General features: G+C 40.7%; 3 protein-coding genes across 9 annotated transcripts; 1 reads left to right on the plus strand and 2 right to left on the minus strand.

Moving 5' to 3' along the window:
- Positions 1–37,587: 37,587 nt before the first annotated feature.
- hhex (hematopoietically expressed homeobox) lies at positions 37,588–43,895 on the minus strand. The gene is made up of 4 exons (XM_080205265.1): positions 43,529–43,895; positions 41,235–41,413; positions 40,730–40,780; positions 37,588–38,374 (listed from the first exon to the last, which is right to left on the minus strand). The coding sequence occupies exons 1-4, from the start codon at positions 43,881–43,883 to the stop codon at positions 38,135–38,137; spliced, it is 825 nt and encodes a 274-aa protein (XP_080061391.1). The 5' UTR covers positions 43,884–43,895; the 3' UTR covers positions 37,588–38,134.
- Positions 43,896–57,907: 14,012 nt separating this feature from the next.
- kif11 (kinesin family member 11) lies at positions 57,908–114,347 on the minus strand. 4 transcript variants are annotated; one of them, XM_080205560.1, is made up of 25 exons: positions 114,311–114,347; positions 109,619–109,762; positions 87,455–87,550; positions 86,104–86,236; positions 85,926–86,023; positions 85,007–85,085; positions 83,779–83,964; positions 83,517–83,641; positions 82,360–82,450; positions 80,827–80,972; positions 80,201–80,297; positions 79,923–80,018; positions 79,127–79,215; positions 78,023–78,110; positions 74,302–74,490; positions 72,568–72,775; positions 70,691–70,863; positions 68,514–68,639; positions 67,603–67,761; positions 67,369–67,508; positions 66,877–67,156; positions 64,067–64,289; positions 63,099–63,256; positions 59,899–60,009; positions 57,908–58,396 (listed from the first exon to the last, which is right to left on the minus strand). In XM_080205560.1, exons 3-25 carry the CDS (start codon positions 87,523–87,525, stop codon positions 58,274–58,276), a joined length of 3,189 nt encoding a protein of 1,062 aa, XP_080061686.1. In that variant the 5' UTR covers positions 87,526–87,550; positions 109,619–109,762; positions 114,311–114,347; the 3' UTR covers positions 57,908–58,273. The 4 variants fall into 4 exon arrangements, with proteins under 4 accessions (XP_080061686.1, XP_080061684.1, XP_080061688.1 ...); XM_080205558.1 differs by lacking the exons at positions 109,619–109,762; positions 114,311–114,347 and adding an exon at positions 114,060–114,146; XM_080205562.1 differs by lacking the exons at positions 109,619–109,762; positions 114,311–114,347 and adding an exon at positions 113,427–113,446.
- On the plus strand, positions 114,044–237,141 carry ide (insulin-degrading enzyme). Of its 4 annotated transcripts, none has more exons than XM_080205563.1 (25): positions 114,044–114,187; positions 118,628–118,812; positions 121,697–121,904; positions 123,172–123,341; positions 131,679–131,801; positions 143,411–143,523; positions 153,070–153,232; positions 154,335–154,427; positions 155,034–155,125; positions 156,130–156,210; positions 157,618–157,721; positions 164,467–164,569; positions 166,556–166,678; positions 169,250–169,332; positions 172,789–172,933; positions 177,426–177,536; positions 180,408–180,528; positions 183,685–183,776; positions 196,424–196,535; positions 198,041–198,208; positions 201,911–202,183; positions 206,470–206,531; positions 215,007–215,079; positions 224,169–224,236; positions 234,133–237,141. In XM_080205563.1, exons 1-25 carry the CDS (start codon positions 114,066–114,068, stop codon positions 234,226–234,228), a joined length of 3,084 nt encoding a protein of 1,027 aa, XP_080061689.1. In that variant the 5' UTR covers positions 114,044–114,065; the 3' UTR covers positions 234,229–237,141. The 4 variants fall into 4 exon arrangements, with proteins under 4 accessions (XP_080061689.1, XP_080061692.1, XP_080061690.1 ...); XM_080205564.1 differs by lacking the exon at positions 114,044–114,187 and adding an exon at positions 114,338–114,412; XM_080205565.1 differs by lacking the exon at positions 114,044–114,187 and adding an exon at positions 114,525–114,550.
- The last annotated feature ends 6,652 nt before the right edge of the window (positions 237,142–243,793 follow it).

A 243,793-nucleotide genomic window follows, 5' to 3' on the forward strand; every position in this document is an offset into this window, starting at 1 on the left:
GGATGTCAGTGAAGTGTTCTTGGGATTGTACTTCCTTATGCTGGGTCTTGAGGCGATGTTGTGGCTGGTGCTAATGAGATGTACGTTTGAGGGTGACTGGAACATTTACCATTTGGTGGGGAACTGGATGAACCAAATGTGAGGTCACTTTGAGAAGCGACAATTATTTGTGATTATTCCAGTCCTTTCGCATGCTGTGGACAATTCACTCTTTCTGTACACTGAGCTGCATCTGAATGCAAGGATAGTGAAGTCCTTGAAGCTGGACATGATTGTGTGTTGCAGAATAGAGCCCAACCTCAACAGCTGCAATCTCAACATTCACAACAGATACTCCAACTGGGATTAGGACTTCTACTACTCGGGATCCAATAAAGATATTCCTGTTGTTGCAATGTGCCAAGTCAGATTGCAATTCCGTAAATTGTCATATATGATTTCAGAATAGTTAGTAGTGGACTGTTCCACATTCTCACATTCATAGAATCCCCACAGTGCAGAAAGAGGCCATCTGGCCCATTGAGTCTGAGCTGACTCTCCAAAAATCATGAGCGTGTTTAGATGCTAATGCATGCAAGAAATATTGATACTTAGACAGCATTCTTCTCTTAAATGCAGGCTCCACAGGATCCAAGTGTTGCATAGTTAAGGGAAAAACCAAATGTATTCTTCAACCCATGCTATCAGACCTTTGAATGGACCTACCCAGCACTAAGCTGATCTTTCTGTACACCCTAGCTATGACTGTAACACTACGTTCTGCACTCACTTCATTCCTTCTCTATGAACGGTATGCTTTGTCCGTTTTGCATGCAAGAAACAATACTTTTCACTGCATACTAATACGTCTGCGTACCCATAGGTTGATGGAGTACCCGGAGGGAACCCACGCAAGACTTTTCACTGCATACTAATACATGTGACAATAATAAATCAAATCAAATTAATGTATGTGAAGCTGGGAAACAGCTGTATTGTAATGTTTTAGTGCGCAGTTATGGTTTAATAGAGCGAGTGGAAGATTTGTGTGTCATGCATAATTAGCCTATCGAATTGGGCTGGTGCAATGTTTGCTGGCCTTACTTTGGCAGACTTCCTGTTGCTGTTAAACATTTTTTTTTCATGTCCCTTGGCAATTAGATGTGGAATTGATTCTTGTCCATCACATCATGCCAAATAGGCTGAGATCAAGTTCCTGTAGAAGAATACTCTTGAGGTCGCAAGCACTGCAGCTTTCCATTGCTGCATTTCATCCACAAAGATCCGTGGGACAGTATCATAAAACAGAGGTACTCTGTCTCCCAACCAGTCACTTGCAGATTTATAACCAGCGAGAATTGAGCAGCCCTCTTTTAATAGCAGCTGCTTCCTGAGAGAAATACAGCCGCACATCAATTCCCACTCCCTTTGTCAGTGAAGTCCTGCTGGCTGTCCCAACATTGCCTAGTTGCTGATAAGGCTCAGTTCATCAGCGCAATCTCATGGAGGCTTGTGAGATCTGATATGACTAAATCTGCAGGAGATACTTGCACAGTCTTGCTGGTGCAACCTTGGTGATGCATCCTAAGGCCCAATCCACCCTGTGCTCTGGGATATATAACAATTCTCTTTAAAATTAATTAAAGATTGACATGGATCAAAGTTGCTGTCCCAAGACTTCTAAAGTAAGTTAACACTGCAATGAAGTTACTGTGTAAACCCCCTAGTTGCCACACTCCGGCACCTGCTTGGGTACACTAAGGGAGAATTTAGCATGGCCAATGCACCTAACCAGCAAATCTTTTGGACGGATGGAGGAAATCGGAGCATCGGGAGGTAACCCTTGCAGACACAGGGAGAACATGCAAACTCTGCACAGAGAATTATCCAAGCCAGGAATCGAACCTGGATATCTGATGCTGTGGGCAGCAGTTCTAACCACTGTGCCATCGTGCTACCCCAGTGGGATGCTTATATTGGAACCCTTTGCTCCATCTTCGTTCTAACATTTCTATACTTAAATAGTCGGTGAAAGGCAGCTTGAGGACACATATCTTGTGCAGAACTTCTCTCATAGTGATGCTTTGTTCTAATCCTTGGAGATTTGAACTCACTTAACCTGAAAACAACACTCACAATGCTAGCACAAGCTATCCAATCAGTTTTTAAATTGGTTATTTATACTTAGCTGTATGATATTCTGGTATGAACATCAAATCCCTTTTTGCGTTATTGTAGAGTATTTTTAGTTATTCTTTCTAGTCTGTGAAACTTGCAGTTGGGAGATTTTTATTTTGCATTCTGCACACTTGCAGAATGTATCTAACCAGCACATCTTTTGTACCTGTGCAAAAGTGCAATATTTTAGGCTTCAGGGTTGCAGCAATTGTAATTCAATGCAACAATTCAGAAAAGAACACCTTCCATTTGACTCAGAACGTGATCAGTTATTTCTGAACCTTATTCATTTTGAATCATTCTAAGAGCTCCACATCAATGTAACATATTGTCATAAATAGAGGTTAACCACTACAAAATGCCAGTCACATCATTTCAAAAGTAAATCACCCAACCATAACTCAGAAAATGTCCCAATTATCAAAGGTCACCAACCGAAAGGATCAAAATAGTTGTACATAAACAATGGATTACTCACACACTTTCGAACTGGATTCAGTGTAGGTCTTCCAATCATTAACATTCTGCTTACCAAAAAGCTCTTCTGTGTTTATCCTTCTGCTAAATGATAACCTTTTTCAAGTCAAATTTCTGATAAAAGACTCAAAGACAAGAGCAAAGTTGTGTTGTAAAGGTCATAGATTTGCTGATTCAACAGTAAATAGCCAACAAGCAAACAAAGAAAAAGAACTGGTTTACAGAGAAATTTTAAAGTGTTTCACTTGAAGTCCCAATACAAACTAATTTGTTCTGCCAATCCTTACACAAACAAAACAAGAAGTTCCAGGAAGAGGAAATGAGCAACCATTATTTCTAAAATCGAATTTATTTGGAATCAGTCTCTGTTTCTTAATTCATGCTGAAATTGGTGCAGTGTTCCAGTGTATGGACATGACAATAATATACTCTGATCCAGAAAAATCAACTGACAGGTTTTGGAGCTAATGGCTTTCTGAGCCTCCCGTATAATATGCAGGATGTTTGCACATATTTCCAATGGGAAATGTTCCACCCGTCCTATTAGATAAAATAGTTATGCTCGTGATATGGACTGTACAGCAGGAACGTTTTAACTGCAGATTGGTTCATTTAAACTTTGCTCCTGCATATTGTTCAGGATCTAATTCAGATTTCTGAATGCCCCCACACTTCGTTCACCACATGCTAACTCACAAAGCCTGGTGCAATGCTAACCAGCAGGAAAGCCCCAGTACTCAGCTGAATGTTGAGCCAAGAGGAGCAGAGAGTTCCTCTCAATTCCACATTTCAAAAACACAGGCCATTGGCGACTGCTGATAGGCACTGTCCCACCCTTCCTTCAACTGTCAATGATCTGACCATCCCCCAACCACTAATTACCAATTTTCTAATCTTTCCCCCTAAAAGGCCCAATATCACCAAGACCCTATCTCTTGCATCTGGACACAGATCCCTCTCTAGGTTTTGTTTCTTTTCACTCTACCTCTGGCCTTCATGTACTTGGGGAACACCGCAGTGTTTAAGTTTATTTATTACTGTCTCAAGTACGTTTGTATTAACACTGCAATGCAGTTATAGTTAAAATCCCTCATCACCACACTCTGGCACCTGTTCGGATACACTGAGAGAGAATTTAGCATGGTCAATGCACCTAATCAGCACGTCTTTCAAACTCTGGGAGGAAACTGGGGCATCCAGAGGAAACCCATGTACATACAGGGATAAAGTGCAAACCCCACACAGGCAGAGCTGGGAATCGAACCCGGGTCCATGGCACTGTGAGGCAGCAGTGCTAACCACTGTGCCAAAGTGCCATAGTAGTATTAACAATCGCAGTTATCTCATGTTGCTCTTCACCCTGCTGATGGTGCTAATGAGACCCCACACCCAATATTTGATGTTACTCAGACCTCCCCATTCTGGTATATGGATCATATCCTGTTCTTCCTGCGCGTCCAAAATTGGCAATCACAATTCTAGATCTTGCTGGAACTGGACATCACGTGTGCACCATGAGATACAATGTGGGAATTGGTATCAGCATGGCACAAACATGAGGGCAGTCAGAACTGGTATAAAATAAATGGCAGAGACAACAGTGTATTTCCTGAACAATGAGATTTAAGGAGTGAGAAGGAAACAAAGGAATGCCAAAGGAAGAAATAGTGAATTGGAATCAAATCAGCCACAGAAAGAGAAATAAACAGAGGGAAAGAACATTGGATTAATAGAGAGAGAAATGAGACAGAAAGTAAAACTAAGTAAAAAGATTAAAAGTTAGAACTTTACAGAGTAAAAATCTCTTGACTGACATTGGATTAAAAATGATCATGTTGGTAAAATACACTTACACTGGCAATTACCAGACATAACAATCTGTGGCACTTTAATAGAAAACTAGTCTGCAAATCCACCAGGTTGTGAAAAATGAAAGTGCGATTGAAGGCAAGATGATGTTTACATGAAACAAATGATGGTGTAATTCAATCAAGCAGCAAGTTCTGGAGATTCTTAACTCATAGCGCGTAATATGAAAATGTGACCTCGGAGCAGGAGAGAAGCCCCTTCAGCCATTTGATAGGATCAAGGTTGATATGTGTGTGTTTCACGTTCTACATTCCTATTTACCACTGACAACTTTTGATTTCCTTGTCTAACAAGAGGCTGTCTAGTTCTGCCTTAAAAATATTCAGTGACTCCACCTCCCCCACTTTTTGAGGCAGAAGATTCCAAAGTTGCACAACCCTCTAGGGAAAAAAATTCTGTTCATCTTTGTCCCAAATAGCATCCTTATTTTTAAAGTAGTACCCCCGAGTTCTGGACTCACTCAGAAGAGGAAACATCCTTTCCAGCTTGCCAAAACTGTTCAGGATCTTGTATACTTCAATCAGCAAGTAGACCCCTCACTCTTCTAAGCTCCACTGAGAACAAGGCCAGTCCGTCCATCCTTTCCTCATAAGACAACCTGCTCATTCCAGGTACCAATTTAGTAAACTTCCTCTGACCCACTCCAATACATTTATATTTCATATCCACATAATGCCCTTTAGTTTAAAATACTAGTCTTAGACCCATTCTTTTCCCTTTCAAACTGGATTTAAATTCAATCATATTGTGGTCACTTCTCCCTGGGGATGCCTTCACCCTGAAGTCATTAATTAATCCTATCATACTGCACAATACCAAGTCGAATATAAGTTGCTGTCTGGTTAGCTCCAGAACATGCTGCATTAAAAAACTATCTCAAAAACATTCCATTAACTCCTCATCCAGACTACTACTGCACTCTGATTTTTCCAGTTTACGTGTAGATTAAAATCTCCCATTATTATTGCCGTCCCTTTGTCACAAAGACTCAATATTCCTTCGTATATACTTTGTCCTACATTGTGGTTAATGTTAGATGGCCTGTAGTCCATTCCCATTAGACATATACTTCCCCTACTATTCCTCATCTCCACCCAAACTGATCCCACATCCTGTTCTGCTAAACCAAGATCATTTGTAACTATTGCACCAATGCCTTCCTTGATTAACAGTGCTACCCCTCCATCTTGACCTAATTTCCTATTCTTCTTGAATGTCAATCTTTAAGATCCAATCCTTGTCATCCTGCAGCCACATCTCCATGGCTATCAGATCATGTTTACTTCAATGTAAGGGATCAATTCATTTACTTTGTTATGAAGCAGAGCCTTTCGTTTTGACTTTTGTTATATTTGTGTCATCTAGTCCCGGCTATTAATGTATTCTTAGATTTTATCTCTCCTGCTATTTTATAAGCCTCATTTTCCATATTACAGTTATGGTCTCCAGCCTTGAATCTACCCCTTGATTTGCTACATCTGTCCAAGTTTGATCCCTCACCCCCTCCACCCCTTGTTTAGTTTAAAACCCTTTCTGCTTCCCTAATTATGTGACTTGTAGGAACGTATCCCAGCATAGTTCAGATGTAGACTGTCCCAATGGTCCAGTCACTTTCCCCATTGCCTCAGGAAGCAGAACCATAAGAACATAAGAACATAAGAAATAGGAGCAGGAGTAGGCCATCTAGCCCTTTGAGCCTGCCCCGCCATTCAATAAGATCATGGCTGATCTGTCGCTGCTTAGTTCCACTTTCCCGCCCTCTCCCCATAACCCTTAATCCCCTCTCTTATCAAAAACCCATCAACCCGCGTCTTAAAAATATTTAGCGAGGCAGCCTCCACCACTTCTCCCACACCAGCGTTTGAGCCAGACATTCATTTTTCTAATCTGATTTATCCAATGCCAATTTGCACGCAGATAATAATAATAGGTAATAATCCAGAAGTTATTAACGTTGAGGTTCTGATCTTTAATTCAGTACCTAGCTTCTCATACTGACTATGCAGAATCTTTTTCTTTGTTCTGCCTATATCATTAATATCTACATGGACCACAACAACTGGATCCTCCCCCTCTCACTGTAAGTTTATCTTCAGCCCTGAGCAGAAGTCCCAAATGTCAGCACCAGGCACACAATTCAGCCTTATGGACTCTCGTTCTTTGTTGCAGAGAACTGTATACTGTCCCCTAATACCACTACATTCCTGTTTGCTCCCCCTGCTTGAATGGTTTCCTGTACTGTGGTGTCATGGCCAGTTTGCTCATCCACCTTGCAGACCTCACTTTCACCCTTACAGTTGTGAGCACCTCAAACCTGTTTGACAATTGCAAACTCTGAGGCTCCTCCACTACCATCTGCTATGTCCCTTGACTTACTTCAGAAATGGTCACATTGTCCTGTCCCTCACTGCTGGCCAAAAGAGATAATGCTATTCTAAGAGGTGTGACCATCTTCTGGAACTAAGTGGCCAGATATTTCGCTCTCTTCCTTATGGTGTGCAGTATCTACAATTTGGCTTCTAGGTTAACAATCCTGATCTGCTAAAATAATCCCCTAAATATGTGATCCAATTTACCTGATAATAATAATTTTATGATTTTAACATCCATTATTTTGCTAGAAGATCGGGTCAATATATTTCCATATGTAACCATGATATCAAAATATGATCAGTTGACTAAATGTTTTTTACTCCATCAAAACATCCATATCTACACCCTACATTTAAATTAGGGACCAGGTGTCTTAACTTGTTGGTTTTTTTATCACCAACATTGATGTGTGAAACTCTTTATTAGACAGGGATCATAGCTTGATACGTGCTAGAGAAATGAGAGATCACATGTTGAATAATGCAAGCATATAGCCTTGGAAATACCAGCATCACATTAGATGCTAATATAATAATTTGAGACATACCATATGGTGAGTGTGGTGTGCCTGAGAGGAAAAGGTGACTTTGGACCAATGATTCCTAAAGCTTTCACCCCCCGTGGTTCTCCTCGCCACATCTGCACACCTGTAGTGAGCTAATTGAATGAGATTGGGAGCTAAGATTCGTCAACAACCCCATTATTAATGTATCATACAGCTACTGGGATGGTGGATGTTGCACTAGGTGGACCTTGGTCTTTTTGCATCTAGTAATTCCTATGTTCCTATGTTTTTTACATTAGTTTTTCTTGGTTAAAAAAAATCTGACATCTTGCAGTGGCAGATTTTGACGTATTGACACATTATACAAAATAACAAAAAATGCTGGAAAAACAGAATTTGTCCCTATTCCCCCACACATGTTGTCAGCATGGATTGAAACAAATACAGGAGAAAGTTCCCACTGACCCCCAGATATTCCACAGCATTCCCCTCTTAACCATCCAATTAGAAGTAGTGCTGACAAGGTCCACCAGAATGTAAGTGGTGGCTGATGAGATCAGACCGATGATACAATTTCACCTGCACAGTTTCCCATTATCACATGTGTACTTGCAAGACCCAATACAGAAGAAGCAGGCTCAAGTGTCAGGATGTGATAGTGCAGAGCTGGCTTCTGGAAGTTAATTAGAATGTAAAACGGTGGGTGGGCAAGTAAGCTAAGTTACGGATGTGAGGAGCTAACAAACAAACATAGGGGCAACAAAGTGGCAGATGGATTATAATTCCATGTGAAATTATCCTCTTTTGTCAGAAGGCTGCAGTAAGAAGTCTCACAACACCAGGTTAAAGTCCAGCAGGTTTATTTGGTAGCACCAGCTTTCGAACTAACTCGGCTGATGAAGAAGCAGTGCTCCTTAAGCTCGCAATTTCAAATAAACTTGTTAGACTTTAACCTGGTGTTGTGAGATTTCTTACCGTGCCCACTCCAGTCCAACACCGGCATCTCTATATCATAGGAAGACTAGAAAGCAGAATATTTTTTAAAAGGTGAGGGATTAGTAAATGTTGGGTTGCAACTGACAGGATTTTAACATGCAGGTACAGCAATCAACTAGGAAGGTAATTAGTACATTATTTATTGCAACTGATTTGAAATATAAAGGTAATAAAGTGTTGCTGCAACCATGTAGGGTTTTTTTGAGACCACACCAGAATTACTGTTGTTCACCATACTTGAGAAAGAGTATTGTTGTTTTAGAGGGGTTACAACAAAGTTTCACTAAATTGATTGACTAAAGGTTCCAACACAAACTGAAGGAACAACACCTCATCATCAAACTGGGCAAGTTACAGCCTTCTGGACTCCCTGACTGATTGGAACTACCACTACTGACTAGCAGCTACTGCTATCTGATCATTCATTCTCTACAACAACTTTAGACTGTGAACTTTCTCCTCCATCTTGACCCTTTATTAATCATTTTTCCCTCAATGCACCTCCCCCTCCCCGAACATGGCAATCTGACACTTGTGATAATATTAATTGCAGTATAATGATGGAGGAATGATACGGCAGCTTGGTATTTTACCCTCAGCAAGTTTATTGCCTTTCCAACTCAGCAGAGGTAGAAAATCCCCACCGCAATTGTTCCACTGGTATCCATTTATACTCTTTGGAAGTTGAGCCAATAACCATTAAATATCTTTAATAAGGCAATTAGCTTTACAATGTAATTGTCACAGTATGCACTTGCTGATACATTGACAGCTTGTTCTTAAGTTTTGCTTTCGCTGAGCACTGACCTTTGTTCTCCTGTTAACACATTCTTATCTTTATGCCGCTATCAGCACCCTTCTATAATCCTTAACACTGCCATTAACACTTCATTTGTTTTGTGCCCTAAACATCTTTATGCAATCTCCCCTAGCTCACACCTATCACCAACCTTTTACTCTGCTCCTTTTTTTTTACAAAGTTCATCACATTTCTTCTTCTGTTTAGCTCTGAGGAAAAGAATTAGCAAAACGCTAATTCTGTTTCTCCCTTCACAGATGCTGCCAGACCTGCTGAGAGTTTTTCCAACATTTTCTTTTATACTTCAGCTTTCCAGCATCCACAGTATTTTGTTTTTATTCCACTACATTGATTCCTGGGTTGATAGGGTGAGGACAGATTGATGAAACATTGGGGTGGCACAGGTGGCACAGTGGTTAGCACTGCTGCCTCACAGTGCCAGGGACCTGCGTTCAATTTCCGGCTTGGGTCACTGTGCAGAATCCACATATTCTCCCCGTTTCAGGGTGGGTTTTCTCCAGGTGTTCCAGTTTCCTCCCACAGTCCGAAAGATGTGCTGGTTAGATGCATTGGCCATGCTAAATTCTCCCTCAGTGTACCAAAACAGGTGCCGGAGTGTTGTGACTAGGGGGTTTTCACAGTAACTTCATTGCAGTGTTAATGTAAGCCTACTTGTGACACTAATAAATAAATTTAAAACTTTTCAGAATGGCCCTATATTCTCTGACCACTGCTAAAGCCCTACTCAAATCGATACAGAAGATAAGACTCAGTACCCACTCTTGGTAATCCATGTAATAGAGCAATGCAAAAACTGTATGGGAAAAAGGATTTTTTAAAGCATTGTGAAAAGAGTCAACATTAGACATTTAAATTTGGCTTTGGTCTTTTGCATTTATTTGGGGAGATTAAGATTGTTCTCCACACTCATGGGCTAAGGAGATTAAAAATGTTTGCCCTAATCTTCCAAGACAACAACAGGAGAAAGTGTGTGATAGTCATGCAGAATGAGAAAGACAGAGGGCTCAAAAAAAACAGAAGCAGCAAGACAGATTTAAGCACAGAAAGAATTTGAAAGTGGCAAAAAGAAAATCACAGGTAGAGAGGAACATTGTTTAACCTTTGCAGAACACAAGCGTGAATCTTAAAAATGTAATTAGAGATTTTACTTACCGACTGATTTAGTTAGTTCATAGAATCATAGAATCCCCTGTAGTGCAGCAAGAGGCCATTCAGCCCATCAAGTTAAAGATATACTCCCATCAGTTTTACTCATGCATGATCTATTTACAAATATTTTGCTCCCAGAGACTTAGGCCTGAATTTTATATTTTGCTAGCACGCAAAGTTGTAAAAATGGCTCCTGGCCAAGATTGCATTCTCCACGTGATATCATGCTGGGTGGCCAAGGAAGTTCCGTCCAGTGTGAAACCCATCTCGTGGGCGGGGATGGAAATGGGGATCCCAGTGAGGCTTTAAAAACTGCAGCATCCAGTGGGCAGCAAGAGGTTGTGAGGGAAGCAAAGAGAGTTTTCTGGATCCATGGAACATAGAATTTAGAGCAGTCACGTCTTCAGTACCCGGCTAGCATGGAAGGCAGGAGTGGAAGCCTGGTGGGCGCTCTGCCCTCCATTTTTCAGATGAATGCTTGGGAGTCCTGGTGGACATGGTCAATGTCAGGCAGGACGTACTGATGCCAAATGCTGTTAAGAGAATCTTGGGCAGAGGTAAACACTCGGGTCAGTGGGCACAACTGGTATGCCGCATGTGGCTCCAGTACCACAAGTATTCAAAGATCTTCTGCAGTTGGCAAAGGTAAGTGCAGAGATGGCATGGAACACTATGGAGAAGTGTAGTCAGGTACCCATTCTCAGGACACTCAGGGGTGCCAATTGGTATTGAAGCCTGCACTGCCAAGGCTGGGATGTCAGCAGGGTGAGGTGTACCAGTGTGACCTGTCCTGCTAACGGGCGGGCGGGAGCGGGGATGGCCAAGCTGGAGTAAAGCTTCAGGCAGAGCGAGCATTAATGATGAAGTCTACTCTCCCTTACAGGTGGAAATAAGACTGAATGTGGCAGAACACTGAAGAATGAGCAGTGGTGTGCCCAATCAGTGCGGCAACAGCCAATACAAGATCCTTTGGCTGGAGTGCCATCACCCAGCTCACTGCACCTCTCATGGTGAGACAGGGGTCTCCAATGAAGATAAGATTGCAGTGCACAGATGTTTATATGGGAGGGGGTGCAATCATTACGGGGTCCTCTCATCTGAACTGGAAATGTCACAGTCAGGGTGTCCATTGAAGCTCCAATGCAGATGGCACCAAGCTGCAGGTCTCTATTCTCTCACCAGCCCACCCAGCACATACAGTGACAATGTGATGACTGAATGTACTGATATGTTACATTGCTCCTGTAGAGGCACCATCTGCAAGAGCTGCCAGTGACCTTTAAGCTCAGAGACAGTTACACCTACACCCTCTCTCAGAACCAGGAATCAGCGCACATACTTACAGGCAAGTGAGTATTAAATCTGGCCCCATGAGTATTGCAGAGTGATGAGGGCATATCGCACTCACTCAGATGAGGCAGAGAGGTCCTAGGGTCCTGGGTGTTGCAGGATTTCAGGAGGCCAGGTCCACGCTGAGTCCCAGGCAGATGACGAGTCTCTGGAGTTGTCTGTCAGGCAGCAGATGCTGGATATCCAGCAGGATGTGCAGAGAGATCTGTCAGAGATCTTTGAGGGTCAGCGTGCCATGGTTTCTGTCATGGAGGAACATGAGCAATGTATTGACCCTGAGCACCGAGCGCACTATTTCCTCCAGTGAGAGAGTGGTGAATCTCCTGGAGGGAGTTCCAGGAACAGAGTCAGGTGTTCCAGGGTCACCCTCGGATTGCAATCCAACACACCAACTGTGACCTCAAGAGATAACTGCCGGTGTGATAGATGGATGAGGCATCTAGTCTGTCTGCTAGGGGCCCATCCATCAGTGATGCACAGGGAGGTCCAAATGTATCTTATGCTGGTGAGAGAGCTGCCAGTTATCTCTGTGGGCTCCTGCCAGGATATCCCAGATGAACATAAGAACATAAGAACATAAGAAATAGGAGCAGGAGTAGGCCATCTAGCCCTTCGAGCCTGCCCCGCCATTCAATAAGATCATGGCTGATCTGTCGTGGCTCAGTTCCACATTCCCGCCCTCTCCCCATAACCCTTAATCCCCTCGCTTATCAAAAACCCATCAACCCGTGTCTTAAAAATTTTTAGCGAGGTAGCCTCCACCACTTCAATGGGCAGAGAATTCCAGAGATTCACCACCCTTTGAGTGAAGAAGTTCCTCCTCAGCTCCATTCTAAACCGCTCCCCCTTTATCTTGAGGCTGTGTCCCCTAGTCCTATTATCCTTTCTGAGCGGGAAGAGTCTCTCCACCTCTATCCTATCCATCCCATTCATCATCTTATACGTCTCAATGAGATCTCCCCTCATTCTTCTAAACTCTAACGAGTACAAGCCTAGTTTATTCAGCCTCTCCTCATAGCTCAACCCCCTCAACTCCGGTATCAGCCTAGTAAACCTCCTCTGCGCTCCCTCCAAGGCCAAAATATCCTTGCGTAAGTATGGCGACCAAAACTGCACACAGTACTCCAGCTGTGGCCTCACCAATGCCCTATACAGCTGCAGCAAGACCTCCCTACTTTTATATTCAATCCCCCTCACTATGAAGGCCAGCATCCCATTCGCCTTCCTGATCACCTGCTGCACCTGCAAGCTGGGTTTTTGCGACTCATGCACAAGGACCCCAAGGTCCCTCTGCACCGTCACCTGCTGCAGTTTTTTGCCCCGTAAGTAATAGTCCTTCCTACCATTATTCCTACCAAAGTGGACCACCTCACACTTGCCAACATTAAATTCCATTTGCCACTTCCTGGCCCATTCGCCCAGCCTATCTAGATCCTCCTGTAGACTCTCCACACCCTCCGCACAATTTGCCTTTCCTCCAATCTTGGTGTCATCAGCAAATTTCGACACCCTACACTCGGTTCCCTCCTCCAGATCATCTATATAAATGGTAAATAGCTGAGGCCCCAGCACCGACCCCTGAGGCACTCCACTAGTCACCATCCGCCAATCCGAATAGCACCCGTTGACCCCCACTCTCTGCCTCCTATTTGACAACCAATCCTCTATCCACGCTAACACCCTACCCCCAACTCTCTGTCCCCTGACCTTCTGCAATAACCTCCTGTGAGGTACCTTGTCAAACGCCTTCTGAAAATCCAGAAAGACCACATCCACTGGCTCTCCTCTATCCACCGCCCTAGACACATCCTCATAGAACTCCAGTAAATTTGTCAGACATGACTTCCCTTTAACGAAACCGTGCTGCATCTGCTCTATCAAGCAATTCCTCTCAAGATGCCTCGCTATTTCCTCCTTGATGACGGATTCTAACATTTTACCTACAACAGACGTTAAACTAACCGGCCTATAATTCCCTGCCTTTTGCCTGGCACTCTTCTTAAACAACGGCGTAACATTAGCCATTTTCCAATCTTCCGGCACTTCCCCGGAATCCAGCGACGTCTGGAAAATAACCACCAAGGCATCCACTATCACCTCCGCCATTTCTTTCAGAACCCTCGGATGCATTCCATCCGGTCCTGGGGACTTGTCCACAATCAGACCCTCCAGTCTGTCGAGCACCGCCTCTCTAGTAACAGTAATGTCATTGAGACCCTCCAGTCCTACCACCTTTCCATCTCTAACACCCGGCAAATAATTCACGTCCTCCTCTGTGAAGACAGAAACAAAAAAGTTATTCAGGACCTCAGCCATATCCCCATCCCCTACCACTAAGTCCCCCTTCTCATCCTCTAAGGGACCAACGTTCACCCTAGCCAGCCTCTTCCTTTTTATATATTTATAAAAACTCTTGCTCTCCTTTTTTATATTAAGCGCAAGCCCAGCTTCATAGTTTCTCCTACCCTTCTTTATCAACTTCTTTGTCAATCTTTGTTGACATTTAAACCTCTCCCAATCCTCTTCTCGCCCACTACTCTTTGCTACTCTAAACGCCTCCGCTTTTAATTTAACACTTTCCTTCACCTCCTTCGTTATTCACGACTTATTACCTCTCCTCCTACGGTCCTTTTTGACCATCAGAATAAATTTCTGCTGACCACCAAGAAAGATCTCCTTAAAGATCCTCCACTGCTCCTCAGCAGACCTACCTTCCAACGCGCTCCCCCAGTCCACATTCGCCAATTCTTCTCTCATCCTACCGTACTCCCCTCTATTCAAACAAAGGACGCGTGTCCGGGAACCCACTTTCTCCTCCTCCATCTGCACCAGAAACTCCACCATACAATGATCACTCTCCCCAAGAGGATCCTTCACCAGGCACTAACTCCTCTGCCCCTCTTTCAGTGACCACCGCAACTTACAATACAGCTTCCAGCTTAGTATACTGCCCCCACTAGAGGAGATATACAAGGACCTGTGCTTTCTAAATGATGATGCACTGTGCTGCAATCTGCAAGCAAATCTTCCAGGCAGATGAGGTCCTCAAATATAGCTAGGCAGATTTGAAAAGCTACAGAAATCAAAATATGTGAAGTTTGCACATTCTCCCCATGCCTGTGTGGGTTTCCTCCGGGTGCTCCGATTTCCACCCACACTCCAAAGGTGTGCAGGTTGTGTGGATTGGCCGTGTTAAATTGTCCCTTAGTGTCCTGGGATGTGTAGGTTAGAGGGATTAGCAGGGTAAATGCGGGGGGTTGGGGGGGGGGTTGGGGGGGGGGGGTTGTAGGGATAGGGCCTGGGGTGGGATTGTTGTCGATGCAGATTTGATGGGCCAAACAGCCTCCTTCTGCACTGTAGGGATTCTATGATTTCTATGGTTTATAGAGTCATAGAAGTTTACAGCATGGAAACAGATCCTTCAGCTCAACTTGTCCATGCCGCTCTTTTTTTTTAAACCCCTAAGCTAATCCCAATTGCCCACATTTGGCCCATATCCCTCTATACCCATCTTATCCATGTAACTGTCTAAATGCTTTTTAAAAGACAAAACTGTACCTGCTTCATCACCACCTCTGGCAGCTTGTTCCAGACACTTACCACCCTCTGTGTGAAAAAATTGCCCCTCTGGACACTTTTGTATCTCCCCCTTCTCATTTTAAACCTGTGCCCTCTAGTTTGAGACTTTCCTACCTTTGGGAAAAGATATTGACTAGCTACCTTATCTATGCCCTTCATTATTTTATAGACTTCTATAAGGTCACCCCTCAGCCTCCTACACTCCAGAGAAAAAAGTTCCAGTCTATCCAGCCTCTCCTTATAACTCAAACCATCAAGTCCCTGTTTCTATGAAAAGGAAAATGGCTCTGTACTGGGACAGGAACAAACTCACAATGTTCTTGTGCTCAGGGGGGCCACGATGATAAAAATGTGCTGGCTGCCCATCCATTTTGCCTATGCAATGAGCAAAAGATGGTGTAGGCAATGTACAATCACATTCAATAGACACGATAATGGCCTAAATTGGCCTTTAATTGGCAGTAGACCCGGATCCAGCTTGTGCGATCTCAATACTGCACATGTGTGCGATGACATCAACTTGCTTGACATCATTTTGTGCAATTTAATGTCTGTTCAGGTCAAGCACACACCCAACCTCAGAACGTAAAATTCAGGCCTAAGTACAACTCCCAAGCTAAGAGCAGAACAGCAACATCAACCAGACGCAGGCCTACAGCTCCCTGGAAAGGTCTTCCCATTCTTGGCTTTCCTTCCATCGTACAGGAAGCAGCCAGGCGCTTTTCACAAACTGAGCAGCCGCCTGTTCTCTCCATGCGAGGAGCTAGCAAACAACATCACGCTCTGACATGTGCATTTTCATAGAATCATAGCATCATAGAAACCCTATAGTGTAGAAGGAGGCCATGAAGCCCATCGAGTCTGCAGCTGCAACAATCTCCCACCCCCCCCAAGACACTATCCCTATAACCCCATACATTTACCCCACTAATCCCTCTAACCTACACACGCCAGGACATTAAGAATCAATTTAGCATGGCCAACCAACCTAACCCGCACATCTCTGGACTGTGGGAGGAAACCGGAGCACCCAGAGGAAACCCATGCTGACATGCAGAGAATGTGCAAACTCCACACAGACAGTGACCCAAGCCGGGAATCGAACCCAGGTCCCTGGAGCTGTGAGGAGTAGCGCTAACTGTGCCACCATGCCGCCCTAAGATTAGTTTGTTCCAATTGCAAAGTTCCAGAGTCAAAACGTTGGCAATGTTTTTTACATCTAAGAAAGGAACTGGCTTCAGAAAGAACCAGCAGTTAACGGGTTAAGCTTTTTGGTATGGTAAAATACACAATGAAGCCTGTAACAAGTAGTTAGTGCTATTAAGTTGTTACCATGTATTTAAAATACTGTTTATTTTTCATATGTGTTAAATAACTGGTAAACATCAACATATGGCTTAAAATTTAAAATCTATGACCTGCTAATCACACTGGTGCATTAGTAATTACTGTTTTGGAAGTAAGCCAGTTCCTTGTAGTAAAGCATCCGATAAGGTTAATGCTATAGTTCCATACCGGCATCAGCATCATCTCTTAATATTACTGAACCCACTGAATGCTTTATACTAAATGGTAACCATATCTGATGAATGTTCCCTGATAACAACATCACATTACATTATGGAGGCAGCTCACTTAATCCCTCAACCAGCTAAGAAATCTTCCTACTCTGTTTCTTTCTGTTAGAAACAAAAAAGCCAACCGGGGAATCAGGATTGAATTTCCATTTGGGTTTAAAACTTTACTTTTTTGTTTGGATTTGAGGTTACATTTATAGATGAACCCCAGAAATGGAATCCAGGCTCATTTGTGAGTCTCCTGCATCAGGGAGTTGTCCCGTTTTCCGTAGGAGAGGTTCAGTGAAGCAGGAAACACTTGAATCATTATTGAAAGTGCTAAGGCCCTCCTAATCCTCGTACATGACTGTTTTACTTCACGTACTGCTGATTTGTTCTGTTATACCACATGATAAGTTAAAACAAACACAACATTTTAATAGATTTTAAATTATTGTCATCTCTAGCATTGTGGACTCTCCAAAACTCTCCTGGAGTCTCCAAGCATTGAAGATTAATCTCCAGGATGTTGCTGTGAGCAACCTAGAAGCCTGAAGAAAACTGATTTTGAAAGTTTTCTTTGACCACTGTCATTTATTGGTTATTAAAAACATGATTGGGAAAAGACATCTGTGTGGCTAAACACCAAGAATCATCCAATCAGCAAATAGAATGAGTTCACTTTCTAATTGGTGTAGCAAAAGAGAAATATCTCTTCAGACTCCACGCACAACTTCCCACTACTGTCCTTGACTGACGCTAATCTTACCCTAGTCATTCTTTTATTCCTGACATACCTATAGAAAGCTTTAGGGTTTTCCCTGATCCTACCTGCCAAGGACTTCTCATATCCCCTCCTGGCTCTTCTTAGCTCTTTGTTTAGGTCCTTCTTGGCTAACTTGTAACTCTCAAGCACCCTAACTGAGCCTTCCCATCTCATCTTGATATAAATCTCCTTCTTTCTCTTTACAAGAGATTCAACTTCTTTAGTAAAGCACGGTTCCCTTGCTCAACCACTTCCTCCCTGCCTGACAGGTACATACTTATCAAGGACACGCAGTAGCTGTTCCTTGAACAAGCTTCGCGTTTCAATTGTGCCCATCCTTCCACATCCTATGCATCCTAAATCTCATCTAATCCCATCATAATTTCCTTTCCCCCAGCTATAACTCTTGTCCTGAGGTATATACCTATCTCTTTCCATCACTAAAGTAAACATAACCAAATTGTGGTCACTATCACCAAAGTGTTCACTAACCTCCAAATCTAACACCTGGCCTGCTTCATTACCCGATACCAAATCCAATGTGGCCTCGCTTCTTGTTGTCCTATCTACATACTGTGTCAGGAAACCCTCCTGCACACATTGGACAAAAACCGACCCATCTAAGTACTCGAACTATAGCTTTTCCTGTCAATATTTGTAAAGTCCCCCATAACAACTACCCTGTTACTTTCGCTCCAATCCAGAATCATCTTCACAATGCTTTCCTCTACACCTCTGGAACTTTTCGGAGACCTATAGAAAACTCCCAACAGGGTGACCTCTCCTTTCCTGTTTCTAACCTCAACCTATATTACCTCAGTAGACAAGTCCTCATCAAGCATCCTTTCTGCCACCGTGATACATCCTTGACTAACAATGCCACACCTCCTCCTCTTTTACCACCTTCTCTGATCTTACTGAAACATCTAAACCCCGGAACCTGCAACAACCATTCCTGTCCATGCTCTAGCCATGTCTCTGTAATGACCACAACATCAAAGTCCCAGGTACAAACGCACGCTGCAAGTTCACCCACCTTATTCCAGATGCTCCTGGCATTGAAGCAGACACACTTCAAACCACCATCCTGCTGCCAGTAAACTCCCGTGACCTTGAAACCTTATTCATGACCTCACAACTCTCAACCTCCTGTACACTGGAGCCACAATTCAGGTTCCCATCCCCCTGCTGAATTAGTTTAAACCCTCCCGAAGAGCATTAGCAAATTTCCCCTCCAGGATATTGGTACCCCTCTGGTTCAGGTGTAGACCATCCCATTTGTAGAGGTCCCATCTACCCCAGAATGACCCCCAATTATCCAGGTACCTGAATTCCTCCCTCCCGCACCATCCCTGTAGTCATGTGTTCAACTACTCTTTCTTATTCCTCTCCTCGTTAGCACATGGCACAGGTAATAAATCAGAGATAACAACTCTGCCTGTCCTAGCTCTAAACTTCCACCCTAATTTCTGCCTTACATCCCCATCCCTTTTCTTACCTATGACTTTGGTGCCTATGTGGACCATGACTTGGGGTTGATTTCGCTCCCCCCCCCCCCCCCGCCCCGCCCTTTAAGGATCCCAAAAACATGATCTGAGACATCATGGACACCAGCACCTGGGAGGAGGCAACACACCAACTGTGAGGCTCTCTCATGGTTCCCAGACACGCGTACTTTGTTTGAATAGAGGGGAGTACGGTAGGATGAGAGAAGAATTGGCGAATGTTGACTGAGGGAGCGCGTTGGAGGGAGGGTCTGCTGAGGAGCAGTGGAGGATCTTTAAGGAGTTCTTTCTTGGTGCTCAGCGGAAATTTATTCCGATGGTCAAAAAGGACAGTAGGAGGAGAGGTAATAAGCCGTGGATAACGAAGGAGGTGAAGGAAAGTGTTAAATTAAAAGCGGAGGAATTTAGAGTAGCTAAGAGTAGTGGGCGAGAAGAGGATTGGGAGAGGTTTAAATGTCAACAAAGATTGACAAAGAAGTTGATAAAGAAGGGTAGGAGAAACTATGAAGCTGGGCTAGCGCTTAATATAAAAAAGGATAGCAAGAGTTTTTATGAATATATAAAAAGGAAGAGGCTGGCTAGGATGAACGTTGGTCCTTTAGAGGATGAGAAAGGGGACCTAGTGGTAGGGGATGGGGATATAGCTAAGGTATTGAACAACTTTTTTGTTTCTGTCTTCACGGAGGAGGACGTGAATAATTTGCCGGGTGTTAGCGATGGAAAGGTGGTAGGACTGGAGGGTCTTAATGACATTACTGTTACTAGAGAGGCGGTGCTCGACAGACTGGAGGGCTGATTGTGGACAAGTCCCCAGGACCGGATGGAATGCATCCGAGGGTTCCGAAAGAAATGGCGGAGGTGATAGTGGATGCCTTGCTGGTTATCTTCCAGACGTCGCTGGATTCCGGGAAGTGCCAGAGGATTGGAAAACAGCTAATGTTACGCCGTTGTTTAAGAAGGGTGCCAGGCAAAAGACGGGGAATTATAGGCCGGTTAGTTTAACGTCTGTGGTAGGTAAAATGTTAGAATCTGTCATTAAGGAGGAAATTGTGAGGCATCTTGAAGGGAATTGCTTGATAGAGCAGACGCAGCACAGTTTCATTAAAGGGAAGTCGTGTCTGACAAATTTACTGGAGTTCTATGAGGATGTGTCTAGGGTGGTGGATAGAGGAGAGCCGGTGGATGTGGTCTTTCTGGATTTTCAGAAGGCGTTTGACAAAGTACCTCACAAGAGGTTATTGCAGAAGGTCGAGGGACATGGAGTTGGGGGTAGGGTGTTAGCGTGGATAGAGGATTGGTTGTCAAATAGAAGGCAGAGAGTGGGGGTCAACGGGTGCTATTCGGATTGGCGGATGGTGACTAGTGGAGTGCCCCAGGGGTCAGTGCTGGGGCCTCAGCTTTTTACCATTTATATAGATGATCTGGAGGAGGGAACCGAGTGTAGGGTGTCGAAATTTGCTGATGACACCAAGATTGGGGGAACGGCAAATTGTGCGGAGGGTGTGGAGAGTCTGCAGAAGGATCTAGATAGGCTGGGCGAATGGGCCAGGAAATGGCAAATGGAATTTAATGTTGGCAAGTGTGAGGTGGTCCACTTTGGTAGGAATAATGGTAGGAAGGACTATTACTTACGTGGCGAAAAACTGCAGCAGGCGACGGTGCAGAGGGACCTCGGGGTCCTTGTGCATGAATCGCAAAAACCCAGCTTTCAGGTGCAGCAGGTGGTCAGGAAGGCGAATGGGATGCTGGCCTTCATAGCGAGGGGGATTGAATATAAAAGTAGGGAGGTCTTGCTGCAGCTGTATAGGGCATTGGTGAGGCCGCAGCTGGAGTACTGTGTGCAGTTTTGGGCGCCGCACCTGCGTAAAGATATTTTGGTCTTGGAGGGAGTGCAGAGGAGGTTTACTAGGCTGATACCGGAGTTGAGGGGGTTGAGCTATGAGGAGAGGCTGAATAAACTAGGCTTGTACTCGTTAGAGTTTAGAAGAATGAGGGGAGATCTCATTGAGACGTATAAGATGATGAATGGGATGGATAGGATAGAGGTGGAGAGACTCTTCCCGCTCAAAAAAGACAGTAGGACTAGGGGACACAGCCTCAAGATAAAGGGGGGGGCAGTTTAGAACGGAGTTGAGGAGGAACTTCTTCACTCAAAGGGTGGTGAATCTCTGGAATTCTCTGCCCGTTGAAGTGGTGGAGGCTGCCTCGCTAAATATTTTTAAGACGCGGGTTGATGGGTTTTTGATAAGAGAGGGGATTAAGGGTTATGGGGAGAGGGCGGGAAAGTGGAACTGAGCCACGACAGATCAGCCATGATCTTATTGAATGGCGGGGCAGGCTCGAAGGGCTGGATGGCCTACTCCTGCTCCTATTTCTTATGTTCTTATGTTCTAACTATGGAGTCCTCAATGACCAATGCTCTACTCCTCTCCCCCCTTCCCTTCTGATCTGGTTAAAACAAAGTTTTGTTGTAGAAGTTTGAAGGAGGAAGATAAGTCTGAAGGAGACAAAAAGTCCCAGTTTCAAGAGAAGGAAGATTTAAGAGGGAGAGACTGCTTATGTGTCACAGTTTCAATATAATGACAATGTTAAAAAGAGGAAGAGCTTGTAGAAGTTTTAATTTAGTTTAAAGTTTAGTGGAGAACAGATCATATAACTCAGAACTAGTGCAACCAGTAGGTAAACCAAGTAGGCACCTAGGATAGCAAAATTTTGGGGACAGCAAAATTCTGAATGAGAGCTACATAGAGGTTTAAAATGATATCAGCAACTTTCCAAAAGTGCTCAGAGTTTCCACGTGTGAATCCAAAACCCTAGAATTTTCGGAAGCTTTCCCAGCCCCAACCAACCTCTGTCCATGTAAGTTAAACCTCCAATGACAGCAACCTGCTCACTGATCTACCAATCGAAACCTCCTCCAGGTCTTCATGCTCACTGATCCACCAGACTCACAGATCCACCAATCAAAACTTTCCTTCATCTTTTGTGCTCATTGATCCACCAATCAAAACTTTTCTTTGTGATTGTATTTACTGATCCGCCTTTTCCTGCTCCTCCACCGCCCCCCCCCAGCTGCTCACTGATTCTCCAATCACTGCCCCCCACCTCCTTCCTCGTGCATGCTGACCATCTAATCATAGTTTTCCTTTCTTTGCCCTTTCCTGCACATGCCTGCTGATGCTCCAATCACAATTCCCCCCTTTCCTACTCACTGTCACCACTCATATTGGTTACCCAAGAGTCAGTCTCAACCTATCAGAAAGCTCCATGGCGATGCAGGTGTTGTGAGGTGCGCAGGAGGGTGTAAATCCAGTGCCAAGGGAACATGGCTTTATCTTTCTCTTTGTTATAACCCTTCTTGATCTTTGTTTTATAGATACTAATATTAGAGCCAGTGGAAGAGTGTTGGATACCCTAGGCGAATCTTTAGCCTTGTACCTCGTGCCCCCTCTGTAGGCCATTGGGAGGCTGAGACTGAACCAAGGCTGATAGCAGCCAGTGACCCATTTTACTAGTTGTATGAGAGTGGTAGCATTGGGAATAAGTGTTAGCACCATGTTACTGTATTAATTTTCTGAAGTTAATTTTGGGGGCACGAGGTACAAGGCTAAAGATTCGCCTAGGGTATCCAACACTCTTCCACTGGCTCTAATATTAGTATCTATAAAACAAAGATCAAGAAGGGTTATAACAAAGAGAAAGATAAAGCAGGAATGGCTGATTAAGTAGCAGACTTAAAGAGAGCGGTTGAATTTGCTTTTCCCAGATTTTATTTTCTTATACTTGTTTATGTGAATGATGCTGGTGAGGCCAATACATTATCCATGCTTAATTACCCTTTAGAAGGTGGTGGTGAGCTGTCTCCTTGAACTGCTGCAGTCTATGCCATGTAAATATACCTGCAGTGTTGTTAGGGAAGGAATTCCAGGATATGAAAGTCAGGATATCTAAGTCAGGATGGTTTGAGACTTGGGGGGGCATTTGCAGGTGGCGATAGTGTTCCCATGCATTTACTGCTCTTGTCCTGTGAGCAGTAGGACAGGACTGAGGTTGTGAATTTGAAAGGTGCTGACGCAGAAGCCTTGGCAAATTGCTGCAGTGCATCAGTGCCACTTGGTGCTGGTTTTAGGTGTGAATGTGTGTAGTCATGAATAGATATTCCATAAGTGGGCTCCTTTGCCGTGAATGGCACAAGATTCTTGAGTGTTTCTGAAGCCACAGTCATCCTGGAAAGTGAATAGAATTCCATTGCACTCCTGACTTGTGCCTTCTAGATGATGGACTGGCTTTGGGGGTTTAGGAAATGAATAATGCGCTGCAGGAATCCCAGCCTCGGACCTGCTGTTGTAGCCACAGTATTCCGATGCCTGATCCAATTAAGTTTCTGGTCAATGGTAACCTTCACAATGTTGTTTCTGGAAGATTCAGTGATGCGAATGTTGTTGAATGTCAGGGAGAGATGGTTAGATTCTCTTTTGCTGGAGATGGCCATTGCCTGGCATTGCATGGTGCCCAAGCCTGAATGTTGAATGTTGTTGCATTTGTGAACCCACCTCTCCACTCACCTGATGAAGGAGCAGCACTGGGAAAGCTTGTGATTTCCAAATAAACCTGTTGGACTTTAACCTTGTGTTGTAAGACTTCTTACTGTGCCCACCCTCATCCAATACCGGCATCTCCACATCATGAATGTTGTCTAGACATTATTGAATTCAGCACGAACTGCTTCAGTGTCTGAGAAGTCAATAGTGCTGAACATTATGCAATCATCAAGAATCAGAGGATGAGCTATAAGTTACTGTGCTGAATACAATGATTCAAGAAGAAGTGAGATGGGCATCAACACAGATATAGTGGAAAGTCACATTGATGTGATTTGTTTATAATTCCACAGTGTTAAACTCTGTCAAATCAAAAGACAACATTGAGGAAGAGGAATGTTGTAAACCATACCAGTAATCGTGAATTTTGTCAAACTGCTGATATGTTTACCATGAATATCGGCTTCCAAAATGTCAGAAGACAATGAAGGACAGAATGAATCAATTTCCTTAGGGATAAGGTGGATATGAGTAAATCTCCAAAAAGGTAAGCCAGACTGAAAGTAAGAGGGATGGGAAGAGACAGCGCAGCCTTATATATCCCGGGGAATGTGGCGAGAACACACCAAACCAAAGATTGTATTGGAATACAGGAGATCTGACAGAGCAGGCGGCTTCAACATTTGTGTAAATAGACGAAGAGGAGGGACCAGTTGAGGAAGATGTCTTGCGAGAGCCACAGGGATTTGTGTTAGAGAGGAAGTTGAAGAACACAGATCCGTTTTCTTCTTGACAGAATTAACAACTCCATGCAGAGGAACGGAAAAGTAATTGAAGAGATTATTTTGAAAAGTGGCGAGAGTGAGCAGGAATATAGCTGCTGCTGATTCTTTTCAATAAAGCTATGTTTAGTAACTATAACAAGGATTCTTGTTTCGTTTGACCGAAGTTGGCTGCAGAGTTAAAGGTGACAAGTATACTGTTGGTGCAAAGCACTTGCATCCTTAACACACAATGCAGTTAGGCAATTGTCACCCCTCGCTAAGATCTTAAATCCAGTAATACTGAATCACTGACCATTGGGAAGGGGTGAAAAGTGAGTGGAGAATGTAACAATAAGGCTGTGGCTGAACCAGATGAGAGGTTGTCTATGTCCTGGTTCCCACAGTATACACGATGCCAAGTAAATGGCGGGGGTCTGAGGGAAGTGTTAACGGATGCTTCCCAGGATAGAACAGATGTTTGCTACACTGCATGTTAGAAAAGTTCCCCTTTTTTTGGATTTTCTTCTCCGTATTTGAAAGTGAACGACAAATTCGATGGATTGCAAGTTCATGTGCAGATTGTCCCGACGCCAATCTAATTTCTTATCATTTCAGTAGCCCAAAGTGACAATGATGAAGTAACAATTTCAATTCTTTATGGACTTCTGATAAACCGGAACACTTATCCTCACCTTTGTGAGGTTAGTAGACCAAAGACTGGATGGATCTGGAAGAGGTGAAACTGATTGGATCCGGCTTGTTTTGGTTAAAATAATAAAACTCGTATAGCACGTGGCACCATGAGTGTATTTTTAAAATGTGACGCAGTATCCAGTTAGTCACAGACAATGGAATGTACTCTCACAGACAATCTTATTTTGCCAGCAGCAAAAGTGCAACAGTTGGTAATCTAAAACATAATGATGAGTGCACTGCAGCACCTGGAAATTGAAGAGACTTGCGACACCACATCTTCACCAGTAGTGAATGTTTTTTGACCCCGAGAAATGTCTAGGTTCTATAATGTTCTAAAACGCACTTCATAGACACTGTCATTCTGCCGAAAGTCGTGCAATAAGAAAGCAGGCTCTATCCCGACCCGATCATAAAACAGTGGAATTGTAACGAATAACGTATTGAGATATTTCGAATATTTGATTGTAGCGTCTTCTGGACACGGCGCCTTTTTACAGCAGCGTGTTTTAAGGATCGTATTTAAACAAACAATGCGTTTCCAGTTTCTGTACACATTACTGTCGGGCACAACATTAGTAATGGGCATTATGAAGTCCAACAACTCACTGCTAATCGGTAATCTAACATTTTGTATTAGATAACATTTGTAATGCTATTAATTTTTAACCGGCAGAGGTGTACTTGCTAGTATTTGTTCTAATCTTCTTCAAACACCGCAGTAATCACAAATCTTAATACACGGAACAATCTGTTTTGTAAAGGACAAACTAACATATCCCTGCAGTTAGATCATTCTTTTATTCTCGGAATGCAATCAGACTGACCGAATAGTTAATAGAACTGCAATTGTTCAAGGTCGATGACAGTAAGGGAGTGACATTGGTTGATAACAGCACTCACAACCACTTCAATACATCTTTTGAACAGAGTGTATGATCCTTGTAGTGAATAATACAACCAATTATCAACTCATTTGCTGTTAAGACATTGCAGGACAAAATTGTCACCGACATTTTATATTGCCTTTTATTTCGTATTCCTGTATTTGCTCTCTGTGTGTCAATGAGGTCTGGATTTTGCACGCATCTTCCACATGTGATTTTTGTCCTCCTTAAAATGTAGATTATTTCCATTTCTTAATCTGACTCTGCCAAAGTGAGACATCACTGAATTTACTGTATGTAGATTTGTGTCTATCGCACTGGACATGACAATCAACTGGGAGGTTCATTTGACATTCTAGAAAAACCGGCAGGTCCGTTTAAATCGAGACAAAGCACATTGATCACATTTCTGAGCTGAACGCTGATATAACTGCAACGTTAACTATATACTTGTGTCCCGCAGAAACTGCTGAATATTTCCATCTTTTTTCTCTTTCCGATATCCAGTATCTTTTTTTTGTTACATTTGTCAAGTGTTACAAATTACACAGGAACTAATCACCAATTGTCGCTGATATATATCTTTGGGATAGCATGGAGAGTTGCAAACCACATCCTTAGCATCGTTTAATTAAATTTCATTTGGAAACCAAGCTACGATTGAATGACAATGGTCGGTTTCTGTATAGCGAAACAGAATTACATGCTGAACCAATAGTAATCGCTGCTGGATACCTAAACCTATTACATTTCATTGCACAAGCAAAGCAGGCTAATTTATTTTACATCTATATCATTTTATTTTACATCTACCACTTTGTTTCCAACTAATCCTATTCAATAATGATAGGTGTTATAGCAAAGAAAGCGAAACGCCTGAAGGGTGACATTACCCAGACGCTAACAGGCAAACTTTGCATTCATTCATTTATTAAAGAAAATGTAAATGTTTTCGTGTCAAAATACTGAAATTAAAAACTAGCATCCAGCTTCGCCAGTGCAACAAAATGCAACACGGATCCGCAGGTTAGGTGAGTTGGTGGTGCTGAATTGCCTCTTCGTGTTCAAAAATGTGGAGGTTAGAAGGATTAGCCATGTTAAACGAGCAGGGTTACGGGGACAGGGCGGGGACTGGAGAAGAGCCTCGGTAAATTGCTCTTTCGGAGAGTCGGCGCAGCTTCAATGGACCAGATGACGTCTTTTCGGCCCTTGGGGCGGGGGCGGGGAGGGTGGGGGGTGGGTTCAATGGTTAAACTGGGTGTGAAAGTGACATCCTTAATCAGCTGTGATGCTGCTAAGAGTTCTTCGTACTTCCAGTGAATTTTGATTTTGTTGCATTCTGTTACCTTTTTGCTGTACATTAAAATGTGCGCCGTGCGCTGGAAGTTATCAGTATCAGTTAGACAAAGCGCTTGAGGCGAAAAGGAGATCAAGGAATACGGGAGAAAGGTGGGATCAACCATTGAGCTGGGTGACCAGCTATGATCATAATGAACGGTGGAGCAGGCACGGAGGGCCAAATGGCCTTGTCCTGCTCTATTTTCTATGTTTCTAACTATGGCTTATTCAGTATAACATATCCGTCAGTTTCCTTAACGTATGCCATATAATATATCAATCAGTATCTGTCACTTATACTGCATAACATATCCATAACTTAAACTGTATAATATATCCAATAGTACTTATACTGTATAATATGCGCATTAATACCTGTAACTTATACTGTACAATATATCCATTATTGCCTATAACTTATACTGTATAATGTATCCGTCAATATCTGTAACTTATACTAATATATCTGTCACCTATACTGTATAGTATATCCATTATTACCTCTAACTTATTTGTATAGTATATCGATCAGCATCTGTAATTTATACTGCATAATATATCCTTTAGTATCGATAACTTATACTGTATAACCATAGCTTGCACTTTATAACATCTCCAACAGTATTTGTAACCTGTACTGTAAAATATATTCAGTAGTATCTGCAATTCGCACTGTATAACAGATCACTTATCTACTAGTCGCTTGAACAGTCGTTGTAACTTGCACTATATAGAATATCCACTGTGTTTATAATTCACACAAGCAAAATTAACTCCCACAAGTCGCAGCATTATTTCTGGTATTACTGCAGATTGGGTGCGAAAGACAGAACACGCGCGTGGGTGTGAAAGAAACCACGGAACAAAATAGCCTAACTTTTAATTAATTTTAACGAATGTTTAACAAATTTGCACTCTCCCACATTTTAAGTGAATTGATCGAATTGCTAAAGAAGGCGTTAATCTAAATAAATGCTGACTTTGACAGCCATGACAACATGTACACAGTACTGTGCGTTTCTGCTTTGTAATTGTAATTTATTCTGTTTGCATGTATATATTAGGAAGCTTCAATATTTGCCAAAATCACTGGCTGTGGAGCAAAATGTATTCTTCACAAATATCACCGCTGATCTGTATCTGATTATGTGATATATAAAATCAAACCAAGTTTTTATCAAAGTGCTTCTGTACCCAGTAACCAGCCACCTTTTCGAATTTGTCACCGCGATTACATTTTAAACGGCGAATCTCGCTATCTATATCGACTTTTCAAAGACAGTTTTATCAAAAGGAACGCAAATTGATTTTTATGTGCATTCTTGTCAATTTGAAAATCTGTGTTTAAAAAAGCGAGTGTTGTTAACAGTGTTGTAACTCAGACACGGCTATTTAATTTGAGAGTGTACAGGAGTAGAATGAGCTTTAATCGATATTCATCAGTCTGAGGTACTTCAGTTGAGTATAAAAATATCTGAACTCTAATATAGGAGAGGATGTCGATTTGGAAACTCGTTTTAAAGGAGTTAGAAGCTGTTCGTATTGGTTTAATGTAATCATGATAGAAACAAATTTCTTTATGAGGATAAATACAGAAGGAGGCCGTTCGGCCCATCGAGCCTACACTGACGACAATCCTACCCAAGCCTTATTCCGGTAACCACGTATTTACCTTGCTAATCCCCTAACACTAAGGGGCGATTTAGCATGGCCAATCCACCTAACCTGCACATCTTTGGACTGTGGGAAGAAACCGGAGCACCCGGAGGAAACCCACGCAGACACATGGAAAATGTGCAAATGCCACACAGTGACCCGAGGCCGGCATTGAACCCGGAATTGAGTGCAGTGAGGCAGCAGTGGTAACGGAGAACTGTGCCAACAAGAGAAAGTTAGCTGGCACTCACCCTTTTGTACGGTGCTTTGTGTACTGATTATAATGTATTGTGCATGAGTCGCAAAAACCCAGCCTGCAGGTGCAGCAGGTGGTCAGGAAGGCGAATGGGATGCTGGCCTTCATAGCGAGGGGAATTGAATATAAAAGTAGGGAGGTCTTGCTGCAGCTGTATAGGGCATTGGTGAGGCCGCAGCTGGAGTACTGTGTGCAGTTTTGGGCGCCGCACCTGCGCAAGGATATTTTGGCCTTGGAGGGAGTGCAGAGGAGGTTTACTAGGCTGATACCGGAGTTGAGGGGGTTGAGCTATGAGGAGAGGCTGAATAAACTAGGCTTGTACTCATTAGAGTTTAGAAGAATGAGGGGAGATCTCATTGAGACGTATAAGATGATGAATGGGATGGATAGGATAGAGGTGGAAAGACTCTTCCCGCTCAAAAAAGACAGTAGGACTAGGGGGCACAGCCTCAAGATAAAGGGGGGGCGGTTCAGAACGGAGTTGAGGAGGAACTTCTTCACTCAAAGGGTGGTGAATCTCTGGAATTCTCTGCCCGTTGAAGTGGTGGAGGCTGCCTCGCTAAATATTTTTAAGAAGCGGGTTGATGGGTTTTTGATAAGAGAGGGGATTAAGGGTTATGGGGAGAGGGCGGGAAAGTGGAACTGAGCCACGACAGATCAGCCATGATCTTATTGAATGGCGGGGCAGGCTCGAAGGGCCAGATGGCCTACTCCTGCTCCTATTTCTTATGTTCTTATGTTCTTATGTATTCTAGAACGGACCACGAAAACAGAATATATATCCATGTAATCTTTTAAAAAGGGTGCTTGATGTGAGAAGGATATGCCCTGTTAAAGCACTGTTGATCAGCTTGAATGGTAAAAAGATATCTGGAGCTTGGTCTTAAGGAGTGTCTTTCCTAAGAGATTATGTGGTTAGAGGTGAGTAAATTGCACATGTGGCTGTAACCTAGCTAAATGATTTTAAACCCCTGAAAGCGGTTTCAAGGCACACTTCAGTTTTCGTGTACAGAGAGAAGGGACAAGCCGTTTCGAACTTCACCAAGATGTCAATATTTAGACGTAAGGAGATCATGTTAGATCCAGTTCAAATGAAGAGGGATATCCAGTCCCCTTCCGCCCTCACCCCTCCTCTCACTCCGCCCCAGGTTGGCGCTGAGTCCCGAAGAGTTGGAAAAGAGATTTAACATATCTAACATGCAATTCTGCAGAAATTTACCAGACCTGGTCGTAAAGCAGGACAAACCCATTGAACTCAGCAAAACATCCTCATTGTTTCAACAGAGGATTATTCTTACCACTGCCTTCCTTTTAACACAGTAAAAAGTCTGACAACACCAGGTTTTAGTCCAACCTAGGTTGGACTAAATAAATAGGTTGGACTAAAACCTGGTGTTGTCAGACTTTTTACTGTGTTTACGCCAGTCCAACGCCGGCATACCCACATCATTCCTTTTAACAGTCAGGCTAGTGCCGAATAAGGAAGACAGAAGTCACTGAAACCCCTTGATGTTTTTCTTTGCATTCTGATACCCTGACAACTTCTTTATCTATCGCAATAGCATGATGCTTGTTACACAATAATGTCAGCAGACTAACACATGCTTCAGACAGAAAGTCTTTTATTTGCCCATTTTAAACATTCTGCAAAGACTGCATGCAATGGAGCGTTGTACAGAGGCAGAAGCGCCGCGCCCAACCTCCTGGATCCCTTTTGCAGGGGCTGCGAAATAAATTCTAGTCGGGGATCTGCAGGGAGTGGAGGTGAGAAGAATACTTCGGATGTCTCTGCCTTCTGTTTTCATGTTCTGTTCCTTGATTCACCACTTCAACACCCGATCAATAGCAAAGCCTTGTTTTGCATTGGATTAAATGTTGCCTTCTCATGCATTTGCCATCCATGCTGCATCCTGACCCTTGTCCCTCTTTTAACATCGTAGCAGATCAGGTGAATCATACTTTGGGATACATGAAAAGAGGGTGTCCTGCACCAGGAGCTTTCACCAGTTGATGGAAAGTGTGGTGGAGTTTTGATATATGACATTGAAACTTTTTAGTATGCCAAAGTGTCCACAATCATTGCAGGGCCACCTGCAGCCAAGCCCATGCCAGTAGAACTGTTTGACAGGAATACTCACATAGTAGCCATTCAGATCCTGAGCACTACTATCTCCATCACCTCAGGTGATCATGTGTACAAGGATAGAATATTGTCTTTGGGTCAACAGATCAGTGGATATAATAAGACAGAGCCCAATAGCAAGGGTAGGTTCATAACTGGCCTGAATAAGATTGCTGTATTTCTGGTTGACAACAATTCTAGTATTCCACTAATGTCTGCACAAATACCAGAAATATTACACACTCAGATTATCCAGCAGTCTAAAGTTGAGCAACCAGTTGCCAAAACAGCACTGACCCGTGCTCATAGAGTTCAACTTTCACAACCTCACATCACTATCTCAAAAGTTTCAATTGAAATCCAGCAACCAGTGCCCTCTCCTACTCCACCTATTGAATGAGTACTGGATTAAGCACTACAACAGAAGCAATGAGAGATGCAAATCAATAGAGAGCAATAAAATTGAGTGCCCCAGTTTCCTCCCACTGTCCAAAAATGTGCAGGTTAGGTGGATGAGCCATGGTAATGTGTGGGGTTACTGGGATAGAGCAGGAGGTGGGGCTGGTGGGTTTGGGTAAGGTGCTGTTTCAGAGAGTCAGTGCAGACTCAATGGGTTGAATGGCCTCCTTCTGCACTATAGGAGTTCTATGGCTCCATGATATGTGGAGTTAACATTTCCGAGACATGCACACAATTCCTGTCGTGTGCTTGATGAGGTTCTCATAGAAATAAAAGTCTTCGTGTCTGCAGTATTTCAGCAGGTGTATGTGAATGTCCTAAATGTGTCTTTACTAAGACCATAGTCTTGGTCTCTAATGAATCAACCTTGCACTTATCATCCTGGGTAAAATAATGGAAGAATGGAGAACTAACATATGAGAAAGGCCTGATGACAACTGCCACAAAAGCAGGCAGTGACTGGCATGGTCTTGTGCAGATTCTAACAGGAGGAGGTGAATTTTGATGCAATTAACTACTTTGTGATTAATGAAGAATGCAGAGCTGTGGTGAGGAGCAAATGAGGTAGCATGTGCTGTATATGATCCTTGCTCCCATGTAAATGAAGAAAGTTATTAAGATGTTTGCTGTTGCAGACAAGTTATTTGTCATCTGTATGAAATCTTTAGGACTCTTGAAGCTGTTGGAGGCACAAAGAGCTGAGATCTTGACTCTAATTGTCAATGTGATTTTTGCACTGGAGATTGGCTGCAGAGCAAATTGGAACAGGCAATAAAAGATGTTTCTTACTGACTGCATGAAGAAGCATAGTCTCCTTGTGAATTGACCTTGTTTATCACCTGTACACTCAGTGAGGAAGTGAGGATCGGTGCGACCTGTCCTCTCATATCCTTTACCTCAAGCAGCATCTCTGTTTCATCTTCTTCCTCATCCTCCAATTAGGCTAACAGTCCCTGATTGACACCTCTCAGTGCAACATGGTCTTGCAGAACATTATAACTACAAACGTCCTTCACTCACAATTTTGCCTGCAAATACCTACAATTTTCAATAAAATGTGCATAGTGAAAAAATTGCTCACAGCAACAATTTTAACATGCATCATTGGACAAAATGAGTTCAAACAGGGCACGACAGATGAGAGGAGAGAACGGCCAGGGCAACCTTTGATGAAGTTTGGTCAAGTGAGGTAGGGAAAGGGAGAAAAGTACTTGGTAGACACATGTCCATGACTCCTCGCACTTGCTGTTGGGCAAAAGGGATTTAAGAAGATGGTTTGTAGTAGAAAAAAACAGGCCAAGTATTATCGATACTTTCCAGGACAGTCCTGGAATAGAGAGCTCCGCTTCTAAGCAGCTACTGAGAAATTTAGAAAATACACTTTTGAATCTACCACTTAAATTGAAATAATGTCCATTGTTGGTGGGCAAGATCAGAACTGGTGTTATAAGAACATAAGAACATAAGAAATAGGAGCAGGAGTAGGCCATCTAGCCCTTCGAGCCTGCCCCGCCATTCAATAAGATCATGGCTGATCTGTCGTGGCTCAGTTCCACTTTCCCGCCCTCTCCCCATAACCCTTAATCCCCTCTCTTATCAAGAACCCATCAACCCGCTTCTTAAAAATATTTAGCGAGGCAGCCTCCACCACTTCAACGGGCAGAGAATTCCAGAGATTCACCACCCTTTGAGTGAAGAAGTTCCTCCTCAACTCCGTTCTAAACCGCCTCCCCTTTATCTTGAGGCTGTGCCCCCTAGTCCTACTGTCTTTTTTGAGCGGAAAGAGTCTCTCCACCTCTATCCTATCCATCCCATTCATCATCTTATACGTCTCAATGAGATCTCCCCTCATTCTTCTAAACTCTAACGAGTACAAGCCTAGTTTATTCAGCCTCTCCTCATAGCTCAATCCCCTCAACTCCGGTATCAGCCTAGTAAACCTCCTCTGCACTCCCTCCAGGGCCAAAATATCCTTGCGCAGGTGCGGCGCCCAAAACTGCACACAGTACTCCAGCTGCGGCCTCACCAATGCCCTATACAGCTGCAGCAAGACCTCCCTACTTTTATATTCAATCCCCCTCGCTATGAAGGCACAAACAATGTGAAATTGTGTCCACATACTAATGATGTGATTTTGCTCTAATTATCATATATTAGTGGGTTTCTTTCTCATTCTGATAAGAGTTACCAATATGTACCTGAGATCCAGTTCAGAAATCCAGCTGAATGCAAATAAGGCAGAATTGATTTCCAATAAATTTTGTGGTCCATGATATTTTATGTTGTTTTGCGGGCACAATGAACCATTATCTTAATCTTTACTTACAATCAAATGTGCCAGATCCTGGTCTAAAGCAAATAAATTATATTAAACCTGTATGTAGAGCCCTGGCTAGGCCACATGGCCTCCATATTATAAAAAGGATCCAGAGGTGCTGGAGAAAGTGCAAAAAAGATTTACAATGATGATATAGAATAGTGCGGTCATACTAGTAAGAGCAGAATGCACAGAGTGAGTCTCTTTTCTCTTAAGAAACTCTTACATTTTGTAGCACCTTTCATGACCACAGAATATCCCAATGAAGTATTAATGATGTGTAGCCACTGTTGTAAAGTAGGAAAGCTGACATTCAATCTGCACCCACCAAGCAGCAATGGGAGAATGTCCAGATGATCAGTTTCTGTGATATTAACTGAAGATAAAATTGGTCAGGAGGGGTGGGATAACTCCACTGGTGTTTGTACGGTGAGACTTTGTATATCCATCTGGGAGGACAAACAGAGACACAGTTTAATGTTTCATCTGAGTGACATGAAAGAATACTGAGGGCTGACCTAATGGAGGTCTTTAAATGATTGAAGGTTTTGATGGCGTAGATACAGAAAAAGTGGTTCCAATTGTTGGAAAATGCAAACCAAGAAGAAAATAAAGATAGTGATCAAGAAATCAAATAGGGAATTCAGAAGAAATGCCTATACCCAAAGAGTGTGAGACTGTATTCTCATGCATCTGCTGCCCTTGCCTTCCTTGCTGCCATAAGTTGTAGGTTTGGAAGGTACTGTTGAAGAAGTCTTGGTGAGTTGCTGCATTGCATCTTGTAGATGGTACACACAGTAATCACAGTATGTCAATCATGGAGGGGATGAATTTTTAATGTGGTGGATAGGTTGTCAATCAAGTGAGTTGCTTTGTTCTGGATAGTGTTGAGTTTCTTGAATGCTGTTGGAGCTGCACCCATTTAGACAAATAGACAGCATTACATCACAATCCTGACTTGTGCCTTGTAGCTGGTGGAAAACGTTTAGGGTGTCAGGAGGTGAGTCACTTGTTGCAAAATATTCAATTTCTGACCTGCGCTTAACCTGTGATTATCCACAATATTAATGTGATTGGTCCAGTTAAGTTTCTGATCAATGATGACCACCAGCAATGGTAAATGCCATTGATTGTTGTTGGGGGGATGGGGAGGGGGGTGGTTAGACTTTCTCAGTAGAGATAGTAATTTTCTGGGACCTTTGCAGTGTGAACATTATTAGCCACTTATCAGTCCTAGTCTGAAAGTTGTCCAGGTCTTGCTGCATATAGGTGAGAGCTATTTCATCACCTGAGGCATTGCAAATGGACCTGAATGCTGTTCAGTCATAAACTACAACTCCACCTCTGATGCCAGGAAGGAGAGTGATGAATCAACTGAAAATGGTTAGGTCTCAGATGCTGCCCTGTGCAACTCCTGTAGCGATGACCCAGGGATGATTGGAGCTGGAACTGTAAATAGCTCATTGCCTGTTCAGGCATTGGTCCTTCAACATAAATAAAAGTACAGCAGAATGTTACTGTTTAATTTTTTTTAAATGTTAACAATATGATGCCTGACACAGAGTGAGCATACTGGGGCTGTACTCATTGGAATTCAGAAGAATGAGGGCAGATCTTATAGAAACATGTAAGATTATGAAGGAAATAGATAAGATAAAAGTAGGGAAGTTGTTTCTACTAGCAAGTGAAACTAGAACTAAGGGGCATGACCTCAAAATGAGGGGAAGCAGATTTAGGACTGAGTTAGGGAGGGACGTCTTCACCCAAAAGGTTGTGAATCTGTGGAATTCACTGCCCATTGAAGCAGTTGAGGTTACCTCATTGAATGTTTTTAAGGCAAGAATAGGTAAATTTGTGAATAGTAAAAGAATTAAGGGTTATGGTGAGCCGATGGGTAAGTGAAGCTGAATCCATGAAAAGATCAGCCATAATCTCACTGAATGGCAGAGCAGGCTTGAAGGGCCAGATGACCTCCTCCTGCTCTTAGCTCTTATGTTTAGAATAATGGTCAGGGAAAATTTGAATCAACACTGGATTATAAAAGAACAATCGTTCAAGATTTAAGTAAGTGAAATAAGTTCCAATCATTGTCTAAGATGTAATTATTTAATTCTGGTGGCTGGTACTTGTTCTATTATGCAAGTTAAAGGCTAATACAACTTTAGATCTGTTCTCGGCAGTATAATCATAAATAGCTTTCCTCACCGTCTGAGATCTGCCAATAAAGTCTGATTTTGTCTCTAAATTCAATGAGATTTTAACACACCCCCTTATTTCACTATGAGATAAGCCACTTGGAGGGAAAGAGCAGACATAAATTACAGCTGATATCAGTGACACAGCCTTAGATCCTCAAACTCAACACAAAAATACTTCTTCAGCTTTACCATGCAATCCTTATGAGAACAACATTAAGACTACACTGAAAATGGAATGATCCAAAACTCCAGTGCATACTCTCTAACACCCATTTAACATTCATCTTAATGGAAAGGATGCAATTGTTTCACTTTGCTGCAAATAAAGTATACACATCCGCCTACACATCTGCGACAGCATATGTATATCAGATGTTCACAAATTGACAATCCCTATTGCTGTGCCATCAAATCAAACAAAACCTCTGTCCTATTTAGAGTGACATAAGCCTCATCTTGAAAGCACCTGTGCTACACATGTGGTTTATGTGCTACAGATGTGGCTTATACATACTGTAAATCAGATGCACCTTCCTGTTGATACTTTATGCATAAATCATAGAACGCTACAGTTCAGAAAAAGGCCTTTCAGCCTATCGAGTCTGCACCAACCACAAACCAACCCAGGCCCTACCCCCATATCCCTACATATTTTACCCACTAATCCCTCTAACCTAAGCATCTCAGGACACTAAGGGGCAATTTTAGCATGGCCAACCAACCTAACCCACACATCTTTGGACTGTGGGGGGAAACCAGAGCACCCAGAGGAAACTCACGCAGACACAAGGAGAATGTGCAAACTCCACACAGACAGTGACCCAAGCAGGGAATTGAACCCAGGTCCCTGGAGCTGTGAAGCAGCAGTGCTAACCACTGTGCCACCATGCCACCCAAACTAAGTGCTAGTCTTGCAACAAGACTAGAGACCCTTGTTCATTTTTTTCATTCATTAACAAGGTATGGGCGTTGCTGGTGAGGCCAGCATTAATTATCCATTCCTAGGAAGTAAGAATGTGTGTGTTGATTGGTTAGACTGTTATTCAATCTTCCCTTCATTCTTGCACCAAATAATTGACTGCTGGGTCGATATGTATATATATATGTATATTTATAAACTCGTGCAAATGCTGTATATTATTCCAGTGTCCTGTTTTATTGTAAGGTGTGAAATAATGAACAATTCGACCAAGCATTGTACCAGCAGAAAATGGGGGTAGCTGCTATAACAAAGCACACGTTTGAACTGGTAAGTTATTTCATGTTTTTTTCTGCATTTATTAACCACGACAGCGTCTCAACAAAACACATATTTACACAATATACACAATACTTTCGGAGTATGAGGTATATAACCACTGACGAACTCTTACTGAAAGCTAACAGTCAAATGCACAGATGTCATAGCGTTGTGGTTGTATAAATTACTCGACTGGTTTTCTGCAGTCTAACAATTTTGTTACAAAATTGAATATTACAACGAAAACACGTTCTGTACACGAGTATTAAAATATTCGAATTACAAAAATCATGTACTGTACATAAATATAAGACAGTGTGTTACTTAGAGTTAAACACAATCCTTCATTCGATCGCATTTAGTAACCGATAGTATGGGCCTGTTCACTAAACCACACATCACCCATACACAAACGTTTAGAGCCTCACACCTTTTACGTTCTTGCCAAAATTGAGGGTTTTTAGGAAACAGCTCCTACCTACTAGTCCGCTCCCCAGTAAAGTGCAAGGATAAACCACTATCCTTCCATTCTCCAACCGAATTGTATCCCAGAGGGTTCGATTATACATTGGCCGGGTAAGTACTCCTGTCGTCGTCGATATCCACCTCTTCTTCGCTATCCTCCGACACTTCCGATTCATTTTGCTGCGAGGCCGGGGAGGTCGAACAATTCGACCCGTTCAACAGCACCGCTTTATTCTGATCCGGACTCAGGCACCTGTCTCGACCCTTCTCACACTGGCTTTCGATGGATTGGTCCGAATTGTCCGATTCTTCCCTTTTAGTCCCCTGGGGGTTTTCCTGTTATTAAAGGAAAGAAACATTTTCCATATTTACTTTAAGTGTTATTTGGGATAGCATAAAGTAACTACTGGGACTGATGTTACAGGGTTTTACATAACCCAGACCATTCACCACTGTCCTGTAAATAAATACATCCCGAAGCTCCATATCGTTGGAGAATAATGGCCACATTAAGGATTCACCAGACTTTATTAATTGTTTAGTGTCAAAACGCGTGCCACGAATCCACAATATTGCAGAGGATAAATACAGCTATGCTGAGGTACAAGGACAAAGTTTCAGATTGATTTTGTTGGTGCATTCACGCACGGATATTGTAAGATGGACATTGCAAGTTGCTTGAAGAATGCCCCCTAACACGCCCGTAAAGATACTCTCACGTAGGCATTTAACCAGGTTACGTTGACAGACTTCACAGTAACTTCATTGCAGTGTACGCCTGTTTGCGACACTAATAAATAAACTTCAAACTTAAACTACAGGGGGAACGAGCAGAGAAAAACTCACAATAATCTCAACGAAAAGCCATCGGCCTGAAATGTTAACTTGGTTTCTATCTCCATTTGACACTGCCGGCATGCCGGGTATTTCTAACATTTTCTGCTTTTAAACTCCATAGAAAAGTTTCTCTGCATTGAAACTTGGAAGAGACGGGCAGTGTCGCCCATGCCAGTATGTTCCTCTCAGCCTCAGACACCCACACAGATACCCCTGCCAGCTGGTGGGCCAAGGTAAGAATAGCTGAACCGCTTCCTCTCCCTGAGGCATGAACGTGCACTCGGTGTCATACTGCTGCAGCCTTTGGTGGCGTTAAGATTGAATAGTTGCTGCAGAACAGTATGAAAAACTATTCTGGCAAAAGTAACTGTTGTTTGTACAGTTTGCAACATACAGTGAATGTATCTTGGCAAAGAGATAGAGCGATTTCAAGCCCGATCATCTTGCCTCCACGCTCCTACAACTGCTGTTAATGCACTAAATCAACGCAAACAGTGGATTTTGTGGGACTATTTTTTGAATTTGTTCCTCTTTGGGGTAGGAGGGAATGTCACAGAAAGTTGAAAGGTTAACAGCGCTGACGTTGTTATCACCTTATCTACAGTCGCTCGCTTAGAAATCAAAGAGTAAGGTAATATAATTATATTTAAAGTGCATTCTAATAGTTCGATAACAATTTTGGAGCATTAGTATTTACAACAGGATGTTATTACATTTAAACGGTTTAGGCCCCACTTACAACCGATTCTTTCAGAACAGGAACTTCGATAGAACGCTGATAGGGATTAAATCAAAAATGGACTGGGTAAAGCGTATCTTCTATACCATATCCGGAATGCCATTGTCTGGTATACATTATTCATTGTGGGCTGTAGATGTTCTGTCAGCAGTGTAAGGCCCCTTTGGTTTTGATGTTTAAAATTAACTTCGACCAAATTGAGAAGTTGCTGAGAATTAAGATGAACTGGCCAGACCATGGGATTGTTGCATTTAAATTAATTATTAATGTTTGGCTTTGCGATTTTGAGTCCCCAGAACTAAATTAAAAAGCTTTAATTCTAATAATATTAAAATTTCGTTGTTCAAAATGTAGTTACTAATAGAATAAGTGGCAAAATGTCAAATTGTCAGACAAGAATGTGTGAAGGTTCTTCCTGGTTTGCAAGACTTAAAGCCACAATGCCTCGAACTTCCCTCTAAACTGACACAAAAAACTATTTAAAGCAACAATGGTCGTGAATAGATTTGCAAAGAACACATTACAGGTTTCTAAACGATACATGTTCGCAGATGGTATCTAAGTTTCCAAGTTGCTCTGTACTTTTATAGCCTGCTGCTATCTGGCTACGGTCTAAATTGCTAGGTGCAGCATTGTGTCCGAAGCTGAAAATGCAAGGAGCCAAGTGTATTATGTAATGCGAGTCAATAATTTAATAAATGCGGTTACTCATGCGCCACTCTAATCCTGGAATAATAAATATTCTTTGAATTGCGTGGATACTTTGCCAACATACAAGTCGTTTCGCAAGAATGAATTGAACAAACAACATATGGGATGGCTGAAGAATTAATAGATTCTTAATGCGGGGGACGCGAAACGGGCGAAATAATTGATATAGGAACCGCATTAGAAGCTTTTAACATTTGTGCAGCTCCACTGGTTCATCCTGAATTCCAGCATGACTATTTGTCTTTTCAATCAAGGTAAAGAGGTTAAATAACCTTTCAAATTACTTCGGCACACAAGATATAATAGCCCACGACATTAAAGATAAGTTCATTCGAACACTCATTTCTATGACAACGTAAACCTCAATCTTCGCAGAGAGTGGATGGGAAGCTGGATCTCCCTACCTGTTTGAGCCGCCGCCATTTAGCCCTACGGTTCTGAAACCAAGTCTTTACCTGCAGAGAGAGACAGAGAGACACCCTGAACTTTAGTACAGCTGATAGTTTTCTTTTTCTACGGATTCCTGCTAAAAATCAGTGTCATTGCTGTTTTGAGGATTGTAACAACATTTAAAAAAAAACTAGTGCCTTGTTCCCCAGAGTTAACCAAAGATCAAAAATGAGAAAGCCAAAGTACGCGTTAAATAAGACGGATAAAATCATTAAAAAAGTGAACAAGAAATGGGAACACGCTTAACAAAATTAGAAATAGTGTTCTAAATCATATGATGGGAAAATAGGTTAACTTTAGTTTGGCGCACAAATAAAATATGAATCATTGAATATTTTCATAATCGAATTCTGATACTTGTATAATTATCCTATTTGCACCGTGAGTGTAAATGTCTACAAGTAGGGCATGTAAATTGACACGTTTTTACGTCGTTATTCTAGCACACTCTCCATGTACCTGTCTCTCGCTTAGCTGCAGCATCTTGGCCAGTCTTTTTCGCTCAGGAGGTGAGAGATATTTCTGGGTTTCAAATTTCTTTTCCAATTCAATGGTCTGGTCGTTTGAGAATCGAACCTGTCCCCCTTTTCTCTTGTGCGGCGGCCTTTGAATAAAATGGCTCCATATCAACGGTTTCCCTGCGGGGAAATCACCCAAAACAATAGGAATGACCATGGGTTTGATCATATCACAAAGCGCTAATTGGATCAAGGGATTGAAATGACATTTAAATGCTATTTTACCAGCTCCTTCTGTGTAACCAGACCACTGTATAGACTTACATTCGTGTTATCTTAGTGAAAACGCCGATAATACTAAATCAAGCATAAGATAGAAATCCGGAATTAACCGAATATTAATATAGAATTTTATATATGTTCATAGAAGGTTAAATCTGACAACAAATGTGCTGTGGCTTACACCGCGTTAACTTGTTCTTATTTATTAACTGCTCTTGATACTCAGTGAATTATTATTTTTAAAATCCTTCCAATAGCAAATTTGGAGAAGGACATTGGGGTAAAAAAAAGGCCCGGGGTCTCTTTCTCACAATACAACATTGATTTTACACAGGCCTTGAAGGTTTGTGTGAAACCTACCAATTCAGGACTATGGCAACATTTCCGTCAATGTGTTTCCTGTTGGTCTATCTTGCAAAAGGGCTGTTATTTCCTTCTGCTGGTCGACAAAAATGAGTCAAGGAAGCCGAGATATGCTGCTGCATGGCTTCTATGTAACAGTTCATTGGGGTACACTGCAAGTAATCTTGAAAATGTGTGAGAAAGCTTTTAAATGCTGTGCAAATATCAGTGGGACTATTTAATATGCACTCCCAGTGTCATGCCTAGTTGAATATAAACTAGAAAGCTATATAGTCTTATTTACTTTCTAGTTAACTCGAAATAAATTCATCATGTGATGTGTTATGCTCATGGAGTTACTTTGCATTGATTCCGCTTCTGGTCGCTTTCATCACCCAAGCTACCCATGAGTTGATGAAATTGCGGAGACAGTTGCACCAACCCGAATGCTAAATTTGTGCATGCAAAAAAAACTGAGTTTGGCGAGAATCAAAACGCAATTAAATCCTTCCAATTTCCGCGTAGCAAGTTATTTTCCGAGAGTTTCGCTTGCGTCACTCTCCGCTTCGATTGCTACAAAACAGCCGCAAAAAATAGGAAGCAACTGGTTATTTTAGCTGCCCATAAAGTCACATCCCACAGAGAGGAAATGAACAATATCAGAAAAACGTATCCCGGCTATCAGAACTCGAGTGTTTCCTGTATATGTCTGTATTGAGGATGTCGATAAAATAATCAGCAGTGTGCACGACTCCCGGGGAAGAGTCTGCCCTGACTGAGAGGAAAACATTTAACAGCTCTGTAACCAGATTTACTCCTATCGAGAGCTCAAGATTTCCTGTATGAACGAAAAAAGGTCAGCCCTTCAGTGCGCAAGCTGTTGAATGAGCCCAAATGTGCAACTTGTGCAGAAAGTGACCTGTCAGTGCAGGGATTTACAAAAGCCAATTTCGTTCATCTTTGTAGCCTTTACTTTTCGACTGGCTGTTTCAAAACATGATTTGGCAACGATTTTTTTTAAAAAATTACATATAAAATGACAGTATCTTCTGGACCATGTTAGGTTTGATTTTCCTATCAAATCTTTGCCAGAAAATAGTAAAGATTTCCGACAATCCCCCCCCCCTTCTCCCAGGGGAGTATGTGGGACTCCAAGTACAGTGTAAAGAGTAATTATTTCTTTCATTTTCATTTTCAGCTCTTAAAGAAATCTTCGGATCTGGTGCTGTTTATTATTTTAAAGAAAAGTGCTGGGGGGAAGTGGTGGTCATAGTGAAAAGACTTAGCTCTTGTAATCTCATCACTGGAGGTTGTGTGTTCGAGGAGATACGAGTTCGTTTGGGGAACTGTACATTTCACCAGCCTCTGGGGGGAAATGATATTATCCCTGGATCTGAATCACCAACCGCTCTCAAATCACGCTAAACGATTTCTAAATTTTACATTTAAATCCCCGAACGAAAACAGGCGCCCGAATTGTCCCCAACTGTCTGTTTCTTTGAATTAATCCTTCAACGCAATAAACTATCTTTAGTGGGGAGTTTGTATTATCTTAATCAGCCACTCTCCCCTCCTTTCTGGAGCAAAACACAACAGAACCGACGTTAAGAGAAGTTAAAAATTGCAGCACATCGTTGGCAATGGGAGAAGAAATCGGAAAAGGGTTCTTACCCAGCGTGTCCTGCCTGAGGAATGCGTGCGTGTAGTCGTTCACAGTCCTGGCAAAGGGGTAGAGGGGTCCGGTGAAGGCGCTGCCGCTGTACGGTGTCAGCGCCGGGTGGTGGAAGGCCGGGTGGATGGGAGTCGGCTCGTAGATTGGAGTCCGGTACGGGGACGCCAGGCTGGTAAAGGAGGAATTGGGGGACGGCAGGGCCGGCCCGGGGGCCACGGTGGTGGCCGGAGAAGCCCCGTTGCGTCCCAGGATGTCGTCGATGTAGAACGGGGTGGGGTGCACCGCTTGCATCGGTGTGGGCGCGTACAGCGGCAGGTTCATGGCCGAGGAGCTGGCGTGTTGCTGGTACTGCATGATGCCTGCTGTCCTGGCCGCTCTGGTCTGTCTGTGTGTGGAGGGAGGGAGGAGGGGCTGGGGGGAGGGAGTAGGGGGGGAGGGTGGGGAAGAAGAGGTGGGGGGGGAAACTTCTTCAGCAGCCGCGGGATGGATGTAAGAGCAGCTCAGGAGGGTTGTGCTGGAGGAGCAGAGGGGGATATTCCTGCTGTGAAACTCTCAGATCTACTTTCCACTGAAGCAGGGCTGGCACTCAGAGAGACTGCGCCCTGAGCCTGGGCGGGGCCACCAGGAGACTGTGTCAATTTCCCCCGCCTGCGCTCCCTGATTGGCTGCGGGTCATGTCGCCCCGCCCCCTTCGCCCCAATGCGCAGCCGCACTGAGGGAGCCACCTCCAGGTGAGGGGGCGGGGAGAGGAGGGAAGGACCTCCTCCCCCCCCTTTCCCCAGGTAAACACAGAGGAAAGAGCGAAGCGTGCAGTCAGTGCGCGCACGGGGCCGCAGTAAAATGTTATGACAAAAGGGCCCACAGAAGCTGCAACTGTTTATTTACTAACAATGCTGTCTATATTATTTACAATCTGGAATAAGCAGTATTTCCACCCGGTAACTGTTTACTCCCAAAAAAAGGTCACATTTCGAGAACAAATCAGGGGCCAACAATGGCTTGACAGAACCCTGGCACCTTAATCTAACCCTAACTGTTATGTCCCGCCAGCAGTTGTAGAAAATAAATACCCGCCTCCCTACTAAGCATTAGTGTGTCTGCTGGGAATTCGCTCCCATTCGCTCCCATTTTGGATACCCGGTTAAGACATTCTTGCAACTGTAGCTTAAAACAAAAATGAAGTGGTCAGAATTAAAAGATTCCGAAGCTTATCTTTTTATAGAGTATTTAGTTCCCAAACCTTTGTGTTAACATAAATGGTATTTGTTCTTCGTTAACAGCCAGTCATTTAACCCTTTAAAGAGCATCCTATATCAGAAGCCAAGCGTCCACACATCAGGAGTGTGTGTTGCGCGATGTGAAGACCATTCAGGTTCACGTTGGGCTGTCTGCTGATGAACGAACGGGAACTTGCAGCTCACGGTGACAATTCATTTTAGGGACAGAGATCCCCACAAACCAATCAACAATTTGAAGCTATTGTTCCCACTTCTCGCACTGTTGTTCCGTGGAGAATGTGTATTGCCAGGGACGATTGTGAAATATTGGTGTGGTGGCTGCTAACACTTCGGAATTCCAATACACATTTATCCTTTTATATCAAAAGGAAACACGTTTGCGCCAGTAGGATTCGCATTTTTAAATATGCTAAATTATTCATTTGGAAACACGTTAAGAAAGGTGAGTTGGAAGCTAAATGCTTTTGAAAAGTTAGAGAAATTGTGCAATTTCAGACGTCAGGCAAAAGAAAAGATAGAATGATCATCACAATCAATGCATACTTATTGAGATTTAGTCATTGTAGCAAAGAAAGCATGTTTAATTCCAGGAGTTAAGAAGGGGCAGCGAGTCATTGCTGTCTATGTTTATCCCCGGATAAAATGCTTTTGTTTCATGAGTTCGTCATTTATTGTAAAATGTTGAAGCAAATTACAACAATAAATAAGTTAAAAAGCACAAGTTTAATTTAGTGGAGTCTGTTCCATAAAGTACCATTCTTGCCTAAGTGGGATCCGATTCTTCATTACCCTGCCACGTTTTCGGGGCGGGAAGCACCTCGAGTAACTTGAGTGTGGAAATATTTTCAGTTTTCCCGGCGTGTTGGTTTTACTCAATCTGTGAACGCAGTCTGTAATACGCTGCTGTGCACATTCTATGGGGACACTGATCTAATTGAGTCGACTACACTTTGCTTGCCCAAAGATCTCGTTGGCAGACTTTACAAAGTTTATTCACACAGTAAACAGGCGTAGGGACAGATTGGAAACAAACACTACCAGGAGATGTTGCCGTACTCTTTGCTGGATGATATTTGGCTGTGTTTTATTTGAAGAAAATTACTTACATCATCATGGAAAAAAACAATATAATTATCAAGCTAAACTGTCCGATATTGTAACCGTTTGAATTGTCCAATACTTCGGGGTGTAGATTACAATTAAAGTATTGAACTAATCTAGTTTAATGTTAGACCATCTATTCTGCCGAATTTTTAAAACTCCTTTAGTTCGGCCATTGTCTTTCGGGTTGATGTGGTTAATATTAATTGCCTAATCTGGTGATTATCACAGATTGCTGTTGGTCTCAGTTAGTGCTTTCTATGGTGATTATATTATATCGGACAATGCATTGATAAATGCAATCAAATCACTTAATTCGTCAAATGACCCGAATAATACATCAGATTGTATTTGCCTTTAAACTCATTGTTCATTTTATGATGACAAGGTTGTTTTTGTTCGAGGCGAAATGTGATGATTGTAAATATCAGTAGATTGAAAACCGAACCGGGTTAGCAGAAGACCCCGGTGGTCAGGTATGTCAAAAAGCAGCAAGGTATTTAAAACAAAAATTACACACACAGTTGCCGCATTTTCTGACTGATTTATTTGAATTACATATTCAATCGGATAGAAAAACAAAACATTTTATCATTGGCGGTCATAAAAAGAAACACGATGCCACGAAAATGATAAAGAAGTTAGTTTTCTTATAAGTGAAAGGGTAAACTGAGGCACTGCCATTGCTGTAGAAAGAGTCAATTGCTTATCAATTATTCCGTGGTTGTGACTACATGCTCAATCGATTTCAGCTCCGTGGGGGGCGGGGGGGGGGCGGGGTTGAACATTTAGTTATGAAACGTTTTGAAGACGTTGAGGTTAACTTTAGAGCAATTGTTGTTCTGACAGTTTGGCAGTTAATGAGCCCTATTAACATTTTCAATGAATCCACTTCACCCTTCAATAATCCTCGCATCGAAATATATTGCCCACTTTTCAATCGTTTATACAGTATACCTGTGAACATGATAAATATTCCTGGATTAACTGAGACATTGGGATCCATCTGTACATATGCAAACGATTCTCGAGTTAGGGGGACGGTGGCGTACAGCAGTTAACCTCAGTACCCCAAGGGCAAATTTCTGTGTTAATGACCCTCGATATGTCAAGACCCTCGGGCAGAGGGGGGAACCAGCGGCTAATATTAATCATACACTGGCGGATAGCTGTCGGTGAGCAGCAATGTTCGAGAGCGGATGCTGAATTCTGCCAATACAGGAAATAAGTGATGCTGCGATGAGATTGACACCAATTTATTCAAATTGAACTGGGAGCGTTCACTTTAACCGCGCACTTTAAGTTTATACATTGTTGGCTTATGTGATCGGCCGGCCTTTTGCAAATCTTTTCAACGTTGGCAATGTTCCGTTAGTTAATGCTCATAAAACATGTTGCTTCGAATGACAAAATCTGGTTATGACGAGCTACTTTGAAGAGGATCTCCTTAAACTGTTCAATGATCCGCCTGTTGGCGCCGTAATGGGCACCTGCCGCTAGAATGACTCTTGACAGATAAAATAAATTATACTCGAGTCTTTCCAAATCAAAGAGCTGGCCATATTCGCGCTGAAGATTCCAAGTGGGTCAAACGATGGAGGGTCAGGACGGCGCCACTGGTAAAACACGCCGGTGTTTAAACGAGGTTGCATCAGCCTCTTAAAGATAACTGTAATCTATTCTGAATGGAAGAGTGCTGGGGGCCATATAACATGTGAAGCGTTGTAAAATGTAGAGAGGCCACTGCTATACATTGTCAACACTTAATCAGGTTTCAGTACCACCAAATGATGGTTGGGGGGAGGAGGGACTTGGAGTAGTAACTTCATGGAGTGTTTCCATTCAATTAGGCGTCTGCATGTCATTCTAGCGGTGTATGGAAACTTATATTTTGTTTTGAGTTATCATACACAGGAGCGTCCAAGCGGTTATTACCCAGGTCCGCATGAGTGCGAGAGGAGAGGGATATGAGCTAATTAACGTGCACATATTCCAAGGTGCTGATCATAACAGATACAGGTGTTCCGATTGCAAATCTTCGGCCCACCAAATTCCAATCAAACAAACCAGAACGGTGGCACAGTGGTTAGCACTGCTGCCTCACAGCGCCAGGGACCCGGGTTCGATTCCCGACTTGCGTCACTGTGCGGAGATTTGCTCGTTCTCCCCGAGTCTGCGTGGGTTTCCTCTCACACCCCAAAGATGTGCAGGTTAGGTGAATTGGCCATGGTAAACTCTCCCTCAGTGGACAGCCGCCGGAATGTGGCGATTAGGCGATTTTTCACAATAACCTCCTTACAGTGTGAACGTAAGCCTACTAGTGACTAACAAAATAAGACAATCTGAGCATAATTAGGGTTGACCTGCCTGGGTCTTGCTGAGCTGCCGGTTCTGGAGCTCCTGTAGCATTCCGCCTGGGTGGGGATAACTTCAATGTATCTCAGAGGGCAAAGCCCACAGCCTCTCTCATCAAAAGTACCCTTATAGTAGAGAATCAGCAACTCTCTGTCCCAACAACATTGTTTACTTAAATCGTTCCAAATGGATTGCTACTGTCACTCGGACCCTAAAGTGAATACACAGTGTCACAGCGTGTCCTGTTTAACACCTCGTTGGAGGGCTAATTGTAATTTAATGGACCATGGTGGGAAAAAAATGCAGGAGCGTGGCAGGATTTTATTAAACTCTCAGTTCTGCTGAAGGTTAGTTTGCCATGGGGTAAATAAGGAAAAGTTGTCAAAATATTATTTAGTAACATGATTTACTAATTAAAATTCCGGACTTGCGGATGAAAATTTATTTACTTAAATTTTATTTAGTCAGGAGATAGAATAATAGTTTTAAGATATTGATAAATTGACCCAAATATCTGGGGATTAATAGGGTAAATATGTGGGATTACGGGAATTAGGGCCTGGATGGGATTGTGGTCGGTGTAGACTTGATGGGCTGAAGGGCCTCCTTGTGCACTGTAGGGATTCTATGATTCTATGATATTCAAATATCGAGATGACATTTTCACGAATGAATTCTATAGATTATTATAACATAATTTGGTAGGTTTAAGTTTGATAGTGATGCTTTAGTAACTAATTGATCACCCCATATTCCACCCGTAAACAATCTTCCGCTGTTTAAATATTCTGGGCATGAATTTATATGAGATGTCCTCGGCGCCTGGGATCGGCTAACGGTTCATCATCTATCTATACCCCGGAATAGTATTGTGCATTTAATAACGAAGCTTCAACGATTTCGGATTGTGGATAGAACACCACAAAATGTAACATTTAAATAAATCAATGTAACTATGTCATATATAAACTCACCGAGACCATCTATGTTTCCTAATAAGAGAATCCGATTTTGTTATATTCCTATGTTAATATCACATCGATCGCAACACACAGGAAGGGACTTTGCAATGCACAAGTTATCAGTGAAAACCTTGCTGATTGCCGTGAGTGGGCAAAGCATGTCTATTCAAAATAACCCATTCAAATAAAATTCAAATTAGCGAAATATTTCTGGAGGCACAATGGTTGTAAGTCTTCAATCCACTTTAGAAACTGTTTTATCTCTACGCTTACGGAATTAAATATGCAATGCAAATATGCAATTTATTATTAAAATTTTCAATCACAGTGTCACATTCAGTCATTTTAAGAAATCGGATGTTAGTTCAATGATATATCAAAGCTTTAAATCGGTTCATAGAAAGGTGGGCACTCGGCGCTTTCTTTCACACCAGTTCCTCTTTAACAGACAAGAGATTGATAATCAGTGTCTCTGAGGAAACAAGTCCGTTTGACGGGTAGCACAAGGCTGTCGGCTGGAGCGAAGAGCTAGCTCGCGATTAGTTTGGAAAGATAATTGCCAACTAATCAATATTTACAAGTAGCGGATCGATGGGTTCAGCACGGGTTCGAGTTAGGCAAGTGGCGTCCGTCTCGCTGGCGGCAACTTCCAAGCACCATGTTACTTACTTATCAGTTCCTGATATGCGATGACACCGGGAGGGGGGTCATTACGGAATGAAAGATATTTCCGTTAAGAGCAATTTTAATTAAAGTTGCATTGACATCACAACTGCGGTTGTAAGAACAAAGGCAAAGTACTGCAGTTGCTGGCAATCTGAAATAAAAACAGGAAATGTTGGTTATACTCAGGTTAGGTGGCACCTGTAGGGAGAGAGTTCGATAGATTGCAAGTTAGAGGTGCAACAGGCTTTAAATAAATGCTGATAGGAGAGGGGAGCAGAGGGAAGATATTTTCCTTAATCTTTCCTGCTTTCCACCCTATCGCAGACAATATTCCTTCTAATGTGTTATGTAAGACCTGTCTATCATTACTCTTGTGGGCCCTGTACGTACATATGCCAACATACAAACCAGAACCAGGAGCAGGAGTAAGTCATTCGTAACCGTGAACTTGCTCTGCCATTCACAAAGATGATGTGAACTGAACTTTGAACCAATCTAGCAACTCAAGACTGAGCATCCATGAGGCGATGTGGGCCATCAACAGCAGTGGAATTGTACTCCAGCACAACGGGCGAATACTTCAGCCTGAAGTGCTGAGTGGATGATCCATTTTGCCCTCCTCCAGTGGTTCCCCAGCATCTCAGATGCCAGTCTCCAGACAATTCGATTCACTCCAAGTGATATCAAGAAACGGTTAGAGGCATTGGATACAGCAAAGGCAAGGGGCCCTGATAACATTCCAGCAATAGTACTGAAGTCTTGTGCTTCAGGACTTGCCACTCCCCTAGCCAAGCTCTTCCAGTGCAGTTATAACAATGGCATCAACCCAACAATATGGAAAATTGCCCAGGTATGTCCTTACACAAAAAGCAGGACAAATCCAACCCAGCCAATTACCGCCCAATCAGTCTACTTTTGATCCTCAGTAAAGTGATGGAAGGGGTCATCAACAGTGCTATCAAGCAGAACCTACTCAGCAATAACTTGCTCAGTGATGCCCAGTTTGGGTTTCGCCACTCAGTGTCACTGAGTGTCACTCAGCTCCTAACCTAATTACAGCCTAGGTCCAAACATGGACGAAAGAGTTGAATTCCAGAGGTGAGCTGAGAGTGACTTGGCCTTGACATCAAAGCCACATTCGACCGAGTGTGGCTTCAAGGAGCTCTAGCGAAACTGGAATCAATGGGTATCAAGTGGCAAACTCTTCACTGGTTGGAGTCATATCTGGAACACAAGCAGATGGTTGTGGAGGGTCAGTCGTCTCAACTCCAGGGTATCTCTGTAGGAATCCCTCAGGGTAGTGTCCTAGGCCCAACAATCTTCAGCTGCTTTATCAATGACCTTCCCTCCATCATAAGGTCAGAAGTGGGGATATTCGCCACTGATTGCACAATGTTCAGCACCATTCGTGACTCCTCAGATACTAAAGCAGTCATGTTCAAATGCAACAAGATCTGGACAATATCCAGGCTTGGGTTGATAAGTAGCAAGTAACATTCGTGCCACACAAATGCTAGGCAATGACCATCACCAATAAGTGACACTCTAACCACCGCCTCTTGACATTCAATGGTGAATCCCCCACTGTCAACATCCTTGGGGTTACCGTTGACCAGAAACTCAACTGGATTCACCACATAAACACAGTGGCCACAAGAGCAGATCAGAGGCTAGGAGTAATGCGATGAGTAACTCACCTTTTGTTTCCCCAACGCTTGTCCACTATCTACAAGACACAAGTCAGGAGTCTGATGAAATATTCCCCACTTGCCTGGATGGGTGCAGCTCCAACAACACTCAAGAAGCTTGACACCATCCAGGACAAAGCAGCCTGCTTGATTGGTACCACATCTACAAACATTCAATCCCTCCACCACTGATGCTCAATAGCAATCTATATGTACAAGCTGCACTGCAGTAATTCATCAAAGGTCCTTGGACAGCACCTTCCAAACCCGCGACTACTTCCATCTAGAAGGACTGCAGATAAATGGGAACATCACCACCTGCAAGTTCTCCTCCAAGCCACTCACCATCCTGACTCGGAAATATATCGCTGTTCCTTCACAGTCACTGGGTCAAAATCCTGGAATTCCCTCCCTAACGGCATTGTGGGTCAACCCACATAACATGGATCGCAGCAATTCAAGAAGACAGCTCACCACCACCTTCTCAAGGGCAACTAAGGATGGGCAATAAATGCTGGCCAGCCAGCAATGCGCACGTCCCATGAATGAATTTTTTAAAATGTGGAGATGCCAGCATTGGACAGAGAGGGCATATGGGAATCATTATGATTCCAAATAAACCTGTTGGACTTTAATCTTGTGTGTGAGACTTCTTACTATTCACAAAGGTCACATCTGATCTGATTGTGACCTTAATTCCATATTCTGCCTCCATCAGCCATAATCTTGGACTCCCTTGTTAATCAATAATCTCTGCTTATAAATATTCATTCAGTTACAAGTATTTCTGGGATTTTGCTTGGATTCTCCACAGTGAAGATAGATGAAAAATATCTGTCCAGTTCAGCCATCATTTCCTTTTTTTTCCATTGTTAATTCCACACTCAATCACTAGGGCCCACGTCCTCTTCTACTTTGTAAATACCTTTGAAACCCTTGCTCTCTGTTTTTATAATTCCAGGTAGCTTTGTCTGGTACTCTCATTTCTCCCACTTTATTTATCTTTTAGTCATTATTTGTAATTCTTTATATTTTGTCCAATCTTCTGACCTGTCACTCACCATTGCAGTTTTATATACTCTCTCAATTTGAAACTATTTTTAATTACTTTAGTTGACCACATGCATTCTCACCGGAATTTATCTTTTCTGATTATTCTGAAATACATCCTTAAATGTCTGCATCTCTAGTGACCTAATTTCCCACTTCACGTTGGCCAGCTTCGTCTTCATTACTTCACAATTGCCCTTATTTAAGTTTAGAATCCCAGCCTTAGCTTGAGGGATAGAGAAGTGGATCTTTAGTGTGAAATTCAATAGTATGATCACTGCTACATGGTTCACCTAAAATGAGGTTATTACTTGATCCTGTCTCATTGCAAATTACTAGATCAGGTATAGCCTACACTCTGGTTGGTTTTGCTTGAAGAAACTATCCCAAAAACACAATGAACTCATCATCCAGGCCTCTTTTGTCAATCTGATTTTTCCAATCTATAGGTAAATTAAACTCTCCCATGATTATCACCTCACCCTTCTTGCAAATGCCCATTACTCCTTCCTGCATATTCTGTGTAGTTCTATAAACTGGAGCAGCACAGTGGTTAGCACTGCTGCCTCACAGCACCAGGGACCCAGGTTTGATTCTCAGCTTGGGTCACTGTCTGTGTGGGTTTCCTCTGGGTGTTCCGGTTTCCTCCCACAATCTTGAAGATGTGCTGGTTAAGTGCAATGACATGAATAGGTGCCAGAGTGTGGTGAGTAGGGGAATTTCACAGTAACTTCATTGTGGTGTCAACGTAAGCCTTACTTGTGACTAATAAGTAAACTTTACTTTAAACTGTTCCCATTAGTGACTTCTTACCTTTACTATTTTGCATCTCCACCCAAACTGATCTCCAGAATGAAGATCATTTTCTCTATTGTACCAATCTCATCCTAATTAACAGTGAAGCCCTGCCATCTTTTCTTAATTTCCTGTCCTTCCTAAATTTCATGCATACTTGAATAATCAGGTCCCAAATTTTGTCATGCTGCAGCTATATCTCTGTAACGCTGTCAGATCATACGTATTTATTTCGTTTTGTGCCATCAATTTATCTGCTTTGTATTGAACACTACATGCGTCTAGATACAGAGCTTTTAGTTCTGTATTTTTATTTTTTCTCAAACCTCCAGCCTTTTCTGCTATGCAGTCTAAAGTTTATACAATCTACCCCTTCCTCCCATGCTCTGATTATCATTTCCTTGTATTCCTACTTTGTTAGAACATAGAACACTACAGCACAAACAGGCCCTTCGGCCCACGAGTTGCGCCGATCACATCAACACCTACCAATCTATAGACCTATCTATAACCCCCAATCCCATTAAACCCCATATACTCATCCAGAAGTCTTTTAAAAGACCCCAGCGAGTTCGCCTCCACCACCACTGACGGCAGCCGATTCCATTCACTCACCACCTTCTGAGTGAAAAACTTACTCCTAACATCCCTTCTGTACTTTCCTCCCCGCACCTTAAATCTGTGTCCTCTCGTAGCGACCATTTCAACCTGGGGAAATAGCCTTCTTTTGCCTTGTCTTCTCTATTCATCACATCATCTAAAACTTGACTCTTTGAGAGAACACTCATCCCAGCAGTTCAGGTGAAGGCTGTCCCAAAGGTCCAACTCTCACTTTCCCCAGTCCTGATGCCAGTGGGTCCAATTAATCAAAGCTGATTTCTACCAAATCAATCTTTGAGCCATACATTTAAGTAACATGATTTATACACTATTTGTAGCTCAGGTAGTAATCCAGATTATCAAATTTCAAGTTCTGCTTTTGTTGCCCCTCTCATACCGCCTCAGCAGGACTTCTTTGTTGTATGGATCATGATCACTGCATTCTCCCCCTCCCACTGAATGTTCCTCTCCAGCCCATCCTGAGCCCGGGCACTGAGGAAGCAGCATAGTTGTCTTTTCACCTGCTCTCTGCTGCAGAGAGCCCTCTGACTATACAGTCCCCAACTACTACTACATAGGAACTCCCCCAGCTGGAATGGCTTCCTAAACCACGGGCAGTTTGCTCATCCACCTTGAAGCCACCACTTTAATCACACGAGTTGCTAAAACCTCAAAACTGTTGGATAATTGCAAAGGCTGAGGCTTCTCTGCTTCTGTCTTCTGGGTTCCTGTACCTACCCCACTTGTAGTCACACCCTTCTGTCCCTAACCAAATCAGAAGATCCTATCTGGAGGGGTGTGACTGTCTCCTGATACAAAGTGACCAGATAACTTTCCCCCTCGGTGATGTAGTATCTACAGCTTGGCCTCCATCTTAATAACCCAGCCAAATATCAATGTGCAGTATCTCAATATAAACGTTGGTTGTGCGCATCAGATTTACTCCATACTCTCTACACAGATTACTATGACAGTGCACTTGCATAGTTTAGAGAGGAAACATAGTGGCAATCACCCTTTGTGTTCTCCCTATTACCTTTTCCTTGCTACAAACTGGTTGCTCTGATAAAAAGTAATTTACCAGCACATTTAACTATTACTCTCTTCATCAACGCTGCTTGGCCCACTCAGTATTGTCAATATTTTTACTTCCAGATTAAGAATACTTTTGCATTCATCATACAATTATGCTTTTCTTGATTTTTTCCTCTATTTCATATCATGCTCAATATGACAAGCAACCTTGAGGAATTCACTCTCTATCTTAGGGGGCAGAATTCATTGATAATATTTTTAATCACAAGTCTGTTTTTCCCCATTGTTCCCTCTTCACACTCTTTTCTTCAACCCAATATACACAAGAAAATAATGTAGCTGAAGTCGAGTGCATGATTGACATAAATAATCCCATTATGAGGCTGCATAAAACAGCTGTTGTTGGCTCAGAAAACTCTTTCAACTCAGTCCAGACCAGAAAATACACCTCTTGTCTCAATTCATTACATGACACTTAAATCTGGAATTGTCTCATGCAAGGATATCAGACAATAAGCATTGCAGATATAGACCACAAATCCTTTGGAAATGCACAGAATTCTGGGACCACAGGAACCACATTGCCAAAAGAAGCAAATAGCAAATCAAGTACTTTACATTTGTGTTTAGATCATGCAAAAAGGCACCTGATCAAGCATGACAGGAAGTCAATGGCAGGATAAAATAGACAACCCCATTCCATGTAAATGCCCCTCCACATAGAAAACTAAATAGACAATTACATGCAATGTCTGAGATCATCCTAGAGAACCCTCTGCATCTTGAAGCTTGACCATCATGACTATAACACTTAATTGTGCCAAAGCATGTCAAATAACTCTAACCACCTGTACGTGCTTTTAAGCAGCACGTGTCATCTGATTGTTGCAGACTCAAATTCCACTTGAGACTTAAACAGAAAAGAAAAAAAAATCTATGTTAATACTCTGGCAGTAGTGAGGAAATGCTGCACTGCCAGACGTGCTGTCTTTTCGGTGTTTATATTAAACTGATGTGTTGACTGGTCTCAGGCAGAGCACAAAAGTTATCCAGTATCCCAAATATTTTTTATCAATACCACTAAAGAGAAAAGTTGTCCAGTCATTAACCTTAGTGTGGGAACTCACTGTGCATATTGAGCACCCATTTCCAAAGCAGTGACTATATTTAATTTGCCACATCATTTTAAAACATTGCAGTTATGAAAAGGGTTATATATGCATATCTTTTGTTACTGAACAATTTAAACAACCCTACACTATCATTTCAGTTTTTCTCCTTTATTTTACATAGCTTCTTTGTTGTATACATAGGAGGCCACGCAATTTATTGTGCCTGCTTTGGTTCTTCAAAAAAGCTATTCAACTTGTCATGCTCCTGCTCCTCTACTCTTCAATTATTTATCCAATCCCTTTTGAAAGGAACAACTGAATACACTTCTAGCACATGGGCAGTATATTCCACATCATAGCACGCTTAACCAATTTATTTTCCTCTTTCCCCCCCATCCCCAATCTTTTGCCAATGACCTTAAATTGGTGTCCTCTCTGTTCATTTCTTTGGTAGACACGTCTGTGACCAAAGTAAATTACAACAAGGAACAAGCTTCCAAGCCTGCATCAACCATGCTGCCCATGTGAACTAAAGCCCCCTATCCTTCCAAGGATAATATCTCTCTATTCCCATCCTAGTCATGTATTTTCCAGATGCCCTTAAAAGTCACTACTATATCTGCTTCTTCTACCTCCCCTGGCAGGCAGTGAGCTCCAGGCACCCAACACCCTCTGTGTAAAAAAACAAACTTGCCTTGTACATCTCCTTTAAACCTTGTTCCTTGCACCTTAAACCAATGCCTCCTAGTAATTGGCTTTTCCACCCTGGGAAAAAGCTTCTGACCGTCCATTATCTATGCCCCTTGATCTTGTGAACTACTATCAGGTTACCCCTCAACTGCTGTCATTGCAGTGAGAACAAACCAAGTTTCTGCAGCCTCTCCTCATAATTATTGCCCTCCATGCCAGGCAACATGCTGGTTAATCTTTATTGTTCCCTTGTCAAAGCCTCCATATCCTTCCAGTAGTGAAGACCAGAATTGAACACTATGTTCTAAGTGTAGCCTAACATTCTACAAAGCTGCAATATGACTAGCCAATTTTTAAACTCAATGCCCCCTTAACTACCTTGCCCACCTACATTAACACTTTATGACCTGTGTACCTGCACACCCAGATCCCTCTGCCTATCAATACTCTTAAGGATTCTGTCATTTACTGATATTTCCCAAATGTTAGACCTTCCAAAATGCATTACCTTACATTTGTCTGAATTAGACACCATCTGCCATCTTTCTACCCAAGTCTCCACAGAGCTATATCCTGCTGTATCCTCCAATGGTCCTCATCACTATCCACAATATCACCAGTCTTACTGACCAAAACATTTTCCTCCAAATCATTTATATTTATTACAAAGGTCACAGCCCTCCATTCAGAAATGCACCCTTCCATTGCTACCCTCTGTCTATGACTGATTCTTTCTCCTCTATCAATTCCCCCCTTAACCACCTCTGTTCCAAGAACAATCCAATTTCCTGGGTCTCCATCTAAATGAGTTCCACATCCTTGGTACTGTCCAGGCAAATATCTGCTGCACCCTTTGCTCCCTAAAGTGTGGGGACATTGCCCAGAATGAGTCAGCTTCTTCAGGAAAGGAAGTGAGAAATTTGGAAGACTGCTTGCTCTGACAAGTTGCCTTTTGTAACTGTCTCCTTCTGTGGAAGGTGGGGTTGGATGCATGTGGCAAGAAAAAAAATGCAACGATAATGAAGCTGCAGTCCTATAAAATTTTTTATTTGTTGTATGTTCAACAAAAAAAAACAGTTCAAGGAATGCAATTTACACCAATTGCATAAATCGTTTGAATCAGTATGAAATTTTATTTTAAAGTATATACAACCACATATGGTGAATTAAGCCTACAAAAAGCTTTAGATTATGCAGCATTAGATATACATATTTTTAAAAAGAGGGTTTAGAAAAAGTTTTTGAACAATAATTAAATTAGAAATAGTACAGAACATTTAAAAGAATCTTTTTGAAATGATTCAATGTTGAAAAAAGACAAAGCATCGAGTAACAATACTTAGATCAATGAAGTTTTGAGGCAGTGAAACACAAACATCGACAGCATTATAGACCGAAGCAGAATAAACCCTGATGCAGAAGATGTAATTAAAATGGCAAACCACAAATATATTAATTTTGTATTCGGAGTGGCAGCTTGGATTTCGACAGTCCTGGATTGTCTTCCACAGGTTTCAATTTGTCAAAACTGACTGCAGTTTTATTTTCTTTGTCTTTTTTCTGTCTTTTATGTTGCTATAAAAGGTGAAACAAAGCCAAGATTACCAATATGGAAACCAAAAGATTCAATACACTACATGAACTGGTAACTACATTAATTCTTGTAACTGCTAGGTAGTAAATTATTGAAAGTGATCTCTCTACAAACTGAAATAGTGAACAGAGCATGAACTACAAGGTGTTCTACTGGGAAAAGCAAAAGAAAGTTGTCCAACAGTCCTTGGATAGATTTTAAACCTGTCGGTGGTCCTGGACTTTTGTCCCATTAACTCCACCAGGACCTTGCTGTTGTGCGCTATTTCCAATTCAAAACCAGTGTCTTCAAAAAGATATGCAAATCCAGTGACAAGGTGGTGCAACAGCAAGGTCTTCCCTCAAGCCAAAATGCCCAACATAGAGGTTCCAGACACTTAAAGCCACTTTCACTGAAATGCTTGAGGAATGCCCTCAAGCATTTCTAAAGATGTCAAACGTCACCAACAACTCATGGAAGGAGGTTCATTTGGGAAGGCACCAACAAAAGGAGACCTTCCACACAACACTTGCCCACACACGGCAGAATCTGCAGATTACTCATTGCACTCACTATATCAGCCATCTCCCATTTGTCAATACCCATCAGCTATTGCAGAAGCAAGTTATCCCCAAGCCAAAGGGACTGTTTAAGAGAGATTGATGAATGTTTTCTAATCTAAATTTATACACTGTCATATTCAGTGATTTATTTTATTTTGCAAGTTATTTCAGCCAGAAGTGTGCTGCATGTGTAGACTGTTTCAATTTTTACTTTGATTTTTCCAGGCAACATTTGTACTCAGGAACCCAACTCTGCATTTAACAATTTAAACTGTGCTGTACTAAAAGGGTTTCACTTAAAGTGGCCATTTTCAGGAGCATACCCTCCACTGATGAGAAATTCCTGCGTCAGGTTCAGAAAGTTAACAGGCTTCTGCAGCTACATCCCATACATTGTCTCATTCACATGAAGTTTCATCAGTACTCAAACCTCTTCAAACTCACTCATCTGACAATTTTTATACTTAGCACACATTTTGTACGAAGTTCTAGCACCAGGCAGTTTCAAGAAGCAGTTAAATATATCTAGCTATGACATATTGACCAGGGTGTTTCGGCACCAATTACAATATACTTACCTTAATTTGAAGACTATAAATAGCTTTCCCTGAACATATCTTCAGTCTGCACTACTGAATTCATTATTTGCAAAATAAACCTCAATCTAAAATATTATCTGAGTGCACTGGCTCATGTAAAATCTTATATTCCACAACTAGGTTCTAGTGAAAACTAGCCTAACTTGGAGAACAATTTACACTCAGCTTGCCAACTGCACCCAATTCACAGGTTTACAGTATTCAAGATGATTAGCTTTGCCGATATCACTACCAAGATTAATTTATCGTGATAAAATTATTTTCACTTCCTATCCACCATTCACTGATTTCACACTAATGAAAATTAACCCAGCAATTAAGCTTAATGACAACTTGATTTACCTTGAAGAAGGGGGCACCACCACTACTAAGGCAGACATTTTCTTCAGTGCTAAATTTCTCACTGGTAATGCTGTCATTTTGAATGCTCGCTTGATCATCTTCCAAAGATTCCTGAAATCAACCACAATTTGTTTTCATGAACAGCAGATATTGAAAAACACATGAATTTTCATTTATAGAGATTTTCACAATCTTAAAAGCATTCCAAAGCATTATAGAACAAATGATGTACTTTAAGATAGTCACTCCTTGTAGGCATATGCAGCAGCCATGTTGCACATGGCAAAGTCCACACAGGTCAGGGAGGCGAATGACCAGTTAGTCTATTATGATGGCCAACAGAGTAACAGGCACTTGTTACGATACAAGAATTCTTCAGATAGTGTTATGGGCCCTTTAACACAATGGCCTCAGTTTAAAAATCACAAAAAAATTGTGTCATACTAAAATTTATTGATTTTCCAACTACCCGATGAATGCTAGGGCATATAAAATAGATAATAAGACACATTTCCTTCGGATATAAAGACAATTTTCATTAACTAATTTTTCCCATTTGGTATCAGGCGTTTGGAGGAATTAAATGTTCATCGTTGAATTAACTGATCAGTGCTTTTGGTATGGAATTTTGGCTGCAACGAGATTCCATTTCTAGGAATGCAAAGTAATCCTGATCCAACAGTGCACCTGTGTGGGCTGAGGGAAGGTTTTCACACCACTACGTTTCGGCTTAAGACATAAATCAGAATTCCTACAGCACAGAAGGAGGCCATTCTCCCATCGACTCTGACAGAGCATCTTTCCAAATTCATCCACTGCCCTATCCCTGTAATCCCAGATTTATCCCTAAATTTACACATCTTTGGATATTAAGGGGCAATTTAGCATGGCCAGTCCAGCTAGCCTGCGCATTTTTGGACTGTGGGAGAAAATTGGAGGACCCAGAGGAAACCTACAGAGACACAGGGACAACATGAAAACTCCACAAGGCTGGAATGGAACTTAACTCCTTTGTACTGTGAGGCAGCAGTGCTAACCACTGTACCATGTTGGGGCCAATACTGAAAATATCAACCCAAGGAAACAAATTTTAGATTCAGACCAAGAGGCATTTAAGATGAAAGTTGGCACAGATACCAATTTTCCCAGTTTCCTACGTCTATCACATTACATACAAACACAGTAGAAGGACATTCAGCCTCTCAAACATGATCAATAAGATCATAGCTGACTTTGATGATCTAAACATTTGCTTCTCACTCTCCCTTGTTTGCTCTACTTCCTCATATTCTCTTGAAAATGACAGGTTGAATACAATTCCCAAAATCTTGGTAGCAAATACTACTGATTCAAGTGGCCGTTGTTCAATAGATCATTGGGCTATCACCAGAGACCTATTGTATTCTCACCAGATATCAGCATATATGTGCTTCTTCTAGCCATGGTGAGGGGGTAGCTATCAGGAGTAAAAGGCCTTCTTATTCTAGCCATTGCCCAAGCTTGGTGAGAGACCAACTGCTGCATCCAACTACTTTCTCAGCATGGTGCAGACCAGGGTTTAAAATAGGGCCTTCATGGCTCAACACCACAGGATGTGAATTATCTACTGTGTGATTTCAGAAGATTTGATAGAATACAGGTATCATTACCCACAATCACAGACTAAAGTGAAAGCTTGTAATTTTTGAAAGTTGAAATTCGTGAGTTTGAATTATTTTATGGCCTAGGCCTCAAATGGACTGCACACTGCATGGATGGGTGAAATTTGAGATAGTTAGGATTAACAATTCACAAGATAACGATGAATAGGTGGCAAGTCTCAAGCATGGTTTCAAAGGGACAAGCACCCAAAAACCTCTAGGGGGTTACACAGCTGCTTCATCATTCCCTGTGGTATGCTCAAAACAAATTAAGAGTTGCAAATAACACTTCAGCAACCCTACCCAAAGCTGAAGTTGAGAAAGTATTTGGCTTTCATAACCCAGAAAGGTCCCCTTAATTGGAGATATGGTGGTAATGTTGCTGGACAAGCAAACCAGAGGTCCAGGCTAATGCTTTGAGATAATGGGTTCAAATCAAACCATGGCAGTTGGCAAAATTTAAATTCAATTAATAAAATCTGGAATTGAAAGCTGGTGGCTATGAAATTAACAAAACCCATCTAGTTCACCAAGGTCCTTTAGGGAGGGAAATCTGCCAATCTTATTGGTCTGGCCTACATGCAATTCAACTTCAATAATATGAATTAATTGGCTTCAGATATATTTGAACAAGGCACTCAGTTTATGGGCAATTAGAGATGGGTAACAAATGCTTTTTGGAAATATAGTTTGTAATAATGACAGTTGACACTGACTGCTGGAGCAGTACAATAGGCCTGAGAGCTTAATTTATGAGAGTAAATTCAGCCAATACTCCCAAGCTGATTTCTATTCTATATGTATGGAAATGGCAGTGACTGAAGGGTAAGGACGGGGGTGGTGAGGAAGGTGGTGGTGGCAGGAAATAGATAATAGAAAAGAGCGAAAAAAGCCCTTGATCAGAATCAGCTTCCAAGCCAAGATTTCCATTCTGTAATCAAGCATATGCTTCAAGTGCACACCTGGTCAAGATCCTGCCAACACTCAGTCAAGCCATTGATATGAATAACATATGTTTGGCAAGACACGCAGGACAGCACTGATTGTTCCTTTTAGGGCAACACAGAGTAAGGGTCTCTTTGCCTAGGAGCCTCTCTCACCATGGGGTGATTCCATACTATCAGAGGCCATGTGTTGATGTCCCTTAAGTATAACACAAGTGCCCAAGAATTGTACTACAGCAAATGAGTTAGCACCTTCAGGGGAAAAAGGGAAAGGACACGATTAGCAGAAAACCTAAAAAAGGCAAATTGGTCATTAATTTTGCTTAGTTGATTAGTTTACTGGATGATGAACAACATAAGAAATTTAGTCACATTCAGTTCTCAGCAAAAGAAATACAGAAATTTTGTTAGATGTACAAAAGCCAGTTGTAGCATTGCGTTCTGTTGCTTCTGAACCTAGAATCATTAGCTTTTGCAGCACCACCGCATGGGCAAGCACAAAAGCAGTATTTTACATTAATACCTAATACATTTCTGACATGCAACCAGTGAAAAGTGTAGAGAGAGATTTAAGGAAACTACGCCAACTGTATTAACGTTTTTAAATAATATTCACCTGCTCAGTGATCATTTCCTCTTGAATGGACATGGCAGCATCCAGAGAATTCTGGATCTCCTGCTGTTGGGCTTTGTGCTGACCAACTAAGATATCACGTGGCTCTGTTCTCAAGAGGGCTCGTGAATAGGAATATTCTCTGCGCTGTGGAGTAGTACCTGAAAATCAAAATACAACCATCTTCAAGACCAGAACAAATATATTTGAGTCAAGATAAAATGCTTTCCACCCTGTAAGATTCCCTCACCGAGATATGGGGCCAAAATCACAACTTTTTCCCTCATCTCCAAGAAAGAAAATGTGGACTCATGACTCATTCCAGGGCTGGAGTACATATATTTTCGTGCCATGCTGCATTATCAGCAATGCTGCCTTTTGAATGGCTAACTAAACCATTCATTCCAATGATCTGAATGAATGTAAAGATACCAGAGAAATATTGCACAACAGGGAATCCTAATATCCTGGCTTCTACCAAAGCCAACAAACTCAGCTGACTGATCATTAATTTCTAATATTTGTTTAGTCTTCTATGACTGAAACATATTGTTGCAAAAAGATTCGGAGATTGTTGTGATATGACGCTATTTTAGCTTTTGATGATTTTAAACATCTGCAAGTCAAAGATTAATGAATTATTTGCTAAGGGCTTAATTATGAAAGCTGTTCCAATTAGTGACAGTTCCACACCAGCTTCAGTGCATTAAGAAGATGTATTTTATTAACATGGATGAGTAATTTAGCCATTTAGCAAGTGGAAAGTCACCCCCTACTTGAAACACCAATTTAGTTACAGCTTATTTTTACAATAAGTTACAATTTTCATCGAAGGTTAATGAACTATTGAGCTGTTAATCCATTCACTGGATAACGTGAATATTTCCTATTCGCATTGCACTTCTTAAAATATCAAATATTTGCATCTAATCATATTGTTCACTTATTTTTACTGAAGGAGTTGATCATACCAGTTGGGATGTCCTGTTGGAGTTCTTCATTCAAAAAGTTCAAGACATTATTTAGCCCTGTCTGGGCTTGGTCAGTTAGCTCTTTTGTGTGCTGCATCAGCTCTCCTGTATCATTGTTAACCTGATCACGGACAGTGCAGAGTGCACATTCCTCAGTATCACGCTGTTCCTTCAGCTGCTCTGACACCTTGCTGACTAGAGCGTCACAACTGTTACAGGCAATCTACACAAGGATTTGGGGGTGGGGGTGGGTGTAAAAAAGAGAAGACATGTAATGTAACCTGCATAGTCAATATCAAGAGCAGTTCAATATATACGTTAATGTTGAAAAATGTCAACACTAAATCTAAAACAAGTATTATTTATTAAGATATTTACAAAAGTTAAAGATTAGAGATTAAAGTTGGCTTTTTAAAATAAAAAGACTTCATTTCAAGGAGCTCTCTGCATTGCATACTTTTACATTTCAATTTCCCCCTGTCTGATTGTTCCACAATGTGGAGATGCCAGCATTGGACTGGGGTAAGAAGTCTCACAGCACCAGGTTAAAGTCCAACTACCAAACTGAGTGTTCCACAGATAGGGATTGTCACAATAATTCAGGGATTAGAATTTCTGATCTTTCAAAATTGAGAATTTCCACCTACAATTACTTTTTACTCTGGAAAAAAAAAGAGGTAGAAGTCGGGGAGGAAGAGAAAAAAAGAGAGAAAGAAAGAGAATCAGACAGTTCTGGGTATAACAAAATGAAGCAAGAGAAGGTGGAGAGAGCTGGAGGAGTGGGAGAAGGGCATTATGAACCGATGGGAAGACAAGACAGTTGCCATTTGGAATGGGTAGGAAAAGAAAAAGTACATGTCAATAAGTATGCTTCTGCAAAGACAACTGTCATAACATTCAAGGAGATATTGTGATGTCACCTGGGGCTGGGATTGCAATAGGTGGGGTGGAGCTCTCAATTCATAACTCTCAGTTGTCCACATATAGTATAAAAGGGGAATGTTTATTCACTCAACAAAATGGAGAAAAAAAAGGAAATAAATACCTAAACTCTTCCTTGAGCCTAGCTTTACACAGTTCTACACAGTAAATTCTTCCCTCTCCAAGACAACCTTCTCCCTTTGCAAGTTGGCTTTCTCCCTTGTTAGGGCTCAGCATTTGGCTTATATAGTCTGATGAGGCTACATTGCTGATCTTTGTTGCACTGATTCCTGATACCTGCCACATGGCTTCCTATGGCTTTCTTGGTAGGGAAAGCTTTTATCCAGAAACTGGCAGATATGAGATGGGAAACACCATGCTTCCAGCACACAGCCCCTGCTGACACCACACTATGAAACTGAAAATACTAATCTATATTCACAATTTCTAAGAAGTGAGGGGAAAGTGACAATCTTTCACCAATATAAGCAAAGGAATGTTGGATGAACCAATACTTTAATTTTAAAAAATTCTTTCATGGGATGTGGATGGTACTGGCAAGTGTCAGTACTTGTTGTCCATCCCCAAGTGCCCTTGAACTGAATAGTTTGCAAAGCCAGTTTAGAGTAAATCACATGTTGAGGAGACAGTAGCACAGTGGTAATGTCAATGGATTAGCAACTCAAGCCCAGGCTAATTCTTTAGGGCCCACCATAGCAACTGATAGATTAAATTGAATTAATAAATCTGAAATATAAAGCTAGTCTCAGTCATGGTGACCACGACAACTATTGATTGTTGTGAATAAAAAAAAACTTGTTTCCACTAGAAGTCAGATTTTTACATTCAAAGTTAATCAAATAGCCAAGCTTTTGTGAGGTAGTATTAGCTTTAAATGGACAGGCTTTACATCATCTTCTAAATTATTAGATATGCTGCTACCTTATTAATGCACTTCATTCTGTACTAGAAGAGAGAATTCCTATCTTACGATCACATAGCAATTCCTGCTTGCAGCACTGCATCAGTTCAGATTGTGGCAGTACCACCAGCTTACAGCTATAATCAGAATCAGTAGAGGGACAACAAGAAACAGTCCAAGTGTCACTTTGATTTGGAGAAGGGAGGAGAATTTATGAGCTTAAAGATCAAAACACTTCATTTTTGAAAGGAGATGGAGTGAATGGCCATTGAGTTGGTCTTTTGAGGAAAGGGTGATTGCAAACCTTTCCTCAGGATTCAATTACTATAAAATGGTACATCCGGACAGATTTAAAATATCAAGTTCAAGATCTCACTATGGCCTGGCGAGAGTAACTACTCATCTCAAAAGTTTTGAACATAGCTTTACTGCTCAATTTCTGGAAAAATAACCCAGAACTGCACTGGATCACTGGAAGCAATGGGGAAAGGGCAAGTGCTTTTTTGTTTTAATACAAATGCCTCCAGTCAATCTCTTCCAGTCTTACAACATTTAGAGATATTAACGTTCTTCCAATTTTCCAAAACCACCCCCCACACTCCTCAGGTTTTGTCATTCTACTGCAGATTTCCCTTCCTGTACTCCACCTCATGTGCTGCAAGCGGGCCCTTAAAATATATCTCTTTGATAAAGCTTTTCGTTCTTTATCAGGGATGGGGGCTCAAAATATCTTAGGGATATTCCCATGTTACATTTCTGGAGGTTATGGCTCCTACAAAGTACCTTAGGATCTTTTATTGCCTGCAAGCTGCTATTTTGATAGTTTAGAAAATTAATTCCATTCCAACATGCTCGTCCTAGTAATTGCAAGTTTCTTTAATTTAGTTGAAATACATTAGTATTTGTCCCAAGGCAAGATGCAGTGACCAAACCGAAGAAAGAGTTCTGGTAAATTACAAACCCGTACCTGATTGTGGTTCTCTAATCTCCTCTTCTTACCATGGAGGAAACTCAGTTGACCCTGACAGAACAAGTTGACAGTGTCTGCTGTTGATTCATACCATTGGCCACTTTCCTGGCAAAGTATCAGCATACCAGAACTGAGCTGTTGGCATTCAATGTTTAACTTATCTGCAGCCTTTAACCCCTCACTGGATGTTTTTCTGATTTCACCTGCCAAACTATCTATAGTGGTGATAAGTTTCTCTTGGTGAGCAGCAGTATCCTCCAGAGCATTTGTAGATTGTCTAAAGGGGAAGAAAAATTGTCTTATAAAACAAGAATATTGAATCCTACGTAAAGTCAAAAGGCAAGGCTTAGGATTTTAAAAAATCTCCAACTTTTTGCATGATATGCAATTTGTGGGCTCCAAAACACAATTGAAACGGCCAGAAAAAGGACAAATTTGCACAGTTCAGCATTTTAAAATGAAAATACAGAAGAGCAAACAGTTACTTACAGCTGCACATCATCCTGAAGCATAGATAATGAATGGTGCACATTTCCATTTTGTTTTAGAATACTATCAAAGTTCTGCTGAGTTTGCTGGACTAACACACCAAGTTGACTCTGTAGATTTGAGATGACTTTTGAAATACCCTATTTTCAAAAAGTCAAAGTTGAACCATCAATCAAAAAAAACAAACAAAAATGAAAGCAAAATACTTTCAGAACCAATTAATTTTGACAGAACCTCCATCTGCTCCTGCTGAGATTTCTGTAGCTTTTGCTTGAGTTTTTCATTCTCATCCTGAATGATGGCCAGAGCATTGCAGGTGGTATCTTGCATTTTACTAAGCATCTTGCTGTGTTGCCCAAAGAAGGCGTTAGTATCCACTTTCATGACTTCCACCTGAAACAAAAGAACAAAGAAAATTACAGGCCCTTCAGCCCTCTCAATTTCGCACCGACCATGCTGCCGGACTGAACTAAACTCCCTACCCTTCCGGGGACCATACCCCTCTATTCCCATCCTATTCATGTACTTGTCCAGATGCCTCTTAAAAGTCACTATCGTATCTGCTTCCACTACCTCCCCCAGCAATGAGTTCCAGGCACCCACCATCCTCTAAAAAAAACTTGCCTCGTACATCTCCTTTAAACCTCGCCCCTCGCAGCTTAAACTTATGCCCCCTAGTAATTGACTTTTCTACCCTGGGAAGAAGAGTCAGATTATCCACTCTGTCAATGCCCCTCAATCTTGCTGACAATTCAAAACATTTCTTAATGAACTCACTCTGGCTGTTTATGGAAAGTTACAAGTCTCATCACTGCAAACTCTTTCAATAAGTTGCAAGACTTGCTCTCAGTTTTGTCACAAGTTGGTTGATCGGCAACTCTGTTACATTAAGGTACAAACCAAAATGGTCATCTACTGTTTTGCTAGGTTACTTAAAATAACATTGCTTTCAATCTTATTCTATCCCTCAAATGGTGTCCTGCTGCACAATAACCTGCTAGCCACAGCTCATTAATATCTACAGAAAGTGAGTTAGCAGTCAGATTAATTCCAAAAAGATAGATGTTTAATTCAACAGTTGCAAAATATTTAGAAATGGGAGGGGGTGTGGGAGAGGAAAGAGTTCAGTCCAATAGAGAATGTACCTTCTTTGCTATGCCAGAATAAGTTTCAAAATTCAGTTTATGACAATTGTTCAGTTCCACTATCGAGGTAACAATGGGCTGTAAATTCTTCTTGAGCATTTCTTCCATTTGTACTTTATGCTCCTCCTAAAAATAAAGATAAAGACTTGAAAAACTTCAATGTAGAATTCTTCCCAAACTATAAAAAACCAACCCTCATTGCTCCCTATCAACTGCCTGTCCCAAATCCAGCAGCAATACACTCTGCATTGACAATGAACTGCTTAACACACTCTAGAATTTTCATCTTTAGACAACTGGCCTGCCTGGTGGAGTCAAATAAAATTGTTCAGGCAAACCTGTGCGACAACAAAATTACAATAAAAACATGACACTCCACTGGTTCCTTTGCACTAGATTTTGTTTTTCATTAACACAAATAAGCCTGGAAACAGAAATTTCACATCACAGAAGTCCTTTTAGCCAAGCATGTCAATGGTGTGAGATAAAGGACAATCCAGTCAAACTCCACTTTGCAGTTCTTGCTCTTTAGCCCTGTAGGTTATGGCACCTAAACTACCAATCCAAGTACTTCACAAGAGAGATGAGGTTTCTGCTGTAGCAACACGAAGAAGTCATTTTCTCTCAAATTCAAGGCAACTTAAAAAAAGTTTAAAGAATGTATTTGATATTCACGAGCAGAGTGCCCCACGTGGCTTTGGTCCTGCGGATTGCCGGGGGGGGGGGGGGGGGGGGGGGGGTGTGGTGGTGGAGGAGAGAAGAGAAGAGAAGAGGAGGAGAAGGCAGATAAAACAAACAGTGACAAGCCTTCACACCAACCTCCAGTTGTCCACGTAATAACATGCTAGGTGGAAAGGGGCACCTTGGGTTCGCTGATCCCACCCAAAATTTCTCTGCAGGATCCAAGCAATCTTCATCTGTGAGCCTTGTAGCAGACCTAAAAGAACCCACTACTGAGCTCTGGCACTGCTGGTGATCAGGTTGGCTGACAGCTTGAGGGCAGGACTTCCTTATGGCTGCAAGGAAGGTTTCAACCAAATGCATTGGCTGCTGATTGACTCTTACAATAATTGGCATGAATTGGGGTGGGAGAAGGGTAGACATGGAAGGAAGTAATGCACGCACCCATGAAATCCAGCCCACTGCTTCACTGGCCAGAGTTAAGAACCTAGATGTCTGCTCCATGTTATGCAACCATGCTATCCAAGTGTCTGGATAGCCCTGATTTAGAGTCTAACAGGACACAACCACATTATGGGTCAGCCATTGCAGACAAACTGATTGACATAACCTGCTAAAAGTTGCAATGAAAGGAATCTCTGGTTTTTTGTTAAATATAAGAGATCTGCAGAAAATAAGCTGAAAATTATTGGAACTTTTGCAGAAAAGCTAAGGCACACAGATTGCCTTTGACTGATTCAGTTCCATTCCGAGTGGGAAATTGGCCAGGGTAGCAGCCCGATGACAATCTAAACATCAATGCTGGAACCATGTACGCGGCAGATCGTGCCAGGACTGCACTTGGATGCGATACTGTGCTCCTACAGCCTGCCAACATTTGCCAGAGCATATATGCAAATATACACTTGAGTGAGGCAGCAGAAAAAGTGTTGGCAGTTGTAGAACTGGACTTTGCTACAATCCTTGTAGAGGCTGGTAACTGTCAAAAAGAAACTTGAACTTCAAGAAAGATTGAAAAGAATGCATGATGGGATTTCAAGACTTGTACTGTAACAAAAGCAATAGTGACTAAATGTCATTTTGGTTGGCAACTTGTACACGGTGCAGTTATTTGGGCCATTGTTTACACATGTACATTCAACTTGCAACTTTACATAAAACAATCTGGGTCCCCCCTTAAAATCCAAGCGACCTTGGCTTGTTGTTAGGTGCAACCCAGAACAGGTCATGTGAATCCCATTTAATTCATCCACTTTATCCTAAATTGAATATTACAAACTTTAAATTTGTTACAACTTCTATCAGATGACTCTACAGGAGAAATTATTAAGAAATGTAAAGAAAAGTGACAAGAGGAACTAAAATTGCACACAGTATTGTGGAACATAAAAAAATTGATGGTCAAAAAAGGACATTGATATGCAACGGCTTAAGCATAATGAGACATTTCCTGTTTCTCTCCCTCCAGCCTCCCTTGCATCTCTGAATAAACTTACCAGAGCCTTCTGCACATGGCTCACTGACTGTTGAGTCAGGCTTTCCTGCTTAAGTAGTTCCTGGAGACTTTGCGACACTTCGGAAGAAACCATTTCCTTGACTGATGCAAAAGAAGTGGCCACTGCAGATATGGCAGAACTAAATGCCGAGGTATTTACACTGAGGATGTCACCTGAAAAATTAAAAATAAAATCAAACAGACAGAAGAGACCAGAGCAAAAAAAAATACTTTTGTTGGCAAAGATTCCTGTCTTGGAACAATTAACTCGAGTATTTTTAGGACAACCCCCAGAATATAATGAAACAGTGGCAAAATTTTCCACTAGAGGGCCTCAGTCATCTACAGAGAAGTTAATTTCCTAGCCTTTGCTATAACAGGAAGCCAAGGAAATATTAGCAATCCGAAGCCAACTCTGCAGCCACACCGCTAAGCCCTCTGACTTACTCTCATTTGGCTCGTGAATATCAGAATGTTGGTCATCACTAGATCCAGTTTGGCTACAAAATTACAGCACCCCAAACGGATTCACATGCTCAAACCTTTAGTTTCTTAAACGATTTCATTGTTTTATCCAGAAGTCCCTTTCATGCACAGTTCCTAAAAAATAACTTCTGATGTTAGTCTAAACTTGCTTATTAGTTTAAATGCATGTTCTCTCGTCTTAGTGTCATACTTTAAAAAGGAAGTTTCCAAGTTTACCAAGTCCATTTCAGTCCAATGCAACTCTGCAGAACTGCCTCTCATGTCTCCTAACTAGATTGAGGTCAGGATTTTTTTTTCTTGTTAATTCAGACCTCTGACACCAGGGGTCAAGGACCTTCACTGCCAGATTTGATATAGGTCTGCTTTGTGCTATGGTGACCCAAACTCAACACTTCATAAAATGGAGGTCCAAGCAGAGCACTGTACTGTCTGATAAGGCATTCTTCTGCATTGAATTCTTCTTTTGCATCTATCTTTGAACAGAAGATCTGGCCAAGAACTATCTTCTAACTCACCAGGAAACTGTAGCAATTGCAGCATGTGGTCTTACTAGCGTGAAATGCCATGTTACAGCTGCAAAATATGCTCCATGTTTCATGGTACTGCTCTCTGTTCTTGCAGAATTGCATATCCTGTGACAGCCCCTTGGGGGAGCCACTCTTTAGAGATATGCTACTGAGATTAACAATTGGATAGCATGGTGGCACAGTGGTTAGCACTGCTGCCTCAGCTCCAGGGACTTGGGTTCAATTCCCAGCTTGGGTCAGTGTGTGTGGAGTTTGCACGTTCTCCCCATGTTGCGGTGGGTTTCCTCCATGTGCTCTGGTTTCCTCCCACAATCCGAAGATGTGCTGGTTAGGTGCATCGGCTGTGCTAAATAGCTCCTTAGGTGTCCTGGGATGTGTAGGTTAGAAGGATTAGCTGGGTAAATGTGGGGTTACAGGAGTAGGGCCTAGGTGGGGTTGTCCTCAGCACAGACTCGATGGGCTGGATGGCCTCTTTCTGCCCTGTGGTTTATGATTTCTATAATATTTTCCCCCTGCACCCAAAAGTTATTCACTTCCATGCTAAAGTTACCATATGAAGTTACCTAATTGCTTGATCACTTAAATGATAACAATCCAAAGATCAGCAATGCAATTTTGTTTCACATCCTCAGCTTTGCAGGTATTGGTTTTTAAAATATTGGAGGAAGGGGGAGGACGGGACGAGAGACTTGGGATCACTGATAGGTCAGTCATTTTGAACTAAAGTTATTGGAGTGCAGGACAAACAATTTCAAGCTCTATTTCTAAATAAAATAATCAGCTTACAGCACAAAGAAACGTTGTTCAAATATTTGTGAACAAGAAGTTGCAGTTAGGTTACAAAAGCAAAAACAGAATTACTTACCAACTGACTTTGTACAGAAATCTAGTATTTTCTGCTGTTTTACACAAGTTTCATCCGTTTTCCGCTGCATTTCAGTAAACAGATCATTCATCTGTTTTACAAAGCTGTCCTGTGCTTTGCAATTATGAAATTCAACCATTTTTTTGCGGTCAAGTTTAGCATGGAGACCAGACACATCTTTTGTGCTGTCTTCAACTGTTCGCAGCAACTGAAACAAATTAACGTGTTTGTCCAGATTAGAATACAACAGCAGAACATCCAACTGAAAAGGAGCAGTAAAAGGAAGAAATCGTCTTGTTGCGTAACTGTGAATCGGGCAACAATACCACTTGCATTTATGCAGCACCCTGAACATTAATATGCTCCAGTGTTTCAAAACATAAATCAGGCAAATAATTTGATGCCAAGCTGAAGAAACAGATAAGACAAAAGAATAGATTTGTTTAGGGAGTAAAATCTAGAGCTTTGGGCAGATGTGACTGAAACAGTCTGCAAACCAAAAACGGTCTTAAGTACCAATCAATAAATCTCAGAATATCACAACAGAATCAGCTACTGCAATACATCATGTGGTGAAACACACTATTCCTATCTTTGAAATGCAGACCGAATGTACAATTGACAGATCAAAGTTCAGACAGGAAATGAGTGATGTTTATTTACATGCAACAGGCAAGAGAACATTACATAGTGCACTATGAATCAATCATGCACTTCAGGATTCTCTGATGGACAAAAAGTAACTGGCATTGATTCTGCAGATTTTAAAAAGAGAAGCACGCCACTGATGCCATGGTATTGGCTGAGCTCTGCATAAAGCCAAAGATACAACTTTTTGCTGGATGACAAGTGGAATCTGGGCTACTAATTGGCAGAAGCTTAAAGCAGACAACATCTGAAATAACTGAAATAAAGGCTACTTTCATCTCAGTATGATGATTTTGACACCAACACCATCATGAGATGCTCAGCACATCATGCCACATCAGGGGCCATGTAACAAAGTGGTGAATGAGGTTCTGATGAAAAAGCCATGAACCCGAAACATTAACGGTTAATATTTCAATACTGCCTGACTTGCAGTGTTCTTAACATTCGCTGTTTTGGTAAAAAATTAGCAGCTTGGTACTTTTAACTTTTTGAAGGTCACTGCAGCTGAAAGCCTACCTGGTTCCTAAATTCATGGTATTTCTCCAAAAAAACGCTATGCCCAAAATAGTTTTTAATGTTTCACAAGCTGCTCCCAACAATAAAAGGCAAGCAACATCCCAACATGTGGAATTCAATTTGTTGCACAGGCTTCAAAAATTAATTGTACTTAAAATTTTAGTACAATTTAAAATTTAGTAGTTAATTAAAATGCAGTACATTAACAGATTCAGAATGAAAAAGTTGGCCGTCAAGAGAAATAGAAAATGGGTGGAGTTGAAAGACCAACAGATACAAGTACCAATGGAAGAAGTTAGATTGGTTCACTTTAGAGAACTTAATTAAAGAGGGGAAAAGGAAGGTCAAACTTCAATGCATTATCATCCCTATTAAGCTACATTGCCGAACAAAGAGCAGGAAGTGTTATTTGCAAATAGCAGAGCTACAAGAAGAGATTCCACAACCATCTCGAAGTCTTGAAGTGTTCTGTCACAATGCAAGCTATTAGAAAGCCCCGGGGTTAAAAAGCACAAGATGCTTTGTCGTATCATAATGTTATGCTAGGAAATCAAAACAGGTTTTTACCTCACTGGCTGTATTGTAAAGTTTTTCTTCAGTGTGAGCATGGGCATCACAAACAAATTCTTCTTCAGACAGTTTTACTTTGGTCAGCTCCAAATCTTGCTGAGTCTCCTGGAGCACTTGCTCTCGCTGCTGCAGCTCAGTGGTGCAATGTTCAAGCTCCTTCTTGGTTTCTACAAATAGATCACTGACCTAGGAATGGAATACAAGGGAACGTTTACATTCTTCAAATTGCACAGCAGGAAAATGGTCACATGGATGCCAACTATATAGAAGTATTTAAATACATTATGGATTACATGCAACATGACAAAGCAGCATTACAAAAATCCCAGCAGTTCTTATTGCATTTCTTTGAAGCAACCAAGATGTGAAATGTATTCCTCTGAAACATCACATAACCCTTTATATTTAGGGGAAAGTGTGGATCTCTGTCAAACAGTCAGTATGCAATAATTAACAAATCACTTTGCCAAAGTGATTAGAGAATGGTTGTGTAGTTCCTTTTCAGAACCACTGCGGGTCACAATAGCACTTTGACAATATCCTGCATCTTCCCCGCAGCCTTCACTCAGTTGCTTTGGGAGACGACCACTACTGCCCCCCCAACAAGATAAATTAGTAAGTAAGGATGTAGTGTGGACAATAATAAAACTGAATCAATTGTCCAAACAGAATAAGTGAACAACCGTTTGATTTGATTTTTGTCACATTAGTATACAGTGAAAAGTATTGTTTCTTGCACTCTATACAGACAAAACGTACTGTTCATAGAGAAGGAAATGAGAGAGAGTGAAGAATGTGTTACAGACATAGCAACGGTGTGAAGAAAGATCAACTTAATGCAAGGAAGGTCAATTCAAGAGATTGCTGGAAGCAGGGAAGAAGCTGTTCTTGATTTGGTTGGTACACAACCTCAGACTTTTGTATCTTTTTCCCTGGTGGAAGAGAGAATGTCTGGGGTGCATAGGGTCCTTAATTATGCTGGCAGCAGGGAGTGCAGAGAGTCAACGGTTGGGAGGCTTGCTTAGTACAGCTTGTTTGTACTATAGTGCCAATAACTTAGCAAAACATCCCAAAGTGCTTCACAGAAGTATTATCAAAGGTTGACACCACCAAGCCATGGAAAGAGATATTAGGGTGTGTATAATGGCTTGGTCAGAGGCTTTGAAGGGCACAAGCAATGCATTTTAGAGAGGGAATTGCAGTTTATGTCCTAGACAGTGGAGGAGGAGAACGTGATTGTAAGATTTCATTATACTGTCTGGCTCAAGACTCTAAACCACCACGCAATTTAAACAAGGTGTTAGTCTAACCTTTAAACTATGTAAAGAACTATGATATTTAAAAATGTCATAATTGACCTTTATCTTACACTAGTATCCCCCAAACGATCTAACCTCAACTCCATTTTATTTCTCAATATCTGCAGCCCGCTGGCAACATCATTCAAAAAGGTTAATTTCTACATGCATGCTACCTCTACTGGTCCCTCCATTGTCAAGTGATTTGGCACACTACTTTTTCGACATCCAGTAAAGGATGAGCAGAACCTTAGTACAACTAAATATTGGGAAGCTCCAAGCTTTTGGACTCTACCATAAATGCTGCATTGATGCCCTTTTCTTGGTAACTAAAGCTGAGCCAACTAGTTTGCAACATTATGTTTGAAACCATCTACTCCATTACCAAGTGTGCTCATGTCACTCAACTGACCCTGCCTCAGCACAGGAGGCAGCTATTTGGCCCATCTAGTCCATGCCACCCAGGTGCCCTTTCTACTTTCACCTTCCAGCACCCAGCCCATATAGCACTTAAGTTGTAGAATCAGGTTTTTTTTTAAAGAGTTTAGAGTCTCTACCTTCCCCACCAACTCAGGCAGCAAATTTAAGACACTCACTACCTTCTGCTTAAAAAAGTTCTTCCTTGTGTCCCCTCTACACGTACTGCTACTTATTTTGAATGTTCCATGGTTCTAGAGTCCTGTCCATTCTCTCTTCCCCTTAATTTAGTACACCTCTATCAAGTCACCCCTCAGTTTTCTTTCTTCCAAGGAAAACAACCCTAACCCATCCAATCTCTCCTCAGATACACTTTTCTAGCCCTGACAGCATTTTTGTAAACCTTTTCTGCAGAACAATTATGTCCTTTCTGTAATATGGTGACCAGAACTGCACACAATACTGCAGTTGTGGCCTCACCAGTGTTTTATACAATTCTTATTTCATCCTTACTTTGATATTCTATACCTCTACCACTGAAGGAGAGCATTCCATATGCCTTCTTTACAACCTTGTTCACTTGAACTGCTGCCTTTAGGGACCTGTACGCTTGTATGGAAAGATCTCTCATTTCATCTGCCTCTCTTAGTATATTCCTATTTACTGTGTGTATTGCCAATAACTATTTGGCCAAACTAATTACCTCATACTTTTATGTTAAAATCCATCTGCCACTTGACTATGCGCATCACCAATCCATCGATACTGTTTCATAGATTATAGCTGTCCTCTACACTATCCAGTACTCAGACAATCTTTGTGTAATTTGCAAATTTTCTAATCATACCCCCGCCTCCAATTTTTATGTTCAAATCATTAACGTACAACACAAATAGCAAGGGTCCCAACACCAAACCCTGTTGAACATCACTTGAAACAAGTTTGCATTCGCAAGGGTATCCATCAACCATTACCCTTTGTTTCCTGTTACTAAGCCAACCTTTGATCCAGTTTGCCATGCTAGCTTGTATCCCAAGAGCTTTTTGCCATGTGGGACCTTGTTAAACACCTTGCAAAAATCTATGTACACAACATCCATTGCACTATTGATACTTCTTGTCATTTCCTCAAAGAATTTGATCAAGACTTGCCATCCCTGACACATCTATGCCTTTACATGTGACAATTAATCCTCTCTCTCAGGATTGATTCTACTAATTTGCCCATCACCTGACTCTCTGCAAGACTATCTGCGTTATAATTGTTTGGCATTTCCTTCAATCCCTTTTTAAACAATGGAGCTAAGTTTGCATTTCTCCAGTCCTTCAAATTCTAGTGAGGATTGGAAAATGATGGCCAGAGCATCTTCTATCTCTTCCCTGGCTTCCTTCAGCAGCCTTGGAAACAGTCATCTGGCCCTGCTGACTTATCAATTTTTAAGGATTCCAACTCTTCAAGTGCTTCCTCTGTCTTTACAATTATCCCATCCAATATTTGTGTTTCTCTTGGACGACCAAGTCTGCATCATCCCTTTCCTTTATAAATACGGAGACAAAATATTAATTTAAACCCCTTCCTACAGCCTCAGCAACTACACACAAGTTCCCTTCTTTATCTCTGATAAAGAAAAATGGAGCCTAACTATCCTTTTACCATTAATATATTAGTAATACATCTTGGTTTTTTTTAAAAAATATTAATTACTAATCTTTTTTCATGCCCTTTCTTTAATTTCCTTATATCACTTCATCTCTGCACTTCCTAGACTCATGTAGACTATCTGCAGCATTTAGTTCTTTGTGCCTATCATGCACATCCTTTTTCTGTTTGATCCCCCTGTATTCTTCTAGACAATGTGCGTGTGTGCGCAGTTCCTGTAGATTTGGCATTGGTCACTCTTATTTGATGTCCAATTTTGATTGATGATGCTCTTGAGGCGTCTTGGAATATTTTGCTTCTTTTGCAAGGTGTTATGATCAGAATATTCTATTATGCTTCATTACCTGTTTCAGTTCCTCTTCCATAGCAGCAATCTTTTCTACATAATCACTAATCAGGTCTTCCTGTCCAGCCATCCTACTTTGCAGAAAACTAAGGAGGAGAACAAAATATAGTTAGGTCACTATTCCAGAACAAACAGCAGCTGTTCCATATCAAATATTTAAACCAAGTATCAATGTAGCAGTTCTCTGTAGAGTCCTCTCATTACTTTCTATATTTTGAAGCAGTGTGGCAGGTCGGTTTGAACAATTCAACTTCGTCCAGGAGAGGATGAGATAAAGCTCAACATTTTAATTCTTCTACAAAACTGAAAAATTGATGGCTACACCACTGTACTCAAAATATAACTTGCATTGGCCAATTATTTACAGTACAACATTTCAATGACTCTACACAGTATTTTCTATGGCTGAGGTTACACATTATTAAAAATTCAGTCAGTTCAGCCATAATGCATTATTCAATATGACAACATGTAGTGTCATTAACCATCTCAAACCAGTACCAACTACTTGCAAAAAAGACATTACATGAGACACTGGATAAAAGAGGATCAAATCACTAAATTGAAGTGAAAGCCTCCACAGCCAATTTTTAAAATTCATCATGGCACTGCACATAAGGCTGGTCACACAAATCTTATCATGCAGAAATTAGCCCAGAGTGTATAAAAAGACAATTCCAAAAAATGTAAAGCTCAAAGAGCTGAGTCCCAACACCTGGGCTGTAGGGGGTAGACACACTGGCATAGTGGCAATGTCATCCAGAAGCCAATATTCAGGGGGAAAGCATTCAGATCCCACCAGGGCATCAGGTGGTGTTGAAATTCAAGAAAGAAACTGGACTTGAAAAGCAAGTCTCAGTAATGGTGACCATGAAACCATGGTCCGTTGTGTAAACGTTCCTTCTTTTGGGGGGAAAAAAACTCTGCCCCCTTATCTGTTATGGCCAATACGTGACTCCATAACCATAGCGGCATAGCTGATTCTTGAATGCCCTCTGAAATGGTACAGCAAGCCAGTCAGTTTAAGGACAATTGGGAATGGGTAAAAAATGTTCACCTTGCCAGTGATGCTTATATCTCATGGAAGAGAAAATACACTCACTCATAGTTCTCTGAAGACATGTACACTCCATTTTTCTCACGTGCTGCAGCAAGATCACGCTTTAGTCTTTCAATCTCCTCAGTGTACTCCTGAAAAAAAAAAATCGATGCACGGTTATCCAATTACACCAGATATACAGTAATTTAGCATTTTGAATAAGGGCAGCAAGGTACAGCCAAGAGAATAATGATCGTTTTGAAAAAAGACAGCCACTAAAACAAAACAAAATCAATCACAGGAGAAAGACCAATGAATACATCAAATTGAGCTTTGCAAAAACTAATTACTATGCACAACATTAGCCTCAACTACAACATCATTTGAAACGCAGGGTGTGAGTTTATTATGTGGAGGACTGGACACCCAACATATATTTGTACTCAATTTCTTGTAAGACATTCATATGGCTGTACTATGCATTCATACTGCATCTGATGTGGAACTGTGGAGAGTCATTTGAACTTCAGAGATAGTGGGAAGTCAATGGTTGTATCAGAGCAAAACAAGGAAGGGAAACAGTAAATCATTACAGCTCTATTGCAGGCAGAAAGGCTGGTTCAACTCTACTGGACTGCTTCAAGAGTCTTTTTTTGGGTTCATGTCAGCAGGATGACAATTTGCCCTAAATTGGCATTTCACTATCAATCAACAGAGGACTTGACATCACCTTTCAACCATGTTAAAAGACTTCAGAATAGAGAAATACTATGCATCTACTAGTACAGAAAGTTTCTTGAACAAATGCAGTAAGACTGCACATAACTTGATACTTTGGTTGAACCATCATGTTGAATACCTTAATCAGGGCCCGCTTGGTGAGCTTCTGGTTGACTTCAGGTTTATTCATGATGTTCTTAGCTCGATAGGCATAATCCAGTGTGCTGATAGTTTCCTATCAATGAGGGACATTGGAATGGATTACTGAATTATAAGCAAACATGTCAATTCAATTAAGCATGCTTTGAGAGATCAACTTCTGATAACTATTTTAGAAGCAAACAGCGCACAAGAACACTAGAAATTAAAACTTGCCCTATACAGATTAATTGTCATACTTTACTAGGTCATACTAACTTCAAAATTCACAGAAGCAGGGGAGATGGTGGCAATAATGGAAGTTTTAGTCCGTCCTCCCAGAGAGTCCTGGAGGATCCTAGTTAGCTTTGATTCTCTGAAAAATTTTCAGGAAAAAAAACAAAAGATTCAATGATTTGAGAAAGTTTCCTATATTGTTTGGAGAACATGCAAATAGTTAAGCTTAAAGAGATATGAATAGTTTAAAGCCTGTGTGTCCAACAAGCAATAATCTTCTTGATTCTATACAGTTTCTGTTGTCATATTCAGAATTATCGATCTTCACTTCAGATTGAGATATTCATTCTAAAACTGTCATAAAGGAAGCCATTTTTTTAAATGTACACACTTATTGATTAAAGTTCAATCATAAAACAGTGAACATTTAGATTCGATGTGGGCATCTGTCACTAAAATAGAATTTGGATTGCACTATCTTCCCAATAAAGGAAGCCATTATTACCAATTGCTATTACATATTCATCACAAAGGCCAATCAACAAGAGTTGACTTCAATAATATCCCTCTTCAGTCTTTATATTAGTGTAAAATTTGATGTTGCAGGTTCCTAGGTATTAAATACTATTGGGCATTCAGTAGATGGATAAAAGCTATTGAACGATTACCTGTATGGCACATGAGGGGCTCTCTCCACCAGTGCTGTGATTACTCTGCCCAGAGTGAGTAATGATTGGTTGATGTTGCCAGCTTCGCGAGCTCTTTTGTCAACAGCTCCAGATCGGCCAATATTCTCACTTCCAGCAAGATCCACCTTTGCAGAATCAAGGATGAATGGGACCCAATTATGATTTTGGTTATTTTCACTGACTGCAGAGTAACAGTTTGACACATGGTTTCCACATTTAAACTGGGCTTGATTAATTTGTGGAATATTACAGCATAATGTTTTCAACAGCTAAATGGAAACTTCTTCCGCCAAACAAATGGTTCCAGATTATAGGATTGAATGACAGAAAATATTGCCCAGCATTTCATGATTTTGCCTGGTTGGTGCATTGTGAAGTGTACAAAGTGGTATTTGATGGTGTTGAATAGGTCAATTATTGGTTTATTTAAAATCACATTTTGAAAATTAATGTTTGAAATGCAGCTTCAAAAGCTGTCAGAATGTTGCATTAAGAACATTTTTAAAAATACTTTGTTCCCACCTATTTTGTGTGTTTTCTATGGTTCTTTAGGCAGCCTAGAGCACTCCACCCAAACTGCCATCGATGAGCGCCATAGGTTATTGGCCCAAGAAGGCCTCACAGAGGGTCAACCCTCAAGGGGTGCAAAGGACACCAGATCTTGATTTAAAAAAAGCTCAGATTCTGCCCATTACATACTTCCTAACTTAGGACTTGGAGCCAATTTGTGATGTGCCACTTAACACCAGCGATTAACAGAGTTGGCAGAAACCAGTGATGGAACCTGGGACCATACATTAATACATCTAGTGAACCATCAAGGAAGCAGGTTTAAAAAGTTAGAAAGTAGTTTGCTATTCTAGTAGGAATAAAGAAGCTCATATAAAGAAGCTAGTACTATCAGTTGTTGGAATCAAATTCAGAAAAAAGTGGCAGATTAACAGAACTGATAAATTAGGAAAAACAATTAAATATAGAACTTAACAATGGAAAGCCAAATAGAAGCAGGACATGGGAAAAAAGGATGTAGGCTACCCAATTTATTCTCTGCAGGATATCAGCTCACTAAATTGTACAGTCTAAGTTTCCAATTTCTGAACTGGTGCTGCTTGTTATTGTCTGAGAGCGTTTTGTAGTTATGCAAATCAGACCAGCACAAACAATGAAATGAAGCAGGCTTAAAAAGTAGCCAGTGTGAAGGATATACGAAAGTAAGATGCAAGGATTAAATATTCCCCAGGAGGTTAAAAAAAGTAATAAAAATCCCCTATGACCTACCTATTCCACAAACAGAATTCAACACAAAAAAAAATCCGACAGCTCAACTCATGGGATAATGGTTTCACTCAAGATCTGCTCAGAGTGCAGCTTTCACAAGTCAGCTTATCATGCAAGTCTTCATATGAAACCAGCATATTCAGATTAAGGTTCTCAATTCCAATATTAGCTTTTGGCATGAATAAAATAATAGAAGCACATACTTTATAAGACAAATTTACTTAAAATACTCACCAAATTCAGTTTGCCAATCTTTACCAGCTCCTCCCCGTCAAGTGTCGTCTCCTTCATATGAATTGTAATGGAAAAGACGGAATGGGAACGACTGGGAAGAAAAAACAGTACGTTACTTTTGAGCAAGTTTGTAATTCCAGAACATTTTCTTGTTTTAGCAGCACTCCCTGGGATCTTTGCTCATTCAAGCTGGCTGCTGCAATAGTATGACACTCATATGTTGTGAAAGACAAATTTAAGACTTTCACAGCACAGAAAATGTAGCTTTCAGGGTTGGTACTGAAAGATTTTCAGAATGCCTTCAGCAACACTAATTAAAAGCCATTATGTGGAGATGCTGGCAATGGACTGGGGTGGGCACAGTAAGAAATCTCTCAACACCAGATTAAAGTCCAACAGGTTTATTTGGAATCACAAGCTTTCGGAGCACTGCTCCTTCATCAGGCGAGTTAATTAAAAGCCAAATATGAAACTAATAAAATTGATAAAGAATGTCAGGTTGTATTGGGATTTTTAAAAATCTGTAAGTCACGTCCATTGCAAAGCCTCATTTGGTCGTCACACTTACGCAAGGATATTTTGGCCTTGGAGGGGGTGCAGAGGAGGTTTACGAGGCTGATACCAGAGTTGAGGGGGTTGAACTATGGAGGAGAGGCTGAATAAACTAGGCTTGTACTCGTTAGAGTTTAGAAGAATGAGGGGAGATCTCATTGAGACATATAAGACGATGAATGGGATGGATAGGATAGAGGTGGAGAGGCTCTTCCTGCTCAGAAAGGACAGTAGGACTAGAGGGCACAGCCTCAAGATAAGGGGGGGCGGTTTAGAACGGAGTTGAGGAGGAACTTCTTCACTCAAAGGGTGGTGAATCTCTGGAATTCTCTGCCCGTTGAAGTGGTGGAGGCTGCCTCGCTAAATATATTTAAGACGCGGGTTGATAGGTTTTTGATAAGAGAGGGGATTAAGGGTTATGGGGAGAGGGCGGGAATGTGGAACTGAGACACGACAGATCGGCCATGATCTTATCGAATGGCGGGGCAGGCTCAAGGGGCTAGATGGCCAACTCCTGCTCCTATTTCTTATGTTCTTAATTAATTTGGCCATTTGTATTCTTAATTTAGTTTTATGAACTTCAGACAGAACTCAACCAGCCATACCTGGAGTAAGCGTTCATTAGCGTTGCAGCAGTTGTTCTCTTTGCTGCTCCTCTCTCCAGAATCTGATAAACTTCATCTTTGTTATGGACAGAAATTTCTTCAAGTCCTTTGATTATAACTCCCCGCTACCATACCATATGGAAAAGACAACAAAACAGTATTTACCAAGTCCTACTTTCTGGGGAGAAAAGCAACCTGCTTGTAGAGCATCAGATTACTGCAACTTTGCCAATGATTGCAGTCCAATGACTAAATTCACTACCTTATTGCGAGGATCATCAAACATCTGCAGCCTCTCACTAACATCTGAAGTGGGGCTTAAAAGATCAAAGAGTTCTTCATTATAAATTTCCAACAGAGAGACTTTCACTGAGAACTCAGCACCTTGCGATGCTAACCTCTCAAAAATCTGGTGCAGCGTACGTGGAATAACTCCAGCCAGAGGATCCTACAAAGAACATAAATATCAGGGAAACTCATTAAATGGTGGAGAGATTAATAAAAGATACACGAGAAAAAAAAAGTCTTTCACAGAAACAGCACCTCAGGGCCTCCCAGAATGCTCTAAAGCAAGTGGAGTACTTCAAAAGAACGTTAAGAAATGTAGAAACAGTGGTTTGTGACCCAAACATGTGAATAATACTGCACTACTCATTCATCAGTAGCTCTTGATTTTTAATTTTTCTACAAAACCTCAATCAAAATGTTTTATCTGTGGAGCAATGAATCAGCATGTATTTGGTATAGGAAACAAGAAACCCTACAAATGGATCATACAGTCTGACAGTCAGTGCACATAAGTGCATGAAGGTCACAGATTGACCATTTAAAATTTATTTTATTGCTAATGGCAAAACTCCAGCAACATAAATTTTATCCTCAAATAAATTAGTACCTCATCTGCTGTAAAATGTGCTAAAATAACTTAATAGTACTTGAATCCTTTGTAACAAAACAAGCAGTCAATGATCATTACCAGAGTCCCACCCCTCCGCATGAAATTAGGGGTCTAAGTGCACAAACCCAGTAGAATGGCTTAGATAAACCACAGAAGATCCTTCTGTCCCACGGCAAAAAGTAGTTTATACATTGTAAATCTTTAACTACACTGCATTTTCAGAAAATGAATTGCTTCCATCTTTCGTGTCTGCTTCAGTCTTTTGAAATTGACTGCCATGTTTCCTACATTAATGACTGCACTTAACAAGCACTTAATTTCCTGTGGGTTGTTGCTGAATATTTATTTTAAAACTGAATTTTTATTCAAATGGAGTCAGTTATAACATCAATTATGCTCACAGCATTAATTATCTCAATAAAGTCAACTGCAGGGATGTTTATAAAAAAAACATGAAGAAACCATTAACTGGTTTACTGGAACCTTAAATATCCAGTTTTTCTCAACTAAAAATGAAGGAATTAGTTAAACAAAAGAAGAAAATCTACACATCATTTTAGAAAACGTAACAAGCAAATATTCTGCCACTTACTTCTTCCCAGGTGTATTGCTCCTTTTGAGATCTTTCACCTTCCATAGTAAAGGTTTTCCCAGTACCCGTTTGGCCATATCTAAGCCAAATTTAAAAAAAGATTAATTTAGGAGGTTTCATGAGAGTGGTTTAGAAACATTCACAGGCGATTGATCCCAGATCACATTCCAGAGAGCTCTCAGCTTTCGACCAAGTTAGCTGACTTCAGCTGGGGCAGTGGTAAAAACGTTGTACTGGATACCTAGTTTATGATAAAAATAAAATTATGCAGATGATGGAATCTAAAACAAAAACAGAAAATTCTGGAAAATCTTTGCAGGTCTGACAGCATCTGTGGAAATAAAACACAGCTAACGTCAAGTCTGGATGACTCTTCTTCTGATCCAGATTATGACAGGGAGAGAAAAGTTGGCAAGGATTCCTGCTCCTGAACAACAAGCTATTCTTCAAAAACTATATCTTTTAATACTCCAGGTAAACATAAATTTGCTTGCTAAAGTGTTTCCAACTGCATACTTAACCGAACAACGCAGGACATGGCAGACAAAAACAGAAACATTTGAACACATTTATGTTTCTGACGCTTAGCGAGCAGCATCTTTGGAAATGAAATCAAAAGCACTTTCATTGGTCACCTTTCTGGTGCTTTCTTATTTCTACTAGTCATTGATCTACAGACCGGTGGATTCTTGAGGTGCGACACCTGAAAGGTGCAAGAAAGCAGAGTATGCTGGACTTAAAGGTTTGAAAATGAATTTGGAATAGGACAGAAAAGTATGCTATTGAAAACATTACGTCTTATAATTATGGCAATCAACTGAAAATTAAGGATTTGATTTAATGGGAAAATTAAGAGTAGCCAGTGGCAAAATCCTTGAGCAGAAAAATTTCATTGATGTTGAAAAATTATTCAACTTACGCAAAAATGGTACAGTTGTATCCCATGATTACTTCATCCAGGATGGGGTACACCACACTCTTGTAGACATCGATTTGCTTTGCAGAAGGTCCAAATACCTGGAATTAAAAATATGTTAGGTACTTGCTTCTTGATATTTTCTTGATAATTTCTGCAGGAGACAAACTATGTTCCTTACCATGTCAAATGTATACTTTTTGGGTGCCTTTTCAGCTCCTGGTCCAGAAGCACGTATAGTGACTTCTTTCTTTACAGGATCACATTCAACCACATTGGAGGAGCTTGCTTTGCGTTCTGTTAAACTGAAAGGTCTGTGGAAAGCAACAAGTTGTGTTTTAAAAATATAGCAGCAAAGTTTCTTAAAAGGGAAAATACGCATCTTAAAAATTAGTCTTCTTCACAGACAACACAGTGTAGAATCAGATCTCAGGCAGGAGGCTCTGCCAATTCTACAAGACAGCACTTTAAAACAGCAAGCAAACAAGACGAATCAAAACCTAGTGGGACGCTTGCTGAATTCCTTCTCCAGCTACTCACTCAGTGAAATGTCTACTGATTTCAGCTTCAAGAACTGACAGCAAGACATATTTGAGAATTTTAAACTTAGCAGTATTAGATTTAAAAACTTAAAACCAAACACATTCATATTGATTGTATTTTCTGGGGCAGAATTTTCATTGTCAATTATGTTTGAAATCCTATTTTTCTCAATCTGCTTTTTCATTTGAGTTTAACATAATAAATCAAAGGCTTGCAAAGATGAGGCCAGATTGAGACAGACAGAACAAGAATTAAGAAAGCTTCACAGATAACACAATAAGATGGTGATTTATGGGAGAACTCATTGAAAAAGTAGTAAAAATAAATTAGTTAAATCAAAGACTGTATTGGTCAAGTTACATACAATATTAAATGGTAACAAGTTGTTTAGTCTGGTGAAATTATGAATTTTACATATTTTCACCCAAATCCAAGTGCAAAAAATAGAGATATAGCCCCAAAATTAAAAGGCATAAACAAAACTAGATTTAAAGCTCAGTCTAAGCTGTGGTCTACAAGTTCTGAAAAATCTGACCCTCACTGCAGGCAACTTTATCCCATCAGAACACATTACAAATTTCTTATTGCTGGTTTGAATTTGAGAACTAAGGAATTTTAAAAGAGTCAAAAACTTTATTTGTTGTTTTATTTGTGCTAAATCTTAAAGTCACATTAACAAGATCTGTATCAACAATCAGACATTTATACAAATAGAACTGTGTAGAGTGTGAATATCATTATACAACCCAGAATAGACAAAAAAATTCTCATTGTACACATGGACTGCAATCTAAACGACATCATAAGCAAAGAAAAAAATTTTTGATGTTACAGCTGGAAAGCAGGAAACCATATACTCATGGCCTTTATAAACAAACACTGACATAAGGTGTCATGTCCCATGGCTAAATACATATTTCACAATTTGTTCCCTTTGAGAGCTTGACCCAAGCAAAACGTTAGTAACAAAAGATGATTATTTCCATTACCTGCATCGTATAACCACTTGTATATTCTTGCCCTTTTCTTCTTTTTTACTCGAAGAGGTTTGGGATGACATTTTTAGTTTTGGTTTACAAGAGTACCTGCATGAGAGAAATTCATATGAGCAAGTTCTCATATGTCACATGGCTTGTCTGCGGTGCAAATCTGGGCAATCCGCAAGCACAGGCAAGTTTTCTTTGTGCACTAGTCATTACAGCAAATTATAGTATTATTTTTCATCTCTACATTAACAAGCCTTTTCTATTATAATTTTTTGTCCTTCCGCCACAAGAAAGTTTAAAATGTTTGAAGGATTCAATGACATAGATAAATTATTTCACCTGGAGGAGGAATCAAAACAGGGGACCTATCCTTAAAATTAGAGCTAGGTCATTTAGAAGTAAAACGAAGGACGACCTCTGAGACTCAATGTCTACTAGACTGAATTATCTGGGATGACTGAAACTTTCAGGGCAGAGCTTTCAGATGCAATTGTTTGCTAAGGGTTTCATAGCATGGGTTTCAAAGACAAGGAAATGAAGTTAAAGTACAGGCTAGCCAAGACTGATGTTGATACAGGTTCGAGGAAGTGAATGGTAATAGGAACAGGGGGAGGTTATAAGGTAAGCAGTGATAAAGTACAAACATCAGATAGACACTAGTAAAAAGATTGGGGGAATCTGAAGATGGAGCAACGTTTGGAAATTTAGGCTTATTTTTAAGCGATAAAGAGTAGTTGCTAATAGTATCAGATCTGCATAGTGTCCAGTCACTAGCAGAACCTTAAGGGAACCATGTTAGAACTGTTATTATAGAAAATAGGGCAAGAGGAGGCTCCATCATTCATTATGATCACGGCTGATCATATAGCTCAATAGTCTGATCCTGTCTCTCCCATCCCCACCATATCCTTTGATCCCCTTCATTCCTACGTTGTCCATTACCTTTGCTCAGATCAATGAGCAAAGTAATTAATACTCAAATTTGCTGATAAGTTTGCAGTAAGTACGACTATAGGCAAAGTAAATTGACTAACACTGGTTTGGATGCAACAGAGGAACGTGCCCATGTATGGAAGATGCCCTTCATTGCAGCTGGATAAAGAGTCATGCTCTTCAGCTGGTCCAACACCATGTACATGCATATCATGCAAGTTCAGAAATAGTTTATTGCTGCAGCAGTGAGGTAGCATTGTTCATGGACTTTTAATGTTTCATGAATTGTCATCAAGTTAATAGAGCAAAAGAGCCAGTTTAAAATGCAGTTCTTTCTTAAAACCAAAAACACAAGGAATTGGGGTATTTTTTCATTGACGAAATACGGAGTTAAGCGATACAACTGAGATTTGTTAAATAGGAAAATTCATTTTTGGGTTAATATGTCAAGATACAAAAAGTGGGCATTGCATCAATAAGAGAACAGGTAACAAAATTTCTTTCCATATATATGGAATCATAGAATCCCTACAGTGCAGATGGAAGCCATTCAGCTCATTGTCATCAATGCAGGCTCAATCCCACGCAGGCCTTATCCCCATATCTTTACATATTTACTCTGCTAATCCCCCTGAGTTTAGGATTAGGGGTAATTTAGTATGGCCAATCAACCTATCCTGCACATATCTGATATATGTCAAGACAACATCAAGAATAAAATATTGGATATGGAAATCACTATCTATACTGGTGATTAATTTATATGTCAGCCTTCCAGTGTCCTGCCAAGTCAAGTCCAACTGTAGTCATTCTGATGAAATGAGGAACATTGGGAATGTGGCATGCAGATTAAATCTGGTCACCATTTTAAAAGCCCACATCCTTACCTAAACTCTATAAAAACAAAATCAAATGGTCTAACTAGCAGGACAGGCAAGCTTCTACAGCACAATAGGCTAATCAGCCCAAATGGTCTATGGTGCAGTTTACACAAGTCTTCTACCCTAATTCATTTCATCCATCTGTATATCATCATATATTCCTTTCTCCCCAGATACACTCCAATCCAGCATCCCTTAAATCCACCCATGCTACTTAGTTCGAATAATCCATGTGGTAGCACAAGATACCAGGCTTTACAGATGGAGGCAAAAAGTACAAAAGCAAAGAGGCTATAGTGAACTTGTATAAGACAGTGGTTTGGCTTTAACTGGAGCATCGGGTCCAATTCTGAATACCGCGCTTTAAAAGTGCAAAAAAGATTTACAAAAGTGGTTTCAGGGTTGAAGGACTTTAGTTATAAGGATAGATTGGAGAAGCTAGCTGGGCTCTTTCTCCTCAGAAGAGAAGGTTGAGAGGAGGTACAGGTGTTTTCTGGAGGTGGTGTTAGGATCTGGAACACACTAGTGTGATGAAGGCACATTCAATGGTAGCTTTCAAAAGGGCTACTGGATAATTGACTAAGAAAATTTGCAGGGCCAGAGGGAAAGGGCAGAAGACTGGGAGTTATTGGTTAGTTGATATGGGCAAGACAGGCTGAATGGCCTCTTTCTGTGCAGCTGTCTTTGTAAAGAAATTTTACTTGAGAAGATTACTGACAGTCTGATATCTGTATCGTCTTGATGTGGATCCTTAGAAATGGAAACATTTACTCCCATCCAATCTTTTCATAATCTTAAAAACATGCATTGGGTCACTCCTTTTCTTCTAGGGAAAGAGCCATGATCTGTTCAGTCTTTCCTAATGAGTTATAATCCTCTAGTATAAGAACATAAGTATCATCCTTGTATAATCTTTTTTGCACATTCTAATATCATATACTTAAATGGCAAAGTTGAGCTGGCTTAAGTAAGATTCTTTGAATTAAAACCTCAGGAATTGGGAGGTGTTAAACTTAGGTGCTAGAATGCCATCACGGATAAAGGTCACGATTACAAGGTGACATGTTAACTGACAGTTTACTTGGTATGGGAGCAGAGGAATTTTTTAAGTGGAAACTGTTTACAAGATTTGCAAATGGGAAGTCAAAATATACACAAAATATATTATAGATTTAAAATATAAATATCAAGTAATTAAAACACTCCAGTGAAAAATGCACCATTTCTCCAACTATTTCAATCATTGTGCACACCAAAACCTTAGCTCCCACTCGCCTGCTCCTTCCAGCCCATTGCCACTCCCATTGCTTCTCCCTTCCACTCCCTACCATCCTTTCCAGAAAGAATGTGCAGTTTGCACATTCTCCCTGTGTCTGCATGGGTTTCCTCTGTGTGCTCCAGTTTCCTCTCACATCCCAAAGATGCATGGGTTAGGTGGATTGGCCATACTAAATTGCCCCTTAGTGGCCTGGGATGTATAGGTTAGAGGGATTACTGGGTAACTGTGTGGGGTTATGGGGATAAGGCCTGGGATGGGAGTATTGTTGGTGCAGACTCGATGGGCCAATGGCTTCCTTCTGCACTGTAGGGATTCTATGAAATCATGGCAAAGGACAATTGGTGCGAGAACAGTGTTGGGTTATCTTTGCTGTGTTTGTTTTGATGTAGGTAGCTACCTAGAAAGTTGCTACCAATGACATCACTGGCACTGTCACTGCATCTTGGCATATGCAGTAAGTGCTCCCCCTGGTGTTACAGTACAAATAAACACAACCTATTCTGAGTTGCAGCATGGTGAGTGCACATCAGTTTTAAACCCTGAAGCAACAATCTCCAATTAACTGGATCCTAGATTTTCTCACTTAAACCTAGTTTTTTTAAAAACTAGTGTAGTGATTCACCTTAAGGTGATAATTCATTAAGAAATGGGTGGTGTCATTTGTAACTTCAGCTAAGGGGGGGGGGGGTCACCCAGCATCCAAGTGTTTAAACATGGAATGCCTGCAAACCCTCCCACCCCAGAGAAGGTAGAGACTCTAAGGTACTAAATGGTTCATTGAGCTGGTCTTCATTAAAGATGCTGCTAATATTACACTAATGAAAAATATCAAAGAAATTATATAGGATAAAATTAGATAGAGGAAGTATTAAAAATGTTGGGCACTCAAGTAGAAAAATCACCCAGAGTTTTTTTTTCTTTCAAGCTTCTTTAGATTTGAGATTGTTGCCACAAAACTGAAAAGCACAGACATTTTTCCCTCTGTCTCTTTCTCTGAACAGAGGTAAGAGAGAGATGGAGAATAAATACAACAACTGCAGTTTGGTCAGCTCTACATCAGCAATACAGAACATTAGGTCAATGAAAAAGAAACATCGTGTTTGTATGAAAAACTAACAAACCTTTTTATTCTCACCTCTCAGAATTACCTTTCCTTGAGAAATCAGCCCCATTAATTCATTATTTTAAGACAATGTTATTTTTTTCCACATACAGAGTGTTGTTGGGACATGGAGTGTGAACAAAAATGGTGTCAGAGGCAGAACGCATGACTGCTTTTAAAAAAGGAAGTGAAAAAATGAACAATTATGGGAAAGATCAGGAAAAGAAATAAGGACCGCTTTGAATTCCACTGAGTTCAAATTGCACCCCCCATCCCCAATCTGTGCTGCAAAATATCAACCCTAAAACATAATTCATTCATTCACAGATTCAATGCTTTGCTAACAGTACAGAGCTTCCACACATCAACCCCTACAACCTTTTGCACAAAGTTTGGTGTGTGAAGATTTTAGGTTAAATATTTCCTGTAGTTAGTATCACTAGAAGACGGCTTAATTCCTTATTGCTCATATAAATAGTAGCAAGATTAGAGGATGGTAATGAAACTCTTGTTCTGTATATATGACATATTATACATTGCAATTGCCAATAATGAAAACAAAACAAAAGCTGGAAATATTCAACATTTCTTGCAGCATCTGTGGCAAGGGAAACAGTTAATGTTCCAGGTCTGTGGCCCTTCGCTAATTCTGATGACAACCTAAAACATGAACTGTTCGCTCTTCCACAAATGCTGTCCCACCTCTTGGGTATTTCCAGCATTTTCGGATTATTTTCCTGATTTCCAGCATCCACAGTATTTTACACTTGCACATGCCAAAGGATTGCTGTCCCTAACCAATTTCTGAACCAACAAATGCTGTTATTGAATTGGAAGTGAATCATACAATGCACTTTCCACTCCCAAAAGTAAAGATGCCATTTGCTTTCTCTCTAAACAGATCAAACAACTGACTGAGTCGTCGTCGTCAGACAGACGCGAACTTCTGTTCACAGATGCTGCTAAACCTGTTGAGTTTTTCCAGTGTTTTCTACTTTTGTATCAAACAGTTAATTATTATAACCTCAATCCACTCCAACTTTCTCAAAAGACAATTCCTCAGCTACCAAGTGCAAGATGATGTGGAATTTCCAGTATTGGACTGAGGTGGGCACAGTAAGTCTCACAACATCAGGTTTATTTGGAATCACGAGCTTTCAGAGTGCTGCTCCTTCATCAGGTGACGCCTGCTGAAGGAGAAGTGCTCCGAAAACTCATGATTCCAATAAACCTATTGGACTTTAACCTGGTGTTATAAAGACAAGACACACTTATCCATCCATTTGAGGTTACACTGGAGTAAAGCATAACTGAACTTTTCAAATCACCACTCAGCTACAAATCCTGCATTGTTCTCATCAGGACTGAATGTATAGCTATTGGCAGAGGTGAATGTCAAATTTTGTTCCAGACTTGACATTTCAATGCAGCACAGAGGGAGTGCTGTATTGTTGGGAGGTGTTGCCTTTTGTAAAATACATTAAATCCAGGCCATCTTTGGCCTCGATTGATGTAAACAATCACGGTACTATTTAAAAGAGGAGCAGGGTGATTATCCCCAGTATCCCGGTCACTATCAAGTTCTTGATCTACATCACGGAAATAGATTACATGATCATCATATTGCAGTTTGTAGGAGCTGATATGCACATATTGCCTACATTACACCAGGGACTATTCTGCAAAAGTATTCATTAGTTGCAAAGCACTCTGGGACATCGTGGTTGTGAAAGTCTTTATATAAGCTCAAATCTTTCTTCTTCTAAAACCTATCAACCAAAATGGATTCCCCCCCAACCTCGATGTTTAGTTGTGTATTGTTTCTTGCACACAATACAAAGCATACCATACATAGAGGAGTAATGTAGCATTACAGTCATAGCGAGGGTGCTTAATGAAGTAGGTCCATTCAAAATTCTGATGGCAGCAGGGAACACCAACACCTCTTTTCTCATTAAGACAATTATTTTCATCCAAAAATAATGTTAAAATTTATTAAAGTTTTTAAAAGTTTACTTATTAGTGTCACAAATAGGCATACATTAACACTACAATGAAGTTAGTGAAAATTTAGCATGGCCAATGCACCTAAACAGCACATCATTTGGATCGTGGAAGGAAACCGGAGCACCCGGAAGAAATCCACACAAACACGGGGAAAATGTGCAGACTCTGCACCAAGTGACTGTGCCAGGGATCAAACCCAGGTTCCTGGCACTGTGAGGCTACGCTAGCCACTGCCACTCCAGCAGAGCAACAACATAATGCATCAACACAGATAGAAGTTTTCAGAATTTTGACACACCCATCCCAAACTGCATGACCAGACAATTCAACCCCACATTTCTAATTTACTGTAAACGCTGGATGACGGTGTGCCAGAATACTCTGTTCTGCCATTCTCACATTCTGATCACTTAATGGGACACTTTTAGAAACTTCTCAGTCTTCTATATCCTCATTTACATTCCCTTTGTCCAATTCCACCCCTCCCCCTGAATCTCTACTGATTCTCATTGCTCTTAGCCCTGACGAATGGTATCTAGATTTGAAACATCGGCTCTATTCTCTCCCGATGTGCAGATGCCGGCGTTGGACTGGGGTAAACAAAGTAAGAAGTCTCAACACCAAGTCCAACATGTTTATTTAGTAGCAAAAAAAAAACCACTAGCTTTCAGAGCGCTGCTCCTTTGTCAGGTAAGTGGGAAATCTGTTTACAAACAGGACATATGAAGACAAACTCAATTTATATAATAATGGCTGGATTAATAAGGTCTAATACAGATAGGAAATATACAGTAAATGGCAGAACCCTTCAGAGTATTGATAAGCAAAGGGATCTGGGTGTACAGGTACACAGTTCACTGAAAGTGGCAATGCACGTGCTCAACGCTTAACACAACCTGTGCTTAATGTTCTCTCCACTCATTGTCTGTATCTTTAAGACTTCATTACCTGTAAAGACTAGCATTCCAACCATTATTTTGTAAGTTGAGTTTGTGTGTTTGTATGCCTTGTTTGTGAACAGGACTCCCATTTACCTGACAAAGGAGCAGTGCTCCGAAAGCTAGCGGCTTTTGCTACCAAATAAACCTGTTGGACTTTAACCTGGCGTTATAAGACTTCTTACTCAATTCTCTCCCCACAGACGCTGTCAGACCTGCTAAGATTTTCCAGCATTTTCTGTTTTTGTTTCAGATTTCAGCATCCACAGTAATTTGCTTTTTTGTTATTTACTGGCTCATTCGGCTTGAACTTTGGAAAGCCCGATGGTTCGTAAAGGTCTGTTTATAAACAGGGATTCAGGTGCTGGCATCATCACAAAATCAGATTTGATAATGATGGATTCCCTCTCAACATCTTTTTATTCACCTGACGCTCAAATTTTGCTCAGATGGGTCACTTATGCTAATATTTTGAACACATTACATAGCTGTAATTTTAGAATCTGGGTACTACATTAAATGGCATATACAGTTAATAGTTTCATTTAAGTTACCGACTATTTTTAAACGAGATTCCCAGGACCGACGACATTAAGAACGATCAATACGGAAAATAATCTGAGCAACAATTGCATACTGCATTCTAGAAAAAATACATTTACAGGTAAAAGTGTTTTTCAGTTACAGCCATGTAACTGAAATTAAAAGTATATCCATGATTGAAACATCTTTAAGTTTTATAAAAATAAAACTAACTGGGACGTCCTAACGGATTTTAAAAGCCTCCAGAAGTAGATTGCGCAATCTGAATTGAAACATTTCAGAATCTGGGTGCTACATTAAATGACATGTACAGTCAAAATCACTGATTTAATTTTTAGACGAGATTCCCAGGACCAACGACACGGGTGACCTACATGTATTTAAGCGGCAAATGGCACGATTTTTTAAAAACAAAACAGAAACAGCTTCGCCTAAGCTGTCAACATAAGGCATAAGCATATCGCAATTAGAAGGTCTTTTCTTAAAATGGACGCAAATTGCCATCGGCGGTAAGTGGGAAAAATCCGGTGCCGCCCAATTTAAAAACCCACTGATTCCAGTGGAAACAATTTATCCACGGTGTGAATCTGCTTACACAAGCAGAAAGGGCTTTTTAAGAGAACAAGCACAGGGGTCGTGAATACATTGCATTTGGGGGCGAAGGTAAAGGGCAAGTAATAAAGAGAGGAAGTGGAGGAAATTGAACATTTCCCCGTAAAATGTGACTTACCTTTCACTAATATACAACCTATAATCAGAGGTCTAGCTACAATTCTGGGACACTCACTGAATGAGTAGATCGTACTCTGGGCAAACATTCACATTATAAATCTTACGAATGAGCCACTATTTATCCTTCAAATGTTTGAGCAACAGGCAAATGGCGGCCTGCGTCAGCCCAGCTTCAATTGATCGTTTCAGACTGCGGAGAAGGCTTCACCCCAAACGTTTAAAAGACAAAAAGGCACACCAGAATTAATCTCACCAAATTGGAAGAAATATTCGCAAATCCTTCCTTTCAAAACTTTCCAATATATTATCTGTCCTTTACTTTTTTTTCCCCCTCAACAGCGCAGCCGCTCAAAACACCGCCCGACAGCCACTCGCAGCATAGCCGCACATTTAAAAATTGCGCTTGCGTCAGCCTCCTCCAATCCAAACATACCAAGCCTCCACCCGCGTTTTCGATTGGTCCGGGTCGGTTTAACCCGCGGGGTGTGCCGGGAGTGCTGCTATTGCGACTGCGTAGTTAAAAAACAAGGGCCTCACCTCTGCGGCGGCCATGTTGATGAGGGAACATTTACCTGGATGTGTTTTAGAGGTCAGTGCTTCAACTGTGACTAGTCCTTCAAGAAGCCAGTTTTAGTGGAAAAAGAACGGGTTTAAATTTAAACATTTTCTAGAAGGACCCTCGCACCTAAGACCAATTTAGTTGTTAACTTTGTTTTATTCACTCCCATCTCTTTGATAAGCAGCAGTTTTGAATTGAATTATTATTGTCACGTATTGGAATACTGTGAAACGTATTGTTTCTTGTGCTATACACTCAAAATATAACCTACATCGCGGAAAAAAAGAAAGGACAGGGTGTAGAATATAGTGTTGCAGTTACCATTAGGGTGGAGAGAAAGATCAGCCTAACACGTGATAGGACCATTCAAAGTCCAAAAGGTAGCAGGGAAGAATCCAAAAGTCCAAAAGGTAGCAGGGAAGAATCCAAAAGTCCAAAGGTAGCAGGGAAGAATCCAAAAGTCCAAAGGTAGCAGGGAAGAAGCTGTTCTTGAGTCGGTTGGTATGTGCTTTCAGACTTTTCTTTTTCCTGACAGAAGATGGAAGAGGGCATATCCAGGATGTGTGGGGTCCTTCATTGTGCTTTCCTGAGGCAGCAGGAAGTGTAGATGGAGTCAGTGGATGGGTGGCTGGTTGATGTGATGGATTGAAGGAGGATTTGTTTGTATCTGTTTAAGTTGAGGCCTATCAGTGATAAGTTATTGTACACATTTTGACTTTTATGTCTAATGTCAAATATGAACATATAATCAAAAGGAAACAGTAGGTGTTTGTGCAATAATTTTAGAAAAGCACCCCCCACAACTAATGAGGCATCATCAAGCAAAAATGGGCTCAAAAGAGATTGAAGAAGATTTTGGCTTTCCATTTATGATATATCCCTCTAAGGTGAGGTTTGAAGCAGATTCGAAGCAAACATAGAGGTTTTTGAAGATAATTCTACAAGACCAATAGAGCTTAAGCTGTGGTGAGCAGTAACAGAGCAGAAACAGTATAGTAGGACTAGGGGGCACAGCCTCAAGATAAAGGGGAGGCGGTTTAGAACGGAGTTGAGGAGGAACTTCTTCACTCAAAGGGTGGTGAATCTCTGGAATTCTCTGCCCGTTGAAGTGGTGGAGGCTGCCTCGCTAAATATTTTTAAGAAGCGGGTTGATGGGTTCTTGATAAGAGAGGGGATTAAGGGTTATGGGGAGAGGGCGGGAAAGTGGAACTGAGCCACAACAGATCAGCCATGATCTTATTGAATGGCGGGGCAGGCTCGAAGGGCTAGATGGCCTACTCCTGCTCCTATTTCTTATGTTCTTAGATGTGGAGCAATCTGGAGTTGTCAGGATTGATGGAGTTAGCTGAAAGTTTATTTATTCACAAGTAGGCTTACATTAACATTGCAATGCAGATAATTTGAAAATCCCCTAGTCACAACATACTGGTGCCTGTTCGGGTACACTGAGGGAGAATTTAGCACAGCCAATGTACCTAACCAGCACATCTTTTGGACTGTGGGAGGAAACTAGAGCACCCAGGTGAAACCCATGTAGACACAGGAAGAACATGCAGACTCTGCTCAGACAGTGATCCAAGCTGGGAATCAAATTCAGATTGCTGGCACGGTGAGGAAGCAGTACTAACCACTGCGTAACAAATAAGATCAAAGCATAGAGGAAATAGAGCAAGAGGGCAAGTTTTTTAATTCTTTTATGGGATGTGAACATCGCTAGCAAGGACAGAATTTCTTGCTCATCCCTAATCACTCTTTTGAAGGCTGTTATGAGCCAACTTCTCAGACTGCCACTGTTCATCTGGATGGTAGCACAATTGTGCTTTTGGAAGGAAATTCCAGGATTTTGTTTCAGCACTAGTGAAGAAATGGTAATACTGTTCCAAATCAGGATGGTGTGTGGCTTGAATAAGAATGAGTTTCCCAGGCACCTCCAGGTCTCATGTGCTGGAAGTTGTGGGTTTGGAAGGTGACGTTGAAGCATTGATGCATTGCTAGAGTATACCTTGTATATAGTATGTACTGCTACCACTATGTATTGGTGGTGGAGGGATTGAATGTTTAATGCCGATCAAACAGACTGTTTTGGGTGGTGCCAAGTGTCTTGAGTGTTGTTGGAGCTGCCCTCACCCAGGCAAGTGGAGAGTATCCCATCACACTCCTAGTTGTGGCTTGTAGATGTTGGACAGGCTTTGGTGAATCAGTAGGTGAGTTACTTGTCACAGAATTTCCAGCCTCTGACCTGCCACCTGTACTCAGTATTTTTACGGCTGGTCCAGTTTAGAATCTGGCCTACGTAATCCCAGGATGTTGACAGTGGGAGATTCAGCAGTGATAATGCCATTGACTGTCATGGGGGGGTTGTTAGATTCTTTCTTTGTTGGAAATAGCCATTGCCCTTCACTTGCAAGGTGCAGAATTTCTTTTTAGGCACGCTCTTGGTATGGATGATGACTTGCTTCTACCTCCATTTCAGTTGGTTCCAAAATGGCTGATAAGCCCAATTGGTGATCTGCAGACTCTGCCACTTGCTTGATGAATTTGGTGGTTGAGGTTTTTTGGTGGTTTGTGCATGCTGTCCAATGCCTCTGCATGCTCCTCATAATGTCAATGTTTCAATGCCTTCCCGATTGAATGTTTTGCATCCTGGTTGGTTACAGGTCAAACACTCCCATAAGTTGGTGGGGATGTTTGACCTCTTCAGGGACACTTCGAGGGCATCCCTAAAGCATTTCTGTATCCTCCTGGGAATCTCTACTGCAGCTGAGTTCTGCATAGTGCAGTTGCTTTGGGTGTTAGGCGTATGAATAACCTGAAACAAATAAAAAATGCTGGAAAAACTCAGCAGGTCTGACAGCATTTACGGAGAGAGAATAAAGCCAACGTTTTGAGTCACAATGACCCTTTGTCAGAGCTGAGTCATCCTGATTCAAAACATTGGCTGTCTTCTGTCTCCATGGATGCTGTCAGACCTGCTGAGTTTTTCCAATATTTTTCTATTGTTTCTGATTCCAGCATCTGCAGTATTTTGCCTTTATATGAACAACCTGTCCTGCCCAGTGACTAGCACCTGGGTACTGGGCATGCTGACTTGGGTGTGGAGCTTCGTTTGGACCATCTTTCTTGTCATCAGATTTGGAAGATATACTATGCAAGTGTTGTTTGCTACTTATCAGCCGGAACTTGAATGTTGTCTCTGGAGTATTTTGTTATTACATTTCTTTTTAAACTGGAATTGTTGAGAGACCAGTATAAAATGTATGACTCTGAGCCCAAAGGTAATGAATAGGCAGTATGTGATATCATTGTGTTTTGGGTAATCTGAAGATTATGGAGGGATGAAGATGGGAGGCCAGCCATGAGCGTTGGAATAGTTGAGTGTGGAAGTTTATGCAGGAGATGATTCTTCTGATTGCAATCCAATGGCATTTGCTATAAAGGTATGTGTTGATATCAGGTGAGAAGAGCAGGGTAAATTCTGATGCCTCTTATATCTAAAGTTAGTTTCACAGATGAATTATGATCACTTTGAATGTCTAATAACTATGGCATTGTAAACCTGCCAAAGTTACCATTTTCAGAAGAAAAGGAGTCAGAAAATTGGGGGAAGAGAGTACAAAACAATAGGCAAAATTGACTTAATCTGGGTGCAGCAAACGGGAGCAGAAAAATAGAAGCAAAATTGACAAAATTATTTTACCAAAAGTAATTACCGAGCTCTGATTTCAATAATGTGAAATAGTATCCAAATTTACAACATTCTATTCCACAAATGGATGGAAGGTGCTCATTGGCTCTGGGAAAATGATGTGAAAATGCTGGCATTGGCCTGGGGTAAGCACAGTAAGAAGTCTCTCAACACCAGGTTAAAGTCACCAGGTTTATTTGGTAGCACAGGTGAGTGAAGAATTGTGTTCACAAACAGTGCATGTTACAGACACAAACTAATTTACAAGATAATGGTTGGAATACAAGTTTTTACCGGTAATCAAATAATGTGAATGGAGAGAGGATTAAGCACAGATTAGAGGTGTGTATTGTCTCCAGCTAGGACATGTAGTGAGATTTTGCAAGGCCAGGCAAGTCACACAGATAGTGTGACATGAACCCAAGATCCCAGTTGAGGCAGTTTTCATGTGTGCGGAACTTGGCTATCAGTTTCTGCTCAGCAATTCTGCATTGTCGTGTGTTGTGAAGGCTACTTTGGAGAACGCTTACCCGAAGATCAGAGGCCGAATGCCCGTGACTGCCGAAATGCTCACCAACAGGAAGAGAACATTCCTGCCTGGTGATTGTCTGATCTTCAAGCCTTACATCAGTGGTAGGGAAAGTATTGGAGAGGATTCTTTGAGACAGGACTTTATTCTCACTTGGAAATAAATAGATGTATTAGTGAGAGGCAACGTGGTTTTGTGAAGGGGAGGTTGTGTCTCTCAAACTTGATTGAGGATTCTGAGGAAGTGATGAAGATGATTGAGGGTAAGGCAGTGGATGTTGTCTACATGGACTTTAGTAAGGCCTTGAACTGACCAAGTGGATACAAAACTGGCTTGGTCAAAGAAAAAGTCTGACAACACCAGGTTTTAGTCCAACCGATTTATTTGATAAAAGACTCACAAGCTTTCGGGTTAGTCCCTTCGTCAGGTGATTCCGAAGGGACTAACCCGAAAGCTTGTGAGTCTATTATCAAATAAATCGGTTGGACTAAAACCTGGTGTTGTCAGACTTTTTACTGTGTTTACGCCAGTCCAACGCCGGCATACCCACATCTTGGTCAAAGAAGACAAGGTAGCTGTGGAAGGATGCATTTCTGAATGGAGGGCTGTGATAAGTGGCGTTCCTCAGGGATCAGTGCTGAGACCTTTGCTGTTTGTAATTATATGTGATTTGGAGGAAAATGTAATGGGTTTGATTAGTAAGTTTGCAGATGACACAGTTTGCTGGATTTGCGGATGGCAATGAGGACCATCAGAGGATACAGCAAGTTGGAGACTTGGGCGGAGAGATGGCAGATGGGGGTTAATCTGGACAAATGTGAGGTAATGCATTTTGGAAGGTCTAATACCAATAGGAAATATTCAGTAAATGGCAGAACCCTTAGGAGTATTGATAGGCAAAGGGATCTGGGTGTACAGGTGCACAGGTCCCTGAAAGTGGCAATGCAGGTGGAGAAGATAGTCAAGAAGGCATACAGAATGCATGCCTTCATTGGCTGGGGCATTGAGTTTAAAAATTGGCAAATCATGTCGCAGCTTTATAGAACCTTAGTTAGGCCGCACTTGGAATATAGTGTTCAATTCTGGTTGCCACACTACCAGGAGGATGTGGAGGCTTTGGAGAGGGTACAGAAAAGATTTATCAAGATGTAGCCTGGTAGGGAGGGCATTGGCTATGAGCAGAGGATGGAGAAACTTGGTTTGTTCTCACTGGAATGACAGAGGTTGAGGGGTGACCTGATAGTTCCACAAGATTGAGGGGCATGGACAGAATGGATAGTAGAAGCTTTTTCCCAGGGTGGAAGAGTCAGTTACTAGGGGACACAGGTTTAAGGTGCGAGGGGCAAGATTTAAAGGAGATGTACGAGGCAGATTTTTGACACAGTAGTGGGTGTCTGGAACTCGTTGCTGGTGGAAGTGGATATGGTAGTGACTTTAAAGGGGCATCTAGACAAATATATGAATAAGATGGGAATAGAGGGATATGGTTCCCCCTAAGGATAGGGGGTTTTAGTTGAGTCAGGCAGCATGCTTGGTGCAGGCTTGGAGGGCTGAAGGGCCTGTTCCTGTGCTGTAATTTTCTTTGTTCTCTTTAACATGTGGTTAACCCTTTCTCTACTAACGTTGTCTGTACCTTTTGAGACTTGATTACCTGTAAAAACGTGCATTCCAACCATTATCTTGTTAATTGAGTTTGTGTCTATATATGTCCTGTTTGTGAACACAACTCACTCACCTGAAGAAGGAGTGAGACTCTGAAAGCTTGTGCTACCAAATAAACTTGTTGGATTTTTAACCTGGTATTGTAAGACTTCTTACTGGGAAAATGGTCACTGGCCTGGCTATTGGGTACAAACAGAAAGCTGCATCCACATTTGCTGAAGTAGAGAGCAGACCTAACTGACCATCATGCTGGTTAATGATGGATTTATTCCTCATCAAGCAAATTTTTTTATGGATGATAATTATTTGCATTATCCAGTAATTCAAATTTATTTCAAATAAAGAAAAACAGAATGCATCAAGAAGGAACTGAAGTTGGAGTGGGGAACTTTAGAGTCATAGGGGTTTACAGCATGGAAACAGGCCCTTCGGCCCAAATTGTCCATGTTACCCTTTGTTTTAAACCCCTACGATAATCCCATTTGGCCCATATTCCTTTATACCCACCTAATCCATGTAACTACCTAAATGCTTTAAAAGACAAAATTGTACCCACCTCTGCTACTACCTCTGGCAGTTTGTTCCAGACACTCTGCATTCACCTCTGTGAAAAAATGCCCTTCTGAACACTTTGTATCTCTCCCCTTTCATCGGCTGTATAGGGCATTGGTGAGGCCGCAGCTGGAGTACTGTGTGCAGTTTTGGGCGCCGTACTTAGGCAAGGATATTTTGGCCTTGGAGGGAGTGCAGAGGAGGTTTACTAGGCTGATGCCGGAGTTGAGGGGGTTGAGCTGTGAGGAGAGGCTGAATAAATTAGGCTTGTACTCGTTAGAGTTTAGAAGAATGAGGGGAGATCTCATTGAGACGTACGTATAAGATGATGAATGGGATGGATGGGATAGAGGTGGAGAGACTCTTCCCGCTCAGAAAGGATAGTAGGACTAGGGGGCACAGCCTCAAGATAAAGGGGGTGCAGTGTAGAACGGAGTTGAGGAGGAACTTCTTCACTCAAAGGGTGGTGAATCTCTGGAATTCTCTGCCCGTTGAAGTGGTGGAGGCTACCTCGCTAAATATTTTTAAGACGCGGGTTGCTGGGTTTTTGATAAGAGAGGGGATTAAGGGTTATGGGGAGAGGGCGGGAATGTGGAACTGAGCCAAGACAGATCAGCCATGATCTTATTGAATGGCAGGGCAGGCTCCAAGGGCTAGTTGGCCTACTCCTGCTCCTATTTCTTATGTTCTTAAATCTATGCCCTCTAGTTTTAGACTCCCTACCTTTGGGAAAAGATATTGACTATCTACCTTCTCTATGTCCCTCTTTTTTTATAGACCTCTATAAGATCACCCCTCAGCCTCCCACACAGAGAAAAAAGTCCCAGTCTATCCAGCCTCTCCTTATAACTTGAATCATCAAGTCCTGGTAGCATCCTAGTACATCTTTTCTGCACTCTTTCTAGTTTAATAATATCCTTTCTATAATAAGGTGACCAGAATTGCACATAGTATTCCAAGTGTGGCCTTACCAATGTCTTGTACAACGTAAACAAGACGTCCCAACTCCTGTATTCAATGTTCTGACCAATGAAACCAGGCATGCCGAATGCTTTCTTCACCACTTTGTCCACCTAATGACTCCACTTTCAAGGAGCTATGAACATGTACCCCTAGATCTTTGTTCTGTAACTCTCCCCAACGCCCTACCGTTAACTGAGTAAGTCTTGCCTTGGTTCAATCTACCAAAATGCATCGCTTCGCATTTGTATAAATTAAACTCCATCTGCCATTCATCAGCCCACTGGCCAAATTGATAAGATACCATTGCATTCGGAGATAACTTTCTTCACTGTCCACTATGCCACCAATCTTGGTATCATCTGCAAACTTACTAACCATGCCTCCTATATTCTCATCCAAATCACTAATACAAATAACAGTAGACCCAGCATTGATCCCTAAGGCACACCACAGGTCACAGGCCTCCAGTTTGAAAAACAACCCTCTACAACCATCCTCTGGCTTCTGTGAAGAAGCCAATTTTGTATCCATTTAGATACCTCACCCTGGATCCTGTGAGATTTAACCGTATGCAACAACTACCATGCGGTACCTTGTCAAAGGCCTTGCTAAAGTCCATGTAGACGACATCAACTGCACAGCCCTCATCTACCTTCTTGGTTACCTCTTCAAAAAACTCAATTAAATTTGTGAGACATGATTTTCCACTCACAAAGCCATGCTGACTGTTCCTATTCAGTCCTTGCATCTCTAAATGCCTGTAGATCCTGTCTCTCAAAACACCTTCCAACAATTTACCCACCACAGATGTGAGGCTCACTGGCCTGTAGTTCCCAGGCTTTTCCCTGCAGCCCTCTTTAAACAAAGGCACAACGTTTGCCACTCTCCAATTTTCAGGCACCTCACCTGTGACTATCGATGATTCAAATATCTCAGCTAGGGAACCTGCAATTTCCGCCCTCACCTCCCACAATCAGGTCCCGGGCATTTATCTATCTTGATGCACTTTAAGACTTCCAGCACCACCACCTCTGTAATATGTACACTCTTCAAGACATCATTATTTATTTCCCCAAATTCCTTAACATCCCTGCTTTTCTCAATAGTAAATACTGATGAGAAATATTCATTTAGGATCTCACCCACCTCTTGTGGATCCGCACACAGATAACCTTGTTGATCCTTAAGAGATCCTACTCTCTCCCTTTATGTATTTGTAGAAGCTATTTGTTTGATCAGCAGTCAGAGAGGGTGCCCATAGGATTCCTTTCTAAATCAAAAAGATAATGGCAGTGGAGGTAGGTGTATTTTATCGTAGGCAGTCTCTGTTCAATATCTTGATTTAATAAGGTGTGTTTGTGTCCATAAGCGCAGGGAGAATGTCAAGTAATAGCTGATCCATCTCTCCTGGCCTGAGTTGTATATTCCCAAGCCCCCATTTACTTGAAATGAACAGCAGTGAACATGCTGAAGGCTTGAACATCAATGAAAAGAATTTGATCTGAAACCTTTTCGCATTTCCACTGTTCTGGGAGCTTAGAGGGGAACCACAGAAGAATTTATAACAGCATCTCTTCTCGTTCATTCCTTTGATGTTTTTAACATGCCAAAAGATCACGATATTTCTGTTTCTTTGTTCAGTTTGCCAGATCATCACTTCAGCAAAGAATATTCTATGTCTAGAAAATGCTTTGTTCAGCCAGTTTACCCCTTCATTCATGCAAATCTTTGTAGAATAAAACAGATTTTCCATTTTGAGATCAGAGGCAAGAAGCACTACTAAGCATACTTAAAACCAGTCACACTGGCAGATTTTGCCGATGTGTGTGAGGGGAGTGTGTGTTCAAAACGTGAAGAGAGAAATGAAAGAAAAACATACATATCTTATTCAAAACTTCTGATGAAAAATAGATGAATAAAACAATTTAGATGGTTCAAGGGCACAGCAATTACATCGCCAGCTGAAATACTGTTTTCTTAACCAAGTATAACCTGTTTAAGAAAGTGTTTTTTTATTGTATTAATGTCACAAATAAGCTTATATTAACACTGCAATGAAGTTATTGTGAATATCCCCTACTCCAGTGCCTGCTTGGGTATCTTGAGGGAGAATTTAGCATGGCCAATGCACCTAACTAGCAAACTGTGGGAGAAAACTGCAGTATCCGGAGGAAACCCACACAGACACATGGAGACTCTGCACAGATAATGACCTAAGCCAGGAATCGAACATGGGTCCCTGACGCTTTGAGGCAGTCGTGCTAACTATTGTGCCACCATGCCATTCAATAAACTATGAATACATTACCACTAATTTCTTGTAATACCCATAGAATCCACATAAGCTGAACGGCCTGCTTCTGCACTATCGAGTCTGCACCAACTCTCTGAAAGAATATCTAATCCTGGCCTATCCCCCTGACCTATTCCTCATAATCTAACCTACACATCTTAGGGCAATTTAGCATAGCCAATCCACCTAACCTACATATCTTTGAACTGAGGGAGGAAACCTGAGAATTTGGAAGAAAGCTATGCAGATACAGGGAGAATGTGTGGAGCTTGCACAATCAGTTACTGGAATTGAACCTGGGTCCATGGCACTGAGGCAACAATGCTAACCATTGTGCCTCCACACTGCCCTATTTTAAGTTCTGTTTGTGTTTTTGTATTTGTTAAATCTATTCCAACCTTTTGAGCATGTTAAATTATTTTACTGAGAGTGTAAATGGACGGTTGTTACATGTTGTAGCTGAATGGGTATCCAGAAAGACACCACCAAAGTCTGATTGTTAAAATTAGAGAAGTATCAGCCAAGAACAGGGTGTGTAGTGAAGAGTAGGCACAGGATCTGGTTGGATTGTGGCTGTTGCTATGCCATGGACACACAGTGATTGAAAACAGACCCCTGTGTGTCGTGCTCCTGACAGAAACCATAACCCAAGAGAGACACGACTCTGAGCACTCGTGACCAACAAAGACAGTGACTGATTAATGCCTTTCCTGTGAAACATGGTCAGTGTTAGCAAGATCTGTATAAGGAGAGACAGAAAGACATCAGCAGTGGTCACCTGCAGAACCAACCACTGCAGAAGAAGCAGCAGGTACCCGACCCCAGAACTCAGAGACATCAGAACAAAACCCATCAGGACGGGTATCCAAGTCATAAGTTTGGATATTTTTAGTGAAGATTTTGATACTTTCTTATACTCAAAGTATTCAAAAAGACAGAGGTTGAATACATAGTATGTAACAAGGTTTTGATACATTCTGAGGCGGAGTTTTGATACTTCAGTGGTAACCTGGTAAACTACAGTAAAAGAGGTTGTTTTATAATTTCAGAGTTTGAGTGTCTTTGTATATAACATCAGTTGACTCTGTATCTAAGGGGCAACAATGTGAAGATTTTGTACTAAATATTCGACTAGGATTCAGCACTATCAACCAGAACTTGGCCTTGGAGGGAGTGCAGAGGAGGTTTACTCGGCTGATGCCGGAGTTGAGGGGGTTGAGCTATGAGGAGAGGCTGAATAAGTTAGGCTTGTACTCGTTAGAGTTTAGAAGAATGAGGGGAGATCTCATTGAGACGTATAAGATGATGAATGGGATGGATAGGATAGAGGTAGAGAGACTCTTCCCGCTCAGAAAGGATAGTAGGACTAGGGGGCACAGCCTCAAGATAAAGGGGGGGCGGCTTAGAATGGAGTTGAGGAGGAACTTCTTCACTCAAAGGGTGGTGAATCTCTGGAATTCTCTGCCCGTTGAAGTGGTGGAGGCTACCTCGCTAAATATTTTTAAGACACGGGTTGATGGGTTTTTGATAAGAGAGGGGATTAAGGGTTATGGGGAGAGAGCAGGAATGTGGAACTGAGCCAAGACAGATCAGCCATGATCTTATTGAATGGCGGGGCAGGCTCGAAGGGCTAGTTGGCCTACTCCTGCTCCTATTTCTTATGTTCTTATGTTATGTTCTTATCATCCACAGTGTAACTCCTAATATAATAAATGATAGCAAGATCCAAGAACTGAATAAAAGCCAGTTTATACTGGCTTAAGTAAATCTACCATGTGGCATCATACAATTTTCTTTGTCAGTGGTGGACAGTTTATAAGCCAACAAACAAATACAGCATTAAATATTAAATAATGGGGCGAATTTTATCATCCCGCCCACCATGGGAATCAGAGTGGGCGATGGACAGACCTTGGAAAGGTCTGTTGACCTCGGGCAGGATTTTCCAGTTTCGGGACAAGCGAGGCAGGAAAATCGCACCCAATATGTTTACAAACTTTGTTTTTTTTTAAAGAAGAAGAGTAATCAATAGTAATCGTTTCAACGTAATGTGATCTCTGAAACAGTTGTGCCATGCTTGCATCCACAGAATCTGTTTCGTCTGCTGCATCAAGGCTGCAGACTCGCCCACAGAAGTATAATTTCAAATCTTTTGAAGAATTTAGAAAGCCAATTTTTTTAAAAAAAGAATTCCATGGTCAAATTAGATAGTTAGCCATTCATTCAGTTCATCAGCTGCTGAACCCTTCATCCATGCTTTTGTCATCTCTAAGCATAACAATTGCAACAAATTCTTACTCGGAGTGCTACCAATTGAGTACAGTTGGCAATAATGTTCATCCATCACATCTGTGCTAAGCTGTATTAACTATAGGTTAAGTCAATTATCAACAGCATCATGTCAGATCTGATAAACTGATGGATTCTCCAATCACTTCAATAGATAAGCAACACCTCGATTTTAAAACAATCATCCTTGCTTTCAAATCCCTGGGTGGGCTTGCCTCTTCCTTTCTCTAAACCTCTAAGTCCCACACCCTTTAAAATATCTGAGCACTTCCGATTCAGGTCTCTTGACCATACTTGATTTTAATCAGTTGACCAATGGGAGCTACAGAATTTCCTTCCTAAGCCCTCAAGCTCTTTACATCTCATTTACGGTGTTCCTGAAAACCTACCTCTGACCAAGCTTTTGTTATGTGCTAAGTTTGTTTTACATTATAACAATTTTATGAAGTGCCTATTGCATTACCGCCCGTTGCTGTTGATAGGCATTTGTGCCTATTTGGATACCTGTAATAGTTGAAATTTGCCTTTCCAGCCAATGAAGATGCTATAAAGCACACACAATACACAGCCTGTACACTATTAAAACATCGTTTTGTTCCAACAGAAACCATTTTAACCTAACTCACTGGATGGGAAACCCAAAGGATGAAATGCAACACTGCATTACACCCTGACCACTGACTACATGGCGAGAGTAAAGAATAAGATCTGATGAGGTGTAGGAGCAGTATTGCATGTTATCTCATTGGTTTCCTGACACTTAGTTTAAAATTGCCAGACACCGCCGCACCTCCAAAGTCTTGGACACATGGATCACCCTTGCCTGTTAAAATAAAAAGTGTAATTCTGTGCCTTACTTACGGTTCAAATAAATATTAATTTATCTTGTGTTGTACTGTTTCTAATAAGGAAATCTGATTAATGCCTAATGTAGATAAAAATGCCTTTTTGTCACACTGATTCTTCAAACTCAACCCTTATGAAATCTGAATCTAAAATAGAGAGATGCATCTCCTGCTGTAAAATAAAAAGATCATTACTTTTGCCTGGATTCTTTCTTCCCCAGTAAGAAGTCTCATAACACTAGGTTAAAGTCCAACAGGTTTATTTAGTAACACTGGTTGAGGCCAGGAGCAGTGCTCTGAAAGCTAGTGGCCTTTGCTGCCAAGTAAGCCTGTTGGACTTTAACCTGGTGTTGTGAGACTTCTTACAGTGTTTACCTCAGTCCAACACCGGCATCGCCACATCATTCTTTCTTCCTCCCCAGTCATGGTACAGGATCCATCAGGATAGGATTGCCATGTAAGATTGTTAATTTTCCAGCACTGAGTAGTTCAGAAACAGTTCTGAAACTGCTGCATTATCTGTTCCGAAAACAAGAAGCAAGAGATAGTAGGGTACAAGAAATAAGTCTGTAATTTAATTGAAGTCTTCCAATGATATCATGAACTGAAAGCTATATTTTAGATATCCAAGATTTAATCACAACCTTGGGGTCATTCTATCATGTTATTTTACAAAATAACATGTCTCTATGTGAGTTTTACATTTCTGAACTTCATTTTTCAATATTCTTTGTAATTGATTATCTGCTTCATGTTCTTGATACAGAATGATGTCCACTGAGCATCTAAATGTTCTAAGAACATAAGAAATAGGAGCAGAAGTAGGCCAACTAGCCCTTCGAGCCTGCCCCGCCATTCAATAAGATCATGGCTGATCTGTCGTGGCTCAGTTCCACATTCCCGCCCTCTCCCCATAACCCTTAATCCCCTCTCTTATCAAAAACCCATCAACCCGCGTCTGTTGCGTTGTTATTGGTGAACAAAAACCCCAAATTGATTATGCAATAACTGACATTGTATTTTTGTGAAAGGATAATGTATGGTATGAATATAATGACAGGCTGGCTTTTGTGGTTTTAAAGAAAACAACTTATTCGATTGACAGGAAGCACATATTTTGGGGGTTAATGGATATTGTTTGGATTGAAGAAGAATTGGAAGAGTTGCACCCTAAAGAACAATTCTATGTCCACTTTTGTTCTCAGTTTGGACTTGGGGAGAGGGACAGCACAAACAGAGTTTGACAAACAGCAAGGCACATTGTGATGAACTCTAAGAGGACATATATACAGGTTGGTTTGAATGGAAAAACAGATGGCATATGTAAATTAATATGGAAAATTGTCAGGTAAATTATTGTAGGAGGAAGAACACAACACATAATGAAAGGCTGTTGAAGGGCCTGGTTGAACTCAGAGTGCCCCCACACTTCAAAAATATAATTCTCTAAAGTAGTGAAGAAAATAAAGGCCAGTTTTGAGTTTTCTGAGTAGAGACATGGAGTACAGGACTGAAGAAGCAATGATAAATTTGATAAAAGACAATTGTTAAGCCACTGTTAGCAGTATTGTGCATGTAGAAGAACATTAGAAATATGGCAATTATGCAGCGTAGATTCATCAGGATTTTGCCAAGAACAGGAAACTGCTAGATTCTGCAGGGAATGCTTAAGATAGTGGAATTCTGGTAGGGTAACCAGTGTGACATTTGTGAAGTTGGAACTCAATCTCATTTGAAACCCCTCAGCGATCAGGGGGAATGCATGCAAAACGAGCTCCAAACCAGTTGCACAGCCTGACCTGGAGACTGGCACAAAATGCACTCCCCTGCCCCTGCCCGCACCCATAAAAGGTTCCCAGCCCACCAAGAATCATGGCAGTGGCTGACACTCACCTTGTGCAGCCTGGAGGGTGGCACCCAGCAGTACTCCACTCCTCACTCTCCTTTGCTACTGCTGCATCTGAGCCATACTTTTCAAGTACTAATTGATGCCGGCATAACAACTCACCAGAGAGGTGCAAAGTAGCTAGGACGGGGGAAGCATGCATCCAAAACTCACCAATGATACTGAAATTCACTCAATTTTTACGCTAATAACTTTGCACCCTTTCTGAGTGCCTTGCAGTTTGCACCATCGAAAGGGGCCAGGGAGATCACAAACTGTTTAGCACCAGCCATGAATTGGATTTATAGTGTCACACTAGTTTCCCAGCTTGCTGCGCTGTTTGCCAGGTGTGGCAAAGTAGTAAAATCAAACCCATTGTGTTGGTCAGTGATCTGCTATGTTATGGGTCATGGTCAAGAAATCCCATAGTACTTGCATCACGTACAGAGACCAAGAGTGAATGTAATTATGTGCAAATAGAAGAGGAAAGACTTGAAATCATTTTTGGAATCAAAAAGTTATAGCAGTCTTTGTAGGGTGGAAAATACTGATGATGGCAGTGTCAAGGATGCAGTGGCAGAATGCACTTCTTATAGTATGAGTACAACATTGAATATTGCAGTTCAAAAGAGAATGCTATCGCTAATGTGCTGTCATGTTTGCTGCATGAGGACTCAGATGTAGTCTGTAAAGAACTGGATGAGTACTTCTCAATGACAGTAACTGAAATTACAGCTGATAGTGGCAAAAATTCTGTTGAAAATAATCTACGATATGGGAAAAGTTTGACCAGTGCACAGACAAGGAACTGAAATTACTCACATTATTGTCATGGGTTATCATGTGAAAGGACAGCATCAAATGGGATCACAGAGTGGTAAGACCAAATTCTTCGCAGAATAGGACTTTTGTAGATCTCTATACTGAACATCTAGGAAAAGTCAGTCTAAAATTCGTAGCAAGAGAATTTGTTTATTGGCTTAGTCTCGTGATCTAAAATCATAGTAAGCAAATATTCTGCCAAAGTGATTTGCCAGAACTGGAGAAATAAGCCACTCAAAAACTCATTTGGGTCATGGTCGACTCATTCATTCCAGTGAGTTCATGTAGACTTTCATGAAAAGGAAAACAAAAGATTGCTCTGAAACTGAAACAAGGAGGAAGACTTAAGGTTGAAAGCTGATTAACTAGTAACGTGGACTGAAAATGCAGGCTACTAATAAATTTGCTAAGATTATGAACTGCAGATATACCCTGGACCTCGGAATGGAGATTTTTGCTTTACTGGGCAGAGATGGTTATGTGCTGCATGAATTTTGAGTAACACCCAGCAATAGGATTCACTGTCTTTCCATCCATGTGTTTTACCTTATTGGCTTGGATCATGTGGTCAGCAGCAAAGTGCAGGCATACACTGCTGACTACATTTAAATTTATGTTCTTGCGAGCAAGGGTTGGTAGGGGGTGGAGTGGTTTGCCACACCTCTTGGATTAAAAGGCCTGGCTACACCTGAGTAGAATCTACACCTGCTAGGAGCCAAGTTTTCATGCTAATAAGACCTGGCAGGACCAGCAGCAAGGTGCCCTGAATTACAAACAGAAAAACTCAGCAGGAGTGACAGCATCAGCACAGAAAGAAACAGTTAATGTTTCAAACGAGAGACGATGACCCAGTGGTATTACTGCTGGCCCATTAATCCAGAAACTCAGCTAATGTTCCGGGGATCTGAGCTCGAATCCCTGCCATGGCAGACAGTGGAATTTGAATTCGATAAAAAAATCTAGAATTAAGATTCTACTATGACTATGAAACCATTGATTGTTGGAAAAATCCATCTGGTTCACTAATGTTCTTTAGGGAAGGAAATCTGCCATCCTTACATGTCTAGCCTACATGTGACTCCAGACCCACAGCAAGGTGATTAACTGTCAACTGCCACTGGGCAACTAGGGATGGCCACCAGCAAAACCCATGTCCCACAAATGAATATTAAAAAGAAACATATAACTTAGTCTTTCAGTTTAAGTGGGCACTTTGGAATAGTGGCAAATCTCTACAACCTAACTATTGCTCTAACACTACATTCTGCACCCTCTCCTCTATGAATGGTATGCTTTGTATAGCATGCAACAAACAATACTTTTCATTGTATACCAATACATGTGACAATAATAAATCAAATCAATGTTGGCCTCAAAATCCAGGCCATTTAAGTTGTGCAAGCTTGGAGCAAAGCAAAGGTTATGGGCAGCATGACAGTACAATGGTTAGCATTATTGCCTCACAGCGCCAGGGACCTGCGTTCAATTCCCGGCTTGGGTCACGGTCTGTGCGGAGTCTGCACATGTCTGGGTGGGTTTCCTCTGGGTGCTCCGGTTTCCTCCCACAGTCCGAAAGACTTGCTGGTTAGGTGCACTGGCTATGCTAAATCCTCCCTGAGTGTGCCCAAACAGGTGCTGGAGTGTGGCGATTTTTCATAGTCACTTCACTGCAGTAAGCCTACTTGTGACACTAACAAATTAACTGAAAACTTAGAGCCAAGGATTTGAATGAAACTCATTACGCAGCTGTGAAGCCAAGAGCTGTATTGGTTCAAGCGCCAAGCTTTTCCAATGGTGCGTTGATGGGAGAGCCAACTTCCCCTCACCAGCCCTCATGATAGATACATATATAAATCCATACATTTGCGTTAAATTTAACGCCAGGAGAATGGAACAAAGCTTCCCTGGCGGTGACATCAGCACGGACGGTATATAAGGCGGTGATAGCAGCCGGATTGTGATGTCACACACGGTGAGGGGGGCAGATTAGCGGCGATTACGGCAGGTGGCTGCAGGTCAAGGGGCCCATCACCGAGCCTGCCGCCCGAGGCCCGAGCCTGCCACCACCCCCCCCCTCCCCCCACCACACCCTCCCTTCCCGAGGCCTACCACCCGATGCCGCTACCGCTGTTTGAGCCACTCCCGGGGGACGCTAACAGCCAGGAAGAAGCCGCCGCAGACCGAGCCAGGGCCGCTCGACGGGACACGGCCTGTGGAGAGGACGCCGTCGAGTTGAAGTAAGATCGCGGTGTCTCTTTCTCTCTCTCTCTCGCGGAGCATCCTCCTCCCCTCCGACCCCAGCGTGAATGTCGGCTCTGGCCTACCCTCACCCCTCACCTCAGCCTTCCTTCACCCCTCACCTCAAACACCGCCCCCCCCTCCCCAAAACAGAGGCGGCCGTGTGAACAGCTGCAGGCAGGCATGCAATGTGTGCGGCGTCTCCTGCAGCTCTCGTCCCGGCGGTAAGTGGGGCCGCAGGGAGGGTTAAAGAGTGCGGGCCGGGGGGTGGAGGGGAGGGGAGAATGGGGCCTTCTTCCCCCCCCCCCGGCAAGCCCAGACCGTGCCGGCCGCTGTGTGAGGAGGTCTCTGCCAGCCATCGGGTGCGACTGGGATGGAGGGGAGGGGGTTGTGTCAAGGAGATGTGAAGGTCATTTTGTTTTGGGGTGAAGACTCTTGACAGCTGTTCGAGGGGCTAAATAAAGCCGCGGCGGGGTTGTAGTAAGCCGGCTTTGGGCCTGTGCTGATGCTTCAGAGAGAGAGAGAGGAACTGTCTGTTATCAAGGTGGCAGCAGTTGGTTACTTTCGGGAGAGGACTGGGAACTCCTGAATTGAGTGTTAAGTTTGAGCACCTCGGGGTGGAAAGTGACTGCTGTCCCCTCTGGAGTGCCCCAGTTTCAAAAGTTTATTGTCCCTTCACCATGAATAGGCATTTTTTCCACCAATGCCTGACTCATTGGGTGTTTTTTTTCTCTAACGATAGTTTTTTTTGCACTTGTAATACTTCACTGCGAGTATACAAAATCGGCTTCTCCAGTGTCTCTGATTTTATTTTTAGTGAGCGGTTGAATGAGCATACGCAACCGACTCTTCACCACCACCACCGCCAATTCTCCATTCAACAGGATTTAGTAAAAGCTGTGACATTCAAGAGTTGGAAGAAACCTGAAAGTGGTTTTGGCGGCGGGGTGGGGGCAGTAGATTTATAGATATTTACAACACCTTTAGCTGAGCTCCTTTGTAAAAAGAATTCAAAATTCTTTGCTAGGGCAACCCAAAACTTATCCTACTGCTCTGAAACTTCCCTGCGGTTTTGATCTCCCCTGCTTTGTGTTTATTTGGCATTTTTGTTATATTACGATGCCTTTGCCATAATTGCTCCATGTGGCAAAACATTGTATTTTCTCTCAACTCTGCAAAACAACAATTTGTTTTAATCTTTGTTTTTCCTTGTGATGCTTCCTTGTTACTTTCAAAATAAGCAGAACGTCACTTAACGATTCACACCAAGAGTTGTTCTTGTGTGATGTTTGAGCATCTGCTACTCTTATCCATCTGCACAAGTCAGCAAAGAAAAATTTACACTCAATTAAGATAGACTGCTGGTGTCTTTGCTTATCAAGAGTTTAATGAGGAGTCGGTTAATTGTTTTCCTCTAGATTCCAGAAATAAGATTTCTTGTGGCAGTTAGCAGATGAACTATTTTACATTTGCCTCCAGATGCCAGAGTGATCTGGCATGGGATGGAATTTTCACTTGCCTAGTCGGTTGCATGGTTTGCTGTGCTACAGAGGACTTGTGCCTGTTAGGGATTATTCGGTTCTCAGTTAGCTGATTGACAAGTGGATGTGATTATTCTGTTTTGTCAAAAGTGAGCTTTTTATTATAAGTGAACATTTAAAATGGGATATGGACCTGAGAATCATGTACCCTCCATTACACTCCTTGGACAATTTTACCATCTGATGCAAAATCCAGCAAGAAAAGGAATAATTGAAGGAGGGAATGGAACATTTTAGTCGTATTTCCCTCAGCAAATTTCTTAAATTATCTGAAGTTGACTACAATTGGAAGTTAGCTGTTCTTTCCACACACCCCATCCTTTACAGCCTCACTGAATTCGTTCAACATTTATGCTACAATAACAAGGTTTCTACTAAATTTGTTTCGTAACAATAATAGATGTCTAAAAATGTGCCTTGAGTTTCAGAATGTGTTCAATATTAATGGCTAAATTGCCTGAATATGCCTTAAGTTTAGATTTGAATCTGAAGCCACTCCCCATCTCCTTAGTCCATATGTATTTTTTTAATTATGTAATTTCACTTTACAGAAAATAATTTTGCCTTCTAAATAAAGGATCAGAACGTGAAATATTTTTGCAGTGGTTCAAGAAGCAGATGGGCCACTGCCCTCTTAAGACATGGGCAATAATTGCTGGCCTTGCCAGTGATATCTGTTCCCACCTGCTGTTAAGTCTGCACGAGTGACCCTTGGATTTTGTTCACTTGCCATCTTAATTCACTGTCCCATTAACACTGTGACCTCTCTTGTCCTCTGCCACCTACATTTATTTGACTTATGTGGGCATTGCTGGCAAATTCAGCATTTATGATCCATCCTTAATTTCCCTTTTAGATGGTGAGCTTCTTTGTTGAACTGCTGCTATCAAGTTGGTGTGGGATAGCGTAGTAGTAGTGTCATTGTAGTAATCCCCCATCAGTGCACTGTGACAGAAAACTGCCAAGACTCCTTGTACAGCACATTCCAAACCCACAACCTTAACCACCTAGGTGAGTAAGGGCAACAGATGCATGGGAACACCATCTCCAAGATACTCATCGTCTGCACTTGGAATTATATTGCAATTCCTTATTATAATTGGGTCAAAGTCCAGGAACTCTTTCCTAAAGCATTCTGTGTGTTCAGTAGTTCTTTGGACATTACTGCTTTGCTATCCTTCCACTGTGCAACTCAAGGAGGAGGAACTTCTTTTTGATTAGATATTTGATGGCTATCCCAAGTCAACATTATGCTCCACAATTTCAAATTATAGCCATCTTTTGGGGAAGAAGGTGGTGTCAATGATGCTGCCTTTGCCATTTACACCTCAGTGAATAATCTTTCAATTCTTATCCCATTCCCATCACCTTTATCTATACATCACTGTCTGTGTGGAGTTTGCTCATTGTCCCCATGCCTGTGTGGGTTTTCTCCGGGTGCTCAGGTTTCCTCCATCAGTCCAAAGATGTGCAGGTTAGGTTGATTGGCCATGCTAAATTGCCCTTTAATGCCCCAGCATGCATTGGTTGGAAGGATTAGTGGGGTAAATATGTGGGATTATGGGGATAGGGCCTGGATGGGATTGTTGTTGGTGCAGACTCGATGGGCCAAATGGCCTCCTTCTGCACTGTAGGAATTCTGTGATCAAAAATCTCTTTTGTCATTTACTCATTCCCATCTTCCACCCTATCCCTGACTTAGGCTTTTGTTCTTTCCTCCCCCTTCCCCTTTTTCAGATTCTACTTGCTTGAAAAGCTGTTGAACTGTAACTTTTCAAGTTGCGAAGACATCACTGACCTGAAATGTTCACTGTTTCTCCATAGATGCTACCAGACAACCATTCCCAAAATGTTTATAGTGTGAAGATACCAGTTTTGGACTGGCTTGGGCGCAGTAAGAAGTCTCTCAACACCAGGTTAAAGTCCAACAGGTTTATTTGGTATCACGAGCTTTTGGAGTGCTGCTCCTTAATAGGTAAGATTCACATGATGAAGGAGCAGTGCTCTGAAAGCTTGTGATACCAAATAAACCTGTTGGACTTTAACCTGATATTGTGAGACTTCTCACTGTGCCAAAGTGTTTATGTTGGATGTTGGGGGTTTTTCCATGAGGGGCAAAAGTCTTTTTCTGTTGGTTAAGATGTGAACTAGTAATGCCTAGTATAGCAATTAGCATATTTATAGAAAAGATAAACCATATCTGAGGTTTTGATTGTGACAGAGTATGGTTCCATGGACACATGGTCTACCTCTGGCACAAACTGACCATTCTCTCTGAGAGTCTAGCCAAAGCAATGGGGGAACATTTGGCTGAGAGTGATATTGAAACTAAACCTGGTGCTGTTCTGACTCAAAGTCCACATTGTGTTATCCAGCTGCCGCCAATGGGGTAACCTGCTAATTTTTCCTTTCCTAGCCCATGAGTGGCAAGGGCACTTGGAGTGTTCCCTGTGTCACACTGGCAAAATTGAGCATTGACTAGGAATCAGACCTGTAATTTGTGGAGTCAAGCAACATGTAGCTTTTACATAGGAGTTATTGGGAGAGTTTCAGCTTGTCTGATCAGATTCTTTCTATTTGCAGGGCTTTGAAAGCACAAACTAGTTGCCACTTAAAATTATTGCATTTGTGAGCCATTCCTTGGTTGACATTGACCTTCCATTGTTGCACAACGTTTACCTTGATATTTGTTTTGTTAGCTAAAAGGCTTTCTTCAGTCAAAATATTTAGTTGAAATTTAATATAAATTTCTTTTGAAGCAACTGTGTCCAATAATCAGTCTACAGATGATAGCACTTTCAATTTCAGTGCTATTCATGTTTGTACATCTACCAATACTTTTGCTATAGAAAAACTATAGTAATTCAATATATTTATTGAAATCCTTCACATTTACAGCCTGCAGCCAGCAAGAAACCTGAGAATGGATAATCCTGCCATCAAGAGAAAAGTGATTAATGTAATCAAATCTCCTGAGGATAAGCGTGAATATCGTGGATTGGAACTTTCTAATGATATCCGTGTGTTACTTGTTCATGATCCCACAACAGACAAGTCCTCTGCGGCTTTGGATGTTCACATTGGTATAAAGAGTTCTACATTCTGTCTCAATAACAACTAAAACAATAGTTCTTCCCTGGGCTTCTTTCCTTTTATTAAACATGAATTCTTTCAGTAAAACTGTACTGCACTCAACAATTAAGCCATGCTATGTTTATTATTGCTATTCAGTTTTACATTTAAACCATTGGGGATTATGGCACTTAGCCTTGTTAAACTGTGGGAAAATACAATTATTATCTTTGTTCCGTCAAATGCTCTGCACCCTTGTCACTGATTTTCTCCCGTCTGACCCTAAGTTGTGCTTTGGTCCCATATCTTTCATCAGCATAATCGCTAGCTTTGCAGCAGTGTTGAAAGCTCAGTCTCTTTCTCAGCCAAAATGCAGTTGAAGTAGTTATCCCTACCCTTTCTACTTCCACACCTGGCTGTACAAATGCTGCCCAGCCTTTTATCATTCATGCTCTATAGATTTAAATTGATCCAAAACTTTACTATCCATAGTTGGTCTGCACCAAACCCTGGTTGCTATTACACTTGCCCTGTTGATCTTTATTGGTTTCATGTTCACAAACACCTTTGCACTTCTATTGCATTTCCTCACCTCCCTTATTTTGTAACCATTTCTAGTCCTACAGCTCCATCCAAAGCTCTCCATTCCTCCGTTTGCCCCACCGTTGTGGACTGTGTCTTTTGCCATCTAGACGACACATCTGCATTTCTCTGCGTGAATATGTAACATTTTTATATAATTGTGTTCACGTTGCCTTCTTTAGTAAATTAGTAAGAATCTCTCACTTCAGGAAAATAAGTACTTTCCATTGGGGCTAGATTATTTCCAGTTTTTAATTACTATGTTATCTGAATTACAAATCCTCCTTGTTTATTAAAATAAGAGATAATCATCTTCATGATTTTAGCCAATTAAATGTGGCAACTTTGTTATTACAAAACACACTCACTGGCTCTATAACATCACAAGCCAGTGACAGTGAGTAGGTTTCTGGTTGTTTCTGCCTGCTCTCCTCTTTCCCTTGTTCCCTGTCTGTGTAAGATTATTAGTTGTTCCCTCTCCTGAAGTTGTGTCCAAGTTTCTTTTTCTCTTCTCCTTTGCGTTTCTTATGTGACCTTTGCCTACTGCTTTGCACCTGACCAAAAAAAGGGGGAAAAGATACTTGTGATGTTCCATGGAAAGAAAGCAAACCTGTATTGCTTTGTTAAACATTCTATCTTCTGCCTCTGTTCCTTGCCCTCTTGCACAAGAATAATCAGGCATTAATTTAGTATGAGATTAGACAGAATTTAGCAGCAAGATATTTCACTCTGAAGGGTGGAGCAGATGAGCCTAATCTTTCAAACCTGAGTATAGCAATCCAGAATAGGAACTTTTGTAATGGTCTTTCTCTTGTCCTCACCACCTACCAAGGGTCCTGAGGCCAAGTGTAACACTTCAAAAAATGACTGACAGATGGCAACTTTTCCAATTCCTTGCAATAGTTGGTTGAATTAAATAATTCACCTTTTTAAACTCCATGTATTCTTGATATTTGCACCCAAATGATTGTCGAGGGAAATGAGTTGAATTTGAAATTGGATTAATTTCATCATTTGAGATTCTTAAGTCCCATCTCAGTGATGGGACAGGTGCATATCCAAATTTCAAATGTTCTGCATTACTTGATTTTTAAGCAGAAGATAGGTTATTTTTCACAAAATGGCACAGTGGTTAGCACTGCTGCCTTACAGTGCCAGGACCTGGGTTCAATTGCCAGCTTGGGTTATTGTATGGAGTTTGCACATTCTCACTGTGTCTGTGTGGGTTTGCTCCGGTTTTCTCCCACACTCCAAAAATGTGCAGGTTAGGTGGTTTGGCCATACTAAATTGCCCCATAGTGTCAGGGAGATTAGCTAGGATAAATGCATGGGGGTTGTGGGGTTAGGGCCTGGGGTGGTATTGTGGTCGGTGCAGACTTGATGGGCCAAATGGCTTCCTTCTGCATTGTAGGATTCCACAAACAAGCTGACCAAAAAATCCTAATGATGTCTTGTGCATTGACTGGAAACCAGCTCAGCTTAGCAGCCTTCGAACAAATCAGGTGGGACGGTACAGGGATGTTGTAGAAACAGAACAACAAAGATTTCTCTCAGACCCCCACCCCCTCCTCCACCATCTTAGCCAAAAAAAGGAAATGAGAAGAAAAGCATTCTTGCGTTTAATTTATTGATGTTGAATGTACTTTTTAGACTGTTATCAATGTACTTCTCCAATTACCCTCTTTTGAAACAGTCAAAAATACAAGTGTTGGAGGGTGAACCTGTTTTAGTTTGTGAGATAAATAACATCTGAGGCCAGAGAACTAAATGTACGTAATGGAATAAAGTAATAAAAAATGTGAATGTTCTGTACTTAACTGGCTATTTTGAAATGTAATCACTTGAATATTTGCTTAATAAGTATGCAACTATTAGATAGGGCTGCTGCTTTTGGTGAATACTCTACACTGTGTAGATTTCATAAAATGTGTTCCTCTCTGTGGAGGGGTGGAACACTATATTTGGGATAATTTGAATAATTAAAGTTACTTGATTTTTTAAAAAAATTCCACCATTGTGGAATTGCACAAAATGCTTACATTGGAATCAACTATACTATTCAAATTGCTATAAATAGCATTTCATGTCTAGTAACTCTTAAAATTATAATACTGCAATTTTTATGGTCTTTTTAAAACAAAAATCCTTTTCTGTAACTGAGAGCGCTTTGGAGCCAATGACATTGTTGCAGGTTGTCTTCTATTGTATGCTTTTTAAAAATATGCTCATCCATATGGCGTAAGTAACTTCAAGATTAAGTACAGAATTTAGCTAACTCTATAGTTTTAAACATTATCTCCCATTGGTTTTCAGGATCCTTGGCCGATCCCAAAGAGATACCTGGACTTGCCCATTTTTGTGAACATATGCTTTTCTTGGGGACTGAAAAGTATCCAAAGGAAAATGAATACAGTCAGTTCCTCAATGAACATGCTGGGAGTTCAAATGCATTCACCAGTGGAGAACATACCAATTACTATTTTGATGTATCAAATGAGCATTTGGAGGGTGCTCTGAATCGGTAAATCAATGACAATATAGTTTCAAGTTTCTTGCTTTCTTGTGTGCTAGCCTACTCACTTGCAATCATATGCTTTCTACATTATTACCATATACCTTATGCCAAATTCTTGTCTCATTTAGGTATTCCGTGACACTCTCATCCAGCCTTGGATGAAGAATCCAACAATTGTTGTTTGAGTAATGGGATAGTTCATTCTATTCTGTTTAGATTGGAAGTTTACCTTTTGGCAAATGGAATATATATTTTGTATTCATATGTGACAAAGTTTTGTACTTCATCTTATCTCCCCCTTCTGTTGCTGTAATTGTTCTTGGCCTGCAATTTAAAATGCAGGATAGCTTGAAAGAGGAGCACATTACTTAATCTCTCCAGCACTGTACAGCTTGATGGGTATAGTTCTTACATTTATTAACTCAGTTCTGTGATGTAAACCTGGATTTGCTATCAAACGTAATGTGCATGTCCTTTTTGCCCAATATCCAGTCAAGCATTTCCTGAGCAGAATTTGATTGCCACCTTTTGCACAACAGTAACCTATAGAACTTGGGTTCAGTAATTAAAACACCCTAATCTGCAATCAGAATGAGCTTTTGAGACCTTGTGGAATTACTGCACCCAAGCTAATGATCTGGATTGTTATCTCTTTGAGGCAGGATTCACGAGTTGGATGATTGCCAATATTGTCTTCCTGCCAGGTAGTGCCTACCCATGCAATTTTTATGGTGGGATGGCAGGGGTGAACTGTAGTCAGAGCTGTTGCATCTAGATGCAGACTTGAGGCAGACAGTTACTGAGGTGGGTAGGTCAGGAGTCCACCTCTGTTCACTGGGAAATTCGCTCAATTCTTCATTTAAGTGTTGGGGAACCTAGTGCTTGCTTGCTTGGCCCTTCCATTTTTTAAATCCTGACTTTTCTGTTCTGACATGGACAGAGGCATGAAAATCCAACCTAATGTTTATATTATTGGTATGTTGTCACCAATGAATAAATGCTCACCCCACCAATCTGAGACTAAACCGGATGTACGAACATTGTTTCAATTAATTGTAGTTATTTACTTTCTCACCCATGCCTTAACTGGTTACATATATTACACTTGCGTATTATTTAAGCAAGCACTTTTTATGATGCTTTATTTTGTGAATAGTTTCAGTATTGATGATATTTTGATACCTAATGTACAATGGTGCTTTCTTTAAAACAAGTAACAGCGTGACGGATGCGGATGTATGTCTCTCAAAGCTGTATTTTGTAAAAAATCTAGGTTTGCCCAGTTTTTCCTCTGTCCTTTGTTTGACGCCAGCTGTAAAGATAGAGAAGTCAATGCTGTTGACTCAGAGCATGAGAAAAATCTAATGAATGACGCTTGGAGACTGTTTCAGCTGGAGAAATCTACATGCAATCCAGAACACCGATTTAGTTCATTTGGAACAGGTTAGTATTTAGTACCAGTTGTGATGTAAGGCTGAAACAGTAGCTCTGATTCTCTCTCCTCAGATGCTACTAGACCTGCTGAGTATTTCTAATGTTTTTTATTTCCAATTTCCAGTATTTTGCTTTGTTTTTAAACTGATCTTGACTGTGGTGTTAAAATCCATGTCATTGCTTGAAAATGAAGTATAAATCAATGTTCCACTTCAATGATTGTTGCATGAAATATTCATGTCTGGGTGAAGACAATACATGGTTCAGATGTGATGCATTTAGATGCATAGCACGCTTAAAAATTACTGACACATGAAAATGACCACTGGATAGTTTGCAGAGGCATTTTCAAAGCCCTTTGCATGTGTGAGGTTGATCATGTTGTCCTGTGACAATGCTCTTATTATTTGATTACCTAGGAAGCAGGTATGTTTTCAGTATGCTATTAACTCAACATGTTGGAACTGGGAACCTATTTGGAATCATGTTTAAGTTGCTATATTCATAGATTTCCTGGAATTGCTGTCATTGCTAGAATCTCTCCATTCAAATGATTTCAAACCTGTGCTTTTATATTTAAGAATACATATTGATTGTAACTAAACACGTTGTTCCTACTTGTGAAGTATACGCGCGACCACGCTAACAAAATAATATTATGCTTGCATTTAGATATTTTTAATTTACCTCGGGTAATTGGGATCTTACAAACTTAACACCTCATGTTATCTTCCAAATTACTGTTCAGCTACTGTATCAATAATCTGTTGAATAGAACAAAGCAGATGTATTTTTCATGTGGTTTACTTGAGTTTTACATTTTTGCAACTATTAACATCTGAACGACAGCATTTTAGAAGATTTTCACAGTAATTTCATTGCAGTGTTAACATAAGCCTACTAGTGACAATAAATAAACTTTAAAACTTGACTTCAAAAGGCTATTGATTGTGATAAGGATCTAAAAGCTGAAACTTAGAATTGATTTCTAGTCTTGTGCTGTAACTTTACATTTTAGCGCAGCTATAAAGTCATCTCCTAAATTTATTTCATTAACAATTTTAACATCTTGATTAAAGGGCCTTAGTGGCTATGAAGATATTTTATTAATCATAAATACTAATGGATTGATATTGAACTTTGTGACAGAATCTGCTTGCCATGCATCATGGATTAATCTTATTGGCTGTTGCTGTACCACTATAATCAATTCATCAGCCCCATGATAAGATGTAGAAATACTTGAGCTGCTATAAAACAAAACTTCTATGCATCTTAATATTTGCAGTTCAGAACTTAATTTTGCTGCTTGTGTTTGAAAATTAAGCTTGCTGTTATTGTATTTCAATTTAACTGACAACTGTGTCTTTCAAATCAAAATTAGTAACTCCTCATTTCTAGCCTTTATACGCTTATCAACCTGTGCCTTCGACTTGAAGCTATGTTTTTAAGTCGACTCTGTCCTTGATTCCAACTGTCCCTTTGGAAAAGGAGGAAGAAATTTAGTTTAAAATGGCTTTTGATCAGTGTCTTTTTTTTTCCCTGTAGTGAGCTTTTATGCAATGGATTATTTCAAAAACGTAAACACCTACAGACTGTTAACTCAACTGTTTTGGGTTGGTGTGATCTGATTGAATTCAAAATGGCTTCCGTGCTGACAACAGGGTATTTTTAAAACGGGTTCACGAGATTTTAAGAAATCTGTGAAATTTAAAAAAAGAGAAATCAAATAAATTTAGTCACTGGATTTAAGAACAAATTGGAGAAAAAAGACCAATTGAAGCATTGTGGGACCATGTGTACAATGTGCATATGTTGCTGTAATTCAGCTTCAGAAAACAGTGTTTCTGAAGAATGTGGTGTGTAAAACATGATGCTCTTACAAAGTACCCTATAGTAGAGCATTGTAGCATCTCCCTCATTGTAATGGCCACCACCATTACTTCTGGGAATAAATTTTAATTTAAAACGTCAGGCAGAAGAAATAGTGATTACTTCTGAACATAACTCATTTAGTCAGCAAGCTATCAGGTGAATTCAAAATTAAGCTGTACAGTTGTTGAATGATTTATTGGTTCCCTAGTTTTCACTCATGTGCACAGAGAATTTTGAGTGCTTGCATTGAACAAGCCACTAAGGGAAAATATTGACTATTTTCAGGCAACAATGAACTATTCCACGGTTGGGATAAAAACACCAATGTTGTATGGGGAGGTGGTGATGTAGTGGTACTGTCATTGGACAATTAACCTAGAAGACCTAGAGTAATGCTGTGTGGGCCTGGGTTTGAATCCCACTATGGCAGATGGTGAAAATTAAATATGTAACGATGGACCACAAAACCATTATCGATTGTTGTGAAAACCCATCTGGTCCACTTGTCCCCTGAAGGGGAGGAAATCTGTCATGTTTGCCCAGTCTGACCTACCTGTGATCCCAGACCCATAGCAATTTGGTTGACCCTTAACTGTCCTCTGGGTAAGTGCTGGCCCAGCCTGCGATACCCACATCCCTTGAAGAATAAAGGAACAAAAAAACAGGTGCGGTTTATGTAAATTGGGGGATCGAAAAATTACTTCAGATTTAACAAGATTGGAGAAGACACTGTTTGCTGTTTCTCTGAAACATTTTCTGGTTGAGCTACTGAGTGCTAGCAGCATTTTCTGTTTGTCATATTCTGTATTTTGTATGCTTTAATTAAAATCACAGAATAATTATAGCAAAGAAGTAGGCTATTCAGCCTATCAAATCTGCCGGCTCTTTTCCCTTTGATTTTATTCTCTTCAGGTACTTATACAATGCCACTTTGAGAGGCATGTTTGAACCTGCCACCTGCTGAGGCAGTGCTTTGCAAATGAAAATTACTGCATTAGTTTCTGGTTGTCGCTTTTGATTCTTTTTGCCAATTAACCTAAGTCTGGGTTCTGTTTTGTGGCCCTTCAGCCAATAAGAACAGTTTCTCATTATCTGCTGTCTAGACTGTGCAGGCACTTCTATCAAATCTCCCTTCAACTTTTTCTTAAAGAACAGCTCCAGTTTCTCCGACCTGTGCATGTAGCTGAAATCAGACCATTCTCATGAATTTTTTCTGCACTCAAGCCTTCACATCCCATCCTTAAAATGCAATACCAGAGTTGGTCATAATAATCCAGTTAAGGCTGAGCTAGAGTTTTTATAAATGCTGGCTGTAACGTTCTTGCTTTTGCATCTGTGTCTGTATTTTAAAAAGCTCAAATCCATAAATCTAACCAATTTCTTCATTCGTCCTGCTACCTTCAGTGCAGATAGATGTCAAAGTCCTTCTGTTCCTGCATTCCCTTTAGAATTGTACCATTTATTTTATATTGCCTAATCTCATTCTTCTTACCAAGAAATGTGATGCTAATTTCACCAGCCTGTCCATCTCCATTCCCCCTTTCAGTTCACAATACTTTCAAGTTTTTATCATCTGCAAATTTTGCAAGTTATGCTTGTACACCCCAACACTTAAGTTACAAATGTATGTCCAAGAAAAATAGTGGCCCCGGTACAACCCTGGTGAATGCTGATGTATATTTTCTTTCTGTCATTCACTGCTGTTTTGTCTCTGTCACTCATCCAACATTGTATAAGTTGCCCTTTTTTTTAATTCAGTGGGTTTTGGCTTTTGCTAACAAGCCTATTATATGGCACATTATCAGACACCTTTATGAAATCCAGTAAATCACATCAACCATGCACCGCCTCAACACTCCTTGGTTACTTGGTCAAAAACTCAGTCAAGTCAGGTTTAACATGAGTTGCCTCTACCAAATCTATGCTGACTTTCCCTAATTAATCTATACTTATTTGAAGTAGTGCCGTGGGATCTTTAATATCTACCTGAATTGGCAGATAAGATTTGGTTAATATTTCATTTGAAAGATAGCACCTCCCAACAATGCAGCACTACCACCTCAGTTGGAATATTTTTATTTCACAGAAGGATAAGAACATAACATAAGAAGTAGGTGCAGGAGTAGGCCATCTAGCCCTTTGAGCCTGCCCCACCATTCAAGAAGATCATGGCTGATCTGAAGTGGCTCAGTTCCACTTTCCTGCTTTCCCCATAACCCTTAATTCCCCTGCCCACCAAAAACCCATCTACCTGTGTCTTAAATATATTTAGCGAGGCAGCCTCCACCACTTCAACGGGCAGAGAATTCCAGAGATTTCTGATCACCTGCTGCACCTGCAGACTGGGTTTTTGCGACTCATGCACAAGGACCCCCAGGTCCCTCTGCACCATAGCATGCTGCAGCTTTTCGCTCTTAGTAATCTCTCCTACTATTACTCCTGCCAAAGTGGATAACCTCACACTTGCTAACATTGTACTCCATCTGCCAGGTCCTCGCCCACTCGCTTAGCCTATCTGGATCCCTCTGCAGACTTTCCACATCCTCTGCACAATTTGCTTTTCCACTCATCTTTGTGTCATCAGCAAATTTCGACACCCTACACTCAGCCCCTTCCTCCAGATCATCTATATAAAAGGTAAATAGCTGAGGCCCTAGCACCGATCCCTGCGGCACTCCACCAGTTACCAACCGCCAATCAGACTAGCACCCATTGATACCAACTCTCTGCCTCCTATTAGACAACCAATCCTCTATCCATGCTAATACCTTACCCCCAACTCCATGCCCCCTAACCTTCTGAAGCAACCTTTTGTGCGGCACCTTATCAAATGCCTTTTGAAAATCAAGAAACACCACATCCACCGGTTCCCCTCTGTCTACCGCACTAGTCACATCCTCATAGAATTCCAATAAATTTGTCAAACGTGACTTCCCCTTAACGAATCTGTGCTGTGTCTGCTCTATCAAACAATTCTTCTCTAGGTGTTTCGCTATTTCTTGTTTGACAGATTCAAGCATTTTTCCAACAACAGACATTAAACTAACTGGCCTATAATTCCCTGCCTTTTGCCTGCTACCTTTTTAAACAGCGGCGTAACATTAGCCGTTTTCCAATCTTCCAGCGCTTCCCCGGAATCCAGCGAAGTTTGATAAATAATCATTAAGGCGTCTACTATCACCTCTGCCATTTCCTTCAGAACCCTGGGATGCATTCCATCTGGTCCTGGGGACTTGTCCACCATCAGTCCCGCTAGTCGATCAAGCACTACCTCTGTAGTGACAGTAATCGCGTTCAGGCCCTCAACTCCTACCATCCTTCTATCTTTAATATCTGGCAAACTATTCGTGTCCTCCTCCGTGAAGACCGAGGCAAAAAACTTATTTAAGGCCTCAGCCATTTCCTCATCTCCCACCACTGAATTCCCCCCTCTCATCCTCTAAGGGTCCAACATTCACTCGAGCCAGCCTCCTCCTCTTTTTATATATTTGTAAAAACTCTTACTGTCCTTTTTTATATTTAGTGCTAGTTTAGCTTCATTGTCTATCCTTCCTTTCTTTATCAACCTCTTAGCCAATCTTTGATTTTTAAACCTCTCCCAATCTTCTACTCGCCCACTACTTTTAGCCACTCTAAGCGCATCAGCTTTTAATTTAATACTGTATTTATTATATGGGGAATGTTTTATTCGCTGGAGTGAGCTCTAGCATTTGTTGCCATCCTAATTGTTCATATGACCAAAGCTGCTTTTGTCACTTAAAATGATCATGGCTGATTGTGCATTCACTCCAGTTTCCTGCCTGCTCCCCATACCACTTGATCCACTGAGACACAAAAATCCGTCTATTTCGGCCTTAAGTACGTTGAAAGAAGATGCATCCAAAACACTCGGTTAGAGAGTTCCAAGGCCTCGCAACTGTTTTGTATGAAACAGTTTACCCATATTTAAGTCTTAAATCGCCAGGGAACCTGCTGGCTTAGTTCACTCTCTCTGTGCAGAGTCTGCATGTTCTCCCGTGTCTGAGTGGATTTCTCCAGTTTCCTCCCACAGTCTGAAAGACGTGCTGGTTAGGTGTATTGGCCATACTAAATTTTCCCTTAGTGTACCTGAACAGGTGCTGGCATGTGGTGACAAGGGGTTTTCACAGCAATTTCATTGCAGTGTTACTGTAAGCCTACTTGTGGCACTTGTAAATAAACTTAAAAAAAACTTTAAATGTTCACCCCCATATCCAGAAATTAGAATCTTTGTTCTAGATTTCCCCAACTGAGGAAACTGCATTTAGGCATCTGTCCTCTCAAAACCCTTCAGAACCTTGAATGTTTCAACACGTTCTAAACTCCGAGAACATATACCCAATTTACACTGCTTCTCATCATAGATTAATCTAATGAACCTTTGCTGTGCTGCCTCCAATACAAGCATTTCTTCATAATCTTACCTTTCCTTTAAATGTGGATGCGAGAATTCCACATGGCAGCCCTGTAGAATTGTAGCAAGGGTTCTTTTATTCATGTAATCAAATCCCCTTGCAGTAAAGGCCAAGATGCTATTTGCTTTCCTAATTGTTTGCTGTACTTGTGTGCTTTGTACAAGTCCACCCAAGTTGTTCTGCACTTCAGTTTCTGCTTTTCTGTTTTCTTACAATGACGTTAGCATCCTCACTTAACCTGTCTGTATTACCTGCAGTCTGTTAGTGGCCATATTGCAATTTGCATTCTCACTGAGCTGTTCATTGTTATATCGCCGTTCAGCAGCATTAGGAATAAAACAATATGCAGATAGGGTTAGATTAATTTGGGCGGTGGAAGTTTCTTGAGTTTACTTAAACATTGCACAAGACTACTTGAGCCAAATGGCCTGTTTTGTGCTGTAATTCTCTATATTAAACATGCAGGAGGTGATGAATTCTCATGTTAAAGTTGTCACAGTGGGCTGTAATCATAATAGCTGAAAGTACTACGCTACTACATACACTACAACTTGTGTATCTTCATTGCAGTGACAGAACACAGTTGGCCGCTTCCAGTTTACTTTTTGAAGTTAACAAGTGTGATATTCACGCTTGAAACAGTCAAGGGGCTCGTTTGGAGCATAAATACTGGGATAGATCAACTAAATCACTTTTATTGCTGCACATTCGTTCTCAAAAATTAATTGACATGACTGGTACTGAAGTTGACCTGTGAAGATTTTGTTTGTCTGATTGCCTTGCTTCTGGCTGCAGAAAAAATGAGTTGGAAGAAAAATACATTTTTGTGCCTGTGTTGTCTTGGAAAATTACAGAAAAAGGTGCTATTGTTTTGCTTGATATTTAATACTCAATTGATGTGACCACAAAGCTGACATGACATCGTGAAATTAAGCTTGGAGTAGTTCAGTGCGAGTTCATCCTTGTGTTTGAAATCATCCCAGTAATGCAGTAGTCTTTTTTTCATACAGCATGTACTCAGTGGGTAGCCTAACTTGAGGGAGAGAGTGGACCAGAGATCTGATAACACTGCACCTGCATTCCCTTCAAATTCATACTGTAACTTATTGGCAGACCTGGATTTTGGATCAATCTTTCAATGTGTTGAATGAAAAAATAGCTCTGGTGTTTACATGTCAATTACATCTCAGTTCCACACCATTTTAGTGGAATATTGTTTTTCCACAAAATAGCAATAAGTTGCTTTGGTGTTTCAGTTCCAGTTCAGGACTTGGGCAGAGAAATCAAGGCTGATACTCCATTTCAGTATTGTGGGAATGCTGCACTCTGGACATTCTTCAATTCTGATGAAAGGTCATTGACCTGAAAAGTTAACTCTCAGACCTGTTGAATGTTTGCAGCATTCTCTGTTTGAATCCTGGCTGTGCAGAATTTTGCTCATCTTGCTGTTGAGAAGTATCACCACTGTAGAGTGGATCACCTGAGAGAGTGTACTTATTTTAGTTTTACCTCTGAAACCTGAAAAGAGCAGAATGTAAGAACAGTCTCTCGAATATACTGAAATTGTAGTGTTAAGAGTTCTTTGCAGCTAAAAATTTTAAAGTTCAAGTATTAGTGTCACAAGTAGGCTTTCATTAACACTGCAATGGAGTTACTGTGAAAATCGCCTAGTCTCCACATTCCGGTGCCTGTTTGAGTACACTGAGGGAGAATTTAGCGCGGCCAGTTCACCTTACCAGCATGTCGTTTGGACTGTGGGAGGAAACCCAAGCAGACTCTGCTCAGACAGTGACCCAAGCCAGGAATCAAAGCCAGGTCCCTGGTGCTGTGAAGCAGCAATGCTAACCATAGTGCCAGCATGCCATCCTAATCCCTTGTTTTGGAATTCCACAGATCCTTTTCATATGTGAAATCCATTGTTGATATGTAAACCGAAACCAATAACTAGCTTCGTACAAAAATAAAACATAGGTTGAGCAATGGGCTAATTTATTACAATGCATTAAGCTTCCTTTTTTTTATTATTTTCAACATTTAGGTAACAGATACACTTTGGAAACTAGACCAGCAGAGATGGGTTTAGATGTACGACAAGAACTCCTCAAGTTCCACTCGACTAACTATTCATCAAACCTGATGGCTCTCTGTGTCCTAGGAAGAGGCAAGTTTGGTGTTGGGTAAAACTTGTGCTAATATGTAATTGTTTGTTACATCATGGACCATTGAACTGCTAACAGTATAATTTTAGTGTTGCAATCCCAGCTGGATTACTACAGGGCATTGAACCCTGGCTCGATGGATCATAACTTTATTTTTTAGAAACATTTATTAAATGTGAAAAGATTAACAAAAATACACTTCTCCTTCCTCCCACCTATATCATTACAGATGAACACAGATTTATTAGGATTACGTAATTTATCGAAGTAGATCTTGTACTTTTAATGTTCTTATTAAGTACGCAGTCCATGTAAACCAATTGGTGAAATGTTAGATACACCACACTCATTGAAATGAAGTGACAAATGCTACCCAATATAACTCATCAAATCAGATGCTTTTCATACTGAGCTAATGGGTTTCATTGGAACTCTGACTTCCACAGGAGGTAATTTAGGTTGGATGAGCTGAACTTTTATCATTCAGACGATTAGCATTTCATCCGACAGTGCAAAGTAGAAAGCAAGCTATCTGGAGTTGAGGAATCTACAAAGAAAGATAAACTTTGTAAAATTTATTTTGATATTTAATCACTTTGAGTAGTTCCTGTTTCATTCTAGGTTGTGGATGAGAACAGAAGCCCCATGTCTTAGTATTTTAAGTTTTATGTTTGGTCTTGTAGTGCATTTTTAACAATGAATTTTTAGCATTTGTGATCTAAAATTTGAAAGAAATCAACTGCTGAATATGTATGATAAAAGCAAATTACTGCAGATGCTAGAATCTGAGGCAAAAACAAAATGCTGGAAAATTTCAGCAGGTCTGAGGAGAGAGAACAGAGCCAATGTTTTGCGTCTGGATGACTTGAAGTGGTGGCTCTGTTCTCGCTGATTTTTGTATGGTTCCGCGTCAGTGAGGTGGGTATAGATTTGAGATCTATTGTACTGCTAATTTACAGTAAGCAAGGACGTTTGTTTAAATCTTGGGATGTGTGCACATGTGTTCTGGCAACTTGATTCTAGTATGTTCTCATACACAAAGGGAAACAGAAGGAGTAGCCCACTCGGTCCATCAAGCCTGCTCCGCCATTCATTATGATCGTAGCTGATCATCCAACTCAAAAGCCTGAGCCTGCCTTTCCCCAATATCTTTTGATTCTCTTTGCCCAAGAACTATTTCTAACTCTCTTTCTTGAAAACATACAATGCTTTGGCCTCAATTGCTTTCTGAAGTAGCGAATTCCACAGGCTTACCCCTGCCCCTTCCAATATTCTTAACTCCAGCAAATACAGTCCTCACTGACTCAGTCTTGTATGTCAGTCCCACCTCCCCAGGAATCAGTCTGGTAAACCTTCACTGTACTCCCTCTATAGCAAGATCATCCTTTCTTACTTTGATAAGGAGACCAAAACTGCACAAGATATTCCAGGTATGGCCTCACCAAGGCCCTGTTTAATTGGGGCAAGCCATCCCTGCTTCTGTACTCTAATCCAATCACTATGAAAGCCAACATCTCATATGTCAGCTTTGCCTCCTGCTCCTGCATGCTTACCTTCAGCTACTGGTTTGAGGACACCCGGGTGTCATGTACGTTCCCCTCATCTTTTTGTTTTTGCTACTAAAGGGGTTAGTCAGTCACTTATCCACAGTGTACTGCATCCACCATACATTTGCCCACTCGCTAAGCTTGTCCAAATCACACAGAAGCATCTCTGTGTCCTCCTCCCCCACACTCATAAGAACATAAGAACATAAGAAATAGGAGCAGGAGTAGGCCATCTAGCCCTTCGAGCCTGCCCCACCATTCAATAAGATCATGGCTGATCTGTCGTGGCTCAGTTCCACTTTCCCGCCCTCTCCCCATAACCCTTAATCCCCTCTCTTATCAAGAACCCATCAACCCGCTTCTTAAAAATATTTAGCGAGGCAGCCTCCACCACTTCAACGGGCAGAGAATTCCAGAGATTCACCACCCTTTGAGTGAAGAAGTTCCTCCTCAACTCCGTTCTAAACCGCCTCCCCTTTTATCTTGAGGTTGTGCCCCCTAGTCCTACTGTCTTTTTTGAGCGGGAAGAGTCTCTCCACCTCTATCCTATCCATCCCATTCATCATCTTATACGTCTCAATGAGATCTCCCCTCATTCTTCTAAACTCTAACGAGTACAAGCCTAGTTTATTCAGCCTCTCCTCATAGCTCAACCCCCTCAACTCCGGTATCAGCCTAGTAAACCTCCTCTGCACTCCCTCCAGGGCCAAAATATCCTTGCGCAGGTGCGGCGCCCAAAACTGCACACAGTACTCCAGCTGCGGCCTCACCAATGCCCTATACAGCTGCAGCAAGACCTCCCTACTTTTATATTCAATCCCCCTCGCTATGAAGGCCAGCATCCCATTCGCCTTCCTGACCACCTGCTGCACCTGCAAGCTGGGTTTTTGCGACTCATGCACAAGGACCCCGAGGTCCCTGTGCACCGTCGCCTGCTGCAGTTTTTCGCCACGTAAGTAATAGTCCTTCCTACCATTCTTCCTACCAAAGTGGACCACCTCACACTTGCCAACATTAAATTCCATTTGCCATTTCCTGGCCCATTCGCCCAGCCTATCTAGATCCTTCTGCAGACTCTCCACACCCTCCGCACAATTTGCCTTTCCCCCAATCTTGGTGTCATCAGCAAATTTCGACACCCTGCACTCGGTTCCCTCCTCCAGATCATCTATATAAATGGTAAATAGCTGAGGCCCCAGCACCGACCCCTGGGGCACCCCACTAGTCACCAACCGCCAATCCGAATAGCACCCATTGACCCCCATTTGTCATCTGTAAATTGGAGATATTGCGCTCATCTAAAACATTATATTGTGACTAGCTGGTGTCCTAGCACTGATTGCTGTGGCACTGCCTAGCATCTGGGAAAAAGAACCATTTATTCCTACTCTGTTCTCTGTCTGCCAACCAGTTTTCCATCCATTTCAATTTCCATTTCCCCCTATCCCACCTGTTTTAATTTTACATGCTAATCTCCTCTGGGACTTTGTCAAAAGCAAAAGACCAACTGAAACCCATCCACTGGCTTCCTTCCCCTCATTAGTTGCATCCCTGAATTCCAGTAGATTTGTCGAGCATGATGTACTGTTCTGGATAGTGTTGATGGGAATGACTTCTCGGGGGAAAGCAGCAACAGGTAAATGTGATGCATTATGGTTGGATCTGCTGCAGAGGGGAGGAGTTAAAAAGTGTAGGAATGCAATAGTTTTAAGGGATTTAATTGTAAAGAAAATGGTGGTTTCTGTGGCCGCAAATGAGACTCCAGGATTGTGTGTGCTTGGTCAGAGATGTCTCTGGACAGTTCCAGCACACTGGAGGGGGAGGGTGAACAGCCAGTAGTTGTGATGCACATCAGTATCAATGACTGGCAAAAAAAGGGAATGAGGTCCAAAAAGCAGAATATTGAGAGTTAAGAACGAAGTCAGACCTCAAAAGTAATGATCTCAAGACTGCTACCTGTGCCATGTGCTAGTCGGAGTAGAATTAGCAGGATACATTGGATGAATAATGTGACTCGAGATGATGTGAGGAGAAGGGTTTCAGATTCCTCAGGCTTTGGGACTGATTTTGAGGAATTTTGGGGCCAATACAAAGTGACGGGTTACGCCAGGGTAGGAACGGGACTGATGTCCTAGGGGTGTATTTGCTAAAGTGATTGGGGAGGATTTAATCTAAAATGGCAAGGGGATGGGAACCTATCAAGGGAGTTAGAGAAAGGAGATTCATAGACAGAAAGGCAGAGAAACTAAGGGCCCGATTCAAATAGGACCTCCTGGAAAAATAGTTGGAACGGGACCAGTAATCTTAAAAAGACAAGCCTAAATGCTTTGTGTCTTTGCGCACGCAGCATTAGCAATGAAGTGGATGAATTAACCACACAAATAGATGTAAATCAGTATGATATTGTCAGGATTATGGAGATGTGGCTGCTGGTGACCAGGCATGGGAACTGAACATCCAAAGGTATTTAGGAAGGACAAATAAAAAGATAAAAGCAGTGGAGTTGTATTGCCGATTTAAAGAGAAAATTTACACCATTGTCAAAATCCTTCCTTACTGTGTGGAATCTAAAACACCCAAGGGGCACAAACTTTTAGCAGGGACTGTATGTAGATCCCCACACTGTGGTGATGATATTGGTAATAACATTGAACAAGAAATTAGAGACGCATGCGATAAAGTAACATCAATAATTATGGGTGATTTTAATCTGCATATAGATTAGGCAAATCAAATGAGTCACAGTATCATGAGGAATTCCTGGAGTGTATAGAGGACAGTTTTCTGAATCACATGTTGAGGAATCAACTAGAGTAGGCCATTCTAGACTGGATAGTTACAATCTAGTTGTAAGACTCCTTGGGGATAGCAACCATAATGTAATAGAATTTTTCATCATGATAATGTCATAGTTGATTCTGAGACAAAGGTCCAGAATCCTAATGAAAGAAACTACGATATGAGACGTGAGTTAGCTATGATAGGCTGGGAAGCATTGAAGGGATTACAGTGGATAGGCAATGAAATACGTTCAATGAGCGCATGAGTAAATTACTACAATGGTTTGTTTCTGTCTGGCGCAAAAGTAAAACTGGAAAGGTGGCTAAAACATGGCTTACAAGGAAAACTAGAGATTTTATTACATCCAAGGGTCAGTCATCTAAATTGGACAAGGAAAAATAATAGATCTGAGGATTGGGAGCAGTTTAGAATTCAGCAGAGGAGGACCTTGGACTTATTTAAGAAGGGGCAAATACTAGAGTAAGCTTGTGGAGAACATAACTTACTGTAAACATTTCTATAGATATGCAAGGTGCGGGGGGGAGAAAAGACTAAGGGACGTACATTTGTCTTCAACAAACAGGAATTTATGATGGGGAATAAAGAAATCACTGACCAACTGAATACGTTGGGTTCTAGCTTCACAAAGGAGGACACAAATAACGTATCTGCAATGTTGGGGATCATGGTTTAGTGAGAGTGATGAACTGAAGGAGATCAGTATTATTAGAGAAATTGGTGTTTGAGGAAACTGATGGGACTCGGAGCCTGATAATCTACATCCCAGAATATTAAAGTGGCTGGAGGAAATTGCCATCTTTCAAGATTCTATACACTCTGGAACAGTTCCTACAAATTGGAAAGAATGTAACCCCACTAATTTAAAAAAAAATGCAAGAGAAAACAGGGAATTATGGATCAGTAAGCCTGTGGGCTTACCAATCCATTATCAAAGATTTTGTAGCAAAACAGTAGCAGGATTGGATAGAGTCAGCATGGGTTAATGAAAGGGAAATCATGCTTGACAAATCTATTGGAATTCTTTAATTGTAACCACTGTTTTCCAAGATGATTTCTGGCCCATTTTCTGTCTATCACTCCTCCTTTATTGTCTTTTGTTCTTAGCTTGATTCTCTGTCCTTTGACTCTTTGCATAGGTTCCCATCCCCCAGCCATTTCACTTTAAATGCAAATTTTAATTTCTGTAAGCAAATAGTCTCCAGTTACACAACAATGTAGATCAAGTTGAGAGGAAATTTGATGCGGTCTCTTAAAATGTTGAAGTTTTTAATGGAATGAATAAGGAAAAACTATTTCTTGTCACAAGGGGTCCTGTCATCTGAGGGAGTGAACTTGGGACACTCTTGTCAAGGAATTTTTGCTCTGTGTGCCTCTAGGTGGTAGATTAGAAGTTGGTGGGGATTGTAACCCTACAAGGTACTTTTGGTTCCTGCCTAGTAACAAGGGTGTGACCTTTGGAGCATCTTGATAGGCCCCTAGATCTATTCTGTTCAAGGGTCAGTGAACAAATTATTTTTAACACAGCCTGCCAACGAAATGCCACAGACAAAAAAGGACAGAAATGGGTCCCATTTAAGTTAGAGCTGTGGGGAACAGAATTGGGGCAAAGGTATCCATAGAATCTTTACTGTGCAGAAGGAAGTCATTTGGTCCATTGAGTCTGCATTGACTCTCCAAAAGAGCATCTTATCCACTGTAACCATGCATATTTACCATGGCTGATCTGTTGAGCCTACACACTTCTTTGGACATTAAAGAACAATTGCGCATGGCCAATTCACCTAACCTGCACGTCTTTGGATTATGGGAAGAAACCAAAGTAGCTGGTGGAAACCCACAGAGGGAGACTATGCAAATCACCCAAGGCTGAATCAAACCTGGATCTCTGGTGCTGTTCAGCAATAGTGCTAACCATTATGCTGCACTTGGAGCAGTGATGTTCTGCTTGGTGTGGCCATAGATCTGAAAATGTGCTTATAAACTGGAGTTTGAATGTACTCAGAATTCCTTATTCCTGGACTCCATGAGGTGGATATTGTTAAAACTGAGTGGGAGCTATATTTGGAGAGAATTCTGAAAAGACATCTTCAAAAGCAGAGCTGGGAATTCTTCCAATTAGATTGTTTGTTTGATTTGGTATTTACTGACATCTGGTGGGTTCTTGAGAATTCTTTGGACTCTGTCTTAGTTGCATCTGGCAGTGTGGCGTGTTATCTGTTAACTCGCGTGTATTTTATGCTTCCTTGAATATAAGTGACACATTGTTTTATCTTCCTGAATTTATACAGTTAAGTTTGTTTAAAACCCTTGAAATCTTAAGGACATAATAATAAGAACATAAGAAATAGGAGTAGGAGTAGGCCATCTAGCCCCTCGAGCCTGCCCCGCCATTCAGTAAGATCATGGCTGATCTGTCGTGTCTCAGTTCCACATTCCCGCCCTCTCCCCATAACCCTTAATCCCCTTGCCTATCAAAAACCTATCAACCTGCATCTTAAAAATATTTAGTGAGGCAGCCTCCACCACTTCAACGGGCAGAGAATTCCAGAGATTCACCACCCTTTGAGTGAAGAAGTTCCTCCTCAACTCCGTTCTAAACTGCACCCCCCCCCCCCTCCTTATCTTGAGGTTGTGCCCTCTAGTCCTACTGTCCTTTCTGAGCGGGAGGAGCCTCTCCACCTCTATCCTATCCATCCCATTCATCATCTTTATATGTCTCAATGAGATCTCCCCTCATTCTTCTAAACTCTAACGAGTACAAGCCTAGTTTATTCAGCCTCTCCTCATAGTTCAACCCCCTCAACTCTGGCATCAGCCTAGTAAACCTCCTCTGCACTCCCTCCAAGGCCAAAATATCCTTGCGTAAGTGCGACAACCAAAACTGCACACACTACTCCAGCTGCGGCCTCACCAAGTGCCCTATACAGCTGCAGCAAGACCTCCCTACTTTTATACTCAATCCCCCTCAAAATGAAGGCCAGCATCCCATTCGCCTTTCTGACCACCTGCTGCACCTGTAGGCTGGGTTTTTGCGACTCATGCACAAGGACCCCAAGGTCCCTCCGCACCGTCGCATGCTGCAGTTTTTCGCCATGTAAGTAATAGTCTTTCCTACCAAAGTGGACAACCTCACATTTGCCAACATTAAATTCCATTTGCCAGTTCCTGGCCCATTCGCCCAGCCTATCTAGATCCTTCTGCAGACTCTCCACACCCTCTGCGCAATTTGCCGTTCCACCAATCTTGGTGTCATCAGCAAATTTCAACACCATACACTCAGTTCCCTCCTCCAGATCATCTATATAAATGGTAAATAGCTGAGGCCCCGGCACCGACCCCTGGGGCACTCCTCTAGTCACCAACCGCCAATCCGAAAAGCACCCATTGACCCCCACTCTCTGCCTTCTATTTGACGCTAACACCCTACCCCCAACTCCATGTCCCCTGACCTTCTGTAATAACCTCTTGTGAGGCACCTTATCAAACGCCTTCTGAAAATCAAGAAACACCACATCCACCAGCTCTCCTCTATCCACCGCCCTAGACACATCCTCGTAGAACTCCAATAAATTCGTCAGACACGACTTCCCCTTAACGAAACCGTGCTGCGTCTGCTTGTGGCTTTATTCCAAAAGTAGGTGTGATGAATATCCACTTTCATCTGCTTTAAACAAAATAAGCTGTATCTTCCCCTGACCTTGTGACTTGTGCTAAAAGACATTGACTGTTTCAGTGCTTTCCAGGTTGGCCTCCCAACATCCACCATACAAAAACTTGAGCTCATCCAAACTCTGTTTGCTAAGTCATGCCAAATCCTCCATGTGCTTGCTGAACTACACTGATTCCTTGTCCTGTGTCCTGTATCCTGTTTTGTTTTTAAACAATTCCCATCCTTGTTTTCACATCCGTCCATGGCCTTGCTCCTCTTCATCCCTGCAATATCTTTCAAACTGCAACCCTCCGATGCTTACCTCTTGCACATTCTTGATTTTCATTGCTCCACATTGGTGACTGTGTCTTCAGTTGTCTGGGAGATAAACTGAGTTCTTGATCTGAGCCTCTGCCTCCTATTTTTAGACACATCTTAAGCTGTGGATTAAGCTTTTGATCATGTACGGTGATGTTCCCCTTGTTAAGAGTTACATAAATCTAGTTTGTTGTTTGGAATGCTTTATCACAGAGTGCAATGGAAACCATTGCATTTTTTAAGATGCAGGGAGACAGTGGTACAATGAGCCATTTTGGTTTGCTATAGCAAAACAAAACTGACATGGGTACAATGGGCTAAATGGCCTTTATTGCAATACAGGAAGGAGGCTTGTGTGAAGCTTAAACACCAGCACAGACCTATTTGCCGGCTGGCCTTGTTTCTGTACTGGCTGTAACTTCCAAGCCCCACTGCATCATACTGGGGGTTACCCCAAAGATGCGCTGGGGAATCCCCTCTGGAAGTTCACAGGTAAGGTCTGCACAGTAATCACCAGGAAGACCAAACTTCCTCTGGGCAATTGCCCCGCACTGGGAACCATCCATAAAGGTGGTTTAAGTTTTCAACTTTAGATGGTTCTGACTAGGATGCATCAATTAAAATTTCTCCTGACTGGGAACTATTCTACAGACCTACAGGACCTGAGCACCACCTTCCCCACACCTTCCCCACATCTTCCCCACTCCCCTGCTTTCCCCACATCCTCCAAATCCTATCCACTTGCCTTTTCTCTGGCCTAAAAAGACCTTTCTAACTTGCCTGGTTTACGGCAGTTAATGCAGACTCCTCACATCCGACTGAGCTGCTTTTCAAACACTAGGCCCCAGGGACTCTGAGCTCACTTGACCTTGGTCTGATGCTCGGGCAAAACAAGGTAGGAAAAAAAGATGAGGTTAAATAGACTAGGAGCTGAGTGACCGTCTGACTTGAATTGGAAGTTCAGGCCCTTATATCCACATCTATCAAGGATTCTAACATTTTTGAGAGAAAATAATACCTGAAATTTCTTGAAGCATATTTGTCAGGAGTCAGCAGTACCATTATTAGAAAGTAACAGTGACAAGCAGAACATGTGATAGCATACACCAATTATTTTATGGGAACTAATATTGTATTCAAACTGTAAATCTTGCACTTAAGTGCTTGCTACTTTGCTTTTTAACGATATCTAAAATCGTCTTTCTTATGAAATAAGAACTAGTAATTTGATTTCTCTGCTTCTGCAGTTTACCACTAGCAATTAATCTATTTTTCCTCTTTTGGGAATTAATTACTGGTTGAGTGAGTATATGGTTGAATACTTTAATGCAGTATGGAAGAGGTCATGGCCTCCAACATTGGAGGTGGTCTGAAGATTTGAATGTGTTTTCCTAATTTTTATTTTGCTGTAAAATTAACCATAAGCAGAGTTGCCTATGGTTCCTTGTTGGGACATCGAGTACTTGAACTAAATTATATTTCAAGATTGTGTCAGCATTTCTCAAAGAAAATTCCACTGATTTGAGCGACAGAGGGTTAGATGTTGGAGGTACATTGCTAGATTTGAGTTTCAGTAAATTGATATCTTCGATTAATTGGTACAATTGATTAAGCTATTTTTATTTGCATTTGGTTTGACTAAAAGCAAGTTACAGATTCAGAAATCCAAATTAGATTTGAAATGAGGTTTTATACACAACAGGATTTCCCGTGGCAGCTAATTATCATGGAATAGAATCCTAGAGTGAAGAAGGAAGCCATTCAACCCATTGAATTTGCACAGACCACAATCTCACTCAGGCCTTATCCCCATAACCCTATGCATTTACCCTAGCTAGACCTGATGACACTAAGGGTCAATTTTAGCATGGCCAATCCACCTAACCTGCACATTTTTGGACTGTGGGAGGAAACCCACGCAGACACACAATGTGCAAACTCCACACAGATGTTACTTTCCCTACTTTAGAAGGGATGAATCCCAATTTAAAAAAAGTTTGTTGTTAAAACAGCAGGATACTGTAAATAACTTTTTTTTCCTAAAGAAACAGAACATGTATAGTGGCATGGTGGCAGCATAGCGGTTTGCACGGCTGTCTCGCAGTGCCAAGGGCCTGGGTCACTGTGCGGAATCTGCACTTTGTCCCTGTGTCTGTGTGGATTTCCTCCAGGTACTCGGGTTTCCTCCCGCAATCCAGAAGACGTGCTGGTTAGGTGTATTAACCACACTTAAATCCTCCCTCTGTACTGGAACGGGTGTTGGAGTGTGGCGACTTGGATTTTCACTAAGTTCATTGCAGTGTTAATGTAAGCCTACTTGTGACACTAAGTAAACTTCTGAACTATAAAAAAGATGCATTTTGTTACTTCTATACCTATGTTTTGATGTCCAGCTGAGAGCCAGTTAAGCTCCCATCATTAACAGAAATGGCATTGAAACTTGGTATCTTATTTTGTAAATGGAGTTGCTTTTGGTATATCTCAATTGTTCTGAAGATCGGTTTTGCTAGCTAAACATTGCCATGATACACAAATTTCGACTGTGGGTGAGGGCTAGTAGAAATAAATTTAACTGTATAAAAATAGCTTAAATGGAAGTAAGATAAAAATGAACAAGAGGTTACTCTTTTTTTTTCAAGAAGAACATCCCCTTATGTTAAAGTAACACTCAGGAGATTTTACTTTAATGTTCGTGTAACATTTCAGTCTGTTATGAAAGCTTGAATCAGGCCTTTTTCCTGCTTGGTTGCCCTAGTTTTGTTGCTGATCGGGCACTGTTAATCTTCTTAATCAAAAATGTTGAAGGACTGATCCAGAAGCTTGTTCTTTTACCTTCTAAATACATTTTTATTCTTTATTCTTCTCCACACCCATTTATTGCAGCTATTTGTATTTACACTCTGGATCCAATACTGATACCTATGTTTAGCAATTTAATTGACTTAAGATAATTCTCAAAGGATACAATTGCCACGACATTGGACACACCAATCAATTAATTCCACACCAGTTAGTGAGAACCATGACTTCAGACCAGCTCAGTTGGTGAGATACTGAGAAACTAATGACTGAGGAGAAGTAGCTTTTTATGGTTGTGTTTTAAACTTCTTCCTCCCTCTATGGATTTGTAATTTCTGCTAAGAATAGATAACCTTTGAAATGGAGAGTTAAATTCAAGCAATATGGCTGCAACTGACCTGGATTTTTACAGCAGTTGTCAAAGATAGGACTTGGAGCTTCATGTTAACAATGTGAAATGTGACTTGTATGTTCAAATGATCTATATTGGTTCCAGAATCCTTGGATGAGCTGACTAACCTGGTGGTAAAGCTATTTGCTGAGGTGGAAAACAAACATTTACCTGTCCCAGAATATATTGAGCATCCTTTCCAGGAAGAGCACCTGAAGGTAGTTGTATGACTTTGCTAATTTTTTTTTTTAACCCCTCTCTTTAAAATTTTCCTTGTTATTTATAAATTTTATCTTTGTACAGATCTTTAATCAGCAAGCTTCACAGTTATGAACGACAAGTGCATTTTTCAGTTTGCTTAACACGGTTTTGAAACTTGTTAATGACTGAAGCTTGGGGTTTGTTGGGTATACTTTTTTTAATGCAGTTTGGAAAATAAGCAGAAATTGGCTGTAATGTTTTTAGTGGCGATCTGTGAAGTCACGAGAAAAAGGTATTACTTTCTTGTTAGTGTGACAATTTTAACAGAAACTATGTGGGTGCCGGCGACGTAAGCAAAATGCAGACTGAGGATCTGGGGAGGGAGTATGAAAAGCTGGGAATGGAATTAAAAAGTAGAACCGACATGGTGGTTATCTCTGGGCTACTGCCTGAACCGTGTGCAGATGGGCGTAGGGTTGACAGGATTAAGGAAGTGAATGGATGGCTCAGGGATTGGTGTGGGAGGAATGGGTTTGAATTTATGGGGCATTGGCACCAGTATTGGGGTAGGTGGGACCTGTTCGGGCGGGATGGGGTTGGTCTGAACCGTGCTGGGACCAGAGTGCTGGCGAATCGAGTAAAGAGGACTGTAGACAGGGCTTTAAACTAATTAGGGGGGGGGGGGGGGTGCGAGGGTAGGTGACCTTACGAGGTCTAAAGTTAAGGAGAGTATACATGTAAGGGAAGAGGCCGAGGATGTCCCAATAATAGAGGGAGTAGGGGGCGTGAGTATAGTTGGTGGCGTTGCGGCAAATAGGGTCCAGGTGAAGGCTGGGATGAAAGCACTTTATCTGAATGCACGAAGCATTCGGAATAAAGTGGATGAGCTGATGGCGCAGATCGACACAAATGGATACGATCTGGTGGCCATCACAGAGACGTGGCTGCAGGGTGACAGGGACTGGGAGCTGAATGTACAGGGCTATCAAGTGTTTAGGAAGGATAGGCAGGAGGGAAAAGGTGGGGGGCGTAGCTCTGCTGATTAAGGATAGCATCACGGTGGTAGCAAGGGATGATATTGGAGCCAAGGAGCAGAGGGTGGAATCGTTGTGGGTGGAGATTAGGAACAGCAAAGGGAGGAAGACGCTGGTGGGTGTCGTCTATAGGCCCCCGAATAATGATCTGGAGATGGGGCGGGCTGTTAACACGCAAATAAGTGCGGCGTGCAGGAATGGGACGGCCGTAGTTATGGGGGATTTCAATCTGCATATTGATTGGTCGACCCATGTTGGACGTGGGGGGCTCGAGGAAGAGTTCTTGGAATGCTGCTGGGATAGTTTCCTCGAACAGTGTGTGTTGGAGCTGACGAGGGAGCGAGCTATCTTGGATCTGGTGCTATGTAATGAAGCGGGTAGAATTAGGGACCTTGTGGTGAAGGATCCTCTTGGGGAGAGTGATCATTGTATGGTGGAGTTTCTGGTGCAGATGGAGGAGGAGAAAGTGGGTTCCCGGACACGCGTCCTTTGTTTGAATAGAGGGGAATACGGTAGGATGAGAGAAGAATTGGCGAATGTGGACTGGGAGAGCGCGTTGGAGGGAGGGTCTGTTGAGGAGCAGTGGAGGATCTTTAAGGAGATCTTTCTTGGTGCTCAACGGAAATTTATTCCGATGGTCAAAAAGGATAGTAGGAGGAGAGGTAATAAGCCGTGGATAACGAAGGAGGTGAAGGAAAGTGTTAAACTAAAAGCGGAGGAATTTAGAGTAGCTAAGAGTAGTGGGCGAGAAGAGGATTGGGAGAGGTTTAAATGTCAACAAAGATTGACAAAGAAGTTGATAAGGAAGGGTAGGAGAAACTATGAAGCTGGGCTAGCGCTTAATATAAAAAAGGATAGCAAGAGTTTTTATAAATATATAAAAAGGAAGAGGCTGGCTAGGGTGAATGTTGGTCCTTTAGAGGATGAGAAAGGGGACCTAGTGGTAGGGGATGGGGATATGGCTAAGGTATTGAATAACTTTTTTGTTTCTGTCTTCACGGAGGAGGACGTGAATAATTTGCCGGGTGTTAGCGATGGAAAGGTAGTAGGACTGGAGGGTCTTAATTACTGTTAGTAGAAAGGCGGTGCTCGACAGACTGGAGGGTCTGATTGTGGACAAGTCCCCAGGATCGGATGGAATGCATCCGAGGGTTCTGAAAGAAATGGCAGAGGTGATAGTGGATGCCTTGGTGGTTATTTTCCAAACGTCGCTGGATTCCGGGGAAGTGCCGGATGATTGGAAAACGGCTAATGTTACGCCGTTGTTTAAGAAGGGTGCCAGGCAAAAGGCGGGGAATTATAGACCGGTTAGTTTAACGTCTGTGGTAGGTAAAATGTTAGAATCTGTCATTAAGGAGGAAATCGCGAGGCATCTTGAAGGGAATTGCTTGATAGAGCAGACACAGCACGGTTTCATTAAAGGGAAGTCGTGTCTGACAAATTTACTGGAGTTCTAATGAGGATGTGTCTAGGGCGGTGGATAGAGGAGAGCCGGTGGATGTGGTCTTTCTAGATTTTCAGAAGGCGTTTGACAAAGTGCCTCACAAGAGGTTATTGCAGAAGGTCAAGGGACATGGAGTTGGGGGTAGGGTGTTAGCGTGGATAGAGGATTGGTTGTCAAATAGGAGGCAGAGAGTGGGGGTCAACGGGTGCTATTCGGATTGGCGGATGGTGACTAGTGGAGTGCCCCAGGTGTCGGTGCTGGGGCCTCAGCTTTTTACCATTTATATAGATGATCTGGAGGAGGGAACCGAGTGTAGAGTGTCGAAATTTGCTGATGACACCAAGATTGGTGGAACGGCAAATTGTGCGGAGGGTGTGGAGAGTCTGCAGAAGGATCTAGATAGGCTGGGCGAATGGGCCAGGAAATGGCAAATGGAATTTAATGTTGGCAAGTGTGAGGTGGTCCACTTTGGTAGGAAGAATGGTAGGAAGGACTATTACTTACGTGGCGAAAAACTGCAGCAGGCGACGGTGCAGAGGGACCTCGGGGTCCTTGTGCATGAGTCGCAAAAACCCAGCTTGCAGGTGCAGCAGGTGGTCAGGAAGGCGAATGGGATGCTGGCCTTCATAGCGAGGGGGATTGAATATAAAAGTAGGGAGGTCTTGCTGCAGCTGTATAGGGCATTGGTGAGGCCGCAACTGGAGTACTGTGTGCATTTTTGGGCGCCGCACCTGCGCAAAGATATTTTGGCCTTGGAGGGAGTGCAGAGGAGGTTTACTAGGCTGATACCGGAGTTGAGGGGGTTGAGCTATGAGGAGAGGCTGAATAAACTGGGCTTGTACTCGTTAGAGTTTAGAAGAATGAGAGGAGATCTCATTGAGACGTATAAGATGATGAATGGGATGGATAGGATAGAGGTGGAAAGACTCTTCCCGCTCAAAAAAGACAATAGGACTAGGGGGCACAGCCTCAAGATAAAAAGGGGGCGGTTTAGAACGGAGTTGAGGAGGAACTTCTTCACTCAAAGGGTGGTGAATCTCTGGAATTCTCTGCCCGTTGAAGTGGTGGAGGCTGCCTCGCTAAATATTTTTAAGAAGCGGGTTGATGGGTTTTTGATAGGAGAGGGGATTAAGGGTTATGGGGAGAGGGCGGGAAAGTGGAACTGAGCAGCGACAGATCAGCCATGATCTTATTGAATGGCGGGGCAGGCTCGAAGGGCTGGATGGCCTACTCCTGCTCCTATTTCTTATGTTCTTATGTTCTTATGAAGCTTTGCCAGGACACTCAACTAGGAATTTAATATGAATTATTATTTGGGGTTCAGGTGGAGAAAACTTCAGTATTCAAAAATGGATGTCAGGACACTACTTGTAGTCTCAAACTTGTATTTTGTGTCTTAGAATTTGAACACATGGCTGCACACTTAGTGCCTAAAAGGGAAGTAATGGACTGGCAGTTGACAAATCGCCTAGCTCTCAAATCGGGTGCCTAGCTTGGATGTTTTTGATAGTGGATTAATCGCATGCATTTTCCAGCAAGACTACTATGATTCTAACATATTCTGCATAAGATTTGCAATTCCTGCATTGCAATTATATTAAATTTCTTCTTGTAAATATTCAAGCATAGAATGGAAGTACTGTTTTCTATGTTTTATTGTATTACTCATTTGTGAGATTTCCTCTGAACGCTATATTTAACCATTAACAAATTTGTTGGAGCATTTTGACAATGTCTAATTAGTTAAATGTAATAAGTGCGATAAGCTTGTTTTTCAAAAGGTATTTGATAAGGAAGCTAACAGTAACCATGTAAAAACTGTTACTTGTAAGTGAAGGTAGACAGAGCCATAAAATGGTATTTTAGGAAATGTTTAAAAACTAAAATGTAATAAAATTGTAATGCCATAAGTTGGATATCAGGTAAAGTACTTTGTGTTGCCTAACATACTGAGGACATTAAAGCCATTGAACTTTTGGAGCATAAATCCATGAAAATGATGCTAGGCATTTGCAACTAAAGTTAGGGGGGAAGATTTATTGAATGCTTAAAATATTTTGAGAGCTGTCGAATAGGGAAAAACTGATTTTCTTAGGTTCTGGGAATTGATAATAAAGCATTTAGTTCAAAATTGCCTTGAGGGAGAAAGTTAAGAGAAATTTTTTGCTTTTTTTGCAAAGCATGGACAAATTCAAACTTGTTACATTCTTGAGAAAAATTGGATAACAAGTTGAATTGAAGAAATATGGAGAGATGAAGGAAATGGGATTCTTCTTCAATTTGGCAAAGAACTGGGGCGCTTATGATGACCTAGTACCACCTCTTGTGCTGAAAACATTTAATTGTATGCCACATCATTAACAGAACTCCAGATGAAAATGCTTGCCAGTGAATTTCTACATAGTCTTGACACTTTTTACCATCTGTCCTACTTTACCTATAATTTTCAGAAGTTGTGTTCCTCTGTGACCACTGTCAATGAATCTTGGTCAATGATTGTTTTGCAAAAGTGAGGCCAAAAATATTGGTTCATGTGGTGTTGTCTGCCCATCATCACCACCACCTCTTGCTCTGTCAGAGAATTCTGCATTTGGAAATGATTGGAGTCTGACAAATGGAAACTAGAGAACTCAAGATGCTACAGACGATAAAGGCCAATTGTTTCATTTTGAGTGTTCCTGAAAGATCTTACAATTACTGACCCAATCTCTAGTGCATCCAACTATTGCTTAACTTGTTTTTGCATTTGCTGCACTACCCAGAAATCCACTTTTGAGGTTTTCTCTTTTACATTAAAGAGAAATTCCTGGCATCAATCATAGGTTTACCTTCCATTGCTATGGAAGCATTTCTATTTGTATCACAATTTTGGGCTCTACAAACTGGGTTAAACAACAGAAAAAAGTTTAGTCCTAAATACAACTCATTTTGAAAGATCAGAAGCTTACGATTCATAAGAACATAAGAACATAAGAAATAGGAGCAGGAGTAGGCCATCTGGCCCTTCGAGCCTGCCCCGCCATTCAATAAGATCATGGCTGATCTGTCGTGGCTCAGTTCCACTTTCCCGCCCTCTCCCCATAACCCTTAATCCCCTCTCTTATCAAAAACCCATCAACCCGCTTCTTAAAAATATTTAGCGAGGCAGCCTCCACCACTTCAACGGGCAGAGAATTCCAGAGATTCACCACCCTTTGAGTGAAGAAGTTCCTCCTCAACTCCGTTCTGAACCGCCCCCCCTTTATCTTGAGGCCGTGCCCCCTAGTCCTACTGTCTTTTTTGAGCGGGAAGAGTCTTTCCACCTCTATCCTATCCATCCCATTCATCATCTTATACGTCTCAATGAGATCTCCCCTCATTCTTCTAAACTCTAACGAGTACAAGATTCCTGATTGCTCAAAACAATTTTTTGACGCTAGAGACAAATGACTGCTTTTCTCTAAACTATCCACAGATGTGCAAGTTAGGCATATTGACCATAATAAATTGACCCTTAGTGCCGGGGGATTAGCAGGGTAAATACGTGCAGGTATAGGGCCTAGGTGGGATTGTGGTCGGTGCAGACTCGATGGGCCAAACGGACTCCTTCTGCACTGTAGGGATTTTATGGTTTATCATTTATTTTTCCTTTTTGATGGCATAACAACAGGGCAAATTGTTTGGTGTCGCCTGACCAGTGTGCTTTATCGTTTAATCATCTTTTACTCTGCCATTTGCACCACTGATTGGAATGGAGCGAGCAAGGAATTGCATGAATTGCCTGTTGCACCCCTCTGGATAGTCTAAAGTACTTCATGGTCATGAATTATTTTGAAGTACAGTCATTGTGTAACTGGATGCAGGAGTTATTTTGTGCATGGCAATACAAGAAATTATTGGTTTTAGTGGAGTTAGGGAGAAGAATGTTGGCCAGGAGACTGGAAAATACTTTGTTGTTCTTCATGCAGCGATCGGTATTGAAGAGATTAGTTCTTGGAGTATAGCATTCCCTCAGTATAGTATTAAATTGTTGGTCGAATGCCATCCTGAAATCCTAGACTGAAATAAGAAGCTGTAATCTTCAAACTCTGAGAGTGAAACCACAGATCAAGCTGCTTTTGGCTGTGCAGTTCAGCATTTGTTTTATCTTTTGAGTCTAATGTGCTCCTGATTTTTTTTAAATCTCCGATGTACAGATCTTTGTAAATGTAGTCTTTCATTGTTACACACAAATGTTTTATTAATCTTGCTTCCTAATTCCATCACTGGTTCAGGTGTCCCTTCTAGTTTGGTATTTGTTTAAATTTGCATTTGGCCCCAAATCTAAGTTATTAATCTAAATTAGAAACAGGTATAGGAGAGAAAGAAACCTAACAAAGTTAGCAGCATTAGAAACAATATTTGAGCTATACTAAGCTGTGAAATGGTGAATTGGTCATAAGGAATCCCTTTGGATTGAACCACAAAATGACCAACCCTAGGAATAACAATATATTGGAAAATGCTAGATGGGGCAACGCAATTTGAGAATGAAATTTGTAGACAAATCATAGAAGCAACGCTTCTCTTGTTCCTGCACTGTTGCTCTGGGAGCTCAAGACCTGTTCTTAGCCCCTCTTCTTTATCTACATGCTGCTTCTCGATGTCATGCACTGAAATGGGGTTTGCTTTGACATGTATGTTGGCACACAGCTCTACCATTCTGTTAACCACCTTCACTGCCTTCATATTGTCATTAACTTTTAAATCTGACCTCAACCTTGAATGGACTGAATTTTCTCCAGTCTTCCTGAAGTTCGGCTGATACTATCAGTTTTAGACATGAGCTTACCATCAACTCTATCCCATTCCTTAGCCTGAAACCATTTATAACCACAGAATCCTTTCTGACCCTGAACTGAGCTCCTGATCCTGTTGACCTCTTCCAAAAGCATAACTGCCTTTGCCTCAGCCCATTGTCACTGAAGACCCCTTCAAAGCTTTAGGAAGAGGAACAATTCTATTTGAACTCCAAACCTATGTCTCCATTCAATCAGATCACGACTGATTTGTAACTTGCCTCTATCAACCCATTTCGATTCCGTGTCCATTTATACTCCTGTGCAACAAAAGCTTGATAACCTCATTATTAACTGAGCTGGTAGCTGCTACTTTGGTGGGCCAGCATTAATTTTAATGTTGTCTCCTGGTCCTATGTTTCCTCATTTATCCTACCAATTCCTTTCAAAATCAGAAATCTTATCAAGGAGTACAAGCCCAGTTCATATACTCTTTCCTCATTACTTGGGACCTTGTAACATTTTTCACCAAATATTCCAAAACTAATGTTATCCTTTTTGGAAGTGCTGTGTCCAGAACTGTACCTAGCACTCCACATTTGGTCTGACCACTGCTTTGTAAAGCTGGAGCAAAACTTCCTTCACTTTGAACTCCAGCTCTCATTACAAAGGCTAACACTGCATTAATCTTTTCAGATTTTTTTTTGTACCCACTAGTGCATTTTGGTGACGTTTCACCTGGTCTGCATTTGGTCTCCCTGGGAAGGTGACTGCTTTGTGGGCCTTCTCTGTTCAGTCTGCAAGCATAATCCTAAGCTTCCTGTTGCTTGTCATTTCAATTCTTCATCTTGCTTCCACTCTGATCTTTCTGTCTTTGGCCTGCTTTATGTTCCAGCAAAGATCAACGCAAGATTGAGCACTTCCTCTTTAAACTCAAGTATTTCATAACTTTCTGCGTTTGCCATTGAGTTAAATTTTAGATCCTAGCCCTGATCATTTTGTTTGTTTTTTTTGCTCGTCCAATTCTTTTGATTCACTCGTAATCCTTGCATTCAAATGGCTGCTGTCCTATGTTCAGACCTCAGGCTTGGGCCGTTCCCACTCCTTTGCTCTCAGCATCATTAAATCTTTTGGCAATTTCAATTGTCCTGCCCACCTTTCTATCATAGACCACTTTTTTCCTCTTTCCTGCTCCTCCCCCACTTCATCAAAACCTATTGTGTTTCTAATTTTCCTCCATTCTGGTGGAAGGTCGCAGACGTGAAATGATAGCTGGTTCTTTCTATCGGATGCTGCCTGGCCTTTCGAGTATTTCCAGCATTTTCTGCTGATGTTCCCAATTGCCAGTATTTTGCTTTTGTCCCCGTGTTGGCCTTATTGTTAGAGGTATGGAATCTTGTTCCTTCACTAATATGCTGTAGATTTAAAGTATATATTTTCTGTCTTGCTTGCTCTATCACTCATCTTTTCCAATTTTTACTTAACTTTCTTGACATGATTTAAATCTAATTATCTCCTGGTTTAGACTCTGCATGCCTATGAAGATTCTTCACTCTGAAGAACCTTGCTTTTCCTGTCCTACTCCCAGAAATTACAAATGCCCCATTGAGGATGGTAACTGGTCCAAATCGTGAATAAAAACCAGTCTCCATATCATTGATTCACACGACAGTACCTTCACTGGAAGTTTTAGTCTTTCCTACAATGGCACGTTTGTAACAAATGAAGTTTACTGACTGTGTATAATGCTTGAAAACCATTTTTCAATGGACATTAAAAATTTCCTGAGAATGGGTTGCTTTGAAAGCTGACTCATAAAAGCCCAGCTCAAAAACACCCCTCCTCCTCTGCTTTTTCAATGCAAGATGTTGAGGAAAATATGGAAGCATTGCAGTGATCAGCAGGAAGAAGCAGGACACGTTTTAATCACTGCTAGTAATTGTACTAATCTTCAGTGTCAATGTGTTTACAATAGCTTAACTTGCAGGACTGCAGTTTTGCTACAAAAAGGCTGATCACGGTTTAATGATGAATATGTACTCAGCTGTTGCACATACAGTATTTGAGATTTTTTACAGATGAAATGTTTGCTTCAGTAAATGCAACAAAATTAATTTAGAGTAATGTGTGCATTCTTGCACAAATAACTTCAAAAAAAGTGTGTGACACGTAAGGCTATCCTTGTAACAGCAAAACAAACCCGTGTGAATTAAGATGACAGCTATTTGCATATGAAAAGTTACTTGCAGTTCAATTTTTAAACTATTAAATGTGCATGAAAAATTGAAGTCTGAATTAATATAATCACCAATGCAACATGTTTTACAGCAACTGTATAAGGTGGTACCTATCAAGGACATCCGGAATCTTTATGTCACTTTTCCTATACCAGATCTTCAGAAATATTACAAATCAAATCCAGGCCATTACCTTGGACATTTAATTGGTCATGAAGGACCAGGGAGTCTTCTGTCAGAACTCAAATCCAAAGGTAATGCTTTTCCCTTCCTCCATACTCCCCACTTTTTCCTAAAATCATTTTCAACAGTACATAGAAACCCTTTAATGATCAGTGAAGCCCATTTTTAGTTTTCATTGATCGTATCAGGATATAGATTTTTTTTTTCCTTTTTTTTATATCTTTTCCTGTTTTTCAAGGAGACACCTGGCCTCCATTTAAATATCTCCCAGTTCTGTGTGACTCCTGTTACAAATCAGGAAAATTTACAAATTAGATATTTGAAATGCTTTCTTTATTTACTTACCCACACATCTAAAAAGGGGCATACCAACTTCATGGTGATTGCCTGTTCCTATTCTGTCACTATTTTGTGCACAAATGGACCTTGGTGACTTGCCTGCTTACTTTCCTTGGCAAGGTCAAGAACTAACCATGTGACCAGTCTATAGTTCAAGCCCTATTGCTCTGTAATATTATGCAGTGCATTAATGGATTGATATGCTGAACTACTGCTTTTCATCGTGTAATATTTTATAGTGCATCAGTATATCAGTAGCACTGCATTATGCTGCCATGTGTTGGGACATTATCCTGTGGCATTCTCATGTCACATGACATGATACTTTGCAGTAGTTCATCAATATGGGCAGCTCAGTGATTAGCACTGCTGCCTCACAGAACCAGGGAGAATTCAATTCCAGCTGTGTCTGTATGGAGTTTGCACATACTATATGAATTTTCTGCAGGTTAAGTGGATTGGCCACTTAATTGCCTCTTAGTGACTTAAGGTATGTAGGTTAGAGTATTAGTGGGGTAAATGCATGGGGTTATGGAGATAGGGCAGGGGCGGGCCTAGAAAATATGCTCTGTTTGAGAGTTGTGCAGACTCGATGGGCCAAATGGCCTTATTCTGCACTGTAGGTATTCTGTATTCTCCTTTCAATGTTGTCAGTGTAGTCGTGCATCCATTTGTTATATAGCATAATTTTGTTAACTGTCTCTAAATGAAGTGTGAAATATGAGCATTTCTCTTTTCTTCCCTCTATTCAGTATTCTTTTATTATGGTAACTCCAAAGAATCACTTAGATATTCAAAGAAATGATTTATAGCTTTTTCCATGTTTATTTTCAGGCTGGGTAAACACTCTTGTTGGAGGACAAAAAGAAGGAGCTAAAGGTTTTATGTTTTTCATCATTAATGTGGATCTTACTGAAGAAGGGCTTGGTAAGCACGGTATACATTTTAAAAGCAACTGTGATTTTTATGTTCTTTTAAACTTCTATTATGCTTGAGTAGCGCATATCAAAAGTTTTGAGATGGCTTATTACAGTTTTGTTTGAATTGTAGAGAAGTTAAGTCTGTTTGAAGCAAGGATGTCTTTGAAGTACAGTTGACATCAATCTTGGCAAAAATGAAGCTCCAATTGTACTTGATTTGAGCTGTAGTTTGCATTTTCAGAAACTTGCCCAAGTATGTATTTGGTTTGCAGTGCATTAATGTAGTGTTTATGGGAACAGATGTTACTGTTAGGACAGTAATTATTTTTAGCTAGCAGATACTGACAGAATGAATGTTTTTGGGTCTTGCAGTGCAGTCATGATTAATTTGAACAGATAATATTTGGGGAGATGGTGGTGTCGTGGTAATGTCATTGGACTAATAACCTAGAGTCCCAGACTAATACTCTAGGGATATGGATTTGAATACCACCACTGATGATTGGTAGGATTTATATTCAATTAATAAAATCTAGAATATAAAGCTAGTCTTGGTAACCATGAAGCTACCATTGATCATGTGACTGTCTTTTCTTTCCATACCATTATGCAGTTCATGTTGATGATATAATTCTACACATGTTCCAGTACATTAATAAACTACGTACAGAAGGGCCACAAGAGTGGGTTTTCGAGGAATGCAAGGTAATGAACAAAATCTGACTTTATTGATCATTGAGCTATTTTGCAAATCATAACACTCTGCAGAAAGTAAACAGGGAAAAGACCTACTCGGATGCTCAATATTCAATAATTGACTAAATAAAGTAGCCTTTGTACTGCCAATATTTCACTGAGTATACATTTGGTAATAGGTTTGGCAAGTGATTAGCTAGTTTACTCAGAACTGAGGTGATGCGGACTTTGTTTTAAAACAATGAGTTAACTTGATTAAGAATTGTATCTATTAATGGACTTTTAAAGTGAATTTTCAGAAATGAAATGCACTTTGAATAGTAAAGTAGTGTTTACTAGAATTTGGCAAGACTGTTACATTATTCAACTCCTCAGATCATTTTTCCTTTATAACAGTCTATATGTTTATAAACAGCAACAATTTGACTCTACCTTTTTTTGAGGTAATTTTGAATTGATTTTTATTTATTTTGTCATTCCCCACCCAGCCTCCTACTCCCTTCTTGAAGGTATTGACATGCTAGAGTGTGATCCTGAGAATGGTATGGTTAGGACATTTGGCAGAGTGGCCATTCTTTGTGTGGTTGGCAGTGAATGTTGATGGGCTATTTTATTCTATTTTGAGGACAGTGTGTCCAAGACTGATAGTAGATCATGCATTTTCCAGCTGGGACTATTGGATAGGCACTGTGATTTGGAATCTATGATATGAGGCCAGGTTTTGCACCCTCTGTCACTCCACCTGAAATCTGATAACTTGGCAGAGATCTGGGCCATTCAATTTTTTTTTGCAGTCATTTACACAATGTGTTTATCAACTGAACTACTGGGACACCGCAATAGAGTATATCCTAACCTGAGAATCACCTGTAGCAGTTTTCTATTGTTCCATGTCTCATTTTCGAAATGTAGACTTGAGTGCCTTTTGTTTCCAAAGCCTGCAGTAATTTATGGATATCTTGAGTTCCTTCAGCAACTGACTATTAATAGCTTTTTATTGTTTTAAAATTTAGGATTTAAATGCTATGGCATTTAGGTTCAAAGATAAAGAACGACCACGTGGCTACACTTCAAGACTTGCTGGCTTGTTGCATGTATGTAAAACTTGTTTGCTATGTTTATTTTTAAAACGTTACTCCTTTTATTTTCTGCCATTCTTTTTAAAACTGTTGTTTTAAGATTAGCCAATTGTTTATTATGTTGCTGTCAACAAACGTAATAGACAATGTCATAATGAAGAAAGGAAGGGGCTAGAAAAAAGAAATACTTTCAAACTATCTCCCTGCACCTCCTTTTAAACTTAATTCTCCCTAGCAGCTGATGGCTTTGATGCTTAGTGAGATATAGATGCTTCCATTGCTGTCTCTATTTGAAATCATTTTCATTCTTTTTGCAACTAAGTCACAATTTAGCACAATTCTTGCTGAGTGCTGATTCACAAAGAATTGTTCCCAACTAGCATGTAGAAAGGATTCCATGGGAGCCTTTTCAGAATGTGGAGCAGATAGGGTTTTGGGGGCATATTACTCTTGAGTCACAGTTCAGTATTGTACTTTGGCCTTATGAAACTAAACGGTTGTAAGTAGTAATTGCAATGGTTCATAGAATAACATAAGAGCTGTTTATTTTGGAAAGATGTGTTGCCTGGTCCACAGTATCCAAGTAAAGATCGTTGTACCTGACAACTTGTATGGGAGCTTTTCAAGTGTTATATCAATAATGTATCCTAACGAGATTCATAGTGACTGATTTGGTTGGACAATAGGTGGATTAGCAAAGGTGAAGCAGAAGTTCTTAAGTATTCCGATCTTGCAGTGGTGGCCTGTTTCTATACGTGTAATGTGAATAATGGGGCGCACGTGTGCTTAAAGGATTTCTCATTTTGGGCTTTCCAAAGAGAGGTCATAGAGCAGAGATCTAGGGTTTCCAAAAGTAAGAGATTTCATGTAGATTGGGCAGTGCCTACTCATGCGTTTGTATTCGCTCCCTACTTGGGCAGCAGGCAGGATCACAAAATGGTAGGTGGCATAAGAGATTAGGTTACCTTATTCTAATCTCTTTGCTCACTATCAAACACAAGCGCTAAATGTAATTGAGCAAACTATGGCTATATCAACTGCAAATTCTCAGCATGCCATGTATAGCTTAACAAAGGTAACCTGTGGAAGTCGTTGGGCCGAAGGGCCTGTTTCCCGTGCTGGGTTGTTCTTTGTATTAAAGCTACTATATATCCATCGTACTAGTACTGCCCAATGCGTAGTCATTGTCATTTGTTGAATAACCCACTTCAAAGGAAATATATAAGCACTGTACGGTCAAATTCTTAGCATGGGGAACCTGAAGATTTTATCAATATTCCGAGATTGCACTGAAAATTTGTCACTTTTTTTGTTGTGTAAACTTCAACTTGCTGACTGTGAAGATGAGACTATACAACCCATGAGCAATTACGTTGTTAATTTCTTGCTGTATAGTCATATATATTTTTTTTAATCTACCAGTACTATCCCATTCATGAAGTACTTGCAGCTGAATACCTGCTGGAAGAGTTTAGGGCTGACTTAATTCAAATGGTGCTAGACAAACTGAGACCAGAAACCGTGCGGTAAGTTACTCTTGTACTGTTAGTGGCTGCAAGTGTGAAATAAAACTTGAACCCTATATCGTCTTACTGATGTTTTGAAGTTAATAATCTCTGAGGAAGTCAAAGATAGCCTGGTAACTTCTAAATCAGCTGTTTACCAGTGCATATGGATTTTGCTTGCCTATCAGCAAGTGAGCAGTGCTAACAATTCATTATGGTTTCATTTGCCCATAGTTTTAACTGGCTCTTTTATCAATGGTACATTCCTATCAGTCAACCATCTAAAATGCAGTGACCCTCTCAGATATTTGAAATCTGTGTGAACAAGGCCAGCAACTTGTGTCGTCTTAAGAAATAAATCACAGAATTGTTAATGAGCAATGCAGAATCTGAATTAGCAAGCGCCAATTTGGAATACTGAACTCATTGACAATGTCAGAAGAAAACAGTTTAATTTTTTAAAGAAAACTCTCCAATAATTGGAAATTAGAAATAATGAGACACCATTCTTATAAAAAGTCAGTTTACAGCAGTTGATTGTGATAACTTTTGCTGTTGAGTTTAGTGCATGTCATTGAGGTAAGTGCTGAACTTCTAGGGTGTTCAGTGTTTTTGCACAATGATGCCACACAGCCTGAACAAGATGGCACAACTTTCACCAGAAGCCTTAAAAGAAAGTGGGAAAAAAATGTAATCTTCTGTTGGGTTTTTTGATTATTGTCTTTTTGTGAATGGCTGTTGTGGAGGTATTTGGTTGTCTGATTTACTTTTGAGCTTATTTGCATTATCTGTTCTAATTTTTGTTATATTCCTTCAATGCATGGACAGCCTGCTACTGAGTTTGGCAACAATAATTTGCTTTATGCAGCCTCTGCATTATAAAATTCTACAATGGTTACTGTAAAGGAGGAAGCCATCTGGTCCTCCTTGTCCGTGACAGCTCTCTGCAAGAGAACCATCTGGTCCTGTCTGCTGCCTTCTCCCTGTAGTTCTGCAATTTATTCCACTTTAGATGAAGAGCCTTGATTGAGTTTGTCTCTATCATGTTCTGAGGTAGTACTCCCCAGAACCTAGTCACTTGTTGCATAAAGATTTTCCTGCTGTTGTCAAAGAAAATTACAGCACAGGAACAGGTCTTCTAAACCTGCACCGACCATGCTGCTTGACTGAACTAAAAACCCCTACCCTTCCAGGGGTCAACTCCCTCTATTCCCATCCTATTCATGTATTTGTCAAGACACCCCTTAAATGTCACCTGTCGTACCTGCTTCCACAATGTAGCCAGCACCTTAAATTTATGCCCCCTAGTTATTGACTCTTCCACTCTGGGGGAAAAAAGCTTCTGTCTATCCACTCTGTCCATGCCCCTCATAATCTTGTTGACTTCTATTAGGCAGCCCCTCAACCTCCATTGTTCCAGCGAGAACAAACCAAGTTTCTCCAGCCTCTGCTCGTAATTAATGCCCTCCATATCGGGCAACATCCTGGTAGATAATTTCTGTACCTTCTCCAAAGCCACTACATCTGTCTGGTAGTGTGGCAGCCAGAATTGAGCATTGTATTCCAAGTGCTGCCTAACAGGTTCTAAAAAGCTGCAACATGACTTGCCAATTTTTAAACTCAATGCCCCAGCCAATTGAAGGCAAGCATGCCATATGCCTTCTCGACTACCTTCACTTGCGTTGCCACTTTCAGTGCCCTGTGTATCTGTACACCCAGATTCCTCTGCCTACCAATTCTCTGAAAGATTCTGCCATTTATTGTATATTATCTTTATTAGACCCTGCTAAAATGCATTGTCTCCCATTCGTCCAGATTAAACTCCATCTGCCATCTCTCCACCCAAGTCTCTAAACGACCATATTCTCTGATGGTCCTTGTCGCTATCCGCAAATCCACCAACCTTTGTGTCGTCTGCAAACTTAGTAATCAAATCAGTTACATTTTCCTCCAAATCATAAGGTCCCAACACTGATCCCTGAAGAATGCCACTTGTCACAGCCCTCCATTCAGAAATGCACCCTTCCACTGCTACACTCCTCTATGACCAAGCCAGTTCTGTATCCATCTTGCCAGCTCACTTCTGATCCTGTGCAACTTCACGTACTGTATCAGTCTGCCGTGAGAGACCTTGTCAAAGGCCTTGCTGAAGTCCATGTAAACAACATCCACTGCTCTACCTCGTCAACCATCTTCGTCACTTCCTCAAAACTCCCACAAATTAGTGAGACACAACTTCCCCTTCACAAAACATTGTTGCTTCTCGCTAACGCACCCACTTATTTCCAAGTGGGAGTAAATCCTGTCTCAAAGAATCCTCTCAAATAACTTCCCGACCACTGATGTAAGGCCTGGAATTACCTGAATTATTTTTGTTACCCTTCTTAAACAAAAGAACAACATTGGCTATTTGGCAATCCTCTGGGATCTCCCCTGTAGTTAGTGAAGATACAAAGATTTCTCTCCAGGCCCCAGCAATTTCCTCCCTGGCCTCTCTGTATTCCGGGGTACATCCCATCAGGCCCTGGGGGCTTGTCTACCTCAATGTTTCTCAAGATCCCCCTTTTTGATCTCAACATGACTCAAAACTACCCTTCCCCAGACTCATCATCCACCAAGTCCTCCTTTGGTGAATACTGACGCAAAGTACTCATTTAATACCTTGCCGATTTTCCTCTAGTTCCATGCATAGATCCACTCCTCTGTCCTTGAGTGGGTCAACCCTCTCCTTGGCTACCTTCTTGCTCTTTATGTATCTGTAAAAAGCCTCAGGATTTTCCTGCTGGCCAGTGACTTTTTGTGAGCCCTTTCAGTCCTCCTTACTCTTTGCTTTAGCTTCTTCCTACTTTCTTTATATTCCACACTTGCTTTGTGTGCTTCTAGCCTTGACAAATGCTTCCTTTTTTCTCTGATTTAGGCTCATCATATCTCTTGTTATCCAAGGTTTCCCGAAACTTGCCATACTTATCCTTCATCCTTACAGGAATGTGTCAGTCCTGAATTGCTATCAACTTGCACTTGAAAGCCTCCCACATGTCAAATATTGATTTGCCCTTAAAAATCTGCCCCGATCTACATTCTTCAGTTCCAGCTTAATATTATTGTAATTTATCTTCCCCCAATTTAACACTGTCACTTGAGGACTGCACTTATCTATCCATCAGTACCTTAAAGCTTACTAAATTGTGGCCACTCTTCCCAAACGGCTCCCCTTCTGAAACGTTGACTACCTGGCCAGGATCATTCCCCAATACCAGATCCAGTATGGGCTCTTCCCTAGTTGGACTACCTACACACAGTTTCAAAAAGCCCTCCTTGATGCTCCTTACAAACTCTGCCCCATTCATTCCCGTAGCACAAAGTGAGTCCCAGTCAATATAGGGGAAGTTGAAATCTCCCATCACAACAATCCTGTTACTTTTACACCGTGTCAAGATCTGCCTACGTATCTGTAGCTCTATCTCCCACTGGCTGTTGGGTGGCCTATAGTACGTCCCCAACACTGACTACCCTCTTCCTGTTCCTGACCTGTACCCATGTTGTCTTGCTGTACGAGCCCTCCAAGGTGTCCTCGCGCAGTACAGCTGTGATATTCTACTTTAACCAGTAGTGCAACTCCTCTACCCCTTTTTACATGCCCCTGCATCCTGCCTGAAACATCTATATGCTGGAAACAGATGTCATTGCTTCTTTTGACAAAAATTTTAGATCAGTGCCCTCTAGTTCTTAACTCTTCATGTTGTCAGAAGAATTTCTTCCTATCTGCTGTGTCCAGACCATTCATGAACCTCTATCAGATTTCTTAAACTTTGCTAAGAAGAACCGCTCTATTCCTGTAACTGAAGTTTCTCATTCTTGGAACCATTCTCATGAATCTTCCTGCAGCCTTATTAATGCCGTCATATCGTTTACTAGTGTGGTGCTCAGAATTAAGCACATGAGACAGAAACAGTGTTTATACTGATTCTTCATAATTTCCTTGTTTTTATATTTTATGCCCCCTTTTTATAAAGCCCATGTTAACAGCTTTCTCAATCTGCCTTGTCACCAACAACTATTTGTACTGCAAGTCGTCTGCTCCTGCACCCAGTTATACCTGTTCTGCCACATGGCTGCCTGTTCCAGTAACCAATTTTTAGAAGTCTGTTATCATTTTCCTCTTTAGATGAGAATGTTTCCAATATTGTATAACCCACAAATTTTTAAATTGTGCTCTGTAACCCAAATCTGGGTCATCAAGAAAAGCAAGGATCCCAACACCATTCCCTGTGGGAACCCCTCCATTTTGAAAAGCACCTATTCACCACTGCTTTCTTTCCTGTCATTTCATAAATTCTGTCACTGTCTCTTTTATTGTACGGATTTCAGCTTTGCTGTCAGGCCTGTTACATGACCCTTTATCAAATTATTTGAGTATAATTTTTTAAATAAATCATCTGTCTAGAACTCTTTCTTGGCATTGGGCAGTGATTCCAAACCCACAATCTCTGAACTTCACTGCTTTGATGTCCCCTTATTTTGATCTTTCTTGCTTGCTTCATGTCTGGGAACTGGCCTCTTCAATTAATTTGTAAATGTTCTGACCCATCAGAAACATGGTTGTATCTGATATATGGTCCCTTTTTAATTGCTTATTCAACTTCCACATGTACATAATTGCATGTTATTTTTAACTCCAGTCCTAAGTTTAATGACTGGGCTAGTAGGGGTATTGTCACGTTCCTAATCTATTTGGCCATTTTTGCCAGATTTTGCTGTCCTAATGACAAGGCCAGCAGCACATTCTGACAGCAGTTTCTGTTATCTGCATATGTGCATTTCAACACAGAAATCCAAACTTTACTGTCAATAATGCCCTGCTCTTCCACAGGTAGTAAGTAATAGGTTAAGTTGTACTTTTCCACCAGTTCTGCATGAAAAATAAATACTGTTGCATTTAGAAATGAGCTTTTAATAGTGTGATGGTTCTTGCTGAGCAACATTGGTCCTGAAACAGTAAGTTTACAAGAGTGTAGTCTCATTCCCTCAAAATGTTGAAGACCAAAAGCATTTTGAGTAATTGTTACATTTATCTTTGTATCTCTCTCCCTTTTTAAATCAATCCATTCTTAATTAATTGTATAAATCACCTATTTCCTATTTTCTGGTTTGGACTCTGTCCCAGTAAGGATCATTCAGTCTGGTTGAAAGACCTCTTGGACAAGTCACAGCTGTGACTTGTCCATGTCGAATATGGGAAAATTTCTGTCGAGCCTCTTTGGGCAGCTGTCAGTGAGGTGAATGATGAGCACCATTCATTTGCCACTGAGAGCAAACTCCAGACTATTGTGGTTGGGGAGGAAAGCTTGAGTGGAAGATTCACTCTAGAGGTTATTTGGGAAATCTGAACTGATTTAAATTGAGTTGAGTAATATATTATTTTTACTGGTTTTTGACTGGTTTCATTTAGGCACCTGGATTATTTCTATCAAGGATATGCCAGTCTAATCAAATTACTTTTATTACAGAGAACATGTTTTTACAATGTATGCAGCATTAAGAACATAAGAAATAGGAGCAGGAGTAGGCCAACTAGCCCTTCGAGCCTGCCCCACCATTCAATAAGATCATGGCTGATCTGTCGTGGCTCAGCTCCACAATCCCGCCCTCTCCCCATAACCCTTAATCCCCTCTCTTATCAAAAACCCATCAACCCGCGTCTTAAAAATATGTAGCGAGGCAGCCTCCACCACTTCAACGGGCAGAGAATTCCAGAGATTCACCACCCTTTGAGTGAAGAAGTTCCTCCTCAACTCCGTTGTAAACCGCCCCCGCTTTATCTTGAGGCTGTGCCCCCTAGTCCTACTGTCTTTTTTGAGCGGGATGAGTCTCTCCACCTCTATCCTATCCATCCCATTCATCATCTTATACGTCTCAGTGAGATCTCCCCTCATTCTTCTAAACTCCAACGAGTACAAGCCTAGTTTATTCAGCCTCTCCTCATAGCTCAACCCCCTCAACTCTGGTATCAGCCTAGTAAACCTCCTCTGCACTCCCTCCAAGGCCAAAATATCTTTGCGCAGGTGCGGCGCCCAAAACTGCACACAGTACTCCAGCTGCGGCCTCACCAATGCCCTATACAGCTGCAGCAAGACCTCCCTACTTTTATATTCAATCCCCCTCGCGATGAAGGCCAGCATCCCATTCGCCTTCCTGACCATCTGCACCTGCAAGCTGGGTTTTTGCGACTCATGCACAAGGACCCCGAGGTCCCTCTGCACCGTCACCTGCTGCAGTTTTTCGCCCCGTAAGTAATAGTCCTTCCTACCATTATTCCTACCAAAGTGCACCACCTCACACTTGCCAACATTAAATTCCATTTGCCATACAGTGAAATTTTTTGCATTTTTTTTCTTCTATTATGCTACATCCATATTCAATTTGAAGCTTGGCGAACCAAAATTGAAGCGGAGTGATAGAATAAATGTAAATTCTAAAAAGAAATATTGCACTTATTTTTCAACTCCAGTGCTGGACTTAAATATCACAAACTCCCTCTGCCCTCCAGCATTCCACCATTCTGCCATTTTCCTACAATGCCAAATAGAAGTATGGATCATAGTCATCAGGCATGTTGTAATTTGGTTGGATTATTTCAATCTCTAATACTTGCTCCAAGTTTCCACAGTGACCAAATGGTTTAACATGATATAAATCACAAGTCTCAAATCTGAAGGGATGGCATTAGTCATTAATTACTTCATTTCAACTGTGCTTCCCCCAACAGTGTGGCAGTGGTTTCTAAATCATTTGAAGGGCAAACTGACAAAACGGAGAAATGGTATGGCACACATTACAAGCAGGAAGCTATTAGTGCTGATGTCATTGAGGTGGGTAAACACACTTACCCTAGTAGAGATGATGTAAATTGTTTAGTTGAAGTTGAAGTTCAATTCCTTTTAGTTTCTGTTGATGCACACAATAATGCTGTTTTGTAATGTACTGTTTTTGTTACACGTTACACTGGACAATTTATGCACATAGTTGTACAACAAATAGTTATGGAATTGGAAAAATATAGTCAAAAATATTTTGTTTAGTTTATTGTACAGCTAATATTCTGTTAATTTGAGAATCACAAATAACGAATTTTTATGTCCTTTTAGGTTGAAAAATGCTGCCTTTATTTTCTATCTAATGCAGCCCTTCATGTCTGAACAGAAATTGATGAACAGCCAGACAACTTTAAAATAGTGTCCTACATAAAAGCCAGTAATTTGATATAAAATTTTAAATGAGGTTTGGATGTATAGCACGTTGGACCCATTGATTTTTGTTTTAATATGTAGTTGTGTTTTTTTTTGCAATGAAGATGGAGCTGTTTTTTTTTCTAATGGTGTCTTGAATGCAACTTGCATATATAGATTGCCTTTAACACAGCAGAGCATCCTAAAATAATTTGAGGGAAACTTGGTGATTAATGGACTACAGAGCAGTTTATGATCCAGGGTCTTTTCCTATTTGTTTTCTGTGCTCACACACTTAAGAACATGGTGAAAAATTTTGAACTATTATTTTAAAAATGTATTCCTTCATGGGAATTTGGTGCACCTGACGACAAGGCCAGCATTTGTTATCCATCCCTATTTGCCCTTAACTGAGTGGTTTTGCTAGTCCATTTCAGAAGGCAGTGAAGTGTCAACCATATTGCTGCTATTCTGGGGCTAGAGTCTCAAATGGATAAGTATTTATGTGGCATTACCAATCTTGAGTTCAGCAAAGTGTTATTTTTAAATTTATTTGAATGTGTAATTTAGAGGAAAAACCTTTTATTGGGTTTTTATGCTAATAGAATGGGCCTATCAAGACCAACTACAAAACCATGATTTATACCATGCTAATTTCTCACATTCATGATGTGTGACCTTTTTGTATAGCTTTAACAACAAATGAGACACAGGAATAAGCCATTCAGCCTCCTGAGCCTGCTCTGACATTTGATAAGTTTGTGGCTGATCCAGTCGTAATCTATTCCCTCTGCCTTTTGAAGATTCTGCTTCCACCACCTTTTCAGGAAGAGTTCCAAAGACACTCAACCTTCCCAAGAGAAAATTTTGCTTCACCTGTTTTAAACAGGCAACCCCTTATTTTTAACAGTGACCCCTAGTTCTCCCACGAGAGGAAGCATCCTCTCCACTTCCACCCTGTCAAGACTGCCCAGCATCTTTAGTGTTTCAATCATGTCACCTCTTGCTCCTCCCAAGTCCAGTGGATACAAGCCTAAACCTGACCAACGTTCCCTCATAAGGCAGTACACCCATTACAGGCATTAGTTTAGTGAACCTTCTCTGAACTGCTTAATTTGAGTTTGTTTATTTGGTTTGACCTTTTAAAAGAGGTCAACACATTTGCATATTTCCTTAACTAAGGTGACCAATACTGTATACAGTACTCCAAATGTGGTCTCACTAGTGCCTTGTACAGCTGCAGTATAACCTCTTTACGTTTGTATATAATACCCCTCTCAATAAATTATAACATTAACTTTCCTCATTTACTTGCTGTATCTGCATACTAGCCTTTTTAGAAGATCAGCATTTGTGTATATATATCATATTTGTTTACAAGGGATTGGATGACCTTGTACTTTGGCCACCAAAATTTACTTTCCAAATCACAACTCCAATAATAATCTTAGATCTGGTAGACAACTGTGCTGTAAACTTAAAAATGCTATGGGAGTCCACAGCATTCTTGTGTAAAATCTGGTTTGTCTAGAAATCCTATTTTAAAGATGACAGGATTCTACACCACACAATGAGTAAATATTTAATCCATGTTGTTTGCAGTAAAGAAGCTTATCTTTATTCTTACAGAAGTGGCAGAATGCAGACATAAATGGAAAGTTCAAATTGCCGATGAAGAATGAGTTCATTCCTACAAATTTTGAGATTTTACCTTTGGAAAATGATGCTTCACCATTTCCAACTCTTATTAAGGTAAACAATTCTGGCTCTAGAAATGTGCAGTGGAGTTGAAAAGTACAGTAAGCCAGTACAGCTTTTGATATATATTTGCTCAGCTACAATTGGGTTTATTTAAAAATCTTGTTGCTGAACATTATGACAGTTTATTGTTATTTGCCCAGGAAAAATTATTGACTCACTTTTTAAAATAAGATTAGTGCTTTTTTTTGTACAGCAGTCAGACTTGAAGGTATATTTCAGAACAGTTTAAATCTGATGTCCTCCAGTTCGGAACCTAAACATTTAAATTATAATTATTTTACAAACAAATATTAAAATGTGGGAATTTTTGTTTTATTATTTCACTGATGCTGCCAGGAATGAATGCATCTCTGATTACTCTGGCCCTACAGCCAGAACAATTGTCCAACTGTGTTTGTTGAAAACTTATTTCCCTTACTTATGAGTCGCAAAAACCCAGCTTGCAGGTGCAACAGGTGGTCAGGAAGGCGAATGGGATGCTGGCCTTCATAGCGAGGGGGATTGAATATAAAAGTAGGGAGGTCTTGCTGCAGCTGTATAGGGCATTGGTGAGGCCGCAACTGGAGTACTGTGTGCATTTTTGGGCGCCGCACCTGCGCAAAGATATTTTGGCCTTGGAGGGAGTGCAGAGGAGGTTTACTAGGCTGATACCGGAGTTGAGGGGGTTGAGCTATGAGGAGAGGCTGAATAAACTGGGCTTGTACTCGTTAGAGTTTAGAAGAATGAGAGGAGATCTCATTGAGACGTATAAGATGATGAATGGGATGGATAGGATAGAGGTGGAAAGACTCTTCCCGCTCAAAAAAGACAATAGGACTAGGGGGCACAGCCTCAAGATAAAAGGGGGGCGGTTTATAACGGAGTTGAGGAGGAACTTCTTCACTCAAAGGGTGGTGAATCTCTGGAATTCTCTGCCCGTTGAAGTGGTGGAGGCTGCCTCGCTAAATATTTTTAAGAAGCGGGTTGATGGGTTTTTGATAGGAGAGGGGATTAAGGGTTATGGGGAGAGGGCGGGAAAGTGGAACTGAGCAGCGACAGATCAGCCATGATCTTATTGAATGGCGGGGCAGGCTCAAAGGGCTGGATGGCCTACTCCTGCTCCTATTTCTTATGTTCTTATGTTCTTACTGTACTAATTCTAGCCTTTATGTACCATTCCATTTAAAAGTACTGATGTATTCAGATAACTCCCTTAGCATTACGCCACATTTCTTATGCACATGTTCACCATTAGTGTTGCACAAATTGCTCACCAAGATATGGCTTTACATTTATCACTAGTGTATTGTTAGCTTGTCTGAAATTACATCCATAAGCATGATTTGAGGAAAAGACTGAGATTTTGTGTGTTAACAACATATGCCATTTCACACTGTGGTCTGTAGACCATGGGATGTTTTCATTTCTACCGCAAGTCCCATAAACAATGATGTAAAACATGTTTTTGTTTGTTGAAGTCTGGTCTAAGTTTCTATCCTTGTAGCTCAGCAGTGTAGAGATTTTAAAATTTAGTTTCAGACACAACTAAAGCTGGGATTTTGATATTCCAGCAATGGAACATTAAGGTCTTATGTGAGAACAAACTAAGTTACCTCGGATAATATTCAAGTAGTCAAACGTCATAGCTGGAACTTTAAACCAGCTACGTGATGGTGTCTTTAAAAACTTTCATTTGTTGGGATTGTATCATTGTTAAATGGTGGGTACAATGTTTTTGAAAAGATGTAAAACCAATAACCCAGAAATTCTGTTGATGTGCCTGCCATGTATGAAAGCTCAAAGTAGAATAAGAGGTTATTTAAAACAATATAAACAGAACACACTGCAAAGAAAGTAGCCTATCTTCTGAGCAACTCCCTTGGATACAGCAGTAACTGTCAAATAAATTTGGCCCTTCAAATTATAATAAATAGCATATTGTGGATTCTATACAAGTTGCTTAAATCTCTGTGATCCTGAAGCATGTGTAAATTTTTGCTTGGTTTCTAAGTCTTGCACTGTTTCTGATCGGGCTTGCCATATACGATTAGAGTTGCTGACCAGTGGAAATAGTTCTTCAAACCCTCTCCAAATTTTTGACCCCCAAATTGAATCTCTCCTTTAGAACAAAGGAAACTTTTCTTTAGTCTCTCATAACTGAAGATGCTCATTCCTAATGTAGTGCTGGTGAAAATCCTCTGCATCCTTCCATATCTGTGATTTAATTTCTGGAGTAAAAATGCCAAAGCTGGACACAGTATTCTGACAATGATCCAACTGATGCTTGGAAAATATTTAGTATTGCTTTAAACAAAGCTACAGGATATTTGTATGTCATTCATATTATTGAACAAAACCAATTTAATCAAAAGGTGACTCTTCCATGTTTCTAACAGAAGTGCTACTAATTCCTATAGCTTTTGTGGTCATATTTTCACTTGGCATTCTAACTTTCATAGTATTCTTGTTGAGATGTTTGTCAGATTAGTCCATAATTCAGAAGTGAAGTTGCTTAATTGTTAAAGAATGAAATTACCATGCAATGTTTCAAAGAACTTCTGATTGGCTATTGTATTCTTGCAGGACACTGCCATGAGCAAAGTATGGTTCAAGCAAGATGACAGATTCTTCCTTCCAAAAACATGCATGAATTTTGAGTTTTTCAGGTATGTTCCTTAAATGGTGATAAATTCAAAAAGCGGATGCAATGACATGTATCTCATCAAATAGTAGTAAGGACGCTGAAGTGAAGTCACAAACCTCTTTTCAGCAGTGCGGAAAGAGTGGGTGTGGTATGTGGAAGATACTTTTTTGAATAATACTTGAGGTTCTTTTTTATGTAATTATATCCTCCATTGAAAATGAAGTTGATGGTCAGCTGCAAAGAACAAAATAAGCTGCTATCAAAAAAGAGAATAATTGGCTCATAATGCATGGAACTTAAGACACTGTGGGCGAAATGATGAGCACATTGGTTTGTAAAAATAGATTCTAGTCATACACTAGTATCACTGTTAAGCATTTGGACATTTTGTAGGGCTGGAGGCAGTGGGGAAGCACAGTAAGAAATCTCTCAACACCAGGTTAAAGTCCAACAGGTTTATTTGGTAGCATAAGCTTTCGGAGCACTTCCCCTTCATCACTCACCTGATGAAGGAGCAGTGCTCCGAAAGCTTGTGACTTGTGCTACCAAATAAACCTGTTGGACTTTAACCTGGTGTTGAGAGATTTCTTACTGTGCTTACCCCCAGTCCAACGCAGCATCTCCACATCGGGAGTGGGGAAGCCACAGAGAGAGTTTAAAACGAGGACAATTTGTGGCTTCAGTGATTGGAAGTCATGTAGGTTAGTGAGAACAAGGGTAATGGTGAGCCACATTGTGGATTCAGTTGCAGGAAGCAGAGCTTTTAGGTGAGCTGAAGTTGGTTGAATGTGGATGAAGAAAGCTGGCAAGGAGAGCACTAGAATCTAGTCTAAAACATTGATGAGACAGCATGTGTTTTGTCATCCTGTGAAGTAGGGGTAGAGATGGGCTCGTATTTGATATACAAACAAGAGATTGCTCTACAGAAGAAAACATTGGGTCAAGAGCTTAGCTGAGGATCAAATAGGATGCTGAAGTAATTCAGAGTGGGACAGTGGTTGGGGTACGGGTGAGATTGGTTGTGAGGGAACAGATCGTCATAGGTTTTGGTTTTAATGTTTAATTGGTGGAAGTTGTAACTTCAGTAGGGACTAGGTGTTTGCACAAGCAGCTTTGACAAAAGATAGGCAATGGCAGATCAGGAGAGGTGATGGTTAGCTTAGCTGAATGTTATCAACAACTCCTGGAACCTGACTGCATGGTTTTAGATATTGGGCTGTACAATCTAAGTTCTAAAGAGATAGTATTTGAGGAGTACCCAAAGAAGCTCTCAAGGCATTCCCAGGTAAATTTTGCATGGCATTTGCCTGGGAAGTGTATTTGAGAAATCTGTCCTATCTGTCAAAATTTGATTTAAAATAGGAAGATTTTGGAGATATGTATTCAGTTGCGCTGTGCCGTAGTTTACAATCAAGAGTAAAGGAAAGACACACTTTCATTTTCTCAAGCTCAGGATATTCAAATAGTTTACAGCCAGTGAGGTACTTTTCTAGTAACGTAAGTTGAATACATTGGGGAACATTATTTCCTCTGCTGTCTTTTCTGTACTAACAGACCTCGGGAGCAATGAGTGAAGTATTGTTAGAAAATATAAATGGCAATTTTACTTACAGTACCTAAATGGAATATCTTCACATTTCAGAGTAAATAACTGGCCTGTACAATCCAGTTTTTATGAATAATTATGTAATCATTCTTAGAAAACAGTGAATAGTTTTTCTGTAAGTGTGAAGTACTTGCTCACACTTTGGATATTGATGCAGTTTAGTAATTTTGGAAATTTAAAACAGTAGTTAGTGCTTTATTTTCTCTTGTTTTGGGCCCTCTGAAGGTTTGAACTGTCAAGGTGTTTGTGGATTCAACTGCCCTTTTCACAGGCAGAAGAGCAAAATTTCCTTTGCTGAAAAACATAGCTAAGGAATCTGATTGTGAAAAGGCTAATTATGTATTTAGTTGTGGTCTATTTCTGCCCACTTGCTTTGTTCATTGCATCTCTGGGGAAATAGAAGTCCATTTTGCCCATTCCTAATAAATTTGCACCTGCCTTCTTCAGTTTGCTTATCTCATTGAATGATTTCCTTCCCTCTTCATGGTGTACCAGAAAACCAACGAAGTCCTGAAACACATTCCTAAGCTTATTTTAGCAAATGGTTTGTAGCTACTGGTAACACATATAGAAAGTTATCTGAAAAGGCTTAATTGCTTGATGTTTATAACTAAATGAATGAAGAAACTGAAGCAAGCATTACACTATTCTTTTGTAGTAAATTATGGTAAAATGTATCTTCCTGAGCATTATAACTGGCTTATTTGCATTCATTCTTGCTGCAATTGTACAAGGTACTGGTGAGGCTGCACCTAGAGTACTGTGTACAATTTTGGTCCCCTTATTTCAGAAAGGATATATTAGCTTTGGAAGGGGTGCAGAGAAGGTTCACCAGGTTGATTCCGGAGATGAGGGGTTAGCTTATGAGGAGAGATTGAGTAGACTGGGCCTTACTCATTGGAGTTTAGAAGGCTGAGGGGAGATCTTAGAGACATTATATGATAATGAAGGGCCTAGACAGGGTAGAAGCAGACAGATTATTTCCACTTAGAATGGAAACAAGAACTAGATGGCACAGCCTCAAAATAAGAGGGAGTCAACTTAGAACGGAGTTGAGGAGGAACAACTTCTCCCAGAGGGTAGTGAATCTTTGGAATTCTCCGCCCATTGAAGCAGTGGAGGCTACCTCATTAAATGTGTTTAAGTCACAGATTTTTAACCAATAAGGGAATTAAGGGTTATGGGGAGCAGGCAGTTGAGTGGAACTGAACCACTATCCGATCAGCCATGTTATTGAATGGCGGGACAGGCTCAAGGGGCCTATTTCTTATGTTCTTATTCATGAGTTAAATTCTAACCTTCAGCTGACAAATGAACCTCAGCCATTTTAAAGATTTTAAATGGATTTTCATGGCACAAAACAGGGAAAAGACAAGCATGGCTAGCATATTTAGCTTTTTCCCTGCAAGTAAATGATGTCAGCAAATGCAGCATTTGGGTGAAATTGTATATCATATCTCAATCTACAAGGCTGTAAACTGACTTTTTTTTTTAAGGCATATTGACACTGTAAATCTCAACACAACATTGCCATTCCATAAATGCATTTTTCTCCTATTTCAGTGTAATTGCACAAATTGAAACATCAATTGTTTATACCACACGGACTTTAAAATGATTGCAATTACAGTGACCACTATTATTCAAATATGCTCTGCTGCTTTCATCATTTGTATTGTGGGCGAGAAGGATCTTATGTGAAAAATGTTTTTGGATAATTTATCAAACGTGGTTAAAGTTTGATACGCTTTTGACCGAGATTTGAAAAACGCAAATGCTTACTCATTTGCATATCTGTATTGCAGGTAAAACCATTGATTTGTGTTGCATTAATTTGTAGAAGTTTCTAATATTTGATATATTTTCTTCCAGCCCATTTGCTTATGTGGATCCATTACATTGTAATATGGCCTATTTGTATCTTGAACTGCTGAAAGATTCTCTCAACGAGTATGCATATGCAGCAGAGCTAGCTGGCTTGAACTATGACCTACAAAGTACAATCTATGGAATGTATGTAAGTACCCAAGTTTAGGCAAACAATAAAGCTCCAGAATAATCTTCGTTTTTAAGTTTATTTTTGTATGCGCTTTTTTATTTCTCCCACCACCACATATGGTAAAATATTGATTTCTGTCCTTCCATCAAGTAGGATTATTAGTTTAGCCATGAGGCTGCATATACATACTCTTCAACTATTTTGTTTGGCCTATTGTGATGTCATTGTTGAATACCAGCCTGCTTCCTGGGGTTTATTGCCATGTTTTATCTTTTGTTCTCCTTGTTAGTCGCTACATTTATGTTGACCCTCTTCATTGCAACATGACATACCTCTATATCAGGTTATTGAGAGATGATTTAAAAGAGTATACATATGCAGCTCGCCTCACAGGCTTGGTGTATGCACTAGTTCCAGCAATGAACTCAATTCTTGTAAGTAGAGCAGGAAGATGATCTGCTTTGAAATTGAAGTGTTTAAGGATGCACGAGCTGCTTGCAGTCACATGAGTTTTAAATTGCATGTTTAAAATGAACTAATCCTGAGTTGCAGTGCTCTCAATGATTCAATGATTCAAACAACACATTTAATTAAATGTGGCATAAAGTGATGAGTGATTACAAATGGGAGAGTACAAATGTATTTTTTTTTTAATCCAGCCAATTGTGCTATCACTTTCCACCATTTGTAAACTTCTAACATTTCAAAATGTTAGTGGCAATAACTCGCTGAGCAATATTTTAAAAATATATTAATTTCTGAGGTAGCACTGAACTTTGAGATGCACTACTTCCAATTCTTTTTCCCATAAATCCTTTTTCATTTATTTCCTATCTATCTGTACTGCTATATTTATGTTTGGATTCCGTTACTACTTCAAAAAGATGGTCAAATATGACTTTAAAATCCATTTGGCCTGTTCTTGTTGAGCTCTTTAAATGCTCAATTAAATTGCACAAGTAACATTAAACTGGTCTATAATTCATTCACTCACTCGCTCGCTCGTGTCTTTATACCTCCTAAGTTTAACTATTTTGATGCACTGTTGGTTTATCTCCCATCTTCAATCCCGTGTAAACCTGAGGCTATCCAAATCTCAGTTGTCTGTGTCCTAACTTGTACCAAGTCTTTTCACCTATCTACTCCTGTGCTCAGTGATAAAATGTCTTGATTTTTAAATTGTCATAGTTATTTTCAATTCCCTCCATGTGCTCATTTCATTCTGGCCTCCTCAGCATGCCTGATTTTAATCACCTTAGGCCCCAAGCTGTGGAATTCCATCTCTACACAACTCCGATTTGCTTTCCTCCTTTAAGACATGCCTCTGACCAAGCTTTTGTTCATCTAACCTAATCTCCTTATGTGGCACAGTGGCATTTTTCAAAAAATTATGGCCTCCATGAAGTGCCTTTGCACATTAATTATGTTAAAGGTGCTAGTTAAATAAGAACATTAAATTGAAGCAGGAGAGGATCATATGGCCAGATGAGTCTGCTGCATCTTCAGTATTATGGCTGATCTTGAGCTTTCCTATCTAAATCCTTTAATTTCCCTGAGACCAAAAATCTGTTCCCCCCAGCCATAAATATGTCCAAGAGTTCCATAGTTTCCAAACCCTTTAAGCGAAGAAAAGTTCACTTCATCTCTGTCTTAAATGATCAGCCCTTTTATCCTGAAACTGGCACCACCTTATTCTCAATTTCCCTGTGGGAACAAAATTTCTATCTTACCCTGTCAAGCCCCTTCATGTCTTGAATATTTCAATGAAATTTGATCTAATTTTTCTAAACTCCAAAAGACTATAAACTCAATTTACTTTGCTTCTCATCATAAGGTAACCTTTTCATTCCAATTTAGTGAACCTTCTTGAATTGCCTCCAATTTAAATATATCGTTCCTTTAAATATAGAGACCAAAATTGCCTCAAGTATTCCAGGTGTGATCTTACCAATGCTGTGTACAGTTTTAGCAAGACTTTATTTTTATATTCTAATCCACTTTCAGTGAAGGCCAACATGCCATTTGCTTTTCTAATAGCTTACTGTACCTGCATGTGTGCCTTTTGTCCTTGTTTGAGTGCACCAAAGTCTTGCTGAATCAAGTTTACTAGTTTCATGGCTTTTAAAAAAATATTCTGCTTTTCTATTCCTACAACCAAAATGAATAACTTCACACTTATTGGCACTTAATCTGTCAGTATGTAGCCCTTTTGCATTCTCTCCTAGTTCTGCGTCATTAGCAATTTGCATTACTATGTTCCTCTGTGTCTATTTCAGTCATATGGATTGTAAATAGCTGAGAGCCTTGTGGCACTCCACTAGTCACAGTTGGCCTGCTCAAAATCCCCATTATGTTGACTTCTGTTTTCTGTTCGTAATCAGCCATATATCCATGGTAATATTCACCACCACCATCGGCCCCCCATACCAAATCCATGAGTTTTTATCTTCTGTGACCATCTTTTTGATGTATTATACATCTTACTGGTGTTCCCCTACAAATTAGGTTATCAAAAATCTCTCTTCAGACAGAATTGTCTTTGCCCTAAAACCACATTGACTTGTGTTAATCATACTATGCTAAGTGCATTGTTAATACTTCCTTTAATAAGAATCCAGCACTTTACCAACAACTAACATCGGGCTAATTGGCTTGTCGTTTCCTGTTTTCTCATTCCCTCCTTTCTTGAAAAGCACCATTGGTAGCTTCCAATCTGCTGGGATTGTTCCAGAACCGAGAGAATTTTGGAAAATCTTAGTGCATCTATTGTTTGTGCCACTATCTCTGTTTTTAGAGCCTAGGATCTGAGTCATCACGTCTTGGGATTTTAGTCCCTTAAATTTTTCCAGTACATTTTTTGTGCTGATACTAACTTCTTTAATTTTCTCGCTCTCTTTTATAAACCCCTAGATTACCTTCTGTTTCGGGAATCTATCTGAGTTGTTGTAATGACCTTGTTTATACTCATCTCTCCTCTTGATCAGAGACGTTTACGTTGGCTTTTTCATCATCTCCTAGTGCAATTTAAATGACTGAGGTGCATCGTTTTCTCCTCCCTCAACTCATAGCAAGGCATTGTGCATTTTGCGTTATATTGTCCACTTTGCTGCCTGACTTCTTTAATCGCTAAACATCTAACAAATATTAACAATATGCTTTTGCTGCATATTTCTTGAAAATGAAATTTGTGTGCAGTAAATTGGGAGAGGTTGTATATTGTTTTGATGGTACTGAACAGACCAAACTTTGAGTCCATTTGTACTTCTGTTCAATGATAATTTATTAATATATTTATTGTGGTATAAACACTTGCCAATAAAATGTAATGAATGCATTTGATGTTCTGACTGTTTCCCAGGAGTATGGAATTACGGGGATGATTTTTGTTTCACTGCTGCCTTAATTGTAGGTATAAGTAGGGAACTAGTTGCTGGGAAAGTGAAGAGCAGGTTTGAAAACCAGAGCATCCTGTCAACTTCTGGATGTCCACTACTTCCACATTTTGGGCAGAAATTCAAGTTGATGCAAGTAGTCAGAGTTCCTGCTAGAAAGAGATAATGGCATCATTGTGTGCAAACTTAGTCTGTGTATGTATTTATACAAGAGCCCATTGATCCATCATTTATGTTCAGGCATTTATAGTTAAGAGCAGGGATCTATTTTTTTGTTTTTTTTTGAGGCGGGGGGAAGGAGATGTATTAGTGACATTGTAAGTGTGTCAAAAGGGAATGCTTGTCTTAACTTTTGTATGAATATTTTTGAGAAGACCAAAAATTCAGGGTCCTGATGCATTTCATTGTTTGCAACTCTTGTGCAGAAAGTATCCAGTAACTATATTATTATTTGCAATCAATGCTGTTTTTTAAAATAATATGCAGCATAAATTTCACTTATCAGTATAGTCTGTTATTTCATGAATTCCTGTCTGAATATTGATTTCCATATGGCCCAATCAAACAGTAAACCTAAAGTTGGTTTAATTTTTATCTGTTTTTATGTCTTGAAATGTGCAATGTTCCTGGTTTTCCTGGTTACTTCATGAATTTGAAATGTTTTCCAGTTTTTTTGACATTTTGTACAATATCTTATGTTTCACCACCTTGTAGAATAGGAAATTTGTAATCAAAGTAGTGCAGCATTGACTGGAGGTTTCCTTACTGAGTTGCCATTCTTTTTCATGGTTCTATAGTGGGAGAGAAAATTAGTTGGGATGTCTTCAGCCAGCTCTTGTATCATAGCTTTTGGGATGACTATCAAAGAAAACACAACTATGGTTTCATATTTCTGTCATTTGAAGAAAGTTGTTGGTTCTAAAATAACATTCATTTCAACCATAAATATTGTGATAATTATTGAATATCTTTGTCCCTATTGTAAAAGTGAAAATAAGTTTGATTCTTAAATAACTGACAAGTCTGCCAGGCATATGATAAGATTAGTGATAATTGTTCAGCGCCTTGTACTTTAGCGCTTGCTTATTTCTTGCAAATCCTTTAAACTCTGCCAACAGCTGGTTGTGAAGGGCTACAATGACAAGCAACACATACTTCTCAAGAAGATAATTGAAAAGATGGCCACCTTTGACATTGATGAGAAACGATTTGAAATAATCAAAGAAGCTGTAAGTAGTACAGTTTATCAAATGTTTCAATTAACAATACTAAATTTACTTTAGTACCCAGTTTAGATCAAAGGATAACGTGAGTTTTATCTCTCTTCATATCTCAAATGATCAATCGAGGGGGGAATATTTGCTTGATAAGAATGCTAACTTCTATGCTCTGCATTTTGACAGAATAGAGAGTCAGTGCAACAAAATTTTGATTTCTTCCAAGTTCGCAATTCTAAAATCCTTTGTATGCAAAAGCTGTATCAGTGGGATGGTCAATTGGCAGATCCTTAGTCATAACAATTATTTATGAACCAATATTCTTGAGTATTTTAGAATAAGTTAATGTGAAGCAATTTAATTAGCTAAAAAATGAAAAAGGCACCTGGTTATTAGAATTCAGTTTTCAGTAAAATCTAAGTTTATGAACTATAGAATAAAATCATGCCCAAATATTTGGATACCACACTGGAGATTGTTTTAATCCACATATCAAGACCTGATCTTTTTATATACTGTTGTGGGAAATTCACCACTTTGGAGTCAGACTTGGAGGTTTTATGTGGACAAAGCTTTGGGAGAAGCGCTGGCACTCCAGTACAGGCAGCCACCTTCTCAACTACACAATGGTAGTTGAGCATCTTTTATTCTTTGTAGATAATGGACAGTACGGACATTTGGGTGTTAGCACATCGTTACAAGCTGAGTAGACAGTACGGACATTGGCAGTTAACACATCGTTATACACAGACAAGTATGGACGTTGACGGTTATCACATCATTGTACATAGAGTAGATACATTTATGCAGTTATGTCCTCGATCAATGGCTGATCGTGTTATATACATTTTTATGTCCCCATCCGTGGCTGATCCCTTATCAAACTCATTGTTCTGGGTCTGCTTTTATCTCAAATTTAAGGTGCCTCAAGGACTGACCTGTTTTCTGCAGTAATTTAAACACTACAGGTTTTAACTCTGTAATGTCTGTACCCAAAGTCAGTGCCTTTTTAATGTCCGTTCCCAGAGTCCATTTTGTGTGCCAGGTAACCATTTTGTGTCTTTACTTTGATTTCACTCCAACAATACCATGGTTAAAATATGGTAAAATTTAAATTATTGGAATTCTGGTGATACCTCTGTTCCTGTTCTGTATGTTTCTGGCTACCGTTTGTATCAGATCAGGCCTTGTCATTAATACCTCTGAAATAAGCACACAACATGCTAGAAATAATCACATTTTTAACCTTTGACGGGATGCCATTTCTAATTGCCCTTGAGAAATTGTTGTGAGCCACCGACTTGGACATCACTTTCTGAAGCTGCTGCTGCTGTCCATCTGGTGTAGCTGTATGCTGTGCTATTAGGAAGGGCACTTCAAGTTTTTTACCCTCTGACAGTGAAGAAATGACAATATAGTTCCAAATCCATATGGTGTATGACTTGGAGGGAACTTGACTGGTGATATTCCTGTGCATTTGCTGCTTTTGTCCTCGGTGGAAAGTTTGAAAGGTACTACCAATTCTGTGGTGAGAGAAACAAAGTTAACATTTCAGTTTTATAACTTTTCAAGTCATTACTTGAAACCTTACCTCACTCCCTTTCTCTCAACAGATGCTTCCTGATCGGAGTGTTATTCTGTTTTTGAGTTCCAGTACCAGCATCATTTTATTTTTTTGTATGAATATTTCTGTTTGCATCAAATTCTTCCATCTAATATACAAAAGCAGCAATATTTCTATATTCAATGTTTCCTTCAGTATCTCCCTCTCATTGGCTACATCTTCCCATTCCCGAACTGTAGTTTAATTTTTTTTTCCCCTGCTTAATAGTGAGAATGCTCATTCTTTCAAAGCTATGAACCAGAGTTTGAAGCCAAATACAATTCTATCAATTAAAACTTGACTGCTTCTGACGTATTGTGAATCAGTACTCAGGACATTTAATTTATTTATAACCAAATAATTTATTTTAATTCTCAAGCTTTTCCTCCCCTGCAAGTAACATGATGGTTAATAGTAGAAGCTTTAAAAATATAAGAGGAAGAGAATAGGTGATTTTGGATCAATTTAGGACCAAAGTAGATGAGATTGTAAGGAGTCTGCAAAGGGATATTAATAGGTTAAGTTAATTCAAAAAGAATTAGCAGATCAAGTATTCTATAATGTAACAACATGTAAATTTGTCCACTTGGCAAGAAAAATAAAGCAGCAGGTTAAATGGAGAGAGATGATAGAACTTTGCAGTGCAGATGGATCGAGATGTCCTGGTACAAACAATCATGGAAATCAGTTAGTATAAAGGTGCAGCATGTAATTAGGATGGCAAATGGAATGTTTATTGCAAGGGGTATGAATTATTAAAAATAGGGAAGTTTTGCTACTATTGTATGGGGATTTGGTGAAGCCACATCTGGAGTACTGTACACATGTTTGGTCTCCTTTTTCTTAAATTAAGAAAAAAATATAATGGAAGTTCAGAGCAAGTTCACTTGACTAATGCCTGAGATAGAGTTGTCCTATGAGGAAAAGTTGACCTCGAATCCATTGGAGCTCAGAAGAATGAGAGGTGATCTTGTTGAATCATACAAGATCCTGAGGGAACTTGATAGGTTCGATAGTGACAGCGTTTCCCCCTTGTGGGAACTAGATGACAGCTTTAAAATGAGATTTAAGATGGGGGTGAGGGTAATTTTTTTCGTCTGTGGAATTCTTTCCCTTGAGAGGAGGAAATGCAGGGTTTTTTTTTAAAGGCTAAGTTAGATTCAAATATGGAGGTCATGTCAAAACTTCAATTAATTATTTTGTCAGAAAAATTCAATCTTTCTTGGAATTGGGCTAAGATAATGACAGTTATTTAATTGATTTCTTGTTATTCCTTTTAGTATATGCGATCCCTGAATAATTTTAGAGCAGAGCAGCCTCACCAACATGCTATGTACTATCTCAGATTGCTAATGACTGAAGTTGCATGGACCAAAGATGAACTTAAGGAAGCACTGGAAGGTAAAAGCTTTTTTGAATTGTTTCTGGCAATTTTTGCATTGCATTTACAATAGTTCATTAAAATGTATCTGCTTAATTGTGTTTCACTTTTGAAACCTGTCGAATTATATATTATAATAAATGGATAGAGTGCTGCAGTGAGGAATGTTATTCTGGGAAATGCACCTATTTTATGTCCCCAAGTAGTGAGCTTTCTAGGCTAGGTATAACAGTAGCAGATGTAAAACTTTGCCTCAATAACATATGTCCTAAAAGCACCCATTATTTCCTCTAGTGTGACATGTTCTATTTCCTGAATCAACCAGCCTGAGACCTATGAATGAGATTGCCACATAGTGACTCTTTGCCTGCTGGGCTACTATTATAACCACAGATGTAGAGAATTTTCATTGCGTCAATCTGAGTTGATTTGGACCAGAGGGGAAAGGCCAACTGCTCTATTTATGGGACAGATGACAAGTTGATAGAAACACCTGAAAACAATATCAAACAATGGTTATTGAATTCAGATGAGTATGATGATTCAAGTATTTAACCCTGTTATGGATTTTTTTGACTTAATTTGTGTTAGCTTTCCCACTGTTGCAGAACTCCTCCATTTATATTTCGCAAGGAAACAATAGCAATTAATTGATATGAAAATATACCAATACAGAAATACTGAATCAGATTTATTTTTCTTTGAATGTTTAAACAAAATTAAATGACATTGCAATATCTAAAGCCACTTCCCATAATGTGAGTTCAGAGAAATAAGGAGGAGATGTTATTCAAGATAGGCTGAGGAAAACATTTTCCCCTTGTTGATTGATCTAGGAATAGGGAGCACAATTTTAGAAAATATGGACTTCCATTTAACACATTTCTTTAAGGGTAATTATTTACCCCAGAAAGCAGTGGAAACTGGATTGTTGAGTATATTTAAGGCCGCATTAGACAGATTTTTGATTTACAAGGGAGTCAGGCAAGAAAATGGAGTTGAGGCCACAACCAGATCAGCTATGATTTCATTGAGTGGTGGAGCAGGCAAAAGGGGCTGAATGACCTCTTTCTCCTTCTTGCAAGATAATGGACTGTCTTAGAACTTTAGGCTATCTTTGCCATAATTACACATATATAAGCCTTTCCAATCCAGAACAATATGTAAGCAACTAAAATTAGATCATAACTTGAATGCCTAAATTTCAGTACAAACAAAATCGGCATTGTGGCATTGTTCAGAATAAGCATGACACCTTGCTACTTCAGGTCAGCAGCATTACAGCACATTTCTACAGTTTATTATTCAGTTGCTAAGGTAGCAGTGTGTGAGAATCATAGGATCCTATTGTGCAGAAAGAGGCCATTCTGCCCATTGAGTCTGCACCAACCACAGTGTCACCCAGGCCCTCTCCCCATAACCCCATGCCTTTACCCTAGCTAGTCCCCCTGAAACTACAGGGCAATTTAGCATGGCCAGTCTACCTCATCCACACATCTTTGGACTGTGGGAGGAAACCCATGCAGGAATGGGGAGAATGTGCAAACTCCACACACAGTGACCCAAGCCAGGAATTGAACCTGGGTCCCTGGCATTATGACGGAGCAGTGCTAACCATTCTGCCACCATGTCACCCATTTAACTGGTGACAGTAGCACTTGGGTTCTGTGAGCACCAATGGGACCATTACTATGAAGGCTGTATTATGCTTTTGAGCATAGCTTGTGTCACAGAGGTCAGAGTGTTTTACGGTGCTCGTTACCCCTCACGAAGCGAGTCTGCACGAAGGGACTTGCCAGACTTGCTGGGTACATGATTTTCCTTTCTATACCTGTTCAAAATCATAGAGTCCCTGAGTAATGCTGCAACTCCACAGAGCTTGTTTGGAATGAATGCTAATCAGCAGACTCTCCTTAAATGAGAAAATAAAAATGAGTCTCTGCTCAGACTCTAGTGTAGCAGGCATGCTGACATTATGACGGGAAAAGTTCTTGATGAAATAACTAAGAATTATTTAATTGAATGTTACAGCAAAGATTGTGGTAATAGATTAAGTGTGACTATCTAGATGCTTGTCAAACTGGCAGCTTTTTCAGCATTTTTTTTCCCAGACAGTTTGTTCATCAGGAGTATCAACAAAACATTCAGGCCCCAAGTGTCATTGAGAAGATTAACTTGCTATGAATAGTTGTTTTTAAACTGCATGTTTGTCTAAGCTCTGGCCGGGCACCAACCTGGAAGACATAATACAGGCTGCATACAAATCATGCACTTTAACATAGGAGGCTGAAGAAAATATTTAAACAAACTACACATTTAAATGAATAGACTATGCAGAACAAAAAAACTTCAGTTAGTCCCTGGGGAATTTCTTCACCATTTGTGCTACCATGAAACTTTGTAGAATTACAATAAAATCTTTATTGTAAAGTTTATCCTCCACGATTGTAACACTACTTGCCATTTTATTTTGTTACTGTTCACGTTATGTAAGATAACGTGGCTAACACTTTATCTCCTCGTTACAATTATTTTGTTAAACCAGAACTTCACACTCTACATTTAATAATGTGTGCAGAAAGATTATTTTCACTAAAATGTTACTGCATCTTAAGCATATATTGAAAGATTTTTATGCACAGTATTGTTTTATTGCTGGTAAAAGTCACTGCAAACTTCTCACTTTTGCAAATTTGTGACATAGGTGGATGCATAACACTGAAAAAGGGATTTACAGTCTATTTGCTGAGTAAAGCCTTACTTGTAATTTAAACAGTCTTATTTACTGATTTGAAGGAGAATTAAAAACAGTTTTTCCTTGAGTCTATTTTTGTTTGCATAGGTAAGTTGTGATGATCCACCTATAACATTTCATTTTTTATAAATTTATGAAATCCATAAAATACTTTTCACAAACTCTGCTGAAGCTTGCTGTTCTGTGCTATCAAACAATGACCTTTGTTTGAATCCAGGTAAGACTTCATATGAATTCAAAGCATAGTGAGTGAATGTAGGACAGATGACAAACGTAGTACACTAGGGAAAAATCAGCATTGAATTTGTGATAGTCGCGCATTCTCATTTTCTATATATTGCTATATTGGTTCTCTGCAGCAATGTAGTATATGTATTTCAAATAAGTGTGATTGATTTAGCTGTCTGAAAATCTGTTCCAGATGTCACTCTGATTCGCCTCAAGGCCTTTATACCTCAACTGTTGTCACGGTTGCACATAGAAGCTCTTCTCCATGGCAATATAACAAGACAGGTTAGTTTGTTGCCTTCAGTTGTACCAATGTTTTTTTTGTTTGAGGATATTACCAATAGTTCACACAATGAATGCACCATTTAATAAGGGGAAATTATTATTTAAAATTCCCATTCATTTCTAGTGTAATGGTTTTTCAGTCTGAGACCAGCAGTCAAACTTGTTCTAATGTTTTTAACAGCAAGAGGAAAATATGCCATCTCTATGGTGTACCTCCTCAAAAACAAAATTTAATATACAAAGATGCAGTGAAGTCTGTTTTCAAATGCAACAGGATCACAGAATTGTTACAGCACGGATTGTCTGTCAGATTGCCATTGGAGTAATTCATCTGGTGTCTTTCCCTGCATTTCCTCTGTAACTTTGCACATTCTTAAATAATCCAATTCTCTCTCGAATGCCTCGATTGAACTTGCCTCCACCACATTCTCAGGCAGTGCATTACAGATCTAAATGACTCGCTGCGTGAAAATGTTTCTCCCAGTGTCTGTTGCTTCTTTTGCTAATTGCCTTAAACCTGTGCCCCACATTCCTGATTCCAACACCCCATTTGATCTACTGTCGACGCTGCTCATAATTTGAACACTTGCATCAAATATCCTCTCAACTTTCTCTTCTGCAACAACAGTCCCAACTTTTCCAGCCATACCTACATATGAAGTTGGAACCAATTTTGTGAATCTTCTACGTTCTCCCTAACGCCTTCACATCTTTCCTAAAGTATGTTGCCCAGAATTTGACATAGTACTCCATAGGAGGCAAAACAGGTGTTTTATCTCAGCCTTTTGGCTAAGATCAAGTGCAGTGTTGACATGCTGTGCCTGGTGGAAGTCATTAAGTTACATTTCAGCTTCATTTGCTGCAATTTTTAAAAGCAGCATCTTGGCCTTTTGGCTAAGATGCAAGTGAGTTATGCCTACTCCATTCAGCTTGGAACATGTAGATCAAGCTCAAGACAGGAGATGAGAGCCCTGTCTTGTCAGCTTGGATCGGGAATGCCTCAACTTGTTGAGACTCTGAATTGGACTTGATTGGATTGAATTGGAATGAAAACAAAAAAAAACTTCTTTGCTCCTGTTTTCTCTGACCCTATTAGTGAAGCCTAGGACACTGCATACTTGAATATTGTTGGTTTGTTTGCAAGAATGTACTATTTGCAGGAACATGTATCTAAAATGCATAAGAGTAATTAATTTATAGATTGTCTATTGATGCAGCATGACATCACAAATGATTAGTGGCACTTAAGTTTCAACAACATGTAGCCATTTTAAATGCATTTTCAGTGAAACAACAATGTTGCCTTGTGTTCATAGAGAACTTCAGGAAAAAGTAAAATTGTAGCTTGTGGTAAAATTACAACTTCTAATGTAGTTTATACATTTTACCTTGGCCCAGTGATTTTCTACCTCTTGATAATGTCACTTTCAGAGGATGATAGTTCCTCTTGATTCCCTATATTGAAATTCCAAACAGAATTGTTTTTAAAGTGCAATAAAAACATAAATACACCTGATTTGCAAGTTGTTGTATCTCCTCCCCTAAACTCCCTGACAGTCATTTTAAAATTATAGAATGCTTGCAGTACTACAAGTTTATACTGTATTGCTTAATATTGTATTTGTAAACAATTTACATTATTAAATATTTAATCACAATGGACTTGGAATAAAGGAATACTTCATTGTACAGGAAGTTCTAAAAATAGGGTTTTGTTTTGAAATTCAGACACAGTGCCAAGAAGAGCAGCACGTCACTTGACTCACAATGACATCCTATCCAAGCTTAAAAATTAATACTTTGCTGTTACAAATTCCATTTTGCCCTGAGACACATCAAATTTGTGCCAATAACGTTGCAAAACAGTGAGCTGTCATAATTGTATTAAAGTTAAAGTGCTGTCCGAAGGGGAGGGTGCTAAATTGGGGAAAGGCTAGCTACAGCCGGATTCGGCAGGAACTTATACTGATTTGGGAGAGGTTTTTTGAGGGTAAGTTCACGTTCGGCATGTGGTTGTCTTCTAACGGACAACTGAAAAGGTTGCAGGAAGGACGTGTGCCGGTTAAGAGGAAGGATGGGAAAGATAAGATTAGAGAGCCGTAGATAACTAGGGATACTTTCCGGGGTGACTGAATTAATTGGAGGCTGAGCTAGGACTAGGGGGCACAGCCTCAAGATTAAGGGGGGGGCGGTTTAGAACAGAGTTGAGGAGGAACTTCTTCACTCAAAGGGTGGTGAACCTCTGGAATTCTCTGCCCGTTGAAGTGGTGGAGGCTGCCTTGCTAAATATATTTAAGACGTGGGTTGATAGGTTTTTGATAGGCAAGGGGATTAAGGGTTATGGGGAGAGGGCGGGAAAGTGGAACTGAGCCATGACAGATCAGCCATGATCTTATTGAATGGCGGGGCAGGCTCGAAGGGCTAGATGGCCTACTCCTGCTCCTATTTCTTATGTTCTTATGTTATGTTCTTATGTTAGGTCCAAGCAACTGGGAACGGAGAGAGCATTGGAGGAATACAGAGAGTAGGAGGGAACTCAGACGGGGAGTTAGAAGGGCAAAAGGGGGTCATGAAATGGTCTTGGCAGGCAGGATTAGGAGTAAAATGCCTTTGGATTTTCCTTATGTTAGGAATAAAAGGGTGGTTAGAGGAAAAATCGGTCCTCTGAGGGACGGAGGAGGGGAACTGTGCTTGGAGTCCGAGGGAATGGGGGAGATCCTGAATGAATACTTTGCATCAGTATTCATGAAGGAGAGGGACTTGTTGTCCGGTACTGTCTTGGAGGGAGTTGTAGACCCATTGGAGGAAATATCTGTTACGGGGGAGGAAGTGTTGGCGTTTTTAGGTAGTATTAAAACTGATAAATCTCTGGGGCCTGATGGCATTTATCCTAGGCTGCTTAGGGAGACGAGAGATGAAGTTGTTGGGCCTCTGACACAAATCTTTGTCTCTTCTTTGGACACAAGTGAGGTGCCAGGGGACTGGAGGATAGTGAACGTGGTACTGTTGCTTAAGAAGGGTAGTAGGGATAACCCGGGTAATTATAGGCTGGTGAGTTTGACATCACTGGTAGGGAAGCTGTTGGAGAGGATTCTTAGAGATAGGATGTATATGCATTTAGAGTGTGGCAATTTGATTCGTGATAGACAGCATGGCTTTGTAAAGGGGAGGTCGTGCCTTACGAATCTGGTAGAATTTTTTGAGGAGGTGACAAAAACAGTCAACGACGGACGAGCCGTGGATGTCGTCTATATGGATTTCGGTAAGGCGTTTGACAAAGTCCCTCATGGTAGGTTGGTGGAAAAGGTTAAGGCTCATGGGATACAAGGATAGGTGTCTAGATGGATTGAGAACTGGCTTGGTAACAGGAGACAGTAGTAGTGGAAGGGTCTTTTTCTAGCTGGAGGTCTGTAACTAGTGGTGTGCCTCAGGGCTCAGTACTGGGACCTTTTGCTATTTGTAATATACATAAATGACTTGGAAGAGGGAGTAGGTGGTGTGGTCAGTAAGTGTGCAGATAATATGAAGATGGCTGGACTTGCTGATAGTGAGGAGCAGTGTCAGGCAATACAGCAGGATATAGAAAGGCTGGTATACTGGGCAGAGAAATGGCAGATGGAATTTAATCCAGATAAATGTGAGGTGATGCATTTTGGAAGAAATAATGTAGGGGGGAGTTGTACAATAAATGGTAGGCCTATTAAGAGTATAGAAACACAGAGGGACCTAGGGGTGCAAGTACACAAGTCCTTGAAGGTGGCAGTACAGGTGGAGAAGGTGGCGAAGAAGGCTTATGCTTGCCTTTTATAGGCAGGGGTATAGAGTATAAAAGCTGGTGTCTAATGTTGCACGTGTATAGAACGTTGGTTAGACTGCATTTGGAGTACTGTGTCCAGTTCTGGTCACCTTACTACCGGAAGGACGTGGAGGCCCTGGAGAGTGCAGAGGAGGTTTACCAGGATGCTGCCAGGTATGGAAGGACTGAGCTACGAGGAAAGATTGGGCAAATTGGGGCTGTTCTCCTTTTAAAAAGGCGGCGAATGAGGGGAGATTTAATAGAGGTGTATAAGATTATGAAGGGTATAGATAGTGAACAGTGGTTAGCTTTTTCCTAGGTTGGATACAAAAATTACAAGGGGCCACGGGCTTAGGGTGAGGGGGGGCGAGTATTCGGATGTTAGAGGGAGGTTTTTCACACAGAGGGTTGTGGGGGCCTGGAATGCAGTGCCAAGTAGGGTGGTGGAGGCAGGCACACTAGAGTTGTTTAAGGTTTACTTAGGCACATGAGCGGACTAGAGATGGAGGGATACAGGAGACTGTTCTAAATAAATATCAAGAGCCTTGGGATATTCCTGGGAATCAATTGATTCCTATGGACCTTCCAACATATTTTATGGCTCACTTGTCTTACTTCTGAGCTTCTGGGGATTCCATGAATGTCTGTCTGTATAAGTTGTGCATGTTTATCGATGTCTTTTCTTTTAATCCACAGGTGATTCAGTCTGCCTTGTTGCCCAACAAGGGGCATACACACGGTGGGTCGTGCGAGGGCTGCTCTTGGATGTTGCTTCGAGAGTTGCCTAGTGCTTCACGTCGTTAGTGTATGCTTAAACTGGACCATCTGACAGGCAACATGACAGCTCAGTGACTATCACTGTTTTGCTGTGCAGATACATGGATTTGGGCCAGTGTCTGTGGGCATTTGCACATTCTCCCTGTGCTTGCGTGGGTTTTCTCCGGGTGCTCTGGTTTCCTCCCACACCCCAAAAACGTGCTCTTAGGCTGATTTGGTGTTAACAAATTGTCCCTAAATTAGTCGTCCCTCAATCCGGTTATGGTTCCTTTATCGTGGAGTCCAATAGGTGTAGACAAAGGTCGTAGGTAGAAGAGGGCACTCACAATGTTAAAATGGTGGCGTGGGCTTGTTGGGCCGAAGGGCCTGTTTCCCGTGCTGTGTTGTTCTTTGTTCTCAAAGTTTATTAGTCACAAATAAGGTTTACATTGTTTTGCATTTCAGTAACAATCAATGCTACACACAGGCACTCGGGCCGCCGTACACTAAATAACAGAACACACAAAACCATGTTCCAGCAAACCAAGCGTTTTCACAGGAGCTTGCAAAATATAAACGCTGCAATGAAGTTTCTGTGAAATTCCCCTAGTTGCCACAGTCTGGTACCGAATCATAGAACCCTACAGTGCAGAAAGAGGCCCTTCTGCCCATCGAGTCTGCACCGACCACAATCCCACCCAGGCCCTACCCCATATCCCTGCACATTTACCCACTAATCCCTCTAACCTATGCATCCCAGGACACTAAGGGGCAATTTTAGCATAGCCAATCAACCTAACCTGCACATCTTTGGACTGTGGGAGGAAACCGGAGGAAACCCACGCAGACATGAGAATGTGCAAACTCCACACAGACAGTGACCAGAGCCGGGAATTGAACCTGGGTCCCTAGTGCTGTGAGGCAGCAGCATCAACTACTGTGCTACTATGCCACCCATTGATCGAAACAAAATTATTTGTGTAGAAGAGTACTGAAGCCACTAGAATATCATGAGACTGATATTCGCAGGGTTATTGGGAAAGAGCAGAGGACTGGGAATAATTGGATAGTCTTTGAATGAGTAGCCACCAGCATGATTTCTGTACCATATGAGCTCACTCCATACTAATACATCTCCTAAAAATGACGTGTAGCTTCTTGAACCTGTCTTTGGCTTCATCAGGAGATATTCATTCTAAAAATGGCTGTTATCTCTATAGTATGAGATCAGCCATTTGATTTAATTGTGTACTGCTCTTTCTGAACTTCTGTCTTATCCACCACTTGTTGAAGCTAAACCTTTTAGATCATTGTAAACAGTCTAATATTCAAGCAACAAAATTGATTCATTATTTTGAAGGACATACAGAAGTTGTTTAGTATCCTGTTGGGACAGGAATTTGGTTTGCATGCAATATTTTCCATTTTATAGATGCCGAAACCAGTAATAAAATAGGATCTTTGGTGTTAATACAGTTTATTACTATACAGTATATTAGCTTGGTTGCTGATAAAACCAACAAAGCTGTAAAATAAGCACTTATAGAGCACACAACTTGAGGAGGTGTTGATAACCTGCATCTCTGGCAGCATCACCTCTGACAGTGAAATCCCCATTTGCCTTGTCAAATGTCCACCCTTTGGTGTAGTAGGTTGAGAACATGCGCAATAACTATTTCTTTCAAGGACCACAGTGGTTAGCATTGCTGCCTGTCAGCACCAGGGACTCGGGTTCAATTCCAGCCTCAGATCATTGCATGGAGTTTGCACATTCTCCCTGTGTCTGTGTGGATTTCCTCCAGGTGTTCCAGTTTCCTCCCACAGTCCAAAAATGGTGCGGGTTAGGTTGATTGGCCATGCTAAATTGGCCCTAATGTCGGGGATTAGTGGGATGGATGTGTGGGAATAGGGCCTGGGTGCTTGTTGCGGATTTGATGGGCTGCGTGGCCGCCTCCTGCACTGTAGGAATTCTATGATTCTAACATCTGAAGAAAAGCAAAATAGAAAACGTAGATTGCTCACCTAATGTGACAGTGGAAAGAGGCTTTTCTGGAAAAAGGCAATGCCAATTTTGTCCGATCCACTGCTGTATTTAGTGTCCATACTATCATTAGACTGTATCCATACAGTCTTCTGATGGAATCTTCATATAATCAACAAAATGTAAATCCTTTCTTAACTTCCCTTGGATATGTAATTGTGGGAATGGTTCCATCACGTTTGAATGGGTGGGCAAGGTGGGCTGCTTTTTAACGTGTTCTGCATCATTTTGAGACTCATGCCTCATTTACATCCACTGGTGAGCCAAGCACTTCTGCAGCTTGCTGATAGGTGGAAGGCAATAACTTTTCCTGCTTCTGTTTTGGAGCCAGAGTTGATATTAAGAGCCAAAAGATGTGTGCATTCCTTTTCAGATTGTTCAGTGTCTGCTGCGCATTGCTCACCTGTTTGTACCTTCAAATTGTAGTCCGGATCTCGTGCATCTTGGAGGACCCCAATTTGCATATTACTAGTTTCTTCCTGAAGCAGCAGGCCCTTTAGCATTTCACCCTGACCTCAGGCCCTGCCTAAAATGGCAGCAGCCTGGGCACCAATGTTAACAGCATAAGTGACTGAACATCGTTTTGAGGCAGTTGGTGTGAGTTAAGATCGGTTCTAAGTTATTTTCCTGTCTTCTACATATATATTCACATCTTCACTAATCAATTCTGACCGTGGGTCTCCAAACAGTATTTTGTTTTGCTTCCCCTCACTACAGTAAACAACCATGTCAACTGTGGAATATTTTTTCTTTCTAATCCTGTAAATTATAGTCCCAATTCCAATTAAGATCTTAAATCCATTTTAAACAAGATAATCTTGGCTTCTTTTGCTTTTTCTTTGAGCATATTTTGCTGTTAACAGTCTAAATGGGTTTTTGGTTGCTTCTAAACTAAAATTCAGTTCATCCACTGTTGTCTGCTGTTGAGCAAAGCATAAGGTGCTTAAGAAATTGTTCTTTACTCTAGATGTTAAACACAGAGGTGACATTTCACTATTTGTGTATTGGACTATCCCTTGCATTTCAAGGAAGTATTTATCTTTCTCATTTGAAATCCCTTTTTAACTATCTAATGAACGAGGCAGTAATAACTTCATTGCCCAAAACAGGAAGTGTCAGATTTTGAGGACCACTGCAGAACTGGAAACGTTTGTCCTGCTGAAAACTAATTTAACCTAGTACTTTTGCTATTAAACACTCTTGTGATCAATAAATGTGATGCAGATGTATCTTCAGCATGTCAGACATTACCTTGGAATACTGTTGGTCAAAACTATTTATCTGTTACTCTAAAATTATCTTGGGTGAGCTAAACCTAGGCATCTGTTCCAATGACTAGCTATTATCCTAAATTCCTCTTTGTAGCTTTGTGCCTCTTCTATGGAGCTGTAGAAAGAACAATACCCAAGCAGCAAGATGCGTAGACATTTTGAGATGGCACGTGCAACAGTCAGAATGGGAGATGAGCTTTTTATAAATTTCATTCCTCTCCTCCTGTGCTGTCATGTTCTGATTTGCAGAAATCTGTATTAATTTAGTTTTGTGCAGAAATAAACATGATTTAGTCTACTGCAAAAGAGTCTGGTCCTCCTCTGCTTGTAGTGCTTTCAGCTTGGATTGGAAGTTAATAGCATTCCTGTAGGGCAGTTCAGTTGTGTTTAGATTTGTGAAGAATGGTGTGACATTGTTTACCTTGAATTCATTACTGCCTTTGATCAATTGTGGCATTTAGTCAAGCAATTTGTGACAATTTGCAACTCTGGAAGCATCACTTGTGGATTTTTTTTGCACACCAGCTACAACTGGTGCCTTTGACGCCCTATTACTTTTCCAGCAAAACCTGGGTTATTGGTGACTTCTTGTGGTTTGAAAAATCTGATTGCATGCCAGCTGGCTGTGTTGCCCTTTTCTAAATAATGTGATTATACCTCAAATATTATTTTGGATTTATAGGAGCAGAAGCTAGCATTCAGCCCAATTCTATGCCCATGTTTATGCTCAACATGTGTTGTCTCCTTTCCTTCATCTAAAATCACAACATATCATTTAATTCCTTCTCCCTTGTTTGTTTATCTAGCTTCCCTTTATTAGTGTCAGTGCTAGTCACCTGAACTGCTCCTTGCAATCTAAGCCATTTTTCCTGCTTAAATAAATTTCACTTGTTATTGACTCTGACCCCTAGCTATAATCTGCCTTGCAAGTGGAAATGTCTTCTATGTCTCTCTCTTCCCCACACACACACACCCACCCCATGCTTTTCATAATCTTCTATTGGGTCATCCTCTTGTCTTCAAGGAGCCCCTGTGTAATCTTTTCTGATAGATATGACCTCTTAGTTCTGATTTTTTTTGCACCTCCAGTGCCAGAACCTTTTTTTTTTGTAATATGGAGACTCGTATTACTCCAAGTGTGATTCCACTTAAGTTCTATATATGTAGGACTCTACACCAATTGCCTAGAGTAAGAAAATTTATTGGCTAGGAATAACCATAATGACAAAAAGGACAATCGCTCATTTAGAACGCAAATACAGATTAAGGAGGCTTACTGGGCAATAAAGATTGATGTTTAACGTCCCAACAGTTGAGGCATGGTATAATGCACAAGTTTAACGCTGGTCAGACTGATCCATGGATTCTGGGGTCTTTTCTTCTTGGCTGTCTGAATCAGGTCTCCTTTGAGATTTTAACTTAGTCATCCCTTTACAGCTTTTAGACTTTAACTCTGGTGAATTCTTTTCCACCCATCCCACACCTTCCCAGTCTACCATAACTGCTGAAGCTGTCCACTTCACAACAGGTTGTGGCTCTACCAAAACAACTAAGACTGCAGTTATACTGATTCTACCAAGCTAAACTAACCGATCAAATGATTCCACAGAGCTAAATGACTATATGTTATCCTTCATTCTCACTTTAGCCCCAGCAACCTTGTCTAAACTGAGGCAATTCTCAGCCCTGTGGCAGTTACAGCGACCCCCTCAATCCTAAAACACCTATCAATTGGCATTGTCCTTTAGAAATGTGTATTCCCTAGTAAATCTTGCCCTGCCCTGTGTCCTGTAGCAAATACTAACTTTTGGTCAGAGTGACAATCTCTGTGATGTACCTCCTTTTTTATAGGTCACTTTGCAACTTTTAACCCAAGTATGTGCACCTGTATCATCACAACTAATGACTTCTAACTCGATATTTGCAACTCTTGGCCAATGGGAACAGCATTCCTAACACCTCTACAGCAATCTAATCTTGGTTTGAATCTCTAACCCTGAAACATTCTAGGCCCAAGATCATTCTTCTAGCCAATCAGTTTTGCAGCCTTGGCATCCCTTCAACAACTAAACTATAACTTGTATCTTTGACCGGAAGCCCTGGAACATCTAGTCCTCAGGCCATCTTCCTGACCAATCAAAACTGTGGCTTTGGCTTCTCTTTACTGCTAACCTAGACGTGCTGGAGCCCAAATGTCATGACTTCAGTTCACTTCCAAAGAACCTAGGTGTTCTCCCTTCGTTATATCACAGTATTGAGCACTTAAAAGGTGACCACTTTAACAGCAAACCCTAACAACATACTCAAATTCAGGAGTCAGTCAGCCTGATAATACAGACAAATTCAGATTTTTTAAAAAATTACTAGGCTGACTCACGTGCAATTTAATAATTTGAACTTTATTGCGCTCATGTGCAAGTGAGATGAAGTCTAACAAGTTTAACATAATTTCTCTGCTTTTCAATCCTGTCAAGAAATTAGTGTTTGTGTTTTTAAATGTCCTTTTTTAACCTGTAGTACTACTTTTGATTTCTCTGCTTCTCTACTCATTTAGGTACTTTCCAAAAAGCACATGGGACCCTCCTCCCTAGCAAAATATACCACCTTCCACTTGTGTATTGAAATTAATTTGCTTATTCTGCAAGTTTATTAATCTTGTTTTTGTATTTTCAGTCTGTCTCTATATTGACTGCAGCACCAATTTGGCATCTGCGAATTTTGAATCGGTACCTGCAATTCCAGTGCCCAGATTTGTTATTTTTTTATATATAGTGTTTTGTGGAACGCTGCGTCCTTTTTCTATTCAGAGTAACAACATTCTGACTGAGTAGGGTTCCATTCGTAGACATGCAGGGTAGAATAGGTGTAGGGTGATGCGGCGGTGCGGGCTCGTTGGGCCGAAGGGCCTGTTTCCTGTGCTGGATTGTTCTTTGTTTTTTTGTTCTTTGTAACCCTACTTTTATAGCTAATTTATTCAACTTGGTAGCCATTCTGCTATATGGCTCCTGACGCCTTGTGTTCTAACTGTAATCATGAGATTACTTTTTGGAAATATGAAAGGTTGTCATAATTTTATCTACCCTTTTTGCGACTTCAAAGATTTCAATAAGATTGGATAAGCCCAACTTTACCTTGTGAAATCCATGCTGACTACGTTCTTTTTTTTTTCAATTTCGAGGGGGTGGGACATTAATGCTGCAGCAGGCAGATTTGAATTGGAACGGATGTTAAATATGAATTTCAATCCTAATCTGCCCATTTCCAGTTTTTACGAGGCAAACCAGTGAACAGGAAACCTAACCACTCATAGGTGGCAAGTTGGCAATTTTAAAATATTACAGTGAGGTTGTGTTTCAATCATTCAACCACCATTTCAAGTTTAGCCCTCGCCAGCCAAAATCTTTGGGCCTCTGGAAAATCCAACAGATGAAGGGAGATAGACCAACTGCTGGATCCAGTATATCTCCTTCACTAACTGCCATGATCAGACAGCACTTTTTCCAGTCCCTTCCTGTCTCCTTGATGAAGCCTCCAAACTCCACACAACTGTGTGCAGTTTTGGTCCCTGCATTTGAGAAGATATATTGGCCTTGGAGGGAGTACAGAGAAGGTTCACCAGGCTGATAGCAGAGATGAGGGGGTTAGCTTATGAAGAGAGATTGAATAGACTGGGTCTGTACTCATTAAGAGTTTAGAAGGCTGAGGGGGGATCTTATAGAGACTTACAAGATAATGAAGGGGCTAGATAGGGAAGACGTAGAGAGATTCTTCTTGCTTAGAAAGGATAGCAGAATGAGAGGGCACAGCCTCAAAATAAGGGGGGGTGGGCAGTTTGGAACAGAGTTGAGGAGGAATTTCTTCACTCAAAGTGGTGAATCTCTGGAATTCTCTGCCCATTGAAGTGGTGGAGGCTACCTTGCTGAATATATTTAAGTCGTGGGTAGATAGATTTCTGATAGACAAGGGAATTAAGGGTTATGGGGAGAAAGTGGGAAAGTGGAACTGATCCACTTCAGATCAGCCATGATCTTATTGAATGGCGGGGCAGGCTCGAAGGGCTAGATGGCCTACTCCTCCTATTTCTTATGTTCTTATGTTAACCCTTCCAGTCTCCTCAATGCAGCATCAGTGCTCTCTCTACCTCCCTGAATATTGCTTGGCTGTGTTCACCCTTAGCCCCACCATGCCAGATTTCTTGGCTGCAGCCTGGTGTTGAAGGCCTACCTATCCGTTAACAAGTCCAGCTCCATCTGACTGGCTGTGACAAATTGAGACACGAAGGCCAGTCCTGCTTAGCCATTAAATTTGGCAGAACCTTCATTCTTCCAGATTTCTCAGTCCTAAATCAACCCTCTCTCTGCTTCAAGTTAATTGATTTTTTTTGCATCTTTCAGTAAAGACCCCATTATCTGACTTAAAACTAACATTGAACTATTTAGTCTATAAATTGATTAACCTCTTGCATCGCTCTTTTTAAATGTAGGAATCACAGTGTGCTTTATATGTCTTGAGGATGTGAAAGGTGCAACTTTTTTTTTCTCTTGCCCCTCTTTTTCTCGTTCATGCTAAAATGCTTGCTAACTTTTGAATCTTACTTCTGAAATGTCACAAATCAATTTTTTACTTTTATGGATGCTTACTGATGTGCTGTACCTTTCCAGCATTTTCTGGTTTTATTTTAGTTTGTACAGGCAAAACTAACATCAGTCGGATATATACAATTTAAAAGTGTTCACTTTCCACTTTAATGTTTCAACATTTTAATGTATTCCCTTCATTCTAGGCTTCTTTGAGTATAATACAGATGGTTGAAGACACCCTGATTCAGCATGCTCATACTAAACCTCTTCTTCCCAGTCAGCTTACCCGATATAGAGAGGTGCAACTTCCTGATCGTAAGTTACGTTTGCACTCTTTTGCTTTTTTTCTTGACCATTTGTGATGTTTTGAGATTCCATCTTGATCCAGTTATGAAAATTAGACTGAGACTATATTGAAACTAAAGCATTGGAGCAAGAATGATGCCCAATTAAAAAAAATTGCATGATGAGGCTTTTATGTAATTTTATACTAGTTATTCCAACACACTTAAAATTATACCAGAAACATATAAAAGTGAAAATAATCAGTCAGTATTGGTTTGCATTTCATAGTTCACACTGAATATAGCAAAATCAAACAATTGATGCAAGCAAAAATCAGTGGTTACCAAAGATTGGACAATGAATAAATTAACAATAATGCTATACAATGATTAAAGTTGTGCTGTTGTTCACATTTGCAGCAGGAGCAATGTATTGCTAAATTGTCATTGTAAGTATCTACTTTATTAAAACAATGCATTCCTAATGAGGCACTTGTCGATATTAGTTTTATTTTGTGGTCCTGTAATTATTCACCATAAAGCTATATTTGGCAAACAACTATCATAGTGTCCATAATTTAGATCCCTGTAAAGGCCCAAAAGCTTCAACAAGGTGAAGGGATTTTTTTGTATGTAACCTTTACAAGCAGAACAAGTATTTGGCTCAAAGAACCTGTCCTTATTTCTTTGAACCTCAGTTTGCAGTTGTAGTATTTGCATTTAGCTATGCAGTTTGCCTGATTAATTAGTTAGAGACCTTGGTGTGCAAGTTTAAAGGTATAATTTTGCACTAATTTTTTGGAATATAGTATCAAATTCATAACTGTAAAAGCAAATGGAGATCAAAGTCTTTATACCACTCAAATATTTAATGGCATCTTTAACTAAGGTACATTGAGACTCATAGATTAATTATACATTGTGTCATTTCAAAGTCAAAAGCAGAATATTTTGAATGCTGTTTCATATTTCTTATGCCTATCTGAATTGAATTGCACAACAGGATATGGCTATAAAATAGATGCCAATGAATAGATTCTTCAAGCTTATTTTAGGAGACTATTCTGAATGAGTTTATTAGCTCATCCTGTTTTCATTTCAGATACAAACATATTTAAGCTGAGTGTTCTTGGTTGCTAGGGCACTGAGAATAACATTTAGGGTTCAGCATTTGTAAATCAAGCTGAAATGAGTCTAATTTTCAAAGTTTTCCTTTCTGCTTTAATTCCTGCAAGCCATCAATAGTATCAATATTGTATAATTCTAAAAATAGCTATATTTCAGATTGCCTTGTAAGACGAGCCTAATTACACACTTTGTTTTTAGCTTGCTCTGAAGAAAGCTGATTAAAAGAGATGTATTGTTTCAGTCTGTTGCTAATTGGTACTCTTTCTTGAGAAAGATTGCTGATGACAGTTTGAATTAGCTGCAAGTCTACTAATTTATTGCAATAAAGTAATTTCCTGTCACTAAGATGCTGAAAGAACAGGTGTGTTTCTGTACATAACCTAGTGATTGCTTTTGCGCTGTGTTTAGGAGGATGGTTTGTGTACCAGCAAAAGAATGAGGTGCACAACAACTGTGGAATTGAGATCTACTACCAGACAGACATGCAGAACACACATGAAAATGTGTTACTGGAACTTTTTTGTCAAATCATATCGGAGCCATGTTTCAACACGCTACGGACCAAAGAACAGTTGGGTAGGTCAAGTACTTTCATTTGCAAGATCAAAATGATGAGTAGCTCAATGAGCATTATGGTGTATATGGTCATTTAACAATTTATTTGAAAATCTTTGAATTTTACATTTTTGTAGATCAAAAAATTCTTTTCTATCAGTGATTGACAGATATCTGCACACAGTTCAGTATAATAAAGTGCTAAATATGTTCTGTTGTAGCTTTGATTTCCATGCATTTAAACTGTTGGTTAAGCAATACTAACTGCTGACAGTAAAAAAAAAAATTTTTAACATGTGCTTAAAGTCCAAAGTAGTGGTATTCCTAATTTGTATGTGATGCAAAAGCAAAATAAGGAGCATATACTCCAAATAAATATCTATTTATATTTTCTAAATCCAAGTTGATTTCATAATTACATAATGAACAGGAAAAACAATTGTGTAAAATAATAACATTATTCACATTTTCAGAAGTTCTCTAATTTGATGCAACATTAAATTCTGGAGCAGTGCATTGGAATTACAGTTTCAGCACTTTTAATCTTAACCAGTTGAACTCTAAGAAGTTAGAGGAGATGCAGATAGAAGCAGAAGTGATAGCAGGGGAATAAATACAGGGAAATCATCTCAGTCTGGTGAGGCCAAATCTTCCTCTTCCCAGAGCCAAAGTCCCAACCATGTGAGGTGGGTTAAATTTGTTTTCCATCACCCATCTAATGCTAAATTGGGAGAAGACTGGTTGGAGGTTGCAGTAAAGGTTTCCTTGCCAGAGTCCAGAAATTCCCTTTACCCAGTGACAGAGCTGGAAAAGATATCATCACCTGGGCTCTAGCAAAAGTTTTAAGGGATGCTAAACATTGTCTTTTTGCACGATGTTTGGGAATAGCTAGAAAGTACACATTAGAACACTGTGCCATCATTTGAAGATAGTCCCCAAAAGGAAGCACCTGACATGGAGGCAGGAATGCTGAGGGCATAGACTCAACATTGGGTGTTTCTACTCCAGTGGAACTAAGCAAAATGTTGGGAGGCAATTATGCCTGGTGAGATGAAGTGTCCAGCCTCGAGTAGAACACAAATCGGGGCATTCAGGCTGAGTGAAGCCCTGGATTCCCAGAGATTGATGTGGTTTTACTTTGAAGCACCACCAGGCTAAGCATTTAATGTCATTTTGGGATGTTGATTGGGGATGATGGAAAATAATACATGCTCAATTGTAACCCCAAACTGACTAAAGACCTTTATTTCTCTAGGTTTTTTCCTGACTGCACTCTTTCCTCTCACCCCCTTCCCCACCCCATGAACTTCTGTTATCTTGCACACAATTCACAGTTAACTTCTCTACTTTTTTAAAAACCAAGATAGCTCTAGTATCAGAAAATTTGTGAATGAGAATATATTCATTAGTTTCAGGAGAAACAGCTGTAAGGGGGAGGGCAGCAAAACATTATCCTAGTTCTGGAGAGCACATTCATGCCCCAATCCAGAGGTTTGGTTCACCAGAAATGACTCCATGGGAAGCCCTCACTGATGGTCCCTTTGGGTTCTGCCTGGCTAGTTAGCCAGTATTGCAAAGATTTTTACCCTGACTTATTTAGAGCTGTTCCTCACAGACTTTAAAGACTGCTCATGAGTGTAGCCCTTTAAATCTGTGTGTCAAAACACCACTGCACCTGTGGCTCTGCACACCATGCTCCACCCACCCTTCCTTGCCCATGGTGGTGGTGCTTTGGGGTGGGGGTGGTGTGTGGAAGGGGGGAATGTAGTGAGCAGTGCTGGGAGGAGGGGTGATCTCGGAATTAAAACTAGGAGAGCAAATGCATTAGTCACTGAACTGAAGGAGGTTTGTGACATGAAGGAACAGTGTTGTATCTTGCCACTAGGTCTCACCAATAGATCTGTGCTGTAGCCAAAGGAGGAGGTTTGTTAGGCTCCAGCCCAGAAGGCTGCAGTACTTAATTATCTACACTCTACCTCTGTCACTAACTGAAGATCTAGGTCACCATTTCTAAGAGTATGCCGTGCATACTGAAGATTGTACCTATACCATGCTGCACTGGCCAAATTCAAGCATGATGACAAAATATTACATTTTAACCGCAGGTGGTAGCTATCAGTGCAAAGAAAATGGGAAATAGAATTTCATTAAAAAATAAATGCATAACCAATTTCTACAATGGAGGGAGAGGCCAAGATAGTAACAGTTAATGGGAATCTTCAAGAATGTCAGTCAGGAACTTATTAGATTTAATGTTTCAAGGTAAAGTCACAGGTGTGTGACAAGTCTCCCAGACACTTTGGTTTTTATCTCATGATATTAAAACAAATAGGCGAAGAAGTTGCTGTTATGTTGTTAAAATTTTCCAACACTTTCATGCTTCACAAATTGTGTTTTTTGGCTCAGAAAACTGCAAATGTAATTCCATTACTTATGAAAGGGAGGAAGGAGAAATGTGAAGCTGCAGTTGTGAAGGGGTTACTGGAATTATCATCAGGGACAAAGTGACTAAGCAAAATAAATATATGATCTGACCTAAGAGAGGCATCTCACTTGTTTTCTTTTTGAGGTTGGTAACATGGTGAGAAGAGAGTTGTTGTCGCTATAGATTCTAGTTGGCATTTGATAAGATTCTACATTTGTGATTATTAGCAAAAATTAGTAGTGTGCAGATATGGACTTTGTTATATGGTTTGGGTAACTGGTTGAAAGGAATAAAGGGAATCATACTGATTGGTAGATGTAATCGGTGGTTCTCTCCAGGCATCTGTACCATGGCCTCAGCTTTTCATCACATTTATCAATGACCTGGATGAAGAGAAAGAGAGAGTTGTATGTCCATCTTTTTGCCAATTTGCAGTTGACACTTAAGGAGGCAGTGTAAATAGTGCAATTAGGAACAGGCAGTTACAAAAGTACACAGATAACCTAAGGAATTAGGTGAAACTGGTTGTTTCCCCAGCTGGGAATCTAGAACACAACATTATAGTGTAAGGAGTCGATCGTTTAGGAATGTGGGGGAGAAACAATTTTCACTCCTGAAGGTTGTGACTGGAGTAAAGAATTCCCCAGAGGGTTATGCATACTCTACAGTTGAGTATATTCAAGGCTGAGATGAATAGATTTTTGATCTGAGTCAAGGGGTATGAGGAGAGGGCAAGCAAGTGGTGTTGAGATAGAAGATCAACCATGATTGTATTGAATGGCAAGGCAGGCCCCAGGGAAAAATGGTCTGCTCCTATCTCTTTTTTCACACAAACAATAATGGAAATTTTAACTCTTAAAAATTTTTGGATGTTGGGGAGATTAAATTTTTCAAGACTGAGATTGATACTTTTGAGGTAAGTGTATTGAGGGACATGGAATTTGGTGGTCAAATGGATTTCACGTACACCTCAGCCATAGCTTAATAGGGTGGTGGAATGGGATTGAGGGGATGATCGAACTCTGCCTATGTATTCCTACCCTCTTAATTCTTAGCTACCCAAATCTGGTGCAATCTGGAAATGCATATTTGAGTTTGGACAGCCAGCTCCAAAGAAATGTTTCAGTATGAATTATATCATCTTTTGTGTTTTATGTTTTGAATGCTGTCGAGACTGTTCAGCTCATTTAATCTAGGCACAACTTTATATAATCAGTAACTACTTGACTCTTCTATGTAAACAATTGTTTTACTTAACAATTGCACTTAGTTGTAGCCTCCTTTTTCTCTCGTGGTAGGTTACATCGTATTTAGTGGTCCACGGCGAGCAAATGGTGTACAAGGACTTCGTTTCATCATTCAGTCAGAAAGAAAACCCAGCTACTTGGAAAGCAGGGTGGAAGCTTTTCTGAAAACAATGGAAAACCATATAAGGGAAATGACAGAGGAGGCATTTCAAAAGCATCTTCAGGCTCTAGCAATAAGACGACTTGACAAACCAAAGAAACTCACAGCTGAGTGCGCCAAGCACTGGAGTGAGATAATCTCTCAGCAGTACAACTTTGACCGAGGTATGCTGAAATAAATAAATGTTAAGAATTTCTGACTATTACTAACATTGCCCTAACTCCTATACAATCTTGTTTTTGGGCCTCTGATAATCACAAAATATAAAATTGGGTGATTTACATGAAATATGCATAATTTCCTTTCTTGAAACCAGAAAACAAAAATTACCTATTGTTTTGCAATTTACATGGAGTTTCTTCCCACGTCTCTCATGCTATAGACAAAAGAAAAGGCAGATGTTCTTTTCCCTCAGGCCTTTGTTAATCTTTCTTTGTAGCCTGCAGAAAGCGTGGGAATGCTGTGGAGTGATGGCTCATCAGGTTTATTTGGCTTGTGATGAGATACAAGATTTGGGAAGTATGGTCATAAATTATATTTGGTCATGGCATTGGGCCAACATTATAATTATTTAATACTGCTAGAACACAGCAGCTGTCAGGTTGTAAATTGATTTTGTACAATCTTGATCCATGATCCCTGTGATGTATTCAATCTTGAGTTGCATGGGAGAGGCACTGAATGGGGATGAGGCATCCGTTTGGGGAACTGCAATATCATCTAAGACTGATTGCTGGCTGTAGATCATTAATTGTAGAAGTGAGGAGAATGGCATCTCTTAAAGAGTTCAGAGGCCCTGGAGTTCACTATTGAAACTGTTGAGTTCATCTCTCAAAATATCTTGGCTCCTCTGATATGGATAAAAGTACTCCTGCTTGGCACTAAAATGGCATTCCTGCTGAATTGGCAGTTGTTGGTTGGGAGCATGTCCAGGTGCTCTTCACTTAGCTGTATTTAACGAGTTCTCACATAGTCCGCAGCAGAGAAATGGGCCCTTTGAGCCAATTGGTTTATGCTCAACATGTCTCCTCCACACCATCTCACCCTATCAGCGTGTTCTGTTTTTCTGCCTTGTGCTCATGTTTATCTGGTTTCTTTCACATTCATCTTTGCTATCTACCCCATCATCTCTTGTGGTAACACATTTCACATTCTTGCCAGTCTTCATATGAAGATGTTCCTCCTGAAACTGCAATGGCATTTATTGGTAACTGCTTACAACGTATAATCTCTAGTTTTGGACTCACTAACATGTGGAACAAGTTCTTTACATCTCAAACACTTTTTGTTATCTTTTAAAAAAAAAATCATCTCTCAACCGTTTTATAAAAAGGAAAGAGCTTATTTAGATTTTAAAGATGTATTGTAGATTGCTGGGTCAGCTTATAGACCACATTATAGTGGCCCCACAAAATTCATGTTTAGATCTATACTTGGCATGTAACTTGAGTCAGTCTGCCATTTTGCTTGTTTTGGACTATGCTTACATTTGTAATTAGCCTAGATTTCTCAGCTTAAATTCATGCTTGGGGTGAAACCTTTTCTGGTCAGTGCTTGTTACCATACAGGCAGCATGGGTTGTGTGGTGAAAATGATGTGTGGGAGTTTTAAGACACCTATATGTAGCATGACAACTGAACTGAAATGGTCCTTCTGCAAAAAGATTGAAGTATAACGCAAGTTTCAAGCTAAAAGTGATCACATTTGCTGACTCGTCAAACAACTGCTGCAACACAGACAGTATCTACTTTGAAGAAAATGTCAAGAACAAATGCACCTTGAGAACAACCCAGCTGCTGGCTTGATCTTGAAGGATGCATCAGAATGAATCCTTAAAAATAATCAATGTTTAAGTCATTATCAAAAATGCATTACATATATATGCACTTGGTGGGCCGAATCAAACCCTGAGCCCTACCAAGATTGCATAGCAACAGCTAGTTTGTGTTGCTGTTTTATGGAATCAAAATGTCCATGTTACAGCAGAAGACCAAAATTGCTGCGAGATTACCAAAATTTAAAATTAGTGGTTTCCAGCATCCAAAACGTGAGTGCTCACAGTACCCATCAGCAACAGGGATGAAATAATCATGATTTTGGATATGCCCAGCAACTTGACTGTGAAGTGGAAAGATTCAGACACTGTTCTGGTGAAAACCACAGGCTGTGAAAAGATAGGATTCAGTAATAGTCTGTGTGGCTGACAACAAAATTAAAGCCTATGGTAATTAGTAAACTTGAAATTATATTGAATATTAGCTGATTGAGTGTCCATGACAGTGACTAGATGGTTAAGGATAGGATTAAGTTATAGATGGTGTTTTGAACAGACACTGGTAGCCTCTGTAAAGAATACATCTTAATAGTTTGGGGCATGTTCAGATACCCAATCATGAGACACTTGCAAATAAGTAAGCCCTATATTGCAATTACCTTGGGTGGATTAGTGTCTTGCTTCAACCTTGGATGTATGCATCTACAAGTTATGTTTACGCTGAAAGGAATAGGTGAATAATTGAGAAAGCAAGAAAACCTCCAAGTGGAAACATTAATGCTTGAGATTGAGATGATGTTCTGTGTGGTTTGTCAGATGCTGAAGGCAATAGATTTGATGGTTTTGTTTCCCCACCCCATTGAATATGTCATCCAAGCTGGACAATTCAATTATATTAATACATTTCGTTTTGGCCAGTAGCATTCTATCTTCTAGCAGAATTAGGAATTTATTGGTCAATAGAACTCAATCGTGTCCTGCCCGTAACCTTACCTACACACATCCAGTAGGTTCAAGGGTCGTTCCTGACGCCCGCAGTCCCGGGAATTAAAAGGGAGTCATCTCTCCTGTTTGGTTTTCTGTCCCCTTATCAGTGAAGGCTTCATTGCAGCTAGAAGCTGAATCCTTCTATTCTTTTCAAAAACCTTATAGCTACCTGGCCTGCCCCTGATAATAGGGTGTATGCTGTACCCTAAATTACTCTTCCCTCAATGTGGAATGCCATAAGCGTAGACAAGGGTCACGGGTAGAGGGGGGACTCATAATGTTGAAATGGCGGCGTGGGCTCGTTGGGCCAAAGGGCCTGTTTCCTGGGCTGTTTTGTTCTTTGTTCTCTATACTTCATTGTTCCCAAAAAAAATGCGGTTTATCTGATTAAACTTATTTCCCATTATGCCAAGGGGTAAATTTGTTTTTTGGCTCAAGCTCACAAGAAAATACAAAAATACAATTTTAAATCTATAATATTGTTCAAAATGATTGATTGTATATGTGCTTATACAGACAGTACCTTTTTTATATAGTATATGTGAGGCACGTTGTGATACCTTTGGTGTGTATATATAAAGCACACTGTGGTCTCTATTTTAAACTAATCTACTTTATTTTCATCTCAAAAAGCAGGGGTTTCTGTATCCCCTGCTACAAATGGCATTATTAACCTGTGCTTTTTAATTGTTTATACGTTTGTTCTTTTGCTTCTCTACCCAACTTGATTTACTAAGTAGTATATGGCCTTATTCCTCCTATCAAAAAGTACCCCTCAAATTTATATTAAAATTAATTTGATTGTACATCTTTGCAAATTTATTATTGTCTTGTAGCAACTTTAAACTTTGAAATTGCACTTCAACTGGGTGTCATGGACAAGTTGGGCCAAAGGGCCTGTTCACATGATGTAAATCTCTAATTCCTGAGCCCAAGTTGATTAATCATGGTCCCAGCACCAATTGCTGTGGAACACCACTTCCTCTATTTAACCCCTACTGTCTGCTATTGGCTGCCTACTCCAAGCTTTTTGTTTGTCTTTTACAATACAGAACATCGTTATTGAGAAGGAAATATTAATACAAGCCTATTTTAACAAAAATGTGATGTCATGTCATTTGTAGTAATAATTGAGGAGGTTGAGTCTACATCACAGACTGTACTCTGTCCACCTTACTGATGGTTAGGATGAATGAAACAAAGCAAAAGGTGTAGTATGTGAAAATGAAAAATCTAGCCTCCAAGACCAGCAAGACAATGCACTTCTGTGAAGTTGACTGAAATCTCTAGTGTGAAACTAATTTTTTTAAGGAAAAGATTAATGTATTCTATAATACATATGTATTTCTTACTTCATTTGGAATGACTGATTGCAATAGAATTTTTGGCAAAAATTCTATCAGGCTTTAAAGTTACTAAACCGTAACCTGAACATAAGGCTAGTGCAAAACAATTTCTGTTTGAAAGTAAATTAATGGTTTGTTGTGCCTTCTTACTTAGTACATAAAAGTTATTTAATTTATAATTGGTGAGGCAAATTTTAATTGAAGCATCTATATAAGTAGTTATCATGACTAAAGCACAATTAAACTAATAGGTGCAAAAGGCCTTACTACTTTTTAACATCCAAATGTTCAGATATTTGGTATTGAAATGTATCCTAAATGAATGCTTCTATTATAATTACAGATAATATTGAAGTAGCACACCTGAAGAAGCTGACTAAAGATGATATAGTACATTTTTGCAAAGTAAGTTTTTTTTTATTTTTGTAACTGACTAGTGTTATAAAGGTGAGGACTTGTAAGTATTTTATTTACATTCTCTATACATCTCAGGAGTTTGCCTCTTGTCCTGTAAGTTGTGTGGCCAACTTGGAACCCTGATGTTGAAATAGTGTTACAGGCATGATTAGCTGTTTGCACATTCTATAAAAAGACACCTGGTTATTTCTTTTGGTTTTCTCCAATCTGTCCTTTGTTGTATATAAGTATAAATCATGACTACTGGACCTGGCTTTAAAGACATGTATGTAACACATGTTTTGTGTTCTGTTGAGCTTTGTATTTGTAAAACAATTACTTTTGGAACAAAATGTGAAAATGTTTGTTGAGTAACAAAAAGTAAACCAATAATAAGATAATTAAATCCTGCAGAATTATTTAAACCTTGTAAAGGATGCTACAGCCCTCTGATAACCATAATTTGTATCAAAACACTTGCCCACAGGTCATGAATAAATATTCTCTGAGCACTTAGTATAGTTCCGTCCATGAGATACTTACCTGAAACTTGACAATTGTAATGCAAAAATTACAAATGATTAATTTGTTTTTATGGTAAAATAATGTTTAAATGGTAAGGCTTTGCAAATAATAGAATGACTTGAATAATAACCGTGAGGGTTCCTTCTGCCTGATTCATCTAAACTACTGCATTAATGTTGAAAACTTGGGGAACTAGCTATAAAATGGAAAGAAGTATAGGATTGTGAAGATATTCTTAAAGCATCATCTAACATGTTTACCACAACCTGCAACACTTATGATAACTTGCCTATTAATTTTGCTTTTGACGGTTTTCCAAGGTCACACTCCTAAGTAGATGGCACTGTTGTTCATTCATCTCTGGGACTCTTATTTTTATCTCTATATATAAACGATGTTGCATGCTATTGTCCTGTGCAATACCACTTACTTTGACATTTGCCATTTCTCTTGCTGAACAAATTCCATCCTATCATGCTCCCACACCCTGTCTTCTGTCTCTTTCTCTTGCCACCCAACTCTTCCTGCTGCAGATTGGGACCCTAGTCAAGGAGTGCTCCAGGATTTCATACTCGCGTTTCTTGAATGCAATTCAACAAGAATGCAGTTTGCTCTCTATTAAAATCAGTAACCTGCTGAATCTAAGAGCACCAGTTGTTTCCTGGTAATGTTTAAGTTTGTCTAAACCGATTCAAGGAAGGGGTTAAGAGCTGAGTTGTGCAGGGCCAGATTTTATTTAAAATTTGTCTTTATAGTGCAGAACGCTGCAATTATTATTTCCCGGCTGACACCTCCTGGGTTTCATGGTTTATTCATTGCTGGGGCAGTCCTTTTGAACATGTCAAAAGTACAGCCAGACCACAAGTACCATTTCTTGGTCTAGAGGGTGGGCGATTGCTGAAAGTCTCTTTAAAAAATTCCTTTCCTAGTAGAATTGAACTTTAACTCATGATAAATAGAGTATTCTTGTTTGCCCAGATCCTTTTTCTGGTTTCGTGCAAAAAGAGGCCCTTCGAGTCTGCACCGATCATAATCCTACCCCATATCCCTAAATATTATACCCACTTATCCCTCTAACCTACACATCCCTGGACACTAAGGGGCAATTTCTTAGCATAGCCAATCAACCTAACCCCGCACATCTTTGGACTGTGGGAGGAAACCCACGCAGACGCAAGGAGAACGTGCAAACTCCACACAGACAGTGACCCGAGCCGGGAATTGAACCCAGGACCCTGGAGCTGTGAAGCTGCAGTGCCGTCCACGGTAACCTATGTGGTCCTAAAAAAAACACTTTAGAACTTTTGTAGGGGGATGGGAGCGTTGTGAAAGCTGACAGTTCCAATTCGTTGGTATCTCAATCATTTTGGCGATTACACCACATTATTTTCCCCCCCACCCCAGTCTTTCTCAGACTGAGTATATTCTCAGTACTCTCGTTTACCCATATCCTTTTTCTGGTTTCGTACGCTGACCGTATTGCATTTTCCCTCCTCGGTCTTACCCTGCCTTCAGCTGTTTAAGGTTATGCCCTGGAATTGCCACTATGAAAGACACCGCCTTTCCCACTCATTCTCCCTCTTGTCTTTTCAGTTTTTAAATTTTTTTTTTGAGGCACCTGGGGACATCCTCTGAATGGAAAACAATGTAAAACGTTGCTCTTGTATTATGTTCTCACACTTCTGAGGGTCAGCCATGTTTCTGCTGTTACACCTGCCTCTGAATCTGAAGTTCAGATCCTGTTCCAGGGCTCAAACAACATCACAAACAGATTATCTGTTTGTTGTCACATTGCTGTTTGTGGGAGCTTCCTGTGCTGCTGCCTCTTTTTTTATATGTAGTATTTATTCAATGCTCAAACATTCTCCCAAGTGTTCCCTTATCCTGAGACTACAGCTCATAACAGCTCAGGAACACTAAACAAAATTAGTAAGATATTTTACAAGACATCATTTTAAGAATAGGACTATTAAAGGACCAATCAAATACACCAGTAACAATAGAGAGATGACAAATATGTTAATTTTTATTTCACTTTTGCCTTCGCAGATAGATGTGGCATTAATTGATGGATGAGTAATGAGTTAAACTCCTTCAAAATATATATTAAAAAACTGCATGCAATAAACTAATCAAACTCCAAAGATAAAGGTCTGGATGGATTTCATTCATTCGTGTATTCTAAAAGAATCAAGGGAAGAGATACTAGAGGCATATTTATTAACATTCAAAAGAGGTGTAGTGTCAAAGGATTGGCAGAAAGCTAATGTAAATCCCATATTTGGGAGGGGGAGCAGAATCTGCAAAGAAATGTAATAATACCTATTGGGAATTCCCACTAAAGGAGAAAATAGAAGAACATCTAGAAACAAAAGACATACTAAATAGCATGGATTTCAAATGAGCAAATCTATGCAGCTTTATTGAATTTTTTGAGGATCTAACGCAATATAGACGATAATGCAGTAGCTGCAATTTACTAAACTTTCAGAAGGTTTCCAATTAAAATGCCTCAGAATAGGCAAATGAGTAAGGTCAGAGAATGCAGAGGCTGACCAGTAGAATGGATTGCTAGCTGGCTTCAAGACTATTTTGATTTGATTTATTATTGTCACCCGTATTAGTATTACAGTGAAAAGTATTGTTTCTTGCGAGCTATACAGACAAAGCATACTATAATAGAGAAGGAAAGGAGAGAGTACAGAATGTGGTGTTATGGTCATAGCTAGGATGTAGAGAAAGATCAGCTTCATATAAGGTATGTCCATCCAAAAGTCTGGCAGCAGAGAACAAGCTGTTGATACATGATTTCAGACTTTTGTATCCTTTTCCCAACAGAAGAAGGTGGAATTAAGTATGGTGTCCTTTATGCTGGCTGCTTTTCTGAGGAATAGTTGAAGGACAGGTTTGCATGACAGACTGGGCTTTGTTTACACCCTTCTGCAGTTTTTTTTTGTGTGGTCTTGGGCTGAGCAGGAGCCATACCAAGCTGTGATGCAACCTAAAAGAATACTTTCTATGGTGCAACAGTAAAAATTGTTGAGTTGTAGTGGACCTGCCAAACTTCCTTAACCTCTTGAGAAGGTAGAGGTGTTGGTGGGCTTTCTTAACTGTAGCATCTGCATGGAGGGACCAGGACAGGTGTTGGTGATCTGGGCACTTAGAATCTTGAAGCTCTTGACCATTTCCACTTTGTCCCCATTGGTGTAGACAGGGGCATGTCCTCCACCTTGCTACTTGAAGTCGATGACTATCTCCTTTTTTTGTTTTGTTGATGTCGAGGGAGAGATTGTCTTCACACCAGTTCACCAGATTCTCCTATCTCTTTCCTCTACGCCATCCCATCATTGCCTGAGATCTGACAAAGGCAAAGCTGGAAGTAGTAGATTATTCGGTGATTTAGAAGATGGGAACCAATATAGCGCACAGATCAGTGCTGGGACCACAGGTGTTTAGAATTGATTTGGATTTTGGAATTGAAAACAATCTCTAAATTGGCAGGTGGCATTAAGTTGGAGGGGATAGTTGATACAGATTACAGGAGGATAGTAATAAAGTTGCGGAAGGCCAAGTATTTGGCAAATGAAGTTCAGTGTTGATAAATGAGGTAGTACATTTTGATATACTTGGAAGGTGACTCGAGATAGGATAGAGAAACAAAGGGACCTTTTAATTATAAATGCAGCAAATCATTAATAGTTACACCATAGTAAGCAAGAACATTTAAAAGAAACAAACATGAGGCTTTATTTCTTGAAAAAACATTGAAGAGTAGGGTAATTATTTTTAAACCTGTATCACTTGTTCTTTGCCATACCACACCATCCTCCTCCCCAGTGTTTCCGCACTCTAGGAATCTCATCTCAAACTTTTTCATCTCCCTATCCTAAGCCTTAACTGGGCCAGAGCTTAACTTGCAGCTCAAAAGATACTTTCGTAGGCACGCAGCTTTTAGAAGTGAAAAATGGAATGGGTAGATGGAATAATCATGATTTTTAATGTCAGCGGGAATATTCAAACCTGAAAATGCCACCAACCTGGTGGCACTAATACTTTGGAGTGCAAGTCCTATTTGACTTAGCAAATGCCAATAAATGAGTGAGTTAGGTCATGTTCTGATTCATCGTGAACTCTCATCCTCGGGCGTTAAAAGCCCTGTATTTATGTATAGCTGCAATATGCAGCTTACCTTGTACCAAGTTGCAGTTCTCTGAAATACACAAGTGTCTTTTGAAGGGAATTTCACTTGGATGGATTGTAAGGTCTTCATGAAACAAAGCTATACCACATTTCTTTTCATGCTTTAAATGAAATGCACATGACATCTGTCATTTTGAACCATGGCTGCATTAGTTACAACAGCTGGTATTTAGCAATTCTGTAAAAAGACCTTTATCATTAATTCAGTGCATAACCTTTGCAGCAAATTTGATGTTTAATCTAACATGGCTGTCGTGTAGTGTTAATATAATTTTTTTTTGTAGACTGTGTGACACTACAATATTTTGCCCCAAATGACATAATGGTTTCTAATTTATTCTTATCAGGAAATGGTTTAATATGTATTCAGATGCAAATATAACAGATTGCACATTAATGAAAGATGAAAATATAAAAATGACTCGAGCTGTTACCTAGCAACAACAGGAAACCTTGACGCAAAATTCAGTTTGAATATACACGTTCATGTCTTGGAGCTCATGAGCTTTAGTAAAAAATTAGATGGATTGTGTTTGAATGTAATTCCTTGTGTGTCATCAGTGAATAGTGTTGAATTCTTTTAAGTCAAAATCTGTTCTTACAGGGATTAACTTCCACAGTATCTTGTCATCAAAATGTACCCAGTCTGAGTCATAGTAGCTGTTGATGTGTTGGCTCTCGATGTCATTTTGAATTTTTGTTTATCATAATTTCACTGTAAATGCAGCATCGCTTGCTGATTCCCTTTTTTCTTCTACATTTCCTTCTCCCCCTACCAAACATTGCTGCTGTTCACTGCAGTACGCTTGTCTGTACAGCTATTCTTTTGCCAGTTCACAGAAAGTACTGGCAGAGGGAATTGATTTGCTTTTCAAAGATTCACAGCGCGTCACTGACGTTGTCCAGTGGTTTATCTACACCCATACTGGATTGTTGCCAGGTCTCATCAATGCCGCAAAGGAGCTGCATTTGAGAATCTGCTGTTTGCCACATCCACACTGGTTGTTATTTTGGAGCTTGACTTTGCCAGATGGCCTACAGTTCTTATGTTGACACTTTTGCAAGATAGTGAGAGTGTGCTTGCCACTTACCCAAAAGATGATACATGTTTGTGTTAATTCATCAGGCAGAGTAACTGATGTCAGGCAGATAAAATGCAGTTAATTATATTGTTCCATTTGTCATTTTTCTAATGTGCAAGATGTGCACAAATATATCACGAAGGTGGTTCATTAAACAATGATTCGAACCTTGCCAAAAAGGCTAGAGTGCATAATTATGGATTGCATAATTAACCTTTTTGAATAACTCTGGGTAAGAGCGTACTGTGGAATTTCCTCAACACACAGGATTACAAATAATCTTCATCTTCATATTTTTGATGCCAATCACTGATATATGGAGTTGAGCAGGAATTAATAGTTCCATTAAAGCAAAATTTGAAGTCTCCATTGAGACAGAGTTCCCCTTTCATTTACTCAACACTCTCACATATAAGAATTGCTATAATCCCAGCAGGTGGGCAGCATGTAGCAGGAGTTCACTACTGCCACACAGTGCCACGGACCTGGATTTGATTCTGGCCTTAGGTGACTATCTGTCTGTCTCTGGTGTTTGCATGTTAACCCTGTGTACATGGATTTCCTCTGGGTGCTCTGGTTTCCTTCCACAGTCCAAAGATGTGCAGATTAAGTAGATTGGCTATGCTAAATTGCCCCTTGGTGTCCAAAGATGTGCAAGTTAGATGGATTAGCCAGGGTACGTGTAGAGGGTTATGGGGATAGGGCAGAGGGGAGGGCCTGTGAGACTTGGTGTTAATTCTTCACCCTTCCCCCTCCTCCCAGCAATACTGACCAGCATGTTGAGGGGGGAAATGGGTGGGGGGGTCCTGGTGCCACTCTGCATTCAGGATCAGTGATGTGGAGATGTGGTGTTGGACTGGGGTAAACACAGTAAGAAGTCTCTCAACACCAGGTTAAAGTCCAACCAGTTTATTTAATAGTAAACCCACAAGCTTTCGGAAATGCTGTTCGTTCATCAGCTGTGTGGAAAGTTCTGATCAGAGAAGGGCATATAACGGTGCACACGGTTTACAGAATACTGATTAGAATGTGAGTCTTTGCTGATCTCTGCTGATAGATCAGTGGCAGCATAGCACTCAGTGCTATGTTGCCAACCTCTCCAGCAGGAATATGCCCCAGCCACGGATTTTCAGCATGGATTTTTGAGGCAATACGTGATGCATAGTGTGGGAGATTCATTTTGAAAATCCAGCTTTTAAAAAACAATAGGAGTTACTCCCGTTCCTTTGCAAATTCAACATTTTTTTGTGCTGCTGACTTCAAGATCCAAGCCAGTAAGGTAAAAGATAATGAATCCTAATGTTTAGTGTCACAAGTAGGCTTACGTTGAAGTTACTGTGAAAATCCCCAAGTTGCCACATTTCAGCGCCTGTTCAGATACACCTGAGGGAGAATTTAGCACCTAACCAGTGTGTCTTTTGGACTGTGGGAGGAAACCGGAGCACACAGAGAAAACACACGCAGACACCAGGGGAACGTGCAAACTGTACACAGACGATGACTCTGGCGCTGTGAGGCAGCAGTGCTAACCACTGTGTGCCATTCTGGCCACTATGTTTAGTTTTCCCTCTTACATGAGCACTCCTTATGGCTGCATTGCAGATGAACAGAAGATGCTGCACTAATATATATGACCAGGTAAAACTAAATTCAAACAGTGACTCAGACTGATGGTGAGGTGACCCTTTTTGAGTCGGTCAGTAGGAGGCTCATATAGATCCAAAATGCTACTTTTTTTGTCCTACGGTTGCTGAGTTTATCCAGCATTTTTGGTTTTTATTTGAGTTCATTTGATTGGATGGAGGTTATAACCATACTTTTTAGAGACATGTTACGGAATGGAAAAGAAGAAAATCCCTTATAACTAACTAGTGGAAGTGTGTTGGGCCAGATGCTTTGACCTTGTCCACAACTGTGATTCTCTGGTTCTGCTGCAGTGCACAGAGATTTGACCAAGCATCAAATTCTCAGTTGTCACCAGCAGCAGCGTGTGAAGAGCTAGAGAATTCTAGCCATGTTGTTTTGATGAGTGTTGTTTGTACACTTTAATCAGTAATCTGCTTGGCCCCAAATCAAACAACAAACTGACACCACACACTTGTAATTCATTTCAACATCCACTGCATTTATCTATTCGTTCATAGGATTTGGACTTGAACTGGACAGAGCTTCCTCCATGTCTCATATCTCGACTGGAAATGTATATCGCCATACCTTCATTGCTGAAAATAGAATTGTGGAACTCCCTACTTGACAGTATTTTGAAGTACCTTTCACCACACATACTACAGAGCTTCAAAAAGATGCCCTCGCTCCCACCTTGAGAGCAATATATCTTGGTCTTGCCAGAGATGTTCACATCCTGTGAATGAATAAATTAATCTTGTTGTAGACCCTCTGATTAAAAAATTGCAATACTGATATCTAATGAAGGGCTTGCATCAGTGACAAAAAGTGGTTTTAAGAATATAGGACGTGGTTTCTTAGTGCCCAATATGCAGATAGTCTTGGCAGAAATAGTGTTGTGCAAACACATTTTATTCTTTTGAGATAAATTTATCTCAATCAGTTCAAAGCCCATTTTGAAGACTTAAATCCGTTTTCGAGCACAGATGATTTCTTTTCACAAAGTTTATCATGATGTAACCAGTTATTTAACAGCTTTTTTTATTTGCAGGAACTCTTGGCTGTTGATGGTTCCAGACGACGCAAAGTCTCTGTACATGTTCTGTCCCGGGATATGGATTCCTGTGAGTATCTTCAGTGTTGAAATTGTATTCCAAAATTTGAGATTTTAAAACATTGAAAATAAGTGTTTCATTCCAGGTGTGATTTTATTGTCACTTTTATCAAAACAAACTTTATTTTAATCAGTACAGTTTAACTATAGTGAATGAATTAGCTTAAACTTGGCCAATTGAAATATTTAAACGTGACAAGATTAAGTTCTCAATTGCTAAACCTATCTTTATTCGTTCTGATTCGAGCAATATTCCCTTTAAATTTAAACTCCAAAATCAGTTAGCAAAACAACACAGGCTTACGTACTTTTACTTGTTAATCCCAGAGCCTTTGAACACCTCTGTAGAGAGAGGCTTGTCTTCTAAAACTTGAAATAGCAATCACCAGAAAGAGACAGACACCTCTTGCCTTTGTCAGGGCCATGAGAAAATACTTGCTCCACCCATTAGCATATGACTCATAAGAACATAAGACTCTGCTCTTGCCAATCAACATAATCAAAACTCAACATTGAAACCCCAGGGGAAAAACCAGAAACAAATAAAAATGCATTGACTTGGATTAAAACAAACACCCCAATATCTAGGGCCACTTACTAGTCTGCATTCTCAGCATGTGAGCTGCCTGCTACAGACAAATTGGCACCATGTAAACAGAGCTGAATTTTAAACGTAACGCCTTACAAGAAACCTGATATAAATACATTTCTTAAAAATGCAGTATCATCACACCATATTCCTACATGCTCCTGATACTCCTTGACACTGTTAGAGTCTAGAAATCTGTTTATTATATTCAGTGACTTGGCCTCCACAGCCTTCTGTGGTAGAGAACTCCAAAGGTTCACAGCTCTGAGTGAAGTTTCTCCTCATTTCAGTCCTAAATGGCCTAACCCACATCCTGAAATTGAGTCCTTATTCTAGACCTTCACCCAGCCAGCAGAAACAACATCCATTCATCCAGCTCTCAGAATTTTATGTTTCAGTTGGATCTCCTCTGTTCTTCTAAATTCCAGTGAATACAGGCCCAATTAACCCAATCTCTCCTTGTACAACAATCCTGCCATCCTAGGAACCAGTCTGGTGAACCTTTACTGCATTCTATGGCAAGTATATCCTTTTCAAAAGGGAGACCAAATCTGCACACAATACTCCAAGTATGGTCTCACTACCAAGGCCCAGTTCAGCTGCAGTAAGTTATCCTAGTTCCTATACTCCAGTCCTCTTGCAGTGAAGATCAACATGCCATTTGTTTTATTAACTGCTTGCTGTACCTGCTTGCTTGCTCTCTAACTGGTTACAGAGACACCCAGGTCCTTCAGTATGTCAACACTCCCGAATCTATCAGTAATTAAATAATGCTGTGCCATTTTGTTTCCCTATCTGAAGTGAATAACTTCACGTTTATCCACATTATATGCTGCATTTGCCATATATTTGCTCAACTTGTCTGAGTTGCCTTGAAATCTCTTAGCACTCCAGATTCCCATCAAGTTTTGTGTCATCAGCAAACTTGGAAATTTTACTTTTGATTTCCCCCCATCCAAATCATTGAAGTATGTTGTGAATAGCTGAGGTCCAAGCGCTGATCCCTGCGGGACCCCACTAGTCATCACCTGCTACTTCAAAAAAAGACACATTTATTCCCAATCTGTTTCCTGACTGCTAATCAGTTCTCAATCAAAACCAATATATTGCCCCCAATCCTATGCGCTTTAACTTTGCGCACCAACCTCGTGGAATTTCTATCAAAAGCCTTCTGAAAATTCAAAAGCGCCACATCGAGGTTCTTACGTTTTTTGCTAGTTGTGTCCTCAAAAACAAAAACTGCAGTAGCTTTGTCAAATGTGATTACCATTCCATAAATTCATGTTTACTTTGTCTAATCTTGTTGACATTTTCTAAGTGTCCTGTTATCACATCATTTATAATAAACTCCAGCATTTTCCCTCCTACTGATAAGCTAACTGGTCTGTAATTCAGTTTTTTTCCCCTCCCTTTTTTAAACGATTGGTTTACTTTTACCACCCTCCAATCTTCCAGAACTGTTTCGGAATTTACATAATTTTGGAAGATGACAATCACTGTCCATAGCCACCATAACCTACTTTTCCTAGCAGTTTCAGATGATTCCTCTTTGAATCTAATACTATTTTTAATTTATTTGGTTAGCCATGGTTGTACCACTTTTCCTGGTGTGTTTTTGCGCTAGAAAGGAATGGATAGCTGTTGCAATATGTTCCTCAAATTTTAGTTATTGCCTGTCAACCATCATGCCTTTTAATTAAGTGCTCCAATCTATCTTGGCCTGCTCGTGCCTTATACCTTTTGTAGTTTCCATTTAGTTTTAGGACCCTCGTTTCAAATCAGGCTTCTTGGTCACTGTTACCGAAACAGCTCCACACAAGATTATTAATTAACCTCTCCTCATGGCATAATAGCAAATCTAAGAAAGCATATTTGCTAGTTGGTTCCTGACAACACTTCTGCACGCTCCTGATTTCATCTCCCACAATATTGTTGCTAATTTTGTTTACTCAATCTGACATGTAGATTGAAAGCACCCATGATTACTGTAGCACCCTTCTTGCATGCGTTTCAAATTTCCTGTTTAATGCCATCCCCTATCTTATCACTACTGTTTGGAGGCCTCCAGACAATTCCCATGTTTTTCACCCCTTGTTGCTTCCTAATTCCACTCAGATTGACTCTACATCTAGATTTTCTAAGCTAATACCCTCACTCAGAATTGCACTGATTTCATCCTTAACTAACAACACCTCCCTTTCCTCTTTGCCTGCCCTTCCTAACTATCAAGGTACCCTAGGATATTTGATTCCGAGCCTTAGTCACCCTGCAGCCACATTTCTGTAATTGCAATCATAGCTATATTTAAATCAATATACACTGTTAATTTGTCTCCTGTATTGCAAATGCAATGCACTTACAGGCAGTACTTTTAGATTTGTCCTTAACGCTTTTACACACCTTTTTTTTTGTATTAGGGCCTATTTGCTGCCAGCCCATTTCCTCTGCTTTCCACGTCTGCTTTCTACTTTATAGTCTTTCATTTCTATCTTTGTTTCCCTCACTTGTGTCTCCCTAGTTAGGTTCCCACCTCCCTGTCCCTGTAGTTTAAAACCTCCCCAGTAGCACTAGTAAGTACCCCTCCTGAGGACATTGATCCCGGCCCTACTGAGTGCAACCTTTCCAGCTTGTATAGGTTCTGCCTTTCCCCAGAATTGGTCAGCAATCCAAATCTCTCCTCTCCTACATCTCTCCAGCCATGCATTCATCGGGTCTGTTCTCTTATTTGTGCTCTTGCCAGCATGTGGCATTGGGAATAATCCTGAGATTACTACCTTTTTCAGGTCCTGTTTATTTCCTAGCTCTGCCATATATTCTGTTCCCAGAACCTCATCCCTCTTGCGTTGTTGGTAGCAATATGGACAGCAATGTCTGGCTGCTCACCCTTAATGTTCTGCAGTTGCTCAATGACATCCTTGATCCTGGCACGAGGAAAGCAACATAACCTGGTGTCACTTCCGTGACCATAGAAATATCTGTCTAATTTACAATAGAATCCCACATCATCATTGTTCGTCCCCCTTGCCCATGCACTCATGGTGCACAGAAGACCCAGTTCTTGCTGCATTACCCTGAGAAACTAACTCCCCCAGCAGTGTTCAAAATGGATCCTGCAATACCTAATTTTTGCTCCATCTGGTGGTCACCCACTCCTTTTTTGCCTGTACACCCTTCACCCTAGGTATGGCCATTTAATTGTACATGTGACCCTTGGTGATTTCATCCTTGCATATGCTCCACACTGACTCCAATCACAGGTCCAGCTCAAATGTTGAGTAACTGAAGGCACTTACTGCACACATTAGCCCCCTGGACACTGGAAGGTTCCCCTAACTTCCCACATTGCATGAGGAGCATGCCAAATGGCTAAGCTTCCCTTCCATGGCTTACCCTTAAATTACTCCATTTATTTTTACTTCCTCTAGTTCAGGGAATATTAAAGGCACTAGTAGGACAGCAGGTCCTACATATAAGGCTGCCACTCTTCTTTCTAGGGAAAGGGTCACTTCATTCCCACAGTCTCCAAACTTCAACCATAGCTGTCTCCTGCAGTCCGAAGTTGCACTCCAGTGCAGACCTTTATTAATTGAATTTAAATTTGTGGGGTTTGAATCCACATCCCCAAGGCATTAGACTGTGTCTCTGAATTACTAGTCCAGTGGCATTACCACTACACCCCCCACCTCCTTTTAAGAATATTTGATATTGCCACTCCAACAATCGCATTTGTGTTTTTTTGCATAAAATGGCCTCCAGCAAAAATTGTTTACTTGTATTACATCAGACAGATGTTCAAACTTTTCATCATTGAATATTTTTTATTTGGATGTAATTTTTAAAAATAATTTCAGTTACAGGAAATGTAATCTCAGTCTATTGGCCACCATTCCAGATATAGCATGAAAATTAAAGGCCAGAACCTATAAATCCAGTGTAGACTCTTTGCAAATATCATCTCCTGCCCTATGTCTGAATGCAGCAAAGTGTTAACCTTGCTCTGACTGGGTTAATTTTTACACCATATGATTATCCACGTACAAGTATTAAATTGTTGGTGTTGGTTTGATTAGCCAAAAGTTTAACTGATACATGGAATTGAAAATTTTACTCTGCTGCAAAGTGTTTTCAGATAGGGGACAGGGCAGAGGTGCTTTCATCTAGATTTGACCAGACCTATATTGATTGCCCGTCATGTTGCATGTCAAAGAAATCAGATAAAGGAGAGGTCCTATCTTCCCCATGTCATTTCTTTGCTCCTTGAGTCTGTTTTTCGGCTAGTGATAAAAAGCAGTATAGAAAGCTATTAATTGGCAAAAAGAATTGTAATAAGAGTATGAAAATTGAGACAATAGTGGTCAGTTTAATTTCTGCTGATTTTGATGTCAAACCTCAATACAAACAAGTGTGCTCACTCATGTATGCAATTTCACTTATTTCACATTTTAAAAGACATTTTTAGCACTCCATTTGAGATAATGGGCTGGGCCCAACACATCCTAGATACGTTTACACTTTAAATGTTAGAATGGTGTGCATTTGAGAAGTGTAGCAGAGGGCTTGGCTGCTACACAAGTGGTTTTTATAGCTCCCAAACAGGATGGAATAGCAGGTTTTCTCATGTAGTAAGTGATCAGAGATTAACCACTACTTGAAGATTTTCTGTCTAGATGGTACAGTCTGCAATCTATTAGTGAGGAAAATCAAGATCTTGCCAAGTCCTGAAGACAGTCCATTTGGGTATTACACTTTGTTGCCCACTATCTAGCTAAGTGATAGCATAACCCACAAAGAGCCTTCAGTTTAAGAACATAAGAAATAGGAGCAGGAGTAGGCCATCTAGCCCTTCGAGCCTGCCCCGCCATTCAGTAAGATCATGGCTGATCTGAAGTGGCTCAGTTCCACTTTCCCGCTTTCTCCCCGTAACCCTTAATTCCCTTGCCTACCAAAAACTTATCTACCCATGTCTTAAATATATTTAGCGAGGTAGCCTCCACCACTTCAACAGGCAGAGAATTCCAGAGATTCACCACCCTTTGAGTGAAGAAGTTCCTCCTCAACTCCGTTCTAAACTGCACCCCCCCGCCCCCAAATCTTCAGACTGTGCCCTCTAGTCCTGCTGTCCTTTCTGAGCTGGAAGAATCTATCTACCTCTACCCTATCCATCCCCTTCATTATCTTATATGTCTCTATAAGATCCCCCCTCATCCTTCTAAACGCCAATGAGTACAAACACAGTCTATCCAGCCTCTCCTCGTAGTTCAACCCCCTCATCTCCGGTATCAGCCTAGTGAACCACCTCTGCACTCCTTCCAAGGCCAAAATATCCCTGCGCAAGTGCGGCGACCAAAACTGCACACAGTACTCCAGCTGTGGCCTCACCAGTGCCCTGTACAGCTGCAGCAAGACCTCCCTGCTTTTATATTCTATCCCCCTTGCTATAAAGGCCAGCATCCCATTTGCCTTTCTGATCACCTGCAGACTGGGTTTTTGCAACTCATGCACAAGGACCCCCAGGTCCCTTTGCACCATAGCATGCTGCAGCTTTTGGCTCTTTTAAATAGTAATCCCTCCTACTATTATTCCTGCCAAAGTGGATAACCTCACACTTGCTAACATTGTACTCCATCTGCCAGGTCCTCGCCCACTCGCTTAGCCTATCTGGATCCCTCTGCAGACTTTCCACACCCTCTGCACAATTTGTTTTTCCACTCGTCTTTGTGTCATCAGCAAATTTCAACACCCTACACTCAGCCCCCTCCTCCAGATCATCTATATAAATGGTAAATAGTTGAGGCCCCAGCACCAATCCCTGCGGCACTCCACTAGTCACCAACCGCCAATCAGAATAGTTTATGGAGAATGTACGCTAACAGAAGCTGCTAGTGGCACTGAACACACCTGCATCGCAGATGTATAATCTGTAACAAAGGCTTATGTTCCATGTAATTTCTCTTTCCATTTTTGGTCACCAATGTTTTCATCTCCTGTGCTTATGATTTATTTTTTGAAAAAAAAATGTACTTCCTGACTTTGAACCCAAGTCCCTAACTACAAACTCAAAATGTTTCTGTACTTCATGTAAAAACATTGAAACTAGAGTGTTAGAGTAAAATGTTTTATAGACAGACCTGGACATTTTAGCTAAAATGTCCCTTTCCAAAATACATATTTATAGCTCCCTCTATTCAAGCATGAACAGGTCCCTATCTCCTGTGAACTGGAACATGTGCATTTTTCTGCATTGTGATTGGATTCACTCACTGAACCTTGCTCAATCTAAGGGAAGATGCTAGCCCTCAGCAGAGAAAAATTGATCCTACAACTTCAGAGTTCTCATGCATGGTCAAGCCTGTGCAATCACACTTTTAATGTAATGCTGGTGCACATATCCTGACATTATAAAATTAGGCTTCTTGTAATAGTATGCTGCCATCACTAGTTTGCCTGTTTGAAGAAGCAGTAGACATTATTGCAGAGACGAGCCGGCTAACCCATTTTGTCTGTTCGGGTAATAATAGCTTTTCACTTGGATCTATCTATTGTAATGACATTTCCCTGTTTTCCCCGTTACCATTTTGTTTTAAAATACTTATCCAGTATCCTTTTGAAATTATATTTCTTGTGATGAAGCATTTCATGATCATCAGAACTGCTGGAAAATACATTTCTTAAATTTCTCTTTCAATCTTCCATGCGTGACCTGAGCCAACCGGCAGGACTTTCTAGTCCTGATTGTCCAGAGGCCAGAATTCCCACACGGGGTCAACAGACCATTTTGCTGCTTTGGCCAGTAATGTGACATATCTACCCCTCTTAACATTCTTTTAGCCCTGCTTTCTTCCCCAGAACCTAAAATCTAGCCACGTGGATAGATAGCTATTTCTAGTACTGATTCAATTTACTCAGCAAGTATTCATCCAGAGGGACTAGGGTGGCACAGTGATTTTAACACTGCTATTTCTGCACCAGGGACCTGGGTTCAATTCCGACCTCGGGTGACTTTGTTTGGTGTTTGCATGTTCTTCCTGTGTCTGTGTGGGTTTCCTCGTTCCTGGCGCTCCAGTTTCCTCCCGCAATAAATGCTGGCCTGGCCAGCAAAGACCTTATTCCACAAAAGAATAAAAAGAATGGACTTTGGTGAAGTTTAAACATCAACTGTTGCAGATCCTGTACTGAGAACATTATTAATAGGTTTTTGCATCGGTCTTTGGTTCTTCAATTAAGAACATAAGAAATAGGAGCAGGAGTAGGCCATCTAGCCCTTCGAGCCTGCCCCGCCATTCAATAAGATCATGGCTGATCTGTCGTGTCTCAGTTCCACATTCCCGCCCTCTCTCCATAACCCTTAATCCCCTCGCTTATCAAAAACCCATCAACCCGCATCTTAAAAATATTTAGCGAGGCAGCCTCCACCACTTCAACGGGCAGAGAATTCCAGAGATTCACCACCCTTTGAGTGAAGAAGTTCCTCCTCAATTCCATTCTAAACCGCCCCCCCCTTATCTTGAGGCTGTGCCCCCTAGTCCTACTGTCCTTTCTGAGCAGGAAGAGCTTCTCCACCTCTATCCTATCCATCCCATTCATCATCTTATATGTCTCAATGAGATCTCCCCTCATTCTTCTAAATTCTAACGAGTACAAGCCTAGTTTATTCAGCCTCTCCTCATAGCTCAACCCCCTCAACACCGGTATCAGCCTAGTAAACCTCCTCTGCACTCCCTCTAAGGCTAAAATACCCTTGCGTAAGTACGGCACCCAAAACTGCACACAGTACTCCAGCTGCGGCCTCACCAATGCCCTATACAGCCGCAGCAAGACCTCCCTACTTTTATATTCAATCCCCCTCGCTATGAAGGCCAGCATCCCATTAGCCTTCCTGACCACCTGCTGCACCTGCAAGCTGGATTTTTGTGACTCATGCACAAGGACCCCGAGGTCCCTCTGCACCGTCGCCTGCTGCAGTTTTTCGCCCCGTAAGTAATAGTCCTTCCTACCATTCTTCCTACCAAAGTGGACCACCTCACACTTGCCAACATTAAATTCCATTTGCCATTTCCTGGCCCATTCGTCCAGCCTATCTAGATCCTTCTGCAGACTCTCCACACCCTCCACGCAATTTGCCGTTCCACTAATCTTGGTGTCATCAGCAAATTTCGACACCATACACTCGGTTCCCTCCTCCAGATCATCTATATAAATGGTAAATAGCTGAGCCCCAGCACCGACCCCTGGGGCACTCCACTAGTCACCAACCGCCAATCTGAATAGTACCCATTAACCCCCACTCTCTGCCTCCTATTTGATTAAAATCTTAAATATAAAACAATGCAGAGCTGATGACCCTGTATATTTAATTTTTGCATGAAAGTTAGCATTTAATAATAGTACATGAAGGCAGTCGATTCATTTTAATCAAATGTTACAATGATCTGTCCAGTTAAAAGAAATGGGTTTAAGAAAGGAGGTGTTTTTCTAAATGCTAATCATTCACAAATGACTTGTAATTTTAGGCCCGTTTGTTGAACAAGCTCCACATCTAAATGATGTCAACCTGACTCCTGCACCACCTTTGCCCCAGGTAAGTGAGATTATTGATCCCATTGACTTCCTTCTTCACTTCAGCCAGTAAGTTGCTGAATTGACCAATGAATAAATAAATAGTTTATGTTCCTTTTTTAGTTTTGAAGTCTTAACACTATTCTTTAAAATGACCTTCCATTTGTTTGTATTTTCTATTGTATCCCATAGTTATTTAAAGTTGTGTACAGTGCCAAAGCTACAGTATTGTCGAGCTTTAACCATTGCCAATTATTATATATTTGTTTTAACAGAAACCAGAGATCCTAATTAGAAAGCCATGAAAATCAAAAGCACTCAGTATTTTACAACAAGATTCCAATTACATTTTTCAACATTATTAGGACCAGGTGTAGGCCATTCAGCCCTGCTTGGCCAATTTATTAGATTATGGTTGATGCCTCAAATCCATTTACCTGCCTTTTTTCCATATATCTTGATACCGTGTCCAACAGAGCTCTGTTGTTATCGGACCTGAAAATTCTAATTAGCCTAACACAGATTTTCCTCAGTGGGGGAAATTCCAGCTTTTATTATCTTTTCATGTGGAACAAAAACTGCTTCATGATTTCACACCTAACTGGTCTAGATATAATTTTGAGATTGTTGTCTGTGATTTCTTCATGATGTGGGTATGCCGGCATTGGACTGGCGTAAACACAGTAAAAAGTCTGACAACACCAGGTTTTAGTCCAACCTATTTATTTGATAATATACTCACAAGCTTTCGGGGTTAGCCCCTTCGTCAGGTGAATGGAGAGTTCTGGCCTCCCAGAACTCTCCATTCACCTGACGAAGGGGCTAACCCCGAAAGCTTGTGAGTATATTATCAAATAAATAGGTTGGACTAAAACCTGGTGTTGTCAGACTTTTTACTGTGATTTCTTCACCAGAGGAATACTTTGTCCTCTTCAAATCTCTTTGAATGGACCCCCACCCCCAAAAAACTTCTCAGCAGTGAAGTCAGCAGTCCAAAGATGTGCCAGTTAGGTTGATTGGCCACGGTAAATTGACTGTTAGTGCCAGGGAAATTAGCAGGGTAAATATGGGTTACAGGGATAGTGCCTGGGTGGGATTGTGGTTGGTGTAGACTCAGTGGACTGAATGGCTCCTTCTGCACTGTAGGGATTCAATGATGAACAATCCTTTTTAATTTTTCCTTCATGCTGCTATGCCATTTTACTGGTGTATAAATTACTATCCCCTGTTTTACAAGATTGATCTCCCCCCATCCCACAAAAAAATCCATGGATGAGATGACAGTCCAAAGATTTGCTGCAGTATTTCTAGCATTGCCGCTCTGAAATGCACGATGGTTGTTTCAAAATGATGCTTTGGATCCCTGCCTCTGGATTAATTTCTTGGCTTCAACTTAGTGTTTCACTAATGTTTTGAGGAGGCGAAGGCTGTTGGCTGCTGTAGCATAAGGGAAAAAAATTCCATCCGTTTCTATACTTCTGGAACTCAACTGCTGAGTTTTGCTTTCTAAAATGAATTTGCCATGGTTCTTTAGAAAAAAAGCATTTACTTTCTGTTCCACCACTCCTAGTAATCTATTCCCCATTTCTATCACACTCTGACTGAAATGATGTTCAGATTTTCTTTCATTTCCCAACCTTTTAACTTCTTGCTTGATTGAACCCTGTGCCAACACATGGATCTCCTTTCTCCAGGTCCCTGTGTAGTTTAAAAAAAAACTCCCTTCAGTGTAGCCCTCATCAGTATTGAGTTTTAGTGTCACAAGTAGGCTTACGTTAACATTGCAGTGAAGTTACTGTGAAAATCCCTTAGTCGCCACACTTGGTACCTGTTCAGGTACACGGAGAGAGAACTTTGAATAGGCAATGCATCTAACTAGCATGTCTTTCAGACTGTAGGAGAAAACCAGAGCACCTGGAGGAAGCCCATGCAGACTCCGCACAGACACTGATTGAAGCTGGGAATTAAACCTGGCATTGAGGCTGTAGGCTGACTAGCCATCCAGTCGGGTGCAAAGTGGACAATCTTTGCTCATAACCTAGCCCTCTGAATTCAGAAAACAACCTTGTATTCCTATTTTGGACTAGCCCCCTACCAAGTAGCTATTTTCCTGTAAATTAGAACCAAAATTGAGCACAGGTACAGTTTGACCAATGTCAGAAATAACTTTCCAAATTGCTTATTTACTTTCTTGACCACCTGTGAATACTGAACATTTCAATGACCTCTATCAGTTCTCCTTTATCTTTTGCCTGCTGTTACCACGTTACCGTTCGATTCTCACTTTTGCCGAATGTAATGACATTATACTTGTGCCACTTTTCTGTTTTGACCTAATGTGTTCGGATCTTTTGAGCTGAACTGCTTTGCAAGCTTTAGTTAAAAACCATCTTTATAGTTTTTCCACGTTAACTAGTCTTCTCCTATTATTCTCTTGACGCAGCATTTGAGTCCCTCAATCTAATTTTAAACTGGTTTTGTTCATTCCTCGTAATAACAAGCATTGCAATCACTAATGTCCCAATTTTACTACTTCAACTTGGCTTATTACTGTTTCCATTAGTTGAAAACAAATCCAATATTGTTTTGCCTGCATGAGTTCCCTGACTTGCTTAAGAAAAGATTCTTCAAGTACTTTGAATAAAATCCCTTGTGCATACAGATTAACCCCATTATAAATCCCAAAGGTGAGAAAGATTAAAGTTCTTTTAAGATTACAATTGAGGCCTCAGTAATGAGCTTTTTAAGCCCTCCAACAGCAGTACATCCACTCCCTTTACTTTGCAGTGACCTGTAGCCTATTCTTACCAGGATATCTCTTGCACTTGCTATTTTTAAATCAACTTGGAAATTCTACTCCATTCCCTAGTTCCCCTTCCCCAGTGATGGTTAAATTTTCAGTCTTGCCTGACTCCATGTGACTTCCCATTCTTTATTTTTCCTAAAGTATATTTCCTTGCAAGTCTGTTCTTCAGTTTTCCTTAACTCCTGAGAAATCTGAATTATATTTAATTTCAGGTTAATTAATTTTATTTCTTGCACTGTCATCCATTTCTGTCTGCTTGAGTGTCTCACTCTATCACAACAAACATAACTTCTTGCAAAGTATATTCCAGATGCTTTTCTTCCTTCAATTTTAGTGATCAGTTTGCTTCATGGGATGCAGTTGGTAATCTATGCCGCTGTTTTCTAAAGAGGATCCACATTCAATATAGCCCTCATCCCATGAGCTTACTACCCACAATCACCAACCCGAAGTCCACCTCCCCTGGGGATTTCCTATCAAGACAGTAACAGGGTAGTCTGCATCTTTGGTGGAAGTCAAAAAAAAAGGTTGTTAAAGTCCCAGGACTTGGAATCACTTTGCCAGATTATCTGTACTTTTTTTTAATTTAGTACCATCCACAAATTCTGTTTAAGTGAGCATTTCAGGCTAGGCCATCTCTAATGTCCCATGAGAAGGTGTTTGTGAGCTGCATTCTTGGAACAGTGGCAGTCATTGTGGTGTAGGTACGCCCACAGTTCTGTTAGGAAGGGAGTTCCAGGATTTTCATTTGGTGACTGAAGAAATGGTATTATAGTTCTGAGTCAGGAGAATGTGTCACTCGGAGGCAATGGAGTTCTCTGTCCTTGTCCTTCCAGAAGGTAGAGGTTACATGTTTGGACAGTGCTGTAGAAAGAACTTTTGAGGTGTTGCGATGCATCTTGTCGATGGTACATGCTACTGCCATTGTATGTCACCGATGGAGAAGATAAATGTTTACAGTGATGGATGGGTTGCCAATCAAGCGGCTGCTTCGTCCTGACTGGTGTCAAGCTGCTTGAGTTTTGTTGGAGCTTCCCTCGTCTGGACAAATGGAAAATACTCCATCACACTCCTGACATACCTTCAAGATAAGGGACAAGCTTAAAGGAGTCAGGAAGTGAGTTACTTGATAGAGTTTCCAGCCTCTGACCAGCTTTTAAAGCGACAGTTTTTATGTGGCGTATCCTATTCAGAATAACAGATGTGTGGAGTATAGGGCTAACGGTAGGACTCTGAATAGTGTGGATGAACAGAGGGATCTAGGTGTATGTGTACGTAGATCCCTGAAAGTTGGGAATCAAGTAGATAGGGTTGTTAGGAAGGCATACGGTGTCTTGGCGTTTATTGGTAGGGGGATTGAATTTAGGAGCCGCAGCGTCATGTTGCAACTGTACAAGACTCTGGTGCGGCCGCACTTGGAGTATTGTGTGCAGTTCTGGTCCCCACATTATAGGAAGGATGTGGAGGCTTTGGAGAGAGTGCAGAGGAGGTTTACCAGGATGTTGCCTGGTATGGAGGGGAGGTCCTATGAGGAGAGACTGAGGGTTTTGAGGTTGTTTTCGTTAGAAAGAAGGCGGCTAAGAGGGGACCTTATTGAAACATATAAGATGATTAGAGGTTTAGATAGGGTGGACAGTGATAGCCTTTTTCCTCGGATGGAGAATGCTAGCACAAGGGGGCATAGCTTTAAATTAAGGGGTGGTAGTTATAGGACGGATGTCAGGGGTAGGTTCTTTACCCAGAGGGTGGTGAGGGATTGGAATGCCCTGCCTGCTGCAGTTGTAAATGCGTCTAGTTTGGGGGCGTTTCAGAGATCCGTGGATAGGTTTATGGATGGAAAGGGTTTGGTTTAGGTTAGAGGGTCATTGCTTTTCAACTGGTCGGCAGAACATAAGAACATAAGAAATAGGAGCAGGAGTAGGCCATCTAGCCCTTCGAGTCTTTTTTGAGCGGGAAGAGTCTCTCCACCTCTATCCTATCCATCCCATTCATCATCTTATACGTCTCAATGAGATCTCCCCTCATTCTTCTAAACTCTAACGAGTACAAGCCTAGTTTATTCAGCCTCTCCTCATAGCTCAATCCCCTCAACTCCGGTATCAGCCTAGTAAACCTCCTCTGCACTCCCTCCAGGGCCAAAATATCCTTGCGCAGGTGCGGCGCCCAAAACTGCACACAGTACTCCAGCTGCGGCCTCACCAATGCCCTATACAGCTGCAGCAAGACCTCCCTACTTTTATATTCAATCCCCCTCGCTATGAAGGCCAGCATCCCATTCGCCTTCCTGACCACCTGCTGCACCTGCAAGCTGGGTTTTTGCGACTCATGCACAAGGACCCCGAGGTCCCTGTGCACCGTCGCCTGCTGCAGTTTTTCGCCACGTAAGTAATAGTCCTTCCTACCATTCTTCCTACCAAAGTGGACCACCTCACACTTGCCAACATTAAATTCCATTTGCCATTTCCTGGCCCATTCGCCCAGCCTATCTAGATCCTTCTGCAGACTCTCCACACCCTCCGCACAATTTGCCTTTCCCCCAATCTTGGTGTCATCAGCAAATTTCGACACCCTGCACTCGGTTCCCTCCTCCAGATCATCTATATAAATGGTAAATAGCTGAGGCCCCAGCACCGACCCCTGGGGCACCCCACTAGTCACCAACCGCCAATCCGAATAGCACCCATTGACCCCCACTCTCTGCCTCCTATTTGACAACCAATCCTCTATCCACGCTAACACCCTACCCCCAACTCCATGTCCCCTGACCTTCTGCAATAACCTCTTGTGAGGTACCTTGTCAAACGCCTTCTGAAAATCCAGAAAGACCACATCCACCGGCTCTCCTCTATCCACTGCCCTAGACACATCCTCATAGAACTCCAGTAAATTTGTCAGACACGACTTCCCTTTAATGAAACCGTGTTGCGTCCGCCCTATCAAGCAATTCCCTTCAAGATGCCTCGCAATTTCCTCCTTAATGACGGATTCTAACATTTTACCTACCACAGACGTTAAACTAACCGGCCTATAATTCCCCGCCTTTTGCCTGGCACCCTTCTTAAACAACGGCGTAACATTAGCCGTTTTCCAATCTTCCGGCACTTCCCCGGACTCCAGCGACGTCTGGAAAGTAACCACCAAGGCATCCACTATCACCTCCGCCATTTCTTTCAGAACCCTCGGATGCATTCCATCCGGTCCTGGGGACTTGTCCACAATCAGCCCCTCCAGTCTGTCGAGCACCACCTCTCTAGTAACAGTAATGTCATTAAGACCCTCCATTCCTACCACCTTTCCATCGCTAACACCCGGCAAATTATTCACGTCCTCCTCCGTGAAGACAGAAACAAAAAAGTTATTCAAGACCTTAGCCATATCCCCATCCCCTACCACTAGCTCCCCTTTCTCATCCTCTAAAGGACCAACGTTCACCCTAGCCAACCTCTTCCTTTTTATATATTTATAAAAACTCTTGCTATCCTTTTTTATATTAAGTGCTAGCCCAGCCTCATAGCTTCTCCTACCCTCCTTTATCAACTTCTTTGTCAATCTTTGTTGACATTTAAACCTTTCCCAATCCTCTTCTTGCCCACTGCTCTTAGCTACTCTAAATTCCTCCACTTTTAATTTAACACTTTCCTTCACCTCCTTCGTTATCCACGGCTTATTACCTCTCTTCCTACTGTCCTTTTTAACCATTGGAATAAATTTCTGCTGAGCACCAAGAAAGATCTCCTTAAAGATCCTCCACTGCTCCTCAGCAGACCTACCTTCCAACGCACTCCCCCAGTCCACATTCGCCAATTCTTCTCTCATCCTACCATACTCCCCTCTATTCAAACAAAGGACGTGTGTCCGGGAACCCACTTTCTCCTCCTCCATCTGCACCAGAAACTCCACCATACAATGATCACTCTCTCCAAGAGGATCCTTCACCGCAAGGTCCCTAATTCTACCCGCCTCATTACATAGCACCAGATCCAAGATAGCTCGCTCCCTCGTCGGCTCCAACACACACTGTTCAAGGAAATTATCCCGGCAGCATTCCAAGAACTCCTCCTCGAGCCCACCTCGTCCAACATGGGTCGACCAATCAATATGCAGATTGAAATCTCCCATAACTACTGCCGTCCCATTCCTGCACGCCGCACTTATTTGCGTGTTAACAGCCCGCCCCACCTCCAGATCATTATTCGGGGGCCTATAGACGACACCCACCAGCGTCTTCCTCCCTTTGCTGTTCCTAATCTCCACCCACAACGATTCCACGTTCTGCTCTTTGGCTCCGATATCATCCCTTGCTACCACCCTGATGCTATCCTTAATCAGCAGAGCTACGCCACCCCCTCTTTCCTCCTGCCTATCCTTCCTAAACACTTGATAGCCCTGTACATTCATCTCCCAGTCCCTGTCACCTTGCAGCCACGTCTCTGTAATGGCCACCAGATCGTATCCATTTGTGTCGATCTGCGCCACCAGCTCATCCACTTTATTCCGAATGCTTCGTGCATTCAGATAAAGCGCTTTCATCCCAGCCTTCACCTGGACCCTATTTGCCGTAACGCCACCAATTGGGACATCCTTGGCCTCTTCCCTTACCTGTACCCTATCCTTAACTTTAGACCTCGTAGCGTCACCTACCCTCGCACCCTCCCCCCCCCTAATTAGTTTAAAGCCCTGTCTACATCGTGGGCCAAAGGGCCTGTTCTGCGCTGTATTCAGTGATAGCCCCAGGATGTTGGTGAGGGGGGATTTAGCAATGCTAATGCTATTGAATAGTGCGGGGAGGTTGTTGGAGATGGCTGTTGTTTTGCACTAATGAGGTGTTGGCCCAGGCCTGAATATTGTCATGGTCTTGCTCCATATGGACAAGGAGGAGTCACAAGTGGTGCTGAACATTATACAATCGTCAGCAAATATTCTGACCTCCTGATAGAGGGAAGGTCATTGAAGCAGCTGAAGATGGTTGGGCTTGAGGAACTCCTGCAGTAATGTCCTGGGACTGAGATGATTGACCCCCAACAACCACAATCATCTCCTTAGTGCTATGTCTGACTCTGTAAGCAGTGTGGCCGCGGATTGAACCAGACCGTATGCAGCATAATCCTATTTGATCCTCTGCTTCCAGCCTTATCATGTGCGTCACAAAGACCACTTCTCTGCATTTCTACTTCAGCTCATCTGCTGTTGAAACACTCATCCATGCTTTTGTTCTGTCTAGACTATTATTCTAATGTTGGCTGATCACTCCATAAGCTTCAGTTTTATTCACCCATCACTCTGTCCTTTGTGGCTTACCTTGACTCCTAGAATTTAAATGTTGATTTGAAAATTCTCATCCTCATGCTTAAATCCTGGTTGTGCCTCTGGCCCTCCATATCCTTAACCACCTCCAGCCCTACTCAAACTCTAGCTCCTTCTCCATCTGCTCCTCCTTTTGTCCCATCATTAGTAACTGAATTTCAGCTGTCTTAACACTGCAGTTACCACCTTTTTAACCACATCCACCTCTTCTTTTAACCCACCTCTTTTTGGCCAAGCTCTAATATTTCCAATCCTCCTCGAGCTCAGTATCTAATTTTTGTTGCTTCTCTGAAGTGGCTTGGGATGTTTTTGACATGCTGTATAAAAATAAGTTTCTGTTAAATCAATCCCATATCACTCTACTTTCTGATGGGTGCTGTGTTCTCTGAAGTGTCGAGCCATCAATATGGCTTATCACTAACCAAACCCAGTCATATTCTTATTTGAAATCACATCAGAGGCTGGTAATTCTGTAGCAAGCAACTTGCCTCTTGACTCCCCAAAATGCCTGGTTCAGTGCAGCTTCCGGAACACTAAGTTGATCACCGTTCAGGACACAGCAGCCCACTTGTTTGGCACCTCATGCACCACCTTTAAACTTTCACTGTCTCCACCAGCTATGCACTACATCAATTCACCAAAGCTCCTTCAACAGCAACCTACAACCTCTACCACCTAGAAGAACAGGGTGGCAGGGGCATGGGAACACCACCTGCAAGTTCCTCTTCCATTCTCCCACCATCCTGACTAGGAATTGTTACTTTGTATTAAAAATTGTGTGACCCTCATTGTCACTGGACCAAAGTCCTGAAACAACTTTTCTACCAGCACTGTGGGTGTACTTGCACCATATAGACTGCAGCAATTCAAAAACCACCACCTTAAAAGCAATTAGGAGTAGATAAGAAATACTGGCCTTGCCAGTAAAGTTCGTATCCCATAAATAATTTAAGAAAAACAACTCTCCTCAGAAGGTTTAATTGTCAACTAGCAAAATGATTTGGAGCCTAATTTAAATAATACGTGCACCAGTTAGTTCATCCAACAAAAACAGTCGGCTAAATCCTTATCAAATGACTGCGCATTGAAAGAATGGCAGGAATGTTGGCTAATCGGGACTTTTGATATGGAGGAAGGTGGAAGTGATTGGCAGCTTTTTGGATTTGGGATTTGAAATTAGGAAATTCAAAATAGTCTGAAATAAAGGAGTAGTATTCAAAATATTTTTCACTGACTGCCTGAGGTGGGGGCGGGGGGAACATCTTGATTACCACAATAATGAAAAATGACTGCATTTAAAATGTCACAAAGCAGACGGTGATAATTCATGCTTGGTGAAAAACATCCATGTTGTATTCAGCTCTACTACCACAAAGAACAACTAGGAACTAAATTGCTCTACAATGTTGAGAATAATTAAACAATAGGGGCTCAATGTTAGTCTCACCCAAAATGTAAACTGCAACTTACTACAACGCTGGACATTTGACGCTCAGAGAGAGCAATCATTAGTTTCATGTTGAGTGTTGATGGAGCTTGGAATACTTTGCTACAAGGGCTGGCACACATCATTGCATCTTTTAAGGAAAAATATTAGATAAGTATTTGAGGTAGAGGGAGATATGTGGAAAGTAAGCATGACACTGGAACTGGTGTGGGTTGCTTGAGCAAAAGAGCTGGCATGAACATAATGGGCAGATGGCCGCACACTATTATAATTGTTTGTGTTCTAGGTGTATGGGTTTGTGGGTTCTTTGTTTTATTTTTATGCATGCTAATTGAATAATCTGACACTTTCTTTGTTTCAGCCAACCATAATTGAAGACGTGACTGTGTTCAAGCGCAGTCTACCACTCTTTCCACTAGCAAAACCTCAGATCAATTTTATGGCTGCAAAACTTTGAGATTATGGAATGCTGACTCTAAAGGAAGAAAACCTGAATGACCATATCCATTCTACCAGGGCTGGGGTGGGGAGGGGCACAATCTTTCATCCAAGATCACTTATTTTAAATGAACTCTTCACAGCTAGGAGTGTACAAAGTTAACTAGTTCTGCGTACTTCTGCCTGTTAATGGTTCAACTAGTTGAGTGACATTTTAAAATTACTTGTCCATAGAAATGTCATACATAAAATTGGAATTCTACAAAACACTAATGTATAAACCAGTGAAATTACACTGTAATATATTTGAGACAAATTTCTTTTGTGATAGAGCACGAGCCTTATAATTGGTAACTATACCATGTTTTTAATCTTCTATACAGGTTTTGTAGTTTTGACATTTTATGTGCTCATACAACTGGTAGTAAAATGCTGGAAACTTTGTTATTTTCTTTTCATCTCAAACCACTTTCTACCACATTGCATAGTTAAAACACCAGAGAATTCAGATGTTAAATCTTCTAAGACTGTATAATTTCAAAATGAATTTGGATTTGTTTTGCATGGAGCCAGTTACCTTTCTTTTTTAGGAAGTTTTTTTTTCAGGAAGTCAGATGACCATGTTTACACAGTGCTACTAAAGCAGAGTAGATTGATAAACTGCTGCTGACAACAGGAAGCCAGGCCAGACAACTGGCTTACTCAGACAGTGTTTAAAAACATGTCAAAAATGATCCATGTTGAGAAATATTAGTATTTCAGGTTTCTCCCCAGTAAAACTGGAAGATTTTAAAATCCATTCGTTGCACTACTAAAGTTCAGTTACAGGGGATAGGACATTAATTTTGTATTTTAAATATGTTTATATTATAATAGCAAAAGAAATGATCCAAAAATTGGATTGATTCCATACAAAACAAATTTGTTGTTTCCATTTACTTTTGTGCCTCCAATAACTTCAATATTCTTCAACATTCAAAAAAAACCAATTTAATACATATCCCCAAACTTATGTCGAATTATGCACCACTGCTTAAAACATAATAATTAGGGAATAATTTTGAAGACCAAGTCCATAGGATAATATGCAAGGGGCCATTCTGGGCAGCATAATGGACTCCTGGATTGCATGTAGCTGAAGCAGAAGAATATATTGAGTATTAGCACCAGGATGGTGTTGCAACCTTGAACATCGAACTATTTTGACTTCAAGCTATGCTGGTCTGTATCTTAGTAGCTCAATGATACCAACATGAATGTCAGTAATATGATAGATGTATAATATGACTGAGAACTGATTATTCACTGTTGTACACATTTGCACTATATTAAGCAAAAAGTGACCAGGATAGGCAGAACTAAAGCAAAATAAGACTACCGATTTTTAAGGCCTAACCATGTTACATAGAAGAGTGATCGGCGTGGTCATTGCTGTATTTTTGCATCAGGGAGCATCTAACAGCTAATCATTCCAAACCCTGAATATTCAACAGTTGTAAATCATGATAGCCCCCTTATTTGTTGCCTACCACAAAGTTGCTTGGGTGAAATTGAAAAGTATACAGTTCTTTAGGCTTATTTATGAAGACTATTTGATCAAGTCTGAAAGTTCACAACCTCAATAAAGTCTGAGGTATTGCTACTGAAAGCCATCGTTAATTTCAGATGAAGTGTGTACTGTACTTGACATTTAGTACAATGTCGATTTTATACAAGGTACCCATGCTTGTATTTAAATTGAGAGGTTGTTTTAACCAGCATATTTATGACCAAACTGTTAGTTTTCTATTTAGTTTGGTGTTACTAGAGTTTAAGAATTATCTGTTTGTAACAAGCATTTGGTTAGCAACAGAAAAAAAACCAAAAGTTTTGCCTCTGGAAAAACTGACCAAATCACGGCAGCTACCTATTTTCTCACCCCTTTTACAATGGATGTATGTGATAACATTCGGTTTTAGGATTTTTGTGTCTAAAGTAATATTCAAATGAACCCTCTCTCAGTATTTTTTACTTTTTTTCAACTTCCCTCCCACTCACCCACAAAAGGGCCTCCTTCTGTTTTGTGCAGTAGTACTACAATATTTCAGAAGGGCACATCACCTTGGAATAGTGATCCTGCAGAATCTTCTGTGAAATCATGGCTGAATAGTTGGGAAAAAATTGATTTAATATTGTCTTCAGGTCAGTCAGTCTTAATTTGTACAATTTTGTGATTTCTGCATTTCCTAATATGTTGGATAAAATTGGAGACATCAGCCCTGCAGTATTAGAACTCAAAACTTGTATACATTTCTTATCCATTTCACTTGTAAAGGTGACCTAGGATTTTTTTTAAAAAAAATCCTATCTTCTTCCAAACCTTTTAGATGATAAGGTGATAGTTGTACATAGATATTATAGTCTACAATATTTTTGCAGGCTAATAACAACTTTTGCATTGTATATGCTGAATATCCAACTAAACTATTGGAAAACCTTAGCAGTAGTTTTGAAATTATTGGAGCACAATATATTGTTTGACAGCTAATTCTCTGGTCTAACAAAAAGTTATTTAACAAAAAAACCATGTTTTGCTGTGAAAGATGTTTTCTAGCAGGCTTGAATCCTTTGCAGTGTTACTTTTTTCTAGTTTCCAGCATTTTATGACTGTGTGTGACAGTGCAGTTTGACTCAGGCATATCCATGGATTCTGAAAAAATGGATCCAAAAATGCAGCTTTTTCAAGCAATAACAGCCAACAGAATATCAACAAATATTCAGTCTGTTTTTATGGCTTGTGAATAGATGTATCAAATTTTTGTTGATTGTGACAAATTACTTATACCAACATCATTTTGAGGGTTTTGGAACAGTTAACATAGAACTGGATGCAAATAGCATAGCTACTGTACACAAGGATGTTTCAGTTTGCAATAAAATAAATCTATGATCATCCTGTTATTGAGATATATTGTCCAGTTTTTCCACCTTTTTCTAATTAGCTGTCAGTACAGTTGAAACTTTGGTTGGTGTAAACCTGCCATTTGAAACACCAACTGTATAGGTGCAAAATTAAATCTTGAACTCGCTTCATTTCATAAAATGAAGAATCATTCTGGCATCTGGACATCCATGTATAAAGATTACAGATGTAAGACTTTGGAATTAAAATCGACCTTTTGGGTGAAGGAGCAAAGGGATCACAGTGATAAGACCATTATTTTTTAAAAAAAACAAAGTGCTATGCTATATAGTTCTAGAGGGATAGATCTGAAAAGTGAAGAAGGTATGCTAAAGTTGTACTGAACTTTGGTTAGACCACATTAGGAGGATTGGTGCAATATTGATCATATATAAAAGAGGTGGTGAAGAGGTACAAAAAAGGGCTTGCATGGATAATATCAGAAATGCTGGACTGGTCTCTCTTCGAGAAGGCTATGAGATATTTTAAATTGTGGGAGTGTTTGATAGCATAGGTATTGTTTTTTAATTGGGGTGGATGCATAACTGGAAACCATCAGTTAATATTAGTTCTTCATCAAGAAATCATGGCATTCATAAGAAATGTCTTTACCTAAAAGAGTGGTGAGACATTTTCTACCTCTGAGTAGTTGAAGCAAGTTGTCTAGATGTAATTGAGACAAGCTTGCTAAGCTCTATAAGGGAGAAGGGAGGGACATGCTAACTGATTTTAGATGAGGAAGAATCTAGTAGATTGGGCTGAACTACCCTGTTATTGTGCTTTCTGTTCTTCATCCTAGTTACTAAACATCAGTCATCAGTCTTCACAATTGCTAGACCCATTTATAATGGTTTTGTATACTGGAAATGGAAATGATAACTGTCAATCAGAATTTAATTATCTCCCAACTTCAAAGTGGGTTTCCTCTCACTTGACCAGTGTTCCATTTGAAAGCTCGTATTTTGCAACTGGTTTTCTTGAGAGTTAATGGTAAGAATTTGTTGTTTTTATCTGCTCTGACTTTTGACAGAGGTATAGGATGGGTGCAGGAAGGTGGGATTAGAAAGGGCACTTGGGTGTTCTCAGACTGGCATAGACAGGATGGGCTGAATGGCCTCCTGTGCTGTAACTTTTTTCTATGGTAGCACACTCTTGTCTTATGGCTTCAAATCCCACACCAGTACTTCAGCATGTAATCTGTGTGGGCACTCCAGTGCAACATGGAATCTTTTTCCTGGGGTGGAAGAGTGAATTACCAGGGGTACAGGTTTAGGTGTGAGGGGCAAGGTTTAAAGGAGATGTATAAGGCAGATTTTTTTTTTAGAGTAGTGGGTGCCTGGAACTCATTGCCAGGGGAGGTAGTGGAAGCAGATACGGTAGTGACTTTTAAGGGGCATCTTGACAAATATGTGAATAGGATGGGAATAGTGGGATATGGTCCCTGGAAGAGGAGGAGATTTTAGTTCAGTCGGGCAGCATGGTTGTGCAGACTTGGAGGGTTGAAGTGCCTGTTCCTGCGCTGTAACTTTTTGTTCTTTATCCTAAGTTGCTCTTGTATATTGCAGCCAGCTTGCTTGTACAGCAAAGATAAGGAATGTAAAGGTTGATCCATGTTAATGGAGCTTCATCAGGTAGGTGTTGCTAACAGTTTAGGATAGAAGAGAGGAAAAATCTGCCAAATGCTTCTGTCCTCATCTGTCCCTTTTGAGTGGGAATAAAACTTCATGACTCCATTCAAAAAAAAAGGCATGTCCTTGCCACTCTGTTAATTCCCCTCAACCAAATAAGTCCTTATCAGTGTGTGGGGCCTTGCTGTGTTTACTGCATTAGAACAGAGACTGACTTTAAAAAGTTATCTTGTGAAGCCAAGGGAATGATCTTCCTCCATCATACTCAGTGCTGTAAGGAGACCTTGGGGCTCAGTGGTAGCATCCCTACCATTGCACCAGAAGCAACAGGTTAGAGTCCAACGCTAAGGAGGAGCGTTCAATGGGCTATGCTAAGAGTTTCCTGATCTGATTTTACTTTCTTTGGAGGAAAAAATGATTTAACAGACATGGCGCCAGTTTATAAATTGTTGACATGCAGATGTGATGGATATAAACTAAGAATGCGAGGAGACAGATATAAAGTTAAATTTGTCTTTCCCCCACAGCGCATCAACAGAACATTTCCCTATCAAATGACATTGAGGCTGTATTCAAATGAAGACAAGGTGAGGGAAAACGGAATGTTGCCTTGGAGGACTGTATTCTCGCACTCTTAGTCTATCACATCTGCATCTGTCAGCAATTTATAAATTTAAGCATGTCTGCTTAATCATCAGTCCTCTGATTGAAAGTAAAATCGGGCTTGGAAAGTCTTTCCATATAGCCCAAAAACATCAATTACTTGAATCATCTTGGTGTACCATGAAATCTTTTTCAGTTAATCACCTGCTCTCCATCCTCTTCCCTTCCCTTTTGTTCTTCCTCCCTGCTTTTGTTTGTTTCAAATCTCTTACAATTAAGATCTTGTACATTTCTATTTTCCTTCAGGTCTGAAGAAAAATCCTTGATCTGATGGATCAAAACACTGGCAGACCTGCTGAGCATTTCCAACCTTGTCTATTTTTATTCCAATTTCCAGAATTACTTTTGTATTTTTGATGGAAGTGCCTAAACTTAAATACCTGCTGCCAGTCTCTCCTTCACTATATCTAGTAGTCTTTAGTATAAAATGTGTCATGGTGGCACAGTGATTAGCATTGCTGCCTCAGTGTCAATTATGAGTTCGACTCCAAGCTTGGGTGATGGTTTGAGTTTCCTCCCACTGTCCACAGTGCTGCAGGCCAGATGGATTGGCCTGCTAGATTTCACCTTGGTGTCCAGGATGCGCAAGTTGGTGGAAATGCGTCAGGGCAGGGAAGGTGTACCTAGGGAAAGTCACTGCAAACACGATGGGCCTATTCTGCACTGGGGGATATATTGTTCTATAAGCCGTGGAAGGAAGTTTACTTGCTCACTTAGGATGGGATTTTCTGCCACCCATGCCCCAAGCTTGGAAATTCCTGCCTGAGTTGTTAAAAGGATCTGTTAAAGTGATCAGTGCAGTTTGTCTCGCCCACTACACTTCCTGCAGCTGGCAGGATGAGATACTTTTGGCTTTAAGTTGTGTGAATATAACACATTCACATTGGTACATCGACATGCACTCCAAGTGGAAACCTAAGATAATCTGGTAAACACCACAGACATAAAGAAATGTTATCCAGCTGTCTCATTAGCATCATTAGAATGAACAGGGGTGTGAGTTTCTGCTAGATAAATTGAAATCTAATTCCATCTTTATAAAAACATCTTTCTTGTATGAGATGCTCATTAACTTTATGCATTCTAGAGAAACTTTGACATTGCAGTTTAGAACTTGTACCTACAGCTAGAAAGTACAAGAGTCATAGAAGTCCATTATTGAAATGATGAGTTTCGTTAAGTAGCAGGCCTGTTTCCAAGCTGTAGTCTCCTAAACTCCTCTGCAATCACCCCCTAGATTTTATTTCACATGGTTTTAACTCCTTTTCTTACTGTTTTCTTGACAAATATAACAAAAGTTTAAAGGAACAACACTTATGAAACACTCATTCTGTGATTCAGAAAGATGGCTCACCATTCCCTTCTCAAGGACAATTAGGGATGGGCAGAAAGTACCAGCCTTAGTGATATCCATGAATAAATATAAACAGAAATATGGGTTTATTCAGAAGGAGATATGAATATTTTAAGAAAATGGACAACTCACATTTGCTTGATATTATTCTTGCAACTAATATCTGACAATAGACCTGAAAATAAACAGTCTGCATACTTCATATCTGTAGGGAGCCTGGTTTGAATACATTACCATAGCCCATAGCTTTCTAATGTGACAGCCTGGAACATTCTGGATAATACTAAACCCCCACTAAAATAGATGATCTGGTCATTATCATATTGCTGTTTGTGGGAGTTTGCTGTGTGCAAACTGACTGCTGCATTTCCTACATTACTCAAACCACTCCCTTGGTTACAAAGCACATAAGGACATCCTGGCATCATAAATGGCACTATATATAAATGTAATTTCTTTTTATAGCCCTCTTGTAAACCTAATTGGCCTTAAAAGGTTTTGCTCACAAATGGTCTCCTATGTAATCTATAGTTTAAAATATAAAGTTACCCACTTTGGTACAAAAACAGATGCAGAGTAATTTTTAAACTGGGAGAGATTGAGAAATGTTGATGTCCAAAGAGATCTGGATGTTCTTGTTCAGAAGTCACTGGAAGCTAATGTGCAGGTGTGACAAGCAAGCAGGAAGGTAAATAATATGTCAGCCATTAGTGTAAGGGGATTTGAGTACAGTAGTAAGCAAGTCTTGAGTGTACAGAACCTTGGTGAGACACACCTGGAGTATTGTGCACAGTTTTGATCCTTTTACATAAGGAAACGAGGGGTCACGGGCTTAGGGTGAGGGGGGCTAGGTATAAGACAAATATTAGAGGGCAGTTTTTCACGCAAAGGGTAGTGGGGGTGTGGAATGCACTGCCGAGTAAGGTGGTGGAAGCAGGCACGCTAGGGTTGTTTAAGAGTCACTTAGATAGCCATATGAGCGGGCTACATATAGGGGGATATAGTAGGCCTTACTGAACATTGTAGGCTTGGGAATACGTTTTGCCTCAGGAATGTTAGTTTTGCCTGTTTAATAATGACTTTTTTTTGTCTCCACAGGCATTTAAGTCCAGCAAGGGGCATGCATGCGGCAGGTTGTAGTGGGCTGCTCTTGGATGTTGCTTCGGGAGTTGCCTATTGCTTCATGTTGTTAGTGTGCTTAAACTGGACCATCTCGAGGGCAACATGACAGCTCAGAGACTATCTCTGTTGCTGTGCGGACACATGGATTTGGGCCTGTGTCTGTGGGAGTTTGCACGTTCTCCCCGTGGTTGCGTGGGTTTCCTCCGGGTGCTCCGGTTTCCTCCCACATCCCCCAAAGATGTGCTTTTAGGCTGATTGGGTACTAAATTGTCCCTAAATTGGACCTCCCTGATCCTCGCACGTTAGGCGTAGACTAAAATCATGAATAGGTCACTGAGATAGTAGGACGGCGGCGCGGGCTCGTTGGGCCGAAGGGCCTGTTTCCTGTGCTGTGTTGTTCTTTGTTCTTTGAAAGATGTACTATCTCATAAAGGGAGAACAACAAATGTCCACCGGATGTCTTGGGGATGGTGGAATTGGTCAATGAGAAGAGATTGAAAAGACTGGGCCTGTATTCGCTAGAGTTAGAAGAACGAGAGAATGAACTCATTGTCAAGCCCTGTAAGAATTTTATACAATTCAAAGTAGATGCAGGAAGGATGATTCCTCAATTAGAAAGGTGGACGTTTCCTCTTACTTTAAGAGGGCATGTAGGACTGAGATGAGGAGAAATTTCTTCAGTCAAAGGATAGTAAATCTTCAGAATTCTCCAGCACAGAGATCCTTGGAGACTTAGTCATTTGAGTATGTTCAAAGCAGAAGTTGATGTTTTTTCTAGATAAATGGCAGAGATATGGGGACTGTGTGGGAAGATGGTGCTAAGGTAGATCAGCTACGAGCCACCAGTTGAAGGGCAAAAAGGCTCGAGGGGCTAAGTGTTCCTATGTTCCAAACCTTTTCTGGCATAGCTTAGCTATTGGTAAACCGTGTATCCAAGAAGTAATTCGTAAATTCAATTATGGGGTTGGAGATTTCACCATTTCAGGTACCCACTAAAAGCAAAAATCAAGGTCCCTCCACTTCAATCTGAAAGCTAGATTCCTGGTACAATTAACATAGTCATTTAGTTACCAACACGTATCTCCCAGGGCTGTTTACTGAGCCTGGAATAATGTGTAAAATGAACAATAATAATGTCATATGACATGCAGGTCATTTTCACACTGAGAATTCTCAATGTTTGTTTATAAAAAACACAAGCGATTTGCTAAATGGTGTAATATTTCTCCATGTTTGCATCTACATCTGTAAAATGGTTCATTAAAGCTCAAAAGTACAACCTGCAGATATACCATGAACATACTCATTGCTATCAGTTGCTGTGAACTTAAAACTAATGGAAGCATAATGGGCATCAATTCACTTAGTCAGTTCTGGACAGTTAATTATATCACTAAAAAGGAACTTCAGAAAGATTGCTGGCAGGTCCTGAAAAGTAAGAAAAATGGATACAGTTAAAGAGGATAATTGGACATATGGGTGCCTTATCTCATCAACTTGGAGCTTGGTTGTGTCTCTTGTGGGGACCAAGAATTGGATTCAATTGCATTTTGAGTTTGGTTTTTTGGAGCAAGGAATGGATTTGGGTTTGTCCAACACATGGGCTTGCTTTGTAACTTGATGGATTTTTTTTTAAAAAAATGGTTATATGTAAAGCCACTTTGTGGCCTTTTGGTTAAGATCAAGCATCAGAACAAGCCCCAAATGGGATGCAATGTCTTAGTCAGCTTGTCTCTCTCGTGGGGACTATGAATTAGATTTATTGTGAATTTTGTTTTTGGAGCAAGAAAGGAGATCAAGTTGGGTCAACTCAGTCCACTCTGAGCATTGGCTTTGTAACTTTAAAATTTTTACACCATTCTTAAAAATAATTAGG

The sequence above is a fragment of the Carcharhinus amblyrhynchos genome, chromosome 17 (assembly GCF_965287045.1).
Source record: "Carcharhinus amblyrhynchos chromosome 17, sCarAmb.v2.hapA, whole genome shotgun sequence".
Taxonomy (NCBI): Eukaryota; Metazoa; Chordata; class Chondrichthyes; order Carcharhiniformes; family Carcharhinidae; genus Carcharhinus; species Carcharhinus amblyrhynchos.

Bases quoted from the DNA above. Each gene is read 5' to 3' on its own strand.
- ide (XM_080205563.1), top strand. From the start codon at position 114,066: ATGCCGCTACCGCTGTTTGAGCCACTCCCGGGGGACGCTAACAGCCAG. The intron at 114,188-118,627 runs GTAAGATCGCGG...TCACATTTACAG, and splicing joins GAGGACGCCGTCGAGTTGAA to CCTGCAGCCAGCAAGAAACC. The intron at 196,536-198,040 runs GTAAGTTACGTT...CGCTGTGTTTAG, and splicing joins AGAGGTGCAACTTCCTGATC to GAGGATGGTTTGTGTACCAG.
- hhex (XM_080205265.1), bottom strand. From the start codon at position 43,883: ATGCAGTACCAGCAACACGCCAGCTCCTCGGCCATGAACCTGCCGCTG. The intron at 41,414-43,528 runs GTAAGAACCCTT...ATTTCCCCGCAG, and splicing joins CCTCAGGCAGGACACGCTGG to GGAAACCGTTGATATGGAGC. The intron at 38,375-40,729 runs GTAGGGAGATCC...CTTTAATAACAG, and splicing joins AATGGCGGCGGCTCAAACAG to GAAAACCCCCAGGGGACTAA.
- kif11 (XM_080205560.1), bottom strand. From the start codon at position 87,525: ATGTCATCCCAAACCTCTTCGAGTAAAAAAGAAGAAAAGGGCAAGAAT. The intron at 78,111-79,126 runs GTGAGTGTATTT...TCTCCTCCTTAG, and splicing joins ATGTCTTCAGAGAACTATGA to TTTTCTGCAAAGTAGGATGG. The intron at 68,640-70,690 runs GTAAGTTTATTC...CTTTATTTTTAG, and splicing joins GCCATGTGCAGAAGGCTCTG to GAGGAGCATAAAGTACAAAT.